The following is a 253344-nucleotide window of genomic DNA, read 5'->3' as shown; positions in this document are numbered from 1 at the left end:
CTTGCATGCTTTCTATGCACGCCGCCAACTAGATGGGGAAGACCTGCGAGATTATTCACATGCACTCTCTCAGTTGCTCAATGCTGCAATACAGCAGTCCCCTAATGTAGTACCCAACACACAGCTGGCACTTCGGGATCAATTCATTGAAGGTGTGCATGCCCCAAATCTTCGGCGTGAACTACGTAGGCTCACTAGGGACAAGCCTGAGTGTAGTCTCTTTGATGTTAGAGAGGAGGCAATCATGTGGACTATGGAAGATCGTCCACGCAGCACTAATGTGGCCAGACATAGAAATATAGTGAGTGACAGGCCAGATGAAAGATGTGAAAAGACAACCTCCACCAGTGATGTACAGACAGACTTTACCATGGCTCTGCAAGAGATGGTTAAAATAATCACACAACAGGGTAAAGCCATAGGGGAGTTAACTAATGCAGTGAGGGAGCTCACAACACAGACTGCCAGTTCTGAAGACAGTAGAGGTGTTAAAGCTAAGCCCAAGCCTAAGTACACTAGAGAGGGCCAGCCTATTTGTCTCCGATGTGAAGGGGTGGGACATATGGCCAGACACTGTAATGCACCCCAACAACCTACGAGCCAGTCTGCAACCATGTCCAGTTCCTCGCTAACGGGAAACGGGAACCCTCCATTGCTATGAGCCGGGCAATGCGAGGCAAGTCAGAAGGCTCAAAGGAAGCTCTAACCAAGGAACATTTTCTAGAACATGCTGTTGGTCAGTGCCCTGAAGTAGATATCCAGATAGGTGGTGTATCCCTTAGATGTCTGCTTGACACAGGAAGTAATGTAAGCACTTTGACAGAAAGCTTTTTCAGAAATCATCTCCAGGGAGAGGATGAAGATATGCACTGTACTGCCAAGTGGCTTAAAATCACAGCAGCCAACCAGTTGCCGCTGCCCTATTTAGGCTATGTAGAGTTAGATGTACAGGTCATGGGGCTCACTATACCTGAATGTGGTTTTCTTATAATCAAAGATGATAAAACAGAAAGAGACAATCCCAAATGGTTGGATTTGTCACCCCATGGCATTATAGGGATGAACATTGCAAAACGATGTAGACAGTTAGTACTCTCAGAGTTTGACACCACTCTAGGGGGAGAGCTGGAGTCCAGCTGGAGGAAGGCCTGCCACTGCGTACAAGCTGCTGAGCTTGTGGAAAAGGTGTCTACTGCCCGTGTTGCAAGCAAACACAAAGTGCGGGTGCCTGCCTCATCCCTGACCACTGTCTATGCAAGGGGCCATGGCAAGCAGTTTGGTAGCGCATTGGTTGAACCAGGGAATGTTCAGCTCCCAGGTGGCTTATTGGTGATCCCAACTCTAGTGTCAACTAACAGCCTGGTATTCCCAGTACAGGTGATGAACATCTCACAAGAGGATGTCTGGCTTCCACCTAAGGCTAGACTAGGCATTATTAGTCCTGGCCGCTGCATTGAGGGTGACCCATGCGAGGTGAAATTTGAGCGCATATCTGCCAACCACGAGGAGGTGACTCTTAACCAAAAGGACTGTCAGGGGGCCAACAGCTGCGTACAGGACTTATTGGGAAGATTACACATAGGTGGCACACCAGGACAACAGGCCGAGGTCAGAACTCTTTTGAAAAGGTATGCGGATGTTTTTGCACTTCATGATGAGGATTTGGGGTACACTGATCGTGTGAAGCATGAAATTCCTGTTGTAGATGAAGCCCCTGTTTCTCAGCCATACAGGCGCATTCCACCAAATCAGTACAAAGAGGTCAGGGAGCACATTTCTGAACTGTTGAGAAAGGGGGTGATTCAGGAGAGTTCGAGTTCCTATGCTTCACCAGTTGTTCTGGTACGCAAGTCAGATGGGAGTCTTAGACTGTGTGTAGACTACCGCAGACTAAACGCGAAGACCAGGCGTGATGCGTTTCCACTCCCTCGCATTGAGGAGAGCCTGGATGCCTTGAGTGGTGCAGAGTTCTTCTCAACCATAGATCTTGCCAGTGGCTACCATCAGGTAGCGGTACATGAGAAAGACAGAGACAAAACAGCCTTTACCACACCATTTGGCCTGTATGAATACTTAAGGATGCCTTTTGGGTTATGTAATGCCCCCGCGACGTTTCAACGTCTTATGCAGGCCACAATGAGTGATTTGGTCTTTCAGATTGTATTGATCTACTTGGATGATCTGCTTGTGTTTTCATCAACATTCCAGGATCACATTGTGAGACTGGAGACTGTTTTGAAAAGGCTGAGGGATACGGGGCTGAAGGTTAAGGTTGAGAAGTGCCATTTCCTCCAGCCCAAGGTCAAGTTTCTCGGTCATGAAGTGTCGGCTCAGGGAATAAACACAGATCCTGACAAGATAAGCGCTGTGGCAAAATGGCCCATCCCTAGTACTGTGAAAGAGCTAAGGTCCTTTTTAGGATTTTGCAGCTACTATAGGAGATTCATTGAGGGCTTTTCCCAAACTGCGGGGCCACTCCATGATGTGGTGAATGTCTGTGTTAAGGAGATAAGTCCTGTCAGGGCTAAACAGCTTTTTGCTTCAGCCTGGACACCGCAATGCTTACAAGCTTTTGAGTTGCTTAAGGGAAAGTTGACTAGTGCCCCTGTTCTAGGCTATGCTGACTTCAGTCTCCCTTTCACGCTGAAAACGGATGCTAGCAGTCTTGGATTAGGCGCTGTCCTGTCTCAGAAGCAGGGGGGAAGGAATAAAGTCATAGCTTATGCTAGTAGGAGGCTCAGAGGGGCTGAGAAGAATGATCAAAACTTTAGCAGCATGAAGCTCGAACTCCTAGCGTTAAAGTGGGCAGTCACCGAAAAATTTAGGAGTTATCTGCTGGGGTCCAAGTTCACAATCATAACGGATAACAATCCCTTGTGCCACCTGCCCACTGCTAATTTAGGAGCCATTCAACAGAGGTGGGTAGCTCAGCTGTCTGTGTTTGACTTCGATGTTAAGTATCGCCCTGGCCGCTGCAACACTGCCGCTGATGCCCTCTCTCGGCAACCAACAGTTGACACGGCAGAACCTGACAGTGAGGATGCAGAATATGATGGCTCTATAGCCATATGTAATGTGCTAAGGGCAGGTACAAGTCTAGGCTCAGATCTTGTCATGGCTGGAGTTGAGGCTTGTAGGATCAGACTGCTGCAGGCCTCCGAACCAGATGGGGAAGCAGTCAGTGAGGCTGTGCTGGGCAACACCCCAACGATGCCTGGTTATTCCAATGCAGAACTCTATCGCTTCCAAGTGTCAGACCCAACAATTGGTGTCTTGAGAGAGTTTTGGAGCAGACAGAAGAGACCCACCTACAGAGAGAGAGGGGGTCTGTCTAAACCGGTACGTTCTCTACTGAAGCAGTGGCCTCGGATCAGAGAAAAGGATGGACTGCTATACCATGTAATTGAAGATGCTCACCTTGGACAGTGCCATCAGCTGCTACTACCTGCCTGTCTTAAAGAAAAAGTGCTCAGGAGTGTGCATGATCACATGGGACACCAGGGAATCGAACGCACACTGGGATTGTTGAAACAAAGATGTTTCTGGGGAGGCATGTTTGAAGATGTTGAGCACTGGGTGAAGAAATGTCAGAGGTGTGTGTTAACAAAGATGCCTCAACCCAAAGTTCAGGCACCCCATGCTCCATTTTTGGCTACCCGCCCACTTGAAGTTGTTGCTGTTGATTATACCACCCTTGAGCGGGCTACAGATGGTCGTGAAAACGTTCTTGTAATGACTGACGTGTTCACCAAGTTCAGTCAGGCATTTGCCACACGAGATCAAAAAGCAGATACCACAGCTAAGGTTATCCTGAAAGAGTGGTTCCTGAAGTATGGGGTACCAGAGCGCCTGCACTCAGACCAGGGCAGGAATTTTGAAAGCGCAGTGATTGCTGAGCTATGCAAACTGTATGGAGTGAAGAAAACGCGTACAACACCCCACCACCCTCAGGGTAACCCACATTGTGAGAGGTTCAACAGGACTTTACACAACCTCTTGCGTACGCTTCCCCCTGAGAAGAAGCAGCGCTGGCCCGAGCATCTGTCAGAGCTGGTGTATGCTTACAATGTCACGCCGCACTCAACGACAGGGTATTCTCCCCATTACCTGCTGTTTGGGGTCCACCCACATCTACCCGTTGATGCATTGTTGGGCCGGGAGGAAGTGAAGGATGACAAACTGGACTGGTTAGCAGTGCACCAGGAGCGTCTCCAGGATGCACATGCCAGAGCCAGAGAATTTGCCGAACGGAAGGCTGCAGAGAGAGTGGTTCAGCAGCAAGGAAAGGTGTTCTGTCCACCTGTTGACATCGGACAGTTTGTGTATCTCCGTTACCGACCACCAGGAAGGAATAAAATTCAAGATGCCTGGGCAGCCCCTGTGTACAAAGTGGTTGATATCCAAGGGACAACATACACAGTAGTGCCACTGGAAGGAGGGCCGGTGAAAAGAGTCCACAGATCTAACTTGAGGCCATGCGTGGGGTCTATACCTGCACCCAACCCAAGGCTACGTGACCAGGAAGTCAGTTCTGCAGATGAGCACCAAGTGTCTGATACGGAGCTTGAGCATCCAGAGTTTGCCTTGATGAAGGAGGTCCAGTACCCAATGGAGCTGCCAGTGGCTCAGGGACCTGGGAACTTGGTTCCGACGGTCAACGAGCCTGGAAACCAATTGGAGAATGGAACTGAAAATATGGGTGAGGATCTGCTAGGGCAAGAGAGCAGCGACAACCCTGATGACCTCGAGGTGGAGCCAGCAGCTTACCTTCCACCTGGGCCAGGAAGCATTGGATTCTCCAGTGAAGAAACGGTGGCAAAACCTGTTCCAGCTCCTAGGAAAGGAAAGAAAGAGAAAGCGGAGGCCGGTCCACCCACACCTGCTACACGCAGGAGTAGGAGAGAAACTGCAGGGGTCCACACAAACCCATTTAATCTACCTAGGTCAGCATGCAATGCAGTATCCTTCAGTCCAGATGTACTCTCCCAGGTGTTAGCCGGTATGGTTCTCTACACCACCAAACTCAGGGGAATGGTGGATGAGCAGGGGGTCACCGAGGACATTGACTCGTAGCAGGGGAGAATGTAGCCAAGTGAACTAATACTACGCATGGAAAGGGTTTAAAAAGAGGGAATTGTGTTTTTGACTGGTTGCCTGTCTACCGGAGGTCTGTTGTAGGGTTGTCATGGTGATGACTAGACCTCGCGTTTTGGGGGTATACTGTCCCTTTAAGAGCCGCCGTAAGCCAGAGCACGCATGCACTCAAGTTTGTGTCACACTGAGCGCTGTGAGCGGGAGCACTGGAGAGTTAGAGACTGCAAAAGATTCTGTGGCTAGCTACACACGAGGTAAATGTGCTAAAAAGTGTAGCATACTGCAAAATATTGTCACCAGTGTTGTAGTAGACTGTAATTAGCTAAGTTTCTTTAGCAATGACTCCATGTTTGTGACCATTTCTGTACAGTTCTTAACGCGCGACGGGTGCATGTTTAATGGTCACGTGCTGTGAAAGGGACTGAAGAGCGGGTTGGCGTGAGTAGTTACAGTGTCCTAACAGATTTCAAAGTTGTTAAGTTTATACTTTTACTCACTTTGCATAACTCTGTATGTTTCTGTTTGATTCAGAGGGGAGATCACTTGCTGTGTGATTCCTGCGTGTGTACTTGTCCTAGCACAGTAGCTGTGTGGAGAAACCGAAGTGAGTTCATGATGTTCTCCCATAGAAATGTATGTTTAAAAGAGAGTTTACAGTGCACTTTATTGCCAGTTGACCTGCGAAGTTGTGGGATGTAAACAATGTGTTTATTTGTTTTGTTTTCTCTTTTTTTGTTGTATTTGTTTCTTGACAGGTCACTACTGTTGTCTATACTGTTTGGATTTAACATGTACATATGATAGTTACTGTTGTCTCAGACCCTGAAAGGCAGTTTAGGCTGAGCCAGTGGAATAGTTAAATTTTGCCGTTTCACTCAAAACTACAGAATTAAAACTGTGCTCCTCCGAGTACAGTCGGAGAATAAAAAAGCCCACAAAAGAGTATTTCCTGTGTCCTGTCTCATTCCCCATGACCGGGCCACATATATTTAGTGGGTGTCGGTCTGTGTTCATTGTCGGCTCGTCTGCGTTCATCTGTGTATCTCTGCGTTTTTGGTATCCTCCGTCAGTCTGCATCTCTCTGCTTTTCACCCCGTGCCCTGAGGATTTCTAGTTGCTCTTTAGTTTTCCCAGTTTAGGTTTCCGTTAGTATGTCTCATGATTCGTTGCCTGTTCCTGCCACTGTCACCTGTAAATAAACCCTCACTCATATCATCAGTCGGCTGCCTGCATTTTGGGTCCTCCTTTCATTCCACAACACGACTGCTGCCCCAGCCGTGACAGTACGAGCCGACCAAACATGGACCCAGCATTATCCGCACCTTCCCAGGAGTTTCGGGAGGAAGTGATTGACTCTGTTTCGAGGTTGGTTAACCTGTGGCTTGAACGTGAGGGAGAGGAATTTCACCGCGCTGTAGAAGCCAGGCTACAGCAGCTAATTTCTGCTCACCCCTGGCTACTGGACTCTCTTCACCCGCTTGCACAGGACTTCCTTCTGAAAGAACTGCACCTTCGACCTCCAGCCGCTACTGCTTCCCGACCCAGCCCGGTGGTGAATGTTTTGCACTGCCCGCCGGGCAATCTGCGGCCCGGCCCGCCGGATGTGGAATTACCCGGCCGGTCGGAGCTATCCCCGAGAAGGAAGCGACGTTCACGCCGCCGACGCCCATCGCCACAGCCGGGTCCCGAGACTTCTGAGTTGCTGTGGTGAGTGGAAAAGACACTCTGTCTGTTTCGCCAGACCTTGTGACTGTTTATACCGGGGCTGTGTTTTTTGAGTCAGCTGCCCAGCCGTCACCTCCATCGCATTCAGCCTCACAATCCATAGCCCAGTCAATAGCTCAGTTGGTAGACGACTCATCAGCCTTATCATCAGCTCAGCCACCTATTCAGCCATCATCTTCACCAACTCCTCCGGTACAGCAAGCAATGACAGTTCAGCCCATAAAGGACAGGTCAACAACTTCCTATTCTATTTTATTTTTCTATATATTACTTTGGTTGTAACTATCTTTCTCTATAAAATTTAATTGACTTCTACGGTGGCCTGCTTTTGTTAATAGTAACATGAGTAACGTCCAACATTTTCTCCCCTTTAGCATTTGGCATCTTCCCAACTATATAATTGTTAGGGGTTCTGAAAGAGACTCAGGCGCAGGCCAGGGTTTTCCTTTAAGCGAAGGACAGTGCGTTTATTTACAGTGAACACATACACCAAGTGGCTATATACAACGTGCAGGGGAAACGGGTCCGGGTCGCCAGGGTCCGTGGGAAACAGGGTTGGGAGAAGGGTGTTCCACACTTTCTGTACAAAAAGTTCCCCCTTCAATCACTCCTCTCCGCATCGGGTTCCAAAAACGATCTACACAAAAAACGTCGGGTTAGCAGGATAATAATAAGAAATTCTCAAGGTGAAGGTTAGCCGAAACACAAGTCTAACTGACACTGATAGCTCAACGATCCAGCGAAGACTAGTGCAGACTCGCCATCTAAGTAGTGCAGTAATCAGCTGGGATCAGCGGCCGGTGTGGTGATGAGCAGGTGTGTGGGCCAGCAGCGGGAGCCCGCAGTGAGCATCGCCGTGGCGAGAGAGAGAGAGAGAGTGAGAGAGAGAGGGCGAGAGAGCAAACAAACCACAAACATATTGCCCAATAGAGGATTGACCAGCGGGGCACAGGGACCATGACAGTACCCCCCCCTCAACGGGAGCCCCCCGGCGACCCACCAGGCTTACCAGGATGAGACAGATGGAAGGCCCGCAGCATACGCTTGTCCAGGACAGCGGCCCGCGGAACCCAGGACCGCTCCTCAACGCCATAGCCCTCCCAGTCCACAAGGTACTGGAAGCCACGCCCGCGGCGGCGAGAGTCCATATTCCGCGTGATGGAATAGGCGGGCAAGCCGTCCACAAGCCGGGCGGGCGGAGGGGGCCCGGAAGGAGGGCACAGAGGGCTATTCCGGACAGGTTTGATTTGGGAGACGTGGAACACATTGTGAATCCTCATGTTGCGCGGCAGCCGGAGTTTCACAGAGACGGGGTTGATCAGCGCCGAAACCTCAAAAGGACCAATGAAGTTTGGGTTGAGCTTCTTGGACTCAGTCCTGAGAGGAACAAAGCGCGTGGACAGCCATACCTTTTGTCCCACGCTGTATGCTGGAGCTGGTGTGCGGCGGCGATCTGCGGTCTGTTTGGTTCGGTCCTTTGTGCGCAGCAACGCCGTCCGTGCGGCCCGCCAAGCTCGTCGGCACCTACGTAGATGGGCCTGGACAGATGGTACAGAATACTCACCCTCGACAGAGGGGAAGAGAGGTGGCTGGAAACCCAGTGAGACCTCGAAGGGAGACAGACCAGTGGCGGAGGAAGTCAGACTGTTATGGGCGTACTCAATCCAGGGTAGTTCATCACTCCAGATGGACTGGTTGGAGGACGCTGTGCACCGCAACATTGCCTCGAGCTCTTGGTTAGCTCGCTCACACTGACCGTTGCTTTGGGGATGGTAACCGGAGGTCAGACTGACCTTTGCTCCTAATGAGGAGCAGAATTCCTTCCAGACGCCAGACGTGAACTGGGGGCCTCTGTCAGACACAATGTCTTCCGGGATCCCATGCAAACGAAACACATGACGGGTAAGCAGTCGTGCGGTCTCCATGGCCGTGGGAAGCTTGGGTAGAGCTATGAAGTGGGCAGCTTTAGAAAAACGGTCTACGATGGTAAGTATGACAGTGTTGCCTGCTGATTGCGGCAGTCCGGTTACAAAGTCCAAAGCTATATGGGAACACGGCCTGGACGGAGTCGGCAGGGGATTGAGCTGTCCAGCGGGCGGCTGATGAGATGGTTTATTCCGGGCACAGGTCTTGCAGGCGGAGACGTACTCCCGAGCGTCTTTAGTCAGAGAGGGCCACCAGAAGTAGCGCTGGAGGAAGTTGATAGTGCGGTGGACCCCTGGGTGGCACGTAAAGCGGGCAGTGTGGGCCCATTGAAGTACTTGAGAACGTACTGATTGAGGGACGTAGAGCCGTTGGGCTGGCCCACCTCCCGGATCCGGTTCCGACACCTGAGCCTCCCGAATGGCTGCTTCGATCCCCCAGGAGATGGCGCCCACGACACAGGTGGCGGGGAGAATGGGAGCGGGCTCAGTGGTGTCCTCCGAGACTGAGAACTGACGGGACAGGGCATCGGGTTTGACATTCCGGGAACCGGGTCTGTAAGAGATGGAGAAGTGGAAACGGGTGAAAAACAGGGCCCACCTGGCCTGTCGAGCGTTGAGCCTCTTAGCTGATTGTAGGTATGCCAGGTTCTTGTGGTCTGTCCAGACGAGGAAAGGCTGAGCCGTGCCCTCCAACCAGTGCCACCACTCCTCCAGGGCTAGTTTTATCGCCAGCAGTTCCCGATCCCCGACATCATAGTTTCTCTCTGCAGGGGACAGACGGTGGGAGAAGAAGGCACAAGGGTGGAGCTTACCGTCCTTCCATTGCGACAGAACCGCTCCAACCCCTGAGTCGGACGCGTCGACCTCGACCACAAATGGCTGCGTGAGGTCGGGTTGGATCAGGATGGGGGCTGAGGCGAATCGTTTCTTCAGTTCTTGGAAAGCTGCCTGAGCTTCTTTGTTCAACTGAAAAGGAAGCTTGGGAGAGGTTAGCTGGGTCAGCGGCAAGGCAACTCGGCTGAAGTCCCGAATGAACCGCCGGTAAAAGTTGGCAAACCCAAGGAAACGTTGCAGTTGGTGCCTATTAGGAGGTTCCGGCCACTCAACAACGGCTTTTACCTTCACAGGGTCCGGGCGGAGGTTTCCTTGGTCGATTATGTACCCCAGGAATGCAACGGTGGAGACGTGGAACTCACACTTTTCTCCTTTGACGAACAATCGGTTTTCGAGGAGTCGTTGCAGGACCTGTCTGACATGGGTCTCGTGCTCGGATTGGTTTCTGGAAAAGATCAGGATGTCATCTAGATAGACAAAAACAAAACGGTTAATGAAGTCTCTGAGCACGTCTTTCACCAGGGCTTGGAACACCGCAGGGGCGTTAGTGAGACCAAAGGGCATGACAAGGTACTCGAAGTGGCCGAGGTGGGTGTTGAAGGCGGTCTTCCACTCATCGCCCTCACGGATGCGAACCAGATGGTATGCGTTTCGCAAATCCAGTTTGGTGAAAACAGTAGCCCCCTGGAGGAGCTCGAAGGCCGAACTGAGGAGCGGCAGAGGGTATTTATTTTTTACTGTGATGTTGTTTAATCCGCGATAGTCAATGCATGGCCGGAGGGTTTTATCCTTCTTTTCGACAAAGAAGAAGCCTGCCGCGACTGGAGAGGTGGAGGACCGAATGAGGCCGGCAGCCAGGGATTCCGTGATGTACTTGTCCATAGCGTCTCGTTCTGGAAGTGAGATGCTATATAGCCGACTGGTGGGTAAAGGAGCTCCCGGGAGCAGTTCGATAGCACAGTCATAGGGTCTATGCGGAGGAAGTGACTGGGCGCGGGCCTTTTGAAACACCTCAGCTAGGTCGTGATAAACAGAGGGCACATTAGTTAAATCAGCTGATTTCAATACCCCAGGAGAGGGCGTTTCAGTGCTTGGAGGCGAGGCTGCTTTAAGGCAGGTCATGTGGCAGTCCTCCCCCCACCCAGTGACACGCCCCTTTAGCCAATCTATGTGAGGGTTGTGCTGTTGTAGCCAAGGATGGCCGAGAACTAGTGGAGTGCGAGTTGCTTTAAACACCAAAAAACAGATTTCTTCAGAATGATTGCCAGAGAGGGTGAGCTCGACAGGCTCCGTCACCAGAGTGATGTCTGGAAGGCGTTGACCTGACAATGCCGTAACACGTAATGCATGAGGCAGGGGCTCCAATAGTAACCCAAGTTGCCGGGCTAACTGACAGTCAATAAAGTTTTGTTCCGCCCCAGAGTCGATTAACACCGATAGGGAGCGGCTCTTAGAGTGAATGGAAAGCGTGGCCGGTAGTGTTAAACGGGGAGGAGCTTCTTCCTGGCTCAGCTCGCCCACCAGTACTCCTACCTTGTTTGAAGTTGAGGAGATGGAGAGCAGCGGCCTCTGCCCCGGTGCCTGGGTTAAACACATTCTTAAATTTGGAGAGAAAGTCAGCGTAGGTGATGACAGGATCAGAGTTTAACACAACCTGGGCCCACTTTAGTGCACGGCCCCTCAGAAGTTGAACTAAATAAGTGATCTTCGCCCCATCGTTGCTATGAAAACGCTGCAGCTCGCGAAACGTCAGAGACACCTGAGCCAAAAATCCGGCACATTTGTCAGACTCACCCGAGAATGGTTCCGGTGTGGGTAAAGGTCCGTCAGACGGCGTACCGACCCGCGGTGAGCTACCTGACGCTACAGCGGGCGGTGCCGCCTGGGGAGCCGGGCTGGGCGGCTGGGGATTCCCTGGTTGCGCATTTCCCTCCAGCGGTATTAACTGCGCCACCGCCAGGGTCAATGCGGCGACATCCTGCCGTAGCTGCCCGAGCATTTGTTCATGGCGGGCCAGCGCGGCTTCCTGGGCGGCCAGAGCCCGGCCCACGGGGTCCTGTCCTGCTGAGTCCATAATGGCTGGATCGTTCTGCAGACTCGCCATCTAAGTAGTGCAGTAATCAGCTGGGATCAGCGGCCGGTGTGGTGATGAGCAGGTGTGTGGGCCAGCAGCGGGAGCCCGCAGTGAGCATCGCCGTGGCGAGAGAGAGAGAGAGAGTGAGAGAGAGAGGGCGAGAGAGCAAACAAACCACAAACATATTGCCCAATAGAGGATTGACCAGCGGGGCACAGGGACCATGACAATAATGTACTACCATAATCTAAACCCAGTCAATAAAACAGAATTTTCTTAAAGCAGACATCAGCGACCCAAAAAAGTCTGCAGCTCCAAACTCTCATGTGAACCTTTCAGTCTCCCCTCCGTTCTCTCTTCTCCTCCTGCTCATGGCAAAGCAAAACAAAGCAAAGCATTCCCCCTTCGCATCCTAACCTTGGTCCCGTCTTTGTCTCAGTGTCAGGTCACATTTCAGTCACACATTCAGTCATTCACTCAAGATATTTGCTGACAGTGGAGACTAATAATCAAATTCTCCACCCTCAGCAACATGAGCTCATTCATTTGTTTTGTTTTGTTTTGTTTTTTGTTTTTGGAAAAGAGTTCTTTATTATCTTACAACCTGATCAGATCCACACAGATGGCCTTCTCCTCAGCCAGTTGTAATCTGGAAAAGGTCATCTTAAATTTGTTCTCCCAAAACTTTTACAGCGCTGTTAATTCAATCTTGCAGGCCTGCTTAGAACAAAAATGAGAAAAAGAGAGCTGATTATTAGCTCATCAAAACACAAAACATAATCACCTGCCACGATTTCCCTAAGTGCACTGTTACAATTATAAAGGCCCATTATAGACATGTCCATGTTTAATAAAACTCCCTCTATTGAAATAAGAAAACAAGCCAAACCTAACTGACAGAATCAACCCATCAATAAAACAACAACCCCAAAAATCTTAATCAGAGAAAACTTTTGCTTACTAATCTAACAATATGTTGGCCTCAGGTTCTTCAGCATCCTGACACTCTGAGGTCAACTGACATAATTTCACCTGCTAAATACACAGAAAATCTTGTTAAAAGCCACACAGTTTTGCACAACATTAACATTAATTCCCATTAAGCCCTTTCTAAAAACATTATAACAATCGATCATCACTAAATTCGAAATTTCTTTTCCAAATCTGGAATACTGCACTTAGTCACAGACCTGACCACTTTATTTAATTATCCTGTATTTTACCATTATATATTTTACCAAGCAATTCTTCTCATTCACAGACATGTTGTCAGGCTCAGGAGGGACTCGGAGGCAGACCGTCACTTAAGTTCGTGATTTATTTACACACACAGACACCAGGTGCGAATATATACGGGTGAGGGGGCACAGGAAGAGGGTCTCCGGGGAACACAGGCACGGGAAGAAGAGGGCTAGGTACAAAATCCACTGAAGCTCAGGTAGCTCGGATTCCGGCTTTAGCTCACCAACGGCGGTCCTCAGGCTGGCGAGAATTCTAGCACAGAGAGGAAAGGCAGGTAAGTAGTGGCACGACAGAAACTCGAAAAACGGCTCAGATAGGTGATGACACTGACGAGTGTTACACAATAATCCAGCGAGGAAGCACTCTCAGCAGCCGCCTTAAGAAGTGGGTGAGATGATTGCTTGCAGGTGTCCGAGCCAGGGGCTGGAGCCGTCACGACTCCGCCCCGGTAGAGCGCAGTGCGCGGGAGGGGAGAGAGAGAGATGCAGCACAACAAAAACACTTGTAGCCATACAGAGTCAGCCGAGAAGGCACAGGGTCATGACACATGTTTCTTTCACAGCCAGAAAGGAAGCTTCAGTTCTTTTTTTTTTTTGTCGCCACACATTCAGCTAATTTTCATACTCTCTCCTCTCATAAGAAGTTGCCTTGACAAGAGAAATGCATATTTAAAACATTACCACATAATTAAATTATTATTTTATTTTCTTTCTAGAGTAATAACTTGTTTTGCTCAATTGGCACAAAAGCACTTCTAATTCACTATTCTAAAACTACTTTACACTTCCAATCACTGGTTTATCCTTTTTCCTTTTCACAAAAATCCCTCTATTTTCATGGAACTCCCTGAGTTATTCCTCAACTTCAAACTTAAGTGTGTTAAATCTCCACCATTTAGCATTTATGTCATGTATTCGCATTCATGAATGTAAGCATGTCTTCATTGCGTGTATGTATTTGTATTCAGATTAATATTGAGTGTAAGCTGGTCTTCATTGCCTTGATGTGTTTTTATAATCAGGTTTAATTCATGCATCTTTGCACTGAGCTGTGGATTCAAACTGTCTCACTTCTGATTCTCTCCAAAAATAATTTCACATGTAACAATTTGTATATGTGTCTTTTCTATTCAATTGTTCAATTCAATAATTGTTAGTTTATTTATTTCTTTATCTCTCTCTCTCTTTTTTTTTTTTTTTTTTTTTTACCTCTCTGTTGTGATGTTCTGGACATTTCTAAACCTCCATGAGTTCAGTCTCAATCTTCAATCCAATTTCCCACATGCTTTCACTGCATCATGTCTCGGTTCACCTCTCACTGATCCTCGTCCCTGTTCTCACAGTTTTCTGTGTGGCCTCGCAGATCAACACAGGCCCAAATCAGCTGTTTCCTCTCTCCATTCCTTCTCTCTTGATCTTTTCAGTCTTTTCTTGGAGGATATCTCCCAGCATGGCAAATATGAAACTCAGTATCCAGTACTGTCCAGTGCTTTTGCACAGTCATCCCACTGTTCAACTTCCCAGCTTGTAATTCAGAGTGCATGTTCCATCAAGTGTTTCCTTACATGCTGCTGCTGGAGTCTTCAGTGTTATAGGTCAGTTGCACTGTCTTTTTGCCTGCTGTTAATTCTTCGAGTACACGGTGTTCTGTCTGTCTTCTGTCTTCATCAGGAGACTGACTGTCCTTTAAGCTTCTTCTCAGGATGAGGACAGAATGAGAGGTGAAGCTGTCAAATCTTTAAGCCAAAGCCTGGCCTGTTTTCGTCCCAATTCTGTTAATCTATCATTTTGTCGCTGTACTCACGTTTTCAAGTTGAGAAGAGTCCACCTGTATTGACACACTAAAACATTTATTTAATATCATTTTCATTACCATTTCTTAACACTACCTAGATTTTTAACACGTCTCTCTCTCTCTGATTGCACACTCCACATATCAGCCAGTTTCCTTTTATGGGCATGCAAGCTTGTTCACTTCCTGCCACACACACACACACACACACACACACACACACACACACACACACACACACACACACACACACACACACACTTCTCTTCAGTAAATTTTCATCTACAACCTAACCGAACTCTTATTTTATATTTACAGTCTATAGACCCTATGTAAGTCTGCTACGTGTTAATATAAAAAGAATGGACCCTCAGTACACACACACATGCACACACTTTTTTTTTTCTTTTTTTGTTTTGCCTGTCCCGTTTGGCTCTTTTGCCATCAGAATTGTTGTCTAAAGGCAAAGAAAGATGCCCAACGGATTTACTTTACCAAATTGACCATCCCAGCCTTGCCATAATGGTCCATTTGATTCACCTTTTATTGTTTATTTTATTTTCACTTACTGAACATGGGACAGACTTGACTGGGGGAAAGAAGGGGAGAAAGAAAGAGGGAAAGAGAAACAGCTGAGAAGAGGGACGGGGGAGAAGGGCAAAAACCAAAAACCAACAGAATGAGCAGAAAAAGAAAAAAAAGAAGAAAAACAGAAAAAAAATGCATATATCAATCACCTGGGTCACCTGCTGAGAAAGAAAAAAGAAAACAAGCAGAACAGAACAAGAGTAATAGAATAAACAGCATCACAATGATATATGGGAATATAACAGTAAATACTAAATATTAAACATTATTGTGCAGCACATAAGATCAACAGAACACAGTGTGCTTTGAGGTAGGAGCCAAAAAGGGTGTAGTGTGTGGGTGTGATCACCCGTGTGTACACCTGTGAGCATGGACGCGCTTGTTTTTTGTTTTTTAAAAGGTTCCTTCATGTAATGATCTGCTAGAGGGTGTGGGGGGGCCACAGCCCCGTCCTCCAGGGCATGAAGCAGGTATGGAGGAGATCAAAACTCCAGACATCCAGAGGCCCCCAGAACACAAGAGACCAAGGAAGACCAACAGAGGGGCAGCCGCGCCACTGTCCCGGAAAGAGCTGAGGAGAGTCCCAGATGAGGGCTCACTCAGCAGCCGCGGAGCAGAAGCCAGGGGGAGTTGCAGTGACGCGCCCGTGAGCTCCGCCGGCAGCCAGCCGTGCCTGAGTGACCGAGCCCCAGGCCGAGAGGGCGGGGGCACCCCACCTCCGAAGTGGCCCGAGCGAGCCCCAGGCTCCAGGCCCCGATAAGCGGCCGCCAAGGAGTGAGCCGGTGTGTACCTGGACGCCCATCCCCGGACACAAAGAACCACCAACGCACCGACGTCTGAGGGAGTCCGCCACCGGCAGGGGAAGTGGTGGTAGGGGGAGATAGGCCTCCATACCTTGGAGGGCCTAAGATGTCCCCAGAGAGGTGGCGCCTGACACCCAACCTGACATATAGACACAGAAATACAGGCACACACATATACAAACATCCATTCCCACCCTCATGCTCTCATATGCACTTACTCCACACTCAACCAACGTGGAGACAGACATAAAGAGACGCTGTACACACGATCACACTCCCCAAGCGTACTCTACAAACCGGGTCTAGGTACCCTTGCCCCTGGAGGGGGGGGGAACTGCACCCAGACCCAGGTGGTGTTACCCTTTTCCCTGCGGTGGGGAGAGGCAGACCGCCCCGACTCCGCAGCAGCAGGGAGGCCCCACACTCCAGACCGCAGTCGGACGGCCAACTCCTCCTCCTAGCCCCCCCGCTCCAGCAGGTCGCAGAGAATGGGGGTGGGAGAAGACTCCAAACCTCCCTCCACCCGCTCATTGTAGTGTTGATGCATGTGTGTTCTAAGGTGCATTTAAAACCCAGGAGGGCATGGAGCTACCTGCCAGAGAGCAGCAGGTAAGCGCATAGCCCCTCCTGCTAGCCCTCAATGTCTACGTGTATTTAACATTGAGAGGTGGGCAACGACGCCAGGGGTGGGGTGTACACCCTGATGGTACTTTGGATTCCGTGTACACATGCACACACTTAAATATACTCAGCTCTTTGCATTTGCAAGCATTCACATCAAAATCTTCAATGTGCTTATCAGAGCTCTTTTGGCACAAATCCTGAGGACAATTAACAGTTTTTCCACACATATCACCATTCTTTCAGCTCAGTTTTGTAGCATCATTCACACAATACTTTCATCAGCATTTTGCACACTTCCCTGAGCTTCCTTAAAAGATAATCGTCTCACACACACACACACACACATACCACACCCTTTTCTCTCAAAACAATGTGCACCTTTAATCATTCATCCAAATAACAATTTTACACTTCATTTATACATTCACACATTTATAAAGACACCGACTGCCAAGATAAATAATTTTCCTTTCCAAATCACAACTTCACATCATCTTCCTTTAGTACTAGTCACCACTGACAATTAACCAAGGTCCCAAGTCTTGGCAGTGTGGTCAACTGAGATACCGGAGCGAAGGGGGAGGTTCTCACCTCTGAACTTGTGTGCACTCCTGGGGGTCACACCGCCGTCCTAGATTAATTTAAATAACTTTAAAAACATTACTGGGGACTCTAACACCCAGTTTACTGATGTCCAGGCCCAGCCTTCTGACCAAAAGGGACTCCTACCCTGAAACCAATGTCCAATTACCTACTCTCTAATCTCTTTTCACTTGGCTGAAAAGATTACACTCAACACATCAACTTTAAACTTCACTTTATCATTAACAACAATAAGCTTTTATCAAATATTCCTAGACTTTACTTTACTTCACTCAAAATTACCATGGACATGTCACCCGAAATCTACTTAACAGATTTTATAATTGACTTTAATTTCGCCACTACTGAGCCAATTTGACGGTGACGATCATCAACTCGGTGAACAGATAATTTAGATTTCATCCAATATGCACAATTTTGCTTTTACTTTGAACAGGCTTGTGCCTACCTTTAAATCTTTTTAGACCGGTCTGTTGTCCGCCTCATATCAGATTGTACCTTAAGCTCCGAATTAGTCCTCTCAGCCGCAAAAGAATCCGGGTCACTGCACCAATTATTAAATTCAGTTCTTTGCATTCTTTTGGTGGCAAAGAAAAACATGGCTCAAAGTGGTCTAACTCAAAAAATGATCTTTAATTTTACATTTCCAAAAAAGGAGACTGAGCACACACAGCTCTGAAGCAGCAGCAGCCTGCCTGATGTACATATATACTTCCTCTAGACGTCACGCACACTTTAAGTTTCGATCCAACACTTAGTTTCACTTTCTTTCTGCACCTCATATGCTCTGCAAAAGCATGCAGTTTCCTGTCAGTACGTTTTGGCTCAGACTCTAGTCAGAGCTGGCCCTTTTAGACTACATTAAAAACAAGTAACAATATGCACTAAATAAGCACTAACAATATATTAATTTCGTGACAGCGTGAGGGAGGGAGAAAAAGGAAAGTGAAAAGTACAGGTGCTACCGAGCAGAAACGGGAGATGGAAGCATGTAAATATAAAAATAACCACTGCAGCCAAAAAGAGTGCCTGACGAGCCCAGTAAGCTATTAAGACTCGACTTTACACTGTGTTCGTGTTTTCCTGCGAAACAAAAAAGTTCTGCTGCAGCAGCCTTTCAAAGCCTCTTTCTGTCTCTCGCTTGCAACGTAGACAGTAAAGCTAGTTCCCGGCTACGAGCCCGACACAGAACCCAAAGTAATAGCCAGAGGTCTCCTTACCACGGTTCGGAGCCGCGGACCTGGCCGAGGTAAGAAGAGAGTGCAAACATGTTGAGGCCTGTGTTAGTTCAGTGAGAGATTTATTTGGAAAGAAAACAATTTTCACTTGCAGTCGAAAACTAATGTGTACACTTATGCCTGCATTTTTATTTTGTTAAATACAAACAAAATTGTAGCAAAAGTGCTGCCACGTGTCTGGCCAGAAAGAGCTGTTTATTTGGTAGTTCAATGAAACTACTGTACTATACTGTACTATACTGCTGAGTGACTGTCTTCTGGTCAAATACATTTCATTGCAATGTTGACCCTGCGCTAACTTGCGTATGACAAATGAAACTGAAACTGAAAGGCTTCAGATAGTTAAGAGTGAGAAAAAAATTGCATTCATGTTTGCAATTTTGTCTTGTTACACAATATTTGGAATTAAATTAAAAAACAAACAAACCCCACTACGTTTTAAGAAATATTAGTGGGTGTTTTCGTTCTTTTGTACTACTTGGACACTAAAGTGGCCCTCCAATGAGATGACGGTGCCAGAAGTGGCCCGCGGCTCATTTGAGTTTGAGACCCCTGGTATACTGTGTAGACCACTGTACTGATAGTAAAGCTCTTGAATCTTTAATCTTATAAGCATCAGGGTTTCTGGAGCTCTGGCATTAGGCTTTTCACTCTGCCTCACATTTTGACTCCAAACCAACTCTGACATCACTGACTGTGAGGTGGGGGCAATAAATCCAACTGTGGCTGTCAAGCCTATAGTGTTATTTTACCCTAAAAAGCTTTTTTTGCTATTTGACATTGTTCTCAAGCTCTCATTATGTCAAGCTTATCTGAGAAGCTTATCTAGTTTTAGCTATCGTCTTTTTATCTTGGTTCTAAAATGTAGTTTGTGGTTCTTTGTAAAGCTGTTCTGGTTTTTTATTCTTTGTATATTGTTGTTATTTTAGTTTTTATGTATTTCCCTTTCCATTTCTGCTGACAGTGTCAGCCAGATCATGACTATGAACCCTGTGTGAAGCAGTTGTTTCTCCCGCTCTATAATACACAAATGGTACATTAAGGACAATAACCACCTGGCGAAATTCTATTTTAATTAGACCCTAAATAGAACTTTTTTTTCTCATGCCAAAAGCACCGCTTGATCTCTGATATTCCAAAATAATCCCCCTGTAGTCATTTTTTACTGTTAATGCCATTGTTTTAGTTTTAGCCTTTATCTAAGCTGAAGTCTTTCAATGTCTTGAGGACCATCAAAATGTATATGAATGTGGTTGGTGTGATGGAAAATTTGTCTTTCCAGTCATCTAACCTCTGTCAATTATTGGTATGTAATTTGAACTGTCTTGTACAAAAATGTATTTGCAAAGATGGGAAAACAACTGACTCTAAGTTGTGTTGATGGCCACAGCACAGTTCATGATCAGGCTGGTGCTCACATGATGTTGAGAATTTAACTCCCAACTGCTGAACAGACAAAGATTGTATCCACACAAAGGGTATAAAGGAACTGCTATGATTGTGCTTTTTGCTGAAACCCTACTTGGTTCAAGTATGTGGATGACACCTGGGTGAAAATCAAATCTGGACATATCAAGGGATGAACCAACACATCAAGTTCACCAGAGAGGATAAGAAAAATTACAGGTTAGGCTTCTTAGACTGTGAGACTTTCATCAGTAATGGGGGACAGTTAAAAGTCAATGTGTACCCTAAACCAATACATACGGATCAGTTTTTAAGGTTTGACTCTCAGAGCAAACACCATCACCAGACATACAGTGGCCAGCAGAAGAACGTCATATCATGGGGGCCCTGAGTAAATGTGGTTATCCCAGTGAGACATTTGTCAAAGCTGGGAAGGCACCTAAAGAAAGCTCCAGGCGATCCAGGAGAGAAAGACAACTGCTGTCTAAGCGAAAACCCTTAGTGATCCTTTATGTGTCAGGATTATCGAAACAGTTGAGAAACATTATCTCTAAACACCGCGTCTCTGTGGCTTTTAAACCTCAACACAAGCTGTGCCAAAAAGTGGTGCACCCCAAGGTTCGAATCCCCTGACACGAACAGAGTAATACAGTGTACGCTGTCAAGAGCCAAGAGGATCGCCATGATTTATACATTGTGAAAACCAAACAACCGCTGCCTAAGTGGATTGTACAACAGGAGAGATAGACAGTGGACACTCTTTCAATGATGAGGATGTACACATCCTGAACAGGAAGAAAGTGAGGAGTCAAGGAGGCCATATACATGAAAAAGGAAAAGACCTTCTTTGAATTGAGGTGGACAGATCTTGTAATGCTGTGATTGCAACCATTCCCCAACTCTCTGAGAATAGTACTCATGGCCATTGTCACTGATCAGTGATGAATGATCAATATCATTGTCTTTGATCTGTGGTTGTTGGGGCGACCGTGGCTCAGGGGGTTGGGAAGCGTATCTGTAACCGGAAGGTTGCCGGTTCGATCCCTGGGCTCTCTGTCCTGGTCATTGTGTCCTTGGGCAAGACACTTCACCTACCACCTACTGGTGTTGGCCAGAGGGGCCGATGGCGCGATATGGCAGCCTCGCTTCTGTCAGTCTGCCCCAGGGCAGCTGTGGCTACAACCGTAGCTTGCCTCCACCAGTGCGTGAATGCGAGAGTGAATGAATAGTGGCATTGTAAAGCGCTTTGGGTGCCTTGAAAAGCGCTATATAAATCCAATCCATTATTATTATTATTATTATTATTAATGGTCATAACAATTACCATATTAATGATGAAGAAACTGACCTCACAGCTCGTTTTTTGCCAGTGGCGCTAGATTGAGTTATTATGCAAAATGTACTTTTTATAAGAATGGGGAAACGTGCAGTCAGCTGAGACTGAAGAAGTCATTTGGATGAGTGACGAAATGTTTCTCTCACTGAAAATACTACGTCCAGACGAACAGAATCAGCATTTTGGGATTTTCTTACCTGGATGATTGAGCATGCATTAATACATTATTACACAATGTAATAAAATTGTTGTGTAACGCTTCTCAAAGTTTTAGCCATAAAACATCTTGTTTAATTTGCATTTATTTATACCTTATTTTGCTGGAATAGGCAGCCAGTCTGTCTATGATGACATCATACACACTGTGTGAGGAGTTGTCGTTATAGGAGTATAATTATACAAATATTGGTGTCGGGACAACAAACACCTAACAAAACTATGACCACTAAGCCCTAAACAGTCTTTTCAATGGCAAAAATTTATTTTTAAAACACAGCTATTGTTGCATTTCTTACATTACATTTTATTATTGTTGTATATAGATAATTATATAAAATGAGTAATAAAAGCTTAAGCCTGCTTATACATCTGTCTTATTTTCATTACTTGTCATTTCCAGTTAATGTTAACATAATTTTGGAAAGCCTTTAAATTTGGATAGAAAGTTATTTTTATGGAATGACCTATTTCTGTAGGCCCCTTTAAAAATAAAATACATGGTAATATGGTACTTATGAAACCAGTATAACAGTGGTAAATGATAATAGCAACAGACAGACGACAATACTAAAGTTAACATTTGTCCCGATTCGTGATTGAGGTGAGAGACAAACGACCACAAGTCCAAGTGCGTCAAAACAATGATTTTATGTGGAGGAAATACACCATCACAATCCTCAGCATGAATCCCCCAAAGAAAGCTTACTCAGAATGTTTTATGTATTATTATGCCCCTTCATGCGTCAAAACAGATACATAACATGCATAAACTACAATAACCACAACCTTTGACACATTCAAAAAGAGCATTTTCTCCGTCTTGACGCCAGGTGCTTCCTGTTGATCTTCTTACTCTCGCTTATCTCTGGAACATCAGAACCACATCCTACAAAAAACTGTCACTTATGCAGGCACAAAATGCAGTTACAAGCAAAATATGAGTCTATATACTATGTGTGTGTGTGCAGGCAAACTGTGTGTGTCTCGCACTGAGGTCGAGACACCTCAGTGCACTCTGTCTCATGTCTCACCTCGCCAACTAAAGCTTATAACCTCTTACTAGACAGAAAGCCAACTCCTCTGTAACTGAAACTATATGTGTAATATATTGAATAAATGTTTTAATCAAATGCCGCTACTCAAAGCTTAATAAAAAGGATATAAACGAATAAAAAGGATATGAATGAATAAACATGATATTAAAATGATATAATCCCCACACATTCTTTAATCACACTGAGCCAAAAGCTGGATAAAGTCTATGTAAAAAGTATTAGTACCTTTAAAAAAGTACTTCATGAAATTTTACTGGCAATTTCCTTCTCGGAAGTGGCATATAATATAAATAATCAAATAAAAATAAGAAATAATAAAATACATTGCCGCAACACTATCATACTTTAATGACATTTTCTATATTTCCTCATTTGTGACAAGGTCAAAATTTTCATTTTCATTTTCAGATTTCTGAATTTATTGATTTATTGATTTCAATTGTTAGTAGAGTGGATTTCCTTATCTTTTTAAAACATGTTTGCTTCACTAGTGTCATGCTTAAAAATCTGCAGAGTGATAATAAGTTTAACAGCATTTCTAAACCAAGAGTAAAAAAGGGCATACATCAGTGGGTTTAGACACGAGTTAAAGTAAAACACAATGATCAGAAAAAATGTAGATGAGTCATTGATCACATTTACTTCAATAAGAGAGTAACAGTAAAACGGAAGGTAACATGCGAGAAACACAACTACAAGAACTCCAAGGTTCCTGGCTGCTTTCAGTTCAGATTTGTTTGCTTGATTGCTTGAACGCTGAAGTGTGACAGCTGTAACATGAGAGCGCATGGAACGAGCTTGAGACACAGCCACCACAAACACTCTCATATAAAGAACTATGATAACAGATACTGGAAAAATAAAAGATAACACAAGATCAATAAACCCTGCAATATCATTAATGACAAACACACACTCTCCATAACAGGAATTATACCTGGCCGGCTTAATTAGAACATCCTTTGTTAAAAGACTGCCGTAGAAGGTTGAACAAAACCAACACAAACAAACACAGAGTTTGACTCTTGCCACGGTAATTCTGGTGGGGTAATGAAGAGGGTGACAAATAGCTACATAGCGGTCAACTGAAATGAGAACTATGTGCCAAGTTGAAGCACAGAAAAGACCGGCTGTCAGATAAGTATAAACAGAACACATAAGATCACCAAGTACCCAGCAGGCCGTGTTTCTAATTATTTCTAGTGGCAGCATAAGGAGACCAGTGAGAAAGTCTGAGACAGCCAGAGAAAGGAGGAGGATGTTAGTGGGTGTGTGAAGCTGCCTAAGGAGAGAGAAAAAAAGAATATATTACACATTAATAATGTAAAAATGTCTTCACTAATTCCATTGGTTTTTAAGACTTAAACTACAATTTCAGCTGAGAAGTTAATTTCTGCCTGAAGTAAGAGACTGAGATGATGACGAGAAGGTTTAGAGCAGCAGTGAGCAGAGAGATGCAGCACAGCACAGTGTTCAGCAGCACAGCTTTGGACCAGTGAAATGTTGGCTTCCTGCAGGAGCTGTTGAGGAGTTGTGGAAAACAAAGCTCGGCTTCTTTCTGCATCTCCAAAATCATACAGCTGCAGCTCTCTGATCAGAGCTTCTTGTCACATAGGGGATTTATCTCGCCACACCTCCACACCCCCTTCACCTCTCCTTCTTCTCTTCCCTACCAACAGAACCTCATACACAATCAACAGATTGTGGTTCTGTTTTATTGTGTCCTCCAGCAACGTACTGATCACTTTCAGTCGTCAAGAACTGAATGACAGTGGCCTCAGCCTGAACGCACACTTTACAGCATCCCACCCGAGACTGCAAGATGATCAAGCACTCTGTGGGTTATTTTTGGGCACAGGAAGCAATGCAGATGATAAAAGAAACACTGCAAAATCTCCAGTGTTAAATTGACACTAGAAAGTGTCTATAGTTGTCCACTCTTTTGAGTGTTAAATTAACACTTTTGACAGTATTAGATTTCTAATAGTAACCTAGTCAGTATTAAAGATTAACAATGACTAACATTAGCAGTGTGTTTTTTCTAACACTGAAATGTTACCAGCATTTTTAGTTATTTTCCAGTGATAGAAAATCAGCACTACTCAGTGTTAGTCATTGTTAATCTTTAACACTGACTAGGTTACTGTTAGAAATCTAACACTGTCAAAAGCATTAATTTAACACTCAGGAGAGTGGACACATAGACACTTTCTAGTGTCAATTTAACACTGGAGATTTTGCAGTGTGGGCTGCAACCAACTCTCTCTTATCCATGTGCATATACTGACCATCAACATAAACCTGACCAGCAACGGGCTTTAAAGAAGCTTTACTGAAGCCTTTGACAAAGCAAGGGCAGCTGTCGAGCAGGACCACTATGACAGTGTGATTGAGGTTCAGGGCTTTAGCAGCAAGGACCTGTTTAGTGAGGAGTTGTAATACTGTAGTGGCAAAGATGAACAGCTGGAGGCAAGAGACGAGGCAGGATGCTATGGTGTGGAGTCCAGAGCAGTTGTTGGGGGAGGATGAAGTGTGAAATCAGGTTCATTCGCCTGGGATTCTTGAAGGCTACTGATCTAATCCACCCATTCACAGCCTCACTGTGGTCCAGATACATGTCAGTAAGAATCTCATGGAAATAAAGAATTATTTCTCAAAGAGCTTATACTCCTCTTCCAGGCTGACATCGTTATGTGGTTGTGGGGCGGTTGTCACCACCCATCTTGAGGAGTTTGCCCCCTCACATATACTAATGTGCCACAAACATGACTTTAATATCACCAATCATTCCCATTTTATTACGGTGTATCCATATAAATGGCCCACCCTGTACTATGACCACAGAATATGTAGATGAATGTGGCGGTCTGTGGCTTGGTGAGGCAGACACACCTGAGTGGCATGAGTAAACATGCCACACCTGTACTAAAAGAATGAACTAGGTCCTCACTGTTGTTGTTATTAGCGTCTGTGGCTGTGAGCTGCAAAGCTGCAACCAGTGTGTAAACAGTAACAATAAGAAATAAAGTTTGTGAAAAGCGTAAAAGTGGGTGTGATTCCTGTCACAATGAATTACTGTCTACATATTCTACAACAAATGCAGTATCTGTAAAGTGACAATTAGTTTCAAAGCTTTTATGAAAAAAAGGATAGAACAAGGCATAGATCACTGGGTTTAAACAGGAGTTTGAAAAGAACAGACTGATCACAATGAGCGCTGTGATGTTTACAGAGATTTTATTTTGAAAGGTCGAATGTTAGGCGGAAGGAGAGGATAGAAAAGAGGGACAATGAAAAACGGTAGATGAACAAGTTAGCGCTGCAGACTGTGTTGCCGCTGCAAGCCTGCGAATTAAAGAATGGAACTGAGAAATACTGAAGGTGTCATCATTAATGTTTGAGGCATGCAAACATTAACATTTTGATAACCAAGATGGCGCCGCGTATGGATGCCCTGGTGCTTCAGTGCGTTACTTTTGTCTTGTTTTTGTGCATTTCTTCTGTGTCTGGGAACTCCTCTGGATATTCTTACACCAGAGAAGAGCTCCTTAACTGCAGGACTACAACGCCTGTGGATTTATTTCCAATATTTGTCGCATCTGCGGCAGATTTACTGCTGACTCTGATCAGGAAAGTGAGACGTCGAAAGAGAGGTAAGCGAGCCGGCGTACTCGTGCGTTTGAGGAAACGCGGACTGAGAACGGCCCTTCCTGGGATCTTCCTCTCTAATGTACGCTCACTCTGGAATAAGATAGACGAACTGGCCCTGATGAGAAGCATGAACAGAGACTTTGCCTCCTCCTGTGTCTTATGTTTTACGGAGTCGTGGCTCAGTGAGGACATCCCGGACTGCGCGCTCAAGCTGGAGGGCTTTCATCTGCTGCGCGCGGACCGGCAGGCCGCTCTCTCCGGTAAAACCAAAGGTGGAGGCGTCTGCTTCTACATCAATAGTGGCTGGTGCACAGATGTAACAGTGATTGCTCAGCACTGCTCTCCCTCTCTGGAATATCTTTTCATTCACTGCAAACCGTTTTATTCTCCGCGGGAGTTTGCTTCATTCATCCTGGCCGCTGTTTACATCCCGCCAGACGCGGATGCGCGAGCAGCTCAGTGCGCACTCGCAGAGCAGATTCTCCACACGGAGCGGACATACCCGGACTCTCTCATCATTGCTCTTGGGGACTTTAACAAAGCCAATCTGAGCCATGAGCTTCCGAAATACAAACAGTATATTAAATGCCCGACCAGAGAGGAGAGGACATTGGATCACTGCTACAGCACGATCAGCGGGGCCTATCGCGCGGTGCCGCGCGCTTCACTCGGACTTTCTGATCACGTCATGATCCACCTAATCCCCGCGTACAGACAGAAGCTGAAGCTCTCCAAACCTGTCGTGAGGACCAAAAAACTGTGGAGCAACGAGGCTGTGGAGGAGCTTCGCACGTGTTTGGAGACCACAGACTGGGACACTTTGAAGGCTGCTTCTAACAGCTTGGACGAGTTTACGGACACTGTCACCTCCTATATCCACTTCTGTGAGGACAGCATTGTGCCATCACGCACCAGGGTGAGTTATAACAATGACAAACCCTGGTTTACCCCTAAACTCAAAAAGCTGTGGCTGGAAAAGAGTAAGGCGTTCAGAAGCGGAGACAGGGACTGCTACAGAGAGGCCAAGTACAAGTTCACTAAGGAAGTGGACATTGCCAAACATCAGCACTCTGAGAAGATGCAGCAGCAGATATCAGAGAATGACTCGGCCTCTGTGTGGAAAGGTTTTAGGAATATTACAAACTACAAGCCTAAAACCCCCCACTCCACTGACGACTTGCTCTTGGCCAACACCCTTAACGACTTCTACTGTCGTTTTGACGAGCCATCAGGCAGCCTTCACACCTCCAACGACCCCAACAATAGAGGCACTTTGGACACTCATTCCCCCACCTCTCCCCCCTCCATAGAGCCATCACCACCTTCAAACTGTTCACCTACAACACCCGCCCCCTCACCCCACACAAAAGAGGATTTCACACCACCTCCTCCGACCACAACTCTTCATATTCATGAAGCAGATGTGAGGAAGCAGTTTAAGAATCTGAATGCTCGGAAAGCTCCCGGCCCAGACGGTGTGTCTCCTGCCACCCTCAGACACTGTGCAAACGAGCTGGCCCCAGTGTTTTCTGGCATCTTCAACTCCTCACTGCAGGCATGTCATGTGCCTGCCTGCTTCAAGTCCTCTACCATAATCCCTGTCCCCAAGAAACCTAGGATCACTGGACTAAATGACTACAGACCCGTGGCTCTGACATCTGTGGTCATGAAGTCATTTGAGCGCCTAGTTCTCTCCCATCTCAAGACCCTCACGGCCCCCCTCCTGGACCCCCTGCAGTTTGCATATAGAGCCAACAGGTCTGTAGACGACGCCATCAACATGGCCCTACACTTCATCCTGCAGCATCTGGACTCCCCAGGAACCTACGCCAGGATCCTGTTTGTGGACTTCAGCTCTGCCTTCAACACCATCCTTCCAGACCATCTCCGAGACAAGCTTTCCCAGATGAATGTGCCTGATCCCATCTGCCGGTGGATCACTGACTTCCTGACGGACAGGAAGCAGCACGTGAGGCTGGGGAAGAATGTCTCGGACTCCCGGACCATCAGCACCGGCTCCCCTCAGGGCTGTGTTCTTTCTCCTCTGCTCTTCTCCCTGTACACCAACTGCTGCACCTCCACCCACCAGTCTGTCAAGCTAATCAAGTTTGCAGATGACACCACCGTTATTGGACTCATCTCGGACGGGGACGAGTCTGCCTACAGGAGAGAGGTTGAACGTCTGGTGTCCTGGTGCAGCCACAACAACCTGGTGCTGAATGCCCAGAAGACAGTGGAGATTATTGTGGACTTCAGGAAGCACACAGCCCCACTCCCCCCCATCATCCTGACTGACACCCCCATCACCTCTGTGGACTCATTCCGCTTCCTGGGTACCACCATCACCCAGGACCTGAAGTGGGAGCCCACCATCACCTCCGTCATCAAGAAAGCCCAGCAGAGGATGTACTTCCTGAGGCAGCTGAAGAAATTCAACCTGCCAACACGGACGATGATGCAGTTCTACACTGCAATCATCGAGTCCATCCTCACCTCCTCCATCACCGTGTGGTACGCTGGAGCCACTGTCAGGGACAAACAGAGACTGCAGCGTGTTGTGCGCTCTGCTGAGAAGGTGATTGGCTGCAGACTCCCATCTCTGCAGGACCTGTACACCTCCAGGACACTGCGGCGTGCAGCCCGGATCTCAGCTGACCCTTCCCACCCTGGACACAGTCTGTTTGACCTGCTCCCCTCAGGCAGGAGGCTCCGGTCCATTCGCACCAGAACCTCTCGCCACAAGAACAGTTTCTTCCCCTCTGCTGTTGGACACATGAACAATAACCACATGACTGTCCCCGCCACTCACACATGACCCTACGCTGTGTCACTGCATCATTTCATGTCTGGCACTGATCACCACCTGCACTCATGTATATATCCTTCTACGTAGCACTCTTAATTCTTATTCTCATGTATATATCTAATGTATATCTCATGCACATATCTTTCTTTCTACATAGCACTTTAATTCTTATTGTTTGCACTGAAGCACCGCAGCAAATTCCTAATGTTGTAAACCTCAACATCTGGCAATAAACCCATTCTGATTCTGATTCTGATTCTGATTCTGATGCAAACATTACAGGAGCTACTGAGCTAAAGTCCTCCCTTATAAGAGAGACACAGTAATATGGGCAGAAACACAGTAGAAACACAACTACAAGAACTCCAAGTGTCCTGGCTGCTTTCAACTCTGATTTGTTTGCTTGATTCAGAGAACACTGAATTGTGACAGCTGTAACCTGAGAGCGCATGGCATGAGCCTGAGACACAGCCACCACAAATACTCTCATATACAGAACTATGATGACAGTAATTGGAAATATAAAGGATAAAACAAGGTCAATAGTCCTTGCAATATCATTAATGACACACTCTCCATAACAGGAATTATACCTGCCTGGTTCAATCAGGTAGTCTTTTGCATAAAGACTAATGCTGGAAATAGCATAAAACCAACACAGACAAACACCGAGTTTAACTTTTGCCACAGTAATTCTGGTGGAGTAATGTAAAGGGTCACAAATAGCCACATAGCGACTGATATTAGAACTATGTTCCCTATTGAAGCACACGTAATGTTGCCAGTCAGATACCAATAAAGAAAACAATTAAAATCACCAAGTATCCAGCAGGTGGTGCTTTTTAAAATTCGTAACGGCATCAACAGGAGACCCACGAGAAAGTCTGAAACAGCCAGTGAGAGGAGGAGTATGTTGCTGGGTGTGCGAAGCTGCCTGCAGGGTAACAGAAAAAATAAATAATACACATTAAAAATGTTACATTGTTTTTAGTGAAAATTCCATTAGTAGAAATGATTTATTAGTAAGGCATGATTCAATTCTTGTTTAAAATACACAGAATGTGCCAAACTAACTTAACTCATCACTAAATTAAATTACAGTCTAAAGATAAACCTCACCTTTCAGCTGAGGTTTATCTATGCCCAAGGTGGGGCAGCGAAATGATAGTGATAAGATAGTTGAGATTATGTCATATGTTAATTATGTCAAAATGTATTTAGTGAAATTGTTTCCTTATTAAGACACGGTGAACCTTACACAACTTAACAGTCATGGTTGAGCCAAAGACATTTATTAGTTTCACTTAATGTATTCTTTGCTAATTCCAATGATGCAAATCTCACTTTTCATATATCTAAACCTTAATCTAAGTTAATTTAAAAGTTGGTCTCTGCCTGAAGTGGGAGACTGAGATGATGGCCAGAAGGTTTAGAGCAGCAGTGATCAGAGAGATGCATGACATCACAATATACAGCAGCATAGTTGTGGAATAGTGAAGTGTTGGCTTTCTGCAGGAATCGTTGAGGAGTTGTGGAAAACAGAGCTCTAGTCCTTCGTGTATCTCCATCATCAGGCTGCTGCATCTCATCAAAGCTTTTCCTCACAGAGCTCATTTATCTATTTTGTCCTTCACCCACCAATCCCATCCCTCCTCTTTCTAATGACACAACCTTTGGAGCTTTCTTTTTTTCAAACTCGCTCTCTCCCACAGTCAACTTATAAACCTTTATTTTTCTGGACTCAATGTTGAACATTTCTATACAAGCAGACACTTGGGTCATAATTGTTAACCATCTTCATCTTTTTTTTAACAGTACTAAAATGGGATGACTATTTTATTTTCAACTTATGTCTGCAGATGATACTACAGGCAACTTGAGCAGACAAGCCTCATCTTCCTATTGAAATCTGAACCAGGATAACCAAAGGGGATCACTCAGTATCCAGGAAATCACAGAACTGTGTTACGGAATAAATTTAATATATTCTTAGTGCTTATTTTCTGTTTATATTGTTTTATAGAGGCCAGTGTAGAAAAAAACGCCACTTTGAGTTAGAATGTGTGCTAAAGGTCACAGAGTACTGTGTAAGACAGGAAACTGCAGAAGACGCTTTGTGCAGGCCTGCAGAGTACAGGAAGTGAAACTAGAGTGCAGCGCAGCAGTTGTTTTGATCAAAACCATGTGTGACGTATGACTGATTATGTTATGCTCATTTGGCTTGTAATGCTTCAGATCTGCTCAGGATTTAGCCTGTGCACATCTACTTTTCCAGAAATGTAGACTAAAGAGGATTTTTGAGCTTTGACCACACTGAGTCGGGTTTTTTCTTGGTCAGTAAAAGAATATAAAGGAACCGGATTTGATCATTGGTGCCGTGGACCCGGATTCTTTGACGGCTGAGAGGACCAATTTGGCCATGAGGCAAACAGAGGACAGGTCCAAATTTAAAGTTAAGCACCACCTGTTAAAAAAGCAAAGTGTGCTTATTGGATGAATTCTAAATTATCTGTTCGCCGAGTTGATGATCTTCACAGTTAAATTGGCTCAGTTGTAGTAAAATTAAGCTAAATTACAAAATTTGTTCAGTGGATTTCTGGTGAAATATCCGTGGTGATTTTGGGAAATTTGTGATAATAACAGTAAAGTCTGGGGAAATATCTGATGAAAATGTATTACTGTTAATGTTGGGTTGAATTTTAATGTTCATGTGTTGTGTGTAATGTTAACTGTGTTGTGTCAGCCAAGAGAAAAGAGATTAGAGTTGGTAATTAGGCACTTGTTTAAGGGATTTGAGTTCCCATTTTGGGCAGAAGGCTGGGCCTGGACATCAGTAAACTGGTGGTTAGAGTCCCCAGTGGTGTTTGAAAATTTATTTAAATTGATTTAGGACGGGGAGGGCGATCCCTAGGAGTGCACACAAGTTCAGGGGTGAGAACCCCCTCCTTGCTTCGGACGTGTGGCAAGACCCTGCGGCGTCAGGATTATCTCAGTTGGCCACTGCCAAGACTTGGGACCTTGGTTAACGGCCAGTGGTCAGGGACCACTTTTGGTGCATTGTTTGAGTGAAGAGGCCGGGCCTCGAGCATGACCACCTCAACATAGAGTGGCTGGTAAAGTTTTAGGCGAGAGATGCTGGTAAAGTAAAGCTTCCGGTAAAGCTGCGGGTGGGGGAAACACTTTTAAATTAAAATAAGACTTAGAAATCAGGCCTCTGTCCGGGACAGAAACGGTTTAATTGATTAATTAATTTGGACCTGGGCTCATAGGCTTTTAAAGTTGTCAAAATTGTGTAGGGAAAACTGGTACCAGTACAGGATGATGTAAAGTGTGGTAAGGAAATGGAAATAATGTATCTTGGCATTTGGTGTTATTTTGTTATACGTATAAACGTGTGAATATATAGGAAAGTGTAAAATTGTTCTTTGGATGCATGATCAAAAGTGCATATTGTTTTGAAAGTGTGATAGAAAAAGGGTGTGGCTTGTGTAAGAGAAGATCTGCTAAAGGAGCTGAGTGAATTGTGCCGCAGAGCTGAGCTAAAAGAATTGTTATGTGTGTGGAAAAACTGTTAATTGTGCTGAAGATATCCGCTTGGCATCTTTCTTGGCCTTAAGACAACAATTCTGATGGCTAAAGATCCAAACGGGACACAAAAAAAGAAAAAAAAAATTGTGCTGAAGGAATTCTGATAAACACGTTGAAGACTTTGATGTGAAGGATTTCGTTTGGTTAATGCTTGCAAATGTAAAGACCTGAGTATATATTTGTGTGAAGCTGCTCAATTTGTGTGTGTGTGGCTGAGGGTGCATTCTTAAAATGAGTACATTAAAAATGAGTAGAGTTACAGAGGGTACAGTATATAGAGAGTGAACATAAAACAAGAGTTTGATTAGGTTGCAGAAATTGATGAAATGGAGTGAGGTGAGGAGTGTGTGTGAAAACCGCTGTGTGTGTGTGTCTGTGACAGGAAGTGAAATGTTTGCAGGCAGTTTGGAGGAAATTGCCTGATGTGTGTGCAACGTGAGAGAGAGAAAGATGTCTTAAAATCTAGATAGAAGAATTAGACAATGAATGTGTTGATAACTAGGAAAATTATATTAAAGAAATGTCTTAGTGTGTTGATACAGGTGCCCATGGACTTAGCTCAACCTCGTGGATGAGTACAGCGGCAAAATGATAGATTAACTTAATTGGGACGACAAACAGGCCAGGTTTTGGCTCAAAATTTCATAGGTTCACCTCTCATCCTGTCCTTATCCTGAGGAGAAGCTTAAAGGACAGTCAGTCTCTTCATGAAGACATACAGAGCAACACTGTGGACTTGAAGAATTAACAGCAGGCAAAAGCAAAAGACAGCACAACTGAGCTAAAACTCTGAAGGGTCCAGCAGCATGTACGAATACCATCATTGATGGAAACATGTGCTCTAATCACCAGCTGGGAAGTGTACCAGTGACATTATTGTGTGAAAGCACTTGATGGGACTGTCTGAGGTTTATGTTTGCCATGCTGGGAGTTAAGCGGCAAAAGAGACTGAAAAGAGGAAGAGAGAATAACAGAGAGAAAGAAACAGCTGATTTGGGCCTGTGTTTGCTGGAGATTTGGGAGGACACACAGGCAACTGTGAGAATAGGGGACGAGGACGGGTGAGAGGTGAAGGCTGGTCTTGTTAAAGTGAGAGCATATGAAAATTGATGCTGAACTTGTGGAGGTTTAGAAATGTCCAGAGCATCGCCACAGAAAGGTAAATAAATAAATTATAATTTAGTGATGTCCCATAACATATTGTTACACTAGTAAGCAAAACTTTTCTGTGATTAATCTGGCAGATTTTCGGGGTTTTGTTTTAGTAAGAGTTTTTCTATACATGGACATGTCCAGAACTGGGCCCATTATTTTTGTAACAGTGCACTTAGCGAAAACCTGTCAGGTGTCACCCTTATGGTGATGATGTTTTCTGTTTTGATGACTTAGAAAAAAAAGAGCTGATTATTATTTTTTGTTCTAAGCAGGCCTGCAAGATTGAATTAACATTTTTGTGAGAGCAAATATAAGGTGAGCTTTTCCAGATTACAATGGGCTGAGGAGACAGCTACCTATGGGGACCCGATCAGTCCAAAATCATAAACACTTGTTATTCTTTTTAAAATGATGACGTCATCTTCCTGGTGATGGACACTGGAAAAGGTTGCGCGCAGGACTCTATTATCAGTAATATCTCGTGTGAATGCGGGTGAGTGTGTGTGCATGAATGTTCGTGACTGGGCTATGATGGACTGACGATGGGGACTAAAGTGTTGACTGACTTGACACTGAGACAAAGACTGGACCAACGTTAGGATGAGTAAATGTTGACAAATATTCACAGAAAAGGGTGGATGCTGTTAGGTTTTGTATTGTTGATTGTCATTTATGCTTAGAAATATTTAACCATATATGCTTAGAGGTGTATAATCAATTGTGTAGTGATAGGATGTGTGATCTTTAGCAGGCTACAAAGGCTTGGTGTGCATTCCAGAATGCACACCTACATCCTGGGAGCATGGGAAGAGGTCATACCTTGTTTTATTGTTTTATGGTAGGATTAACGTAGTTGAGTCTAAGTGCCTTTTACATATAGATGAACTGTTGGATTTTCCAGACCAGCAGGTTAAGGGAAGTTGTTTATGGGGTCACACTCTGACCCCACACACACACACACACACACACACACACACACACACACACACACACGCACGCACGGTACTCTTTGTTGGTATGTAGACGTCGTATGTTAATGAACCTATGCATATTCATGTAACCTCAATAAAAGAGCAGTGTTACGGGGGAGCGGACGAGAGCAACTGGGGTCAAGCGAAGGAACGGACTTTTGTCCGGTTCTCTCCCGTGCACGAGAAACATGAAGAACTTTGCCTACTTCGTGTCTTGCTTGCTGTGTAATTATATTGTCTTCAACGTTCCAGCGAATAGGTTCAAGCTACAAACCTATCAGATGCTTTGCTTTGTTTTGTTTTTGCTTTTGGCAGGAGCAGGGGGATAAGAGAGAGAGGGGGAGACTGTAGATTCACATGAGAGTGTGGAACTTCAGATTAATTTTGGGGGGCTGATGTTTGCTTTAAGAAAATTTTTGATATCACTCATGTAACCATTAACCATAGCAGGCCACTGTAGAAGTCAGTTAAATGTTATAGAGGAAAATAGTCAGAACCAAAACAATATTCATGAATTACATAGGGGAAGGATAGATTTGTCACATTCAAAGTACAGTTATGGAATAACAAACACTGGTCCAAGTGACCCAGGTTTTTCCCTTTAAAATAGTAAATTATTAAAAAAGAGAGCACAACCGGTAGGGGCATGCGATCTGTCAGGGTTCCTGGGTTGTTGACCCAGTGTTTTCCGTTTTGTCATCTTCAGTTTATTTTCACATCTGTTTTCTGTGGCAGCATACCGCCTGCGTATTGTGTTCCAGTTATTCCCACGTATCATTAGTCAGATTATGTTCAGCTGTGTACTCACCGGTCTTTCATTATCATACTCACCAGTCTGTGTATTTAAGCCCTCTGTTTCTATTCGTTCACTGTCGTGTCATTGATGTTACGTTGTCCTTCCCGTGTGTTCCCTCAGTTCAGTCAGCCGTTCAGTTGTCTAGCCAGTCAGTGTCCGTTCACCCTCTGTTCACCCACTCCCTATAATAAACCTTCACCTACCTGCCAGTCCTGCGTTTGGGTTCCTTCTTCCTCGCCTCCACACAACGCCTGACACGATCGGACATGGTACAGCAGGAAAACAAGAGCAAAGTAAGAGAAAAAAAATAAAAACGGGGTTCTCAAATGTGAAGTTCATGTTAACACACAGGTTTTGTTTCTAGGTAGTTCTGTGGATGTAGGCTCTGGGTGGAGCCAGGAGTTCAAAAGATTTGACATGATAATTAAACTGATTTCATTTTTTAACACAGGTTTGCAGGCCCGGAGCAAATATACTCGAGAGGGGAATCGCTGAGGTGTTCTGAGGAATAATATGACTAACCTTTTTCTTTTAATTTCGTAGATGTGGTGAAGCCTTTTCATTCTGTGTGACACATAAAATGTGTTGGCATCTTAACCTGCTGCTCCAGCATGCAACAGCATAGAGGATGGCAATGGGGTGAACAGACTCACAGAAAATCATAAGCATTGTCCGACAAATTAAAACACCCTCTATGGGCAATTATTTGACGACAACGGGAAGGAAAAACTCCCTTAAAGTGGTATTTAAACAAAAAAGTAACAAAAGGCAAGTGAAGAAGAAACCCTCAGTGCATCATGGGAATCCTCCAGCAGCCTAGTCCTATTGCAGTGAGGGTTCAAGGTCACCTGATTCAGCCCTAAGCTTTCAGCTTTATTAAAAAGGTCGCTTTTAAATGTAATAGAGTGTGTCTGTCTCTCCTATATATTTGTTTAATATCCACATTGAAGGACATATCCTGTTTAAAAATGACTCCAAGACTCCTTACAGAATTATTGAAGGCCAAGGTAATCCCAGAGTAAGTATCTGGTTTGCCACTATTTTCCTCAGATTTTCAAGACCGAGTACAATAAGTTCAGATTTATCTGAATATAGAAACAGAAAATTAGAGGTAACCACGTCTTTATGTCTTCAAGACATTCCTGTACTTTAACCTGGTGTGCTATCTGATTCATGGCTAGATGATGCTAGGGGTCATCTACATAGAACTGAAAATGTACGCTATGACTTTCAAAGATACTGCCTAAGGCAAGCATACATAAGCAGAATGCATAAAGTAAACAGCGTTCATCCTGGCACAGGACTTTGTGGTACTCTGTAATTAATCCTACCGAGTGAAGAAGACTCCCCATTTACATGAACAAATTGGAGTCTATTTGCCGCGTTCTGATATAATTCATATCACTGAATAGCGATGACTAGAAATAGAGAATCGAGACAGAAGCACAAAATGGACCACTTTGGAGAACCTGTCAATTATGGAAAATATGACGAAGTTGCTAGAGCAGTACGGCAAGCCGGTGACAAAATCTAAGGCAATGTGAGACCAGGGCTGACTTAAAACCGTTAAGGGGCGTAAAAAATGCCAAAACATATTTGCATACATCACCTTCTAAAGAGAGTCACTAAAAGCATTTTAACAAGGAAATTGTCCTTGCGATCAAAGTGCGCTGTGTGGAGCCAGTGCAGCACATGGGAGTGTGCGGTAGGTGGAGCAAATAGCCTGTGAGGTGGGCCGCAGCTGGATCAGGCTCTTCTGGCTGTGCACAGCGCACCAATGTCTTGATTTCCCAGGTAACAGCGCCCACTACACAGGATGCAAGTAAGATATGCACTGGTTTAGATGATTCAGAGGGTTCTTCACAGTTATTTCATTCAGTCCTCCAAAATCTATACAAGGCCTGAGTTTATCATCCTTTTTGCTCAAAAGAAAGAAACTGGTGGCGAGAGGTATGGACCAAGGTAGATTTAACCTGGCTTCCAGTGACTCCTTACTGTACTTTTCCATAGCTGTTTTTTTTTTTTTGGGGGGGGGGGTCCAATGAGATTGTCGAAGTGGCTTGAAGTGGCCAGTACCAGCTGTGGCTGCCAAGCCTGTAGTGTCTTGTTGCACTAAAAAAACTTTTTTGTCATTTGACGTTGTCCTCAAGCTCTCATTATGTCAAGCTTATCTAAGAAGCTAATCTAAGTTTTAGCTAATCTAAGTCTTTTTATCTTGGTTCTAAAATGTAGATTGTGATTCTTTGTAAAGCTGTTCTGTTTTTGTTTGTATTGTTGTTATTTTATTTTCATTTATTTCCCTTTCCATTCCTGCTGGCACTGGTAGCCAGGCTCTTTGTCATAACTTTATGAACACTGTGTGAAGCAGTTCTTTGTCCACCTCTATATTATACAAATGGTAGACTAAGGACAATAGCCACCTGGCAAAATTGGGATATGCGAAAAGTTGACCCTGAATAGACCTTTTGACCTCTAAATAATCCCCCCGTAGTCCCCCTGTACCGTTAATAACATTGTTTTAGTTTTAGCCTTTATCTAGGCTGAAGTCGTTCAATGTCTTGAGGACTATGCTGCCTGTTCTCAATGGTGGCAAGTTCAGTATTCTATGTGGCAGTGCCACAGCACTCTATCACTCTCCTTCTTGGTAAAATACCCCTACGCCATACACAGCCTGGAGGTGTGTTTGAGGTCACCAAAAGATGCTGTGGTACCCACACTGGTTCAATGTGCCTTCAGTTTTGAATTAATCCCCAACAGTGTATTAGTGTATTTTAATGTTAAGACTAATATCTCATAATTAGCATCATATATTTGTGTTTTGTCTTTTACTGCACACAGTATATTGTAGAATAGTTTTGAACTCACACGGATACTAACAGAAACAACACTTCCTCACAACTTCCTCACAGGAATGTGGCCTCGATCATAAATCTGCTGTTATAGTATGCACTATAGGGCTTTGGAGTTGACGTCACGCCGCAATGCATTATGGGAGCGCAGCGCCATTTTCGGGGTCTACGAATCAACACAAACACACTGTGTTGGAACGACGACTACAAGAAAGATGCTTAAAAGCAGCTCAAAAGAGAATGAACTGTTTAGAGACCGATTGCGTCCAGAGGCGAAGCAGCGGTACTTGCAGAAAATAGCGTGCATTGGAAATGTGGACCCGTATGAAATACGGCCGTGGAGTAGAAACCCTGAAGACCAACCGCTATTGACGTAGCCTGACCTTGTCTGTGGAGTCAGCGCGTACAAGTCGTCATTCAAACAAAGGTAAGTCAGCTCGAGTACTGCGAGTGAAATGCTTTTGATTTCCCTGCAAACATTCACATTAGTGCAGCATAAATTCATTCATGAGGGGAAATTACAGTGAGAACATGTGAAGGCTGTTAGAGGGATAACATAGTGAGTTCAGTGCATTGATGAGACATTGTCCTGAAGGATTGTTGTTCTTTATGGTTAAAGAAATTGCACCAATTTATTCATATTTATTATAAATAATTCTAATTATACATCTTGCTTCCATGTTTGTATCCTGTGTCACTAAAAATACATTGTATTTTAGTTTTATACATTGATCAATGACCTGCAGAATCTCCTTATCATATTAAGTGATTCATAATTGTCACTTTATGCTTTCTCCATCTCTAAAGTGATGACATCCTTGCATTACATACTTTAGGTTCATTTTCTGCAGGCAGGTTTCTGACAGAGAACAGGCAGATTTAGAATATAACATGCAGCGTTCTATAGATGGATACATAAAAAAATGAAAAATTACATGTATGTGCTAACTTTCTAAACACTTTGTTACATTTATGATAAAGTAGATTAAAGGCATTTATGTCGGCCTTGGCTCATTAGTTCTTGTCTTTAAATGAACTTTGTCTGTGTGTGTTTCAGGTCCTGCACTCTCAAAGACTGAATGAACCAGCATTGCAGCCATGGGTCACTGTGAGCATCACAGGGAAGGTTGAAGCCGCCCACTGCACCTGTAAGGCCGGAGTCGCAGAGACCTGCACCCACGTCACTGCTCTTCTGTTTAATGTAGAAGCAACAGTGTTGATCCGTGGCACAAGGACTGTTACAGATGAACCTGCATACTGGGTTTTGCTGGGTAATATGACCAAGATACAGCCAGAGGTTGGCCATAAGATAGACTTCTCCTCTTCAGCTGCCCAAAAAAAGGCTCTCAATCAAAACATAAACAGACCATCTGTAGTGACAGGGAAAAGGAGCCGTCCTCAAAACAGAAAAATCCCACCTGCTACTGTGGAGGAGTTGTCACTGCTATTGGATACTTTGCTGGAACACAGTAAAGCTGTGGGTTGTGGGAATGACCCATAATGTTTTATCTAGGGGTCTAGATTTATGCCCGTAGTGCACTGCTGTGTAAATAATTAGCATTTACTGAATATGTACTGACTGAGTACCACTGTTCAAAAGTTGAATAAAGAAACAAACTAATTTTTGCCTCTTTTTTTTTTTTTATTAAAACCACCTTATAGAACATCACATCAGTTACAATGTAGAATCCATGTCATTTATAGTTTACAAATGACAAAATGTTTACATAAAATCATGACAGTGTTTACATGATATCACCCACTACTAACATTACTTTATTTACTGTATCTTTTGAAAAAATACAGCAATTTTAACAGCACAAGACTTAAGAATATTTAACAGGAGCAGGTTTCATTTTTCCCTGGTTTTATTATCACACTGTTCACCAAACGCAGCAAACCTTCACCATCTTATCCACCTCTTCACCCTCACATGGAAGAAGTAATCTGATTGGCATGGTGGTATGTTTGAAGCAGAAACCAGTCACGATGTTTCATCCATTTCATAGGCTGGTTTGCTGCAATAATGCCAAATAATTAGCAACTCTATAAATAGAAGGTAGTTCTGCAAAATTACTCAGTAGGATATTTGTTCTAATTTGCTATGAGCTCAGAGCGCATTGAAAATAAAACTAATAGGCTATAAAGAGTGATATGAACATATTTAGAACTTACCGGAATGAAAATGTCAGGAGCACCGACAGATATTTGGAGATGGAAGAGAACTGGATATCAGCTCGTCTCACAGCTGCTATCCAGACTAGACACCTTCGTTTGGTAACATCGATACACGAGCTGCCTCATGTTGCTTCCAGGTTGGGAAAGAATGAAAAGATAAACCATTTTCAAGCTTATTCTCTTGCCGGTCGTGTGATCGAGCATTGCAGCCGACCACACAGCAAATACGAACCATGGCTGTTGTGTGTTACTTTGCTCCCTTTTCACTTGCGCTAGACCCCCAAAATGGCGGATCGGGCCAAAATCCTTTCCACGCCCACCCCCGTGACATCACGCTCCAAAGCCCTATACCCCCCTTTTTAATTCTACAGACCTGGGGGAGGAAAGAGGTGGTTATCATGGTAATAGGAGTGTTGCCTATAGAAGGGTCATCTCCATATAAGGAGATTTCCAGAAAGTTGAAGAAGAAGAAACGTGAGCCCATATCAGACCTAAGGCTACATTGAACTGTTTCAACCAATCATGTTCACGTTCACCTTTTTTGCAATGCAAAAACACACGGAGGGTGGAAACAGGATCCCAAATGTGGACTTATCAGTCCAAAGCACAGATTTCCACTGGTCTAACATCCATTCTTTGTGGTTCATGCCCCCCCTGATGAACCCTGACAAGGCACACCTGTGAAGTGAAAACCATTTCAGGTGACTAAATCATGAAGCTCATTGAGAGAGGGCCAAGGGTTTGCAGTGTTGTCAACAAAGCAAATGGTGGCTACTTTCAGGAATCTAAAATATAACACATGTTTACAGTTATTTTTAAGCTTTTTCTTTGCGACATGATTCCATATATTGCTTCATATATTTGATGTCTTTATTATGTATCTACAATTTAGAAAGTAGTAGAAATAACGAAGAAAACATTAAATGAGAAGGAGCTTGGAAAGAAAAGCTTCTGGACTTCTTATGTTTCTTGAAGACATTTTGCCTGTCATCTGAGAGGTTCTAAGAGCAATTAGTGGAGAGTCCCAGATCATTAAATTCTATTGAGAGTGTCCTGATAAGGTCCTGAGCCTCCTATTATTCCTCTGTCTTATCACACGAGCCAAGGTGTGAAAAGTGGTATCTACAAAGTGGTAATAGCTTTGAAATTACTATATTGTTATATTATTTTTTTCTGCCTTGTTACCCTAGTATTACCCCTTTGTTACTGAACTGTATTTTTCTACACCCCCACTTATTATCCAATTATATACATTTCAGTGTATTATGACTCAACTGTAATCAATCGTGCTACCATGATTTTACCTGGATATTAAGTGGTTATTACTTTGAAAACTGAGTGGTAATAACTTAGAAATTACCACATTATTAAGGTCTTATTTTTGCCCTGTTATCCTAATGTTTCCACTTTATTACTGAGCTGTAACAGAAAGTAAGGCATTATTTGTATTATTATTATTGTTTGTAATTTAGTTTTAGTTAACAATTGTTGCACTTGCTAGAAGCATTAACATTATTATCATTACTGTGACACTTTCTGTCATCTTGCACTACTGGTCATACTCATATTTATGTTTTATACAATTCTTCTTATCTTTTTCATTAGCTGTTTAACTTTCTGTTCTTAAATTTATTCCAGCTGTTACATTTATTACTCTCTCTGATTCTGAACACAATGTTTCTTTTTGTGTATGTAAAAGGCACAATAATTTATCCCAGGATTAATAAAGTTCTTATCTAATCTTAATTTTATTGTACACTATGTTTGACAACACAGTATTTATAAAATACAAATATAACAACAGTGTATAATAACCAGAGAAAACAAGAAAACACGAACCACTGAAGTGAACATTATTGGAGCCAAAAGGTGAATACACTGAAAAAGAAATGGAGTGAGATTTACTAGGTAATAATTAACACATAAAAAACATAAGAAGAATTAAAAATACTTACATATATTTTTCTCGTAATTTTCATTTAGAATATGCACCACAGTCACAACTGTGACAGCAATAGTGATGTTTTTTCTATCACTGTTTAGAACCATAATTCAGTAAGTCAGTTTCAACCGTCCATTCTCTTCTATTTGCCCATATCATGGTCCAAGGGGGCAGACACATACTATAAACCCTGGGCAGGTGGTCAGTATGTCAAAGGTCAAAAAGTAGAGACAGACAGCCATTCACACCTAGTCAATTTAGAATCACCATGCAAGTCTTTTGATTCTGAGCAGAAGCTGTGTAACCCCACATAGACAAGGGAACATTAAAACTATGCACCAGCTGGATTCAAATCCAGGGCTTTCTTGCTGTGGTGTGTCAGTGCTAACCATTGCACAAGCAGGTTTTGTACTCTTTTTACAGTATGTTGGCACCACTTGTGTCATACTTGAAGATCTCCAACGTGATGATAAGTTTAACAGCATTTCTAAACCAGGGGTAAAACAAGGCATAGATCAAAGGGTTTAGACAAGAGTTAATGTAAAAGATAATGACCGCAAAAGATGCAGCTGGATTATTGATTGCATTTTCATCAACAAGAGAGTAGCAGTAGAGTGGAGAGAAGCATGCTAGAAACACAACTACAAGAATCCCCAGAGTCCTGGCTGCTTTCAGCTCAGATTTGTTTGTTTGATTCAGTGAACGCTGAAGTGTGACCAATGTAACATGAGAGCGCATGGCACGAGCTTGAGACACAGCCACCACAAATACTCTCATATACAAGGCTATGATAACAGTTACTGGAACAAAAAAGAATAAAATAAGGTCAGCAACAATAGCAATATTACTGCTAAAAAATACACACTCTCCAAAGCAGGAATTATACCTGCCTGGTTCAATCATGATATTCTTTGTATAAAGATTGCTGTAGAAAAAAGCATAAAACCAACAGAGACAAACACTGAGTTTGACTTTCGCCAAAGTAATTCTGCTGGGATAATGCAGAGGGTCACAAATAGCCACATAGCGGTCAACTGATATTAGAACAATGTTCCCTATTGAAGCACAGATAATGTTGCTGGTCAAATACCAATAAGCAGAACACATACGATCACCAAGTACCCAGCAGCTTGTGTTTCTAAAAATTTCCAAAGGCAACAACAGGAGACCCACAAAAAAGTCTGAGACGGCCAGAGAGAGGAGGAGGATATTACTGGGTGTGTGCAGCTGCCTGCAGGGAGACAGAAAAGAATATAATGCACATCGTTAATGTCAACATGTCTTCAGTGAAAATGCTGCACTACTAAGGCATGATTCAATTCAAGCAAATAAGACATTATGACCATGGTTAAAATTCATTCTTTAATCACTAAGTCATATAATGTAAATGGAAGCTTTCACACATCTAAAACTTAAACTGTAGTTTCAGTTGAAAAGTTAATCTCTGCCTGAAGTGGGAGACTGAGATGATGACGAGAAGGTTTAGAGCAGCAGTGAGCAGAGAGATACATGAGAGCACAATGTTCAGGAGCACAGCTTTGGACCAGTGAAGTGTCGGCTTCCTGCAGGAGCTGTTGAGGAGTTGTGGGAAACAGAGCTCGACTCCTTTCGGTATCTCCATCATCAGACACCTGCAGCTCTCTAATTAGAAATTCTTCTCATACAGCTAATTTATCTCACTCCTCCCACCAATCTCTTTCAGTCTAAAACATGACCCTCCTTTTCTCTTCCTCCTTTCCTTCACAATTTCATTTTTTAACACTGACTGTCTCATTCACGCTTGGTTAATAGATTTTCTTAGATTATGGTCAGTTTTTTGGTATTCTCTGTTTGGTTCTTAGTTTTATTTTCCATGTATTTCATGTATTTTACATTTTCAGCTTTATATATTTTCTTTCACATTTTGAACCTTAGTTATTGTCTCTGACCAGCATGGTGATGTTGTGGTTTGCACTGTTGCCTCATAGCAAAACTGTCCTGAGTATGAACCCAGCCTGGTGCTGATAATCAAATGGATTTGATTAACTGATCAGCATTAATGTGACCACATCTATAAACCCAGGAATGGCAGTTTACTGGTCAACATTCTGGTGTCTGTTAAAATATTGCCAGGCAGAAAAAACATCAGCAGTTATATTAGAGACTGAACCTTTGATGGACATCAGTCTGGGAAAGGCTGTAACAACTTTTTAAACAGTGTGACACCCATCATTTTACAAATGTTATTTACAAGTGGAAAACCTTCAAGACACCTGCCAATCCACCTAGAAGTGGACAGCTCAGCAATTTGCTCCAAGGTCAGACTATGCAACACTCAGTTAAACTGAAAAACACCAAAGACCTACATCACCAAAGACCTACTGTTTTTCTGCTTTTGTTTTCACTTTTTGTGAAAACCAGACATCTAATACCTATCCAACAGCTAAAGCTTGGCTAAAATTCAACCATGCAACAGGTTGTGCTTTAAAATATGCAATTTTCACACGCGTGAAGCAGAAATGTGGGAGGAAGTACTGCCAGACGGTATGTTTCCAAGACGGCAGGTGTCGATCTAGCGTTTGAAGAGAGAGTCTCCCTTCTCTTGGGAACGCAGGCATCTGTTTAAAGCAAATGGATTTATTTTTAACAAGTCAGGGGTGAAACTGTTCACCTCCAACTTGTTTTATTCCATACGTCATCCATCTGTGCTTGGTGCCAAGGCTGAGATAAACGAGGAGTTATCTCATAAAGAGGAACAAACAGTACTCCAAGAACAGACAAAGCCCAGCAGAAGAGGGGTCCCTATTTGCCTCCAACTCTCTCAACAACACCAACGACCAGGACCAGGACCAGGGACCACGATCTTCCCCGGTCCCCCAGGAACTGTACTAAACTGGTTCAAAACATACTTAGAAAACAGGAAATACTTTGTATCAATAGGTAACTTCACATCTGAGCAGACAAGTATCACATGTGGAGTTCCACAAGGTTCCATCTTGGGACCCCCTCTGTTTAACATTTACATGCTCCCACTGGCACAGATTATAAAGAACAACAAAATAAACTACCACAGCTATGCAGATGATACACAAATATATATCACAATGTCACCAGGAGACCAAGGCCCTGTACAGGCTCTTCGTAAATGCATTGAGGAAATTAATGACTGGTTGTGCCAAAATTTTCTCCAGCTAAACAAAAACAAAACTGAGGTAATAGTCTTTGGCGCCAAAGAAAAACGATTACAGGTCACCAGAGAATTTCAATCTATACACCTAAAAACCACAGACCAGGCGAAAAATTTGGGTGTAGTGATGGATGCAGACCTAAACTTAGAAAAACACATTAAGACAATAACAAAATCAGCTTACTATCACCTCAAAAATATTTCGAGGATAAAAGATCTGATGTCTCAACAGGACCTGGAAAAACTAGTCCACGCATTCATCTTTAGTAGGCTTGATTACTGTAACAGCATCTTTACAGGTCTACTTAAAAAATCAGTCAGACAACTACAGCTCATTCAGAACTCTGCTGCTCGAGTCCTCACTAAGACCAAAAAAGTGGACCACATCAGTCCAGCTCTGAGGTCTTTACACTGGCTGCCTGTCCGTCAGAGGATAGACTTTAAAGTTCTGATGCTGGTCTATAAAGCTCTGAATGGTTTAGGACCAAAATACATCAGTGACCTCCTGACCCAGTATGAACCTTCCAGATCCCTCAGGTCATCTGGATCCAGTCTTTTATCAGTTCCCAGAGTCAGAACCAGACACGGAGAAGCTGCATTCAGCTTTTATGCTCCTTATATCTGGAACAAACTCCCAGAAAGCCTCAGATCAGCTGAAACACTCAGTTTATTTAAATCCAGGTTGAAGACTCACCTGTTCTCAGCTGCATTTGAATAAAGCACCAAATCCACACTTTTAAGCTTAAACTTCAAAAAGTTACATTTTAACTACTGATTTTATCTATTGTTCTGATTTTATCTGTTTTGATTTTTTTTTTTTTTACATACTGTTTTGTTTGTTTGTTTGTTATTTAGTTAGTTTGTTTGTTTGCTTGTTTTAATCAATTTTAAATCATGCTTTTTATTTGTTTTTGTTTCTAATGTCTCTGTAAAGCACTTTGAACCACCTTGTTGTTGAATTGTGCTATACAAATAAACTTGCCTTGCTTTGCCTCTATTCACTGTGGAGAGCAGAGCAGCGTCGTAAAGGACGCTGTACACATTAGTCATTACAAAAATGTATTTGACATAATATTAAAATTAGGGATGGGTATCGTTTAGGTTTTATCCGATACCGGTGCCAAATCGGTACTTTTGAAACGGTGCCGGTGCTTAAACGGTGCTCGAACCGGTGCTTAAAGAATGGAGAACACAAACTTTGTCCAAAAACCTCTCATGTTCAGCTGGTTTTTTTTGTAAAAAGATAACAATGTCAGCCTTTTCTGCAGCTATGTGGCATATATGGTATCACTCTTGGCTGGAAGCAGTGCTTAAACAATGGAAAAAACATAAACTTTGTCCAAAAACCTCTCATGTTTAACTGTTTTCCACTTTTTCTTTGGTCATTTTAGCCTTTTTGGCAGGGTGAAGGGAGTATCTGTCACGGTTTGCGGGGGCAAGCCGTGTGAAATATTTAAAGGACCAAAAGGCGGCAGCTCTGGTGCAGGTGAGTGTTTATTAACAACAAAATGCAAACAACAAAGGCGCTAGGAACATGAAACTGAAACCTAAACTGGGTAAACTAACAACACAAACCAGAACCGAAGATGCAGGGAGATCCGGAGAACTATACACGGAGAGACGCAGGGAGACCGAGGGGAAACAACACAGACGAACCAGCAACTACTATGACAGAAGACACAACTTAAATACACTCAGAGAACACAGGGGGATTACATACAGGTGGGGACACAGCTGGGAGTAATTAACATGACGAGACTAGGGAGGCAAACTGAAAACACTCACATAAGACACAGACCTTCACAATTGTTGTGATATTTTGATACCATAGTAGCATTTACAGGATATTGTTTTATTGTGATATTATACAGAAAAGAGTTACTCAATAAGGCCCATCTACTAGTTGTTTTTCTCTTTCTCTGTGACCCAAGAATTAAGGTGTAAGACTCACAAGCTGGTCCCCCAAGGTCGAAAACACCACAGAGATGAGACCACTTCCTTACTCCCATCCTCCCTTTTTCTTTATCTCCTGGAAAAGGCTCGTTAAAGGCTAGGTGGTTTGTTTCAGAATTCACTAATGAAAGAACTCTGTATTTTATGTCTAGGAGTGTATTTTGCTGGGATGATCATAAATTATAGCTGAACTGATAAACTACACAAGGGATACTTTGCTCAGAAGGCAGGAAGACGTTTCCTTATTTAGTCTGTACCGGTTTGAACTGGGAAAGCTGACACACGAACCTTTTTTCCTCTATATAAACTGCTGTGTATCAAATAAACCTTTGAGTTGATTTGGGAAGGCAACCTGAAGCAGTCTGTGTTTCCTTGTTCTCCCAAGCTGCTCCCGGCGCTGTAACTAACCCAGCTGAACGGCATACCTGAGTGTTACTTTAAATAATTAGGAATCTTAGAAGGAAAGGACAGAACTCTGCTTATCGCTCACGCCACGGAGGAAACCCGGGACGGCAATTTCCTTCAACAATAAAACAGGAACTTACACATGAAGGACACAAACTAAGAAACGCGGACTAGATACAGGAACACACGGGCAGAACAGAGTAAACACTAACCAGAGGGAGAACAGAACCAAAATCGCGAAGAGAAAACCCAAAACGCTGGGTCAAAAGGACCCAGGATCATGACAGCACCCCCCCCCCTCAAAGGCTGGCTCCAGACAGCCCAACAAGAAACAAAACAGCCAGAAAAAAAAACAAAAAACAACCCGACCAGGGCGGGCGGCGGGGGCCCAGGAAGGAGGGCTCGAAGCAAAACAAAACCGGAGCACCAGAAGGCCAAAAGAAAAAAACAAAAAACGAGCCCAAAACCAAAAGAAACGAAGCACACCAAAACACAGGAAAAAACAGAGTCCAAAACAGAAGAGTTCAGGGGGCCGACAGCACAGGAGTCCAAAACAGTTCAAGGGGCCGGCCTGGGGGCCAACGGCACAGGAGTCCAAAACAGTTCGGGGGGGCCGGCCAGGGGGCCGACGGCACAGGAGTCCAAAACAGTTCGGGGGGGCCGGCCAGGGGGCCGACGGCACAGGAGTCCAAAACAGTTCGGGAGGCCGACCGTGCGGACGGCAACGGCGGCGACGTGGATACAGTTCGGGAGGCTGGCCGTGCGGACGGCAACGGCGGCCACTCAGGCGATGGCGGTCCGGGGGCCGGCCGTGCGGAAGGCAACGGCGGCCACTCAGGCGATGGCGGTCCGGGGGCCGGCCGTGCGGAAGGCAACGGCGGCCACTCAGGCGATGGCGGTCCGGGGGCCGGCCCCGACGGCGGTGACGTCCAGCAGGTGGCCCGGAAAATGGCCGGCGATATCGAGGTGCAGCACGAGGCTTGGGCGGCGGCATAACAGCCGCAGGACCAGGCGTGGCAGAAGCAGAGGCCGCAGGACCAGGCGTAGCAGAAGACTCTGATGAGGCCGGACCAGACGAGGATGAAGACTCTGATGAGGCCGGACCAGACGAGGACGAAGACTCGGAGGCCGGACCAGACGGAGCTGCAGAGGCCGGACCAGACGGAGCTGCAGAGGCTGAGGCTGGACCAGACGGAGCTGCAGAGGCTGAGGCTGGGCCAGGCGGAGCTGCAGAGGCTGAGGCTGGGCCAGGCGGAGCAGAAGCAGAAGCCAAAGCTGGACCAGAAGCAGAGGCTGAGACTGGACCAGGCGTAGCAGAAGCACAGGCAGAGGCTGGCCCAGGCGTAGCAGAAGCACAGGCAGAGGCTGGACCAGGCGATGACGAAGACTCGGATGCAGCTGGACCAGGCGACGACGAGGCGGTCGCAGATGGCGGCTGGACAGGCTCCTCGGGCCCTCCAGCTGATGCGGCGTGAGGCTGAACGGGCCCCTCGGACCCTCCAGCGGAGACAGGAGGCTGAACGGGCCCCTCGGACCCTCCAGCGGAGACAGGAGGCTGAACGGGCCCCTCGGACCCTCCAGCAGAGACAGGAGGCTGAACGGGCCCCTCGGACCCTCCAGCAGAAGCCATCACAAAGCCAGCAGGCATGGAGTCCACTGGCAGACATGAAGGAAATGGATGCTGTGCTGAGCACTGGCCCTGCTCAGACAGCACTGACACGGGGCACTTCCCAGGTGGCTGCTTAAACTCCAGGGGTCCAGAATCAGCTGAGGACTGGGACCTAGCCTCTGGGGAAGCCCTGGAGCGGCAAACAGTGCCAATGGCGGCTGAATCATGAAAAGCACCTTGAGTAGGACTTAGGCTTTCTCCCTGCACGGAGTGAACGGGTGGAACCGGTAATGCTGGAGCTACTGGGGCCTGCGCTACGGGCGGCACTGGAGCTACTGGGGCCTGCGCTACGGGCGGCACTGGAGCTACTGGGGCCTGCGCTACGGGCGGCACTGGAGCTACTGGGGCCTGCGCTACGGGCGGCACTGGAGCTACTGGGGCCTGCGCTACGGGCGGCACTGGAGACTGAGCTGAGGGTGGCACTGGAGACTGAGCTGAGGGTGGCACTGGAGACTGAGCTGAGGGGGCTGAGAGTGGCTGCGCGGGAGCTAACTGGGCTGAGAGTGGCTGCGGGGGAGGTGATATGCTGTTCACAAAGTCATCTGCTGCACAGAACACCGCCCCTGAATGAACAGTCATACAGTCCGCAAATGGGAAACAGTCCTCACTCACCACAGCCGGCGAATTAGAAGTCCGAACGTCCAGCTGTGGTGTGGCGCGCTTGCGGCGCGATTGGCGTCTCCTCCCCGCAGACGGCTCCGACGGGCCGGGCAAGATCACATCCGGCGAGTCGGGCAGCGAGGCAGGAGTGGCTGAGAGAAGGTGCGGTGTGAGCCGGAGAAAAGCCTGCATGGTCGGAGGAAGCGAGTCCAATAGCCATGGCAGGCCGGAAAAGAGCCGTTGCAGCCGGTCTTCTGCTGCGCGGCGAAGCTCTTCCGGGGGATGTTCCAGCCATAGGCTGAGAAGGATCTCCACATTGTATGTGATGTCGTCCTGGAGCTCCTCGGACGGATTTACTGCCGCTGGGTCCATGGTGGCTGGTTCGTTCTGTCACGGTTTGCGGGGGCAAGCCGTGTGAAATATTTAAAGGACCAAAAGGCGGCAGCTCTGGTGCAGGTGAGTGTTTATTAACAACAAAATGCAAACAACAAAGGCGCTAGGAACATGAAACTGAAACCTAAACTGGGTAAACTAACAACACAAACCAGAACCGAAGATGCAGGGAGATCCGGAGAACTATACACGGAGAGACGCAGGGAGACCGAGGGGAAACAACACAGACGAACCAGCAACTACTATGACAGAAGACACAACTTAAATACACTCAGAGAACACAGGGGGATTACATACAGGTGGGGACACAGCTGGGAGTAATTAACATGACGAGACTAGGGAGGCAAACTGAAAACACTCACATAAGACACAGACCTTCACAATAAAACAGGAACTTACACATGAAGGACACAAACTAAGAAACGCGGACTAGATACAGGAACACACGGGCAGAACAGAGTAAACACTAACCAGAGGGAGAACAGAACCAAAATCGCGAAGAGAAAACCCAAAACGCTGGGTCAAAAGGACCCAGGATCATGACAGTATCTGCCATCAAACAAGAAGACAGCTGCATGTAGCTATGATGATGCTTGCTAGTTCACCTTACCTGCATTAATGTAATAACGTGGTTAGCCTACTCAACGTAAATTACACACTAACAACATTAAGCTACTCACGCAGAGAAGAACGGCTGCTGCTGCATCATCATCCTCATCATTTCTGCTACACTGGCAGGGCTAGGGGCCAGGACTCTATTCTTCGGGTTTTTGGGGGATGTTGCTCCGGGTCCGATAACTGGCAATCCACCCGACGTGCACGGTGTGAGGTCTCGCAGCAAGCTATCAAATACGGCGCATTTCTCGGCTTTTAAAAAAAACCCGCTATGCGTCGCCAGCTGTTTAATCGGATTCTTGGTGTTACCTCCTTTGACAGTATCAGCTTAAAGCACTTGTTGCAGGCTGCTGAGTTTGCATATTTTGCTGTGAAGTACAGCCAGACTTTTGACCGCTTCGCCTTGGGCATTTTTAATCTGTAGCTCTGCTCTAACAGAACGTATGTACCTGGCCCCGCCTACTATCCTCGGAAACGTAAAATGATTGGCTAGAAGTGTATCACAGCTCAGGAAAAAAAAAACACCGAAATAAAGCACCGAAATGTGCGCTGCTTTTCGGTCTGGTTACTACCGTTTATGTCAGAACCGGTGCCATCATGGCACCGGACACCGGTACCCATCCCTAATTAAAATGCTCAAACAGAAAAACATTAAACATAAATATATAAAATATAACTATTTACAGAGAGACAGGAATAAAAAGGACCCAGCTTAAAGTGGAAGAGCCTCAGGGAGAAGGAGGAGAAAAATAAGAACACTGTTTCTGCCCTGGAGAGCCTGCTGACTCATCACAAAAACACTGATTGCTAGAATGAATGGCTTTGGCTGGACCTGCCCCTTTGAACTAGGTCAGAGTATCACATCACAAGGCTCCTGTTTGTTTGTTGCAGCACGACTTGACGCTGGAGTTCAGATTTTTTCAACTCGAGCGGTAGACGCGATAAGCGTGAATGCACAAAATGCACCACACAAACTGCAGCACGTATTTTACTTCGCACTTCAAACGTGTCAGTCGTGCTACTTGGTTGCGCGAATCAGGCAGAAAAGCGTTTTTGCGACGCAAATCTGCTTCTTACGGAGCCCCGCAGGGGACATGGGAGAAAAAAAAATTAAGACAGACTTTTGCAAGGTCTCGCAAAACTAACTCGGGATCTCGCAAAAGTTTTGCAAGATCTTGCAAAACAAACTCGGGATCTCGCAAAAGTTTTAGCCGCATTCTTCGGCCTTCGACCTCCCGTTAGCTCGAAGCTAACGGGAGGTCGAGACCTACTACAGCCGGGAGGAACACCGTTTTCCCGGCACATCGTGCTTCGACCTCCTGGTCGGCTTCGAGCCGGCGTCCGAAGAATGCAGCTAAAACTTTTGCGAGATCTCGCAAAAGTTTTGCGAGATCCCGAGTTTGTTTTGCGAGATCCCGAGTTAGTTTTGCGAGATCCTCCCATGTCCCCTGCGGGGCTCCGTAGCTTCTGAAATCATCCCCCACTCGCGCTTCATCGCGCTGCTCCATTGACTTTACATGTAAACCTGAAGCTCTGGTCGCGTCTATCGCGTTCGGTGTGAACGCACTGTAAGGACACACCCAGAAACATTGTTTTCTCCATCAAATGGCAATTTTATAAAAGAAGTTTTACTCATGGCAAGGTTTGATCCCATGATGCAAGAGCACATTAACCGTGTCCAGCAGCCACACCAGCTATCTTGGTCACCATGTACAAAACTCGTGAATTTGTTTAGTAGTTTTAGTTAGTAGTTTAGTATTAGCCACACTGGCCAGCTGTCAGTTGTGATTCGGATTGTGTCATTACAAGAGAAGCCCCATGTTGAGGAGTATTTTATGTTTTTGATGAAAGCTGACTGTAATGTTATGTGCACATTGAGAATTTTAGCATCTCCTAGTGGTTAGCTTGGAGACTGCGGTCAAGTGAATTTTTATGTGGTTTGGCTTGTATTCCTATTGGATGTTTAGAGTCACATGAGTGGGGTGATACAGGAAGAGTTTCCTATTGGATGTTTAGAGTCACATGAGTGGGGTAATGCAGGAAGCCATTTTAGTATTGGGATTTGCACAATGAGGCGTACCAGAAGTCTCCCTGTTTAATCCTTAAGCATCCACCTGTGTTATGCCATGGAGAAGCTTTGTTTGTAAGTTTGAATTGTGTTTCATCTTTATAAGTAGTGAGTGTTGTATATTTTATTGATTTTATGCATATTTGGAGAGATGTATATATAAATGCCTAGATCTGTTCGCCATGTGAAGCAAATACATAATTCTTTATTGAGCATATTTCTTTTTGTATTTTTTGTAGTTTCACAAGTTCTGGGAAATCACTGTAAGTTGTACGTTGATGAAGACAAACAAGTAAACAGCCCTCAACTTTACTTTCACGCCTGACTCATCATTCAACGCTTTCAGTGCTTACGGCATATGTTTAGCTATCTGTCACTTCGTGTACCAGAACCACGCACGCAGGGGACAGAATACTGACGAATCCACAGGGAAGCATCTCACATCCATGATTTTAAACAGTCTGGAAGAGCTGAAAATTCCCTTTCAGGACTGAAGAGGTCATTCATATGACAATGGGGCTAACATGAGAGGAAAAAAACAAGGGCATTCAAGCCAGGCTGCTGGAACTGAATCCTAGAGCTCTTTTGTTCCCTGTGGAGCTCATACACTGAATTTGGTTGCGGCTGATGCTTCAAAGGGATCTATTGATGCCACAAGTTAATTTGGGATTTTTCAAAAACTTTACAATTTATTTTAAGACTCCACTCAGAGATGGGCCATCCTGAAAAACATGCTAACATTAGACTAAAGATGTTGTCTGAAACAAGGTGGGAAAGTAAGATCAACAGTGTTGAGCCCCTGAGGTACCAAGCATCTGCAGTGAGAGAGGCTTTAATGGAGGTGAGAGACCACACCAAACCCTCAGTTATAAATATTGAGGCCCAGTCTTTGTCTGAGGAGGTGGGATCATACAGATTCAGCATTTGTTCAGTGGTGTGGTATGACATCCACCATGTGAGCAAGCTCATGCAGTCTCCCAACATACATGTGCATGTAGCAGTCAATCTCCTCAAAAAGACAGAAAGAGGTCTCCGCAATTACAGAGCAACAGGCTAATCAGCTGCACAAATGTCAGCCAATGATATGTGTCAGGACATGAACATAGAGGCTGTTCTGCAACAGAAAAGACTGAGATCTACAAAGCAGCACTTCTCTTACGAGTCATTTGGTGAGCCATTGAGTGATGCCCCAAAGAGCTGGAGGTGACCTTTTTTTAATGTTGTTGTTGATGCTGCAGTATCTTCCATCCAAGAGAGATTCACCACTATGGAAAACATGGGAGAGAAATTTGGAGTACAGACACATTTTTCCAGAAGAGGGAGTGTTTGCACAGGGCACCAAACAGACTAGGACCGCCCCTGCATCTTTTAAGTACATTTATAACTCTGTGTTATTGTAACTACGTTAAAACTAATCCAGTCCTTTTGGGCCACTTAAAATATGTTTGCAGAATGATTATTATATTTGTTGCAATTTCTACTGTCCTCTTGGACAGATTACTCTTTAAAAGTAATTTTAATGTCAAATGAATAAATGAGAAATAAACATCACTGCCAAAAACTGATTGCAGTTTCTACCTTGTTACAGGAATGTTGTTTGTGGCACAAGATGACTCGATGTCACCCGAGAGGGATACATTTGACATATGTTTCACATATTATAGACCAAAAAGTTGTCTATAGCAGTTTTTGACAAATACCGGAAATTAGTTTATGGAAGACATGACTTTTTGACACAACACTGGCTAACTGACAACACAGTTATAAGCTAATATTACGGTTGAGTATTATTGCACCTAACCTTAGGCTCCAGTATAATAAAATTCTCACTTCTCCTCTGATAATGTGATGTGATGTCCAAGATGGCGCCGAGTATGGCAGCCTCGTCGCGAGCTCCCCCAAGCAACAGCTTTTTTCTGTGTTTAATTTTACTTTTCCTTCATTTTTTCGCGAGTAGCACGTCTCCTTGTGTACGACCGACAAACCTTACTGGACATAAAAGACGGTCTTTCTTATAACTTTCCGGAATTCAAGTTTTGCAACACGGACGCTCCGTTTGCAGACCCCCCATTCATCTCACCTGAGACGCCTTTGTTCTCTGGCCCTGGAGGCCGCAAACGCCGACGCAGAGGGAGAAGATCTGGCGTTCTGGTTCGACTGAGACGGCGCACTAACAGACCACCGTTACCCAGTTTATTACTGGCTAATGTGCAGTCTCTGGAGAACAAGCTGTGCGAGCTTCGGGCACGGATCTCATTCCAGCGAGAGATGCGGGACTGCTGCGTGATCTGCCTCACAGAAACCTGGCTATCGGACAAGGTACCGGACTCCGCAATACAACTACCGGGGTTCTCCGTGCATCGCGCGGACAGGTCACAGGATCTTACTGGGAAAAGCAGAGGCGGTGGTGTGTGTTTCATGATCAACAACAGCTGGTGTGATTATGCGAACGTGCACCCGGTCAAATCCTTCTGCTCACCGGACCTGGAGTACCTGATGATTAAGTGCCGGCCATTCTGGCTACCGAGGGAATTTACAGCAGTGATTATTACGGCTTTTTACATTCCCCCACAAGCCGACACTGACCGAGCACTCAGGGAACTGTACAGCGCGATCAGCAGCAAGGAAACCGCACACCCAGAGGCAGCGTTTATCATGACCGGGGACTTTAATAAGGGAAACCTGAAGAAAGTCTCACCCAAACTCCACCAACGCATCCATTTTAACACTCGTGGAGACCGGCTACTCGACCACTGCTACACCTCTTTCCGGGATGCGTACAAAGCCCTCCCCCGCGCCCCATTCGGCCAATCAGATCACCGCTCCATCCTGCTCCTGCCCGCCTACACGCAGAAGCTGAAACAGGAAGCTCCAACCCGGAGGGCGGTGCACTGTTGGACGGACCAATCGGAGTCTGCGCTGCGGGACTGTTTTGATCACGCGGACTGGGAAATGTTTCACGTGGCCGCCAGAGACATTGATGAATACACAGACTCAGTCTGCGGATTTATCAGGAAATGCGTGGAAGATGTCGTCCCATCCAGAACAGTTAAATCCTTCCCAAATCAAAAACCCTGGATTAACGGAGATGTTCACGCGGCACGGAGCACCGCCTTTGCCTCCGCGAACACATCGGACTACAAACACGCACATTACCAACTCCGGAAGACGATCAAAGCAGCCAAACGTGAGTACAGGGACAGGGTGGAGCAACAGTTTGACAACCCTCGGAGTATGTGGCAGGAACTAAACACGATCACAGACTTTAGAGGGAAAACCAGCACACCGCAGACCACGGCCTCTCTGTGTGAGGATCTAAACGTATTCTACGCTAGATTCGACACAGCGAACACCATGAGACCGGACAGTGTGCGCACCGCGGATGACGTCAGTGCGCACACTGTGTCTGAGGAGGATGTGCGGAGGTGCTTCAGGAAGGTGAACGCACGCAAAGCTACTGGTCCGGACGGGATTCCCGGCCGCGTCCTCAAGTCATGCGCGGCTCAGCTGGCTGGAGTGTTCACACACATCTTCAACCTTTCCCTCTCTCTGTATGTAGTCCCAGCCTGCTTCAAAATGGCCACCATCGTCCCTGTACCCAAATCCTCCACCATCTCCTCATTGAACGACTGGCGACCTGTAGCCCTGACCCCCATCGTAAGCAAATGCTTCGAGAAGCTGGTCAGGGACTTCATCTGCTCTGCACTACCCGACTCACTGGACCCTCTACAGTTCGCATACCGCCACAACAGGTCCACTGATGATGCCATAGCCCTGACACTACATACTGCCCTGTCACACCTGGAGAAGAGAGACACGTATGTGAGAATGCTGTTTGTAGATTACAGCTCAGCATTCAATACCATCGTTCCCTCGAAGCTGGACAGGAAACTGCAGGATCTAGGACTGAGCAGCTCCCTCTGCAGCTGGATCCTTAGCTTCCTGTCTGACTGACAAGTGGTCAGACTGGGCAGCATCACCTCATCCCCCATCACACTGAACACTGGTGCTCCACAGGGGTGTGTACTGAGCCCTCTCCTGTACTCACTCTACACCTACGACTGCACAGCCACTAACAACTCCAACATCATTGTGAAGTTTGCGGACGACACTACAGTGGTGGGTCTTATCACCAATGGTGATGAGACGGCTTACAGGGAGGAGGTCAGCGCCCTGACCCACTGGTGTCAAGACAACCATCTCACACTCAACGTCGCAAAGACAAAGGTGTTGATAGTGGACTTCCGGAGGTGCAGAGAAGTACACACCCCCATCACCATCAACGGCGCTGCTGTGGAGAGAGTGAGCAGCTTCCGGTTCCTTGGTGTACATCTGGCTGAGGATCTTACGTGGTCAGTACACACAAACAAAACAGTGAAGAAGGCGCAGCAGCGCCTCTTCTTTCTCAGGAGACTGAAAAGATTCGGCATGAGCCCCCGCATCCTCAGGACCTTCTATCACTGTGCCATTGAGAGCATCCTCACTGGATGCATCACCACCTGGTATGGCAACAGCACCGCCTACAACTGCAAAGCTCTCCAGCGAGTAGTGCGGTGCTCTGAACGGATAATTGGAGGTGAGCTTCCCTCCCTCCAAGACATCTACAGGAAGCGGTGCCTGAGGAAAGCGGGGAGGATCATCAAGGACTCTAGTCACCCCAGCCATAAACTGTTCAGACTACTTCCATCAGGAAGGAGGTTCTGCAGCATCCGGTCCCGTACCAGCAGACTGAGAGACAGCTTCTTCCACCAGGCCATCAGACTGCTGAACACGTCATAGACACCTCAGCTTCACTACTGGAACTTTAACATTATGCACTCCATACTGTACAGTAATGCCACTGTTTTGCACATGTCTCAACTCTGTATATTTTTATATATTTTATTTATTGTTTACTCTATTTAATTTGTAAAATATGTGTATACACACACACACACACACACGTAGAAAAATATTTAGTATACACATCCAGAAATGCATATACTATTATATATTGTACATATATTTATTAGTTTCAGATGTAGCCATTCTTGTATTTTGCTTGTTTACATTATTGTATTTTGCACAACTCTGTTGCTTGTGAAGCTCGCACACAAGAATTTCACTCACATGTGCTGTACCAATGTGATGTGACAATAAAAGTGATTTAATTTGATTTGATTTGATAAACAATATGATTATGTAACCAATATGTCAGCTAACCAAAGAATAACTGAAACAATATCTGTAACAACAGAGGACAATTTATTCAGGGTGTGACAGCACTTTACCACCTGTGTCCAATATCTCATACAAATTTCTGGACCGGAGCACATACGTCCTTTAAGAACTCTTGGACTTCATCACAGCCTCTCTCACATCCGCATTACATGTGTAGTTTAAAGGAAACCTGTTACATCCTGTGAGGCTGTGGAAGTGTGTGGGCATGGTGTTGTCCTCTCCCTCTCCCCCCCCCCCTTCTTTCTTGCCCCTCCCCGTGTTTCTCTCTGCTGCTCATCTGCCCTCGTTTATCACCAATTACCCTCCAGAGGTGATATAAGCTGGAGGAGAGCAGTGTGGGTGTGTGAGAGGCTTAAACACAAGTGAGTCTCAATTTGATATTAAGTGAACATATTGAGTCTTGGTCCATGGGTTGTAAAACCGCAACATCCTCCATCCGTAGTAAGAGAATGAGTCTGTGGCAATAACCAAAATGTCTCCATATAACCTTTGTGAATAAGAAAATAGTTGGCCAACAAACAAAAAAACCATTGTATAGAGCTAAATATGAAGCATGTCTGTGAGTCGTCTTGATGCATCCTCAATCGTCCAGGTAAGTAAATCTCCAAAAGTTGATTCTGTTCATCTGTACGTAGTGTTTTCAGTGGGAGAAACGTTTCATCACTCATCCAAGTGACTTCTTCAGTCTCAGCTGACTGCAGGTTTCCCCAATCTTATCAACAGTACATTTGCATAATGACTGAAACAAGCCCACTGAAGGAACAATGGGCTGTGAGGTCAGTTCCTTCATCATAATTATGTAAATTCTCATGACCATTGATCAACAACCACTGATCAAAGACCACTGATCAAAGACCACTGATCAATTCCCAACAGAATTAGTTTTCCCTACGTCAGGAGCACGCACTGGGCTGCCCAAATCACGGACAAACAGTATCCCACATTCTTGATTTTTAGTTCACAAACACTTCTTACTTCTTGACTAACTTCTCCTGACACTTTGGAGATGTTGGTTCTTTATACAGTAAAGTCACAGTGGGATACTAACAATATCAGGCTGATCCTGTCACGATTTGTTCCCTCTGTCCAAATCACAGCAACAGTATCCCACAGCTGTTTGTTTTTGAACCCATTTTGCACAGAGAGGCATTTTTTGAAAAATGTATTGATAGCAATGTTGAATATTATTACACAGAAAAAAAGCAACTACACCTAAAATAATTACACCATGACGCCTCTGCCTTTCTAAATGGAGGGACAGTAACTGCATGTGTATATGTAAGCGTGTAAAACCTGCAGATAGTAAGATTAACAGTAACAGTATTGTGTCTGTATCCGCCATTGTAGAAATTCTTCTCATGTAAACAGCGTGATGTAAAAAAAAGGCACACACCTTTGACGTTGCGTGACGAACACCCAATTCCTTCTCCACACGTAAACGCAAAAACTGAGTTTTAAAAAATCTCAGTTTTTGGTGATTTGAAACGCCGTTTAGGTGTGAATGAAAGGTCCAAACGCATAGAAAAAGCTGCATTTTCAAAAATACCTGTGTAGGTGGGGACGTTATCTAAAAGAGTTATTAGTTTATTTTATTGCTCCCTGTAATTTATAGCAGTTTACTTTTATTTGTTTAATTGTTTGTTTTACTACCACTGCACTATCAAAAGATGATGATTCCTTTTTGCTGTCTTCCTGCAATGCACTGTTGGGAACAGCAAGCGATGCAGCTGATGAAGGGAAAGGAAGCAAAAGCGGGGATAAACAACAATGGGTCTTTTATTAATCAGCTTAAATTTTCTCAGAACTTCAAACCTTCTTTATATTTTATCTGAACTGAACGTATGTTACTCTCAGTTATTTTTAAACACATTTCTGCAGAACATACCAGAGGCAGCTTGAGCATATAACCCTCCTTGAAGCCTGGACCTCAACTAAAGATGATCCCCCTGTATCAATGAAACCACGGCCCTTTCAGATGCCACTGCCTGCTGATTCAATAGTTTTGCCAGGAGAGCATAGGGCAGAGCCCACGTCCTTGCTGCAGAGTCTGGTGTAGGGCTAGAATATCATCTGTGTTAACTTGATGTCACCTAATGGCCATTGGTTGTCTTTTGTCACAAGCACCTTGTGCTTTCGAGCGCTGTGCTTAGAAAAGGCTGTTTTTATTGTTTCGTGTGTATTTTCTATCAAAACTCTAGTTTTATGTGCCCTGTCAACACAATTAAACTGGCATATAGTTTGCAGTCTACACTTTTAACACAAGTTGAAATGGAGACCACAACCGGGGCTGTTGTGGACTGGCGCTTATCCTCCTCCGAGGAAACAAATCAGGCAATCTCTGGGTTTAGCCAATGTAGCAGAATGAATATTATATTTCAATACTGGCTTGTTGATCCTGCTACTAGCCAATCACATTAGATGGTGCTCCTATAAATAGTAGCTGCCATCTGAGCATCCCTGACTCGCTCACCTGCTACTGTACGCATCCAGGCCACTTGACTTCTCTAGCTGTTACAGAGATCACCTGTGGATGATTTTCAGCCTCCCATCGAATGCTGGTTGTGGCTGCAGAAGCCTCCAATGGGTCACTTTGTTTACAAATTGGGCAATGCTGTGTAATCGAAAGAGTGGGCCTCAGTGGGCGGCTGATAGCTACATTTACAGAACCGTACATGCAATACATAGGAACCTGTTAATGTGCATGCTAATGTTTTTAATTATTTAATTAGAGCAGTCATATGTATGAAAACTTAGATACAATAATGAGAAAAATACATAAACCACAGCACCACAGGGAACTGTGCTGTCCCCTCTTCTCTTCACCCTGTACACCTCTGATTTCTGCTACAACTCTGAATTATGCCATATTCAGAAGTTTGCAGATGACACGGCCATCATGGGGTGTATCTGGGATGATCAGGAAGAGGAGTACAGAGGAGTCTGGTGAGGAACTTTGTCGCATGGAGTCACACAAACCACCTGCAACTCAACACCTCAAAGACTAAGGAACTGGTTGTGGACTTCAGGAGGTCCAGAGAAGGTCCACTGCCGGTTCAGATAGAGGGGGAGGAGGTGGAGGTGGTCAACACATACAAGTACCTCGGGCTGTGGGTGGACAACAAACTGGACTGGTCATGCAACACAGAGCACCTGTATAAAAAAGGCCAAAGCCGACTGTACTTCCTCAGGAGGCTGAGGTCTTTTAACATCTGCAGGAAGTTCCTGAGGATGTTTTACCAGTCGGTGGTTGCTGGAGTACTTTTCTATGCTGTGGTGTGCTGGGGGAGCAGCACAGCAAAGAGGGACTCATCCAGACTGGAGAAACTGGTGACAGTGGCAGAGAAAAGGACACTAAAAAAACTGATGGACATTATGGACAATGCCAGGCATCCTCTGCACACGGCCATTAACAACCAGAAGAGTCTGTTCAGTGACAGGTTGCTTCTCCCCAAGACAAGAACTAACAGACTTAAAAACTCCTTTGTCCCACACGCCATCAAACTGTTTAACTCCTCTCTGGAGGGGAGAGGGAGGGGAAACAGGAGGACAAAGGAGGGGGGAACAACTAAGCTGTAGTGCCTCTTCACCTCACTGTACAATACCTTGTGCAATACTTTTTGTAAATAGTCAACAGTGCAATAGACTCAATACTTGAAATGTGCAATTCACTTGTATTTTTATTTTTATTCCTATTTATTCTATTTATCCCCTTCGTATATTTTATTTATATTTGTCTCTGTATTTATATATATGTGTGTGTGTGTGTGTGTGTGTGTGTGTGTGTGTGTGTGTGTGTATAATATTCTGTAACTCTGTAACTTCTGTCGGTGCTGTGCTTTTTGGAAATCGAATTTCCCAGAGGAACCCACCCGAGGGATTAATAAAGTTCTATCTTATCTTATCTTATCTAATCTTATCTATCTTATCTCATCTTATCTAATCTTATCTAAAGTACTGAAGCTAATTTATTCTTAAACTTAAATACAAGTAACAAATGACAGTTTTCACATAAAAATTATTTGTAATGTTTCTACCTAAATAAGAAAAAAGTAATCAAATAAATTTAATTTGCAATTTTCTATCTGTCTGTGTTTTGAATAGAACAGAAATAAATACAAATGTGCTAACACTGATTGCACTGAATTTATAGTTAATCCAGTAAATTGGATAAACATTGTAGATAAACAGGATGTTCAGATAAATTTAATTGCATGCATCATGATACAGTAGAAAGCAATTTTACATTTCTAGGGTAGATAATAGATTAATGAAGTTACAGGTTTACTATATTATGGGAGCATGATTTTGTCTAATTAGTCTTATTACAGTATGTTGGCTTCACTAGTTTCATGTTTGAAAATCTGCAGTGTGATGATCAGTTTTACAGCATTTCTAAACCAGGGGTAAAACAGGGCATAGATCAAAGGGTTTAGACAAGAATTAAAGTAAAAGACCATGATCACAAAAAATGTAGATGGATTATTGACCATGTCTTCTACACCAAAAGAAAAGCAGAAGAATGGACAGTAGCATATTAAAAACACAACTACAAGAATTCCAAGAGTCCCAGATGCTTTCAACTCAGATTTGTTTGTGTGATTCAATGAACGCTGCAGTGTGACAGCTGTAACATGAGAGCGCATGGCTCAAGCCTGAGACACAGCCACTACAAACACTCTCATATACAGAATTACGATAACTGGAACTGGAACAAAAAAAAGATAAAACTGTGTCAAAAATCCCTGCAATATCATTAATGATAAATACACACTCTCCATAGCAGGAATTATACCTGCTTTATCAGTACATCCTTCATATAGAGACTGCTGTAGAAAATGGCAAATAACCAACACAGAGAAACACTAAGTTTGACTCTTGCCACAGTAATTCTGGTGGGGTAATGCAGAGGGGGACAAAAAGCCACATAATGGTCAATTGATATTAGAACTATGTTCCCTGTTGAGGCAAAGGCAATGTTGCCAGTCAGCAGTTTTGGGAAGGTTACTTTTAAAATGTATTCCATTACAGATTATAGAATACATGCCCTAAAATGTATTCTGTAACATATTCCGTTATGTTACTCAATGAGAGTAACGTATTCTGAATACTTTGGATTACATTTTACAGCTACATTTATGTATGGAAGAAATATAGTATCATCAGAATTCAAGTATTTTTAGACATTGAATTTATGACACTGAATTTTTATCCTCCAAATTTCCCTGCAAAAATTCACCTGCAAAAAAGTATTTTTTTTAACAAGTATCCTATTTTCTAAAGCACAGCATGTAAAGGGTAGCTCGGTTAGCAGGATGCTAGCATGTAGCGCTTAGTGAGACACGCCTCAGACGAGTTGAGCAAAGACCCCGTCTGTGTACTTTATACGTGAGCAACGGATTTAAATAAAATTAACGTTTCAAAAGACAAACTTGAAGATAAAAAACAATATAATTACCGGAGAATCGCCAGGGTTCGCCACTTCCATCTTGCTGCTCCTAAATTCAAAACTGCCTCTGCAGTCAGGCAGGGGAGGCGTGGAAATTGAGTTAGTCAAACGTTTTCCTTAGTTCGAGTAGATGATAAAATAAAATAAAAATAAATGGGATTTTAAGTAGGACTAGGCGTTCTGTAATGATCTCTATTTAGGAGAAAAACTTAATCACTCACCTTTAAACAGCTCTCTTTTAGGAGACAAGCTGCTGGCTAACGGTGTCATGTGATCAAACAGAGTAATTTAATTGGCTGAGAGCCGCTGGACTCGATCTAGTGCTGATTGCTCTGGCTTGGGTCATTCAAGTTCATCACTTTTGCAGTTGAATTTTTGCAGGTGAATTTTTGCAGGTGAATTTTTTGCAGGTGAATTTTTGCAAGTGAATTTTTTGCAGGTGAATTTTTGCAGGTGAATATTTTTGCAGGGAAATTTGGAGGATAAAAATTCAGTGTCATAAATTCAATGTCTAAAAATACTTGAATTCTGATGATACTATATTTCTTCCATATTTATGTACTATTGCTGTGTGATTTATTACTGTTACTGAAGGTCCGCGGCTCCGAACCGTAGTAAAGGGACCTCTGGCTAATTCGGGTCGTGTCAGGCTTGTGGCCGAAAAATAGCTTTACTTTGTTGTCTGGGTCAACTCTGCTTGTGAGAGACAGAGAGAGGTGTTGAAAGGCTGCTCCAACGGAACTTATTGTTTCGGAGGAAAACACAAACAAAGTGTACAGTCGAGTTTTAATAGCTTACTTACAACTTGGCTCATCAGGCACTCTTCTTGGCTGCAGTGGTTATTATTATATTTACATGCTTCCAGCTCCCGTTTCTGCTCATAACAGCTCGTACTTTTCCACTCGCCTTTTTCTCCCTCCTCGCGCTCACAGACACATAACGAGTATGGCAGTCTATTCTCCCTGCAGCACGGACTACACTGCCCATGATGCTACATTCTGCCTATCCAGTTGTTCAGTGATGACGCGACGAATCCTACTTCCGGGCCTAAAGTAGTCTGCGTTTAATATGGCTTTTGTGTTGTTAACATGTTTAATGTTATGTATTTTCTTCTATTTGATCTCAAAAAGCTTCTAAAACAGTCAGTGATCACTGTTGACCTCCCTCGGCTTTTATTACCACAAATCTAAGCTCAGTTTTTAAAACCTTAGGATGTAACTACAGCCCAGCCCATGCAGCAGTATATGAATGACTAACCTCGTATTGTGGATGGATTATCTCAGTTGTTCTCCTGGCTGAAGTTTGGTCCTTTTACAGCATCCTGCCATGCCATTACATTTGTTCCTGACCACTGAGAACACTCACGTTAACTTTTATCGAGTAGGAAAAAAAGTTAGCTTGTTTATATTATGCTAACATAGCTGTGTCGCTAGCGGTCACGTAGCACATCATTATATACCAGCTAGCCAAACTTCAGTAACCCTACAAACGTCACTGCTGTTTAGTTTTCTGTCTTCATTTATGTTGGAAGTGATAGCAGAGCTGTACGTTTTAATTTGTTTCCAAAACCCCGCAGTCAGGACATGCTATATTGTATTTAGATAGAAGCTAGCGAGCTAACTCCCTGCTAACTTCTAACTCCGTTAAATGTCATAAATTCTGTTTTCATGGATGCCTGGATGTGTAAAGCGCTTTGGGATTCTTAGGGACTAGTAAAAGTGCTATACAAATACAGGCCATTTACCATTTACCATTCTAGTATCAGCTGATGTTTGTTGGAGCCACAGCTGTAAAGTTGCTGCTCATGATATCCGTTTGGATATGTGGCAAACATGAAGGTGAAACCAGGAGATGTCCTTACTGAGAGACAATTAACACCAGGATCCTTTTCTTGGTAGGTGAAAGCTGGTAACTGTGCAGGGGCGGATCTAGCAAAATTTTGCCAGGGGGCCAGGTTGGGCATTAATAAGAAAAGGAGGGCACAAAAAATACGTTTCTTTCTTATTCTCATTTAAAATGTCTAGCTTTTAACAAATAATTATCCATATCTTACAACCAAAATTTTTATCTGATGTCAAATGTATAGAAATCTATTATTGTACATAGTAATTTTTTTGGAGGATCCCAAAATAATTTCTTCAGAAGTAAGAACTGTATATGATGGCAGTGTTTTTCCACATTTTCTAGAAACTTCAATTAAGTTTTATTCTTTCTCATCTGTCTATCTCCTTTCACTTTTTAAAGGTTGCCATGTTAGAAAAAATATGTTGCCCTGCCATGCTGTTTATTGATGTGGTAAATGAATAGTTTATGAAAATATCACTAAATCTGTCATTTATTATTTTTAATATTCAGTAATGATCATGTCTCACCTCTAGTCTTCTCTGGCTTAATTTTAGGTTTCCACCATGTGTAGTTCAGGAGGTTAACTCGACCAACTCTTTGGGTTTCGGCTACTGTTTAGAATACCAGAATAGGGAGGATGGTGTAGGTTTAAGTTTATTAGATTGATACATATGTACCAACAAGACAGTGCACATCACTGTCACAACGACATTTGTTTTTATTCAAAGGCTTTATGGTTTTTGCTGGTGGGCCGGTCTCTAGTCAAAATGCCCGGGCTGATTTTTTGTCCCAGTCCAGCCCTGCCTGCCACAATATGAAACAGGAAAGTACCGCCGTATAATCCATTTATTTCAACAAAGTAACTGTATTCTAAATACCACCTTTTTAAACGGTACCTCTAACGGAATACAGTTACTCATATTTTGTATTTTAAATACGTAATGGCGGTACATGTATTCCGTTACTCCCCAACACTGCCAGTCAGATACCAATAAACAGAACACATAGGATCACCAAGTACCCAGCAGGCCATGTTCCTAAAGATTTCAAATGGCATCAGCAAGAGACCCACAAGAAAGTCTGAGACAGCCAGAGAGAGGAGGAGGATGTTGGTAGGTGTGTGAAGCTTCCTGCAGAGAGACAAAAATATATATATTCAACAATAATCATTTCAATATATCCTTACTGATATCATTTTAAAGGAGGTCTTTTACATTAGTAAAAGACCTCCTTTAATGATTCTTTCTAGCCACATGAAACATTACAGTCATTGCTAAAGTACATCAAGTATGTGCCACATTCATTACACTTATCAATCAATCACTGTGTTTCTAAACTTTAAAATCCATTTCATTTAAAATATTAACTTTGTGCCTGAAGTGAGAGACTGAGATGATGACCAGAAGGTTTAGAGCAGCAGTGATCAGAGAGACACATGACAGCACAATGTTCAGGAGCACAGCTTTGGACCAGTGAGGTGCCGGCTTCCTGCAGGAAGTGTTGAGGAGTTTTGGAAAACAGAGCTCGACTCCTTTCTGTATCTCCATCATAAGACAACTGTAACTGCTGCAGCTCTCTGATCAAAGCTTTCCCTTATAGAGCTCTCCTTATCTCTACCACCAACCCCACCTCTACCTCCACCTCCCCATCCTTCCATTTCTGCTCTTTTTCTCTACACAAACTGCTGAGGTTTCACTTTTTTAAACTCCCCATCTCACATGCAATTTACAGTGCTATCTTTTAAACCCATCTATCCATCCATCCATAAGAAGCCCAGACCTCCCTCTCCCCAGCCACCTCCTCCAGCTTGTCCAGGGGAACACCAAGGTGTTCCCAGGCCAGCCAAGAGATATAATCTCTCCAGCGTGTCCTGAGTCTGCCCCGGGGTCTCCTCCCTTGTGGGACATGCCCGGAACACCTCACTCAGGAGGCGCACAGGAGGCATCCTTGTCAGATGCTTGAACCACCTCAACTGGCCCTTTCGATGTGGAGGAGCAGCGGCTCTACTCTGAGCCCCTCCCAGATGGCAAGCCGTCCTATCCCATCTCTAAGGGAGAGTCCAGCTACCCATGGTGCTGATCCTTGTTCCCGCTGCTTCACACTCTGCTGCGAACCGTTCCAGTGCAAGCTCAAGGCCACCACCTGATGAGGCAAACAGAACCACATTGTTAGGTTAATTTTTATAATAGTTGTCATTGTTGTATTTAAATTCAACTGGTGGGGGAGGCTGTTACGTCTTGCAGGAGCTCCAGGAACTCACTCTGCAGTTTTTAGATCTTGCCACAGATTCTCGATTGGATTTGGATCTGGACTTTGACTGGGCCATTCTAACACATGGATGTGTTTTGTTTTAAACCATTCCATTGTTGCCCTGGCTTTATGTTTAGGGTCATTGTCCTGCTGGAAGGTGAACCTCCGCCCCAGTCTCAAGTCTTTTGCAGACTCCAAGAGGTTTTCTTCCAAGATTGCCCTGTATTTGGCTCCATCCATCTTCCCTTTTTTTTTCTTCTTCTTCTTTTTTTTCCCGTTCTCTTTGGATGTTTCTCATGATGAGCGGAATGAGGTGCCCTTTGCACTGAGAAAATATAGCATTTCATGATTGTCTTCCTGCTGAACACTCATGCAGATTCTTTTCACTGGATATTTTGCATTACTGAAGAGATATGGTGGACAATTTGAAAATGTACAAAAAGTTTGCATTTATTTAAAGGAAAATGAAGACAGTTAAAATGTTGTGAAAAGCATGTAATGTCAATAAGATTTATTTTTTCTGGTTCAGAGGTCTGTTGCAATTCCAACAAAAAAGAATTTTATGTACATAAAAGCTCAAAGAAGATGCACCTAAAGATTTCCTCATTTTATTTAGCGTCTCTTAAACATTGTAAATGCTCCAACCTTATATTCCTGAACTTCAGTCATGTTCAGTCAAGTCAAGTGAAGAGGTCAAGTGGTTTCCACACTCTTCACAAAAAATGTTTGTTTTTTTTAATCAGGGAATAATAATAATAATAATAATAATAACAATATTAAGATAGATAATAAATTAATAATAATTCCACTATAATCATTCTTCCTCTAATATGATATAAGAGAACCTGTATCTCATTTAGATGATGATTGTATAACATAATATTAGATCCAGACTTGATGGCATTTCAATGTTTTGCTATATGAAAATGCAACTGAGAAGGATATTAAAATTCACATTTGTCCTTCCTGACACAGTGGCAAATGTGTTTTTCACAGTCTCTGTTTAGATTGCAGTGTATCAACCAACAGTTGCTATTTAACATTAGTTGCTAAATGTTTGTGAAAATGGCAGATACATCGTTTATCCATATTTCTGTATATTTGTTTCAACTGCAGGTGGTAGTGGAAGGCTAGAGTTCTTTTATTTGTTGTAACACTAAAATGTTCCATTAATACAAACTTCAATTTCAGTGCCAAATGCATGCTGTTTCCAGAATTTAAAAAGAACTCTATGAATAATACCACACACTACATAGCAGTTTGTAAATGATGGGCCTGAATGACCCAATCACCGATCAGAGCCTTAATGTGGGCTGGGTTCACTCATAACCAGCTCAGAACTGCAGCCAAGGAAAAACAATTAGAGAAAAGCCTCTCTTCCCCTGTGGGTATATTGCTAGCGGAGAGAGATAGGTTTTGTAATAGATTTTTGTCCGTGTAAAATGAGATGCTGACCTCTAGGTCCAAGACATTCAAAGACATCCCAACAGTGGTACAGCACACTCCCACTGGGGCTAAAGGATATTCATGCAGGACATCATTCTCGCACTTGATGTGAGTCATACCTCCATCCATCTTCCCATCAACTCTGACCAGCTTCCCTGTCCCTGCTGAAGAGAAGCACCCCCAGAGGATGATGCTGCCACCACCATATTTGACAGTGGGGATGGTGTTTTCAGAGTGATGTGCAGTGTTAGTTTTCCACTACACATGCTTGAACAGTGCTCCGTGGGATGTTCAAGGCTTGGGAAAACTTTTTGTAGCCTAAGCCTGCTTTAAATATCTCAATAACTTTATCCCTGACCTGTCTGGTGTGTTCTTTGGACTTCATGTTGTTGTTGCACCCAATATTCTCTTTGACAACCTCTGAGGCCGTCACAGAGCAGCTGTATTTGTACTGAAATTAGATTACACACAGGTGCACTCTATTTAGTCATTAGCACTCATCAGGCAAGGTTTATGAGCAACTGACTGCACTCCGACCAAAGGGGGCTGAATAATTACGCACACCCCACTTTGCAGTTATTTATTTGTAAAAAAAAATGTTTGGAATCATGTATGATTTCGTTCCACTTCTCACGTGTACACCACTTTGTGTTGGTCTTTCATGTGGAATTCCAATAAAATTGATTCATGTTTGTGGCTGTAATGTGACAAAATGTGGGAAAGTTCAAGGGGGCCGAACACTTTTGCAAGCCACTGTAAATATATATATATATATATATATATATATATATATATATATATATATATATATATATACACTGTATAACACCCAGCACGCCCCTGCGGGCGGTTTATCCTTCAAGCTCGGGTCCTCTACCAGAGGCCTGGGAGCTTGAGGGTCCTGCGCAGTATTTTAGCTGTTCCCAGGACTGCGCTCTTCTGGACAGAGATCTCCGATGTTATTCCCGGGATCTGCTGGAGCCACTCGCCTAGCTTGGGAGTCACCGCACCTAGTGCTCCGATTACCACGGGGACCACCGTTACCTTCACCCTCCACATCCTCTCGAGCTCTTCTCTGAGCCCTTGGTATTTCTCCAGCTTCTCGTGTTCCTTCTTCCTGATATTGCTGTCATTCGGAACCGCTACATCGATCACTACGGCCATCTTCTTCTGTTTGTCTACCACCACTATGTCCGGTTGGTTAGCCACCACCATTTTGTCCGTCTGTATCTGGAAGTCCCACAGGATCTTAGCTCGGTCATTCTCCACCACCCTTGGGGGCATCTCCCATTTTGACCTCGGGACTTCCAGGTTATACTCGGCACAGATGTTCCTGTACACTATGCCGGCCACTTGGTTATGGCGTTCCATGTATGCCTTGCCTGCTAGCATCTTGCACCCTGCTGTTATGTGCTGGATTGTCTCTGGGGCATCTTTACACAGCCTGCACCTGGGGTCTTGCCTGGTGTGATAGACCCCAGCCTCTATGGATCTTGTGCTCAGAGCTTGTTCTTGTGCTGCCATGATTAGTGCCTCTGTGCTGTCTTTCAGTCCAGCTTTGTCCAGCCACTGGTAGGATTTCTGGATATCACCCACCTCCTCTATCTGCCGGTGGTACATACCGTGCAGGGGCCTGTCCTTCCATGATGGTTCTTCGTCTCCCTCCTCTTTCTTGGGTTTCTGCTGCCTGAGGTATTCACTGAGCACTCGGTCAGTTGGGGCCATCTTCCCAATGTATTCTTGGATGTTCGTTGTCTCATCCTGGACTGTGGTGCTGACACTCACCAGTCCCTGGCCCCCTTCCTTCCGCTTAGCGTACAGCCTCAGGGTGCTGGACTTGGGGTGAAACCCTCCATGCATGGTAAGGAGCTTTCTTGTCTTTATGTCAGTGGCTTCTATCTCCTCCTTTGGCCAGCCTATTACCCCAGCAGGGTACCTGATCACGGGCAGGGCGTACGTGTTGATGGCCCGGATCTTGTTCTTACCATTCAGCTGACTCCTCAGGACTTGCCTGACCCTCTGCAGGTACTTGGTGGTTGCAGCTTTTCTAGCGGCCTCTTCATGGTTCCCATTCGCCTGTGGGATCCCCAGGTACTTGTAACTGTCCTCTATGTCTGCAATGTTGCCTTCTGGTAGTTCAATCCCCTCAGTTCTGACTACCTTCCCTCTCTTTGTTCCCTCTCCTCTCTCACTGAGGGGGTTCAGACCTATGCAGAACAGCAGTGGGGACAGAGCATCTCCTTGGTAGATCCCGCACTTGATGGTGACTTGTGCTATGGGCTTGGAGTTGGCCTCTAGTGTTGTACGCCACATCCCCATTGAGTTCCTTATGAAGGCTCTTAGGGTCCCATTGATCTTATACAATTCTAGGCATTCCAGTATCCAGCTGTGGGGCATTGAGTCATAGGCCTTCTTGTAATCAATCCAGGCAGTGCACAGGTTGGTCAGTCTGGTCTTGCAGTCTCGGCTGATTGTTCTGTCTACCAGTAGCTGGTGTTTTGCGCCTCTGGTATTCTTGCCAATTCCTTTCTGTGTCCCGCTCATGTATTTACCCATGTGCCTGTTCATCTTAGCCGATATGATGCCTGACAGGAGCTTCCATGTAGTACTGAGGCAGGTTATTGGTCGGTAGTTGGAGGGGACCGGTCCCTTCTGGGGGTCCTTGAGGATCAGGACTGTCCGGCCTTCGGTTAGCCATGCTGGGTGTCTCTTGTCAACTAGCAGCTGGTTCATTTGTGCTGGCAGGCGCTCGTGGAGTTCAGTCACCTTCTTCAGCCAGTAGGAGTGAACCATGTCGGCACCTGGTGCTGTCCAACTCTTCATATTGGAGACCCTTTGTTGATGTCTGCCACTGTGATGGTTACTGGATCCATATGGTCTTCCAGTATTGTTCCGTCTCCAGCCTTGGTGGTGCTGTTCTCATATTGTTCCCCTGCCACTGAGAGTACACTTTGGCTGGTTCTGTGGAGAACAGCTGGTTTATTCTCCTGCCTTCGATCTCTCTGGTATACCTCTTCAAGCGGCTGGCCTTGTGTAGTGCACTTTTTATACTGTACTCTCGGTACAGTTTTTATTTTTCCTGCTTTTGTCTTGCACTGTCCACAATGACAACGCAGATTTTCCACTTCTGGGACTAATAAAGACAGATTTGCTGCGTGTGTGTGTGTGTGTGTGTGTGTGTGTGTGTGTGTGTGTGTGTGTGTGTGTGTGTGTGTGTGTGTGTGTGTCTGCAACATTTGCATTTGCATTTGTCCATTGTGACATTTCTCCCATCATCCAAAAATGGCTCCATCAGTTTCATGACCACATTCTCTGCCAACCTCTCTCCCTTCTGACTACTGGAGTCCTTTCCCAAGTAAGGAGATGCATTGGAGACATATTTGGTCTCCAAATCCATGGCCATCCAGAACTTGATCCCAAATTTGTCTGGCTTGGTTGCGATATACTGTATGAATGGACAATGAACCTTGGTAGGAAACAGCTGTTCATCTATGGTCATGTGTTCTCCTGGAGTGAAACTGTTAACACAGTTGAAGCGTGTCCAGATGTCAGAGATCGCCGCAAATTTGTCTGTTTTCACCCGTTCTGCCCACGTGTCCTTGTCATCAAATCAAAGGTGTTGCGTAATAGAAATTAATGTATCTCGAGGCATTGTCTCTTTGATTACTGGCACCAGAAATCTCAATGCCACTCATGTCATTGTATTAGCAACTTTTCATTCTGTTTTCACACAATTTTTTATAAATAAAACAGACTTGTGTTTCCATATATTTTGAATGTGTGTCTTTCATATTTGCCGGTCAGTCAATGTGTGGGATACTTTGTATAGATACGGCAGGCATTTCTGAAGGTTGTAAGGTTTGGCCTGCCTTGGATCTAAAATAAAAAAGACAGTAATTCTAGTGTTGAAGCATGTGAGGACCACAGACTTAGGCTACATCCACACTAATGTGTTTTCATTTGAAAACGTATCGTTTTCTATCCGTTTTGGCCTCCCAGCCACACTGAGACGGCGTTTTCCCCAAGGAAAAACACAGCGTTTTGAAAACACTCTCGAAAACGCATACATTTCAAAACAGAGCTGTCCTGTCTCAGTGAGACACTCGAAAACGATGACACATGTTGGTCATATGATGCAGTCATGTGGCCACTTAAATCAAGATGGTGGACGGTATCGGACAGCAGTTTTAGAACTGCAACATCATCGTTTTCGGCCATTTTAGTGTTGACGTCCAACTCTTGAAAACAACTGAAAACACTAGTGAGGATGCGGAGCGTTTTCAGACTATCCGGGCTAGTGTGGACGTAGCCTTAGCCAGGGATTTGTTGAAAATCGAAGTGAACACACCTTCGGTGATTCCGTCTGCTCCTGCCGCTTTCCTTGCCCTCACTCTCCTCTGCGCCGCTCTGACGTCGTGCTCTGCGATGATGATTGTTGGTCCCTCTCTGATGAAGTCACCGTCCTCAGTTGTCAGGCAGTAGTTAGCATTAGCCACCTGGCTAACCTCGAAATGGGCGTAGAACTGGTTCAGCTCGTTGGTGAATGCAGAGACAGCGCTGGTCGGCAAAGTATCCCTGGCTTTGTAATCTGTGATTGTGCGTAGTCCGTGCCACATGCTTCGTGTGTCACCCTGGCTGAAGCGAGACTCCACACACTCCTCATACCGCCGTTTGGCATCCCTCACTGCACACTACAGTTCGTATGAGGACGCTTTGTAGGCGCTCATATCGCCAGTGGCGACACCTGCTTTGTAGGTGGCGGTCCTGGCATTCACTGCAGCACGGATCGATCTGTCCACCCAGGGTTTCTGGTATGGGAATGTCACGACTCTCGCAGTGGGGATGATCTCCTCTGCTAGCATGTTTACGAAGCTTACTGCTACATCCGTAAACTCATTGATGTCGACTGCGCATGCTCTGAACATGTCCCAGTCTACATCGTTATGCGTGTCCTGTAGTGTCACTCTGATTGCGCAGTTTCACCTCCCTCGTGGTTACTTCATCCCTCCGTATGTGTTGTTTTTACTTCGGGTTGAGGAAAATGGCGTTGTGGTCAGACTTCCCAAAAGCCGGGTGTGAAACAGTCTTGTAGCCCTGCTTGTATGGCGTGTAGCAATGGTCCAATATCCTGTCTCCCCTCGTCGGACACGTGACACGTTGGTGAAAGTTCGGCATGACTTGTCTGAGGTTTGCTTTATTAGTGTTGTTTTGAAATGCACTCAGCACATCATGTAGTTCAGACAGAGCCATATCTGCCTGCTGCCTCAGTCTGTTCTGAACGACAGCGCGTTTAGCCCGGCACTTCTTTGTTGTATGCCTCGGGTGAGCGTCCTGTCCATTGTTGATGGCGTAGTATTTCAATCGGCCAGGATGGGTTGGGTTTAAAAGTGTCCAAGATTACACGTGCAAACCTGTTACCGATGTTATGAAGTGATCTGCTTTCATAAACTATAGAACTAGAAGATTACTGCTTTAAACTGGTAATAGTCCCTATGAAATTAAATTATTTGTTCTTATTATTTCAGGTTTCATATGGGCAATTGAAATCCTTGAAAATGCCTGGATTTTAATATTGTCTCTTTTTAAGGTTTGAAAAGTGCTTGAATTTCAGATGTGGTGCTTAAAACAGCTTGAAACTATATTGCATTCACCATTTATCTTTTTTTCTTATCAGATAGAGAAATAAAATTAGTTACAAAGTCTACGAAGTTGTCAATAAGTAAATATCATACTGTTTATATTATATCTGTGTATTAGGAATAAACTTTAAAAATACAAACAAACATCTGTCTCCTATTTTTGTGTGTCAAGAAGCATTAATTGAGACTTATTAATTTGCCCTTAATGTAAATTATTGTATGGTGTTTGGTGCAGTTTTCTTGTTTTGTGGGGTTGGGGTTTTTTTCAACAGGAGATGAATATCTCTAACAAGTTGATTTGTTCACATTTGCACATCTTAATTTTTAAGTGAGATGTGCATTTTGAGTTTATACACAATATGCATACAAGGCAACCTTTTCCTTTTCCTTCACATCGTCTTCCAGAGGTTATACTACGAAAACATACATTCTTTTGGGAGGGATATTGTGCTGGAAAAGTTTGAAAATGGCCCTTGAAAGTGCTTTAAAAGTTTTTGAATTTGAAAGCAGGCAGATGAGTGATTACAGATCTTCCTTACTGTACTTACACATAACCTTCATTTAAAGTGACATGAGGCTTTCAGATTGACGAGAACATGTTGGCATTAATTAGTTGATTAATTTTAATATGACTTTGTTACGTTACAGTAGCATTATAGTAACAAGTTAAAATATTCCTGAAAAAGTATCATTTTCTTTTGTCATATGATCAAAAAAAAACCTTGATATTTATTACTGAATATTTACGTAAATTTAATAAACAATGACATGAACTAATATGTACTAAAAAAATACAATACTATTCCCTCAAAAGTAAATGTTTGGCTGAAATCTCAGCACAAATCTCACCATAGTCATGATGATGATGATGCACAAGGTTCACAAACAGGATAAAAATAAAATTGTCTCTACTCAGTTTCAGTGTGCAAGCATTAATGGTGTGACACATGACTAGAGTGTACAACGTAAAGGCCCTGAACTCAACTTATTCTTAACCAGTGTGACAAAATATCAAAATGTCGTAATATCTAATAAGTCTATTGTCCAGCATAGACCGGGAAATTGTAAACTTTCAAATTCAATGTAGACTGTTACCATAGACAGAGCTCTCAGTCAATCACAAGCATGTTTCTGTAGATTGTCTGTCATAGGTAACAGAGATTACTGACTGGTATCCATTTCATCCAGTTTATTACATCATATCAGCAAGTGCTATATATATACAAAACAGTTGCTGTGTATGTTGGAACTATTTCTATTGGCCTAAAACATCTCTTTTATTTTCATGTGATGAAGGCCTGGAAAAATATGTATGATAACATAGTGCTTATGACATATGAAATTTAAAAAGGTATATGGCAAACACACAAAATGAGCCACTGAGGTTAAACATTTTAGCTTAAATTATTTTCAGCCAAAAGTACTAAAAAAGTAGAAGTGATAATTGAGACCTAATGATTTCCACATGGCAATTCCTTGTGAAAATCCTTTCCTTTTTGACTTTGAACTCACGCATGATCACATTAATTTTATTTTCATAATTTAAACAAAGCTTAAGAATTATGAATTTCCTTATCAATTTGTTTTTGATGCATTTCCAGACTGAACTGTATCAATTTACTGGTTTAAAATCTTAGTGGAGCAGCTTTCATTGTATTTCTATATTATGTTGACCTCACTGCTGTCATGTTTAAATATCAGCAGAGTGATAACACATCTAATAGCTTTTCTAAACCAGGGGTAAAACAGAGCATAGATCAGTGGGTTTAAACAAGAGTTAAAATAAAAGACAAGAACCACAAAAGATGCAGATGAATCATTGACCACATTTTTATCAACCAGAGCGTAGCAGTAAAATGGACAGTAGCATGCCAAAAATACAACTACAAGAACCCCCAGAGTCCTGGCTGCTTTCAGCTCAGATTTGTTTGCTTGATTCAGTGAACACTGAAGTGTGACAGATGTAACATGAGAGCGCATGGCACGAGCCTGAGACACAGCCACCACAAATACTCTCATATACAAGGCTATGATAACAGTTACTGGAACAAAAAAGAATAAAATAAGGTCAGCAACAATAGCAATATTGCTGCTAAAAAATACACACTCTCCAAAGCAAGAATTATACCTGCCTGGTTCAATCATGATATTCTTTGTATAAAGATTGCTGTAGAAAAAAGCATAAAACCAACAGAGACAAACACTGAGTTTGACTTTCGCCAAAGTAATTCTGCTGGGATAATGCAGAGGGTCACAAATAGCCACATAGCGGTCAACTGATATTAGAACAATGTTCCCTATTGAAGCACAGATAATGTTGATGGTCAAATACCAATAAGCAGAACACATACGATCACCAAGTACCCAGCAAGCTGTGTTTCTAAAGATCTCTAATGGCATCAGCAGAAGACCCACAAGAAAGTCTGAGACGGCCAGAGAGAGGAGCAGGATGTTACTGGGTGTATGAAGCTTCCTGCAGGGAAACAGAAAAGAATATAATGGACATTAATATTTTTTTAAATGGCTTAAATTAGATTTTCATTAGTTAAAGTATGTAGTAAGATTCAGTCTAGGTATATAAAACTTAATAGCTGGTTAAAATACACCACTTCAATCATCTCAATCTTAATCATAAAATCAAATGCCATAAATCATAATTTTCTGAAATTTAAGTTTCTAAATTTTAAAGTATAGTTTCAGCAGAGAAATGTATCTCTGCCTGAAGTGGGAGACTGAGATGATGACCAGGAGGTTTAGAGCAGCAGTGATCAGAGAGATGCAGGACAGCACAATGTTCAGGAGCACAGCTTTGGACCAATGAAGTGTCGGCTTCCTGCAGGAACTGTTGAGGAGTTGTGGAAAACAAAGCTCAGCTGCTTTCTGAATCTCCATCATCAGACAGCTGCAGCTCACTGATCAGAATGTTTTCTCACAGACCTGATTTATTACACCACCACCCAGAGACATACACACACGACACACACAAAAATGTCCCTCCTCTTTCTCACTAAACCACAGGTATCAAACTCCAGGGCCGGTGTCCTGCAGGTTTTAGATGTGTCCTTGATCCATCACAGCTGATTTAAATGGCTAAATTACCTCCTCAACATGTCTTGAAGTTCTCCAGAAGCCTGGTAATGAACTAATCATTTGATATTGGTGTGTTGAAACAGAGTGATATCTAAAACCTGCAGGACACTGGCCCTTGAGGCCTGGAGTTCGACACCCCTGCGTAACACCATACTTTCACTGTTCACTCGATTAATAATCACTAATTTTACATTGATCTGAAATTCATGATATTGGTTATTATTATATTATGTATTGCAACATGTGCCTGCTGTGAGATTATTATATCATCTTATGCCACGTTATACCCCTAATCAAAGATTGTGAAATTATTATGTAGTTTTAGTTTGCATTATTCTCCTGACTTGGAAGAAGGTGACAACTATTACATTTATTGGACTGCTGATTTATTACATTAGACTGCTGATTTATTGTGAATGAATGAGATTGTTTTATGATGCATGATACTGCTGCATTAGTCAAAGTCAAAGTCAACTTTATTTGTCGATTCTGCCACATGTACAGGACATACAGAGAATAGAAATTGCGTTACTCTCAATCCCTAGATAAATTATAAGAGATACAGTTTTCAGAGAATCAAGGCCTTATTTGTCTGGTTAGAAAAGAACAGAACATACTGCACAGGAAGCGAAGGTCATAACTTAGGCTCACTGAGAGAGAGAAGGAATATGGATGTTTAGGTTTTATGACTAGGTGGGGGCCTCCTGAAGCTATAAGAATGTGAGAAATGGTCAGACACGTTGAGATCTGCTGTTACCCTCTTCAGCACATCTCCCATCTGGATGTATTGCGCAAGAGTGTTGTATGGAATAATGACAATGGTATGGAATAAAATGATTGTTGACTGAGCATTTATACACCGAGTGTTGTCCTTCATTCAGCCCAAAGATTAAAGAATTGAGAGGATTTAACACTGCTTAAAATGTCATGGTCCAGGCAGGACTGGACTTTTTTCTCTTTTAACTCAAGTTCTGTCATTCTTACCAGGGTGACAGCTGAACTTGACAGTATGGGCCCAATGTCTGAGAACAAACACTGGAGGAACAAAAACACAGTCAAGTCTTTTTCCTGGGTCAGACTCATCCTGCTAAGCATTATGGACAAGTGTCTCAATCTCCCATATTAGTGAGCTGATGATGGGTGATGGACCAGAAGGATTGGGGCACTGATGATGGGACAGAACATCTTCTTTTACATTGCAGGTCTGTAGGCAAAAGCAAGGTTAAATCTAGTAAAGAACAGGGTATACTGGGCTTGATGAGCATTTAGTTGCTTAGCAAAGGCACTCAAGGATTTTAATTATCCATCCAAATGACAAAAGCTTTCTCAGCTCCTTCCAGCCAATCCCTCTATTTTTCCAGGGCATTATAATTTAGTTCTGTGGGACAGAGACAACGGGAGAAAATGGCACAAGGGAACGTTTTACCTTCTCTTTGCTGAGGAGACAGAAGTTAGCAAACCCAAGAAAGCACTGGCAATGCTTCTGAGTACCGGTAAGGGCCAGTACCTGCCTACACCTTAGCTGGGTCTGCCTTGATCTGCTCTTTCTCTATGATGAAACCAAGAAAAGAGACTGAGTCGCAATTCTCACCTTTGATGTAGATTTTATTTTCTAGGAAGTGCTGCAGCACCTGGTAAACAAGGACTTAGTGTTTCAAGAGAGTCCTTGAGAAAATGAGGTTATCGAGATATAGAAAGACAAAATAGTTTAGGTAATCATGGAGAACATTGTTAACAATAGCCTGAAAAACACCAGGGTGATTGGTTAAGACAAAAGGGCAGTGTTGGGGAGTAACGGAATACATGTACCGCCGTTATGCAATTAAAATACAAAACATGAGTAACTGTATTCCGTTACAGTCACCGTTTAAAAAGGTGGTATTTAGAATACAGTTACTTTGTTGAAATAAATGGATTACACGGCGGTACTTTCCTGTTTCATATTGTCGCGGGTCAGGACTGTTTGGGTTTTGTTTGACAGCTACGTTCTGTTGTTCCAGGCGGCAGCGTTGCGGTTGCCATGGTTACGGGGTGACGCTCTCGCTCTGCGTGTTTCCTGGGTGAGAGAGCACCTTTTTCTTGTTGTTGTTGTGCTAAGCTAATAGGCAGAATGCTACATCTCTGAAGAATGTAGCCTCATGGGCAGTGTAGTCCGTGCTGCAGGGAGAACGGACTGCCATACCCGTTATGTGTCTGTGAGCGCGAGGAGGGAGAAAAAGGGGAGTCGAAAAGTACGAGCTGTCATCGAGCAAAAACGGGAGCTGGAAGCATGTAAATATAATAATAACCACTGCAGCCAAGAAGAGTGCCTGACGAGCCCAGTTGTAAGTAAGCTATTAAGACTCAACTGTACGCTGTGTTCGTGTTTTCCTCCGAAACAATAAGTTCCATTGGAGCAGCCTTTCAACGCCTCTCTCTGTCTCTCGCTAGCAAAGTTGACCCAGACAACAAAGTAAAGCTAGTTTTCGGCTATGAGCACAACACGGAACCGTATTAGTCAGAGGTCCCTTTACTACGGTTCGGAGCCGCGGACCTTCAGTAACAGTAATAAATCACAGCAATAGTACATTCATGTAGTTGTAAAATGCATGATAATATGTTAAGTAATCCAAAGTATTCAGAATACGTTACTCTCATTGAGTAACGTAACGGAATACGTTACAGAATACATTTTAGGGCATGTATTCTGTAATCTGTAATGGAATATGTGAGAGATACACATATCGACGGGGCCGGGTTATGTTAAAAAGTATAAATGGTTATACTTTGTTCATTGGTTCAAAGGTACCCCACACTTCTTTTTTGGTTGCTTGTTTGTTCTGGTATATTTTTCATTTGAACTGTTATTCTGCCAGAGTACTCATATTAACCAGATGGCATTGAACGCCCCATTGGTGTGTTAGGAAAACTCTTTTGTACATATGTTCCTTGAAGGGGTTTTGGAGTGGTTCTTTTTTCCACCGCAGCAAAGGGCTAGGAGTCGGAGAGGAGCTGCTGTATGTTTTTGTTATGATCGGATTGTGAAATAAAACATATACAGTGAGAAAGCAACTCCAGGAGTCATCCCTGCCTTAAAGCTGCAACATATCATGGCGAGCCAGCCAGGAGGAAGGTTTGAAGAACTTCCCGCACGAGAGTGAAGCAGAAGCCTGGTTAGCACCATTAGCGGCTAACGTTAGCGCTACCGCACGGCTGAAGAAAAACCTTTCTCCAAGCACCGGACCTGAAATCTGACGGACTAAAGACAAGCTTGTGAGTACCCACAATGGAGATAGAAGCCCGACGAGATAAGATCACCGCCACACTCTGCCAGCTAAGTCGTGATCAGCTCATAGAAGTGGGTTATAAGGTGAAAGGCTTTGCTACACCGCTAAATGAGCCTACAAAAGACACTTCCAGACGCCAACTGATGAAAGTTATAGAACATAAACTGGACGAGGTGGAAAACAGTTATACACCAGACGATGCTGTACAGTTTGTGAAAGAACTTTTATCGTTTTTGGGCGAATATAAAGCTAAAGACAATACTGCCGAGAGTGATTTTTCCCGCCCTTCAGACGCAAGAGACAAGTATGACGAGCTGCAGGAAGAAATTAGAGCGATAGGGCAGAAACTCAAGATGGCGGACGCTGCCCCGAACCTGCTGTCTTCTAAAGTACCAGAGGTGACAATTCGCAGGGAGTTTCGCATCTGTGGCCAAATAGGTGAGGGAGGGCAGCGCGATCGGCTGTCCTATACCAACCTGCTGCATCAGATGGAAAATGGACTCCGCAAAGGCCACAGTGAGTCAGAAGTTATTGAAGCAGTGATAAGAGCCATCAATCCAGGTCTCAAACTGCGTGATATGCTTGAAATAAAGACTGATTTGACACTCACACAGTTAAAGACAATATTAAAAGGACATTACCGAGAAGATGACACATCTGATTTGTACCAAAAACTGATAAATATTTCCCAAGATCCAAAAGAGTCAGCTCAAGGCTTTTTATTCAGAGCCATTGAGCTTAAAGATCGCCTCCTGTACGCATCCAAGGACAAAGAAGCAGAACACTACAGTCGGGACCTGGTAAAAAGGAAGTTTTTGAGATCAGTGGGTACTGGGCTGCAAAATGACAACATAAAGTTCCAGATTAAAGCCCTTCTTGACAACCCAGATGTGACTGATGAAATGCTGATTGAGAAACTAAATGAAGCTGCCAATCTCGAGACAGAAAGACTGAACAAGTTAAAGAGGAACAATACAAAACCACCAAGAATCAATGAGCTACATACTAGGGATGAACCACGCAGCAGCTCACAGATCCCCGCCACCAAGGAAGACAAGAAAAATCATCCTCCACCCGAAATGCACGACCTGGTGAAAGAGCTGAGGAACGAGGTTGCAGAGGTGAGGCAGATGGTTCTTGCTTCCCTGAACGCTGGCAAGTCGCAGACTACAAAGAGGACATCAGATGCTGCCGCGGGTACCTGGAGGAAGAAAGGCTGCAGGACCTGCCAGAGCAACGGAGAGGGAGACAACTGCACCCACTGCTTTAAGTGTGGCCAGCCTGGCCACATCTCCAGAGGATGCCGAGCTCCACTTCAGCTGCAGGGAAACGCCAGAGGGCCACTGCCACGGGACCAGCAGTGACCCCACCGCCACATCAGGAGTCCCGCCGCTGTGGTTGCTGCCACCAGAGAGAGTCGGTCAGCACCCCACTCCAGAGGTGTGCAGGCTGCTCATCTGTCAGTTACTGTTCTAAAGCCTGTCAGGGACAACACTGGCACCATCACAAACATGTATGTAAAGCGGTGAGGCTAGTTGAACAACATTTGAGGGAAAGAGAGAAAAAGGGGTGGTTGTCATACATGGGATATTCTGACCTTCTATCAGATAAGCAAGGACAAAAATTAGTGAAGCTGATTGGTAGACGAAAAATGGTGAGATGCACCTTTGACAATGTACCAGTCACCGCATTGTGGGACACGGGTGCACAGGCTACCGTAATAAATGAGAACTGGAGAGTCGAGCACTTACCTCACACCACTATCAGGGGGATAGATGAACTCTTAGGTTCAGAACCATTAAATGGGCTCGCAGCTAATCAGACAGAGATACCATTTATGGGGTGGGTCCCTGTAGAGTTTAGACTGACGGGGGTGGAGACGACCAGCTCGAGTCTCCTAGTGCCCGTATTGGTCTCTAGTGACCCAAATGTAGCTCAGGATCCCATTATTGGATACAATGTTATAGAAGAAATCATCAACGAGCAACTTAAACAACAGGGTGTTAAAAACAGTGACTGTGCTGCAAATATTGTGAGTAGTGCTTTTGGTATTGACGTCGGATCTGCTAAGACTTTTATCCAGTTGATAGAGACACATCGAACAGCTGCGGAAGAGATCCAAGTCAAGACAGGGCGGAGTAAAGTTGTTTTAGGCCCTAGTGAAGCTACTACCATTCGCTGTCGCACACGCATACAGGCTGACGAGGACACTGTAATGTTATTTTGTCCTGTTCTGAACCCCAGCCTGCCTGAGGGGCTTCATTTGCAGGAAGTATTGTTTAAAGTAAAAAGGGGCAACTCAGCCATGGTCCCAGTATCTGTCACAAATACCACATGCCATAATATTACTGTAGATCCGCGTGTGGTCCTGGGGCACATTGAGGGCGTAAAAGCAATATACCCAGCTGCCCTAAAACCTGTAGAAACTCCAACAACTAAAACAGCAGACGATGCAGGTGTCGAAGTCCCATTAGCCCCCACAGGTGAGACAAGTGGTGTTTGGGATCCCCCTGTAGTTCTAGACCATCTAACGAGTGGCCAACAGTCGGCGGTGAGGATGATGCTTAGGGAGGAATGCAAAGCTTTTGCAAAAGACGAAAATGATGTAGGCTGCATTCCTAGCCTTCGGATGCACATCACCCTCAACGACCAAACACCAGTTCAAAAGACTTACAATAGTGTGCCTAAACCTCTGCATCAGGAAGTAAAAGCTTACCTGCAAGACTTGATCAATAGGGGGTGGGTTACAAAATCCAAGTCGCCTTATTCGTCACCGATAGTCTGTGTTAGGAAAAAGTCCGGTGACCTCAGACTTTGTGTGGATTATCGAGAACTTAATCGCAAATCGGTGCCTGACAGACATCCTATTCCCAGGATACAGGACATGTTGGACAGCCTTACTGGTAGCTCCTGGTTTACAGTACTAGACCAGGGAAAGGCTTATCATCAAGGATTCCTAGACGAAGACAGTCAGCCACTCACTGCATTCATCACCCCCTGGGGTTTATACCAGTGGGTTAGAATCCCATTTGGACTCAGCTCCGCCCCAGCAGAGTTCCAGAGGAGCATGGAGGAGTGTCTTTGGGGTCTGCGTGATGATATCTGTCTACCGTACCTTGATGACAATTTGGTCCACAGTAAATCTTTTGAGGACCATGTTGAGCATGTAAGAGCCGTGCTACAAAGGTATCAGAGACATGGGGTCAAACTTACTGCTAAGAAATGTGAACTGTTCAAGCCTAAGGTCAGGTTTTTGGGTAGAGTGGTGTCAAAAGATGGCCATAGTATGGATCCAGCAGAAGTCGCCTCCGTGATGTCGCTTAAAGAGAAACACCCTAGTACAGTGGGGGAAGTGAGACAGATTTTGGGCTTCCTATCTTATTATAGAGCCTATATACAGGACTTTTCACGTATCGCCAAACCTTTGTATGAACTGCTAGCAGCCCAAACAAATGCTAAAAGTAGCCCACAGGACTTAAAAACACAGAACAAGAGAAGGAAGGAGAAAAACAAACAGGCTAAAGGACAGTTGCCTTCATCAGCCCCTGTGAAATGGACAGAGTCACACCATCAGGTTTTGTCTTACTTAGTCAATAAACTGGCCAGTCCTCCGATCCTAGGCTACCCTGATCTAGACCAACCATTTGTGCTTCATACTGATGCTTCTCAAGCAGGGTTAGGAGCAGTGCTCTACCAGCGCAGTAATGGCAAGTTAAGAGTCATAGCTTATGGATCTAGAACGTTAACGCCGCCAGAAAAAAATTACCATATGCATGCTGGCAAACTGGAGTTTTTAGCTCTCAAATGGGCTGTCTGTGAGCGCTTCAGAGATTATTTGCTGCATGCGCCATCGTTTGTGGTTTATACAGATAATAATCCACTCACCTATGTGTTAACGACAGCAAAGTTGAATGCATCAGGTCAGCGTTGGGTGGCTGAGCTCGCAGATTTCAACTTTACGATAAAATACAGGCCAGGAAAAACAAATGCAGATGCAGATTTTTTATCCAGGATGCCCCTCGATTTTGAGGACTATATGAACTGCTGTACACAGACGGTTAGCCAGGACGTGGTTGTAGCCTCACAGCAGGGCATATTAGTGCAGCAAACAGAAGCTCTAATGTTTAACGCTGTCTCCTTCCACACCCTTCAGCATCAAACACAAGCAGAGGAACTGCTGGACATGATTCAGCCAATACCGAGAGAGGAAATCTGTGCAGCACAGCGGCAAGACTCCGTGATAGGTAAAATGTACGAGTCTGTAGTGCAAAACAAAAGGCCCACCACACAGGAAATTAAGACTGAGAGCACTGAGTTTAAAGCATTGGCTAGAGAGTGGAGCAAACTGAAAATCAGAGAGGATGGAACTATGTTCAGAGAGACTCGACACAAAAAACAACTAGTTCTCCCCTCAGTTTACCACCCACTAGTGCTCAAAGAACTACACCAACAGATGGGCCACTTGGGATCAGAAAGGACCCTAAATTTAATTAGGGATCGTTTCTTCTGGCCTAAGATGCAAAGAGACATTGAACACTTTGTCAGTAATGTTTGTGAGTGTCTCAAACAGAGGAAGCCAAACAGACAGGCACGGGCACCTATGTTGAGCATAGAGACCACTCATCCATTTCAGTTGGTTTCAGTTGACTTTTTGCACCTGGAGCAATGCAAGGGGGGGTGTGAATACATACTTGTAGTTATGGACCACTACACCCGCTTCGCTCAGGCCTACGCAACTACAAATAAGACAGCTAAGACTGTAGCAGAAAAACTATTCAATGATTATTGTCTCAGGTTTGGTTTTCCAGAAAAACTACACCACGATTTGGGGCGAGAGTTTGAGAATAGACTATTGCACCATTTAAAAGAACTGGCTGGTGTTAAAGGGTCACACACTACTCCTTATCACCCACAAGGAAATGGGCAGACCGAAAGATTCAACAGGACCTTGCTCTCGATGTTAAGAACACTAACAGAGGAACAGAAAAGAGACTGGAAAAGCCACCTCCATAAAGTTGTACATGCCTACAATTGTACTGTTAATGAGGCCACTGGCTACCCTCCTTTTCTCCTAATGTTTGGTAGGTCACCACGGTTACCAGTTGACCTTCTCTTTGGCATTGAGCAGGAGGACAGTTCAGGCTCCTACCAGGACTATGTGGACAGATGGAGAAGGAGAATGGCTGAAGCTTACACTGTCGCCTCCAAAAATGCAGCTAAGTCAGCTGACCGAGGTAAAAGGCAGTACAACAAAAGTGTGCATGGTCCACCACTTCAAATAGGGAGTCGTGTCCTTGTTAGAAATGTTGTGGAGAGGGGTGGGCCAGGTAAAATCCGCTCCTATTGGGAAGACAACATCTACATCATTAAAAGACAAAAGGGAGAGGACAGTCCTGTGTTTGAGTTAGAGCCAGAGAATGGTAAAGGCAGGACAAGGATTTTGCACAGGAATATGTTGTTGCCTTGCGATTTTCTTCCGCTCCCAGCAGATAAGGAGGCAACTGTAACTAGTACTAAAACAAGGAAAAGACATTATAACAAACGGAAACAAACATGCATGACTCCGACACAAGTGGGGAGTGAGGAGGAGGAGGACACAGATGAGTTTTCTGATGCGGTTTTCACCTGGCCTTATCCTGAGCCTCAGTGTTCACCTACATTGGACCCCACAGCGGCAGAGTTTATGCCACTAAGGGACGGGGGTGAGCCAGATGAGCTTCCTCACATGTCAGGAGATGACCAGGGGGACCCCAGCCAAGCTGATGAGGAGAAAATGGACAATAGGGAACCAGAGGATGTGGCTATTGTGGGGGCAGGGGAGGTGGACAGCAGCTCTGATGTCGAAGAGGCTTTGGAAACAGACCAGCCAAGTCCATACCCAAAGAGAGAAAGGAGGAGACCACAGACTTTGACCTATAGTAAACTTGGACAACCAAGTCTTGAAGAAAGAATAGTGGCCACCAAATGTGTGAATATTCAAGGTTACTGGCGACCTTGGTAAAAGGGGAAGATATAATGTTTACACTTGGTACCCCTATTTCAGATTGTAACAAATGTACCTATGTTGATTGAAATATTGTGACACATGGATTGCAGGCCGAACATGTGTATGAGTAAAGGGAAGATGCTTAGTGTTCAGATGAGATGTGGACAAAGTTAATGCCTTTACAGGAGAGTACAAATAGCATGGTAATTTGATAGATTGAATTGTGGACAAAAAAAAAAAAAAAGCTGAACTGATTATATCAGGAGTATACACAACTACAGTGCACGGTAGTTTGGGTAACTTAAAAAAAAAAAAAAGGGTGTAATGTAACCTGGTACATAGTCCATGCCATTCTATTGTTCTCTATGGATTGTCGATTATAAGGTACATTTATGTCGGGACGACATTTCTCGAGTGGGGGAGAGTGTGAGAGATACACATATCGACGGGGCCGGGTTATGTTAAAAAGTATAAATGGTTATACTTTGTTCATTGGTTCAAAGGTACCCCACACTTCTTTTTTGGTTGCTTGTTTGTTCTGGTATATTTTTCATTTGAACTGTTATTCTGCCAGAGTACTCATATTAACCAGATGGCATTGAACGCCCCATTGGTGTGTTAGGAAAACTCTTTTGTACATATGTTCCTTGAAGGGGTTTTGGAGTGGTTCTTTTTTCCACCGCAGCAAAGGGCTAGGAGTCGGAGAGGAGCTGCTGTATGTTTTTGTTATGATCGGATTGTGAAATAAAACATATACAGTGAGAAAGCAACTCCAGGAGTCATCCCTGCCTTAAAGCTGCAACAAATACATTTTAAAAGTAACCTTCCCAACACTGCTAAAGGGCACGACAAGATGCTCGAAGAGAGAGATGAGTGGAAAACTGCTTTTAACACCCACCTCAACCACTTTGATTAAGACCAGATGATAAGCTTTTTGTAGATTGAGCTTTAAAAAAAATGTGGCTCCTTGCAGCATTTCCAAAGAGGATGAGAAAAGCTCCTGCAGTTGTTGCATGATTAAATCTCCTGTAGCAATGGGCCAGACACCCTATACTTCCGAAGCACTTCCCATAGAATACCCCGAGGGACCGGGGTGTTCCTTCTTCAAGTCCACAAAATACATGTAGAATGGTTGGGCAAACTCCCATGCACCCTTAAGTATCATGGAGAGGGTAAATAGCTGGTGCACTGTTCCACAGCCTGCAGAAAACGGCATTGTTCCTTCTGAATCCAAGGTTTGACTAACGTACGGGCTCTCCTTTCCAGCACCCTGACATAGATTTTCCTGGGGAGGCTGTGATACACTACAGCAGGCGCATACCTTCTGGTCCCTCTTAAAGATAGATACCACCCCGGTATGTCAGTTCAGAGGTACTGTCTCTGATCTCCACACAGCATTGTAAAGGCATGTCAACCAAGACAGCCCCACAACATCCAGAGCCTTCAGGAACTCAGACACAAAAACATCATCCACCCTGGGGCCTTGCCTCCAAGGAGTTGTTTAACTGCCTCAGTGACTTCACCCACGGTGATTGATGAGTCGTCCCGTTCATCCCCAGACTCTGGTTCCTCTACAGTAGACATGCCAGTGGGATTAACGAGGTCCTTGAAGTGTGTGTGAGTGTATACATACACACACACACACACACACACACACACACACACACACACACACACACACACACACACACACACACACGTAGATATACATATTTAGTATACACATTCAGTAATGTGCATACACTCTTATATTGTACATATATTTATTCATATCAGATATAGCCATTCTTATATTTTGTTTGTTCTTATGGTATTGTATTTTCGCACACCTCTGTTGCTTGTGAAGCTCGCACACAAGAATTTCACTCGCATGTACTGTACCAGTGTACCTGCACATGTGATGTGACAATAAAAGTGATTTGATTTGATGTGTACATGTATATATTGGTTTGTTGTATATGTCTGAAATAAAGATATAATAATAATAATAATTAATAACAATAACTAACTTTTTTTCTAACTTTAGAGATGTTGCGCAAATGGAAGAAAGCAGTCTTACATATTTGTTTAATATGTGCATTGAAGGACATGTCCTGGTCAAAAATGACTCCAAGGTTCCTCACGGTGTTACTGGAGGCCAAGGTAATGCCATCCAGAGTAAGAATCTCGTTAGATACCATATTTCTAAGATTTTCAGGGCCGAGTACAATAACCTCAGTTTGATCTGAATTAAGAAGCAGAAAGTTAGCGGCCATCCAGGTCTTTATGTCTTTAAGACATTCCTGCAGTTTAACTAATTGGTGTGTGTTATCTGGCTTCATGGACAGATAGAGCTGGGTGTCATCTGCATAGCAGTGAAATGTATACTATGTCTTCTAATGATGCTGCCTAAGGGAAGCATGTATAATGTAAAAAGAATTGGTCCTAGCACTGAACCCTGTGGAACTCCATAATTGAGACTCCATCACTATTTTCTCCTCCACACACCTTTTCTGCTTTTACCTCATTTTGTTTTCATCGTTTTTCCTATTTTCTTACTTTTTTTTTTTTTTTGCTTGAATTACTTACACTCTTAGTGTTTCCTAATATGCTGCTCAAATGTGAGACTAATTATTACCACATAATTTGATAAATATCAAAGGCAGATTTTAGATCACCGTGTAGCACTCCTTTTTGGTAAGCTGAGTTCAATTCACTGGCCAGGCCCAGGCCTGATTAATGCCAGAATGGCTGAATCAAGAAATCACCTAAATAGAAACTGCCTGACAAAGTGAACGGCATCTATGGGAGAGTTCCAAAGTGAAAACCACCCTCGCTGATCAAAAAGAACACAAAGTCTTAGCTGGCATTTACAAAAAAACACAAGACTATTGGGAAAATATTCTTTGAACTGATGAGGAAATTTTTTTTTTGGAAAGTTTGAATCCCATTACACGTGATGTAAAATTAACACAGGCATTTTATAAAAAAACAAAAACAACAACTTCCTATTAGTAGTTAAACATGGTGGTGGTAGTGTAGTGCTTTGCTGCTTTGCTGCCTTAGGACCTAGACAACTTATCTGAATTGATGGAACCATGAATTCTGCTACCAGACAATCATGAATGAGAATATCCAGCCATGAGTTTGTGCCCTGATGTTCAAACACACTTGGGTTAACAAGCGGGATAATAATTCAAAACAGACAAGCAAGCCCACCTCTGAGTGGCAAAAAAAAGGAAAAAAGTTTTGGGCTGGTTTCAATCCCAATTCCAGATTAAAACATATTAAACATATTAAAATAAAAGAATGGCTAATTGAGGGAGAATTAACATGGACACCCAATCTAGGGCCTCCCTCCTTCTCCTTCCAGGACGGCCGCACAGATATCGCCGAGATGTGTGGCCTTGGGTCCTCAGTACTATTGTGGGCTGCGGATGGACCAGTTTTCCTAGACTTACACTTTACACTCTCTCTATTTCTCTCTCTGACACTCACACAAACACCCACACACACACACACACACACACACACACACACACACACACACACACACACACACACAGCAAAAACGTTCTTCACTATCTATCTATCTATCTATCTATCTATCTATCTATCTATCTATCTATCTATCTGTCTGTCTGTCTGTCTGTCTGTCTGTCTGTCTGTGTGGTCTCTGGACTCTTGATGAATATGGGCCTAATTTCTGTTTTCGCTGTAATTCTGTGTTTGTGTCCCAGGAACATCCTCTCTACGTACACCTAAACCTTTGGGTGTTCATAGCTCTTCAGCAGTTGGCCTCTGTGCATGACTGATGTCTCAGTGCAATTTTTACTCTTTTTCATTAAAATAGATTTAAGTTTTTATTTGTTAATCCAAATAATCCATAATAAAGTTGAAGTTGTGGGCTTTATAAATCAAAACAATGACTTAAAGAACACAAGTGCATTGCACAGAGCCTAAGGGAACTGCAGAGCAACATTATAACTCTCTGAGGAGCTGTGCTGTGACAATCTGATCCTTCTCTATTATAAAAATATTACAGAAATATCTAATGACTGGAAGTGATGACAGAAAACTTTCCCAGCTAAGAAACTTCTCAACTGAGATTGCATCACATGTTGATTTGTGAGACTGCATCATGTGTTTATCCTGAAGCTTGTTTTTTTCACACCTCTGATTGCAGCGACACCTCAGAGGCGAGATAGCATTATCTGATACTCACCCATGCGGGTGTGAAGCATGTCTTGAGGGTTTCATTGCACGGCCATTAGGAGCAGCTAATGGGCTATGAAACATTCTTCATGGAGCCACAGGTTAAGTCTTATGGGAACTTGTGAGTGTTTGTGTTTCAGGTCTGCTAATGGCCATAGAACACAGGCAAGTGTCACAGGTACTGAAGTAAAAGTTAACACTCATCTATTAGTTTTTATTTAGCTGGGCTCATTAAGACTGCACAAACAAGTCCACACAGAATTCACTTTAACTCCTCTTTTGTCTCAAGTTTTTTGTTTTTCTTCTAAAAGTTTGTACCAAAGACCCAACACAGTCAGTGTGTCTTAGACTAGAGTTTCCCCCATATGTGACCTGTTATTACTCTTTATTCAGCAACTGCTTGTATTTTTCATGCATTCTTGTGACTTCATAAATATTTTTCTGTGGCCCTGCAAAGAAACTGAATAACAGACTCCAGTGTCAATCTGTCGAGGCAAGCAGCACTTGTCTAGTGAAGTCTAAAAATAGACATCAATTAAAAAGTAACAAAGGGCAACCAATCTCTGTCCTTTCATCACAAACAGTGTTCATATCAGACCATATGGCCTGTTTGAGTCCACCCTTTAAAATACTGCCATCTTGTGTCTGGAAGCGGGGTTAAGTCTGCTTTACTAATATTCTATCAGAATCTCCGTGAGGCCTGTGCTTTCAGGGTATGTCTGTGTCCCATTAGCCAAGATTTGAGCTAGTCAAGCCAGGCTGTTTCTGGTTGTTTGTGCATGTACAATATGAATAAACCTCCGGTCTTGCACAGGAAACTGACAAGCTGCTACTGGCTGATAGCAAGTAAACAAGCTTCTGTGATTCATTGTGGTAATAGATCAGTTTCCTCTTACTGACCAACATGTGTGATATTAAGTGAGGCTGTTAGAGTATAGTGTGAACACATTTTTATATGAACTTCTTTGCAATGTTAGCAAGGACACAGTTGATGATGAAGAGATGTTCCATGTCCAGTTTGATACAACAGACAAGTTTAATTAAAGCTAAACAGGTGTCAGGGTTTCTGGGTCGTTGACCCAGTATTTTCAGTTCACATTCACTGTTTATCTACTGCCTGTTCCACTTCCTGTTTTATTGTGTTAGCCTTGGTCTGTGTGCATTATGTTCAGTCCTCTTCCCATTTATCATTAGTTCATTATGTTCAGCTGTTCACTCACCTGTCTCCAATCGTTGTCATTGTTAGTCATGTATATAAGCCCTCTCTTCCCTTCAGCCCTTGTCGTGTCATGGATGTTGTTCCTGTCGCGTGTTAAGTTCAGTCAGCCAGTTAGTCTACCAGTCCATTAAGTTCAGCCAGCCATCCTGTCATCTTTTGTCTCCGTTTCCAATAAACCTCATTCTGCACCAAGAGTCCTGCGTGTGGGTCAGCTGATCCTCGCCTCTGCACACGACCCCTGACAACAGGTTCAGACTCCACCAGCACTTTAATTTCTCTGAGAGATTTGTTGGTTCACCAAATGTACGGATTAACCACCTTTAAAATTTTAGTCCTCCTGTATTCGCAATTAACCATGTCAAACAATGTTCAAGCCTTTTAGTCATATATTTTGATTTTTTTTTTTCTTACAATCAACATTTAGGCCTGTGTTTCTGAGCTTGAAGGATATTATTTAGAGTTATGTGTTCTTGAGCCACTTAACACTGATGGCAAACATTTTTTTTTTTTGCATAAAAGCAGCTTTTTATTCATTGAAGTGCAATTTGCCAATAATACACATGCAGTGAGGTTTGTGCATACTGTTTTATTGTTTCATTTTTCTTTACCATGTCTCTGCTTGCCTTTCTGTAAACGACCACACACCACTGGCAGAATACTAGCCAAAATAAAATCATAATTATAGGGGAGGGTATAAGAAAAGCCAAGGCACTGAAGTGAAAGAGAAACACGATGCAATAAAAACTGGTGGAAATGATTCATAACATTTTTAATACCAAATGCTTACACCGTATTCTTTTTGCAAATATTGCCATGTAAAAAACTAAATTCAATCTCACTGTATACAGGAAGTACATGTTAATACACATTGACTTACATTATATTACCCCCAAGATTCATTGCTGCACCATAAACCTGCCATTTTATTCAAAACTCCAGGATCAATCTGTTATTTTACACAATAGTGGAGAAACTAGGTTTGGCCCTTAAAATGTGACGCCCTACTATTCTGACCAACACGGATTTCAACACAGTTTAACAAAGAAAATATAGATGTTGACAACTATTAAAAACTGGGGGGAAGCACTAGAATGGCTTCTGCATAATTCAAGTTTTCAGTTAACCATATCTGGTGATATGTCTTAATAGTAGGTGCATGCAAAGTGCTAATTCGGCAGAATAATTAGTATCATATCTGACCGTGATTTCTCATGGTCAGAAATGACAGACAGAATTCTTGGGAACAGATCTCTGGAAGTAAAGGAAGTGTACTACTTGCAAAGGGATAAATAATAATTGCAAGCACACTTTGCAGGCCAGAGTTCCAAGATTTAGCAAACAGGATGGGTACAAAAGTATTAGGAGGATGTATTAGGATGATACAAAAGCAGTCTAAATCTGGGCCACCTGGTCCAAGAGGTGGTGATAGTTGACAGTGCAATTACTCCACTAAATTATAATTTCCTGTTCTGACACATCATATTTGGGCTCCACGGCTTTTCAAATGAAAACATTTTGCTCTACTACAAATTTCTGACGGCTAGCGGTACTAGCTATGTTTCATTTTATATGATAAGCCTATAATATATAGCCACTGTTGGGTTGAACAAGGAAATGGCAAAGTTCTCAATAACTTTTCACAAGTAGAGTTGTGGAAATTATTTTTATTTTCATTATATGAAAGGACAGTATCACAATTGTAATGTGCACACTGCATCCTGGACAGAAACAGTTGCATTTGAAACATCTGCTGCTGCTAAAAGGACATTGACTTTCTGCAGGCATGCTGTAGACTTTGTGTTCATATATAAATTATGAAAGAAAATTAATGTGCCCTCTTTGGGGATTCGTGTCAGTGTTTGTGGGACTGTAGCTTCAGGTTTGTATTGTTGACTGGAATCTACATGAAAAAATGCATCTCAGGCCATGTTATGGAATAACGCAAAAGAGGTTAAATAGTTAGTGTACCTAGTGGCTTTCTTCAGCAAGAGATTAAGTAAGTAATGTGTAATATATTATTTCTGTTGAGCAACAATCCTGACATGAAATATCGCACATGGAAACATCGCAAGCAGCTATTGAATGGATATGCTGTCCATCAGCATTACACTGAAAAGTACATATAACCTGCCAAAAATGGGAAAAACAGTTTTGCATAATTTAAGTGCTTTATCTTGTTTTTTGAGGTACAATCACTCTCGTGCCGATCAAATTTCCATAGGAAATATTAAGTCATGTAAAGGAATATGCATGTTTAACAGTGTGGTTTAAGTAGTAAGAGATAAGCAGGATGAGAGAGCAGAAACTTACTGACATATTAAAAGTGTTTTTATGTGAAGTTACAGAAAAGAAAATGCAGCTAAAAAGTGTTAAATGAACCACTGCAACACAGAACTGCTGCAGCTTCAGGTGTCACTCTTCATGGATTCATTCCGACGGTCTTTCCGAGACTGGATCCGTGCACATTTTGGACACTTTTTCACCACAAAACACTTTTTGTGAAAGCAGGCTTTGCACTCTGTGAAAGACAGAAGATATTCATAGGTTTTATGTATCCTGCATATAAACCCAGTGGCAGCATATTACTTGTTATATTTGTGGGGGGGTTGTCAGAAGAATATTATGAAGTTGTACTAAGTCAATCCTGGTTTTAGTCTATAGAGGAACACAGACTGCATCTCGCTTTGTCTATGCTCACCTGGACAGCGTTTACATATGTCTGTCTGAAAAGGAAAGATGATGTCTTTCTCTCTGCAAAACTCACAGATAAAACCTCGGGCAAGACACAGCTGTGTGAAAGAAGTGAGAGAAGAAAGTCAAAATGATTTAATTTCATACAAACATTCACACGTTTTCCTCCTCTAAACATGTGTTGTATTCCTGGCTGTATTTAACTTAAATATTGTCTGAAATGTTGCGTACTTGTTTAAACGGGCACAAGGATAGGAGTCGTGAAAAGCTATTTCTTTAAGTCATCATTTACATATTAAGTCAGGTGAATGGGCCTGAGATCTACAATCCCTAACTTTAAAATACATTTAAAATTAGAAATGCTTTTAATTTAGGTAAGCGGCAATAATATTTAATTACCAAATGCATATCATCAGCACTGGAAAATAATAACACTGTCCTTAGGTAGAAATGTACTGTCTGTACTTTCTAGCTAATAAATAACATTAAAGAGGCCAGGAGCCATCTGGTTCAGAATGACTGACCTCACAGTTTTCCACATGAGTAATGGCAGACTGCAGCACTGCTTTGGCCTGTGGAACCAGCTGACCCTTCTTCACCTTCTGTAGGTCATCCATGGAGAAGAGGTTTGACTGCTCCCTCAGATGAGCAGGGAGATGCTCCAGCTCAGCCAGCACACTAGGACACAAACACAGGGCAGATTAAGTTACTAAGTAGTTACTAGACCGTGTGTGAACTAGTAAATCTTATACCTAGCATACAGTCACGGCCAAACTCTTTATTTATTTACCATTAAAAGGTTTTTGAAACTTAATAAATCCTTGTAATAGTTCTTTAATATGTGATAGAAACATAAAAAAATACTCAGCAAATTTAATGAAAAACACATTTTGATCCACTGCCAAACCTGTAAATGAAGTAATGTCTTTATTTTATAAAACAAGGACATGAGCTGTTTATACATACATACAATATATATCAACTTTGTATTATCTCCAAATGTTACCTTTGTGATAATCTGCAGGCTTTTAGCAGCTTCTTGATTCCCAGCAGCTGATCCTGCACCTCCTGATGGGAGGATAGAGGGACATGTTAAAAAGGAATACAAAACTAAATGAAAACAACCTAATAGTTTGTCATTGAATTTCAGTATCGGCTTTGAAATCTAATTCCACAGACTACTTACTAAATACAGTAAAAGAATAAATAAAATGCCAGGATTCTTCCGATGGCTATCGATATGTTTTTAAATGTGAATGATTGCTTTCGGGCATCTATGATCACGGTAAGCACAACAGTAATAATTTAGTCATTAACTCACCCTAAACCTGTCCAGTTCTTTCACTTTACTGTACAGATTTTTACCAACACAGGTCAGGTCAAACAGAGGCTGCTGCCACACTGAATCCAGCAGCTGTTTGGAGAAATCACTCACAGGGTACCTGAAATATCAGGATTATTGTGAGTTATGATGATGTTACAGGGTTTAGAAGTGCACTGCAAGTTATTTAGAAGTAATTTACATTTACAAGACATTTAATCATTTCAGTTTTCTATATGAATTAACTATACATTTAACATATGTTAACAGTTACTATAATATGTTGTCTGATTTGATCACCTGCCAAAATCCCAGCAGGACAGTACTCGACCCGGAATCACAGCCTCTGAGCCGCTGTGACAGCAGTCACAGAAATATCTGCAAAAATGAATAACAACAGATCAATGATTCATTTGTAATAACTTCATTATTTAAATATAGATGGTTTAATATCTGATTGCAGGAAAACTTAGCTCATATTTGGGTAATAACATGTTATTTTCCATACCTGCCGAGGTATTCACAGTACCGCAGTTTCTTGATGTACCCTGGTGGGAGACAGAGAGTCTTATATTTGGTTTTGCTGCTTGTTACATTGTGAAGACATGGCTGAGGCCTGTGTTTGGTATTTACTGGTACTCAACCTTGATTACTATAGACAACAATGATTTCAGTGAGGAACAGTTTTTTACATTTATTTATTCCTTTTTAAGAAATGACAAAGTTACATTTCACAGAATGACTTTGAGTTTTAGACAAAAATGCTGAATACAGTTGTATTAGTGAAGTGCATGACTTATAAATCTCTCTGCTTTTTCGGTAATGGAAGCATTTTCTGACTATAGTTTATTCTCCTGTGGAGGGATTAAAAATGGTTTTATGAATGCGAATGTAATGTTCAGATAAAAACTAAAACAAAAATCCTCTGCAATTCATATTATGTAATGCAGTACTCACTGGGCTCCACCTCGGTCCCACAACCTGCACACAGGAAGTGTTGCGAAGCCACTACCTCGCTTCGTCTGAACAAAGAAAAGAAACCCACACACATTCAGCTCTAAATACACAATCATTTATAGCATCAGAAATAAACCATTTTTCCGCTGCGCTGTTGTGTCATCACATATAAATGAGACCTGTGCGTTGGCTGGACCGTGAAGATGATCTGGAAACGTGGTGGTGCCCAGCTCAGGGATCCTCTCATCCTGGTACGCTGTCGGATCTCTTCTGTCAGGCTATCGCTGCTCACCGCCACATTTTCTGTACCCGGCAGCTGGTATGAACAGGAAGAACAGAGGATACTTGTGGTCATTTCTGGAGTCCAGTCCCAGCAACGTGTAATAAATATGCGGGAAAGTTTTCTTTGTCATCAGCCACCAATATCTTATTATATATTTATCTTGCATTAAAATACCAAGTTGAGAAAGTGTTATAGTCATAGTTGATTTGTGATGCTGTTCTCACCTCCTGAAGCGAGCTGCGAAGGCTTTGCCGGCCACGCTGAAGCTCAGTAGAAGGGAGCCAACTTTTTTTGAAATCCAACACCAGCTGCTGGGCTAGCTGCTCAGCACTGCACCATGGACATCATAGATTTAGTCAGATTTAAAAGAACAAGCGCTTACATTATTAAAATGCACGTTTACTGAAAGGAATAGGTTTTCTTACTTTTTTAGAGACTCTCTCTGAGTTAGTGTATGATCAACTCCACAGTCTGAAACAGAAACACATAATATGATGATTATGTTTATTCTCGTTTAATCCAATATTAAGAAAATAATTTCTATATTTAGTTGCTATAATAATGTATATGTGTTGATAAATGTCATAGAAAAAAACAACGTTTAAAACAATCAGTTCCTGATATAAAGTCAGTGAACACTAGGGGGGAAACAAATACTGTAGGCTTCAAATTTCCAAGCGCAGATAAAATCTAGATACGTTCACAGTAAGAAAGCACTTTCTGCTGATCAAAGCATGTTTATATGAGTTCTTTGTTGCTTTTGACTCAGATGGAAGATTGGTGGAAAGGAACAATCAACCTGTTGATACCATCTTCACAGCATTTAGGCTGTAAGAAATTAGTCATCCTGTAGCTTTTTAGTCTGGCTTTTTGTCTAAAAACATTATCCGGACAAAGTTGGGACAAAGGAAGATGTAGGACGACCCATTCCTGGTCAAAACAATATGTTTGATGAGGAACTATTTAAGGAATGTGTGTTTCATTAAAAATAGAATTTCTTACCTTCGAATCCGCTGTCAGTGGAGAGCACAGACAGAGTTTTCATTTGATGTTTAGGCTCATCCTTCCCTGCTTCCTCCTCCGCTTTGTCCTGTGTTTGCTGCTCTACACATGGGTGTGTTTCTCTGTGTGACATCTTCATGTCTTCATCAAGATGTCTTCGCTTGTATCTCTCTCGTCTAGGATCAACTCTGCTGTACTTTACTTTATGCCTGTGTAATCTAAATGTCTGCTTCTGTGGCGAACTCTCCTGTGCAGAGCTTTTATGTCTTTCCTTGCACATCAGGCAGTTTGTGTCCATCGTGGAACGCCACTGATCTAAGCTAAGAGTCCATTTTGCATTTTCGAGCATCTCCAGCACCATGTCCACCACAATAAAATGAGCGTTTTCCTGCACACAGACAGACACTGGTGAGACGCTGCTGAGAGCATTTGGCACCTGTCTGCTGGCACAAATCTGGCTGTGATTTCACATTTCTATATTTAATGCCAAACACTATAGTAACCCGATTAAAGGCATAAAATGAAGTAATTCATAAGTAATTCAATAAGGTAAAAAAAAAAAAAAAGTTCAGTGTCTTAGATTTACATTTACATGGTCTAATAGTAACAGATGGATAAAGATATGTGTTTATTAATGGCATGCTAAGGAGGATTGTTGATATATAAATGATAAGTTAAGCACTTGCTAATACCTTACTGATGTTTAATAGTGGGACATTATTCTACCACCTTTAATTTCATATATCTGTAGCTTATAATTTGCAGTTGTATGACTCAGCCAATAATTTTTAAAATAAGCAGCTTGTTTTACAATAGAAAAATAAAGGGGTGTGTCATTAGCGTTTTTATATTTACTTTTATTAATTTCATTCCAAAATAAATAAAACTGTGAATGACTGTTGGGGGGAAAATGTAATGTACCTTTTCCAGTTCACAACTGGTCTTGTAGATCTCTGCAGGGGATGCTGGGATATCACTGCTGCTTCTTTCTTTGCTTTGTTGTGTTGAGGTAGCGCATCCTGATGAAACACACACACACACATAAATAAACTGACTGGGTTTCTAGCCTTTTTAACATTTATATGTTTTCAGTGTTGCTAACGTCAGGTTCATATTTGCATTCAGTGCACTCAGTGTATCACTGTTACTGTCTGCTCAGTTCTATATTTTTATTCTTGGGCTTTATTGAGAGTATAAACGTGGGTATTCATAAAACACTAAAAAGTTTTCTCAAGATTATGCCAAAGGAAAAGGTGGCAATATAAATGTGTACAAAGGCCTACAGTCAAAGCCTGGAGTAGCTTTACATGTTTCACAGTTCAAAATAATCCCTATTTATCGTATACGTTTTCCCTGAATCCCTGAGTTTACACTCATGCCTTGAATCCAGCTTCTTTCTGATGTCCTTCTCCTCACAGAACTTTCTCTTATTCTTTTTTTTTACTTTTACACCTTACAAGTACAGTGTGACGTCTGGGTTTTTATGAGTTGTTGCCGTCAACTTTTATGTCTCTTAACTTCATCACGCTGAGATTCAGAAGTGTTTGTGGTACATTTGAAAGACGCCATCCTAAATAATCTTTTCCCTTATTAAAGAAAATCTGCAGCTCAAAACCGGGAATGAAATCATAGAGTTAGTGTGTTTTTGGACATGGTTAGTCTCCTTATAGGCACAATAAAACTGCCAGCCACCCTTTACTACTTGACACAGCTGAAAAATACAAAACAAAAATCAGTAAACCCCAGTAATGCTATTTTACCTGGTGTGTTGTTGGGAATGCAACTACTCTGGGTCCGCCTTTTATGCTCCTCAGCTAATCCCTGCTGACCACTGTAGGGAAGGTGGAGGCTGGGAGTCAGAAGCCGTTTCAGATTTGATGAGATAGAGGTAGAGCTTTGCTTTTTAGCCATCTCCACTGCGAATGACAACTGATAGGAGCTCGGTTTGGATTCCAGATCCTCCCCACTGCTGGATGTCGACCACTCCTGGGGACCCAGAGACGGTGAACCAAAGACAGGAGATGGTGGGTCCGAGCTAAAAGCAGAAACATTTCACTTTAGATGGAGAGGTTTCAAAACAATGCAAGTGAAGATCATCCAAGAAATAAACACCAAATTAAATGTTAACCATTAAAAAGCACATATTGTGCATCACCTGACAAGCAGCTGAGTGGCATCAAATGTTTACTCATCACTTTAACAAGTAATTAGTTGTTAGTAGTTAGTGTGAGCAGTGAAAATAGTATGTTCACTGTATTTTCAACAGAAACATGAGGAATATCCTGTTTCTTCTTTTTACTTTGAGGCATAAAACCATAGCTGCAGAAATAAAATAAAGGTCTCTTTATTTACTCATTTCAGTTCCTGTTTGCTCATAGGCTCTTGGCAACCACACAACTTTCATGACATTTACCATAAAGTATCTCAAATGTCAAACACTGTGAGTCCTAAGCAGTAAACACTGGCTCCTGCTGCAATTATTCACAAGAAGTAAAGCTTGTTGTTTACATATACAGCATACTGTGTAGTGTTAACATGAGCTTATTAGTTTTATTGTGTTACTTTACCTCCAGCAGCCAGTTATCCCACAGTAACTGAAGTCTCTAAAGCCTTAGCGCCATCAAGTGGTGCTAGATTAACACTGTGGTAAGCAGACTGTGCTATATTCCTATTCACTATTAGGTATGAGGTGACCACAAAGCAACAACCTAAATGTGGGGCAAAGAGTGTGTGTCTGTGAGACAATGTGGGACAGCTGGTGAAATGCTAAGAGAGGGCCTGCACTTTTCATGTGTGTAATTTAAAAAAATAAACACACAAACTAAAGGACAAAAATACTCATTCATATGAAGGAAATTTTCCCAGCCTGCTCACTGAGGAATGCAAGGTTGTGTTTTTCATGAGGCTTCTTTCGCTTGTCTGTTCCCTTTTTCTATCCCGATAACTAGGAACTGTTGTGCGTACTGAGCAGTCTGGTGACTTTTGGTTTCAGCAGGACGGCATTCACACAGCACCGTGTCTTATTTAGAGCAATACATATTTTGTAAAATTGGCGTGTGCTGTGTTTAGTTCGCGTTACAGCTGGAACTCAGTGAAGCTGCATTTCCTTTTCTCTGAGTTCGACTCCACTAAAAAAGGCAAAGTTGTGACTTTAAGGTTATTTGTTTCTTTTCCCCATTTATTAGCTTAGTGTAGACAGTAAGTGAATCTGCATATTACCTAGATACATATACGGTGAATAATGTCTCCATAGGTCAAAAAACACTTTTTCTTTTACAAAAATGTACTTTTGGTGTAGTTATTAACAGATTCACCTGACATGGAAAAGCTTTGAGACCAGGAGGAAGCAAAAACAAAGATTCAAGGGAGCCCAACTTTGTGTCTTCCTACTGCTTATCACAAATCAAAGGATTACATCAGGAAGGGCCAAATCAAACATGCAGATCCATCCACTGTGGACACCCTGTGGGAAATAAGGGTGCAGCCATATAAACTGAAAACTTAACTCTAACTCTCCTTTAATTAATTTTATAGTTATCAGATCTATACATGACTAATGATACCTTTTTGTGAAGCATCTTGCAAAACTAACTGAAGTGTCCTAATTTTTTGCTAAAGGATGCATAAAAGTATGCAATATAGACAGTTTAGTGAAGTGTAGAAGAGGCAGAACAGGTTAGTTAGCTGTACCGCTGTGGAGGTTCCAGTGATGCACTATGTTGGACTGGTGCAGGACAGGCTGTGGTGCACATGTTAGGTATTATTTTAATAATTTCTACCTTTGCTACTAGCTTCATATTGTGTAGGACTGGGATGGACCATTAAATTTCCCAAGGGTGGGACTGTTGTGTTGAACTGCATCAAAAAGCTGAACTCAGTTCGGCTCAATATTAATATTATCTCTATAAATGGCCACTGTCTGTTAAGAGTAGATGTTACAATTTGTCAATGCAAATGTGAAATAAGCACATGCCAACATTGTATCACTATAATCAACATTCCCACAAACAATTGTGGACAAAGTGTGTTTTGTAAAATTTCCAGATTTTCTGTTTATAGTTTAATTACATCATTTGCAGTTTTGAAAATGCAAAGGAAAGTCACATCAACAGCAAATGCAAGATTTGCTTTCCATTGTGCATATGAGAGCTCTGGAATGTCCTTGTCACAAAATTTCTGCTCTGTTTTTAGCACTTTGCCTACGCTGAGCCACCTCCCCCATGTGTGGGAACCTATGTCACCATGTTCAGTCTGATGTGCCTACAAAAGTGCAACAAACTGTCGGTGATTCAATGCTCCTGCCCTGATGAAATTGACTATTTTAGTTACAGCATCAGAAACCTGATTCATTTTTAGCACTGACTTACACTGCACGTCCTGCTGTATGATACAGTTCAAAAATACCAGTTCCTGTTTTTGGTTAATTTCATTTTGCATCTGCTTCAAAAGCAGATTTGAACAGCCATAGTTTGTAACATCAGCCTGTTTGTCCCATTGCAGAGCTTGCCTCTCCAATCATGCCTTTCACTCAACACATTCCTGATAGCTCCGCTGTCCACTTTTCAACTGAAAATCCAGATTTCCTGCAAAGGTGTTGAAAGACTCTTGATCTTGCTTGGAGAGTGGCATATTCTTAATTGCTCCTTTCCTCTCAGGTGCAAAAGAATTCACCAAACATTCACTGATAAACTCCCCATCAGAGTATGAATTACAGTTTTAGCGATTTTGTTGGAAGTAAAAATAAAAAACTGGATGATTAAAGATTGTTAAAGAAAAAAAGAGAAGGGCTTGTTGCTTGTGTAGCTTTGCTAGCAAAGGTTCAGATGTCGAGTTCTTGTATTTCTCAATCCTTAAACATAGTAATCTGCTCCAAAAACCACACACATGGCTTTACCTGTGACTACAGTAAATAAATACTTAGAAGACTGTGTGTTAAAAACTCTGCATCAGGGGGTCTCAAACTTAAATGAGCTGTAGGCCACTGCTGCTACTGTCATTTCATGTGAGGGCCACTGTAGTGTTCAAAAAACAAACAAATAAGAAAACACCCACAAATATTTCTGAAAATCTAGTGTTTTGTTCGTTTTTTTAATAATTTCAAATATTGTATCACAAGACAAAACTACAAACAGGAAGACTTTTTTTGTGACTCTTAAATAACTGAAGCCTTTTATTGAACTACCAAAGAAACAAATCGGTAAACTGTTTCTGACCAGACACGTGGCAGCACTTCAGCTATGATAAGAATGCAGACATAAGTGTACACATGAGTTTTTGACTGCTAGTGAAAACTGTCTTCTTCACAAATAACTCTCACTAAACTCAATCCCTCAACATGTTTTTACTCTCTGTTCATATTGCCTTCATATTAAATAGCTTTTTGCTTTTTAAAGGACTTATTTTAACATTGCAGTCAACAACAAACTAATCTTCCCTAAAAAAAAAGGTAACTTCAAGAGCCAAATTGTATTATATTTCTTCACGTCAATATACAGGCCTCAAGTAGGTGTGACGTGGGCCACAAGTGGCCTCTAGGCCGCAAGTTTCAGACCCCTGCTCTATATTCTGCATCAGTCTTTCTGACATATTTCAGGGCCAGCAAACTCGAAGTGGCATTTACTTGCAGACATAAATGCATGTTTTGTTTTGTTTTGTTTTTTCATATCATCTTCACAGCAAAAGAAACTAAGTTCTATTGTGATTTCCCACAAAATGTAAGGACTGTTTGCTGGCTGAAATGGGACAAACTGGGTGTATATCTATCTATATTATGCTTAAATCCCAATTTCCAATTGGCCTCACACTGGCAGGGGCAACCAAATGGGCCAGGTGGAGCCCGGGGCCATACCATACTCTGGGCTGATCTAGAGGTCTGGAAATCAGCCTTTTAGCTCTCTGCTTATGTCTTATTTAAACTGAGTTAGCCCAAAGAACAGAAAATATCAGAATAACAGCACAGCACCACTACACCCAATTATAGGGTTCCCCCACCAGCCGAATCCCATTTTAACTCCTGGTCCTAAGTATCTGAATAATACAAGTGTTAACATGTTTTATGCCACCTACAGTTTACCTGTGCGTACTGAACTGTCGCAGTAAAATCATGTAGCATGCAGCTTTGTTCAAGTGGACAAAGTTGTTGCTTTGTGTGGATTCCAAACAGCTAATGATAAAAGTCATTCATGAACTGTAGCACTCAAGAGAAAAGACTGAATGACTCATGCACAACTCTTACTTCAAGTTTGATACGATAGTTACTGGTTTGCCCATCATCACAGCTTACAGCTTATTTTAGAAAAGCATCACCTAAAAAAGCACCTTTAGAAACGTAATATAATCGTTTAGGCTTTGTCTTTTTTTACCCATGAAACCCTTCCCTGGTTTCTTCACCCCCAATGAATAACAACAAGACTTTAGAAAAGTATCTATCTTGCAGTGTTGCCCTTTAAAAGTTAGAGTCACTCAGAATGTGGGAGACAGTTTCAATATGTTTGAGGAGGCATTGTTTTTTTAAAAGCACACTGCACTCTGATCGCTCTACACACTGCTCAGCCACAACAGATGCTTTAGCTGATAGGTGTATCTCACCGCACTTTGTTATTATTTCTTATATAATTAGTCGTATATTCCATCTATGACACATGTAGATCTGTGTTTCTTGGTCATTTTTTATTTGTTATGCAATCATTTGTAATAATGATATTGCTGAAATGTTTTGTAATGCTTTGAACATATATAGTGGTTACCTGGGACTAGATGTATCATTTACTCCTCCGTGCCAGGAGATGGGCCTGCTGCGTCTGGAAATGACCGGACTGCTCCGGGGAAGGTGGAATTTTTTATCCTCTGGATCCAAAAGAGAAAGTTCCTCTTTGCTCTGGATGTCAGTATCTGTCAATACTATGTTGCCTTTCTTACACTCATCACTCAAACCCTCACTGCTGTGGCTGAGTCTGTCTGACTTGGAGTCAAGGAAAGATTTAAAATTGAGGCAATTGACTTTTGTCTGCTGGTGGTGATGGGAAGATGATGAATTTGCTTCTGCTCTGTCAGTTTCTGGTGGTGACAGAAGGAGAAGTGGGTTAGAATCCATAGCAGCTGACTGTTGTGTTTGGTAGCAAAGCAAAACAAGGGAGACAGCAAAGAAAAAGTTAGGCCTGATCAATATGTATTCCAAAGGCATTCTTCGTTTTAATTGCACGTAGATTTTTGGAGCTGGAACCAGAAACAGAGACTGTTCTGGAAAAGATATGTCCAGATAATTTCAAGCTAAAAGCCTAGAAGTTTTAAACTAAAGCTTTGCGATAAATGTTTCAGTAACTCTCTGGTGTTTCCTGTGTGGTGGCGGTCATACGTCTTTCAAGATGCCTAGAACAGAAGGTTTACAAATATGTGCTGGATCTTACCTGTAGATGCCATTGCAGGGCTTTTTGACTCCACTATGTCCACATACCAGCTGACATACTTGGAACTATACAGAGAGGAGGACATGGTGCTGTGGCTTCCCATCTGTGCAGAAAAAGAGAGGCATTGTTTCTCAATTACTTTGAAGCAAACTTCCTGCTGCTTTCAGAGCAGAGGCAACACAAGTACCAGTTGTGTTATTGACTAATGGTTGTACAAGATCAGAAAGTATTAAATGTTCTGTAATATTGTGTAAGTTATTAAGCTGCTGAAAATGTTGGGAAGGTTTATTAGTTCTGCCACAATTTGGAACTGATGAGAATAAAAATAAGTAAATAAATATACATATTCATTAGGCAAGGATATGCAAGATTGTAACCTAAATCTTTATCATAATGCAAATTTTAAAGTGTGAAGGTATCTCAGGGGAGAGTTAAAGATTTTTCAAATTTAAAACAATTACAAATACACTGTCATCCGAACTCCCAGTGTGGAGCAATGCATGCATTTCCCAGGAAATGTGGCATCATAGACTTTTTACTTGTGCAAGTCACAACTGCACAGAGTGTGTAGCTGAATTATTTCATTAGCTCAAAGTAGAGCAACTGTTTGTCTGTGCCATCAACTTCTCTGGATGTTCTCAATTCTTTCAACTGGCAAGTTATAAATATTACTACATCCACAGATGCTGATAACTGTTTGCAAAGGGGAGGTTGGCAAGATGGCGTCGTAGCGCGAACACCCGTCTCACTGTGCTCCGGTGAGGTCCCCCGATTATCCGTCTAAAATACGTGTTCACCTGGTGAAACGTTACAAATGTGCGTGGGAGTAACTCTATAATGAGTCTGGACGACTATTTTTCTAAAATGCCTAACGTCAGGTCTAAGAAAAAGACAGCTCCGGTTGTGCAAGCTAGCGACATTGTGGGTCCTATGGCGGCTGAGCCTGAAGAAGCTAACGCCAGCGACACAGAAATCTCCGCTGACGCTGAGGAAACTGGGAGTGATATCGACCCGAATATCCTTGCGGCTCTGAGTAAGATAACTGACAGCATTACAACTTTATTGGATGTTAAAGTTGATACTGTGCTGGCCGCAATCCGTGAACAGACGTCTCGGATCCAGGCTCTGGCGACACGGGTGGGAGACGCCGAGATACGGATTTCAGGCGTGGAAGACACGGCAGGTGTATTGCAGGCGAAAGTGGCTCGACTCGAAAAACAAGTAACTGACATGGCAGACCACATGGACGATTTAGAGAACCGCAGCCGCAGATGTAACCTTCGCCTGGTCGGGCTTCCCGAGGGCACGGAGGGAAATGATGTTGTCGCCTTCATGGAGTCATGGCTCCCCTCCTATCTCGAGCTCACAACTAAAAATGGGAAGATCAAACTAGACCGCGCTCACCGCTCTCTAGCACCGAGGCCGGGCCCCAGCCAGCGCGCCAGACCCATCATTATGAAGCTTCACAACTTTGCTGATAAACAACGTGTGATGGCCGCAGCTCGGCGCCTGGCTACGCAGCCGAACCAACCAACAAGTCGGATCAAAGTCTCCTTCTTTAATGATTATTCAGCGGCGGTAGCCAAGAAACGCAAGGCTTTCGACGAGGTGAAAAGCTGCCTGAGGAAGAAGAATGTGGATTATGCGCTTCTCTACCCCGCCACACTGAGGCTGTTTGCCAACGGCAAGGAGAAGAGATTTAACACACCGGAGGCAGCTGCGTCCTACGCGGACTTGCTGCCCTGAATCCCCGTAACCACCGGAGTACTCCTTTTCTTCACACTATGCCTTAATTAACCGGTGTGAGTACTTGCCGAATCTAGGTGTATATGACTCTTTTTTTTCGTCCTCGCTGCTTATAAGCGACCAGGTGAAATCTTCCACCCCATCGGGCACCGGACGGACTGTGTTTTCGTCTATGGGTAGGCGTGAGTTACGCGCGTGCAATGCCCTTCGGCTTTCCCGACGGGCAGGAGGAGATTGGTTTTTCCCTACATGTTTAGTAGGGCTGTTGCCAAATCACTGTTCTTTGAATGTTCCGTCACACAGCTCTTTCATGCCTTTTTTATTTTTATTTTATTTATTTATTTTTTCAACCAGGGTGTGGTGAACCCTTTGGCTCAATATGCTTTGTGTGATACATGAATAAGTCTAATAATGAGTAGGCTGCGAATATGCACCTGGAATGTACGAGGGGTTCACAGCCCTATTAAGAGGAGGAAGATATTTACTTGTCTAAGAAAGGACGGTGTAGATGTTGCTATGTTACAAGAGACACATCTTGATAATAATGAACACTTGAAGTTGCAACAAGGATTATATGGACAAGTGTTTTTTTCATCCTTCACTACAAGAAGTAGAGGAGTGGCAGTGTTGATTAGGAAAAATGTACCTTTTGTAGTAACTGATTGCGTTAAGGATCTGAAGGGCCGCTACGTGATAGTCAAAGGGATTTTGCAAGGCCAAAATATCTTATTACTGAATGTTTATTTTCCACCTGCCCACCCAACTACCTTTCTTACCAAAATGTTTCTGGAATTAGCCCCATTTCTTCCTAACTCTACCGTTATTATTGGTGGTGATTTCAACTTAATGTTAAATCCGCTTATGGACAGATTTCCACACAGCATTGCAACTCCTTCTCCTCAGGCCAAAGCGCTTCATGCTCTATGCGACGAGTTTGGACTTGTGGATGCTTGGAGATATACTCACCCCTCCGATAAGCAATACACATTTTTTTCGGCTCCGCATAGGTCCCAAACTAGAATTGATTACTTTTTTCTCCCGAAAACTGACTTAGGTTCAGTAGTATCGTGCGACATAACAAGTATAATCATCTCAGATCACGCTAGGGTAATCATGGATCTCGATCTTAAAGCTGCGCTTCATAGGTCCCGCCACTGGAGGCTTAATACCATTATTCTTAAGGATGAGGAATTTACCTCTCACTTCTCTGCAGAATTTAAAGCGTTTTTGGATATCAACACCCCCTCAGCTACTACTGCCTCTGTTTTGTGGGAAACATGCAAAGCTTATGCGAGGGGCCTAATTATTTCGTATTCTGCGACAAAGAAGCGACAACGGATGGAGGAACAAAAATCTTTAGAGAGCGAATTGATGGATAAGGAGAAAACATATATTGCCTCCCCATCACCACCATTATGGCAAGAAATAACCGCACTCAGGTCAGCGCTGAATTGCCTTCTTACCAGAGATGCAGAGAAGAAACTTAAATACACCAGACAGAGGTTCTACGAGCATGGAGATAAGGCCGGTAAATGTCTGGCGTACTATGTTAAGAAGCGCGCAGAATCGAATACCATTGCAGCGATATCTGATGAAGGTGGCCACAAGATATATGAAAACAAACTGATAAATGACTGTGTTAAGAAGTTCTACGAAGCCTTGTACTCTTCTCAACAAGTCCCGGAGGGGGTGCAGCTGATGCATAATTTCTTCACCCAATTCGACTTACCAAATTTGTCAGAGGAACAGAAGACTGCCCTTAACAGCCCTATAACTAAGACCGAAGTGTTTAAGGCTATTAAATCACTGCGAAGTGGAAAGTCACCAGGGCCTGATGGCTTCTGTTGTGAATTTTATAAACAGTTTCGGGATATTATTGTGGAACCGCTTCTTGATATGTTCAACCACTCCTTCATTACGGGTGAATTCCCGCAGACACTGAAGGAAGCCAACATTTCCCTAATTCTAAAGAAAGGGAAGTGTCCTGATTTGTGCGGATCCTATAGACCTATAGCCCTCTTGAATGTAGATAGGAAACTGCTTTCTAAAATTCTGGCCACCCGCTTAGAAAATTTTTTACCTGTGCTGATAAGGGAGGACCAGACAGGCTTTATAAAGGGTCGAAACTCAGCCACCAATGTTAGACGCTTACTGAACGCTATTGTAGCTTTCAAGCAAAAATCTATTGACGGCCTGGTGCTTTCTCTCGATGCGGAGAAAGCATTTGACAGAATTGAGTGGTCTTATTTGTTGTATACTCTGGGCAAATTCGGCTTAGGGGAGAATTTTATAAAATGGGTCAAAGTTATCTACAATAATCCACAGGCAGCAGTCCTGACTAATGGACTTAGGTCTGATTACTTCAACACTCATAGGGGAGTTATGCAGGGCTGCCCCTTATCGCCCCTTCTATTCGCTCTGGCCATAGAGCCTCTTGCTGAGGCCATAAGGGCGACGCCCACAATACGTAGTTTAGAGATTGGACAGCTGTGTCATAAAATAACCTTATACGCGGACGACATCTTGATTCTTTTGACTAACCCTGTAACATCCGTACCCAGTCTCATTGAGGTGATTGACAGGTTTAGCCATTTCTCTGGCTATAGAATCAATTTGGCTAAGTCAGAGGCCATGCCTCTCGGTACTCTTTTCACAATGCCGGCTACTGTTCCTTCCTTTCCTTTTAAATGGTCTCCTAATGGATTTGTGTATTTGGGGATCTTTATTACCCCGTCTCTCGACCAATTGTACAAAGCCAACTTCACACCCTTATTTGGCAAACTCAAACAGGACCTAGAGCGGTGGGCGTCACTTCCTGTCTCCTGGCTAGGACGCATTGCCCTGATCAAAATGAATGTGCTGCCCAGGCTATTGTATCCTATCCAAATGATCCCCGTCTTGTTCTCTAAGAGAGTACTGAAGGACATAAATGGTTGGCTCACCTCTTTCATCTGGAACAAGCGCAGACCCAGACTCAAGATGGCAGTGTTGCATCTGCCAAGCTCCAGGGGCGGCTTGGATCTACCTAATATTAGATTGTATCAGCTTTCTGCCCATTTAAGATTTGTGAGCGACTGGGTTAGGGGTAAAACCTCAATCTGGTCGGATATTGAGACAGCTCTGTCACAATGCAAACTGAGCGATCTATTATTTTGTAATGATTTTAACGGAATTAAGGCCCTTTGTACAAATCCTGTAACAATCAACACCCTAAAAGCGTGGCGAATTGTCCGCCGTCTTGAGGGAAGATCGAGAATAACATCAACCTTTACCCCTATAATGAATAACCCTGCTTTCCCTCCGGGTTCTTTGGACCCCGGCTTTCAACGATGGTCTGATAAGAATATTAAGTCTCTTGGTGACCTTTTCTCGGGTGGTGAACTCATGTCGTTTGAACAGCTTACCAACAGTTACGGCTTGCCTAGACAGGATTTCTTTCGTTTTTTGCAAATACGACACTATATCACTCACAATACAACCCTTGCTGAGCACCCTGAAGTATCTGATGTTGAGAGGGTTTTGTTTGGGCAACAGCTGACGGTGTCTCTGAGTTCATTTTACCATGTGCTTAATGCTTTGACTACCACTGATGCGCAGGGGATTAGAGGTGTGTGGGAGAGGGAACTGTCGGTAACCATAGATGAAGATAAGTGGGATACCGTTTGGTCTCTCGCAAAAAGGATTTCAATTTGTACTCGGACAAGAGCAATCCAATTTAAGATTTTACACAGATTACACGTATCCCCTCACCGCAGACACCTCTTCAGCCGCTCTCTTTCCCCTGTGTGTCTTAAGTGCAAAACTGATGTAGGGACTTTAACTCACTGTTTTTGGTCCTGTTATAAGCTTCAAGAATACTGGGCTGACATTACAGGTGAACTGGGGAAAATCTTCCACGTTGATATAGAGATGGACCCTTTGTCCCTGATTCTAGGTCTTCCAAGTGACCGCCTAAAAGCGGCGGCCAACAAAAGATTGTATAACACTCTAACATTTGCAGCCAGGAAAAATATCCTCTTACAATGGATCAACGATAGGACTCCCACTGTCTGTGGCTGGCGCAAAATAGTTTTTGAACTGATTCCTCTGGAATACCTCACACACGTTATACACCACAGTGTGGGTCAGTTCTATGGGATGTGGCACCCCTTTTTGGACTATATTGGACCGGACCTTTCCGCTATCTTATTCAAAGGACTACTACACACGTGATCACCACCCGGGCGCTGTAAGACTGACTCACCACCTCTTGTATGTTATATTTTGTATTTTGTATCTTGTATTATGCCTTATTTAAGAGCTGTTGTGTACGTTTTGTGTTTGTACTGTTTTGTTGTTCTGTGTCTACTGTCGAGACACTGTCGTGTTAAAGGAAAATCTGCAATAAAAACAATGATGAAAAAAAAAAACTGTTTGCAAAGGGGATTTAAGCATTTATGTAAAGAGTTAACAGAGTTAAGTGATGCATGTGTTTATATACACTATTCTTAATGACTTGTTTTGCTGCACAACTACTATAATGAAGAAGATCCTTGTAAAAAATAATATGTTTTTAAAAGTTCATACCAGCCTTATGAATTCAAATGGAGGAATTCAGTGTATTAAAAACATAAAACATCATACTAAAATAATGAGAATAGCAGAGTATTTATGTATAACCATCGTTCAGAGGTATTTGGGTGTTTTTATAATGATAGTTTCTAAAACTGAACCAGAACATGGGTGTCTTTTAGGTTACAGCAGATGGGGCTGAACATCAATCGTTCATTTCAGTTGCTTTCAAAGACCTCACAAACTCTCCTGGAAAACAGCTACTGTGGCCAATACTTCATAAAAGCTAATACATGCTAGCAAAGTCTTTAGTTCATCTAGAATTAGAACAGTCTCAGCCGAGAAACTCCAACAACCATGTGCAGAAAGATCTAAGATCTAAGCTTTCATGCTTTGTAAAATAACCCAGCCTGTGCAGTGTGGGTGTGACTCTGATAAAAAAATGGGTGTTGGAGACATCACTCTGTGAGAATTAGCACTATCCTGTACGCAAGACAAACCATTAGAACTACGAAGCATATCAGTCTACATAAAGGTTATTGTAAAGACCTGACAGTGAAAGGTAACACTGAGAAACTTGTTAAATTAATGACATTTAAAAAATTATTTTATTGTTTGAACTCAAATTTTTAAAAAAAACTCGAACGCTTATAAAGCCAACTAAAACAAAATAAAAATACCCAGGACATGTCTTTAGTTTCAGCTGCTGTCAATACAACCAGATAACTACAACTTACAACTTAACTTTTTTTTTTACATGACTTACACGTAGTCAGTTCTGCCTAACATAATGCAGAGGTTAGTTGGTGATTTAAAAAGATAAGAACTTTCCTGACATCACTGTAGCTTATTGGTCCTGAGTTTAGGGCACCCTGATGGCCAACTTCTGCTTTTTTACTTTTTTTTTTACTTCTACCTGGGAATAAATGACAAGGCCTGCTAGAGGGGGATTTTAGGCTAAAACATGATCCATGACGATCAAATTGAGGTGTCACAAGTGGTTACTGGTTACATTGGTACTGAAGTGTTGTGAACCGAATGTCACCGTCTTTGAATCTGAATAAAGCTGGAATGTTTAATCAAAGATGAGAAATCAGCGTAAAACACAAAAGAACTAAATTAAATGAGAAAATGTAGCACTGAACAGCCTTCAACGTCATTAACAGACCTCACATCCAACTAAAACTACAGTTATTTTATAGTCCACCCTCTGTATCCTCATAACACACATATACAACAAAATGTATCCCCAAACAAATCTAAGAAGTGGATTTCAAAGATTTGAGATTTTAAAAAAAAGGAAGAAAACAGCCAAAGATATTTCAGTGCAAATACAAATGTATTACTCTCAAAGCGACACAGAAAGCAGTTTCTACATGAGCCCTGCTGATTAATCTCTCTTATATATCGCTCATATATCTTCAAGGAGCTGCTTCGCTTTAATCAGCAAACAGAGCTTCCTGTATGAATGCAGAAGTAGATTCTAATTGTAAGTGATAATGTCTAAAATATTTCCCTTTTTTGTTTCAGTCAAAGTAAAAAGCAACACGTTGGAAGCAGAGAGAGGGGGGAAGGCAGACAGCAGAAGCAGCACTGACCAGAACACAAAGCTCAGGCTACTCACCAGTTAGTGACTCGAAGAGGAAACCTGTCAGTCTGGTGAAGGGAAGACTAATGCGAGTCTTCAAAAAGCTGCGGCAGCTGGAGAGAAAGGAAGAGGGCTGGTTGGTTTTCAGCACTTCCTGTATTTAAATCAGGTTTGTATTTTCTGTGTCTCAGCAGTCAGTGCTGGGCTTTTTTTCCACTAAGAACAGAGACACCAAGAAGCTCTCAGTACACCGCACAGCACCTTACCACAAAATTACCCTAAATATGTAATCTGCCACTTAAAAAAACACAGGCTTCTGACTTTTTCTCAACTATTTAATAACAGGGAGTTGATTCAGTATGTATTAAGTCATGCTTTTATTTTAGGAGCGTTCATAATACATAACACATAACATATAATTAAAATATTTCTTGTTTCTTTCATTCTAAAGAATGAAGGAACATTTAATGAAATAGAATCAGATCGATTATAGGAGCAAAAGTGTTTCCTTAAACCCATTGCAGGTCTTAAATGTTGTGTTCAAAGGTTCCTCAATTTAAACACCGTCACAGACGCGAGTGCAAAGGTTTCGTTCAGCAGCATATCTTACGTGACATTTCTCAGTGCTCAGCAAAGGCTGGCATGTTAGCTGGCAGTTGGCAGAGGTGAAAGAGGAAGTTCTAGTACAGAGACAAGTATCAATGGCCGAGGGTGTTGTTGAGACGTGATCAGATTGAGACACTTACCTCCAGTCTTTACCTCCAGGTGGCAGCATTTCAGAGCCCAGACATAGCTCAACGTCAGTTGACATTCGGTTGATATTTCAGAACAATTGGTATTTCAGATATAAAGGATGCAACCAGGAATTGTCTGTCTGTCTGTGACAGACAAGCGAACCTGTCTGTGTTCACTTCATATACTGCATTTCCATGGAGGTTTGCATGTTTCAGTAAACTGCTGCAACATTTCCTATTTTCCAAGCAACATGAGAGATAGCATAGAACTTTTGCACAGTACTTTAGACACGGTCAAGTCGACTGGTGAAATTCAAACCAGGTTCTGAAGGGGGGAAGTGATTTAAATGTTTTCGTGATGCTCAGGACTTTTTCAGTTAATTTTTAACTGCTGTAACAAAGAGACCTTACAACTCTGGGATGAATAAAATATATTTCAACTTTGCCATGTCTTCTCTTTAAGGGGTAACTTGATCCAGTAGACAAAGCAAGACGAGTCATCTGAGAAAACTCTTATAAGTCTGATTTTAAACTACAAGTCTAAATGTAATGATTCAGTAAATGTTGTAAGTAAATATGGCTGTTTTTATTAGTGATTATGAAATAAACATTACAACTCATTTGTTTGCTTTAATAAAAGATAAAGATAGATGACTGAGTCTTTTTGGGAAAGAAACACCGAAATCTTAAACCGCAGCACTTCATTCTTTCAAGCATGAACATCCAGAGATGATTTGAATTTCACTTTAAGTGTATACTATTGCATATTTGGTGTACTTCCTCATTTTTTAGCTGGTGAACATGAATACCAGACTTTGTAGTCAACAACAACAACAACAACATATGTTTTGATAATGCCATTCAAAATGCCATAGAAAGTAGGGACTTGGTCTGGAGTCAGTGTCATCTATTCCTCTGTTATTTCGTGGCTTAATCAGATCTCTTTCATTGTTATGAAGACCACATAATTGACTTACAGTGAGCTCAACTTTTTTGTAACATAGTCACTATTTTGGGGATAAAAAAAAAAGTGCTTAAAAAGGAAACACGAGCTACACATTTCCTGAAACACACATTTTTACATCCTGGTACCTCATTGACATGACATCACTTTATGTCAGAAAATTGTGATATCAGAAAGAAAAGAAAGCTCTAACTGGTAAAAACGTTTTTTGTGAGAAATATTTGAGTCGCTTCTTAAACTTCTTCCTTCCACTGCCTCGTGTTACTCCCCTCTTCTCTGCTTTGACTTTTATGAAGATAAAAAAGGACATATGTAATTATACCCATGTGGAAAATAAATAGTAAAAACTTATAAAAGACTTGCATAAGATGTGGCCTACTTCATACAGTGAATCATAGAAGGCTTATATGATTTACTCATGAAAGTGGCCACTTTCTCATTACTTTCATATATTGTTTTAGTAAGTATCCAAAACATCCAAGTTTCATTTATATAATTTTTCAAGGGCTCTTATATCTGTTTTCAGTCCTGTATGCTTTTCACACAAGTTTCACACAAGACAGATACAAACTTTATAAGATTTATATATATCTTTTCCATATGGTTAAACTGTGCATGCAAAAAGCAAACTGGCTAAAAATTTGCAATAATTATTGAGTTTGAGTTAATCTGTAAGATGTGTTGTGTGTTAGGTTAGCAAAGGTCCTCACAAGTATGTAAGTATGAACAAGTGATGGTGCTCAGTGTAATCAGGGGTCAGCACTGTGCATCATCTGCTGATGCAAGCTCGTTATGTAATGAGCTGACTCAGCACTTCCTTCTGATTCCCGGTGGGACTCTCTCATTATCACTCATGCACACACACACACACACACACACACACACACACACACACACACACACACACACACACACACACACACACACACACACACACACACACACAAGCTTCATGTACACAGGATGGTTGTAAATAAGGGTTTTTGGCCTGCAGCACGAATCAGTTTCCTCTCATAGAGCTGCTTTCCGGTGCTTTAATCTCAAACAATAAAATTTGATCAAATGTATATTTATGGTTCATTTATTGTTCATTTGGAACTGGTGACATTACTGCTCATAAACTGCAGCAGTGGTGTTGCAGATAGTGTAAATATGACATTAAAAATGAAGAAAAAATTGTGAAGGTTTGTACCAATTGTTAAATCTAAAACTTACACAGAGAGAACTTACATTACAAGAGAACTGTAGTTACAATCTTCTATACACTTTTCACTGCATTGTTAGTAGTTACTTATTCTTATATCCTTGCTAAAGGTAACTGGTGTGACCTGGATATCTTGGTCTCAGCAGCCACTTTAGTCAAAAGGAAACCACCATAACTTAAGCACAGGCCTAACTGCAAAATAGGACACCCAGCCCTTTAGTCTTTAAACCTTGTGTTTTAAAGCAAAATGAAAATTTCTGAGATAACTAACTATAACAGATATAACAGAGATTAAACTCTATGAGAAAGCTTCAGTGCGCGAAATGTGTTGTTTGTCGCTTTTGTCCAGCAGAGGTCACTGTTCATTAAATTTCAGCCCCACTTTCATTTTCACTGCCTTTCACGGGCCGCAAAAGGCTAGTGCGCAGCCGCACTGAGTGAAAAAAAAGAAAGAAGAAATGCGGCGTGAGACCGGAAACACTGTTTTCAAAATAAAAATCGTAGCGCAGTAGAATATCGTCAGTCATCTTTATATAATAGATTATAAGAACAGAGTTGAGGCCACATAACCACTTACACAATTGCATTAACAGTGCTTTACTTATACATTTGCAATCATGGTATATTAATTCCCCCTCGTATCTGGATTTATAACCACATTTCAATGGTAAGACCTTTACATTTGTGTCTGAAATATTTAATTTGAAATTTAAAAAATGAATATCCAAATTATACCCGAAACGGCTTCGTATTTATTATTTCATTCCACCGTAACATTGGCCTGGTCGGTGTACAATTTTGAAATTTGTTCCCCGGATGTCGCACCGTCCAACTGAGACGCTTGACGACACGCGCAGACCTCCAAGCAGACGCGGCGGCGACAATCACGAACTCAGAACGCGCGGCACGGCCACGGACGTCTGTGAAGTCAGTGTCCCGCTGTTTACCTGAACGTAGCCAACCCCGCGCGCTCTCTCGGACATAACCGATACACGGACACGCGCAGCGGAGAGGCGGAAAATTATGGCGACGTTGGGACCGGAGTCGGCTCGCCCCCCTCTGGGTTCTTCTCCGTTAGTCCAGGCTCACATCGGCAGCGCCAACCTGCCTCCCAACCGGGGCTTGGAGCGGGCGCTGGAGGAGGCGGCGGCCAGCGGCGTCCTCAACCTCAGCTGCCGAAAACTGAAGGAGTTTCCCCGGACAGCAGCCAACCACGACCTGTCGGACACGGTGGAAGCAGGTAGGTTGTTCTTTGGTGTATTGCACTCCCCCAACAGCCCATCCCGGTTAGCTTTTAAGAAGGGGGGGCACACCGGTGCTGGGCGGTAACTGCTCCCCGCTATAAACGCGTCACGGCGGCGTGGAGACTCCTTTAAGTAACCGCTGGACGTTATTTACAACATTGGCATTTCCGTTATCCACGAGGACTAACTGAGCGTTTGCTCACGAAGCTGCACGGGTGGTGTGCCGAGCCCTCAGCCCTGATGGTGTTTGCAAGTTGGAACTTTGGCTTCACCTGAACCGGATGCACAGTTGACTTTAACCCCTCCACTGAGTTGTGTTTAGCCTCCTGACTGGCCTCATTGTGACCTGAGATTTGTTCATTATTGAGAGAACAGTCATAGGAAAAGTTTCAAGTTTCCAAATGACTGAAGCCCTGTGTTTATGGAGGGCTATAGTGAAAGTGGGCACTGGAGCATTTATCACTGATCCGACTGTTCAGTGGAAATCCCCACTACTTCCTTTTAATCCATTACAAGATGTAAACAGGCATGGAGAGTTGGCTGAACCCCGACACACTCAGTCTGTGCTGTTTTAGGCACAACATAGCTATTTTCTTTCCAACCCAATCCCCTATCACGTTAATTACCAGAACACAAAAGGTTATGTGTGTGAAGTTTTCTAACATAAAGGTAAACAATAAAAAAAAGATGTATTTTTGCGCTGTAAAAGCTGAAGGAAAGGGTCTTTAAGAAAAGCAGATGTTGTTTTATATGAGGGTTCTTTGTTACAAAGAAGGCTTGATATAGGAGTCATGAGTTTAAATGTGTTTGCGCTCTAACAGACCAGTTACCTATCCATGTCATAGACTGTAGGTAAAAGATGGATGTAGCCACCATGCAACCCTCAGTTGCTTACTGAAGACTGATTATGAAGTCCTGAGCTGAGTTTTTTGTTATTGTTGTCATGTTTTGATACTAGACAAGGACAAAGGGGTGGAGCTGACTGTGAAAGAACTATGCATACACCTAGGGTGATGTCTTGTGATTCATAAATAACTAGCTAATTAGCATACCCTAAATCAGGGGTGTCAAACTCAAATACACAGTGGGCCAAAATTCAAAACTGGAACAATGTTGCGGGCTAACATTAATATTTATTGAAAAAAAAAAAAATTTATTGAAAAAAAAATCTTCCTCCAGATATAAGAATGAATCTTTTCTTATGGACTCAAACAAGTTTTGCTGAAAAACTGAATATGGAACAAGCAAGGCTTAATACTAAACGATATATATATTAGCTGTGTAATATCAGTAGGCCAGCTCTAATAATAATTTGGTATGGCTTCGCGGGCCAAATGTAATTACACTGCAGGCCAAATGTGGCCCACGGGCCAGAGTTTGACACCTATGCCCTAAATAATCCTGATTTATGACTCTAAAAATGATAATAATTTGGATTTAAACTTGAACTTTATTCAGTATGATCCAAAATCAACAACCAAGCCCATAAACTCATCAGGAAAGTGTTTACTCTGGTCAGAGAATAAAGGAGTCGAGGGCAATTTTAATGAACTTCTGTACAACATATGTACATATATGTAATAGCTTCCTGTCTGTGTGCTGGTAAGGCTTAAATTTGGCTCTGTGGCTGCATTAAAGGACAATAATATGACTTGCTAAGTGAAACAGGCTTTTCAGAAGTTTGTGCCTCAGTCTTTGTGAATAAAATTATAGTGTGGGTTTAATATGTTATGTAGAACTAACTAGCAGTGTTCTGTATCTTTGCAATATATGTGTACAGGCTATAGAAGCAGTTAGCTTATGAAGTAGCGCTCCACTCTCTTTTTCATATGTGATCACTTAGGACTTAAAAATAAATAAATAACATGGTAGCAGCCAAAATGCTAACATTGAGCTTTCAGTGTAAGGTCCTAAACCAATGGCTGATGGCTGCTGGTGGCTGCATCCGTCTTCTAAATACAGTCTATGATCTTGGTGTATAGGGCTTTGGAGTTGACGTCACGCCGCAGTGCATTGTGGGATTGCGGCGCCATGTCAGAAGGCCACAAATCAAAACAAACACACTGTGTTGGAAGCGGGACTGCCAGAACCTTGCTTAAAATCAACGCAAAAGACAAAGGGCTGTATCGTGACCGTTGCGCCCAGACGCCAAGAGATGGTACTTGGAAAAAATAGCGTGTGGACCCGTATGAAATAAGGCAGTGGAGTGGAAACCCAGACAGCCTACCGCCGTTGTCCTATCCCGATATCTTCGCTTACCCTGTCTGTGGAGTCAGCGCATACACGGCCAATCTTTTTTGGAATTATAAATTCCTGGAGACACACATCTAGTTCTAGTTGGGTACAAGATTTGGCCGTTTTTAAGCCTCCACATTGTGAGTACGTTGACCATATGACCAAGATACAGCCAGCTTGCCAGCTGTGCGTTGCCATGTAAATACATGTGTATGTACTTGCTAATTACAGGTGAACAGATCTTGAATAAAAAAAATAAACATACTTTTCTTTTCTGTTTCATATTTCATATGCCTGCAATAATGCCAAATAACTCCGTCAACATGACGTGATTCTATAGCATCACACATTACGATGTTTTATCTAATTATCTATGACCTCAGCGCATTCGAAATACACTAAAAGCCTATTAAGAGAGATATGAATTTATTTAGGACTCACCGGAAAGAAAATGCTGCGAGCAAACCAACAAAAAATTGGGGATGGCAGAGAACTCGATATCCGCTCATCTGACCGCTGCAATCCAAGCCTGACATCTTCGTTTAGTAATATCGGATACATGAAATCCCTCCCCTTGCCTCCAGGAGGGGAAACGATTAAAAGTGAGCCCGTTTTCCAGCTTCTTGCCTTCCCTATCGTGTGATCTAACGTTGCAACCGACAACGCAGCACGTACGAACCATAGCTGACGCTTCCGTGTACTTTCTTTGGCCTACTGTCATGGTGGGAGGGGGCGTGGCCCAGCTCCCGTGACATCACGCTCCAAAGCCCTATATTGTGAGTCTTGATAAGTATGGCCAGAAGCAGGACTACCTTTATCCATACTGGGGTTCATGATTGGCATTTTCTTATTGATACATACCAGGTCAAACGGAGTATAGGATATAAGGTGCAGGTCTCTGTGGTTATCAAACAGTCAAGTTTTCATCACTGACCTACTGCCCTGATCCACATAAGTTTTCAGTGTTCGCTCTGACATCATGTGGATTCATAAGGTTAGATTTGGGGGCATGCTGGTTAAGCTGATTTGCTGTACTGTGCAGGCATTTTATCTTTCAGCTTTTAAAAGTAGTAGAAACACTGGGTTAGACACGTGCTCTAAATGTTGCCTGCTAATGCCGTTGGCAACAAAAACTAAGTTGTGGCTGTCTTTGCTCTTCAGAGTAAGTGAATAAATGGGTTGGCTGTGCTGCAGTGAAGACAAGTGACGTTACTTTGCTGCACTTCGGTCTCTAACTTTGTTTATGTACACTAAAAAAGAAATGTGGATTACGTAACTGCTGCGGAGCTCACGTTTACAGAACCATACACCCACCCACCCACGCATGCATGCACACACACGCACACCGCAGCAGCAGTATGAAGTCAAGCGATAGAAGTGATGGCAGTAAAATGAGAGTGTGAAGATTGTGTGCTACAGTTTAACAGCGTTCCTGCAGTATATATTAGGGATTCCTGGTCATGGACAAGACTTTGTGATCTGGGATGTTTTGTGTCACTTACATACCAAATGACCTTTAGAGAATCCTTCTTATAAATCTAAGAGGGTGCTTGTCCTGCCTCTTATCCCTAAGAGTCAGTCAAGAGAAAAAAAGAAAGCAGGTAAAACTGGGCCCTAACAGTTTGCAAGCTGTAGATGTTTGTGTAATATGTGTCAGGACGCTGAAGGCATTTTCCTTTAAAGTGACAAGATGTTGTTGTACAAAAATGTTGTTCCAGAGATTTATAGAATTGCTGTCAAGGGCCATTGAATCTGTTCTGGCAGCACGTGGTAGCAAAACTTCTTACTCCTAACACTCCTAACACTCTGTTTATTTTTTCTCTTTAATTTGATGCCAGTTTATTTAATGCTTTCTTACCATGACGGTCTCAAGGTGCATCATCCTGATGTAGTGGCTTACAGATCCATCCTGGAGGAGACAGAAATCCCATTGGGGTTGTGTCAGGAAGGGCATCTGGTGTGAAAGTCTGCCAAAACAAACATTCAGCGTTACCTGCTGCGATGGCTCTATGAATGAGGGATTAGCCGAAAATAGCTTTTAAGGTGCATTATCTTAACCACTTCAGGAAACAGAAGGAGGTGTCAGATTAATGAGATTAATGATTTCATGTACATAGTTAGGTCATAAGTGTTTATTTAATAGTTTGTTGAGTTGTCACAGCAAATATTTGGCAAATAGGCCAAATGAGAAACAGTCTTTCTTTCCGTGTAAAAAAGTTGAACTACATATTTAATCCTTGAGTTATCTTTATATGAGGAAAAAGAAGGCCAGTCTCATCAGGACATATCAGTTTTTTTCTGCACAATAAGGAAATGCTGCTGCAGGAAATGAAAGAACTGTCACAACTCTCTGGCTTTAAATTGTAAGAAACAAAACATGTAAAATAAGAGAAAAGGTCCTGATGCTCATTATACAATAGATAAAAGCTGTAAAACTTAGTCCAAACATATGCCTTTCATCACATTTCATCACATTTTCCAGAGCTGTCCACTGGGGCCGGATTGGAGCATTTGGCAGGCTGATTCTGACCCCCCCCCCCCCCCCCCCCCAGGCCATATGTATGACACCCCTGTTTTAGGATAAAGGAAGGGTTCAAAAAAGCCAGAGAAAACAGTGCAGCCATGAGGATTATCAGCCTTACGGGCTTCATGCATTAAGATACGTGGGTTCAAAATATCTGTATCAGCCAATATTGGCCTTACTGACTGGTACCTCCTGCAAATTCTGGCTCAATACTCGAAGATCATGGGATAAAGGGATAAAAAATGATAAACATTTGGTTGCATGTCAGCGTATTGGTGTATCAAAGTTAGAGCAGGGCGATATGGCCAAAAATATTTATCACGATATATATTTGAAAATTTGCGATAACGATATAACTGACGATATAATTGATGCGAGACAAAATACAACTCCACAACATTACTAGCGCAAAAAGACAACCTTCCATTTATTTTCACTTAAACAAGAAGCTGGTTTTTATGTACATTAAAGCTTTATAAAAATTTAACAGTGCAAATGCAAATTCCTTGCTGAAAGTTTAACCAAAAGGCATTTCCAGTAGAAATGGGCTGACATATCCTGAGCATAACCATGTATAATATCCACTGAAGTTAAAAAGAGGTGCTTTGCAACATTAAACTGCAGTGTGCAGTACGTATTTTTCGGACCATAAGGTGCACGGGATTATAAGGCACATTAAGCGAAACAAAGCAGTCAGATAAATCAAACTTTATTAAACTCATTCTTCTTGCTTCCTCCACTTCTGTACCATTGATTCATTAATGTTGAATTCTCTGGCAGCTGCTCTATTCCCATGTTGTTGCAGTATATTAATGACTAACCTCGTATTGTGGATGGATTATCTCAGTTGTTCTCCTGACTGAAGTTTGGTCCGTTTACAGCATCCTGCCATGCGATTGCATTTGTCTCTAACCATGAAGAACCTTCACGTTAACTTTTATAAGTGGAAAAGTGTTAGTGTTCGTCCTCCAGCTTCACTGTTTATGTTATGCTAACATAGCTGTGTCGCTAGCGATCACGTAGCACATCATTATATACCAGCTAGCCCAACTTCAGTAACCCTACAAACGTCACTGCTGTTTAGTTTCCTGTCTTCATTTATGTTGGAAGTGATAGCAGAGCTGTACGTTTGATTTTTTTTCAGAAATCTCTCAGTCAGAACATGCAATATCATGCTTAGGTAACTAGTGAAACTAGCGAGCTAACTTCCGCTAGCTTCCTGCTAACTTCTAACTCCGTTAAATGTAATAACTTTTGTTTTCATGGATGCCTGGAAGTTAAACTTTATAGTTACACCTGGTAAAGCAGCAATGCTGATCGTTTTATTAAAGATGAAAGAATTTAGACAGTTTTTAACGCTCAGTGATGCTGCAGTGTTCGTTTGACCTGAAGAATACGGAGTTTAGGACCCAGATTACTCCCAGATTTAAGAGCATCTTAGTCCGACAAATATGACAATAACAACGGCCGCTTGCATGTTCTGCAAAAAAATGTGCTTTGTTGTGTATCTGACGGACAAACACCAAACCAGTTCCACATCACGGAAGTTGCACCATTTTTACAAACCAATTCTGGTTCATCTGTTTCACTCAACAATCGGCCATGTGCGTATGAAAACAAAGGCACTGCGCATGCGCGCTTTACTCCCATTCTATCGCGATATTTCATTTTCCTATCGTTGCCTAACATTATACCGGTATTACCGTGAACGGTATAATATGGCCCAGCCCTAATCAAAGTATCTCTGGCGCTGGGAAAAAGAACCGAAGAAGCTTGAAAATCCTGCTGTAGACATTTTGGAGTGGATATGACCGACATGCTGGTGTGACAGTAGTAAACAGTGGCCTGTTGAGTTTTCTGTAGTGAAGATGGAGGCGTCTCTGATCACACAGCAACTGTGATCAGTTCCCATGAAAAGAAATGAGATGAGACAGAACAAAGTGAGTCACTGTGACAGACGAGCGTGCTGTGGAAGCACTCGTCTTTAAATGCACAAATGCACACGCGTATTTATATAAATCAGCTAAAGTGCACACAGAAGCAGTGTGTCAGAGTCGACAGAAGTGCAAGGACTCACACTGTGCTTCCTCCTAGTTTCATATCAGCAGCCGCGCAAGTCTCGGCTTGTAGTGAAACACAAGCTGGAGCTGCTTTCCTTACAGCCTCCTCCCACTAATGGCTTCTCTCAAACTAAGAGGTGGCTTTTTGTTGGAAAAGAGCTACTTTTAGAGTGTTTACAGTCACTCGGGTGAACCACGCTGAAAGGCGGGCTGAAGAAACACAGAAAGATGGCGGGTTTAACTCCTTTCTGCAGTTGCTGTTTTGGGCCTGCTTCTGCCTGTTCTCAAACCTCTATTTAATACTTAATCACACCTGATTCATACAACACACAGATGAAGAAGAGATTTGAAACATCACATCATAAAGCATCATTATAATTTTGTATGGTGCTGAAAAAGTATAAGGCACATTTTCAAAAGCTTCCTCGTGGAAGATGTTGCACATGGTTGTGATCAAGGAAGAGGGACTGAAACAGTTATAAAGGATAAAGAAAAAGAAAATGTGGTATATCTAATTGAACGTGAGATAAGATTTATTAATATGACACGCTCAGGGAGGGGCTGCATATGTATGGTTGCAGGTATTTGTTTTAGGGTAGATTATATCACTTGTGTCCAGGAACTGAAAGGTGAAGGAAGGTGATTTTCAAACCAAACCAACCAGTCAGTCTGCTTTCAAATGTGGTGGGATCAACAGCAACTACCAAACCGTGTGTGTTTGTGTCTGTTTGTGTGTTTGGGGTGTTAAACATCCCTTAACTGCCAGACAGTTAAAAGATAAACAGAATGACATAATGTTTAGTTCTGAGGAATGACAAAATTTTAACCGCAGATTTTATTTATTTATTTTTTAAATCGCAATCATCCACAGCAATAACACGTAACTGATTTTGCTTTCATTTTATGCGCTTACAAATCCTCTTTTGTACCGTTCCTGATATAATTGCTATATATAAAAGTTCTAGCACTCAGGGTGAAAGTGTTTGGGAAAAATCTGAGAACTTGAAGGGGATTTCTGTTTAAAGATGATTCCAGGAAAGAGGAAGAGAGTAGGGAGATGATTTTTTTCAGTAATAAAACTGATTCTTTCTGGTCACCACTGTACAGTTGTGAGAATGGCATGAATATTAGTTTTCACAAAGTCTGTTTATGTGAAGAGTCAATATTTGCAGTGTTGGCCCTTCTTTTTCAAGAACAGTTGGCCCTGAGATGCTGTCAATCAACTTCTGGGCCAAATCTTGGCTGATGGCAACCCATTCTTCCATAATCAAAGTTTGGAGTTTGTCAGAATTAGTGGGTTGTTGTTTGTCCATCTGCCTCTTGAGGATTGGCCACAAGTTCTCAATTGGCTTAAGGTCTGGGGAGTTTCCTGGCTATGGACCCAAAATTTCAATGTTTTTTTTCCTAAGCTACTTAGTTATCACTTTGGCATTATGGCACGGTGCTCCATCGTGCTGAACCATTGTTCCTTACCAAACTGTTCTTGGATGGTTGGAAGAAGTTGCTGTCGGAGGATGTTTTGGTACCATTCTTTATTCATAGCTGTGTTCTTTGGCAAAATTGTGGGAAAGCGGCCCCACACATGAATAGTCCCAGGATGCTTTACTGTTGGCATGAGACAGGGCTGATGGTAGCGCTCACCTTTTTTTCCCCAGACATCCTTTTTTCCAGATGCTCCAAACTTCTTTATCAGAAAAAACGACTTTACGCCTGTCCTCAGCAGTCCACTCGCTGTACTTTTTTTACAGAATATCAGTCTGTCCCTGATGTTTTTCTTTTTGTTTGTTTGTTGAAGAGAAGTGGCTTCTTTGCTGCTCTTCTTGACACCAGGCCATCTTCCAGAAGTCTCGGCCTCACTGTGCATGCAGATGCACTCACACCTGCCTGCTGCCAGTCCTGAGCAAGCTCTGCACTGGTGGCACTCAGATCCCGCAGCTGAATCATCTTTAGGAGCCAGTCCTGGTGCTTCTTGACTTTCTTGGGCACCCTGAAGCCTTCTTCACAACAACTGAATCTTTACCCCTGAAGTTCTTGATGATCCGATAATGGTAGATTTACGTGCAATCTTAGTAGCAACAACATCCTTGCCTGTGAAGCCCTATTTATGCACCGCGATGATAGCTGCATGTGTTTACTTGCAGATAACCATGGTTAACAGGAAGAACAATGATTTCAAACATCACCCTCCTTTTTAACACATCCACTCTGCTATTCTAACTCAGTTAGCATGACATAATCTCCAGCATGCATTCCCACAAAAGATCCACGATCTAATTATTTTGCCTTCTCAATAACTAATAATAATAGGCTTAAAGTTATGACTGTTTTCTACAACAGTATCAGAGCTGCAGCATCATCTGGTGGCAGATGGCCACGGCCACATAACATGTGACAATTTAATGACCTTGGCAATCAATTAAAATATTAACACTTAGATTCACCGAGTTGTACGTCCTGTACCTTCTAGTGACAATAACGATAATTAGTCCTCTAGTGATGGGCTAATGTATAAGGTGATCAGTTCAATTCAGTTTCATGTTCTTTGTTGGCTGCTCTACTTGTCAGCAGCCGTGCACTGATATCTAGCCCGAGAGCTAACATGGCATGGAGGAAACAATCAGCAGAGGGTCATCAGGATCCAGCTCCACGGTTAAGTGTAAAAAATGTTGACTTACTCATAAGCCCTGTACCTCACTGAAAAAGGGACCTGGAGGTATTCCTTCAACACCGGTGTCTAAATGGTCCTCGGCTATGGAGCGCTCGTTTTGTAATAAATGTATCACTAATATACAAACATGTTTATATCTGGAAGGCTTGAATCAGAGGTGTACAATGTATGATGGGGCTATGAATTATTCAGTTAATTTCTTCATCAATTAATCATCTTCTCCTCATATTACTACATAGATGCAGAAAAACACTGTAGCTGTCTCTGTGCTGCTGTGTGGTTGTGTTACTGTCCTACAGTGGACACACTGATGAGCTTTTTGGTATTAATGCTCTGCCTGTCTGCTGTGGGTTTTATGTGTGTGAGCATGTGCTTCCCACCACATACCCAGCTCTAGACAATACACATTTCTGCAGTGTTTGGCAGTTTTTTTTAGTGGACAGACACGAACACACAGGCACGCACACAAAGAGCTTTACAATATGTGTGTAAACTGACAGCAACAACCTCCCTGCGTTTGTCAGGTGTACTGTGCAAATTTTTATATGGAGTTAAAAAGTTCAAATTGTTCTCCACTTGTACTTAAATGCATTTGCACATAGAAGCATGTTCATCAGTATATCTGCGATTTATTCTGTTAATAGGCAGTTTTTTTTGTTGACCATCAACCCTAACGGAGTGAGACATTCTCTGACCATCAGCAGGTTGGATTGCCATATCTCAGCATTTTTTATTGCACTGTGGTTACTTTCCAAGTGTGTACATGAAAGGTGGAGGAAGTCCCAGAGCACAGACCAAGTTACCAATCAAAAGTGACTACAATAATAATAATAATGATAATAGTTTTTTTTTTTCATTTTTTGTTTAATAGCCAACCCAACTGAAATCATGCCTTTAAATTATGTAGATCAAATTTTAGTTGGGACATTCACTATTTGCAGCAAGATGCTTTTGGAAAATTAGCTGCACAATACACAGTTAATAAATGCTTGTTTTCTGTTGCTATATGAATGCAGTTTATTTATTTCTACTAATATTTCTTTACTTTAGACTTTTCTTTGAGGAGGAATTTGAGAAGTTTGTAGTGGTGCAACTGCCCAAACTTTAAGCCACGATTGTATTTTTTATCCTAAAACTGCTGCATGAGAAGCGCTGTCACTGAACTGGTGACGTTCAGGGTGTACCCGCCTATCGCTATAATGTCAGCTGGAATAGGAGCAGATGCAGAGTGACTGGGGGAAAAGAAAATGAATACAGTAAAACAGCAGTCCGGGGTTTGCAGAGGTCTTAGATGCTGAAATTATTTACAGGGAATTTTTTTTTCTTTCCAATTTAAGTATGTTTTCCATATTTGTTGAAGAAATCTGTCAACACGACGTGTACTTATAGTCAGGTCTATTTATTTCACCAGATACCAGATGTAACGCAGAACGGGTCCTGACCCCGGGTCTGTAAGCAAAACTCTAAAGGGCCCTCCGACCTGACCAAAGAGCCATTTGCCATTGTCGCAGGGAGGACAGGTTTACTCGATCGCTCTTCCCGCAGTTTACTCTCATGGTGATTTTTCTTTTTTTCTGAAGAAAACAATATTTTTTTTCTTTTTCTCATAGAAACTGTAAACAATGATGTGGGGTCCTTGTATAATTTGTGGGCAACTTGCTTATTGATCTGACTATGCAATATTTTACCAGTCAATAGACCAACAAGCTGCCATGTTGGCCCGATAGTGGTTTACAATATTATAGAAGTCATTAATGATACAGAAAGAGTGCAATAAAGGTTTGAAGGATGCAGCTGTGTGTGTGTCTGTGTGTGTTTAATGTGTGTAGATGGATGCATAATGTGTGCCTGAGGCATGATTTATCCCCCATGACATTACCACCCTCACTTCCTATACCTCAGTGCTGTTCCTTCCCTTTCAGGAAGCGTTGGATTTCCAGGAATGTGTTGGGATGTGGGGTTAGAGGAGGCACTGTCTGCTCAGTGTTCGCGCCACACCTGAACGTAGTGACAGCTGTGACGGAAACACACACCCTCAGATCCTCAAACACTTTTATATTTGGAGGACAGAGTAACCACAGCAGAGTGGTCTTTTGAAAGTGTCAAAAAGCACAATTTTAATTAACACATTTTAACAATTTAGGGAACCAAAAGACAGAAGTGCATGCTTTCCTTCCTTGTGATTAGATGCCTTAACATTACCCCTCACTGTGAGTTTCACCTTCAGCCGCCTCCTATTGATTTGTTCTCAGAGGACTCTGAGAGGGAGGACCAGCGGCTCATGCATATAGAATGAGGCAGTTAAAGAAGCACTTAATGGAGCATTTAATGGTTTTCTCTCTGAGAAATGAAGAGCTACAGAGACGCCAGTCGGAGAGAGTGAGGAGCTCAGGGACATCAGAAAAGAGCTCAGTGGACTGAGATGGAAAGTGCAATCTAACAGGACCGAGTCCAGGTTCTGTCAGCTTGGATCAGCGCATGGATGGGCAAGATTTTTGGAAACTGGTTTCACCTGATATATTGACAGCTCCTCAGAATATTTATCAAGTTTTTTTTAAATCATCCATCCAAAATGGTGATGTGATCCATCAGCTACTGCAACCTTCCCTTCTCTTACTCTGAAAGTTCAGCTGCTGCCAGTCTTCAGTGTCATTCAGCTGTGTTGAGTCTCTTGTCTTGTGGTCATTGTTCTCATCTGGAGAACCACTGCATGAAAGTTTAACATCCGTCTAACATCAGCCAGCAGCAAGTGCTGAGCCTTTTCTCATGCTGCTACGCTGTGTTCACAGAGTCTGCTTACATATCTTAGCATGCCTCCATACTACCACCACGAATGTAGGTTAATTCTGAGGGGAAGGATGATCTGATATCGTCGTGTTGTTCCCAGGTCATCATGAAAATCTTGTTCCAGGTTCAACATTGCAAGTGACCAATCACATTGTTGTGAAGTTATTCTTTTGCGCGCCAAGCCATTCGTGCATTTATGAAATTCCAGTGTTGCAAGGACTATATCAGTTCTGCTTACCGTTTATTAAAGGGTTAGGGTCAGGGTCCGTTGATCGGCGGACAGAGGCGGTTTCTCGCAGCTTAAGTACAGTTTTTTTTTACGGCGGTTTTTCCCGAAGTCGCAAAAGTCTGACATCACAACATTCTGATTGGTCACTTGCAACTGGAACAACATTTAGTATGATGATCTGGGAACAACACCAACACGACGATATCAGATCGTGCCTGAGGGGAAACACTGTCGTGTTTACTAAGTTAAAGGAAAGACAGTGGCTTGATGCCTTGCCTGAATACGTGTGTGTGTGTTTGTGAGAGAATATTGGGCAAAAACACTGAGACATAGAAAAAAGCACTTCTATGAAAAAACAACAACTTCATTAATGGTGGAAAAAAGATTCCTGATGAAGTAATAACGTCTTAGTTACAACTAACAGCGGTTTAGGAAGGATCTCATCAGAGGAGGCCATGACATATGGAACACTTGATCCCTGAGCACACCTGACACCTACCTATGAGTAAGGATATAACTTCAGGCTGTGACATCTTTTTACACATTGAAACTGTCACACTGATGTCACATATTACATCATCTCTGAGAAATTCTGTGTAATTGTACAAAAGACAGCAAACTCAGACAAAGTTCTAAAATGAGGTCAAGCTAACATTGAAGTTAGATCTGCCCAAACTAGGGATGTTCCTGGTGACTAATTTCTTACTCCATTATGAACATTATATGTTATACTCCAGACAAATGTAGAAGTGGATAGGAAAATTGATAGATCACTTCTGGATACATCAGCTTTTTTAATATAAGATAAAGAATAGAATAAACATAATGTCTTATTATCTCTCAGGTTTGCCACCAAGGACCTACTGTTCTAGGTTACTCAATTTTACAATCTCTTTTTTCCCACCTATTTTACAAAGTTGTTTGTCTACTGTGGTAGCCGTGGCAATGTCACTATTATCAATTAATTACTCATTAATAGTGATGATAATGGTGAACTGTATGGCTGTGTTTTATTTTATTATTGTAAGTGTAGTTAATGACAAAGATGTCCAGAGGCTTGCAGACCTTGCAGAGCTGTAAGTGTCTTTGCACTAGCTTTGCTCTTAGTCAGTGGAGCAAAAGCTAACCTGAAGATGGGTGGAGTTGTGATAATGATACTGTAAGGCGGGGAAATGAGGGTGGAGATGCTGGTTTTCTCACCAGCACAGAGGAGGGAAGTAACTGCTCCCCACTACATTGTGTTCAGGAGGCAGTGCCTTGGAGCTTTTCCTGTTAAGGAAGCCCAGTATCTCCCCACCCCCTCACCACAACTGTAAAGCGTAGCCGCAGCTACAGCTGGACTTATATAATTATTACTTTATGGCTGCCTAATGCAATGCTGATTTTTTTTTTTTTGTTCTCCTAGTGAAGTAAAACACAGCAAACATAAATTTAACAATAACACTGGAGGGTCACATACTTGCTGGCAGCTCTGAGAGGCTATCATTGGAGCTAAATGCTAACTTCTGTAAACTAACACAGTCCTTTTGTGGCCCACATGTGCTGCGCTTCCTGTGAGCAGCCTTTTGGACATTTACTGATAACGAAATTGAAATATACTTTTTCCACTTTGTGTATGATACCTCGGCTTTGGGTGTCCACTAATATCATCGCTCTGAGCAAGAGACTAGCAATGCTTTGCTCTTTAATTTAGCATTGATTGGTTATTAAAAGGCCCTGCGACAGACTGGTTATCTGGATGATATGAGGAAAGCCTTCGATGTGCAGTTGCATTATTCAGAACACCAGTGACAGTGACTTACAATGTTGCTTAAGCAAAAGTCATTGAACTCGGTTTAGTTGAAATCATGCGATACACTGTAGCCCCTCTGTTTTAAGGTGGTCTTTGGTATCAAGGCCCTCTTGTGTTATAACATTAAGGTCAGAACTTCCCAGTCAAAGACTCTGGGAGTCTGTGACAGGTTAATATTTCACAGATCAAACAATTATTTCATTAATGGTGGGAAAATATTTTAAGTAACCATTAGTTACGGCTCTAACAGAAAGGATTAGGAAGGGTCAGGAGGGCATGACTTGTGGGACACTCGATCACTGAGCATATAAGGAAAAGGTTTTTGCTTTTGATACCTGACACTTACCCGTAAGCCAGGATTTGACTTGAGGCTGTATCATCGCTTTACACATTGCTTGACACTGATGTCATACATTACATCATGTTTTAAGCATTTTTCCCCTCTTCTTCTTTCATGTTCACGTTTTGTCCTGTAGTCTACTATGTGCTTGCGATTACGGCAGTGCAGCATGTGTGTGGTCACATCTTGTGCGCCTGTGACTGAATTAGATCTTTTGAGGCTTTCTTCTATCAGTGTTTGTCATCTGCTGCTGCGCGCTGCACAGATCAGACGTGTCTCTGAAGCTGCTCTGTGGAGCTGAAAATACAAACACACTGACAGACCAAAGACCAGCCTCAGTCAGCTCATGTAAACCTGCTTCTCCTCCTTCAGCACATGGATTTATTACCTCAGGTTTGGCAGGGTTAGCTACCACCCTTCACTGATTCATGAATGGCGGTTGCAGATGTTAATGTTAACATTTAGACATGTACAGCAAAACAGAATGATTTTTTTTTTAAAGCTTTTGCTGCTCATTTAAAATCTTCCGCTAAAGAAATTCCAGAGAAGTGCAATGTACTAATGGTCCACATTTGCTGCAGGTGAAACACTGTCTTGCTGTGTGGTGTCCTGGAGTAACACTTACACCCCCACCCCAGCAGTCATGACATGGGAAGGTCCAAGGAAAATACCTAATTATTTGAACCACTCGTCTGCATCAGGACGTCCCCACCTGCATTCTTGTTGGATAGTGTGCCCCTCTGAGCGGTCTCACTAGATAACCTTGGAAGGGAACAAATTTCCTTCCTCAGGCCTTTTGCAATCTGAAGGTCACTTCCTTCTGTTCTCTGCTGCACAGTGCACCGTGTGATTACACGTATAAACTGTGTCTGTCTGTGTGTTAATTATTGTGAGCTCACTAAATCATCACTCTGCTATAGTGTCATTGTTATGCTTAGGGATACGCTCAGTTCTGGTTTTATACCAGTGGTCAGCTGAGAGAAACTGCTTCTTTTGTATTTAGTTTGTTTAGCTTCACATTGACTAATCACACCTCATCCAGCTCACTTACAGCAAGCTTTTTGTATTGAAGAGCAATAACATAACCTGACAGTTACAGATGAGCCTGGTGCCCCTATTCTTAATGGTCTCCTCTGGACCAGTTAAAGGGGGTGTCTTATATATTTTTTTGTCTTTTTTTATGTTTTCTGCTCTCACTGAGTCTGACCTTTTGGCTTACAGGATCTACTTGTACATACTCTAATCTTATTATTAGAAATGCTGACTATGTTTAATAGGACCTACAACCCTGGGGCAGCACACACATGAAGAATCAGTCAAGCGATGGTGGCATTCGTCTTCCTCCGATGGTGCCTCTGGAAGTAGACAGACGTAACCTTCATCACCAAATCCGCTGGTGCCGCACACTGGTATTGCCCATTCTTCTCTATGGATCCGAGATCTGGGTCATCCTCTACCACGACCTCAACAAGCTCGAGGTCTTCCAAATGCGTGTTTGCGTTAGATTCTCCAAGTGTCCCTCCGCGATCGTCTCAGCAACAGTGCAACACGTAGTCAATGTCACCAGGAGCCCTCAATAGAAGAGGTGATGGAAAAGCAATGATTGCAATGGTTTGACCACGTCTGCCGCATGAGCAGCCGTCGCTTGCTATATCGCCCTACTCTGCAGCAGCACCTCGCCCACTGGAGAATCAAGCATGGCATGCCCAAGAAGAGTTGGATCAAGCAAATTGAAAACAATCTTAAACAACGACGTCTAACCCTCAAGCAAGCAAAGGTCAAGTCCAGAGATTGCAAGGCCTGGAAGTGCATAGTTGACTGGGATGGAAACCGTACGGCACCCCCTGCCAACCGTCAACCAGGGACAAAAGAAGAAGAAAGATACACGCATGAACTACTTTGTTAGGTACACCTGTTCAATTCAGTGTTAATGCAAATACCTAATAAGCCAATCAGATGGTAACGTAGTTCATTTTGACATGCAGACATGGTCAAGATGACCTGCTGAAGTTCAAACAGAACAGCAGAAAGGGAGAAAAAGGTGAATTAAGTGATTTTTGAATGTGTTATGATTGGTGCAGCTGCTGGGATTTACACTAGTAAACCTTTACAGAGAAAAAAGAAGCGAAATATCCAGTGAGCAGCAGTTCTCTGAGCAAAAAATGCTTTTAGAAATGTTAAATATTGTTCTGTTAATTGTCCCTGAGGTTAAAGAGGAATGGAAAGACTGGTTCAAGCTGATAGGAAAACAACAATAAGTCAAATGACCACTCGTTACACCCAAAGTATGCAGAAGATCATCTCTGAAAACGCTCTACGCTGAAGCAGATGAGAGATTCACATCATTAATGTTCACAGTGTGTGAATGTGTATGTGAATGGGTGGATGACTGGATATGTAAAGCGCTTTGGGGTCCTTAGGGACTAGTAAAGCGCTATATAAATACAGGCCATTTACAGGCCATTTACATCATTAATGTGCGGTTCACAAATCTGCTGAAACGGTGATACTGTCATGTCAATATGGAACAGAATGTGGGAGGACTAATGTCTCTAGCACCTTGTTGAATCCATGGCACAAAGAATTAAGACAGTTATGAAGGTGCAACCTGGTATGAAGCGTCCAGAGAGTGTATACGAGAGAAAACGAGGTGAAGCATGCGTGGTCCCCTTTCAGACGATTATTTGGACACCAGTGCAGTTCTGCTTTTTGTTCATGTAGATCTGACACCTTCTGCAGTTTGTAGTCTGTTATATGGTGCCACAGTCCATATAGCACTCTAGTTTATAAAAAGAAAATTAACATATTCAGTGGAGTGGTGGCACAATGGATTGCACTGTTGCCTCACAGCAAGAAGATCCTTAGTTCAATTCCACCATCAGTCTTTCTGTTTGGAGTTTGCATGTTCTCGGGTACTCCGGCTTCTTCTCACAGTCAAAAGACGTGCAGTTAGTGGGGATAGGGTTAATATAGGTGTGAATGTGAGTGCAAATGGTTGTCTCTATGTGTTAGCCCTGCGACATACTGGCAACCTGTCCAGGGTGTACCCTGCCTCTCGCCCCAAGACAGTTGGGATAGGGACCCTGAAAAAGTCATTCAGTGAAGTGTGACCTATTGTGATCCAATTAAATTTTCGTGAAATTTTAAAAATGTGTACTGTAGGGCTGCCACGATTTGTCGACTAGTCACGATTACGTCGACTATCAAAATCGTCGACGACTGATTTAATAGTCGACGCGTCGTTTGAAACTTTGTACGATCACAAAAGAGGCAGGAATAAGTGGCAGGATTTAAGAGTGTAATAACGGACTGAAACAGAAGATGGCAGCATTGCATGTACAAGGATGTCAGCTACCGTTAAACCCCGAAGAAGAAGAAGAAGAAGCAGCTGTGTCCCAGAATTCATAGCGCGGCCCAGCGCAGTTTCCAACAATGGCGGCAGCTAGTTAGTTTTAATATTACTCTTATTATTCTTTCTGGGTCACAAAATAAACGTTTAACATATTTTCAGGCGAGAATGTAGCTGTGTAAACTTCAAATATCTGCTCAGTTTATCAGGACACCACATATTTTAAAAAGCGCTCCGACGTTTTCGGAGACGTCTGTTACCCGCTAGCTCGTTAGCGAGCCGGAGGCTAGGCTCACTAGCGCTGTGAGAACACCGGACTCCCCGCAAATCGTTTTCAAACCCACCGCTGTCTTTCGCTACTCAGGTTAAATATATATGAGTCACTTAGATAACTTAAAATGTTATTGTTTGGCTTTTTTTTTTAGTATTTTATTTGTTCCTGAGTAAATCGGTTTGTCTGAGATTAAAGTTATAGTTTTTACACAGCTGAATAAACGTCAAGCAGACAGCTGATTATCAGAAGTGTGAGATGCTCCAGAATATACTCCAGTGTCCTGTTATATTTTAGATAGCAAGGAGTTTATTAAACTTCACCGAAACAATCTGCAAATTTCATTAAAATTTAATAAACTATCATCTTGTCTTTATTTTTAGTTAGCACAGACCTTAAACACTTAAAGCTGTAAGCTAATGATAGTTATATAAGAGCAGATGCTGCTGGTGCAATAAGCTGTAGTTTTACGTCTAATGGATGATGATCTGATTAGTCGACTAATCGCAAAAATAATCGGTGACTAGTCGACTATCAAAATAATCGTTTGTGGCAGCCCTAGTGTACTGCATAATAAAAAAATGAAATTGCATCCCAGCTTTAAAACAAAATGAGACCACCTTGTGTCTTTCTAAATCAGAGATGTACAGTTTTGGTCTGTCCTGACAGACGCTTTGAATAAATAAAGAGGAACTCTCTCATCCCTCCAAATGTAGGCCAGATTCACCCCCAAAACCAACACACACACACCTCTCTCTATCTCCCACTTAAATCCTCTTGGCATCATACTGTCATCCAGACACATACACACACATCCATATCAATAACCAGTTCACTGTGATGAGCGCACACACTTTCCATACCCCTCTGCTTCAGGCTTATCCTAATTCACCATGAAGCACATCCCAGCATACATAAATAAGCGTTCACATATGCTCAAACACATACGCACACACATGCATGAAATAAAATAAATCCACATCCCGTCTGATAAAGAGCTTGTAGCATTAAGTCACATAACGTAAAGTCTGCTTGGATATAAACTTGACTGTTTGGCTCTCTCACCTGTCCAAGTGTTACAGTAGGTGAGGCGTTTGTGATGTTTGTGGATGCTAGAGTTATATTAATGATTCTTTATTTCTGACTAGTGTTGTTGTTGTAATGTCTGTGGGCTTCATCTTTTCCTCGTTTGAGGTTGATGCTAAGAGAGTGTTTCATTTTTTCGCCTCTGTGCAGACTTTGACAGACAGGATTGTCGAGTTGGTGGGTTTTTTGTGGCGTGCCAGCCAATCAGTGTCTGGGCAATTAAATTATTTAGGAAAGCTTTGAATGTCTGAAGGAGGAGTTATGAAGGGTACCCCGGAGAATTAACATGCTGTACCAACTAAAAGCAGCACCTTTTCCAAGCTGAAAACGGCATCATTAAGCTAATGATGCTAACTAAGGAAATCAGTTTTCTGTGAGGGACAGAGCCCCTCCCTGGACGCTCCCTGCAGTTGTAGTATTTTGAATTTGAAGGCTTCATAACCTAACATTTCTACAATGCCAGGAATCATGTCTGTGTGTCAGTGTGCCAGGGTTTTGGTGGGAGTGGGTGCTGTTTTGTAAGCATGCCATCCCCTGCAGCCCTGCCAGTGGCCACACACACACACACACACACACACACACACACACACACACACTTGGCCTCACAGTTTAGTGATATGCCGACAGCAGAGAAAGATGTGGGTCAGTAGTGGGGGGTTTGTTGTTGCATTTGATGATGATGATGAGTGTGAGTGTGCGTGTGTATGTATATGTGTTGACAGTGTGCCTGGTGGGTTGCCAGTTTGAGGAAACTCCCCCTCACTAATCCTGTTAATGTCCCTGCCTGCCAGCTCTCTTCCCCTTCTTCCTCCATGTTCCTTTTTTCTCGCTATTTTTAAAGGTAACATTTTTTCCCCTCGCCATCTCTCACACTGTCTGAGTTCATCTTTACTGTAAAATCTCCGCTTCTATCTCTCTCCTCCCTTTTTTGTAAAACAAGTAAAACCTCTCTTTTTTTGATTGTTCGAGACTTTCAGTGTTTATCTGGGTTTTTTTTATTCTGTTCTATGTATTTTTTTTTAAGTGTAGGGTCTGTTTTTGACTTATTGAAACAAATTTGAGTGGGTTTTTGTGTCTGAAGCTTCTCCATGAAAATAATTTGCACATCTTGGCTTTCAAATGAGAAACTTTGGTAGGAAAAAATAATAATACACAATGAATGACAACTGTTGGACAGTTTGTTTCTTGAAATCAGTGAAATTTCAGCATTGGTTTGGATTTAAAAAAAAGAGTCACATACAGTGTATTTGTAATCATCACTGACTGTCACTTTTACTCCCCTGTCTGCCCTGACAATAATCACACCAACTCCCTAAATCTAAATACTAATCTGTGATTGTCAGCTGGTCACTGGGTCAGACAGACAGATCCCCCAGCTTCTCTCACACACACACACACACACACACACACACACAAAAGCTCAGAGGCGGTACATTTTCCTACTGGTCTGTGCAAAAGAGGTGTTGTACTTAGTCCAAACTATACTGATTAAAACAGGCTAGCGTCTTGGAGTGTATATATTGCCTCGGCTTTGTGTTAACATGTGAACTTACATAGATATGACTGAATGTGAGCATAGTAACTAGGGCTGCCACGATTAGTCGACTAGTCACGACTACGTCGACTATCAAAATCGCCGACGACTGATTTAATAGTCGACGCGTCGTTTGAAGATTTGTAAGATCACAAAAGAGGCAGGAATAAGTAGTGGGACTTAAGAGTGTAATAACGGACTGAAACAGAAGATGGCAGCACTGCATGTACAAGGATGCCAGCTGCCGTTAAACCCCGAAGAAGAAGAAGCTGTGTCCCAGAATTCATAGCGCAGCCCAGCTCAGTTTCCAACAATGGCGGCAGCTAGTTAGTTTTAATATTACTCTTATTATTCTTTCTGGGTCACAAAATAAACGTTTAACATATTTTCAGGCTAGAATGTAGCTGTGTAAACTTCAAATATCTGCTCAGTTTATCAAGACACCACATATTTTCAAAAGTGCTCCGACGTTTTCGGAGACGTCTGTTACCCACCAGCTCGATAGTTAGCCGGGATTCAAGGCTCACTAGAGCCCATGAGAACACCGGACTCCCGGCAAATCGTTTTCAAACCCACCGCTGTCTTTCGCTACTCCGGTTAAATATATATAAGTCACTTAGATAACTTAAAAATGTTATTGTTTGGCTTTTTTTTGTATTTTATTTGTTCCTGAGTAAATCGGTTTGGCTGAGATTAAAGTTATAGTTTTTACACAGCTGAATAAACGTCAAGCAGACAACTGATCATCAGAAGTGTGAGATGCTCAAGAATATACTGCGGTGTCCTGTTATATTTTAGATAGCAAGGAGTTTATTAAACTTCACCGAAACAATCTGCAAATTTCATTAAAATTTAATAAACTATCATCTTGTCTTTATTTTTAGTTAGCACATACCTTAACCACTTAAAGCTGTAAGCTAATGATAGTTATATAAGAGCAGATGCATGCTGGTGCAATAAGCTGTAGGTTTTACGTCCAATGGATGCACGATCTGATTAGTCGACTAATCGCAAAAATAATCGGTGACTAGTCGACTATCAAAATAATCGTTTGTGGCAGCCCTAATAGTAACATAAAACTTTCCTTCTCTTTGTTGCTAAGCTGCAGTTGGGACAAACTTGCAATGTCCCTCCCTCGGTCAAAACACGGCAGGAGTTTATTAGGAATGCACCAATAGTGAGATTATAGGCCAGTAGCGATCTAAACAATAATTTGATCAATAGGGGAGGTGTCATGTTTCAGTTGTTTTATTTGGTTTTCGTTGCTTTTACACCCCCCTTTGATTTGACTATATTTAGTGTGCCAGTATCAATAGAGGGCATATGAATAGGTGCATTCATAGGATTTGGCCTCTATTTACACTAATGTGACACTGATGATATCAGACAAACAGTATCGTATATTCTGAACTCAGGATAACCGACTATGCCAAAGGTAGTACTTTGGTCTCAACAGTTAAACAGGAAGTGTCATCACCCAGTAAGTAGGGCACAGTGGTTAAAAAGACTTACTTTAAATGACTCCATTTGGTGCGCTAGAGAATCTGTAATATTACAGAACTGACAGTGGACACAGAAGGTCAAACTTGCATGTAAATGTTGCTAATTCACAAATCATTTCACTTCACTGCTCGACTATTAACATTACAACATGGACTGTGTCATATTATTTTTCTAAGGACTTAATTATGTAATACTGTGGACCCAAGTTAGGTCAGTGTGTGTGTGTGTGTGTGTGTGTGTGTGTGTGTGTGTGTGTGTGCTTGTTCGTACATGATAAAGCAGCAGACTTTGGGTGTTTTCCCCTGGTCCTACTTTTCCTTCCAGATAGGCATAGAAGCGAGACGGCAAGCGCCGAAGCAGCAGGACGATGAAACATTGTCCCCCACTGTCGCATGAGTGAATTATGGCACAAAAAAATAAAACACACAGATTGTTGTTTTTAGGTCTGCTTTGTCCTTAAAAGGAATTAAGCCCTTGCCTGTGTGTATGTGCTGGTAAGCCCTTTTGCACGCTGAACATGACTGTTCTCAGAGTTGATGTGGGTAGATGTTCATTTGGACTGCTTGGGCTCTGTTATGTAACAGTCGTTTCAGTTGTTCTGGAGAACAAAACATAGAGATTCAGAGACAAATGGAGCAAGGGGAACGGGTGACCAGGCAGGAGGGGGAGTGGCATGGACCCTCAAACAAAGTCTCATTTCCTTTTTCTTTTTAATGCGTGAACACATTCTCTCAGTCACCAAATCCCTTAAGGAGGATCCAGCTGAAAAGCCAAAATTACTCTTCAGGAGATTTGTTTTCACTGTAACCTTAAGGGGACTTCTCAGTTAATTTTTAAAATGGTGGGAAGTGACAGCAGGGAACAATGATTTTATATGTGAATCTTCCATTGATTTGGTGCTGCATGTTTGTGTCCTGGGCATCATAATAGGAAATATTTATGGACTTTGGCACCACCATTGCTGTTATTTCCTTGATTTCTATTTACATAGATGAATGCAGCTTCCATAATATGTTGAAGGATGCAAACAGGAAGTTTACATCCTGTTGTTTCAGTAGGTACTGCTCGGTCTTTCCTTTTTCAGTGTTTTTGCATGCATATCATTTTAGCAGCGAGAACGTGATTTGTGTTGCAGGGTGTAAAAGTACAAGTGCAAATTCTGAGCGCACTATTAAAGAAGTGAAAAACAAAAGAAAAATGACAAAAAAGAAACTCTGTGAACCAATAAGGTTAGTCCATTTATCTAGATGAGCAGCAGTGGAAAGTCGCAGTTCTATGCAGAGACGGCACACAGATTTGCAGACTGTTGTCTACATACTTTAGCTCAGTGAAGCTCTCTTAGGACAAGCAAGGCAAGCAGGGCTTGCATCAACTCTGCTTGCCTTTCTGTAAAGTCACAGCACACGACTGCTTTAGGTGTTTACCGTCACCAGCGGGCACTGTCAGAAATATGTGGGACAGCCACGGTTTAAAGTCGGCAGGAACAAACAGTGGTCTGGAGTCTTCAGTTCACAGGTACAAAAATCTGATATTAGATCAAACAAGCTGATTTTTTGTGTGCTGCAGCACATGAAGTGGGGCCATCATGAGCCATAGGCTTACTATCCTATCCTCATCCATACAACTGTCAGTGAAGTTGTGGTTGTGGAACTTATGCATAAACATATCCAGCCGTCATCTTGTTTGGACTTTATGCCATAGGTAAGTCACTTGAAAATGACCTTTCTGAATAGGGCTGAACGATATATCGCATTTGCGATAATATCGCGACATGATCAAGTGCAATTTTCTAACCGCAAAGGCTGCGATTATACTCTGGACATGTCCAAATTCATGGGCTGCATCCTCCTGAGGCCGCATTTGTAGACCGATTACGTCACAGCGACGCGCCGAAGGCTGTCCAAATTACTACCATATCCCAGAATTCATAGCGCGGCCCAGCCAAACTCCAGTTTCCAGCAATGGCGGCCGCTACTGAGTTTTAAAATTACTCATACTAATCTTTCAGGGTCACAAAATAAACTTTTAACATATTTTCAGGCGAGAAAGTAGTTGTGTAAACATCAAATATCTGCTCGGTTTATCAAGATATCCCATATTTGCAAAAGTGCTTCGACGTTTTCAGAGGCGTCTGCTACCCACCAGCTCGACAGCTAGCCGGGAGCTCGAGGGTTACTGATGCGGCCGAGAACGGCACAACTCCCGGCACATCATTTTCAGATCACCGCGGAGTTTCGCTGCTCGGGTTAAACGTAATATATAATTCACTTAGACAACCTAAAAATGTTATTGTTGGGCTTTTTTCAGTGTTTTGTTTGTTCGTGAGTAAATCGGTTTGGCTGAGATTAAAGTTATTAGATTAGATAAAATAAAACTTTATTAATCCCCCGGGTGGGTTCCTCCTTGGTTTTCACACAGCTGACTAAACGTCAAACAGAAAACTTATTAAACAGAAGTATGAGACAGTCGAGAATTTACGCCAGTGTCTGGTTATATTTTAGATAGCAAGAAGCAGACGGCCGAGTTTATTAAACTCCACCGAGACAGCGGTGACGCTAATCAGAACTAGCGTCACCGGACATTAAAGAAACTGATGGACATTATGGACAATGCCAGACATCCTCTGCACACGGCCATTAACAACCAGAAGAGTCTGTTCAGTGACAGGTTGCTTCTCCCAAAGACAAGAACTAACAGACTTAAAAACTCCTTTGTCCCACACGCCATCAGACTGTTTAACTCCTCTCTGGAGGGGAGAGGGAGGGGAAACAGGAGGAAAAAGGAGGGGGGAACAACTAAGCTGTAGTGCCTCTTCACCTCACTGTGCAATACCTTTTGTGCAATACTTTTGTAAATAGTCAACGGTGCAATAGACTCAATACTTGAAATGTGCAATTCACTTGTATTTTTATTTTTATTCCTATTTATTCTATTTATCCCCTTCGTATATTTTATTTATATTGTCTCTGTATTTATATATATATGTGTGTGTGTGTGTGTGTGTGTGTGTGTGTGTGTGTGTGTGTGTGTGTGTGTGTGTGTATTATATATATATATATATATAATATTCTGTAACTCTGTAACTTCTGTCGGTGCTGTGCTTTTTTGGAAATCGAATTTCCCAGAGGAACCCACCCGAGGGATTAATAAAGTTCTATCTAATCTAATCTAATCTAGCCTTCTGATTAGCTAATCAGAAGGCTAGACCGTCCAATTTCACGCCTTTAAATTTTAAAGGCGTGTTTGTGTGTGTGTTTATACAATTGCTATTATGTTTGCACTTTATGTGTAATGTTACTGACTGCAGAGATCAGTAAGATGTGTGTATTTTTTATTTATTAGTTTTATTTATTTAATATTATTTTTTAATTTAATGACTGTCTAGTAGTTCACAGATGTCGAAAAACTGAGTGTGGTAAAGCCACTGATTTTTTTTATGTATATTTCTGCAATCTGCACATTGTACTGACTTTCATTTTAATGTTTACACCAGGGTTCCTTGTCAGCACTTTATGCTCAGATGTTTGTAAGCTAAAAATAAACTATTGTGTATGTTCAAATATACTGTTGTGATTGAAGAAGTTAAATAAAAATGTCAGTCATCAATTCATGCATCACCTCATGTCATCATAACAGAGGTCTGTCTTCCAGGAAAGAACAGTTTAAAATTAATGTAATATAGTATTGGCCATACTATATGATGTATTGCTTGTCTTTGTTTAATAATACAGAAGACAAAGACCTTAAAAAATAATTGAATATCGCATCGCAATCGCAATATTGGGGCAAAAAATCGCAATTAGATTATTTTCCATAATCGTTCAGCCCTATTTCTGAACAGGAGATCAGGAGAAGTTTGGAAATGGATTGGATTGGTTGGAATTCAGAACAGGGGACTGATAGTGAAATGGTCAATCTCAGAAATCTATTCCCTTCTACTGATCCAGTCTAACAATCTGTACAGCACATCAATGTAAATTTAACCGAGACGTATGCTTGCACATATGGGTGCCAAGCATTGTCTGTCTGTGCTTGAAGGCTTTAAAGATGGAAACAACTATCACAAATCATGTTGGAAAGTCTGTTATTATCTACAGCTTTAATTAATTCTCAGCAGTGCATTCACAACTCGGCGGCTCAGGTCTGAAGAAGTCAGTTTTGAAGTGGTCAAGCAGTCAAAACAAGTTTCAAGTTGGAATAACCTGAAAACTTTCACTGATTTGACTAAATTTTTGAATTTTTGAATGCATCACCATCTCTTTGTCTTTAGAGTAACTTAAGCCCCATCTTGCCACCTCAGGTTTCCTGCAGCACCAAACTCCAACCGCATTGTGGCCTGTGGTCATTCTACTTCTGTGAAATCATTGACCAACAGTTATGTATTCATTTACAGTTAGATTTATACTGTTTCAAATTATAGCTGTCAAGGTCACAGACTCTGAAGCAGTGTACACCAGTGTTATCCTTTTTTTAAATATATTTTATATATTTTGATGCATCCTACATTTAAAATTAAGTTTAAAACAAGGCATTACAGTAAAATACTCAAACATTTTATTTTATATTAAAGAGAAAATCGTTGTGTGATTACAAACTCGGTGAGCCACATGCCAGTATATTAGATTTTTAGTCACTCACCACTGTTTACTGCCAAGTTACTGTAGATCATTTTTAAATAAATTTAAAGAGAGAGGAATGTTCTGGTGTGTGTGTGTGTGTGTGTGTGTGTGTGTGTGTGTGTGTGTGTGTGTGTGTGTGTGTGTGTGTGTGTGTGTGTTTCTGCCATAAATAGACATTTTTAAAACCAATGTGATGTTTACTGCTGGCTGTTTTTGTGAATGTGTGTGAGCGAGGTTGCGGCAGATGGACATGGGTTGAGAAATAGGTCATGCAGAATTCCTGTGGGAGGACACACACATACACACTGCATCTATGTTTAGAACTGGAAATGCTTAGACAAAAGCATGTTTTGGCCACAAGATGCACATTAACCACACACACTCAAGCACACACGCTTACAGCAGCTGCTGATGTGTACGGGATCACACACATGTATGTTTGCACAGATATGACTCTGCATTCATGCAGAAAGTTGTTGTCATGGCAACCACGGCTCCTGTCATTCCACTTCCTTCACTTTTTATTTTGTCTTTTCCTCCCACTTTACTATTTCCTGTGTTTCATTCTTGTCTTTCTTTATTTGTTTCTTCATTTCTTCTTTTCTGCTTCCTGTACCGCATTCTTAGTATGTGGTTTCGTTTTTTTTTTTCTGTTTTCCCAAGGGACTCCTGAATATATATTTTTTTTAACTTCAAAGTTTTGTTAGGAATCATCATCAGATATTTCAAGAGTCAAGCAAAGGCAGGGGAGGGATTGTCAGCAGCAGTAACTCTATTAGCTTCAGGGTTGCAGATGAAGAATTGCTAAGATTGCTTCCTTAAGGGCCATCAACACAGGAAGAAACTTGCTCTTTGCGTGCGTGTGGCTTTGTCATGGATGGGTGGTTGCTTGTTCACATTCTAGGTTCTGCTTGCTTAGATAACCCTCTGATGTATTTGCTATGTCTCATGTCAATCAGCAGCATTCTGAACTCTCAACTTTGATTCGGTTGCTTTGAAGCTGAAAAAAGGTTAACTTCTCAGTGGCTAGTTTTTGTCGCTAATATGTCAGGGAAGTTGCTGCACTATCTAGTCACTGACTATCTGTGGTCTCTGGTCACCACATTGCTGCTAGCTATAACTTAGTGTTTTCATATCTATAGTTCGTTTACTTTGGTCCAATTCAGTTGATGAATTTGTAAACTTGTAGCTTTTTCCCGTGGTTTGGTTTCTTTTGAGACAGAAAAATCCAAGCGATATCTAAGTGAACCAAAATGCATCACTACAAACCAAGTAAGAATGGTTTTGCAGTCACACATTTCAGTTTAAAGTATCTGGGGTGGAGCAACAAAGGTGCTGTGTTCTGGACCACTGGAGAATATTACGTTCATTTCACAGTGACTTGCTAACTTGTACTGTGCTGTTGCATCCAAGAATGCAAAGGATTCCTGGCTACCAGAAGGAGTTTTGCTTAAACTTGCAATATACACCTGGTAGTTGGGGTCTGATTGTATTCGGATCACCTTCAAACCATAATTGAACCACTCTGGAATTTGTTACGACCTGAACAGACACCACCACAGACACTGCATTAGCCTTATTAGCCTAAATGAACGGAACTGTTGGTATCCACCAGGACACAGGCTGGTTAGAGGTTCACATTTTTAGTCATACTGAATTTATAATTTCCACTTTATTCTAAAAGGTGGCTAAAGCTATAGTTTAGGATGAGCCTCTCTGTGATCGACAAATAACTAAGGCGTGGGAATGTGTTACATCCAGTTTCAACACAACAAGATGGTGACAACTGAAGTGATGTCATAGTTCTTACATCTATACACGGTATATGGATGTAGCAACTTCCAACATTGACCACATATCTAAAATGGTGAAATCTGTTGCTGGTGAAAGAAGACATTTTTCACATGATTTGCTTCCTATAGGGAAGGGCAGTCTTCCTCACGAACTGTCCAATAGTCAGTGGGAACAAAAATCAAAAGGGTGGTTTGCGGTTATCAAATATCAGTGTATTCGTTTCTTGGTGTTTTGGTTGGTGTCTGAGTATCTTTTCAGGGCTGCAGCAGTTGGCAGCAGCAGTTACTATAACAAAGCTGGTTTTCATCATTGTCCTCATCAGCAGTAACTCAGTCTGAGGCAGCAAGTTTTTCGCCCAGTGGCACCTTCAGCATCCTGGAGCTACTCCACCCGTCTGAGAGCCGGCTGTTTCCTTTGTAGGCAGCAAGTGATGAGAAAACCGCCAAGAAAAACCCCTTCCCCTTCCTTCCCTACAAACCAAGTGCTTCCCTTTTTGAGGACCCTCATTCACATCATGCATCAGCTGCGTACTGTACCCTCATCCATCATAGCTACCTTCTTATTAACGTAAAGCTGATTCTAACCTGAACCTTCAAACCCAGTCTTACACATCAGAGTCCTTTCATGGTCTAGTCCACTGGTGTCTGCTCTCTGAAGTTTGTGTACTTTTTTTTTTTTTTTTGCTGTTATGTGTCCGTGGAAAATTCATGGGCCCATTATTACTTTACGATAACAAACACGGCATTATTATTGTTCTAACTGAATGCTTACAGCTGCTGTCCATTCCAGCTGTTACACTTGTGTTAAACATAACTCCACAGAACTTTACAAGCTCTGTTCAGCTCCAGTATACTGCTAATTGACAAAAATAGAAAGTGGGATGGAACTACTGGATAAAATCATCAAGTAAGTTTGGAATAACAACCACTCATTCAGAGTTCAGTGCAAAATATTTTCTACCTCTAGCCACAACAACCCTCCAAGTGCAGCTTTAATTGAACGTTATTTAAACACAACATCAAAATGTGAAATATTGTATTTTGTTATGTATATTCAAATTTAAGAGGTATGTGACAGTAACAAAACACTTGACAACTGAAGTGACCTTATTACTGATAGTTGACTGGGAATTGAAATGTCATTTCTGTCTGAAGATTCAACTTCCTCAAATGTTTCAATCTACATATCACCACAAATTGTTAGAAACTGTGTGAAAATGTCTTGTGTGTGTAAAAGTTTACACGAGTGAACAGTTATAGCAGTAACCACAGAGTTATTTCAGTGTTCACTCTAGCTTTTGCTCAGCTGTATAATCCCTGACTCATCTCCCCTCGTTATTATTCTGTTTTTTCTCATGACATTTTCTGTCCTCTCTCTCGCTCTCTCTCTCGCTCTCTCTCTCTCTCTCGCTCTCCTTTTCTGTGTTGTTTTCGGCAAATGTGTTGGTTCTAGTTTTGAACTCTACACCTTTTGTTCTAACGCCGCACTAAGTATCTGGTTTAAAAGTGTTGCTCTATACTAGTCTGTTGCGTTTGTGTGTGCCTGCCTGCACATTTGTGTGTGTGGTGTAAAGCCTGTCATTACTGTACTACAGGGAGGAGTTCCTGTCCAACCAAAGGATGCAGCTGCATCACATGCTCAGAGAACATTTTTACATTCGAGGTCTTCAGACAGGCGCAGCCTGACTCTGCAGAATTCAGAGTTAAACCGTCAGGAGCCAGCAGTCTTTGGTAATATGAGAAACATATTCATGCACTCTCAGCCAATACAAATGCAGCAAATCTCTGACAAGAATGGTAGCTCACAGGCAAAACATCTTTCTTATCTGCACTGGCCAGAAAAATAGTGACAGTTAAGAAAATTACGATGATGTTCATCACCTTATTTCCTGAAAATTCAGTCTCTTAAGATACAATGCATACTCATGTAAATAGCTATAAGTCTTCAACCAAAATTTTAAAAAACTGGACTCATGCAGGAGGTAGACAACAGCAAACTACGTCCACTACTTTAACACTAGAACTGTGATCTTTTTGTGTTCAAAACCTAATTTTAAAACTATAAAGCAATTGTTTTTAATGATAGCCTTAACTTGCATGCAAGTTAGACATGCAATTCACAAGCAAGAAATAGCTATCCCTCAGTCCTCCTGGATTCAAAAGGATAGTTAAAAATAAAAGAAAAATACAGTATGGCAAATGTAATGCCTTGCAGAATACTGCTTGTAGAATGATAGTCTTGTGTTTGTGATCTGTCTTGTCGGTTTCGTGCTGCTGAAGTGAATATTTATTTTAGTGTCACTGCAGGAAATTGTTTAGCTAAAGTGGTTAGCCGCGGATAGTCTGTAAACTCCGGTGACCAGTTTGGTTCATGAATGACAGGCAAAACAATAACCAGATACGTGACTACTTACTTTTGGTATATGCATTTTAAAAAGCAGAAGCATTAATCAAGAACAAAGCATAGTGACAGCATAACATTACATGGCGTGGTTGAAAGTAGGGGCACAATACTGATTTATACAGAGTATGTATTACGCTACAATAGAGCTGGGCGATATGAGATTTTTTCATATCACGATATGTTTTTTTCATTTCAGGCGATAACGATATATATCACGATATAAGCCAAATAACTATATTTGTAAGATTTAAATGTGCCGTTGCTCACAAGTAAAATGTGAAATAATCAGCAGCTTGTTTTTAAATATTTATTTCCCATAATAAGTTCAACAGGGTAGATGTACTTAAGGAACATGAGACTTTTTCAGATAAATAAAGGCAAATATTGCAAACTACACAAAAGGCAGCCGCTAAAGCGTTTAAGTTTCAAAATAGAACAAACGAATCAGACTAAATTGTCAATTCCACTTAGAAACAAAATATTAATTCTAAAAATAAATCTTAGTTTGTTTTACAGAAGAACAGACAAAACTGACTAACTTTTGTCAATATCAAATAAACTGAGAACTAAAAGGAAATTCTCAATCTCTCCTTGTTGTATAGCTGAGCTTTTCAAACAGTTTTAACAGTTACTTTAGTCTGACAAAAGCCGAATGACGAATTAGCGCTTCCAGTCAGAGACTGAGGCTACGTACACACGTACACGGGTATTTTTGAAAACGGAGATTTTCCCTTTTCGTTTTAAAAAATAATCCCGTTCACACGTAAAGGCAGAAATGAAGGAAAACGCTGCTATGAACATGCCAAAGCAGCAGGTGGCGCTAGATTCCTAACCGTGCAGAAATGTTGGCCAATCAGAAGTCTAGAAGCCTCGGTGGGAAAAAGTAAACAAAGCTGGGGCATAGAAGCAGAACCGAGTCGTATGTGTGGAGGGACAGTAACTGTGTGTATATGTAAGCATTTAAACACTGCAGAGAGTAGAATTAACAGTAACAGTATTGTAGAAATTCATTTCACCGAAACAATAACGTGGCGCACAGTGTGACGCATGCACCAGTTTATTGGATTTCCAGACTTGCTTTCGGCACAATTTACAGTGCACGCTACTCTGTTTTTTGTCAGACTTGAAATAGCCGAAATACCTTCACACTACGGAACTTCTATGGCTCTTCCGTTCAACAATCTCTCTGGCATTGGAACCATCATCGGTTTTCTCTTCGGTCACGCTCGGTTGATTTTTCTAGTCGGCACACTCATTTCCTCCATTATGCGCTGGCTGCTTCCCAAACAAACACACGTGCGGCTTGGCACTTGTGCTGTACGTAGCAAGTCACGCGACGTGACGCTGCGGCTGTGATTGGTTCAGCTCTGCGCTACTGAATTTGGATCGGCTGACCTTTTTTTTTTTTTTTTTTTTAAGAGGACAAGAGCGGCGAGGTCTATCGCGATAGCTTAATTTCTCTATCGAGTAAAAGTTATATCGCGATACATATCGTTATCGTTCTATCGCCCAGCTCTACGCTACAACAAGTTGGGGTTATGGGGATGTCTACGGAACCGGCGTATAATGATGGCTAAACTGAAACACTTTACAGTGGATAATAACTCCAGAGTAGCTTATGTTGCAACCAGGCAGTAATAATGGTATTATTGTAGCTATGCTTACGGTTGGATGCATGCTTCGGCAGATAACATGCTCTGTTTTTGTTTTTGGATGATTTCAGTCAGATTTTTTGCAAACTTAGTAGTCTGCTTCCTTGAGAATTTAAGTAAATATACTACATGTAATTGCTGAGTAGCACAACTATTTGGTGTCCCTTTGGTCACATTAGTTAATGCTCTGCTCTATGTGGTGGGTAAATAAGCAGGCTAATGAATTTAAAAGTAGCTAAACTTAAACAGATGTGAACATGGTCATTCTTTAGATCTTCTTTTATTTCCTCAGTCTCCCTTCCTTCCTTCCTTCGTCCTTTCTTCCTCACCCCCGCCACTTCTCCCTCCCTCTTTGTTGTCGCACTGTATTATTGTTAGATGACAGAGCTCTGTGTTAATCAGTGGGCAAGAAAACATTCTCGTGTCTCAGCTGCTCAGCCTCCACATTCTTGCAGTGGCTGCAGTGTCTGTATAGTACAAGTCTTTGTATGACAAGCCGGGCTCTCACAGTTCACGTCACTAACACACTTACTGCTCTTTATCTCTAATGTCTTTCAAATAGTTTAGCTAGCTTTATATATTTCTCACAGATTGTGTCAGCCTGTCTTTTTAATAGTTGTTGTTGTTGTTGTTTGTATTTTATGTTGTTTGATTTAGTTTCTCAGACGTAATGGAAGGAAAATCGTGTCTCAGCTTTGTCAAAAAATAGACAAAAAAAGGGTTCAGTTTTCTGTTAGCCTGCAGGCTGCCTCATGACCCTCATATTAACTCAAACAGTTTATGTAATTGGGGAAATTGGATTACTCTGAGCAGAGCACAAAGTATCAGTGCATGCTTGGTAAGAACTAAAAATGCCCTTACACTTGTTCTGTCTTAAAATGCAGTGTGAAGCTGAAACACTACGTGAGTGCACACGTGTTCCTAATGAAGAACATGGAAAGAGCTTAAAACATATTAAACTGTAGAAGCTGTCATCAAATTTTGGGGTTATACTTGTTGACTTCTGACATTGGTTTGCCAGGTGGAGATGTCTGACAAATTAAGAGCTCTAGCTCGATTTGTATCTCAGCTCATGTGGAGGTTTTGAAGTGGTGTGTTAGACTGTCATCCAAGTTGGTATTGAGAGATCTAGAGAAACAACAGCGAGATGCATTAAAACTGTTCTGATGTTACATATGCCTTACAACAGATACTGTGATATCACAAGTGCTGCAGACTGCCTTATTGTGAAAGACACGATGGCAGAAAGCAAAGTCGAAAATGTTGGATTTAAGCAGCCGAGGAAAGTTACTGAATGTCGTTACCTGCTCCCTGCACATATGCTTCTTTTAGAGAGACACCAGACAGAGTGTAGAGCCATTTCACTACCACCTCAGATTGGTGGTCAAATCGCACATCTGATCCATGTGCAAGCCTCACTGCCCACTTCACTGACACAGTAAAGCACTGTGCCTTATTCATTCATGTACTTATTGCCTTGGAGCGTAACCAGACCACATTTCTTGAATTTGTACTGAGGATATATGCAGAATGTTTTGTTTTTTATTTCTTTTTATATTTGTAGGATTGTGTCCTCAAAACTTTAGTTTTTGTATTTTGTTACATATATTTATGTTATTTGATTAAAGCACAGCTGTGTAATGGTCTATGGTACAGTTATTATGTTCAACTTCAGACAGAACATAAATATTTAAATTACAAATTACCCAGATATCTTAAATGAAGAGTAAAAAGGAACTGTTAAGCCTAACAGATATAGTGATTTATATGGTCATACATATTGATATTACTGATACAAAACAAGTTATCATGGTAAGGTGGGTGTTTTTTTTCCATATTGCCCAGGCATAGTCACATGGTGTCCTTAACATCTTATTAGAACCCTTTTTTTTCATGTTTTCATTTAATTTTTCACGTCTTTTATGCCAAAATCAAAATCCCCAGCAAGCATATGTAATGTCTTCACAGTATTGTGTTGACCGTACTAAATCACTGTCACTGCTCTGATGTGTCTTGACTCAGTAAAACTGAATTACATGAAATTGTATCCTCAAAGACTGCACATTAATGTAACACTCACAACGCTGCTGCAGTTATGTCCAGTCTACTGTGCTGACGCAAGTCAATAAAACTTCCTTCAGATGGATTAAAAGGCTTTTAATAGGAAACATCTGCACAGGAAACATTTTGTTAAAAAAAAAAAAACGAAACCCGCCTTCTTTATTATCTCTGTGCTGTCTTTATCCCACAGTTGTTGTTGAATTATTTTTTTATTGTGAAGGATCAGTTTTGTATTTCAAAGTTTTTTTTTCTTTTTATTTCCTCAGTCTCCCTTCCTTCCTTCCTTCCTCTAGTCCACGTTAACTTTAGTGGACTAGAGTTCATTAGGTACACCTGGTTTACTGTTCGTTAACGCAGATGCCAAATCAGCCAATCACCAATTTCAGTCAATGGCAGCAACTCAATGTATTTAGGCTTGTAGACTCGAGCAAAGACAAGACGACTTGCTGAATGTCAAACTAAGTGGAGAAGACGGGCTAAGTGACTTTTAATCTGGCATCTTTGCTGGTGTCAGAGTATTTCAGAAACTAACTGTGATTTTCCTGCACAGCCATCTCTAGGGTTTACAGAGACTCCAGCGGGGATAACACAGCATGCCACAAGGCTCAAATCACCTCAAACTGGTTTCTTGAACCTGACAATAAGTTCACTGTGTGTAAATCGCCTCCACAGTCACCAGATCTCAGTCCAGTAGAGCATGGTGCATTGTGGATGTGCAGCCAACGGGATCTACAGTAACTATGTGAAATCTCTGAAGATTTTTCCAGCACCTTGTTGAACCTGATCTTGAATCTGTTGCAAACAGTTGCCCAGTAAATGATTAGTCTCCTGGTATCGCTGACTGGTTTATACACATTCATTCATTAATCAGTGGTTTCCCTCCTCACACCAGCAGCAGTGTAGGTGAAGTCTGGCTCTAACAAATTGTGGGGTATAAACAAGGAAGCTCAAGAGATAAAGTATCAGTTTTCACAGTTGAATTTCATCTAATTGCAATGTTCATAATCCCGCACGTTGTCCTAGATGTCTGAGTTGGATTGACAGTGAATGGGAGAAAAATACACATGTGTTGTTTCACATCTTAAAAAGATGCTGAATCAAGTTTAGGCGAAGTAAAGTCATTGTGTTCCTGCAGCAGGCTTCTTCTCTTTCTTCTTCTTAAGTCAGAGGTCACACAGTGGCAGCAATAGGTCATTTCCTTTTTCATATGAGAGGGAGAGTGTTGTTATTAACACAGGAAGCCCCACGCCTGCTTTTCAGGGTGTGGCGTGTGTGCGTGTGTGTGTGCGTTTTGTATTTACAGCATGAAGACTTGTAGCTTTTAGGAATACCCCCATAAACAGGATTAACTATCTAATGGCTCTGTAATGGGTTCTTGTGAAACTAATCCAGAGCTTAAATTTGCAGTTGACTGGGAGTACCTTGTTATTGTTTAGCAGCATCAGGGCCTCGGGATGGAGATTGTTTAAAATGGTTCATTAGGCATTAAACCTTGAATAAAATGCAACATACAAAAGTGTGGGAAAATTGATGTCAGAGGGCTTAAAAAAAGATGTATGGCTGAAAAGGACTACATTTAAACAGCAGGTTTCGCCTTTACGCCCTTACTGGTTTAGTTGTAGCCTCAAGCTACGTTCACATCATACCTGAGTTACCATGTTTAACATTTTCTTTCTTCTTACATCAAAACGCAAGTAATAACTGCAGCTGAAGTTTGAAACTTATTTGCTTTCTTTTCTTTTCTTAAAAAGGGTATCTACAGTAGAAAAACTCTCATCACCCTCAGTCACACAGTGGCTCCTTAAATATCAGTCATGAACTTTGTAAAGTCAATTGAATGAACTGGATGGATCATCCCCAGAAATAAGCCCATTGTCAGTGATACTGGATCCTGCCTTTTCACTCAATATTGCACAGATGTCCAATCCAAACAACAATTCGCTGCATCCCTAAAATATGTTGTTGCCATAGTGCCACGTCCATCCATCCAAGTGTAGGATTTTAACAGGTGCCATCAACAAAACACGAAACTTCAGAAACGGTCACAGGTGCGTCTGTGTAAAAACTCAGTCAGGCCTGAGCGCTGGTATTGCTGATATGAGTGAAAAGAAGATCTATGTATGTCATGGACTAAATGTCCTGAGGCCTGCATCATCACTTGTGTCACCTTACATGGCCTCACATATAGATACAGGCCAATGTATCTTGACAGATGTGTGTCTGTAGGATCGACATGTCCTTAATCTGTCCCTGTGTGTCTCGTGGTTTATAGTAGGTCACTGCTGCTTTGAACGCATTACAGTTTCCACAGTGTTGTTTTGGAGATTAATAAGAGCATTAACGGTGTTGAACGCACCTTACGCTCACACTCACACATACGCCCTGCCAGTAATAGCTTTGTGTTGTTGTGAGTTGAGTCAGCTTGCTGCCGTTTGCTCGCCGGATGAAAGCAGGACCGGCGGGCTCTTTGTTTCTCGTTCAGTGTTTTAAATAGCACTTCCTGTTAATGTGTGATCCATGATGCAATGCGTTCTACGTGTGGCTGATGCCCAGATGCAGATGTGATTTTCTTTTTTTCTCTTTGTTTTTTAAATTGATGAAAGCCTGCTGCACTTGTGCCTCAGAGGAGCTGTTTGTACAGTTTGGTGTTTGTACTATTCACCAGCTTACAAAGCACATTCAGTAAAAGTGCCCTATTTTCATTGTCATTTATTTTTGTAGACATTTTTATGATGGAAAAATATATATATCTGTTCCTGTGTGTCATCATAGTTAAGTCAAGGGACAGAATTTGTGTGAAGGTCATGGTTTTGTTACTGCATTTTTCTGCATATTTCTTACCTGGTCTTCCAGCTTAGGCTTGGAGGAGGTGGAGCCTATCCCAGCTGTCACTGGTTGAAAAATGGCCCACACCATCTTAGCAACATTAGCATGGCATTGGCAGAAGCTAATTGCTATATTAGCTATATTATATGTAATGTGACACTTTCTGCAACCAGTTCAGCTCCCTCTACAAATAAAAAACACAACTGCTGTGAGATGATTTGTTGCTTTGGCCTGTTTAATATCAAATAAAAGAATTCCGGATTACTCCTGGTTGTTAGGCAGTACCTCTCTTGTTCCATAACTCTGGAACATTAGTATAACAAAAAAAATAGCAACGAGGTCTCTGCTCATAGTCTTGCTGGATATTAATTGAAAACCGTGACTATAAATACTGAATACAAAAGTACAACATGACTTTTCCCCAATTGTTTCCACCAGAGGAAATGAACTCTTGTGCTGTTCTTGCACCATTAACAAAACAAAATGTGTTTTTCAAGAGGCTCAGAGTTCAGCCTTGGCAGAACAATGTGGAATAATTGCACTGACATTTCTTGGCCTTACTGGGTTGCTGATAACTGAAGTTGATATTATTGTTGCTGAGTTACGGCAGGAAGTGATGTCAACAGTCCTGGCTTGAGCAGCTGACCTGAGTCCTCATGTCAAATGCTGAGTTCCTTGAGTCTGACGTCAGTCGTACCTCAGATTCACGGTCCTCTGCTGGCGTGTCTGTGGTGCTCCATGTTACAAGGAAAGAGAGAATTTAGTCCAAAATCTGCATGTTGTACAATAAACGGAGCGAGAAATCTTAATGCATGTGTTATTGTTGGGTGTGCAAATAGGTGTATAGTGCATTACAGCAAATTGTTGTAGGTCCAGCTCCGACGAGAGTGATTACAAAGTTTTATATCGTACTGAAATATATTTAATTACCTTATGAGCAATGTTTTACCTAGACTTTAACACCAACAGAAAATAAAACACAGCCCGGGTTATCCTTCTGTCATCAAATAAGTCACTGTATTTAATCAAAATTGAGGACTGTATGAGTTATGTATATGTTAAATCAGGTTACCATATTTTTAATGAAAACTACAGTGTATAAAAAAAATTGATGGAGGCATTATGAGGTCACCCATTGATTTGTGGACTGTTTGGGCTGTCGCAGTCTTGGCCCTTTGAAACTACACAACAAATTTAGGGAGGAACTGACTAAGAACCTCAAGTCACTACTGTATGCATGCCATGTCTTAAAACATGGCATCACCATCTATTGTACTCAGGGCCGAACTGAAAACCAATTCAAACTAGCAACTTGGGCTATGCCTACTAAGTTTATGGAGGAGGTAAACTGTTTTCTCAGACTTCCATCCAGTCAGACCGTTTAAAGAGCCACTCCTCTGATTTTTACATAAGAAAAAGGACACATTGGATTCATTTTCAGACCTTTATATGAGTCTGTGGTGCTACCTGTCTTTCAACTTATTTTTGATTTTTATTACAATTAACACACCAGATGTCAAAGTTTGTTTTTGTTTTTTAAAATGTTTAATATTTCATTCAACTACTACTCAAATTGCTACCTTTGCATCTTTTATTATTACAATGTGCCCTTTAATTGTTCTAAACGTTGTTTTTCTTGGTTTCCATTGCAGACCTGTCAAAAAACCGACTAACCGACGTCCCCTCAGAGGTATGCCATCTGGTTGCCTTGGAAACACTAAACTTGTACCACAACTGCATCAGGTCCATCCCAGACAGCATCATCAGCCTGCAGTCGCTCACCTCCTTAAACCTCAGGTACACACATCGACACACTTGGTGTCACTGCTGTTTTACGATATGGGAACATTTTCTGCAGCAGGGACTGAGGGAGTGAAACCTCTGTTTTATGAACATCAAACCCATTAACTAGGTATTAAACAACACTCTGTGTTTTTGCATAAATGCAGTAGAATAATGTGATGCTGCATAATTTTAGCATATTTTAAATACTTTCTTCAGACAGATGGAGTTTTACACTCACTGATGCTGCATCACAACTGTTGAGCTGCATGCTTTGATTTCTAAAAGGTTCCTGATACAGTGGTTCCTTTTCTCTCATATGCTAAAATACAATAAATATACAGTGTATAGTGTTTTAAGTTATGTAAAAATTACATCCAGAATTCTTTATATTGGCAAAGAGGGCGCCACAGCAGGAGCGTGCTGTTTATACTCAGTAGTGCCTCTGCTGGTCAGAGCAACATCGTTATATGATATTCAGATGCACTTAATGCTGTGGGAAGGTAAGGAGTAAGACATTGTGCATTTCTTTCTTACTGTTTGTCATTGTGGGTGAAGCCATTTGACAGATGTACATGGTTTGAGATCAGTTTGATTTTGTCTTTTTATTCTGCTTCTTCTACCCTCATGAGAATTTGACAAAAAAAGTGAAAAAACGAATGCACAGTTGTACAGTTCTGTGCGTCTTGCACAATACGTGGGAAAACTAGTTCTGAGAGACCATAACCTTGTCCTTATGGGTTAGGGTGTTGTAATTAGTTGTGACAACTAAAGAGAAGCCGTAGGTAACGCATTATATCAGTGTCCTCACAAAGACAGAAGGACCTGTGAGTGCGTGTGGCTCCTGTCAGATTTGAGGCTCCGCACTCTGAACACAGCATCAGACTGAATGAGAGTGACAGAGCATAAATAAAGCAGTGTTATTGTCCTTTAATGTGGGCAGACTCTGCTATTGTGTGTCAGCTTTGGGTGGTAGCGCTTTCAGTGTTCGGCCCATCTGAGCTGTTGTACTGCTGCCTGGGGTCAATGCAGGTGTGTGTCCGTGTTTGTGTGATGTGCCAACAATGCTGCAGGGTGATCATTTTGCCAAGTGTCTCACACAGCTGATGTTCAGTGAACTGTTAGTTAACTGTAAACCTTTGATACACTCGGCTTATGTTGATCTTCACAAACTGTGCTGTTCTCTGCCTTTAAAGGTCAAGGTTTCGCCACTCTCTTCATTGTATCATATCTGTCACACTCTGCAAGTGAAGGCGGCCTGAAATGTTTTGTGACTCTACATCTCAAAGGTTAAGTGTTTGTTGTATTTTTTTGAAGACACTCTAGTTCCCACCTCTCCCCTGGTTTGGTTTGTGCAGGGTAGGAGAAGAGGTGTCAGTCAAATAAACTAGCAGGTTCTCAGGCTTCTAGGTCATGGTAGCCTTGAAAGCTTGAACACAAGGAGGTGACTGGACATCTTTAGGTTTGTAAAGAAGTTTCCCCTGTCATCCAAGAGGCTTCTTCAGCTACAAAAACAAATTGGTGTCCCAGGTATTTCAATACTAATGGTTGATTGTCCCCTTTGGATATGTTCCTGCGGGCCATTGACTCATATGACCGCTGTTGGGGCGGTTTGATATGACGATATATATTGGATGACGATATAAAAACGTCTATCATTTCCTGTTACGCTATCGTTTGTTTTGTGGTGTCGTAAAATAAACTGTTTACAGCAATATTTTTTCATCGTTTTGATGGTCACTGTAGTGGCTATATTAATCTCTTAAACTTCTCTCTTTCTCTTATATTTAATATAACCACACTACGGACGGACAAGCGACTGTTTTTACGTCCGCTTGTTTGTTTAAGCTTAAGATCCTGTTGAGACTTTTCAAAAAAAACTGAATCACGTTAAAGAGTATGCAAGAGTTTACAAATGAGAAGGAAAAAAAGAGCCGTCAGGTGCTAAAAAATAAACCTTAGACTCAAATGGTGGCCGTTACAACGTATGTCTAAAAACTAGGGGTGCAACGATACTCGTATCGATATTGAACCGTTTGATACAGTGCTTTCGGTTCGGTACGCATATGTATCGAACAATACAAAATTTTTAATTTATTTTATCAACTTTTCTTCTGACGATGCTGTCTGTGTTGAGCGCTCAGTGGATCTGCGTTCGACTACTCCGCCTAGGCTGCACTGTCGAGCGCAGATCTACTGAGCGCAGCGCAAGCTAGCAAGACAGAAGCTAAGCTCGTTGCAACATGGCAACTGCCTCAACGCTACCTGAAATTGAACCTCCCCCACCCTCATTCAGATCTGGCGTTTGGAACTATTTTGGTTTTCATGTGAAGTATGACCCTGATGGACAAAAGTAAACCAGTATGTCGGATGTGCCACGCAATGCTCAATTACATTGGTGGGAACTAGTGCGTTAGCCCAGTTAGCTCGTTAACGTGTTGACGCCGTCCAGCCCCACGCACGGCGCGAGCCACGGTAACTCACTAATGGAGATTTGCCACGTTATGGCGTTAACGTCATTTTAACGAGATTAACGCTGACAGCACTAGTGGGAACACAACGACTGCACATTTACGCCGACATCATCCTAGTGCAAAGACAAGTGGAAGCAGACAAAAACAACAAGCACGCATGCTACAAACTTTACCCGAGTCATTTAGACAGCCGTTAGCACATGATTCTCCTTATGGGTACCTGATATGTTTAATATTCTGCTGAGAATATAACCCAGAAGAAGCGGATAGTATAGCTTTTATTTTGGAAAGAGACATTTCTCTGTAATAAACTCTCTTTTCCAACGATGAGTGATTCCTCGATCTATCTGATCGAGAAATCACTTTTTGTTGTTGTTGTTGTTTCAGCAACATTAAATTTAAAAACTGTACTTTTGAGTTCAAATATATATTTATAATTTTAATACATGACAAATTAAAAAGGCATGAACATTTTTTTGTATCGAAAAAATATCGAACCGTGACACCAAAGTATCGAACCGAACCGTGAATTTTGTGTATCGTTGCACCCCTACTAAAAACGTATAGTGTCATGCATCGGTTAAAACACTCGAATGCAGGTAAAGGACGCCCAGCTGTAAAAACTTCACGCAAGTTGAGTTGCCTGAGATTAACAGAATTTACAGAAAATATTACATTTTTGTGATTTATATCGTTGTCAGGACGATAAATGTTTTATATCGGGAGATGAGATTTTCGTCATATGGCACAACCCTACCCTCTGTCATATGAGTCGTCACATGGACGAAGGTGCTGTCAGTCGTTGTTTTTCTTTTGTTTGTTTTTTTAAAATGACCTCTAACAAGAAAGCCTCATTTCTGCTGTTCAATACCGAAGAAATATAAACTTTTTAAAATTATTCAAAACACTTAGCTGTGTCTCTAATTAAACCTCTGTAACTTTGCTCTGCTTCACGTCAGCAGCATCAGGTAATGTTCATATGTTGAGTCATGGTTTTCTTCAGTTTTTGATCTACTGCAAAATATTTTCAGGTTATCTGCTATAAAAAGCCAGGGAAGAAAAATTTCCTTCATGTTTTTCTGTGTTTTATCCTCAGTTATTTTAACACAAAGGCATCTGCTGTGATGCTTGCACCTCTGATGAAGTCTCACAAGTGTCATCTTTGTTGTTATACACAGACATAAAAATATGGATATGTACTCATAAATGATCAGAATTATAATATTTCTGACTGTCTGAGTCAAAATCGAATAAAACCTTGTGGATCGGAATCGAATCGAGTATAGAAATCGAAATCGATACCCAGCCTTAATGACACTCCCAAGTTCCGAGGTATCTGGAGCATGGCATGAGGTTGAAACGGCTGTGAGACCTTTTTTTTCTCCTTTCTTTTTTTTTTTTTAATGCCTTTTATTTCATTCATTTCATTTCATTTATTTGTTCATTTTCAGGCACAACAAATACCTATATTGAACATAAAATGCACAAAACAAAAAACAAAACTTGCCTGAAAAAGGAGTGGGACGAAGAAAACTTATTAAATCCCACCCCTATACTCACTCATCAACAAAAAAAACAAACTTCCCGCAGCTACGCCCATCATTGCATACAGACCCATCAACAGCCCCGGGCAGAAACAAGCATCTAAACTGCAGCTCGCAAACAACAATTAGAGCCTTCATAACTGAATACAGAATATATAAATTATAAATTGCATTACCACAGGTAACAGGCAGTAATAACTACAAGTAACGAACACACACATACACACATACATATACATACATATATATCTACACACACATGTACATATATGTACATACATACGCACACTCTTTTTTTTTTTTTTTGAATCCATACCAGCAATGGTAAGAGGACAGACATTACAGAGCACACTAAAAGCATCATTGAGTATACTGTGACCAGACCAACTGTTTGTAGAGGAATTTAAATCTATGAATATTTTTGCATTGTTTCAATTGTAAACTCAGACTGTTCCAGATTTTCACACCACATACAGACACACAAAAACCTTTACGGGTTGTTCGAGTTCTGGGTAATTTGAATTCTCCAAAGCCTCTCACATTATAAACCTTTTCTCGAATTTCAAATCTAGTTTGTAAATTTGCCGGTAAAAGTTTAGTAAAAGCTTTATACAAAATTATGGATGTATTGTAATTAACCAGATCCTGGAATTTAAGTAACTTTGCCTGAAGAAAGAGTTTGTGAGTATGATCTAGATAACCAGCCTTGTGAATAATACGCAGTGCTCGTTTCTGTACTGTGACTAATGGATTAGTTGTATTTTTATATGTGTTTCCCCACACTTCCACACAATATGTAAGATATGGAAGAACCAGAGTACAGTACAGAGTACGAAGTGCATCTTTATCAAGGAATTGCTTCACTTTGTTCAAAACTGCGAGGCTTCTGGAAATTTTGGTTTTTATGTGTCTGACGTGGGGTTTCCATGAAATTTTATTATCAATTACGACTCCCAAAAATTTGTTTTCACTCACGTTATCAATTGGTACACCTTCAATGATAATTGGTAATTCTATATTATATTTTAAATTACCAAAAAACATTGCTTTAGTTTTATTTATATTTAATGATAATTTATTTATGTCCATCCATTTTTTTATTAATTTTAGCTCCCTGTTTACGGTCATTACAAGATCAGTATAATCATCGCTACTGAAAAATATGTTGGTGTCATCTGCGAACAGTATGAGTTTAAGTACTTGAGAAACATCAAAAATATCATTTATGTATACATTGAAAAGTTTTGGTCCCAACACTGACCCTTGGGGAACACCACATGTAATACCAAGTTTCTCTGAATGGTAATGCCCTATGCTAACATATTGTTCCCGACCTGTTAGGTAACTTTTTAACCAGTTACCAGCTTTCCCTCGAATACCATATCTTTCCAATTTATCCAGTAAAATTGAGTGATTGATTGTGTCGAAGGCCTTTTTGAGGTCAACAAAAATACCAACTGCATATTTATTTTTATCCAGTGTATCAGTAATTTCTTCTACTGCCTCAATTATCGCCATTGAAGTGGTTCTTTGCGTTCTGAAACCATACTGACCAACATTTATTATTTGATGTTTTTCAAGGAATTTTTCTAATCTTGAATTAAAAAGTTTTTCTAGAATTTTTGAGAATTGAGGCAGTAGAGAAATAGGCCTATAATTGGTAAAACTATGTTTGTCATTACTTTTGTATAGTGGTATTACTTTCGCAATTTTCATTTTTTTTGGAAAACAACCGGACTGAAATGATAAATTACAGATATATGTTAAGGGACTAGCAATATTCAGAATAACCTGTTTAACTACAGACATATTTATGTCATGATAATCCATTGAAGACTTACTTTTACATTTTAATGTGATATTTATTACTTCTTGCTCATTTGTAGCTGAGAGGAACAGTGAAAAGGGATTTGATTTTATATTACTGATATTTTCATTTTTATGACACGGGATGTCCGCTGCTAGTTCAGGACCAACATTTATGAAGAATTTATTGAACCCATCGACAATATTACTCATGTTGTGATTTTCACCATTTGCATCAGTAAAATATTCAGGATATGATGTTCCAGAAGATCCTTGTTTAATTAAGTTGTTTAACACATCCCAAGTTCCTTTTATATTGTTTTTATTTTCATATAATCTTCTTCTATAATAAAGTTGTTTGCTCGTTCTTATAATATCAGTCAATTTATTTCTATATGCTTTATATCTTTGTTCCACTTCTTTTGTTTTTACTTTGATAAACTGTTTATACAGATTGTTTTTCTTTTTGCAAGCATTAATAATTCCTTTTGTGAGCCAAGGACTTTTTATCTTTTTTTTCTTTGTCATGTGTTCGTTTACAGGACAATGTTTATTGTACCACATAGTAAAAATATCTAGGAAATTATCATAAGCCTTGTCCACATCTGACTCTTCATACACCGAACTCCAATCTTGTTGTGCTAAATCGAAATTGAAGGCATGAATTGCTTCTTCATTTATTGTTCGCTTTGCTATCATGATCTTGGTATCTATTTTTTTTAAATCACAGTCACACAAAGTAAAAACTGGTAAGTGGTCAGTTATATATTATTGACAAAATACATGGGAGTTTACATCAAAACACATACAAAACATCCCTCAAAGTTCATTCACAATCATATACAGGGCCCGCAAAATTTCAAAATTCCTGGTAGCCCTTTGGGCAGGCATTCTTCAGATTTTGGTAGCCCAAAATAAATTTTAGTAGCCCAAATAAAAAATAAGATAATTTTTAAATAAATGAAACAAAACATCAATCAAAAAAAAATTTGTTAATACACAAATTACAACAACTGTATAAAAATTAGAATCATCAACTCAAATATTTGGTTCTAATTGAACAGAAGTTTCTGTGAACTTGTAAGAACTTTGTAGAACATGAATCAGTCTGTGTCAGATCCTCAATCTGAAATTTCCACTGAAGTCACAGATGAGAAAATGACACTCGACGTTGAGGGCATAGCATCTCCTTCATCAGCTTTCTCTTCCTGTGCATTGCCCTCCATTTCACCTCCATTAATCGTCACTCACCAATCAGTACTGCCGCTCTTTATACACAGTTTGTGCTATTGTAAAATGAAAGTGAAAGCAAAAAACAAGCACAAATTCAAACGCGATTTCAATACGTGACATATTGAAAGAGGCTCATCGATGCCAATGCCATAATTGCCCAGCTACGTTTGCGAAAGAATGCAAAAGCACTGACATATTTTTCCTTCCTATGATAGCCCGACCGGCAGGGCTGAGATGGATTTTAGTAGCCTGACTGGAAAAATCGCTAGCGATTTTGACATTTTACCTTTCCCCAGCCTATCATGTGACCTACTGAGGTCACCCGAGGCAAGAAGTGAGTTCATCATGGAACAGAGGTGGTGGCTTACAACACCAGCTCTCTGCCTCCTGCAATGCAGTCTTAACATTTCAACCACTTCAACCCCGACTCACACCTTACCTCAGGTGCAGAAAACAAGCTGTTTGCAGGTGTGGTGTGTAACTTTGAAAGCTTTGTGCTTTGTTTTGAAGTTCCTGCAACTTGACATCATCCTGAAAGAATTGGAAGAAAGCAGTTTTCTTAAACCACACTTTTCCCATGCTGTCACACTCCCCCACCCTCTCCCATCATCATCTTGTTATTTTTTGGGGTGTATGTCTCCCAGTACAATGCACAACATTACAAAGAGACTGTGAATACAGTTAGATTTTTTAAAAGTAACTTTTATTCTTACTTTCTTTTCTTTTCTTTCTTTTTTTTTTGCCGTTGCTCCAGTGCAGCCTTTGTAAAGCTACGACTTTAAAGTAAAAATTCTTGGAAAAGCCCATTAGTAGCAGTGTGGAACATTGTGCTGCTTTGCCAGTCATTGTGCTGTCACTGACTACATTAGTAACTTAAGTTAAGTTAACTTAACGTAATAAAAAATGAACTGATGATATGATTTGAATGTTGATCTGCTCAGTAAACAACCAGACTGCATGAGCCCATGCTTGCAAAGACTGAAGTACCAGAAGTATGTCTGTGTTGAATATTTTTAAACACTGCAGCAAGTCTTGGTTGCAGAAAGGAAGTGTAATATCACATTTAGGCTTTAATACACACACAGACGAATAGGATGGACACTCTGCTTCCTCTCCAGGATATTTTTAGTCTTTAAAGTCCAGCAGCTCGCTGGCACATCTGAAACGCAGACCTCTGTGAGTGTTAACTTTTGTTTACTCATAAGTGCTTTTATTTTTTACAACACAAGGAGATTGTTAGTATATTTCAAAAAGTAAGACTTGTTGTGATTATGTATATTTTCCTCCCTAAAATTTGAAAATGTCAGTTTTTGTAAAACATAACATTATACTACATTGTGATTATTTTGAGTGCCGTTAGTCCAGACCACAAATATGCATTCAAAAAGATTGACTTTGCTAGGGTGTTGAAAACAAAGCACAAATATGGACCACACAGCTGCAAATATTTTGTGTGCCCTCTTTCCTCACAGTGTTTACAACATGTAAAAGGAGAACAGTCCTGCTAGTGGTGCTTTTCTTCTGTTGTCCTAGTTACGGGGAAAAATATCTGGTTTTATCCGGTCCTGAGTTTATATGAAATTAAAGGGAAAATATAGCTGATGATGTGTATCTGCCACATTGCATGTAATTCGTCATTTAATTAATTTAAACACTCTAAACAATATAATATAGCTTTGTTCATTGTGTTACACATTTACATGTGAAACACAAATTTCACTAGATATTTTACAATCCTATAAAAAGCTAGGTACACCATATTATTCAGGACCCATAGAAGCTCCATTAGAAGGAGGAACTGAAGAAGCTTCTTGGATGAAAGGTGAAACGTTGTCAAGAAACTTCAAGAAGTTAAGTCTCTTTTCTTTCCAAGGTCCTTAGATAACTTAAAGTAATCATTTTTTGTCTCTCACATAGTTGCCCACTATTACTTTACATTTAGGTTGCAAACAGCTCCTTTAAGATTCTGCCAAACTTTTTTCCTTTGAAGGCCATGGCAACAGTTCTTTCCTTTTTCAAACATTCCTTTGTAGGTTTGATGATCTGGTGTTTTGAGATCATTATCCTTTTGCACAACCCATTTTTGCTGTCAGACAGATAGCCTCACATTTGACTGCATAATAATTTAGTATAAAGATGAGTTTATGATCAGTGCAATAACTGTGAGGTGTCCAGATCCTGTGGATGCAAAACAAGCCCAAATCATCATGCCACCACCACCGTGCTAGACAGCTGGCATAAGGTATTTATGCCACTATGCTGTGTTTCATTTTCAGCAAAAGTGACACTGTGCATTCTGGCTAAACATCTCATTTCACTTTTGTCCTGTCTGTCCAAAGGACATTGTTACAGAGGTTTTGTGGTTTGTTCTAATGCAACTTTGTGAAGCTAGCTGTGCTGCCATGTTTTTCTTTTTGTTTGTTTGTTTTATTTAGAGGGAGAGGGGAGGGGCTTTGTCTAAGTATGCTGTCTTGAACTTTAACATTTAACATGCTAACTGAGGCCAGTAAAGTCTTAGATGTAGCTTTTAGGGTTTTGTTTCTCTGAAAATTGCATTGTCTGACCTTGGGGTGAATTTGCTGGGACATCCACTCATGGGACGATTGGGACATGTTGTTAATGCACACATGAAGGCTCCAGACCAGCAAACTGCTAGCATTTCTGCTTTTATAGAGGTCCTGAAAGGTGCTGATGAGTCAAGTCTATTTGATCATCAGCACCTGGCTGCTGCTTAACCTCTTATTCCCTATAGAAGTAGTAAGGGTGGACCTAGGGGTGGACAGTAAGGGTAGCTCAGAGCACTACTGTGCCAACATGTAGCTACACAGAGCGACTCTAGATATTTAAGAGTATCTTCAAAGGGTGTGGATCTTATTTCTGGGTGGGTTGAATTAGTGTGTTTGGATTATTATTTGGAATCTGTTTCATTACTGAGATGTGCTCTGTTATACTATTATATACGATGCATATTTGAATTAATAGTTATTTGTGTAATTAACCTGTTCCATTAAAATATACTGTAGCTACTTGTACCACACCCAGTCTGCAGAGAGGATGTCAGGCTGTTCCACCTCTGGAGCTTTTGCAACATCATAGTATTAAAGTGTAACATTCTTTTTCTTCAGTGTCGGAGTATGTGTGGGAACAGCTGCATAAACTCATTTATACTGTATGTTTCCTGATTGCTATTTTCAGAACCCCAAGTCAGACGGGGTTTTGCAGTCTTGTGGTGAAAATGCGTGCGTGTGTGTGTGTGACTAATGAAGGACGGCTTCAAAAGGAGGAGCGACACCTGTTGTATTTTTTGGGATTTCCTGGAAATTTCATATATTGAATTGCCTTCCCTGTAGCTGGCCTTCCAGCTTGGACACTACAGATTTTATTAGACACGTGTAATCTGTTATTTGCACTAGATGTGACAACTCTCCACTTCTTCCTTCAAACTGTACAGGTCAGTCAGGCACCCACAGTGTAGAGCATGAGTACAATACCCCTGCTAGCTTTGGTCTGGTAAAAGTTGAGTAAAGTTAATTCAAAAGTGGTCGTGTCCTGTTTAGAAAAGAGAGATGAAGGTAAAAAAAAAAAAAAGACCCTAAGACAATAGACTGTTGCCCATCCATAGCATAACTTCCTCTGTACAGCGTTTCCTGCAGTGTGTCTCCTCTTGTAAAAATAGTAAAAAGACATCTTTGTTTTCATATTTGTGTGTGTGTGTGTGTGTAGTAAAAAGGAAACATTGCTGTGACATGTTTATTTCTTCCTGAGGGTTGCTGTAAGGTGCAAACGGCAACATAAACAGACTCGGGAGTAGGAATGGGTATCGTTTAGGTTTTATCCGATACCGGTGCCAAACCGGTACTTTTGAAACAGTGCCGGTGCTTAAACGGTGCTCAAACCGGTGCTTAAAGAATCGAGAACACCAACTTTGTCCAAAAACCTCTCATGTTCAGCTGTTTTTTTTTTGTAAAAAGATAACAATGTCAGCCTTTTCTGCAGCTATGGGGCATATATGGTATCACTCTTGGCTGGAAGCAGTGCTTAAACAATGGAATAAACACAAAACACCTCTCATGTTTAACTATTTTCCACTTTTTCTTTGGTCATTTTAGCCTTTTTGGCCAGGGTGAAGGGAGTATCTGCCATCAAACAAGAAGACAGCCGCATGTAGCTATGATGATGTTTGCTACTTCACCTTACATGCATTAATGTAATAACGTGGTTAGCCTACTCAATGTAAATTACACACGAACAACATTAAGCTACTCACGCAGAGAAGAACGGCTGCTGCTGCATCATCATCCTCATCATTTCTGCTACACTGGCAGGGCTAGGGGCCAGGACTCTCCTCTTCAGGTTCTTGGGGGATGTTGCTCCGGGTCCGATAACAGGCAACCCACCCGCAGTAGATGTGCACGGAGTGAGGTCTCGCAGCAAGCTATCAAATACGGCACATTTCTCGGCTTTTAAAAAAAACGCTATGCATTGCCAGGTGTTTTATCAGATTCGAGGTGTTACCTCCTTTGCACAGTATCAGCTTAAAGCACTTGTTGCAGGCTGCTGAGTTTGCATATTTTGCTGTGAAGTACAGCCAGACTTTTGACCGCTTCGCCTTGGGCATTTTTAATCTATAGCTCTGCTCTAAAAGAACGTACGTACCCGGACCCGCCTACTATCCTCGGAAACGTAAAATGATTGGTTAGAATCCAAAGTGTGTCACAGCTCAGGGAAAAAAAGCACCGAAATAAAGCACCGAAATGTGCACTGCTTTTCAGTCTGGTTACTACCGTTTATGTCAGAACCGGTACCCATCCCTACTCGGGAGTGAGGAATTCTTCCCTGCATTCATCGTTAACTCTCCAACTGTAATCTTAATAACGCATTGAATGATTTGGTGGTAAAATATTCATGTAGCTCTTCTCCCTTTCAGTCACATCCCACTGGGCCGTGTGGAACATAAATGTTTAGAAACAAAGTTATAATTGCGTCATGATCAGCTTATCAGCTTATAGTTCACCTGTAGTCCAATGTAAAAGGAATGGCTTTTACCGTTTTAATCTTTTTTTATTTTAAAGCTCTTTAAAGATACTAAGTGGTGTAAGAAAAAAACCACATGAGCACAAGTGATCCCCTCGACTGAATGATATTTGTGTTTGCAGTCGTAACCAGCTGGGCTCCCTGCCGGCCTGCCTGTGTGGTTTACCTCTGAGAGTCCTCAACGCCAGCAACAACAAGCTGGTCAGCCTGCCCGAGACCATTGGACAACTGCAGAGGCTCATGGAGCTGGTAAGGCTGTTTTACCACTTGTGTCACTGTGTTGGTTTATTCCTGTGGCACTCAGGAGTGAGTAATAATATTTCTATTTTTGTGTTTCTTTGTCTGTATGTGAATATCTTATGCTCCAGTTGTGCTGCTCACTGCTTTTATCCCAGTCTGGAGAGGATTTATGGCTTATGTTTTTTAGCCCTTCTTCAGTAAGCTTTATGTGTCACATGAAATTTAGGGACATACGTCGTCACTCTCTTTTTATATTTCCTTGGCTCATTCTGATGTTACATTTGTGTCTTTTTTTCTGAAAAAAGATACAAATCAGATCAGATCGTCGATTCTGTGACCCTGAGTAGTGCCCACTCAGGGTCAGAGAGGAGTTTAAGTATCTCGGGGTCTTGTTCACGACTGAGGGGAGAGCAGAGCAGGAGATCGGCAGATGGATTGGGACATTGGCTGCAGATGCTGTACTGTTCTGTTGTGGTGAGGAGAACTGAAGCTGTTGATTTACCAGTTGATCTACGTCCCTACCCTCACCTACAGTCACAAGCTCGGAGTAGTGAATGAAAGAACGAGATCACGGATACAGGCAGCAAAATCTGAAGGGTTGCTGGGCTGTCTGTTAGAGAAAGGCTGAGGAGTTCATTTAATCGGGAGGGGCTCAGAGTAGAGTCGCTACTCCACACATCAAAACAAGCCAGCTGACGTGGTTCATGGATCTGACTAGGATGCCTCCTAGGTTGAGGCCCTGGGGTAGAACCAGGACATGATGGAGAGATTATATCTCTCTGTTGTTCTCCCTGAGGAGCTGGAGAGAGGGAGGTTTGGGCTTCTCTGCTTAGAGTGCTGCTCCCAGGACCCTGCCTTGGATAAGCAGAAGAAATGAAATGGTATTTTCTTCTTAAACTCATAATAAGACATTTATTTTTTACTTTTTCCTCCACAACAGCATCTCTTATTCTAAATCAAACAAGTCTCACAATAAAGTGCTGCATAATATATACAACTGATAGTGATTCAATTCAATTCAATTTTATTTATATAGCGCCAAATCACAACATAAGTCGCCTCAAGGCGCTTCATAGATACAGAGAAAAACCCAACAATCATATGACCCCCTATGAGCAAGCACTTTGGCAACAGTGGGAAGGAAAAACTCCCTTTTAACAGGAAGAAACCTCCGGCAGAACCAGGCTCAGGGAGGGGCGGCCATCTGCTGCGACCGGTTGGGGTGAGAGAAGGAAGACAGGATAAAAGACATGCTGTGGAAGAGAGACAGAGGTTAATAACAGATATGATTCAATGCAGAGAGGTCTGTTAATACATAGTGAGTGAGAAAGGTGACTGGAAAGGAAAAACTCAATGCATCATGGGAATCCCCCAGCAGCCTTTGTCTACTGCAGCATAACTAAGGGAGGATTCAGGGTCACCTGGTCCAGCCCTAACTATATGCTTTAGCAAAAAGGAAAGTTTTAAGCCTAATCTTGAAAGTAGAGATAGTGTCTGTCTCCTGAATCCAAACTGGAAGCTGGATTTTGACAGAAAAATTGACAGAAGCCCATCTGCGGGATATTTCACTTTATCCAGTGGTGGTGGTGGTGTGCTGTGATTAGCTCATTCACAATGTGCGTGATGCTGACCGACCTGATCTGATTGGGTCAAACTTGTGAACAGAGTGAATTTTTACAAGGACTGACAGAGCTGTGCAAACAAGGAATCAGCAGATGGCAGCACTGGCAGATTGGTTGATGAGGAAGATATTTTCATGACCCATTACACTGTCCGTTTTGTTTCAGAGGAGAGTCAGTATGCCACAATGATGCTGGTTTAGCTCTTTACATGGAATATTGCTGGCAGGCAAAACAATCACATTGCTTGTTAGCACTCCTGTGCAGGGAGCAGAGGCTAATGAGAATGACAGTCCTCATCCTGGCCTGTTAGCTGAAAACGGTCTAGTTCTGGTCAGCAGCAGGACAATCGGGGCACATCATCACTTTAAGTCTTTTTAGGGTGAAAATGAAATAAGCTGAAGTGTCGTGAGCCAAGCCTGACTCTAAACTAAAGCCCCGCCCACATATAAAGTGATTAGCTCATCGCACATTGTCTCTTCTAATTGATTCCCACTCCTTCATATGTCAGTCAGAAGTGTCCTTCACTTCAGCTAAAAGCAGCTACTGTCTGCTCAAACAAATCTGAGATAACTCAGAACCTGGAAGCTTCCCATTGCTTACTGTTATTTCACTTCTTGTCAGTATGAGTTTAATTCTTTGTGCTCAGGCAACTGCATCACTGCTCTCACCTCTTCTTTATACCTGGACTCTGTATATGTGTGTGATATGGTATTAAAGTCTTATTGCTTATTAACTTTCCAGCAGCGTCCTCTCAGCATGAAAACCCAGCTCGACTTTGCACCATCTGCTCAGCTGTGACGTTTGCTCCCGTGCTGCCGAGAGCATTTCAAACAATTACTAATCATAAATATTAACCGCTCACTCCCCTCGTTTATTTTTGTCCTCTGCAGGACATCAGCTGCAACGAGATCACAGCTCTTCCTCGTCACATCGGCAGACTCAAAGCTCTGCGCGAGCTAAACGTGCGCCGAAACCTTCTCTGTGTCCTGCCAGAAGGTGAGTGCCTTTTTTCCCCCCCAGTATAAGGCAAATTGCAGTGTCCTGTCTTTCTTGATGACTTTCAGAAAGTGAAGGCTTTCAGCTCTCTGTGTCCTAAAGACTGGTGAATTTTGGTTGGAAATCTTTGTTTTGACTTTAGGTGTGTAATTAAGGTGATTTATGTTCCCTTTAGGCAGCGTTTAAGCCTTTTAATTTCACGTTTCTTTTGATCCCACCTTACCTCTGCACCTTACAGAAGCCTATTGTGCACTCCGTGCTGTGACTCGAGGATCGGAAAGTCAAGTCTCATTTAGAGTGAAATTCAGAAATGGAATAATCTCTTCCATATGCAAGACTGGGAGGTGCATCTGAGACCACAGAGTCCTCTGCGTGCACTGCCACACCCATCCTTGGGCCTAAAAATATACTTAACCCTCAGTGTGACCGAGGAGCGACCTCCAGCCCAAAAGGTCTGAAATAAGTCAGTGACACAGAGATGAGCAACAGCCACAAAGGTCTGGTGCTCATCTAGTGAGACAACGCCCAGTCTGACTAACTGATAGGCTGGAGAGAGACTGGCTTTTACATGGCGGGCAGCCATTTATAAACACCAGAACAACTCTGCATGTAAGGCCAGTATCAGTACCCAAATACAATCTGACTACAGTATTTTTTTTTAAGTTAGGGCCTGAGCTTATAGCTGTTTTAGTTATTAATGGGTCTGTTGATCTTTTTTTTCCTGTTTTGTAGTCAATATAGTCAAGATATAAAAAAAAAAAAATCAATTTCTGTCTTCATTGTCAGTTGTCCAGCATGTGGATAGTCTGATAAACAGAGTCGAGACATGGAGTCAGGCCAGCAGATAGTTGATCAGAATGATAAACAACAGCAACTCCAATCGCTTTATTCAGCCGGTTTGGATTTGTTGCTCCAGTTTCCTGAATTGTTACATATCCCCATCCCCTCACCTTTATGACCATCTCCTGGATTGATTGATGAGCTTTGAACTGGTTCAGAAGCTTAGTACCACGGTGCTGGGGGGAGGGGGGCTTCAACCAGGCAGACTGGACGGCAGCCCCGACAAAGGGAGGGATGTTGTTTTTGATTTAATATCTGTTGAACTTGTGCAGCTCTGAAGAGTCCCTGAGATAAGACCACCATGACTGCTGAGGGCTTTTTAACGGTCGGCCAAGCTCAGGGTGGCAATAGCATAAAGTCAGAGAGTCAGACTCTAACTAGAAGATCAGAGCTGGTAGGAAAATGATCTTTAAAGCCAGAATTATCATGGCAGCAGCAGCAGCTTTGGTTAGCAGCATAATGCATCAAGGCTGCAATGGAGCAGACTGGTGTCGTCAATCCTTTATACATTTCATATTCCTTCCAGTGACATCAGAGGAGGCTTCTGCAAGTTTGTACCTCAATAAGTAATAAGTCATCTAATAATGCTATTAGCAGCTATTTATCAACCCAGAAAGAAGAAAACATGGATGGTCTTGTAAAAATTTAGTAATTTAGTTATAACAAAAATCTGCATTGTGAAAAGAACTACGAGCCATGTCTGAAATCTTCATCTAGTCTCTAGCCTGAGTGACTCAGGCCCAAAGTGTAACATCTAAAGTAAATCAGCAGTTATTGTGTTTTATTTCAGGCACAGCTACTTTGCAGATTTCTCATCAGACAGCCACAGTTCACTAAGACCAGGAAAATGGTTCATATCAGCCCAGCTCTCAGATCTCCAGACCTGTGAGGTGGTGTGCAGCAGTCAGATTCGATGCTGTGCATATCTGAACATATGTAAACAGACTGCTAGATAACTTGAGGCCTCAGTTCTTTTAAAGTTTTCTGTTTATTGTTCTTTTAAAAAAGATTTAGGAGTAATTTGCAAGTTTTTTCCCGTTTTTGTATACCGTTGCAGGTTAAAAACTTTGTGAACCCTAGTATATTTTGTTTGTGTTTCAGCACAAGATCTAGAACCTCAGATTTTGAGTCCAGTCCTACGAGTAGATGAAGGGAACGGAGTGAAAAGAGAATTTGTAGTTTGTACCTTTTATAGGAATTGTCTCCCCTGCTGTCATGATTGGCCTGCTGCTGTTGTTTTTTTGGTTTTAAAGTCAGATGGTTTTATAATAAAATTGTTAGAGCACTATAGATGAAATTTACACATTTGTCCTGAGTGATCTCAAGGCATAAGGGAACATATGTTTATGCATAATTTAATCGAGTACTGTATAGAGAATATTTTTATCCAGTAACCAGAGGAATGCTTTCTGGTGTCACCACTCACACCATCACATGTGCTTAGCTGACATTATTACCGCCTACACGTGGTTTTAATTATGAGAAACTGTCTAAACACTCTGTAATGATCATGCTGTCAAAATTGATGGGTTCCTGAGCTGCGCATCATTAGCAGTCTGCAGGATATGGTTCCCCCATTGGTTTCTGCCCACAAACCCAAACATCCGTCTGAGGATCTGTAAACACACACATACACTCACATAGAGAATTTCTTTTGGACATCTTACACTGGGAAAGAAGACAAATAAGGACAATGCGTTTGGTGGACCAGGAGTCCGGAAAGTTTATACATTTCTTGTATATGACTGTTTGCCAGTCTAGGTAAAGGCACCATTAAAAACCTTCACAGTTTATCCTCAGCTAAAAGAAGAAAGAAAGAAAGTGTGTACATTATTGTACTTTATTGAGCCCCGTGGGGAAATTGCTCTCTGCATTTAACCCATTCACTCAGTGAAGCAGTGGGCAGCCATTGGGCGCCCGGGGAGCAGTGTGTAGGGACGGTACCTTGCTCAGGGGTACCTCAGGGTAGCTGTTAAGGGGAATCGAACCCCCGACCTTCCGATCATGGGGCAACCACTCTACCTACTGAGCTATCCCTGCCCTAGGTTTCAAAGAAAGGTTAATTATATAACTGCAAAGACTTAGAAAAGATAGAGAGATAAATTGCTTCACAGTGAGAAATATAATGCCTTTTTAACATTTAGATGAGCTTACAGTGACTCTGGTAATAAATTCCAAATCATGTAATATCAGGGAGAGCCAAGCAGCTGGGGTAAACAGGCATTGGATAACATTAGCAAGCTAGTAGTCTGAGTGCAGTTCAGGGTAAGTTTTAGATCTGTGTTAACCTTTTGAAAAAATGATTCTGTGTTTCTGTTTCCCATATTTATGATATGCTCAAAGAAACAGTTTGATATTTTGAAAAATGCATTTGTTCCCTTTCATTCATTGCAATTCTCGCTTTCTAAAAAATTACATTCTAAATCGACTAATTGTAGATTTAGGCGCAAAGAGACCTCATTAACTGAGCTAAATATCATTAGCTCAGTTAATGTCAACTGCACTCAGTGAGTGCAGTTGAAGTGAGCTTCAAGGTCTCTAGGTTCCTGTTGTTATAATAAGGTTGGGTACTTGGAAGCTAGCTTCAAGGTTGAGTTTATGGGCATAAATGACCATGCCCATAAACTGAACAGTAGAGTGCTTACAGCAGTCAAAAATGAAATCCCATACCTGTACACTTCTTTAGGACTGGAAGTGTTTTTGCAACCACAGCTATTGCAATCGAATGCCATACAAATAAGGCATGCAAGTTTAAGGCACCTCAGCATTGGCTTCATTTATCTGCCCACGGAAGCTACATTCATCTCTTATACTGTCTATGGTACCACCATAAGGGGGGTGGTGTTATGTCCAGTTGGATCTCATGGTAGCAGTGTTGTATCACTGTTCCAGTGTAAAACCCAATACCGTGGGAAAAAATACAGAAATACATAGAGAAATGTACCGTGTTTAGTTTAAAAGCTGGTTCCAAAGCTTGCTGCAACCTGGAATCTGTAATCAAGTGTGTGGTCAACCTCTTCATCTAACTTGTTAACATATTGGGTACTCTGTGAAGGTGTGCACGCTTGTATATTGACTCTACATAACTCTTTAAACATAAAACAGGCACTTTTGTTAAATTACAGCTTAGTCACTCCAGTAAAACGCTGTGTAAGAGAGGTGTTCCAGGTTTTCCAGGTTATTTTGGATTTAATGAGGAATAAAGTTCACATGAAGAGAAACAGTTTGACTCTGGGCTGCTAACAATTACAAACCTAGTCTGAAAATAACAACAAGAGCTGCATTGTGTTATCTGGTGGGAAACATGTTGGTGGTTTTACCCATGTGAAAGTGTAAGTGTGTGTAGTCTACTTGAGATCAACTAAATCAGCAGCAGGGGGGGTTTCCACTGTCACTAAACAAACTGCTGGTATCGGTCTATTTTAAAATCAGGTTGTGTGTGTGCTGAAGCCTCTTAGTGTAGTATTATGGAAAACACCTGAATATCTGTAATTCTATGCAAATCACTGAAGCGTGTGCATGTCAGCAGAAACTAGATAATGCATGTTTTTCCATGTCCCACACCTGACTGGGCAGGTGGTATGGTCTATGCAGCTGATGCAGGAGAGCGGGCATCTTGCTCTGACCATTTCATATTAAATAAATGCCACTTTTTCAATATTCCTGCCCAAATATGTTGTTCTTTAGCATCTATTTTAAGAATTCCTGGTTCAAAATAACAAGAATTCACTCATTTCAGCCTGGTTAAGGTTGCAGGTTGATGCAATCTTTCTCATCGGTGCCATCAGAGAGAGGTCTAAGCCGTCTAAAAATAATTCTGCAGCAAGAAAATTCACAAAGAGCTATCTTCAGACGCAAGAACAGAACAAAGTGTTCTGGCAGAGATCATCCGACCTCCACAGATCTCACCACCATGGAGTCAGTCTGGATTACATGAAAACAGAAGACACTGAGACACGCCTAAGTTCTCCAAAAGTGATTTTCCACTCGCTGTTCCAGGAACATTAATTTCCCCCCCGAAAAAACTAATGTTCTGGAACTTTCCGGGGAGTGAAAGTTCATCCAGCACATTGTGATTAGCATTTTCACAGCAGGGGTAAAGTCCCGGGAAGATTAAATCCATTAGTTTGCTGGCATTTCAAAGGTGCAGTTTGTCTCAAATTTTGAGTGTTGTCTTCTGCAAAAATCAACCAAAAGGGTCAGACTTTAAACCTCCTGGGCGTCTCCATTCGAGTTATTGTTGGGCAGAAAGTAAAAGAAAAACAAACATGGTTTGGGTAAAAAAAAAAGATAACCCTGACGTTTTCTGATGAGATATAATCCCCTTATGTGCTGCATTGTATATCACATAAGCCAAATCTAAACAAATCTGCTCGCTCTGAAGGAGCAGATGACCAGAGCTGTTTGCCTGATGTTTGTGCGTTTGTGTCTTCCTACAGACTTGGCTGATCTTCCTCTGGTGAAGTTCGATTTCTCCTGTAACAAAGTGTCCACCATCCCAGTGTGTTACAGGAAGATGAAACAGCTCCAGACTCTCCAGTTAGAAAACAATCCACTGCAGAGTCCACCCGCACAGGTACATAAACAAACACACACACACTTTTGTCTTAATGTACTTTATATCTTCCACTATTCTTTGTGTCTGAGTCATGATTCGACATAAATTCTTGGTGCACATCTCTGAAAATTAAACCTACTTTATTTTTTTAGATACCATCCTAATATAAGAAACAGACATTCATAATAAATTTATATTTTTAAATGTATCATTTCAGCTTAATGTTCCTGCACAGGGCTATTATCTGGCCATTACAGCAATCATCATGATCATAGCAGCATAGCAGCAGTATTGCAATAGGTAGTATAAAGCTATGTACCTGCTTTTGGAAATGTTAAGCACGAGCAGCTGCAAGAGCTAAAAAGAGACACAAGTGACTCAGCAGTCTTTGTGAATAAAGGCTGAAATGATGTAGAAAACAAAGCAAAGCTGGACTTTTACTTGATGCTGATTTGAGTCCCTTTTCCTCCCATTATTCAGATCTGTATAAAGGGCAAAGTTCACATATTCAAGTATCTGAGCATTGAGGCGTGTCGCAGCGAGAAGATGCCTGACTCTCTCTACCTGCCTGTCATGGGGCGAATCAACTTATCAAGGCCCACCACTGGCAGGTCAGTTACCGTGGTATCACACAGCTGGGGGGGATTATCTTCTCTTCATTATCAGCGTCTGCTCTTGTAGTGCAGTTAGACTGTACGTCTTTGACAACGTTCTGGTGTCGAAATGTCAATTCTTTATCATTAAAGTGAATAGGATTGCTAGCGGTTATGTAGCAATGCAATTTTTGTTGTTTTTTCATTAATGGTATTCTGGGTGAAAATAACAGAGCAAGATGTTGAGTCTATGTTGACTTGTGATGGCAGTGTTGCCTCATGGTTCCAGTACCTAAAACCAGACACAGTGATAGAACTGTTTCTGTTTGGCTTCTTGTCTGAGTAGCATGATGATACTGCAGCTAGTGATGGTTTTAGTTTTAAAGCTAAATGATGGGTTTCAAAATTAGCATGGGATGTAACCTGCAAGAATTCAGCGACTTAATTGTTTTCTTCCCCCTCCCAAAGTGTATAATCCGAGCTACAGTGGCTGCTGCAGGACAAACGTGCTTTAGTCAGCAAAAGAGCCATAGTGGCCACGGCTGGCCACCATGTGTCTGCTACCAATTGTGTAAAAAAGACATTTTTATATTTTCTAATATTTGAATAATAGCAACATGTAACAATAAATCAAAAAAAAGAAATACTTTTAAAAATAAATAAAAAGTGATATGTGTCCACTAAATATTTGCAGGGTTTAGCTTTTTTTTTTTTCCTTGAGTCACCTCAAAAAAAAATCTGGTTAGGCTCAGTCTGCAGTTTACCTCAGCTGTCAATGCTGCGTGAGAAGTATCCGCTTCTATTTACTATGCAGGAGACTGTAAAACTTTGTGAAAGGGGTCTGATGAGTCAGTAAAGCTCACTTCTCTGTGATCACAGTGATATTGGTGTGAGTTTTTGAGGATATCCTGAACTTTTCTGTCAGTATGCGTTGCATGGTGTTGGTGAAAATTTCATTGAAGTGAGGCTAACATTGTTGGACTCCGAGGCTTAGCGAATAAACTCTTGTTACGATGTGAGAATATAAAAACTGTTTATCAGAGGGAAAGTGTTATTTCTAGGACACTTGACTCTGGCATTAGTAGGTGTGATGTTAGCTTAAAGCGATTGTTATGTAGCCAGCTTGTTCTTAGCTTTAAGGTTAGGAAGGAGAGGATGGACTTTGATCTGGATCTATGTCTCTTTCCTTCGTGGTTTTGCTCCGTTGGTAAAACACAGGTATGATCTTTTATATCTTGAGTCTGAAGGTGCTGACGCAAAATAAAATTTGTCTACGAGTTCTGTTCTCCTTTGATGTACTAAGTTTATGAGAATGCATCATTTTGTCCTAAGAAATAATTACACACTTATTAATTTATATTTATGATTACAACATTTGTTTTATTAAGTGGCCTCAAAGAAATGACTGACTGTACCTTTAACCTGAACAAAGGTTTCTTTCAGTTTTGTTAACCTGACAAAGAGAAAGTATACTATATATAACTACTGACATGGCATAATGGAATAGAATAATCTTTTAATTGTCCCTCAGGGGAAATTTGGGTGTAACAGCAGCAAGAAAAAGCTATAATTTGACTCAAGTCGTAAAATCATGAACTTTTGAAGCTTTTTCTGTTTTTTGGTTCACATCTGAACTGTATTCCCAGTCCTGGAAATACTCAGTTTTATTGAGTATTAGTGTACAGGATACATCCACATCCCACTCCATCATTTGTTTCTAGAAAAGTTTAGGACATATGAGAAAACTAGCAAACAGAGAAAACATTTGAGACATTTGTTTCAAATTTTTGTGACTTTTAGGTTATTTATGAATGCTGTAAGTTGTTTTAAGCTTTGGACTGCCAAGATAGTTGCCAGAAGCACATTACATCACCCCAGGGCCATTATTTCGTATGGTTTTAACAACATTACACGTAGACAGAAACTGTCTGTGATCTGAGCTTGCTCAGTTTCTCAGCCTGTAGCCAAATCCTCCATTAGTCAGCTGAAACTGATCCTTTCTCCGGCTCCCAGCTGGGTAGCAGTGACAGACTGCCATCATACTGAAAGGTTTGTCCAAAATCTCATCACCGGTGTGTGAGATGTTCTCTGTGACTGATGAATAAAGGAATCGGGAGTGAATACAGGAAGAAAACATTTAAGTAGACAAAGGAATGAAAGACTACAATCCTTGAATGATGACACCTAGTAAGGACATACAAAAAAAAGACTGCACATATCTCAGGGACAAAAGAAAGACTTGTTGAAGCAGTCAGAGAAATGGGTTGATGGACTGCACACAGTGATACAAAGAAAAGAAAAAGAAGTGAGCTAAACAGAGTGAATAACAATACAAACAGGAAGCAATGTAAAAAGAAAGAAATTGACAGATGAAACAATGGTAGGAATACAAACTAACAAACAAACAACCCCTGCAGTGCTGGCCACCTATAAACTAATACTCATGGCAGCACAGGAACAAGCTCTGAGCACAAGATCCATATTACACCAGGTAAGACCCCAGGTGCAGGCTGTGTAAAGATGCCCCTGAGACAATCCAGCACATAACAGCAGGTTGCAAGATGCTATCAGGCAGAACATACATAGAACGCCATAACCAAGTGGCCAGCATAGTATACAGAAACATCTGTGCCAAGTATGGCCTGGAGATCTCGAGGTCAAAATGGGAGACGCTCCCTAGGGTGGTCGAAAAATGACCAAGCTAAGATCCTGTGGGACTTGCAGATACAGAAGGGCAAAATGGTGAAGGCTAACAAGCAGAGGAAGACAGCTGTAGTGATAGCTGTAGAAGATGTGGAGGATGAAGGTAACGGTGGTCCCAGTGGTAATCATAGCACTAGGTGCGGTGACTCCCAAGCTAGGCGAGTGGCTCCAGCAGGTCCCGGGAACAACATCTGAGATCTCTGTCCAGAAGTGCGCAGTCCTAGGAACACCAAAGATACTGGACTCTCAAGCTCCCAGGTCTCTGGCAGAGGACAGTTTTGCCTGGTTACGCAAATTAGCATTAAGGCCTTTACACACAGTTTCAAACTTATACACAGGGTGGGCCATTTATATGGATACACCGTAATAACATGGGAATTGTTGGTGATATTAAAGTCCTGTTTGTGGCACATTAGTATATGTGAGGGGGCAAACTCCTCAAGATGGGTAGTGACCATGGTGGCCATTTAGAAGTCGGCCATCTTGGATACAACTTTTGTTTTTTCAATAGGAAGAGGGCCATGTGACACATCAAACTTACTGGTAATGTCACAAGAAAAACAATGGTGTGCTTGATTTCAACGTAACTTTATTCTTTCATGAGTTATTTACAAGTTTCTGACCACTTAGAAAATGTGTTTAATGCCCATTGGGTTGGATTGTCAATGCAACCCTCTTCTCCCACTCTTCACACACTGATAGCAACACCGCAGTAGAAATGCCAGCACAGGAATCCAGTATCCGTAGTTTCAGGTGCTGCACATCTCGTATCTTCACACCATAGACAATTGCCTTCAGATGACCCCAAAGATAAAAGTCTAAGGGGGTCAGATCGGGAGACCTTGGGGGCCATTCAACTGGCCCACGACGACCAATCCACTTTCTAGGAAACTGTTCATCTAGGAATGCTCGGACCTGGCACCCATAATGTGGTGGTGCTCCATCTTGCTGGAAAAACTCAGGGAACGTGCCAGCTTCAGTGCATAAAGAGGGAAACACATCATCATGTAGCAATTTCAAATATCCAGTGGCCTTGAGGTTTCCATTGATGAAGAATGGACCCACTATCGTTGTACCCCATATACCACACCAAACCATCACTTTTGTTGTTCCAACAGTCTTGGAGGGATCCATCCAATGTGGGATAGTGTCAGACCAATAGCGGTAGTTTTGTTTGTTAACTTCACCATTCACATAAAAGTTTGCCTCATCACTGAACAAAATCTTCTGCATGAAGTGAGGGTCATCCACGTTGAGATGCTGCAGTAGCTGGAGTTTGTAAGGGTGCCATTTGTGAGTAGCTAATATCCGCCGAAGGGATGTTCGACTAATGCCTCTCTCCAGTGACATGCAGCGAGTGCTACGCTTCGGGCTCTTGCTGAATGAAGCTAGGACAGCCACTGATGTTTCTTCATTAGTGACAGTTTTCTTGCGTCCACATTTTGGCAAATCCAACACTGAACCAGTTTCACGAAACTTAGCAAGCAGTTTGCTGACTGTAGCATGGGAGATGGGTGGTCTCGTAGGGTGTCTTGCATTGAAATCTGCTGCAATGACCCGGTTACTGCGTTCACCAGATATCAACACAATTTCGATCTGCTCCTCACGTGTTAACCTCTTCGACATGTCAATGGCTGTGAACAAAGAGAAACTTGTAAATAACTCATGAAAGAATAAAGTTACATTGAAACCAAGCACACCATTGTTTTTCTTGTGACATTACCAGTAAGTTTGATGTGTCACATGGCCCTCTTCCTATTGAAAAAACAAAAGTTGTATCCAAGATGGCCGACTTCTAAATGGCCACCATGGTCACCACCCATCTTGAGGAGTTTGCCCCCTCACATATACTAATGTGCCACAAACAGGACTTTAATATCACCAACCATTCCCATTTTATCACGGTGTTATTACGGTGTATCCATATAAATGGCCCACCCTGTACACAGTTAAAGCGTTGTTTCTTTGTGAGAAAATTCATCTTTTGAAAAAATGCAATGTGGAAAAAATGAAGTTGACATCAAGCGATGATGAGCTGGTCCTGATGTTTCTAAACAAGAAAAGGAAGAAACAGAGATTCTGGGTTCATCCGGTTCTCATGGGGCAGCAGCAGCAAGGAGAATTTCATGGTTTGATCCAGCACTTGAAGTTTTGTCATGACCGCTTTCATACATATTTTAGGATGTTGGTGGCACAGTTTGAACTCTTGTTGGCAGAGTAGGGAACAACATCTGAGGAGGCAGAGAAATCATGTCAGACAGTCGATTGACCCGGAATCTAGCTGTGTGTCTGAGGTAAAACTGTATTATGAAACTGGAACAGTACTCACATCTACAGAGTACAGTATAGAATGAATTTATGTCATTTCATCCATCCTCCAATCCAAAGTCGGGGGATTACCAAAGGCTTTAGGATTAAGGACTTCTAGTTTGTCTAACCCAAGCGATGTAATGTCAAAAAGCAAAGGAATAAAGAATAAAATATTTAAAAAGCTGGTGGGCAACTGGTGAGGGTTGGAGGGAAGTACGGTAAAAACAGAAATACATAGGAAATAAAAATTCTGCCTCTTCAGGTCCTTCAACACTCAGCTTCAGCTGAGTTGTTTTTCCTGCCCACATGAAACTCTCCCAGGATGTGGGCAGGAAAAACAGTTTCTGTTCTCCTGTAGTTCACACAGACTCTACACTTACATGTAAATCAGGTTTTCCTTTAGCTTTCATTCTTGTTCATGCTTTTGTCACTTGTCTTCTTGATTTCTTTGATTAAATAAACTCCACATGACACACAAGATAAAAGCATCAGCAACATCCAAGGTATGAAGGGGTGACCTAGAGGGAGCGCTGATATTGTGTGGATATAGAGTCCATACATATAAAACGCCAGAACAGAAACCAGACTGACAAACTACAGCACTGCAACAGGTCTGCTTTCTCTTTCTCTGACGGTTAGTAATTTTCAGATTGGTTTTAAGCTCATCATTTGTTGCAGCTGTCATGCTTTGCTGTTTGGCAGATTTCCCCCCCCATTTTATTTCTGCTGTAAAGACGTTGGGAAAAGCTGTAAACTCTTTAATGCCATCAAGTTGAGGATTCTGACTTGTCTGTCTATGGGAATTAATTTGGTTTTGGAACCACCTAAAGTGGCCACTCCAGAAATAACTACCGTATATTTCGGACCGTATATAAGGCGCACCAGATTATAAGCAAAACAAAACAGTCAGATAAGTCGAACTTTACTCCACTCATTCTTCTTGCATTGATTCATTAATGTTGAATTCTCTCTGCTGCTCTTTTCCGATGATGTTGCAGTGTATTAATGACTAATCTGGTATTGTGGATGGATTTTCTCAGTTGTTCTCCTGACTGAAGTTTGGTCCGTTTGTATCATCCTGCCATGTGATTGCTTTTGTCCCTAACCATCAGGAACCCTCACGTTAACTTTTATCGAGTGGAAAAATGTTAGTGTTCATCCTCCAGCTTCACTGTGTTTATGTTATACTAACATAGCTGTGTCACTAGCGATCACGTAGCAAATCATTATATACCAGCTAGCCAAATTTCAATAACCCTACAAACGTCACTGCTGTTTAGTTTTCTGTCTTCATTCATGTTGGAAGTGATAGCAGAGCTGTACGTTTTAATTTTTTCAGAAATCTCTCAGTCAGAACATGCAATATCATGTTTAGGTGGAAACTAGCGAGCTAACTTCCTGCTAACTTTTAACTCCGTTAAATTTAATAACTTCTATTTTCATGGATGCCTGGATGTTTTAACTTAATTGTTACACCTGGTAAAATAATGCTCCGACAATTCATCAAGCGGTGCGCCTTCATAGCTTACCAAAGTAATACTAAAACATTTTTTGGCAGATCTTTGAGTGCTGTGTACCACATAAAAGCAGTTCGAGGTCAGTAAGCACAACCACTGTCGAGTAAGCACTGTTGCTTATTGGTTTATACGTTAATATGTCAGTTTTTTGGCTCCATATATTTTCAATTAATACCAGAAAACAGCACCGCCTGCTGATTGGCATTCCATCGATAATCGATTGCATTTAGATTCAATACACAGTTGGTGACGTCACTGATTTTATGGGAAATGAACTGGTACTTATAGTGGTTTCCATTCTAACTGAGCACTCAAAAGTGCTTTATGCTACAGCCTCACCCATTCGCACACACACTTTTATCTCACACTGATAGATGCATCAGGGGCAACTCAGGGTTCAGTATCCTGCTCGAGGATACTTTGGCATGCAGACTGGAGAAGTGCAGAGCGGAACCACCAATCTTTGAATTGGTAGACGAGCCGTTTTTGATTGGCTGTGTTTTCCATGCAGGGTTACTGAAATTAGACCAATCCCTGACTTTGACAAGCTATGATTCTGAAAGACAGATATGCTAAAGTTCAACTTCATATTTATTTTAACAGAAGTCTTCTATTCCTGCTCTATGATTTCTTCTTAGTCGTCTTCTGTGATCCTCAAATGCTTCCGATTCTTTTTTTCGTCTTTCACTGAAACATTATTACAAGCCATCACTCTGAATTTGTTGTTTCTCAGCTTTGTTTTTCATAAACATGCAATGCCACTTTCACTCAAAAAAAGGCTGTGGATAATAAATTAGTACGCTTCTGTGAGGTGCAGTCGTTTGCCGTCTCACTCCAGAGGAAGCTGAGAACAGAGTGATGCTATTTTTAAAACCCCATTAATACGATGACCTTAAACAGAGCTAGATAAAAATGAAACCCAGCATGGCTCCGTTTATGGTTTACCAAATGAAGAAAGAGTGCCCCGCCAAAGTAAAACAACACAGTCCAAGTTCCAGATCTGCTCATAGCATTTGCTTATGATGGCATATTTTTTTGGCTATTACACGAGTTTTAGTCTTTTAGTGACATGATGAGGATGTCAGGGGGTCAGAGGTCACAGAGAGATGGATGAACCCTAATTTGTCTCAGACTTAAAGTGACCTGTGTGGGCTATTATGAAGCAACTGCACTTGTAGAATCATGATCAAGGAGATGAGAGGAGAGGAGCGACACTGTTGCTCACAGAAGGGTTATTAGAAAATGCTGTGTGTGCGCGTGTGTGTGTGTGTGTGTGTGTGTGTGTGTGTGTGTGAGCAATTCCAGTGCCTCATTATTGTTCAGTTGCTTGGAGACTGCCACAGGCCAGTGTTCACACGGCCAATTAAAGTTCCCCAGATGCCCTTGTATTTGACTCCTGTGTGTTTTCTAAAACACTGATTTTTAAAACCTTTTTTCAGATCTTCCCTTGATCAAATAGGGATGTTTTATCACAATAGAACAAATATATTCTATTTGTTCTATTATGAATAAATAATAAACATAATAGAATTTGTTTAATAATGCTTTAGATTTCAATATTATACAGAGTATGACAGGTCAGTTTGTTTAAGAAAAGTCTTACAGAAAAAGTTGATTTAAACTCTATTTGAAGGCTTACACCTTATTATTATTATTATTATTATTATTATTATTATTATTATTATTTTAACTATCATATTAACCACTCAATGAGCTTCTTTATTGTTTAATATTATTTTAGGCTTCCTCTGTCTGATCGCATCAAGTCGTTCTATTCATAGGCCAGAAAAAAAGCACTTAACTGTCTAAGTAATATAAAACATTAAGGAAGCTATGACTTTAAATCAATGAAGGATTAAGTATAGGAACTTCATGCCATCCATGGGGCTTAATAGAAAGCTTGGCAGTGAAAAACATGTGACATTGGATTGTTTAAGGTCCTAAATTAAATTTTGCGTCCTAAGGTTCAGAAACTTTGCTTAGGCTGCTGCCCCCGCGACCCGGCCCCGGACAAAGCGGATGAAAATGGATGGATGGATGGATGGTTCAGAAACTTTGTACATAAGTTTTTACCCCTCAGCTGTAAAAGGCTGATGGAGTATTCTTGTCACTCCACCGGGCAGGCTGGGCGGGCAGAGTGAAAACCTAACCTAAATTTGTGAATGAGATAACTTGAGAATGAGGCAGTGTAGGAGCTTCAGATTGATACCATAGGTGTGTCTACAAAATAAATCTTGAACACGTTTGAATTGCAAAGTTCAAGTTTCATTGAAATCTTGTGAACCCAATAACTCCAGAATGAGCTTGAAATCAATAACACAGGCACGTTTACAAATCATCTCAGACTACTCTGAATCTCTGTGACATGAACCTAAAGTGAAAGGTCAAAGTTCAAGTTTTCTGAAAATCTTGTGAATGCGATAACTCGAGAAGAAGGTAATGTAGGATTTTCAAACTGATGCCATAGGGGTGTCTACATAGCAGGCTGAGCTGTACTACTGGTGGTTCAGATGGGTCTCTCTTTAGTCCTGTCACCTCAAGAATTTCTCCTCATTACACATTCGGCTGTCTTTACATGTGTAAAGTTAAAGAATGCCGAGAAGATGCATAAAAATACTAAATAAATTCCTGAAGAATACTTCAGGCCTGGGAGAGGGTACATGCAGACATGCAGTACAGTGATGGAAGTGAGGATGATGAAGGCTTTACTTTGTTTGCTGTGGTCTGTGTATTTCGGTTGTAGGTTTCATTTTTAAATGTTGATTGCAGTGACGTCAAAAAAAGTTTTTGTTTAACCGGCTTACACCTGTAGATGCCCTGAAACTTTCATGACAGCAGTTAAAGGTTAAATCCAAACAGCCAATCAGAATTTACACAGCAGTGTGAACGCAGCATGAGAAGCAGAGAGGGGAGGGGGAGCATTCTCTCTCTGTCTCCCTCTCTGTCATTGTGGCTCCCTTGCTCTTTGTCTCGCCTGTGCATACACACACACACACGCCTGCCTCCTGTGTGTGTGTCAGGTGTGTGACCTGTGTCTTGTGTCTGCAGTGTGGAAGACATGGAGCAGCAGAAGAAGCAGGACAGTGACTCAGGAGTCGGCAGCGACAACGGAGACAAGAGACTGTCTGCTACTGAGGTGTGTGTGTGTGTCTCTGCATCTGTGTGTCTCTGCATCTGTGTGTCTGTGTGTGGGGGGGGATTTTGTACATTTGTACCAATATGACTGTAACATGTTCAAATATAGGTGTATAGTTATGTGTGTGTATGTATCCATGCACAAATATGCGTTAGACATGTACTTAATACACTCATCTTTACTCCTTTAATCCTCATTTTCTAATCACACCAGCTCATCGTTTTTTTCCTCTGTAAGTCGGTGTATCTGAGTGAGTGCGGTGACATTAAAAGACGGACCCGTTTAGACGTCACTCACTTTTTCTGCAAATTGTTATTTCTTTTGTGGACTTGTGAGTAAATGATTGTGAAAAATGGCAAAAAATGAATTGTTACATTTAACAGTAAATTGTTAAAGAGCATTATTTAAGATGAATTAATACAAAGTTGAAATAAATGACAAATAACTGAAAATTTTAATATTTGACTTTGAATTTGAGATTCTTCTGGATTTGGTCTTGAAATGAAATACTGTTAGAGCGGAGGCACTTTGGCCTCATCTTGTAATTAGGGGCAACTTAACGTTTAGTTGAAGTTATTTTCTTCATTTGAACTGATAAGCTAAAAGTTTTTCTGTCTTTCGTAGTCTTTATCCGTGCAGTGCAGAGGAATTTTGTAGGATTCTGTAAACTGACGTCACGTCGCATCAGTGGGAGTCAGAGATCTCCTTTTCATTTTAGAATGAACACATTTTTTCTTTGTTACTAATTCACACTTTTGGTCATTGTTGAGATAGAAAGCTATTCAAGGCAGCAGCCAGCTCCAGGTCTGCGAAACTGAAATTATAAACTCTAATTTGCAACTGATATGCTTTTCCTGACCCAAAACTACGAGAAAAGTAATAAACTACAACTGAGAACGTTTACACTTTTAACACTCATCAGTTGTTGTGTTCTTGTGTTGAGGTTCTCACAGTTTTGTTTCAGCTCTGAAGCCGTTTCATTGCTTGTTTCAGCCGTCAGATGAAGACAGTCTGAGCCTTAATGTGCCAATGAGTCACATCACAGAGGAGGGAATCGGCAAAGACGACTCGAGTGAACACATCAGCTCTCTGACAGGTACACACACACACACACACACACAGAGTGGCCAGCATGTGGCGATGGTAGACAAACTGTATTATGCTATCTATTGTCACCTGGTTAAACTCTCTGGACAGCCCGGATCCATGTGAATGAATAGTGTGTGCACGTGCGCTCTTATTACTCATGCTTTGGGAGCATAAACATCATCTGGACTTGACTCCGTTGAGAAAAAAGCATAACCAATTTGAGAATGCACATTGAGTGATTCAGTCAATGATTATGGAAAAGAGGAAAGAGTGAAGTAATCAACAGACTTGCACAATTATTTATCTGCTGCTGGATTTGTTCATGCAGCATGAAGCAGTGCTCAGCACCATCTACAAGTCAGGAGATCCCGTACGAGCCCTGCCATGCGATGTGGTTCAGCAGTGTACAAACTGAGGGTTTAGTAGTTTTGCTTTTCTAACCTGTCAGCTGTGTGTGTAAAAGTATCTGGGCTGTTGAACTCTATTAAAGAACAGCAGCAGCTCCCCAGACACAGTTTAAATAGACTTCAATCAGCCTTAATTAGGTTAGAGCTGATGGAGGGTCACATTTACTGAACTGAGATGAGTGAAAAGAGGTTATTTATATTTCTAAACAAATCCTTAATCCTGGCGTCACAAAGATGTTTTACATATTATATATTTGACAAATGTGTTGTTTTTAAAATAGCAGCAAGCTCCTGCTGTGGTTTTTATTATTTATCGCCAATTTTCTTGTGAAAAGTTTAGAAAATGAATGAAATTTAAACAAACACAAAAAATTAGGGAAAGAATTCTCAAAGGTTTTAAGAGCTGACTTAAGGGCTAACTCACGCACCTGACCTGCTTTCCTCCAATCGCTTCTCCTGCACATTCTGCCACTCGACATCTGTCTTGGCAACGGCTCCGGGCAGATATTTGGACAGTTCTTTTGAAATCCTTGTCTAAGTGCAAGGAGAGACAGCCATAACTTGAAGTAGTGGTTCAAAGGTTTGGCGGCTTTGTCCCCAAACAAGATTAAAGTAGCTTTCTTTTTCCTCAATTTATACTTCTGTAGTGCATGCACAGTTTCACTGCATCTCAATCCAATCATCTGCTCATCCCACCATAGGACTGAACACGTTCTGTGCCAGTTTATGTGACGGAGGTGTGCCTGCTGACACTCATAAATATGTTTCAGCTGTTGATTGGCTGTTTGAGGCTTGGTGCCAAATTTTTGTCATAATTTTTTTCAGGATTCTTCAGTTCTGCTTATTTCCTCCATTTAGTGTCTAGTTAGTTGTGACTGGTGAGCTGTGATCAGACTGTATTTGTATCTGTGTTTTATTTCTTGCACATTGATAATAACTTTGATATTTTTAAAAAGTGAATCTGTTTGAATGAGTGTAAACACATAGACAAAAACTGTGCTGCGTTACGCATGACTGACTAAAATTGATGGAGCTGTGACGTTTACAAGTCCCTTTATAACTTTGGTTATGCAGGTAATTATAATCCTTCGTGGGTTCACTTTCATGGGAGTTGTGCTTTTGTGCCCATATTTTTCATATTCTATCAAACCTGTGGTGCAGAATTCTACAGCCTACACTTCAGCTTAAAACTGAGAGTTCATGTTTCCTTCATTTCAGCAGACCCAAACTCTGACTCGGTGCAGCTGATTGAGGAGAGCCCTACGGAAGCCCTGAGAGACCAGAACAGAGACTCTTCTCTCAGCACTCGCTTCATCAACTACATCAAGGCAAGAGCTCGTGTTGTGTTGCGTCTGCACACCTCTGAGTGCTTCAGTTAAAAATTGATGCAGTAAATGGTTCACTTCATGCATAATGCCTCCCTCTGATTGAGGTTATGTAAAACTATTATGTTCACTGGGTTACTTTATTCCAGCATTAGTTACGCTGCCTGTCGTTTTAGGCTCATGCGGTTTGTTTAAATGGAGCCTGCAGCATAAACTGTCACTTTATGTTAATCTCAATTAAAATTCCTTTTAGACTTAAAAGTTTTGCTTGAATTGTCATGAAGAGAGCCAGCTCTACTTAGTATTGGAGTTCATCCACCTTTTTTAGCTTATTCCAAGTTAAAAGTACAAACGGGTTTCACATCATCAAAACTCAGTTTTTACCTCTGCCGATGTTATTCTCCAGTTGCACATTGCTTCTAGTCATTGAATTGGCCGTGAACTCCTCTGTATACCAAAGTACTCTACAGTCAAATTGCAGAATAAAGACTTGCTGTTAGAAAAGAGTAAGAAACAAGAAAAGCATAAAGAATGGAAGGAATGGATGAAGAAAAAGGACTCTGTTTTCTAATTGTACGGAGGAGAAAGTGGTAACGTCTCTGAGCCGGACTGTGGATCATGTGATTTCTGCAGCTGTTGCTGATTTGCGTACGCTTGTCTTTGCAGGGTAGGACGGCAGCAGACTTCGACGAGCCCCTCAGGATAGAAGAAGACTCTCACTGGTCAACACAACAAACGTAAGTTCGTGAGCATAGTGTCGTTTCGATTTCCACTTTATGACTCACGTTTAGTTTCTCCTCATTTATTGGTAGATTATTGTATTGTATGTCATAATTAGATATTTTTCTTCTACTTTTATTAGCACAGGTTATTCAGTATCTTTTTGCAGCATCATTCAAAATCAGTAGTGATTTTTTTGTGTTTCTTTCTGTTGATTGATGACAATTTAGAATCTACAAGTATCCTCTGAGGGATTTTACCAGCTGTGATTTTATGATATGGCACCATCATCACCCGTGTAAATACACTGTACATATACATGACTCTCATTTCTATCTTTGTGGCTGCAGGTCAAAAGTCACAGGGGGCACAGAGCTCCACATCGACATGATCAACCAGCTAAAAGAGGCTGTGGAACTGCTGCAGGACCCCAGCAGGTGAAAAACACCAACAGCTGAGTGTTAGTTAGAGCTAAGTGACACCACAGTGAGTCTATAAGAGTATCCATAGTCTGTTTCCCTTTGCTGAGTAATAATTCATATCTGCAGCACTATGTTACCACTGCTGAACTTACTTAAACTATGAGAGAATTAAACTTGACTGAAGTCATGTTTTTGTTTTTAGTTTGTTTTTCTCATTTGCAAGCCAGCACTCTGTGGCATTACTATTGTGTTTTGTGCATCAGGGTGAACACAGAGGAAGATTTGTCTGGAGTCCAGCTCTATCCAGTGGAGATGGTCACAGTGGACGAGTCACTCAAGTAAGATTCCATGAATCTGCATTTAAGACTACTTGTATTATGACTGTGGAAAAGGTTTTGGCCTGATGGACTGAGGGGAGAAATGTTTTTGTGTTAAAAATCTCTTCTTTTTTTTTTAGCTCCGAAAGCATTCTACCTCTATTTAATTCAGTTCGGTTTTATTTATATAGCAGCAAATCACAACAACAGCTGCCTCTAGGTGCTTTATTTTATAAGGTGGAAATCCTACGACAATACAGAGAAAACGCCAAACAACAGATGACCCCCTATGAGAAAGGGCTTTGATATAAACAGGAAGCAAACCTCCGGCAGAACCAGGCTCAGGGAGGGGAGCCATTGGGTGAGGGGAGGGAGATGGGACCAAGACACACTGTGGAGGAGAGCAACACATTAATGATGAGTAATGATTGAGTGAAGAGTGGTGTATGAACACAACAAAAAATCCATCAGTGTGTCTTGTATGTCAGACTTGATTACTCTGTATCATCTTCTCTGTCAGCCCACAGTCAGTGACAGCTATCATTTTATTAACGTTCAATCGATAGCCTCAATTTGTGTAAGTAAATATTCTAGGCATGATCAGAAAGTCCTGGAAGTTGAACTGGGCTAATTAAACAGGACTATGGGCAGAAATCTGTGCCATCAGAAACTGAATTTGAATAAGTTACATTTGAATTTGAATTGCTCAGATTGAATCTGAATTGTAACTTGAATAAATGCTTTTGAAAACTGAATTTGAATTAGTCTAATTTGAAATTGAATTTATGGTTTGAAAATGATCATCACTAAATTGAAATTGAATTTATATTTTGAAAATGAATTGATTTGCTTTGAAACTGCATTTTATCCTTTAAAAATTCAGCTCTCGAATAATTTCAGTTTCACTTCTCACCATTCAGTTTCAGTTCTACAATTCAATTTCAGTTCCAAAATTCAGTTTTTTGGAACTTACATCCGGTTCCGGTTCAAGCGCAGATTAATAGAACTACGTTTTACTAGCGGACCGAAAGTGTTACTGACGGGAATCTACAGCGTCTTTAGCTGAATTAAGACTTCAGAAGTCATTCGTCATGTCGAATGACCAGCGGATAAACTCTCAGGTTGGTAATAAATGTATTACATGTATAAGAACAAGCGTCATGTTAACAAAAGATAGCCGTAAGGTAACTGTTATGCTTATTGTAGCTGTTAGCTAAAAACGCTAATTTAGCGTAGTTTGCCCTGAATTCAGCTTTGACAAACAAATATGATCGACTGTTTCTAGTAGAATTCCAAAGTTGTCATCTTGGACCCTCTCAGAGTGCCCCTCTGTATGCTTGCAGAGACCCCTACAGTAGGGAAACATGCAAAACGGTGTCCAAACCTTTGTGTTTTAGCTTTATTTATGTCTTACACAGCATCCCAACTCTTTAGCTAACTTAATAACTTTAGCTAAAGTGAATAGTTAGTCTAATTCATTAGTGCAGCATTACTGGATCACCTCTGTTTGAAGTGATATAATATGATGTACAACTATCACTGTGTTTAACTACCATAATAATTCTTAGGGTACTGAGTGCATGCTTAATTAGATATATTTTTTAAACATACTGCTCCATTACTATGTTTGACAGGCTGAAGTTGTCGGGTCACCTCCTAAATCGACCATCTTTTACAGGTGTTTTGTGCCAGAAATGGAGTGTCCACTGAAGACTGAAGATACTGAATCTCTACGCCTTGCCATTGATCCCTATTGTGCCTTCATCTAGACAAGAGACATTAACTTAACCACTCTCATATGCTCTGTACCTACACCACATTCCCTGACAGTCGTAGCTTGGCTCATCTGAGGGTGAAATTATAAGAATGTGTTATTTTGCAAAGTGCTCTCTAGTATTCCTAAATAAAATATGGCATTGATGTCATTTCTTTTGAATTAATCCCTTCTTCTGAAATATAAGAACCTCTTCTGGTTTTAATGGCACTTTGGATTTCCTGACTTTCTGTTCCACTTCCAAACCCAAATAGATGCTCACAAGCTGACACAGTAACATGGAAGAGGGAAAGACGTTGGAAAGGACTACTACAAATAAACCTAATGCCTAACCATGAAAAGTGTAAAATAAGAACAACAATAATAATAATAATAAAGATAAAAGATGAAGTAACAAGTTTTTAGTTTATTCCAAATGATCATCCAGATGTCTGTGACATGTGATGACAAACACCATAATGGAAGGCCTTAGTCATCACATGCTTAAACTCATATATTTTTGCATATGCTGAACAGGCAGTCAGACATGCTGTAACTGTGGGGTAGAAAACAGCATGAACACCATACGGCAGGGGTCTCAAACTCCAGTCCTCGAGGGCATGGAAAAGTTGCATGACTCCAGTCCACCCTTGAGGACTGGAGTTTGAGACCCCTGTCATATGGAATATGACAGGTGTGGTTGAACTGCATGAAGACTCTGACGTTTGTCTTCTCTTCTGGCAGGACAGGAATGTGGCCTTGTCCTGTGAGCCACAGTAAGGATGTACTTAGAGTAGAACTGGACTGTCACCGGCCTCAGGCTCTTCACCCTTTTCAAAGACAAAGCAGTCATTTAGATAAAATATTAGATATTGTTTACCTGTAAATGCACAAAGAGAATTTAGAAATGTAATTATTGTCAAGAGTGAACAAGCACTGATAGTGTAATCTACAGCTGTGGCCAAACGTTTAGAGAATGAGAAGTGTTGTTTGCTTATTTACAAAGTTTGCTGTTTCAGTGATAGTTGTATATCATATTATATCACTTCAAACAGAGGTGATCCAGTAATGCTGCACTAATGAATTAGACTAACTATTCACTTTAGCTAAAGTTATTAAGTCAGCTAAAGAGTTGGGATGCTGTGTAAGACATAAATAAAGCTAAAACACAAAGGTTTGGACACCGTTTTGCATGTTTCCCTACTGTAGGGGTCTCTGCAAGCATACAGAGGGGGTACTCTGAGAGGGTCCAAGATGACAACTTTGGAATTCTACTAGAAACAGTCGATCATATTTGTTTGTCAAAGCTGAATTCAGGGCAAACTACGCTAAATTAGCGTTTTTAGCTAACAGCTACAATAAGCATAACAGTTACCGTACGGCTATCTTTTGTTAACATGACGCTTGTTCTTATACATGTAATACATTTATTACCAACCTGAGAGTTTATCCGCTGGTCATTCGACATGACGAATGACTTCTGAAGTCTTAATTCAGCTAAAGACGCTGTAGATTCCCGTCAGTAACACTTTCGGTCCGCTAGTAAAACGTAGTTCTATTAATCTGCGCTTGAACCGGAACCGGATGTAAGTTCCAAAAAACTGAATTTTGGAACTGAAATTGAATTGTAGAACTGAAACTGAATGGTGAGAAGTGAAACTGAAATTATTCGAGAGCTGAATTTTTAAAGGATAAAATGCAGTTTCAAAGCAAATCAATTCATTTTCAAAATATAAATTCAATTTCAATTTAGTGATGATCATTTTCAAACCATAAATTCAATTTCAAATTAGACTAATTCAAATTCAGTTTTCAAAAGCATTTATTCAAGTTACAATTCAGATTCAATCGGAGCAATTCAAATTCAAATTTAACTTATTCAAATTCAGTTTCTGATGGCACAGATTTCTGCCCATACAGGACCAACTGTCTCACAATTTTGAGTTTGAATTGAATTCATTCATTTAAAAGGAACAGTGTATATTAGTGAACATATTAATCTTAAAATGGCAGAATTAGCAAAAAAGGCTACTTTTCATCTGTAGTCCTTTGCTGTAAATGGGCTGAAAAAATGGCTATTACAAAGAATTCATCATGCATCTTTGTAGAAGACAGTTCAATGCCATCTTGTTCCTAAGATGCTTCTAAACCTAAATTCTGAAAAACATAAAATAAATGTCTTTTCTTGTATTTGGGCCAATATGGTCGTTCCTGAAGATAAATGTAGTTCTGATTCTGTACACTGTTTTATGTAGGGTCATGGTAAAGTAGATCACTTGCCCTTATTTTCCTTTTTTTTTCTCCTTAGCGGGCAGGACAGTGATGACGGCGCCACATCACCAAAGGTACAGTATGAGCTCGTTAGAGCTCTTTAGCTCTAACACACATACATGGCATACATGTTTCTTAGTTTCTGGAAGGACTTCCAGGTTGGTTCAAACTCCAGTTTGTTGGCCAGTAATTTATAATAAAATAGCAACATTCACTGTGTCTGAAGAGTTCTGCTAAAACTTGGATTTTGAGCTTTTTGTTGGATTTCTGGGTCAGCAGGTGGCAGTGATTTTTATTAATGAGAACTTTCAGGAAATGCCTGGTGGCTCTTCTCTTTGACAAAAGCACCAGAGGAAGTTTCAACAGATGAAAATGTTATTTTGGTATAAACATTTTAGAGGAAAGAATTGGTACTTGCAGCCAAATAACGTTCAAACTCTCCTTCATTTTTCCTTCATGATCCCTGAGCCATCCAAGCAGAACATGTAGGGTCATTTAGAGGGCTAAAGACCCCCTAATATACTGAAGGCATAATTATAGTATAATATGTGATATATATAGAGAGAGACTAGAAATGAAGAAACCTTTTTCTGGCCTTTTCTTATAGTATTTCAAGTCCTATCCACTACCACTAGGTGGTCCAGTTTGCAAAGACACCTCTCTTATCTAAAAAATGTATTAATGACTATCCTCAACTGGTGGAGCTCAGCAGGTGGAAAAGTGTTGTGCGTTCCTAGATAAGTAAAACCTGTAGGTATGCTAGTAACAGAAAATACTTACAGCTGAAACCTTTGATGCGTCCTGTAGCAGCACATGGATGAAGGTGGCTGTGAGTTCCAGAAGAAGAGACAGATGATTCTAGAAAAGGCCAGGTTTGAAGCCCAGCTTGCGTGCCGGGAGTATGAGTGGCATATGTCGATCAAGGTAAACGTAGCGCCAGACCTCTGGATGTAGTCTCTGTCCTCCGAGTGAGCTGTCTACGGTCGTGCTTCGCAGTGATCCAACGGTCGTGTGTCTGTTTGCTGTGTTAGCTGCCGATCACACCTCTCTGAGCTTTTCACGTGTCGCATTTCATCCAGCAGCCTGATCCACATGTGCACAGAGAGGGAATGTGTTTCTCTGTTGCTACATGCGAGTCTCAATCTTTCACCAGTTACTCGCAGGCTTTCTTGGGAAATTACTAACTGGCTAAACTGAAGGTGGGTTTACTGAAAGCCTTTGTAGTGGACAGTAGAAAAACAAGTGGCTGGTGTTTTCTCTCTCCCATGTTAGTGTGCAACATTCATCTGCTGAAGTGGCTGTGTGACTTTGTTTTATAATTAACACTGTTTCAGGGTTATTTTTGTAATTTCATGAACTATATATTATGATGTTTACTATTTATTGGATTAACACCAAAACTTTGTTTTTTTATATTTCTGTACTACCTCTATTTATTTCTGGGTTAAAGCATCGGTTAAAACATCCAATGCTTAAAACAGTAATACCAGAATTTGTCTTTCTATTGTTTTTTTCCTTTTTCTTTCTATTATTGTAGGGTCTTTACCATAAAGTGCCTTGAGGCAGCCGTTGTTGTAATTTGACAATGGTTACAAATAAAAAATAAAATTGAATTCAATTGAAAAATTGAATTCTGTTGTAAAACATTCCCTATTTCCTCAAATTAGATTAGGAATGATAGGTTTCTGTATGGAAGACACTGAATTGAATGTACCATTAAGTTTATGTTACATGGGGTGTTTTGGGCAAGGTCTGTTTAGACATGGATGTTGTCTAAAATGTTATCCTGTTTTGTCACAATTAATTGTTCTTTGTTTTCTCCATTATGTTAACATTTTTTCTTGTGTTTAGCTAGCTAACTTAATGTGTACAATAGCAAACCTGTGACACTATGAGTGCAGTGGGTTTCTGCTTTGATGGTCATCACTCTTTGTACAGGCCTGTAAGCAGCACTGTATTTAGAACAAATGGAAATCAAAGAAGATATATATTGCAGTGTGTTCTGCATATATTTTAAACTGCTGTTGTTCACATAAGAAATGCAAATTCAGATCAGATGTTATTACCAGGTGAAAATATGGAAGACCGTAGGATTTTTTTTTTTTTAAATAAAAATAAAACAGTCTTTGGAAAAGAATATGTACCTCTTCAATTTTGTTGAATTACACACCTCTGGAGCGTTGGTGCTGACACTAAGCTAGTCTGCTGTATCTGTGTTTCTGCTCACCATATGAGTTGAGTGATGGTTGAAGGTAGAGGAGGCAGGAACTGAGTGGAGTGTTGTTCTGAGTTCAATTTTAGGCCACTGAGCTCCTGTTAGTCTGCACAGGTTCATCACAGGAGTGAATGTGTTTCTGTGTACTTTATCTCTCTCTGTGGAGTCATTCATAAGTCTGTGTCATTGAAAACTGCACATGAAGCACAGGATCAAGAGTGTCCAGCATTTTTTCATTAAATTGACTAAAATAGGACTGACTTTAATTTTTGTTTCCATTTCTGTTGTTGTAGCGAAATGACAGATCTCCAGTGAGCGGACCTCCATCCTTCTCCAGCCCACCCTTTGGACTGAAACCTCGTTCGGGTGAGTCAGCTGAGATAGTGGACCAGGTTAACTGGAGTACCAGATGTACAGGTTAACAAATTGGGGTTTTTTTCTGGACAGAGTATACTTTCAGTTACCACACTGTGATAATTTAATGGCATTTACTATGCTGGTCGCTGAAAAAAAATGCACAGTCTGAGTGTAGGATGAACACCTGATTTTGACATGAGCTCTGTTGCTCTAGTCATACAGTTTGTAGCTTATGTAGTTTTAATTTAAGCTTAGCCTAGAGCTCAACATTCTAATTGATATAATCCATATTGGTTAAACAAGAGTGTAGGAAATTGTCTTTCTTTTACGTGGCTTTATATGGCTTTAAAAACCCTAAAAGCAAAACTTTCTACAGGTGGGTGAAAAAGCAAACGCACTTAATTATTTTTCTTCTAAGGCCCTAAAAGGGTGTCAGCTTTAATACACTGCTGGAAACGTCATCATAATAATGTTGGTCCAGGATAAACATTAAAACTGACATTGTTTGAGCGTTCAGCTAATGCTTTGAAAAACTCTTGCTCACAAACCAACATGTATACCTAAATTTGACTAACAGCAAACCTAATTTTGTAATATATTTATTATTTTGTAAAAATTAACAACTTGAAATGCTTACCATTTGTTCCAGAATCTTATACAGAGTTTTATACAAACTAAGGCATTTTTTCCCGAACATTGCAATGCTATGACATCATAACAGTGTGACTGGTCAGTTGATCCTGGACAAACAGTATTGAACAACACCAACACGGGCATATCAGATACACCGCTGGAAACCCTGAACTTAGTCATTAGCTTAAAGCGAAGCAGCAGCAGTCATGTTGTGGCAGCTTGTGGCCCCTGCTCATCAGCTTTATTTGCAGAATGATAGAAAGCTTCTGCCCATGCTTTATTATAGTTGGCAACCATCCAGCTTTTGTTTGCTGTTACCAGTGTGAAATGATGCTAACCGCTAATGAAGCTAACATGATGCTAACAGCATGTGAGAGTGATTTGTAATGTGAAATGCCACTAATCTTTATTTTGTTTTGTGCTGTTTTGTTTTGTGTCTTGTCATCTCATTCTGTTTCTTTGCTTCACCTTTTTTACCTTTTCTGATTTACTTGTTTGTTTGCTTTTTGCCTTTTTTTGTGGCACTTTCATTTCTCCTGCATGACCTTTGATGTTTAAAATCACATAAACACTCATTTAATCTGACCTGCCTGCATTTTTGAATCAATACCTGCTTCATTGATTCCTGAAAACTAATTCACACTTTCTCCTGGTGATTTTTGCTGTTTTTCGGGGTGTGTTTTTCGTGGAATGAACTTTGCCTTGCTGTACTTGGTTCACCTTGATGCTCACCCTACCACCACCACCTCCTCCAACTACCTTCCTTGCACTACACACACCCCCCACCTCCTGCGTCTCTGAACACTTCCCACTTCCCACCCGCCTGGTTGTAGCTCCACCCTCGCTGCCCTGCTCGCCCCCGCCTTCCTCTCTCGACCCCTCCCTCCTCCCACAGGCCTCGCCCCTCCATAGAGATACACCTCGTAGCCATGACGACGGAGGCAATCACAACCGGGGTAGGTCCCGCTTTATCTGCTAATTGGCCAGATGACACACATCTGGGCTGAGCTGTCTGCTGACAAACCCTGGGTAGGGACCGTTTTCTCTTCAAAGCCAGAAAAGCCTGTCATTACTGGTCTTTAACTTTAAAGGTGGTCTTTAAATGTGTTTTAAAAAACAAAAAACATTTTGAATTTAGTCTTTTGTCTGTTGTTTTTCTGTTCATTAGTCCACAACTTGTTTACCATCCTATGTCATATCATATCATTTTATTTAACACCAGCAGCACTCACAAAAAGTGAGCGTATCAGAATTGGTTTTCAGAGTCATTGCAAAGACAGCTGTCATCGCCCCCCCGTCCTGAAAAGGATAAGCAAAGAGGATTGCTAATTAATTAATTAACTAATTAATTAAGGTTATATCATTGGGAATTACTGATCTATACCAGGTTTAATTTCAGAGTTCCAGGAACAGAGCCATTATAAATGAAAAACCAACCTGATTTGAATTTGGGCGATCTCCTCTTGCAGTCACCTCCAGTCCACGTAAAGGAACCATTTCCAGCACAGTTGCTCTTGTTCTGTCTCTCCATGGAAACCCCATTATGACTATATAACTGTCAACTCTGACTTCACCACAGCCTTCAAACTTTCACAGCCATGAGTGCACACATCAGCTTCTCTCCATCTGAACAGTTTAGTTTTGTTAGGTTCAGTTTTAGTTGTAACAAGGCTTTATATCTGTCAGAATAAGCATTATTGATACACATGTGAAGGTCCTTTAGTCCCAGTCATGACATGCTAACCATTCACAGCCTGGTTGTGCTGACAAAAAAGACTAAAACTAAAGGGAATTCCAGGATATTTTTGTATTTTTCTGTACTGTTTTTCTTTTCCAAGCTCTGTTTTTTACATTTTTATTTTTATTTCAAACCAAAATGTTTTCCCCACTGAGCTTTTAGTGCAATAATATAAGGGTGACCGTTTTAGCACACTGGAGGCTATTGAGGAGGCGCATCGCAGGTTGCAGAGAGATATTGAAAAACAGCGGCTGTGCTGTGGAAGCCATCCAGGCATGAAGACAATGGTGTTGAATGAGAGATCGGGTATGGTTTTTTATTTTTGATGAAGGAAATCTCGGAACAGATTGTTCTCAATCTAGCTGTGATCCTCGATAATGCTCTGAGTCTTACGTTGTCCTTAGTGGCAGGGAGGCGCTTGCCAGTGACGTTCTCTGCTGCCTCCACCACTCTCTGTAGCTGTTGGCATAGCAACTCTCACTGTGGAACTGTGTACCCCCCTTAATGTTGCTTCCTGTAGTTCTCACTTCTCAGTCCAGTGTACCAGCTCAAATTTTGGGGAAAAAAGTCTCAGCTATTTGGCAACTAACTGACAATATATTTATTCGTTTTAAACAAGTTTTTGATTTGTTCTTTCTCAAATATTTGTGTGGTCTGATAAATTTGTTGAGCACAGTACCTCAAAAAAAGAATTTGCCTGTTGTACCTGCAGAAATATGTCACAAATAATTTTTATAATCTTTTAGAGTTAGCCTGAGTGGCGATTGTGAAAGAAAAAAGGAGTAAAGGAGCTGTGGCTTCCTTCAGTTTTCCTCCTCAGTTAAAGAAAAAGCAGTAATGTCTGATGATGTGGTGTTGGGCTGTCAGCAGGCATCTGAACATGCAGACATTTAAACTGCAAACACTGAGATTTAAGGTGAAGCTGAGTTTTTTATAAATTTCATTTATTTTTTAATCTTGACGACAGCATTTTGGACAACCTTTTGACACAGAGGGTCTGAGTTTGTGTTCACCTGTGGTTTTAAGAAACTTTATTGTCATCTCATCAAGCTGCGACTCACTGGCTCCTCTCGTTGGTGCGAATGGGGACAGCAGCTTCCTTTCCTTTGAAATTCTGTCACAGCTTTCTCTTAATTTCTCTCGTCCACTGCCACTGTGTGTTTCTTTGCCTCAGACCACATGTTAGGGTGTTTCAGATTAGATGCTCTGCATGCACGCGCGCGTGCATACGTTTGTGTGTCGAAACAGCAGACTGTGATCAAAGACGAGCTTCACCGCACTCTGCTTTCATCTCAAGCTGTTCCCGTGTGTGTGTGGTGGCTGTGGACCAGCAGGCGCACGTGGTAGAAGTTAGAGCTGATGCCATGATTTGTGCGTGCGACTGCAGCTGGCTTGTGTAGAAGATCTAGAAGGTCTGAAATTTACATTTCTAAGAAAATAGCTATTGTAACAAACCAAGTGTTTTGTTGCTTCTATATAAGTGAGTGTGTTCTAATGACTGAGAATCATCAAATGCAGCTTGCTGATTCAAAGGAAAACCCCAGTGCCTTACAAACTGGGGTCTAGTAGTCTGACACCTTTGCCCCACAGTGCAGGAACCACATGTGATCCACAGGTGGCTAACCTGGGGGGAAATTTGCCCACATGGGAGAAATGTGAGATTACGCAATGTGCACAACCACGCAGTTCACTCACAGGTACCCACTGTTTGCCTGAACATGCGTGTTTGCTGGACTGAGTTTGATCTGGCAGTGTTCTAAAGAGCTTCTTGTCAGTCATACATAGCTTCCCCAGTCCTCAAGTGCTTTCATAAATGCTGAATGAGGTTGATTTTTGTGGAGGAAAGTCCATGATGGTCAGGGCAGACTTTTTGGCCATGGAAGTGATTGGAACGCCTAAATTCAGTGGTTTGAATGGGTGAGTGTAAGTTCTTGCACTGTAGTGTATAATATAGTGTATGTTGGCAAAGCTGTCTGCTCTGCTGCATATGCACTGAGCTGGGCACACTGAGTAAACCTGTTACTGGTGGACCTTACATCTTACTGAAGTTGTCCTTCTTGCACTTGAGCAAAATGAAAAAAATGTTATTATTAGGGTTTTTTTTTAATGCGTTAATACAAAGAATCCCAGCATTTGTTTTCACTTCTGTTCTCATACTTCACTCCAGAAGGAACAGTTCTGTTTTGTGTCGGCTTTGTCGTGACACTGCCTGCATGTGTTGTGAGTTGAAATGTCTTAAGTCTAACCATCACATGGCTTGCAGCATCAGAGACCGTATTAGGAAAGTCTGATACACACACACATACAATTGGAGATGTATGCGTCTGTGCATGTATGAAGTATCAATGAGTCTGGGTTTCGTGTGCGTCTATTTTCGGTTCCTATATTTTAAGCGTCAGATAATGGTCCCTAAAGGGGTATCCTACTTCCACTGGAATAGAGTCCAAGATAGTAGATGGATCACAGCCGTGTCATATTTTATTTATCTTCATCAGCACCAGTTTCAACTGTAGACCACAAAGTGTGGACATGTTTTGCCTGGTTGTGACTTTAGGACAGGGTTCACACTTGGATTAACAGTCAAGTTTGGCTGGGTCATTTAGCTGTAATGTTTAAGGTTGGGTTAAAGGGGATGTGAAAATGCAGTGTGTCGAGGAAGGTGCTCACAGAGCTAGAAGTTATTTTTGTGCGGCCCAGAAGAGAGCTGCAATTTAGTCGTTTGGTCCATAAAAGGCTTTGATATATCGCGGCGACTCTTAGCTGTGAGCTGTTCACACACTCGCTGTAATAACTCTTGAATGTTCACAAATCTGTTACTAACCCTCAGAGACTCTTTAAACTTCACTTTCTCACCACTTTCAGTTTTTAAGTCTGACTCATTTTCATTTCACTCTTGTAACATTTTACATGTGTTTCCCTTTTGTGCCCTCGCTATATAAAAAACTTTTCAAGTGTACTGATGCTGAACTTAAAAGTACAGTGATTCGGTCTGTTGATGCTAACTTTCACACTGTAAGCTATCTGACTCGCGTCTTTGAGCTGCTGCGCTCTCAGTGTTTGCTGTTGTAAGGAGAGCATCATTAGTTATCTATCAGTGGCTTCCTGAAACTCTTTTTGAAGCACAACATTTCTACACGAGCCCCTTATGTGTAAGCGTGATAAGATGGTGACTAATGGTCCGTAATGGGTTCAGGCCTCAGGGAGAATGACATCATGCTCCCATCGTCAGTGCGCCTGACCTCATTAGTGACCAATCATCACCTTGTGTGAGTGACTTCAAGTGCAGATGCATGCACAGACTGCGTGTGATCAGTCTTTGAATACTTGTCTTTTTAAACATGTAACTACCATCATTTTTAAAAACTATGTGCCGGTTTTAAAAATGGTTATGTAAACCATCAGAATCCATAAAAAATAATCAAAGGACATTTGGATTACTTGATGGAATTTACTGCAGGTTACACTAAAACATGTTTTGTTGCAAATGTTTATTTTTTCTTCCTCTTTATACATATGAAAATGACTTCTGATCTCATTTACACTGACTGAGGCAAAATGGAAAAGTGTTGTATGGTCAGACAAATCAAAAGTGGAACTAAAGAGGAGAGGAACCATCCAACTTGTTATCAGCAGTCAGTTCACAGGTGTGCATCTCTGATGGTACGATAGCAGCAGAAATGTATATACAGGTTTTAGAGCAAAGTCCTTCATATTTCAGCAAGACAATGCTAAACTGCAAGTATTACAGCAGCGTGGCTTCATAGTGGAGAATCTTTCACCAGTTACAATCTTTCCACACATTTTGAAACGTAAAATACAACAAAGAAGCTGTTTAGCAGCTACAATCCTGTATCAGTCAGTCCAGCAGCTGCTCTCCTCAGTTCCCCAAATTTTATGGACTGTTGCTAAAATCCGATGTTACTACATATATGATGTGAATTGAGATGCTGCAGTGCGGTAAACCCAACTTTTTTGAGACCTGTTGCTGCCATCATATTCAAATTGAGCTAATATATTTTTTCTGTGTTATGCTATAAATAAAAGGATTTATGAGATTTGCATGTATTTGCATTGTTTTAATTTACATTTTGTACAGCGTCCCATCTTCTTTGGAATCGGGTTTATGTAATCAAAGGCCAGGAGCGTTTAATCAATTGTAATCAAAAAGGCAATCAGCCAGTCTTTGATAGTATACTAACCTGATTGGATACCCTTCAGATGTGAGCAGTTACTGTGTAACAGCCTGTTATATCAGCTCCTGCTGTTTTTTTAACGATTCAATCATCCAAAGTCAATATTCATTGCTTTTTGTGTTTATCCTTGGAAAATGTGGTTACCTTTGCTTTTCAAGTCTTGTCTTGTCAAGCCTGCGTGTGTCTTTTTCATCTCATTTCACTCTCATTATTGGCGAATTGGCCTCAGTTCTACTGCCCAAGCCGAGGCCTGTAGTCCTGGAGGAGACGGCAGGGTTAAAAGATGGCGCTAAAGTGAGAGCTAAGAGGAGGAAATATAAACTCTGTTCCGCCACAGTCATGGAGAATTTGGGGTCCTTGGGCAATAACATGGGCGTGCTTTGGTGAGCTGACGTTTCCACTGTACACTTTCACACTAGCTTCAGCCTGAACCAACACACTGTTTGGATCCCTCTGTCAGCTGATTCAGAGAGCATCCAGATGACTTAAGGTGAATGATTATGGATAATAAATGGATCTCGACCACCTGTGTACCACTTAATGACAAGCAGCGGAGCCGTGGACATTATGAAAGATGGCTGCAGCCACCATGATGAAAGATGTTCCACACTTATTCTTCTTTGATTAATATTATTTATTTATTGCTTTTATTGTAAACACAGCCTGGGATGCTCTGTCAGTATTGCTGCAGTTTGTAGTCCAAATTCTGCTTAGATTGTGATAGTGTTTAATTTTTTATGTTACCAGTTACAAATCAGGAGGGTATTTGGAGGAAAACGCCAACAAGCAGGACTTTGAAAGCCCCCCCATGAAAAAAAAACCTTCAGAGAAGAGGCACAGAAACAAGATGCTACAGGCTCAGAATGTCCAGATGGCAGAGAGACAGAGAGATATTTAGAGAGAAGAGGAGGAAGATGATGAAGAGGAGGGAGTGTTGAGCAGCTTGTAGCATGACGTGACCCAGAATATAAACCGAGTGAGAGAAAACCGTTTGCCCTTCACCATATTCCCCTTCCTCTTCGTCTCAAACGGAGAGCTCAGGCCAACCAAATGATTTTTCACACTAAGACGGTATTCCATTATCCTTTAGTGGACCCCAGCTCCTCCACCTGCTGTTTCCCCAGAGGAACTAGGCTCCAAGGTCCAAGTAGATTATTTTACCAACTCAAAAAAAACGTCAACTTGATCAGTGGGTTTAGTCAAAGAGCTTCATTCAGTTCCAGAGGAATGTCAGTGTTGACAGTGCAGAGTTGAAATGTGGGTAAAACTGTTGAAAACATTCACACCCTGAAGCCCTCTCATCTTCTCCTCCTCAAAACATGAGATGACTCCCACTGAAAAGCCTGGAGCTCCCTTCTGTGGTCGCTCAGTGGAACTGCACATTCACAGGCAGTGTTCAGCTTCATTCAGCTGTAAGAGGCTGATGTATGCGTGTGGAAAATAGGACAGTGAAGAGGTGAATGATTCAGAGTTTAGCGGTGTGCCTTTCATGTGTGTGGGTGTGTAGGAAGAGACCAAGTGTGTTTCACACTCTGTCCTCCTACACACGCTAAATAAAAGTGCATCTCGTCATCTGCATTTCTAATCCGAGCTTCTCTTCACTTTCTGCTCCAATTGTTGATATTATTTAAATTGAAGCTGGAACAGTCCAATCCCAGCAGCTGTTTTGATCTTTAATTTATGCTTTTAGTTGTTTTTTTTTCAGGCAAAAGTAAAGCGACTCTGCAAATATTTACATATTTATTTTAATCTCCTCAAAAGAACGAAAGAGCCGCCATCTGTCTGCTATTTTTGAGGGTAAACTAAAGATCTGGTATGTGGGAATACATATATATGTATGTGTGTGTGTGTGTGTGTGTGTGTGTGTGTGTGTGTGTGTGTGTATGTGTGTGTATATACATACATACATATACATATACATATGTGTATATTGTTACATTTACTCTCCAGCAGAGAAGCTGGAGAGTAAATGTAACAAGGGTGGGGTGTTGATGGTGATTTGCTTTTTTGCTGAGAGGCAGCAGGACAGTAAGCAGACAAGAAACTTTAGAAGGACTGGTATCTGGGGCAGCAGCTGGCTGAGTCTGACTGAAGGGAACACATCCACCTGCCAGGCCCCCGAACACTCACTAATTAACACGTCTCTCATCTGTTTCATGTGTTTTTTGAGACACAAGAAGACAGTCGACTGTCTCCCTGCTTGAGCCTCAGCTCAGTAGGCCTGGTAACTATTGTCTGATTAATAGATCAGCACATTAAAAATCTGAGTGCCTGGAAGGTTTTTGACTCTTTTCCAGGCCTTGAAAGACCACAGCACATGAGAGACACAGAGGACTTAACGTTTAATAATCCATCTGTCTGGGCTTTTTTTCTATCTACAAGCTGTTTATTGGAGCCCTAATTCCTCCTCACATGACGGCTCCTGTGACAGAGCGGCAGCGAGCAGCATGCTGAGCTCTGACTGCACGAGTGCATGTGAATGCTGTGCTTGTGTAAACTTTCCACAGAACAGTTTTTTTTTCCTCTCACGTCAGTTTGTGTCACACACTCATTCTGGGATGTTTGTCTGCATCAGGCTGCACAGTGGATGAACTGAAGTGCAGCACCACGGCCCAGTATTTAAAAAATGAACATTACTTTTAACTTTGACTCATGCAAAGCTACTGTAGTAGTCCTAGGATACAAATATGGAGGTTTTTTCTGTCCCCTTTCCCAGGTTTTGACAGACGTTCTTTTCTCCGTCGGTGCTCCAAAGTCTTTGTGGATTTTGATCCTGCTGTGTGATTTAGTTAAAAGGAGTCTAAATTTGTGTTTTAAAGACCTGCTACTGCATTTTTAGTTTCAGTAGAATATTTAATATCTTGCAGTCTATCAGCTGCTTGAGAAGGTCTTTGCTCATTGTTTAAATGCACTGCTGGTATTTATTGTGGCATATGATTATTAGATTTCCCGCCTCCAGTGGCAGCTTTTCAGTCTCTGCTCATCACGGCAAATCTCTCCTTCCTCAGACGTCTGCTGTCCTTGTTTTATCTCTAACTGGTACTAACTGTGTACTCCTGCAGATGCTTAATGTGTTATGTTCCATTTTCTTTTGTTGTTGCTGCAGTGTTCCTGCGGAGCCACAAGAGCCTGGAGTCTGTGGATCCTCAGTTCACCATGAGAAGAAAGATGGAGCAGCTGCGGGAGGAACTGGAGCTCATGGAGCAGCTGAGAGATGTGAGACAAGCTAATGTTCTTTTATTTTTTTATATTATTTGAGTGGGGGGTGGGGTGTTATAGATCTGATATGAGCTTATGTCAAACGTATCCAGCCTGCATGACTGAGGTTAAGCAGGTTTTCACCCTGGCCAGACTAAATATCTGTCTCCATAAAAGCCTTCATTGTATCTTAACTGCAGATTTGGATCATAAACCCAGAGCTCCTCTTCTGATTTAAAATAAGTCTGACGCTCTGCATGGAACCACAGGGTTTTGTTTGTTGTTTTGTTTTCTTAGCTCAGCATTTTATCAGCTCAGTGAAATCTCACTGAATGAAAATTGCAAAGATGTAAGAATATATGTTATATAATAATAATAATGATGATGGTAATAATATACAATTATATCTTTATATTTATGACAAGTGCATCAAATGACCTGGACGTTTTCTTTAGACATATATTTGTTTCTGTAAGCCACAGGTCTCAAACATAAAATCAGACCGGAAAACACACTGAATAAATGCATTGAATGGCTTTGGAAAATTATGAAGAAGGGCATGAACTTTGGACTTTTAACTGTATCTTTAGTTTTACAACTTTTGCTACTGGTAAAGACCTCCCACATAGCCATTTATACTACACCAAAAGTAATAAAATGATAGATAAGTAATTAAATAACACAAAAGTTCCTGTTTTCTTACTACCCACTGTAGGTACGTGACAGATGGACAGTGTGCTACCAGAACTTTCTCTGTAAAAGAGTCGTGCTTACAGGTTTCTTTCATGCACTGCAGCAGTATGTCTTTGTGTAGAAAAACTGAAACATGCTACTGAAATTGGGCTTGTTTTTGGCACTTTTAGTTTGGCCTCTTGGGATCAGAAAGGGCTGTATGTGGCCTGCATGTAAGTCAAATGTATGTTGGAATGTGATGTAACCAACAGACTTAAGGATGGTTGTAACTAGTTAACCTTTAAACTAAAGAAAACTTTAAAGCCTGCCAGCTGTCAGGGAAGTCCTGTTCTGTTTCTTTATGGTTCGTTTTTTTTTTTTTCATGTGAAGGAACCCAGAGCTAAACTAATCTCCCACTTTGCTTTGTGTTTTGCCACACTGAATGTGATGCGTTCAGGTTTACTGTGACTCAGAGTTGTGCTATTTGGAGCGCAAAAGAAAACACTCAAACATTCAGTAACTGCATCTTTGAGCTTGACCCCATCAAAGCTACGGTTTTCGGGCAAATTCAGATTTTCAGTCATCTAAGTGAGTTTATGGAGGTTTGTTTTGGACGATATCATCAGGATGTCTGATTCTGTTTTCTCTCACTGTATGATACTGCGATCCAGTCCTTTTTACTCACACAAAGCTGCTTGCATTGTTTGCTCAGAGCATCGAGAGCAGACTGAAGGTCGTCCTTCCTGAAGACCTTGGTTCGTCTCTGATGGACGGCGTCGTGCTCTGCCATCTGGCCAATCACATTCGCCCACGCTCTGTCGCCAGCATCCACGTCCCCTCACCTGCAGTGGTACGTCTCACTGACAGTTGCAACCTTTGACCCTTCGCATAATCACTGGATGAGCGTTCAGTTTCCCAATATCCCCTTTAAAGTGTAAAAAATACAAAGTTGTGTTTCTAAGTGTAGCTCAGTAAGTTGTTATATTTGTCTTCCAGCCCAAACTCAGCATGGCCAAGTGTCGGAGGAATGTGGAGAACTTTCTGGATGCCTGTAGAAAAATAGGCGTACCAGAGGTAAGAAGTGCATCTTTGTACATTAATAACACCTTTACTAGAAGCCATGGCCTGTCTGAACTGGGGGCGGATTTCAAGTTGAATGACTTCCAAAACCTACTTAAAGTCTAATCAGTTATTACACACCCAGAGTCTGAGTCTGTCTGACGCTGCAGTTATCAGGTAATACCATGATGGCTACTGTGCAGCCCCACTGCTGCTGAAGGACATTTTCTAAGCCTGTGCTGGGATTTAAACCAGCAACCTCCAACCTGAAAACGCCCCCAGTTCTTCAGAGAAACTCCCAACTGAGTCCATTTCAGCCTGATTCAATGGGTTGTTGGCTTGTTGTTGACACAATAAGTCAAAAGAAGTGTCCTGCAAAAATCAGATCTCTTCAGCATTAGGGCTATGATTTTACTTTAATGACACTGTAGCATTGGCACCTTCCATTTCCTTGTAATTTATATCAGAAAGTGAGGTGAAAACTACAATTAAAGATTTTTGCCAGACACTAAATTATAAACCAGACATGGAAGGAAAGCTGATGGTTCTGTGTGTCTAAAAGCAACTTTTTGCAATGTCATCCTTGAGCAGTTAGAACTGATAACACAATTGCATTATTTTTTTACCTTTATGCCACTGAACAATAAGTAGAGCAGTCTGACACAGGTTGAACCCAAATCTTACAAAAACTTGAAAACCACTCAGCTTTTTCCCACGGCTGGTTAAATATCCTTTCTGCCTCCTTTTTGTTCTTTTTGTCTTTTTTGGCTGTCTAATGGGGTCGTTTAACTTCAACAATGCTGACTCATCACCGCTGTCATCGCTGCCTGCAGCTTACAGCTTCCTCCATCATGACAGAAGTCAAAGTGGCAGCTCCAGTCTGGTGCAGAGCATGCTGGGCTGATTGTGTTTACTCCTTGTGCGTGAACACACTTGTAGAAGTTCAGATTTGACTTTCCACCTCTGCACTGATTTAAGGAGTGTTGTCCAGACTGAGAACATATGATGTTTCATGCAGGTTTTTGTTCATAGACCCTGTGTGGTGGATTCTGAAAATAAAAAATAATAATAACACAGATTTAAAGTGAAAGTTCAGCAGTGTGCACAGTGATGAGCTAGATGTTAAATGCACACTTGATGGTACTTTTTATAAAAAATAAAATCGCTTGAAACGCCTTAAAAGGAATTGAAGCCCTTTTCAAAATAAACTTAAACTATAGTGAGAATGTGAAGAGACAAACACTATGAAGTGTGTCTGTGTGTCGTGTTACAGAGATGTCTGCCGAGTCCATATCAGCCTGGAGTAGGTTCCAGATACACTCTTGTGTAATATCTCTTTGAAACACAAGATGGTGCTCAGACCCTTTAGTGCAGGGGTGGGCAACTCCAGGCCTCGAGGGCAGGTTTTAGATTTCACCCTGGGTCAACACACCTCGATTAAATGATTAGTTCATTACTAGGCCTCTGGAGAACTACAAGACATGTTGAGGAGGTAATTTAGCCATTTGAATCAGCTGTGTTGGATCAAGGACACATCTAAAAGCTGCAGGACACTGGCCCTCGAAGCCTGGAGTTGCCCACCCCTGCTTTAGTGGTATTGGCTCAATACCCCCTTGAGACATTCCAACATTTTTCAGGTTAGCCTTCAGCCTCGGGCAACAGTTTTTTTTCTAGTGACCAGATCGAAACTAGGTCACTAGAGAGAACTGTGTATTCCCTGACTGGTTTAGAAGTGGCTGCAGGCTGACATCAACTGCAAACAGGGTGCTCTGAAACCCTTGTGATTGCTTTGTTTGCTGGTGGATGGCTGCAGTTGCCTTTAGATTGATGGAAGACACCAACCTGTCTGCCTTTTAGTCTTCAAATTCGAACCCAAAAACAGTTGCCTTCAAAGTAAGAGTTGTGCCTTACCTCTGCAGCAGATGCATTTCAAAAGGAGCAGCTTTTATGTTACACTCTAGCAACCACTTGCCAACTTGTTGAAGAATACACATTCTTGTCTAGCAACCAGTGGATACCAGGGGGAATCACTAACTGGCCTTTTAGAATGAGGACTTAGGAACTGATTTCATGGCAACTGCCAGCAAACACATTTTTCCCTAGCAACTGAAAGCTGGGCAGATGGTCACTGACTGCTCTCTAGGTCTGTGACTGAGGTCTTAGTAACACGAAGTTACTAAGGTCAAATACCAAGATGGCATAAAAGTCAACTTTCAAGACTGCAACCTGTGGATAGCTACCCCAAAACCTTTTGTTAAAGTGCTGCCACCTTATGGTGAATGACTAACTTAAAGCCAGTAGCTGGTTAGCTTATGATAGCATAAAGACTGTACACAGATGACCTTTTTTTTTCTGAGGAAAAACATCAGTTTGTCATTTTGGCAGCTGTTTCGTATGCATTTTGGGTCTCCATAGGAAACATATTTTTGTGCTTTCATTTTTTATTCAAATTATGTGAAGTTGAGTTTTGACACTCACGGTCTTCCTTATTATTAAGGCCGATTATACCTTATTAGGTTGAAAATAGCTCAGCATTTGAAATGCCGCTGTCTCTCCATTGTCCTTTGTCACTCATCAACCAATCAAAATTAGGAGAGGGCAACATTTACAACATCTCAACTGCAAATAATTGTAGAAGAGAAAACTTAGGCTCGCTTTTGCTAGATTCCTATAATTTTATATAACAATAAATGTTTGAAATGTGTGCTGTGGAAATGAGATCATGGACAACTATAATGCAGCATTAGTCCAAAGACCTGGGTCATTACCAAGGTACTTATGTTTCCCAGCAGGCTGTGCAGAATTAAAGTCTACAGTCAGGAAAGAAAAGTAAACACAGAGGGGTACACCTGCTGTTACATCCCAGCACACCTATAGTTCAAGGCTACCTGGCAGGCGGACCTTGTTACCACTATACTCATCCAGGCTGGCTGTTTCTGCTTGTTTCCAGTTTTTATCTGTAGCTTCATACTGCAAAGCAAGATCAGTCTCAAGGAAAGCAAGAAAAACTACTCATTCTGCTTTTCTGCAGCTGTAGAAACAGAAAAAGACTGGCTTTAGAGGTAGAACTGCTACAGATCTAGAGTTGAGGTCACATTCACAGGCTCCATTTGCCAGTTTAAGAGAAACAGGAGTACGGATTTTTAACACGGTGCTGCTCAAGGGTGCAGGTTATTAGGGGAAATGCAAACATTAGATTGTTTTTTCTGCAATCTAGCATTAATGCAAAAAAGTAAACAGCAGCATGTGTGAGACGTGTCAGGGTTAATTGGTTATTTTATTACACTTTATGATTGGTAGTTTGATTTTTTTTATTTGATGTTATGTTGATATCTGTGTGTTTGTTTTAGGTTTGTTTTTTTGCTCTCTTATCTGTTAGAAAATTAAAGTTCAAAGGTTTAACCTGCCTTGACCTTTTGACCTCCATCTCTGCTTGCTGGCTGTTTTCTGGCCTCTGTGTTCGCTAGCCGCCATTTAAGCTGCAGCCTGACTGCTTTACTAGTAACGCTTCTGCAAAGCTTCCCTGCGCTTACGTGCTAACAGCTTCTATGCTAATGCGCTGGCCTGCTGCACTGGCTCTCCCATTAGCCACCTCACCTCTTCATCACTGGACTGCTTACTGGGAGGACAAAGGGTTCTGCAGAGGTTCTGAGCCATCCTCTCAGTAAGCATCCCTCCTTCCCCTGCTTGCCTCACCACCAGCTCCTTCACTCTGTGACCTTTGACCTCTGTATCCATTGGTTAACCTTCTGCCTTTTCTCTTTTTTACTTTCCGGCTGGATCGCACCACGTATCCCTCCTCCTTTCCCTTGTCTTCTTCTTCTCATCAACCTTCTTGCTTTTTGTGGAGAATATTTAACCTTTTTCTCATTTCTCAAACTTCAATCCATTTTTTTTATCTACACACTTATGTTTTCCTTCACTTGTTGCCTTTTTTCCTCCTCGTGTCTTTTACCTTTCCATCATATTCTCTCATTTGTTTCATCACACATTCCATTTTATTGCCCTATATTTCTCTTTCTTCTCTGTCCTACTTCATCTTTCCCATCTTTGCTCCCTTCATTCCTTCTCTTCCAACTTCTCCCACTATTTTTCCTCCTTCCTCATTCACTTCCTCATTTCTTCCCTCCTTTCTTCCTAATGGGGGCAACAGTCGTCCCTCTGCTCACCTTATGACATCATCCAGTGCCGCCTGCAGCCGGTTCGCACCACGGTTCGGGCGCTGGTTGCCTTGGATCCAGACAGGAAACGGGAGGAGGCAATCTCAGCTGCAAACCCCACTTCCCCTGGGGCATCAGAGACTCCCTTATTAGTTTCTGTAACCACTCAAACTCCGCCTCCTGCCTGGCAGATCTGGGACCTTATTGGTTCGAGCTTAGTTCACATCCTCTGCCTTGTTCTGCTCTTCGTGGCCTATAGTTGGACCGAGCTGACGTAACCGTGACACCTGCAAGCTCTGCCTTCTTTCTGCCCAGGCTCCTCCTCCTTATTTCTGCTGAATTTGTGTCACACGGGTGGGAAAAATTTCATTTAGTGGCTCTAATCACTCATCTGTTATTATTCGGTCAGTGTTGCAGTAATTAAGTGTTAAATTGCATTCTGTGTGGTGCTAAAATAAGAAAGAGGAATACTTCCCATAAACATAGTGGTCGATGCAATGAGTCTGTTTTTGGAGTCACTGATGGTCAGCCAGTCACCAAATGTAACCATGGCGATCTGTCAAACAACAAGCTCAAATAAACACATGACAATCTAATTTCCTCACATAGAATCTATAATATTTCTATTATTTTTAATGAGCACCATCCCATGTGACACAAATGCAGCATCAGCATGAGTGGATGCCTCTTCTTTTATCCTCCTTTTATCCTTCTATGACGTCTTTGCAATAAACTGACACATAACAAAAGCAGGGCATGCAGAGTAATAGGTTATCTGAAGTCAATGATGTCTTATCAACATGTTGGCCAGCAGAGATAATCACATCTGTGCAGGACCGAGGGCTTATTGCTTTTCTCTGGGTCACGTCAGTCTGGGGCTCTGAAACGGTTGAATTTCACTGAAATTTCTTGCAGAGGGAGTGAATATGCCAGTATTTGTACCACTTCCATAGCAGTGATCAGATTTTAATTTTGGATTAGTGGGCAGTATTTTGCAGCCTTTTGGAGGTCTAGTGGTGAACTGACTGAAAAAGAAGCTCTGAAATATTGTCTGAAAAGGTGTGATCAAAGAGTTCTGGAAAGATCACTATAAAAATCCTAAACCATGCTGCATTTAAATTTGGCCCCCTCTTCACTTTCAACCTTATCGTCTATTCTTAGACAATTGCTATTTATAGGTTTCTCCCTGAAAGTCCTCTTAGGACCATTTGCTCTGTAAATACATTCACCACAGTTTTCAGACCAGTGAGAGCCCACATTACAATCTGTTTCAAACTTTCAAACCTTATTGTTGGTGATGACATTTAATGCTCTGACTAGAACTGAGCACTTCAGTTTAAGTCCACAGTTCCAAGGTCCAGAGGAGGCACTTCAGGTTTGAAGAATGACGAGAAACATGCTGCATTTTTTTCTGAATTGTTCACATTGTTGAGCTTCATGGATTCATACCCCAGAATCAAATACTGAAACTTTCTGGGGCATTGAAGGGAGACTATATGGTGGAACCAGCCTTATTTTGTAGTGTGTACTAGCTAAATGCAGGAGTTCTTTGTCCACAGAAAGACTACCTTCACTTTGGTTTTCCTTAATGCAGCTTGTCCACTTGTCTTAAAAAAAAAAGAGAGAGACTAAATATATCAGTGGATGATCAGTCTTTGAACGCACTGGAGGAGATCCAGCACCCATTAGTGCAAGTGCACAGGGACAGAACAGGACTTTAGGGAAGGAGTCTAAAAATAGTCTGTACTGTGAAAGCGGTCCAGAGGTGCACAAGAAGATGAACTTGAAGTGGGGCCAAACTTAAAATGGGAGTGCTTTTTCTTTTTACATCTTTTACATCACGGGCGATCGTGGCTCAAGAGTTGGGAGTTTGCCTTGTAATTGGAAGGTTGCTGGTTCGAGCCCCGGCTTGGACAGTCTTGCTCGTTGTGTCCTTGGGCAAGACACTTCACCTGTTGCCTACTGGTGGTGATCAGAGGGCCCGGTGGCGCCAGTGTCCGGCAGCCTTGCCTCTGTCAGGGTGGCTGTGGCTACAATGTAGCTTGCCATCACCAGTGTGTGACTGTGTGTGTAAAGCGCTTTGGGGTCCTTAAGGACTAGTAAAGCGCTATACAAATACAGGCCATTCACCATCTTTAAAAGCCTTTACCAGGTTTTTAACCTGCACTGGTGTGGTGGTTTACATACCCTCAGTCAAATTACTTCTTGGTCTGTTAATAAAATGTCCCTGTGCTAACAATAGCTGATGATGCTTCTTGTGTGTATGATTTACTTTAAGTTAATGTGGGAATTGATACCCCAAAGAACTTTCCCCGTCTTGTAAGCTTCCAAACACCACCTACTCCACTACAGTAGCAGAACAGAACACATTCACATTATGATGGTAGTCTGTAAATATGGAAGACACAGTCAGGTTTTGAGGTCAGACAATTAAGATGTGATTAAAGTGGAGACTTTCAGCTGCAATTCAAAGAATTTAATGAAATTATTATATTAATTGTTTAGAAATTATATTTTATACACAAATCCCCTTTCTCAGAGGCTTAATATGTGGTGATTGCATAGTAAAACTAAAAAACTGTTCACAGCCAGGTAAGGTTTACTCCTTCAGTATTCCATGACAGATTAGGCAGATTATAGACCTGTTTTACCTAAGACACGAAAATATAACGGCTGTAATCATTCAGTTGTATTTTATTGAAAGTGAAAATGGCAAGAACTTCTAGGAACTGGGATTTATTATAAAACGATATCTTTTAAAAAATTCTCATAACTATAAATACAAAACATTTAAAGTAAAACTAGTGCGTGCATTCAGAGCAGTGATAGGAAACCTTGTGTGTGTGGGACTTCACGTCTTTCCCACACTCAGGGACACTTTGGGTGCCCTTTTGATCTTAACATCCACCAGCCCCTCTTTATATTCTCTCAGTTAGATCTTTTATTTCAGTTAAATAATAAATAGATTATAATTTGTTTGTAGATTATTGTTACACTGCAGGTGCAAATGTAATGTACTTGGTTTCATGTAGCACTTTTCTAATCACTAAGCACTTCATTACCTTCGCTTCCATGGCAAATTCACCAGTCACCATGATACCTGTGATAGTTCCCCCATGAACTCTGTCTCCAGTTTACATTAAAAATACTCACAGACATGGCATATTCCATATTTGTCCCACACTGGGGACTCAGTCTCAGTACGCCTGAATGTGCAAACATTTGTAGCATCTTTACAATATAAAATTTTAAAATCTTCTAATTTCACTGTGTTCTGGGTTACTTTAGGTGAAGTCGATCAGTTTTTAATGCTGTGCAATGTCAAAACAGCTCAAAATTCACCTTAACAGTATAAAGGTTAAGGAGGTGGGAGTATCAGGTGTACAATCAATGAACATCTCCATGAATGGAAATACAGAAGGCTAACAAGAAGGAGCAAATCACTGGTTACACTTAGAAACCGTTAGCCCATGGTAGAGTTTGTCAGAAACATGTAAAAGAGCCTGCACAGTTATGACAAATAGTCCTTTAGACAAATGAAACAAAGTTCAACAGTATCAGAATGATGGGGAAAAAAGAGCAATGGCTCATGATCCAAAGAAAACCACCTGTCAAACAGCACAGAGGGAGTGTTATGGTACCGACCTTTAAGATCACCATGACTGATGGTTGATGATTTGATTGCTGATAAAAGTAGGATGAATCGTGAAGTGTACAGGGCTGTACTCTGGTCAGATTCAGCCAAATGCAGCAAAACTGATCAGACAGCGTAACACAGTAGAAATTGACAATGATACAAAGCATAGCGTTTTCTCAAGGCAAAGAAGTTCGATATTCTTCAACTCAGTCATCTTAACCGAGAAGAGCAGCTTTTCAGTTACTGAAGATGAAACTGAAGACACAAAGACCCAAATGAAGGTGGCCACAGTAAAGACCGAGCAAGCAAATGCTGTGAATCCAGGGCTGGAGCATAACGGTATTTGTTTATATCCATAAATGACTTTGTCATTGACAGCAAAGTATTTTCATCAATTTGTTGAAAACAATCTTTATATTTCAAATCGTGTAAGTTTGTCCACTTACTTTTGAGCCTCTGAAAGTGGTTGACTGTAAAAATGCAATACTTTTGTTAAACACCTTGAATTAAAGCCGGAAGTCTGCACTTCAGATACACAATTTTGCCTCTGTGCACCACTGTGGTGTACAAAGAAAATGCCACTGTATTAAGACAGGCTGAACTTGGTTCTGACTGGCTCTGGGAAAACCGACCCAGTCAACGAGCTCATTTGTATTTTATAGTGTTGTATAAAAATCAGGCAAAATCTCAGTTAAATTAATCTTCATGTTTTCTTAAATGGCATCTAATTTCACGCTGCTGTATTTTTACTGCATGTCACACTACAATGAGTGTTACAGTTAATGATAATAATGATGCCATGATGATTTGTCAAGTGTTAACTTGGATGTAAAAACTGCAGACCTCCAAACTGGCTGCTACAGTACTGCTGAGGTCCTGTTTTATCATATGTGAACTTTTATCCGACTGCCCCCTGCTCTTTTGGAGTTTTCTTTTTTAGACTGTCTGAAGTTACAGACTTGAATATGATTGATCCCGAGTATCAGAATGGGTGAACTACAGAAGCACAGGTTTCCTGTACGGAGACGCTCACCATTACAGAGCCACACAAACAGTATTTGCTCTTTTCCTGACGTCTAAAGTCTTGAAGCAAACGGAAGCCATATTTCACTTGTTGATTATTCAAAACCAGTTGGATGTATTTTCATGTCTTTGTTTGCCTAAAGGATTATTTAAAAGCTCTATTTATGAGATGTGTGATGTTTTGAAACTTGAGGAAAATGTGAATTTTATTTATTTTTACGTTTGTCCGGCACCTGCAGAGAGAACATTTTAAGTTACATCACTGAGCTCTGCTGCACCCTGATATGCAATGTGACTGTTTTTGGAGAATATTTGAAGGGCTAAAGTAACCCGATGAGTTTATAAGTTATATATTAGTCTTCTGTATATGGAGCAGTTGCAGACTGTTCTGTTTGAATTGAAAACTAAAGGAATGTGGACATGTGCCCACTGAATCTTTAAAGACACAACTATGCCTGACAGCTCACTGGGTGAATGAGAACAGAGGTCTTCTCCAGTATTTATAGTTTATAGTTGTGATGGTATGAAAATGGTAAATATCTTTATGTATGAATGATCGCCATGAAGCTGGACAACAGATAAGCTTTTGAACAATGTGATTATTTGAAGTAGTTTACTGCTTGTTCAAATTCCATGAAATGATTTGAAGAGTAAATGTGATTTGCTGTCGATGCCACATTCTCTGCACAGATTTCATGTAAGAACGATTATTTTTATGACCTGTGTATGATATTAGAACTTGTTAAAGATCAGTAATAAATACAGTTTAGGGATTTTTTTTGCTCTTCGGTGTCATTGTTTAGGCAGCCATAGGTCCATCCATGTGAAATAAGAAATGGTCAGAGTACAACTAGGATTTGATATTGAAACCTTTTCAGGTCTAACATGTGGAGGTTTCATGTGCTCATTTCATTCCCAACCATATTCAGATCTACACAGATTCAATAAAATCACAAAAAATAGAAAGTGGACCAACGTCAGCTGTCATCTCCATGTTCATTTTTTTTTCATGACCTACATCCGGTTTAGCCATATGCAGACTGATGCACTGCTTTTATGTCTGAATAAAGCCACTTTTCTACAAGAGTTCTTTTTTCTCACACATAGTGTGTCAACCAATCAGATTGGACGAAGAGGTGACATTTAAAAAAACTGGCCTTATTTTGGACATTATATTGCAAACAGGGACGTTTGACTTGCAGATGTATCAAAGGCAGACACATTGTGCTCATTTACAATAACAATTACAATACTTTTAGTTTGATGCTAGTTAGTTAGGGTAGCTTTGCATAATTTATAATTCAAAACAATCCTTAATTATACCACAGTGGCTTTGGTGCAGCTCCTGAGTTCATACCACTCCCTTTAAACCAACATTCTTCTTACTGGCTGCCACTAGCACACAGTAGCTCTGAACAAGGCTGTGCGCCTGTGTCATCACAGGTGGGCAGTAAAAAAAAAAAAAGAAAGAGACATAGCTTCATGGTTGGAAAATAAAGCTAATGGTGAAGTGCATTACAACTGCATTCTATCAGAAGGCCACCGGATGGTGATAGCTGTTGTTGCAAAAAGACTTCTGGCCTTTAGAAGATTTCAGGAATACACCTTCCTCTCTTGTGTTTTTTTATTATGACTCATATTGGGTAAAATACTAAAGTTTATTTAGTAAATCTCAGTCTTGGAGGATATATCTGTGGTATGAAAACATGCGCTCTTTGATTAACATCTTGTCAAAGTTATTAGCTAATGACTTAGGATTGACTAATGATGTCAGAAACTGAGTCCACGCTTCAGACTGCTCCAACTGAACTGTCTGAGTGTAATGGACGGTTAACTTAACATCACGTGTTGCATCGTTATAAACTCTAAACTAACTCTCAACAGAAAAGCAGCACTAAGCTAAGACGAAGCTAGAGTTGCACGTATTGAATGTGCAGACATACGTGCAATAACAGACGTTAGATTTAAGTGTTGACTAAACCCAGTGCCGCCTTTGTCTCTTTCCTGTCTCTACTTCTGCTCCCACATTTCTTCCTTCCCTCTCTCTCTTGCTCTCTTTCTTCTCTCCTGCTGTTTTTTTCTCTCCCTGCTTTTGCTCTTGCAGGACAAACTGTGTCTTCCTCACCACATCCTGGAGGAGAAAGGCCTGGTCAAAGTGTCCATCACGGTGCAGGCTCTGGTGGATGAAGCCTCCCCCAGACACTCTGCCCTGACGTGAGCAGTAAAGATGGGCGGAGCTTCAACCGACTGACACGTACCACAGACACTCACCCAGATGAAATCGCTCATGTGATTTCACACAACGCTAAAAAAAAGCCTCCGATCCTTCATGAGCTTAAGTAACAGAGTGGTTTTTTGTTTGTTTGTTTTTTAAAATAGTATTCAAGGATAAAAAATGGTGTTAAGGGAACTAAACCCATCAGAAGTGTATTATCTACTAATTCATAAGAGGACAGTTTTTTTGGACAATTAAGATTTTACCATCGTGCCAAGCCAAGGGTGTGCTAGGAAACTCAAATTATCTTTTTTGTTTGTTTGTTTGTTTGATGTCATCTTCTTACACTGGTTGGTACCAAACTTTTGAACCATGAAGACCAATGTGACAGAAAGTGAGATTGGATTTTGAGAGTAGAACCAGAAAAGTTTGGGGAAAATATCACAAATAACGTGAGAGAAAAGGCTCAAAGTTTAGAAAGTGTCATAATATATTATAAAAAAAATATAGATTTATTCTTTTGAAATAATAATTTTAATCTTAAATCTGCAATTTGGGGAGGAGGGGGTTTTATAATTCTTCCATTCAATTATTTACCTCAATTTTCTTTCTTTTTTATACAACTTAATTGGTATATTCTTTAAAAAAAATGCATCTGTGTTCTCAAAATCAATGTTTTCGTTCTCTGACTGTGGCTCTGGTAATGTGTTGTTTTAAATCCACGATTGAACTCTAAATTGCGAGTGGATTGGCTGGAGCCAAAGCCTTTGTGGCGTACTGCAGTTGCACCAACTTCACCAGGTTATATCATGGTGTCTATGCACATGTTAACAAATGATTTTTATTAAATTATCAGTTATGTTTCTACAGATTTTTTTTTTTTCCTACTGAGGTTTCTGGTGAAGTGTTTTTGGACTGTGTGAGTAATTAGTGTGTTGCTCTCACTACCCTGAAAAGAATAAAACCAAAATACTTTAGTCTTAATGTAGAGGGAGTCGGCTTTTACCTGCAGTTTGTATTTAAACACGAAACTATTTATAATATAAAGAGATGCAGAGAAAATCCGCTTGAGTTGTTATATACAGTCAAAAAGAAAGAAGGCCAAAATATTTTTCTCTAATATATTTTAGGTATAACTTTATGTGTTTTATACATTTTTAGTAGTATGACTTTGTGTGGAGCTGTCTGCTCGTCCATGAGGCAGGTCTGAGTGTGCGTTAGTCTGGGGACACTAATCTGTGTTTCTCAAGCTTCTGATGGATTCCAGGTGATTATTTTCTTACCCTCTATCCTTTTACGCGTGTTGGTAGTCAGTGCTCACATAAGGAACCTGGAAACGTTTTCAGACTTGGTCCGTGAAGCTCCTATTGTGGTATTTGTCATGAGATGCAGTTTGCTAATGTGCCAAAACATGTGGTGGTAGTGGAACAAATGAACAAACAAAAGCAAAAACCAGTCAGTGTTTCAAGGGAACATTATGCATCACTGTGGTCATGGATGGATTACTGAACAGGCCTACAGTTACAGGGACCCACGGTCAGGGTGGCCCAGCTCAGAGCCCCAATTTGAAGGGATCAGCTAATTTCATCTGGAACATTAAAAAGAAAAAGAAAACACAGACCCAGGGTGACTACAAAGAGATAAAAATCAGTGACAAAAGGTCACAAAACAACCCACCAAAAAATGGTAATAACAGTGACTCACCATAACTACAAAGAGACAAAAAATGAATGCAAAGAAACAAAACCAAAAGTACCCACAAAAAGATAAAAAAACTGACTCCTCATAACTACAGAGAGACATGACTACAGCCAGACAAAACAAAAACTACCCGCAAAGAGACACAACACACTCAACATGACTACAAAGAGACACACAATAACTAAGAATCTGCATCTGTAGAGACAGATAATAAAAAACAACAGATGGTCACACCACAACAACAAAGAGACAGAAACTAACCACAAACAAACAAACAAGCTTTATTTGTTACATACACAATCATACAGAGTACGACATGCAGTGAAATGTTTTGTGTCCGAGCTGCGAACAGGCTGCAGACGTAGCCACGCCATTCCAGGGCTTTGTTTTTTAGCATGGGCGGTCTAGCCAGGACCCTTACTGTATACACAACAAGTGACTACAAAGAAACTGCAAAAAACACCACAGAGAAACATTGCACTAATACACACAAAACGACTTCAAGAGACGACAAATAGACAACATCCATGAGGACAAACAGACTGACCAAAAAAACAAACCCATTATACTGTAATAGACTAGAGGCTCTGGATGATGTCATTCTCCACTGTAGAAAGGGTCTGCGCCCGGGGGCCTGTTGTTGAGTAATATGTCTATGTCTGAGCTTCAGGCCTCGTAGACCACCTGAAACTGTATGTGACTTTTATATTTCAGGTGTGTGTGAAGACGAGATTTTCATGTAGCCATCGCCCTAGCTCAGACAGTCTCAGCTAGTTAAGACTCTACCATTTTTTTAAACTCTTAAAACACTATGTTAAAAAAAACATCCCTAGGTTTAAAAACTTGAGTCTAATGAGGTTTTTGCTGCTTAGCAGTCAATATGAAGATGTTAAAATGAAACGCTCCTCTGCTGAACAGTTGAGCACATGAGGGGCTCGTGAGTGAACTGGTTCTACCCTCTGAGGTTTAGGCCAGAGCTGTTGGTGTGTGAGATCAGAGACTGTGTGACTCAGGGTAGGTTTGGGTTTACTACACTGTTGGCCCTTCATTCCACAGCCTGCTACGTCAACAGTATCAGTGTGTGTGTGTGTGTGTGTGTGTGTGTGTGTGTGTGTGTGTGTGTGTGTGTGTGGTCATGGGTGTGTGTGAAATCAAGGCAGTTGCTGGTTGGTCTTTTGAAACATGTGGTTGTGCAGACCTGGCTCAGACTGAGATTTTAAAGGGGTAGTAGGAAGTATTATTTTGAATAACATTATTATGGACTTTGATCAGCCTCTGCTGTGTGATTGCATTGATACACAACAGTTATGTTGTACTGTTTGGCAGATTTACTTGTCAGACAAGTGCTGGACTTGTTTCTGAAACTAAGGTTTATGCTATACAGCAAGTTTAACAAAGCTACTTTTTCTTTGCATTAGCTGGCTCGGCAAAACCTGAAACCACAGTCATCACATATCACAACACTGTTATCAGCGTCCTGGGTTAACACAGGCGTTCTGCTTCAGGCTCCGGGTGTGCTAGCATAAAAGTGACTGTGGGACGCCTGATTTGACTGTTTTTATTCACAAAATAAACCAACCATGTACTGCCTACTGCAGTCTTATCCAGGAATGTACAGGATATAAAATAAATGACCAGTTAGTTATATGTTTAGCATAAGTTACCATGGTCATTAGACCAGATTTTTAAAAAGGGCTGCACTTGAGACATTCGCTAACCCAAATCTTCTTACTGCCCCTTTAAAACAAGCATTACATTATGTTTTCCTCCTAAATGCCAGAATGTCACCACATGAAACAGCAACATTCAACAACATTGTATGAATGGGGGATTACATTTTTGGGTTTGTTTTTTTTTTTTTTTAATTGTTTGTTGTTGTTTTTTCCTGTGCAGCTTGGAATCCAAAGCTTGAGCTACTTAAATATTCAGCAGTAATTAGAAAGAACTCCATAATAAATAGATAAATGCTTCCACTGGATAGATTTGACAGTTGCCAAAACAAACCTTTTTCTCTCCTGTGATAAAACATAAAGGATTTAATGTAAATGTGCTGTATGCCTGTGTACATATTATTTATCACAAGGATTTTTTGTATTGTTGAATTTGTTTGTTCATGTACTGTATATTTCACCATGAAACACTCACATTAGCAAATAAAAAGCTCAATGTTTTTTTTTAACCTAGAGATTAAGTTTGTTTAAACAAAAACAGACCATAATTCTTCCATCAATAAATCCATTTTTCTGCCACTTATCTGTGCCACAGGGGCAGCGGTCTAAGAGGACCGATCCTATCTTCTCTGCTACCAGCTGCTATCTTATCCAGAGGGAGACCGAGGGGTTCCCAGGCCAGTCAAAAGACACGATCTCTTATTTTAGTCCGATGTCCTAATCATCTCAGCTGGTTTACATAGACTGCGGGGGAAAATTACTCAGATTGACGATTTCTGATTGACGGAGTTATGTGTTTAAGGGAGAGCTCAGACATCCATCAGAGGAACCTCATTTCTGCTGCTTGTATCAATGATGTTGTTCCTTCAGTTGCTGCCCTGAGTTCGTGAACAGGGTAAGAATGTACTCATTCATCCCTACAATGAGCTTTAGCAACTGTGGATCAGGATGCCAGTTCCCCTACTGCTCACTTTCAACCAGCCCACAAAGTACTGAATGGGGTGCCACCCCCTACTGGGAGTGCCATCACTACTGGGGCCCCTACTGCGGCTACTGCCCCTGAACCCCTCTCTCAGGTGAGTTAACTGGTCTGATGGCTTCTTCTACGTAGGGGTGTTTTAAATCATTCTTAGCCTGTCCCCCTCACCCTACCATTGCTCCTGGGATCATGCAGGCATGCATACCCCTCCACTCCATAATAAGTTGTTGATTCATGCAGGGAAACATACTTATTACATTCTTAATAACAATGTAATAAATATTAAATATAACAGTACAGTGAGAAAACTACCACTATGAGGATTAGCATGTCGGCTTTAGCTGTGACATAAGTAACAGAGCCGGATGATTCCAGCGTGCTTATTTTGAATCTCTATCTGCATTTCTTCACATAATCATGCCATTTTCCACAGATCTGTGCACATCATGTCACAGCGTTTTGGGAAAAAGCAATAAAACCAAACTGGCTGCTTCCCCAACAGAATCTGCACTTTAAACTTGTATTTATATCTTTGTTTTGGCAACTGAGCAAATCTGAAGTCACCTTTGAAAATGAGATGGAGAGTTAAAGGGCCAGTGTGGGGGGTTTACTGGGAGCTATAAGTAGAAATGTAATATTTACTTGTGTTATTATAGGTCACCATCAAGTGTGAGATCAGAAGGAACAAACCAAACACTGTCTCTTAAGAGGGCTAAAGAGTGGCGATGCCACTAAATCCTACACACTGATCCTTTAAGGTTCCAAACGTGACGCTGTTGTAAAATATGTAAATGTGTGCCTGCTGAACCTAAAGCAGTGTGTGTTTTTGTTTTAAGGTTTCATCTTTTGTACAAATCTATTGTCCAGAAACAGCCTGTACTCACATTTTTGTACTTTGACTGGGAGCACATTTATTTTTTATGTGACTTATTTTCAGGTTTGTTGAAATTTGGATGTAACATACCCTTTTGTAACGCTTTGTGAACCTTTGTGTAAGTTTTTGTTGTACAGCAACTCAAATCTACATGCATGAATAGTCCCTGTAACGTCGCCTTAACTGCTGTGAATACTGTATATACTGTACTGTATTTCACTTTATCAGTAAAGACCTCACCTGAAACAAAAGTCTGTTGTTGGCTCATTTGTATAAGTTTTTTTTCTCCTCCCTTGAATTTCTCTAAAATTTGACTCTATTGATGCATCATTTCTGATATTGAACGAGTCTCCTCGGTCAAACTGGACAGCATTAATATAGCGTGGTTCTTGGTGGCAGGAGAAACTAGAGTACTAGAGAACGTGCACATCTTACTTAAAGACCAAGTCTGGGTTTGTACCAGGCAACAGTGCTAACCACTAAGTTGCACTTGGCAACGGTAGGGAGGAAGATTTTACTTTTAACAGGTAGAGACTTGCAGCAGAACCAGGCTGACAGATGAGCAGCCATTTGATGAATTGAGGATAAAGGAGGACATAATCAACCCAAAAGGCTTGAAACAGTGAAATATCCCCAATAAAATCTCTAAATGGTAAAACATGAACTCAATATTTATTTAATTAAAAGGAAAAATGTCAAAGTAAGTCCTTACATGAAGTTTGGAAAACTTCATATACTGTATTTTTGAGCTTTTTTTTTTATGTATATTAGCCATTCTGAAGTTTAAAAAAAACAGCATGCATCACTACAAACGGATGTTTCTGTTACTGTTTTTATGACCAAAGGATGCAAGAAAGAAATGTTAACCCCTTAAAGCTGGAATTGACTTTGAAGCTCATTTTAAGCTTTAAAATTGTCTTAAGGGCCGATTATATAACTGCAGTCACAAAGATGAAATAATCAGTGCCATCTAATCTTAAAGACCTCATAGTACCATATTACCCCAATAGAGCGCTACACTCTCAGACTGCTGACTTGCAGGCACCCACTTAAGATTAGCCTTAAAACGTTCCCGGTTGGTATTGCTGATGGATCAGGTGAACCTTCATTACACTGCTTGACCCAGGCTGCTGCTTCTTCACTCACCTTATTTTAATCTGTGCTTATACACCACTTTGCATTTAATCACTAATAATTACTAAAACTGCCTCTCTTCCACAGAGTGTCTTTTATTCTCTCCCCCAATCAAATGCAGCAGATGGCGGCCCCTCCCTGAGCCTGGTTCTGGAGTTTTTCTTTCCCACTGTCACCAAGTGCTGGTTCATCTGGTGGTTGGGGTTCCTTCTGTATTACTGTCTTTACCTTCCAATATAAAGCTTCTTGAGTCGACTGTTCAAAGTTGGTGCTTTAGAAATCAAATTTAAATAAAAAACACTCAACAGCAATGCAATGAAGACAAAACACCAAAATTTATCAGCAAGATTTATTTTTTTATTTTATTCTTATGAAAGACTGACCAGTCTCCGCTCTGAGTCCAGAAGAAAATCCACATGCTGGCAGTCGGGTCACAAGAATACTTCCTGATATTAGAAACGTGGCTGTAACCACACCTCCCCAAAAAAATACTAAACACAGAAGTTTCTCTTCTTTTCACAGTGAAGGCACAAAGGCTTCTAAGTGGGACGAATTGTCAGTGAGCTGACATGCTTTGTTTAGTTCCCAGAAACGGGTGAACTCAGTGCTAAAGGAAGTCGGAGGAGAAATGAAACAGAAAAGGTGAATGATGGCAGCAGGGTCAGAGTGATCTGGCTGGGGTCAAACTGCGTTGGCTGTTCAGGCATTCAGGTACTTGGCGTGGTGTTTGATGTGGTCGTTCATGAAGGAGTAGATGAAGAAGTAGCTGTGGTCATAGCCCTGCAGAAGGAAACAGCATACAGTGACACAGATCAGGTGTTGCATAAATATGAAGATCAAAAATAAATAAACTTCATTTTCTCAGCTGCTCTACGACTTATTTGAAGACATTTCTGATTTCTCTGACAAGAATCAGAGCTTTTACTTTGTAGAGACTACAGGAACTGACCGGCTGCAGCCTGAAGACGACAGGGATTTTCTTCTCGGAGCAGACAGCGATCAGGTTGTCGGGCAGAAGCTGGCTAGCTGACAGGAACTGGTCGTCTCTGCCTTGATCAATGAGGATGTCGAGCTGAGGACCGGAATACGAAGCTGCCAACACGGTAGCGTCGTACGCCTGAAAGAAATAATGACGAGTTGCATAAGTCACATGATCATGCTCCATTATCACCCGTTTCTTCTGCTCTGGTGGCCAAACTCTCCTCGTTGAAACTCTCATTGACTCTTCATCCAGCAGCTTAGGGGTCATGTTTTAGTAGGTTCTTTGGCCACTAACTTCAGTGCTCTTACCTCCCATGTTGACCTATCAGGGCCCAGGTATCCTGAGAAAGCTTTCTGTCCCCAGGGACACTGCATCGGGTTACAGATGGGAGCGAATGCAGACACAGCCTGCAGGAGACACATCAGGATCTATCAGCATCTTTCAGTTATTCAGAATGTGTTTCTACTGATGGAAAGTGAAGAGAGAGGACAGCCGAGGCTGACAGGATGCAAGAGTTCTGGTGATGTGATATTTTGTGACAAAATGTTTCCACAGAGATTCCTGAAGTTTTAATGAAACAAATCTGATAAAGAAAAATGATTTACTAGTTTCACTGGTGTTGGCTTTTTAAAAGAGTACTTGGGCAAACTACATAACTGAGCAATTGAGACATGAAAACCAAATCTCATACAACCAAAGAATCCACCACACCTTACGTCTCTTTGATTCTCGGCTCTTTACCTCACAGTATAAAGTGCCTTGATGGCAACAAATGTTGTGATTTGGCACTTTATAAAATTGAAAATTTAATAAATGCAATCGCCTGTATAATCCCGTCTATCTGAGCCTATCTACACATCTTCATTAGCTCTGATTTTCATCACAGTTTTTGTCCTTATGCGTTCGTTTTTTGCACCATTTTTATCAAGGAAAAAAAAAAAGAAATGGTCGTTAACGAGCAGATTGCTTCCAGCGTTTACGCAGCTTTACTTCAATTAGACTGAAGTCAGAGTCGTTAGCAAACATGTTGTGTGTAGATGTGGAATATTTCAATTAGTGTGTCCAGATACACTTAAAACGTTTAATTTAATCTGTCTGATAATTGGAACAGTCAAAATGACATACACAGTTCACAACTTTTCATTATCCCTGGCACATAACAAAAATTATTAAAAGGCATAGCAGAAGCAGACTGACAAATTAATGACAGGAAATGTTATTTATGATTAAAAAACAAAATAAAAATGAAAGCTAATTTAAATCTATTAGAGATTATAGAGATGAACCAATTGCCCTCATTAATGAAGCCTTTTCTCTTGTACAAGTGAATAGTACAGTACCTTGTATTTCCCCGGGTTCTTCAGGGCACAGATGAGCGCCCCGTGGCCGCCCATTGAGTGGCCAGAGATGGACATCTTCTCTGGGTCGGTGGGGAAGTTAGCGTTGATCAGTTTAGGGAGCTGACAGAGACGAGGCAGACTATTTAAATCACAGGAGCTTTAGGAAAAACAGGTGTTGCTGGACGTGGAAGACTTAAATCCGTCATACCTCCTCGGTGACGTAGGCATACATGCGGTAGTTGGTCTTCCATGGGTCCTGGGTGGCGTTGACGTAGAAACCAGCACCAGTGCCAAAATCCCAGCTCTCATCTTCGCCTTCGATGTTGCAGCCACCTTAGGAGGGATGACACATGGTTGGTCAGTCACAAAAGCTCTAAAGATGCTGAAGCCCCACCATAACCTTCATAGAGATTTCACTGAGCAGAATCAAGACTTCAAAACAAACCGTGGGAATCAGCACAAAGACGTAAGCGCACTCGTGCTGAGGTGCTTACTATCAGATGGTGAACTTACGGGGGCTGGTGTCTGGAGCTACGATGATGATGCCGTGCTCCGCAGCACCGAGCTGACTGCCGGCTTTGGTGATGAAGTTCTGCTCCGTACACGTCAGGCCTGCAGAGAGACAGTGAAAACTGATGAGCCGCAGTCACCGCTGCTCTGAACAGGCATGATAGCTTATGATCAAATCATCTTCTGAAGGCTGTCCAAATACGTTCATTTGATTTCATGCTTCACGAAAAAGTTTTTAATCAATATCAGTCAATATTTTAACATTTTTCACAAAATTCAACAGTTAGGCTGTGTTTAAGTTATCGTTCATACTACAGTCATTTAGAAGGAGAACCTGAGTGATTGAGCCACGTAAGGATAACAGTGGTCGAACACCACAGAGTGAACAAAATTACTGCAACAATTAGTGCGACTTGAGATCTTGTTGCCTATTGATTGGGAGACCAATCTGTCAACAACTGTAAAAAAAATAAATAAATCCAATGCAGTTACCTGGAAATCACTGATTCTTCCTCGTCACAATCTAATGTGACTGAGGCTTTACTGTTACAGTCACAGTGAACTTTTATTTTCTTTATAGATTTTCACAGTTTGCATAGGTATTTCTACATCCCTAAAAACATAATATAGCCATGCATTTATTACCAGATTTGCTATTATGCCACCACCGTTTCACCCTAACATTTTAAACATATCTCCATTACTTTTAGCAAACAACTTTAAGCATTTACAGTTAACCCTTCGTCTATTATTTCTTTTTAACCATTATGTTGAAGCTACTTTTAAATATCTTTGCCACTACTTATAGATGACTTTACGCTGTTAGCTACTTTTGGATATTGATAAATATCTTTTTTTAAATTTTTAGCAATTAAAAATATTGAACAATCTATTAACTGCTCTCAGCTATTTGTTTCTTTCAGCAAACAATTTATCCATTTAATTTTAGCTAATTCTACAGTCCATAACTATACACCTATCGCTTTCAGCCAATCATTTAGCATGGTTAGCGAACTTAAAAATCTTAAGCTAACAGGTATAAATTTGAGGGTTTTTTTACTAATTTGATTTAACAATTCTTTACAGTGAGAAAATGTTAAATTCTGACTTAAAAAATTGAAATCATCATCATTTTCTTTTTCTCTTTTTTAACCAAACTGAGACTAATTCCAGCTTTTTGCCCTCTCAGGTCTATTTTCTCTTCTTCAGTTAAACAAACAATGCATTGTTTAGCACCTGTCATACATTATACCGAGTCAGGATCTTCCTGTTGACTTATTTACTAATCTTTTAAACAGGAGAAAAACTCCTCAACTGATCTAAGAAAACGTTTAACATTTACACACCTTAATCTAATGGATCAAGGTAAACAATGACTCAAAAACTCACCAGAGAGCCAGTACATGACGGCACACTTGTCGGTCTCAGCCTTTGGAGGCAGATAGACTGCAAACTTCATCTTACACTTCAGCTCAGTGCTGCACAGAGTAAATACAAACACGTTAGTGCAGTCTTCTTACACATTTATACACTTTTACACACATGAGAAAGTCACTGAAGGTGAGGCCAAAGGAGTGTCTGAAGATGTGTCGCACCTTTCATGTTCAAAAACCTTCTGGAATCCGCCAGCGCACTTGTTGGAGGACACTAGTGTGAGGGCCATCTTTGATCTGAGGACATACAGCAGCAGAGTAAACGCAAACACAGTGTACTCCTGCTTAAAGTCACTCAGACTACATCCAGCCCACATTACTCAACCTCCCCACTGGGTGAGATGGTTTTGTTTCACAGTAATGTACACATCTCTTATATCGGGTGCAAATGTGAAGCACTGCATTATGGAAGTTTAATAATGCACACGAGGATGTTTCTTGTACTAAGCACGCTTTTAAAGAGCAACAAATGACACTGTTTTTTAATAATATAAATACAATGAGTGCAAACTGAATTAATATAGGATATAATATCTCTATAAAAGGTGATTACAAAGCTAAAATACAAACTGAACTTCCTGAACACACTCTTTATGACGTCTGTGACAAACTCCAGCCTCCTGCGACCCTGAATTGGATAAACGGATGGATGGAGGCCATATTATGCATTTCCTTATTTTCTATCATGTAAATACTTGTACAATGAAAGCTCAAAGTAAACATGATAGAGTTTGAAATAATGCGTTCAGTGTCTGTACAAGCTCAGCTGTCACGCAGCTTTTCCTACTCTTAGCTCTTTATCACATCAAAGACAGCAGGTGTCGCTAATATGGTCATCTAGGCACTGAAGCTACCTTCTGTTTGCAGAAGGCAGCCAATTAGAGGAAAGCAGGGTTAAAGGGGGTTGTTTCAGTCAAAGGATGAGCTGAGGAGCTAAGCTGAAGCCACATTTGAAGTAAATAAGAGGTATTTTGATCATGAATGAGCGGAGTCTAGGAAGATCGAGGGGGAATATAGAGCTAGAAATGAGCAAGTCTTCGAAATATGGACTGCCTGGCTTTCATATCCTACTACACCCTAATCTTTATGTGTAATAAGGTATTGTGATGTAACTGTTAGTTACTGTCCACTTGGATTGGACTTGGCTTAGTTATTAAAACTATTTATTGGCAGCAGCACTGATAATAAGTCAGGTTAAGAAGCATTCCCATTTAAAAGAACTTAAACACTCCATACATGGCTCCATGAACAAACAGGTGAATGCTCAGCACCAATCTGAGAACCTTTCGATAAATGAGGCCCCGGATTTGATAAGCACAAACGCAGGTAGTCCAAACACTAAGCAGATGCAACTGATGTCGCGGTGGTTGCGATTAACGTTCAGGCTTTAACTAGGACGGCTAAGAAGCGTCCGTTACCTGTCCACTGTGCTCACGAGGCGACGTCGCTGCAAGTACAGTCGGCGAACTCTGAGAAACAACGGTAAGTCTCAAAGTCTAAGGCAGCTGAGCAGCAGCTTACAGAAAATGTCAAATCTGACCACAACAGCAACGAATACAACCACAGGTCAGTGTATGGGCTGCTGTCACCCTCCAGCCTTGGCTTAAAATAAAGTCAACCCCTGGTACTAACGACAGTGACCAAGGCAAAGCACCTACAGTACAACATTCAATCCAAATTACGTCCTGCATGACGCCGAATTAAACATAATCGCTTTCTATACATGCAACATGTCTTTTAAGCCATTCACACTAAGCTTTTGTTAAGATTTTACACAGACGGAGTTAAATTGGTCAGCAATAGAATAAGAGTTGGGCGTGCAAGGATTAGCAAGTAAAGTTAGCCCATGTAGATATCTTTGAGTGGCATTTTTAATTTCTGTCTAAAGTTACATAAGTGAAAACACGGGGACGCAGCAAAGCAGCAGCAGAACACATGACTAACACATACCTTATTAAATCAATCAATTTATCAGTGTAACTGGATAAATTGCTAAAGTCCCCGCCGATGTCGTGCAAAGCACAGAGTCCACAGTACGACAACGTCAAGGTTGACGTGATGACGCCACCCCCTAGAATATTGCAGGACTTGATGTAACCCTAGATAGACGCTAGATGGCGCCGGTGTTTATCAGGAAGAATGCTGCATTGCTAGTCACAGAGCAATAACCAGTAATACTTAACAATATTGTTTGTATTGTTCATTATAATATCTTTATTTTACTTGTTTATCGGAATAAATTCTTAATATATTAAGAATTAAATCATATACCTAAATCATGTATCATATTTTAGGAATAAAGCTGTAACATTATAAAACACAATTAAATGGCAAAGGCCTTAAAAGTCGTTTTTTTCACTGTTAGACCAGAAGATAGAGGCTTTTCATAGTGTCATGTTGTAACATTTATATTGTAATAGTGTACTCCACAAATTATAATTCATTCCAATTAGTCTGGATTTGTAGGTCTGCATAATTTGTAGTAAACCCGAGTGTTTTAGGGGGCACCTGCATTGCCCATGAATGGATAAATTTCTCTATTACATGTAAGAACTGGTAACCTCTCTTTTCCACTTTTCAAAAGCAGAAGAAATCTCACTCTTTGATCCAAGATAGACAGAAAATTGCATTTTTCTTCCTGTTATTTGTTTAAATTGTGTATGAAGTCTCATTTCACTCCAATAAAGTCTGTCTATGTTTATCTGATTGTCTCTGTATGTGTGTAATTCTGTTTCTCTGCAACTCTCTCAGTCTGTTTTACACCACCTCCCTAACTTCCTGCAGGTTTGCATCTCCTTTACTTTTCTGTCCATATCATCAGTTTTTTCCTGTAATCTTCACTCTCTTTTACCGTAAAGCACAACTTAGATTGTGAATAATTTATTAAATACAAACAGAGTACACTAATACTTGTGCCCCGTCTGTCTCTGCAGCTGCTTCCTAAATTAGACCATTTCAAATCATCCACCACCCCCTCATCTACCCACCCCCCAACTGAAAAAAACCCACCACAGATTAAATTCACTCAGCAGCCTCAAATACACTCCCAACATGATTATGGTTACGCCTGCAGCCATGTGCTCTTGAGGACTCCATTGAAAACCGAATTTGTCACACACAAACAGTTTTCCTGCTCATAATTCCATCGTTCACACAGTCGGCTAGGTGGAAGGGGAAAAAAAGTAACGTTTCTATAAAAGAGATAATATTTTCAAAAGTAATGTCATATTTTAATAATTATTCCACATTTTTATTTTGAGAATAAAGCTACAATTTAGCATTCCAGATTTACAAAATTACTGGGAATCTATTCTTAATATATTAAATATTCACAGATACCTAGTTCAACTCTAAAGGCTAAAAGAAAAAAAATTCTCTTCAGTTTTCATATTATTATTTGCTCGTGTATGAGATCAGCCGATTCCTGTGTCATCCCAGTAAGGCTAACATTTTGCAGTCGAATCCATTGCTATAAAAGCATCATCAGGTGATGAGAGCTGATTTGGCTTCTCTGAGATGCAGAAGGCAGAGCTTTTGTCCCTGCATACGAAGTGGGGCTTTCATCAGTAATCAGCACCGTGACTTGCTGTGGAAGTGCAGGTTAACTACTATTCTTTTGCAAGGAAGAATCTGACAATCTTCATAGAAGACCTTACTTTATTTCACATCATTTTTCCTTTATTTAACCAGGTAAGATATCACTGAGAGTGATATCGCAGAGCGAGACAGAGGGAACCAAGCATCTAATGTTAAATATACATATCATACAGACAACACAGTCTATGATTAAAGCTAATGTCAAACTGAAATTTGATGATAGTGTACAAATAAGTGGTCAAAATGAAGTACACAAATGAGATTCAAGATCCTTTCCTTACTGGCATTCACCACCATTTGCAGATTTTATATCATGTATGATGAGTTTATAGTGGAGGAACCAAGTGAAGGACACGAAGGAAGGCGAAATGAAACACAAGCAAAACAGTTTTTTGGCTGTTTATCAGTTCCAGTTCTTCAGGAATTGTTGTCCAGACTTCTTGAAGGACATTCAAAGCTCTTCTTTGGATGTTGGCTGCCTTTTGTTCTGTTCTCTGTCAAGATGATCCCACTCTGCTTCAATAACGTTGATGTCTGGGCTCTGAGGAGGCCGATCCATGACTGAGTGTGTCTAGTCTGTAAAAGTATGTTTTTACTGCACTGGCAGTGTGTTTGGGATCAGTTGTTACCAATCAGATGCTTTCCAGATAGTAATGCATGGTGGATCAAGATCTTACATGCTTTTCTGTGTTTGTAATTCAATCAGTTTTGACAAAATCCACAGCGCCCTGAACTATGACAGAGTCTCCAATGAGTTTTACAGACGGCTGTAGACATTCACTGATATATTTCTCCTCTGACCTCTATAGAAGTGAACTAGAATTTTCAAATTTGAGTTCATCACTTCATTAAACCTGCTGTCAGTGATTCTTAGTCCTGCTCTCATTTCCTTCCTTCTTGACAGCAACCGTTCCAGAGACCGTTTCTGATGTGGCTTCAGGGATCAGTAGTCACGTGCTATACATGGTAGGTTGGAAATGATTGGGCTAAAACTGCATAGCTAAATGTATATAAAAGCATCCACAGTCAATTTAGAATCACCAGTCAACCTAAAGTGTCACAGGCTGGGTCTCTGACCCAGCGCTCTGAGTTCATGTTTGTATTTGTCTCATTTTGTTATGTGATTTAGTTTGTGTTATTTCCTATCTGCCTTTAGTTTAGGCAGTTATTGTTCCTGGGTTTTCTATGTTTTGGGGTTTTGTATTTATTCATCACATATTAGGTCTGTTAAGTTGTGTTGTCATGTTTTAGTATTTCCTGTTTTATTCTGACAATGTCATGTGTTCTTTGTTTATTGTATTTAGCTTTCCTCTCCTGGTCCTGTCATTAGGTTTATGTCTGTCAGCTGTTTCCCCCCATGTGTCGCCACTTCCCCTGATCACCTCATGTCTGTATTTAAGCCTTTTGTTTTCTTCATGCCATTGTCAGGTCGTCTGCTCATCCATGTCAGTTCACTATGGTTAAGCTTTTTCATGTTTTGTTATTAGTTCACCCAGTTTAGGTTATTGTTTAGTTTTCACCGATGCCCGATTATTTTTACCCTCATTGCTAGCCTCAATAAACGGCTTGTTTTGTTTATCCACACTACGTTTTGGTCTGCGTTTGAGTCCTCCTCTGCAACACATACGGTCTGCCCCAGCCAGACCGTGACAGTAAGAGTATGGAGCCTGGACTATGGGAGGAAGTTCAAGCACTCAAAGAAAACCCCCCCTTGCAAACCCAGCTGACCAAGTGGCTTTGCATTAAATAAGATATATGAAGTTTAGTAACTTTAATATGCAATCTGAAAATGTTACTGGAGTAAAATGAGAAATCTTTAAATCACATCTTTAAGTCACACTACCCAACTTTCTTTCGCAGAAGCTCAGTTTGACTGGGCTGTGTTCACCTGAATGTCTAATGCAAAGTGAGAAGGCAGAAAATCTGCTTCTCTTCTTCAGGATAAAATTTTTTATTTTTACAAGGGTTTTACCAGCTTGCTATGCACACACACAAACATTCACACGTACACACGTGCATATGTTCTGCTGAGAAACCTTTGATCATGGTATTCATGTGCATGGTTAATTACCGCTATCCCCACCCAACAATCAGTGCTGCAGATTGTTGGCTCAGTCCAGCAGGAAAATACACGCAGCGCACCACAAAAACTGCTTAGGAATGGCTCATTGAACACAACATACTGCCCGAGGTGTTGACCCAGCCTGCAAACGCTCCACATTCCAATTTGACTGAGCATCACGATCCACAAGCAAACAAGCTGCACCCACTGGGCATGTGCCAGACGCCATAGTACACCCCAAGAGGTCCCCAGCAGGTCAGCTGTTTGTGACAGCATAAAAGAGGCCCACACAATATTACACAGGTAGCTTACTGTTGTACCACATGTGCCCGAGAGAAAACAACAGAACAATAACGCAAAGAGGCCAAAAAGGCACACACACACTCACACATGCAGTTGTCATGAATCCCACTCAAGCAAGTTATTGGATTCTGTTTCAGTCTGATTAAAATCACAACATCCTGACACGTGCCGATAGACTAACGATTGGCTTCTTCTCTATATTGTGAGTTTGTGTGTTTTGTGTGCTGGCGTCACTTGTGCTATGGGTGTCTGTTTACAGTCAGGTTGGCATGTTATGGGGACTCGTTTGGGAAAAGTGTCAGGGCTCCAGTTTTCACAGTACAAAAAGACCAAAGACTTCCACGGGGAAACACAAAAGACCACAAAAGAAACTCAAAATGACAACAAAGGGACCCAGAAATGATTACACAGCGACAAGAAATTACCACAAAAAGACGGGAAAAGCACAAAGGAATACAAACTAGGAAATAAGACACAAAAGGCAACAAAGAACTGATCTACTGCTCAGAATAATGGGGCACACAAAAATAACACTCACATGTTGATGTTTAGCAGGTGAATGCTTAGCATGTTCACTCGTTTCCTAAAGAACACCAGCTTTGGTGCTTAAGTAGCTCATCCCATTTGAGTTTAGCCAATAGGATGGCCATCAGCTGATATCGGGTAGCACGGAGATCAGCTGATACTGAGATGTTTCTCGGGCTGCCAGAACCAAAGCTCTGCTTGATTAAAGCTCCAAGGGGTGTGAAATATGCCAATAGAGTAACTGTCGACCGTTTCAGTGTTTGCATATAAATGATGAATTAAAAACCCGTAAGAAATGAAAACATAATTCAGTTTCCATTTCCTAATTCTGTCTATTAATAAGGAGCTAATAACTGGATTGGACATGTGATCTTTTAATTACTTCATTTAAATGCAAATTTAATTAATCAATTCATTGTTTTAATTGGCTTTTAAAAATGGTAATTTCATTTGACTGATAGTAAATGAACACTGGAAAACTTTTTAGTATTCCATTGCTTCACTCTCGACTCAGGCAACCACACAAAGACACAAAAGCCAGACCAGAGAGAAACTGCTAAATGAGAAACACAAAGAAATGCAAAACATCTACAAAAAAGCACAGAAAGAAATGAGGCAGAAAACAACTACAGAGATACATAAAGTGGCACCCAAGAGAGAAAACAAGTCTACAAAGGTGTCTTGTTGCATGCTCAATCATCCAGGTAAGAAAATCCCAAAACGTTGATTCTGTTCAGCCGCTCACTGTGGGCTAGTTTCATTCATTGTGCAAAGGTACTGTTTATACAGTTGGGGGAAACCTGCAGTCAGCTGAGACTGAAGAAGTCACTTGGATGAGTGACGAAATGTGTCTCCTACTGAAAACACCAGATGAACAGAATCAACCTTTTGGGGTTTACAAAGGTGCACAAAACAATCCTGCAGAGACACACAATGATTACTTTTGGAGGGGAAGTGACAAAAAATAAATAAATCCACAGAATGAGAACAAAGAGAATTATCAGGCTAAAAATCTAGATCTGACTAAGGACGTAGCTTAAGGGTTTACACCTACATCTCCTAAGATATCCGTTTGCTACTTTCACCATTACTGCATAAATCCAGGATGATTTATTTGGGAGAGGATTACATAAACCACTTAAACAGGATGAACCTGTAATTAGACCGAGTGACTGGTTTGATGGGACTGGTGTGACTGGTGACATGAGCAACTCTACTGGAACAGGATGGGTTGGTATTATCATCATATTATCAAAGTCATGAAGCCTTTGATGCAGAGCTAATCACATTGGATCGAATGGTTAATGGATTGAGGCTCCTGTCTGAGTGCTCAGCTTGGCTTACTAATTACATGTTCCACCACGTTAATCGAATAACACGCTATCACTTTACCAGGAGCCACAGGCGGACGTGGGACTCAGGATTTTACATTCATAGGGTAATTTGCCCTTGTACCTGGCTTCAGGACTATTAAAGGGATAACAGATGTTCACCTGTCTCATCTATTAAAAATCTTGAGGGTTGAAACATGGTCTTATCAGACAGTTCAGGGCTTTTATTCCCCTTAGGGCTTCCACTTTTTCTGAACTCTGCATTTGTCTCAATAAAAGGAGCTACAGAGGATTCTCTGTCAAAGTGGTAATTGAATAAGCTACCAAGGTTGAGGCATAATAGCTAAAATGTAATTAGGTGTGAAAAAGCTAAATAGGTTTATTTGCTGTTTGGTTTTGTGCATTGCAATAGTTACAGACTAAAGTTGATGTTGAATTCCTTGTATTATAGCATAATTTAGCCTTCATCATAATAAAAACTTTGGCTTTTGTTATCCTGATTCCTGACACCACATGTTCTCTCATTCCACAAGATGAGTTCATGATGTCGCACTGTAAGTGGGAGTGCTTTAATACTCTATCACAGACTGCTGTGTGACGAGACACAGGAAAGCCTGAATGTCACTCATCTTTCTCCAAAAGCATTTCTTGAATGTCCTTCAGAGTAGCATCATTTAGGACCTGAAGGCAGAGAGGACGGTTGAGACATACAGTGGGGCAAAAAAGTATTTAGTCAGCCACCAATTGTGCAAGTTCCCCCACCTAAAATGATGACAGAGGTCAGTAATTTGCACCAGAGGTACACTTCAACTGTGAGAGACAGAATGTGAAAAAAAAATCCATGAATCCACATGGTAGGATTTGTAAAGAATTTATTCGTAAATCAGGGTGGAAAATAAGTATTTGGTCAATAACAAAAATACAACTCAATACTTTGTAACATAACCTTTGTTGGTGTAGTGACTGGGTGCTTCACATGTTCTGGCATCCCAGCAGCTGCGAGGCGACCACCAACTCTCAAAACTCCGTCCTGCATCACGGGATCAAGTTTCCTCAAGTGACTAGTCTTTGTCACACACTTGCCTTTCTTTAACATGGTGATCTCTTCTTGGAATTGTTGACTTTGACAGAACTTGATGATCTCTGTCTCAGCTTGCACCAGATCTTTCAGGGTAAGTGTTGTCTGCATTGATTCATTGTCTTGTTCTTTCTGTTTAACGTACGTCTCTTTCCTTTTTTCACATCATCGTAGCAGTAAGTCTTTGAGTTTGATCATCCATGCCACAGCTCTCCTCACTCGATGCCAGCTGAAGTAGTGATTGATCAGCTTGTTCAACGTGTGAACATTCTCAGCTGCATTTGTGAGATGTACCATGGTTGCATGCCTCACTTCGCTGTCATCTTTATCAATCCTTTCCTTGCCAGGTCTTTCTGGCCACTGTCTTTCTGGGGTTTTCAGGAAAGCTGGGCCGTGGAACCAGCTTAGATTCTTCATGAGCTTAGATGGTGCAAGCCCTCTGGATGCACAATCAGCTGGATTGATTGCTGTACCAATGTACCTCCACTGCTGGGGATTTGTTAGCTCTCTAATGACCGCAATGCGATTGGCCACGAATGTCTTGAAGCGAAGATTTTCATTTTCAATATACTTCAACACAGTTGTGCTGTCAGTCCAGAATGTAGATTCAAGAAGATTCATCTGAAGCTCCTTTCTTAACATTTTGTCTGTCTTTGCAGCAACCATAGCTGCAGTCAATTCTATTTGTGGAATAGTGGTTTGCTTCATGGGCGCCACACGGGATTTTCCCATCATTAACGTACAGTGAACCCGTCCGTCATTGCTAATCATCCTCAAGTATGATGCTGTTCCATATCCACTTTCGCTCCCATCAGAAAAATGGTGGAGCTGTGCTGTTGCGACAGGACCGAAGTCCAATGGTCTCACACACCTGGGTACGGTTACCTCTGACAGCTGGCACAGCTCTTGTAACCACTTGTTCGACTTATGACTGAGCTGTTCTGGAATCTCATCATCCCAAGCAAGACCCTCCCTGCATAACTGCTGCAAGATCATTTTTGCAGGGAGAGTTCCTGGGGAAAGGAATCCCAGTGGGTCGTAGATGGAGCTGGTGACGGAAAGTTTTCCACGTCTCGTCACAGGTCTTTCTTTGATGTTAATCCTGAACTTGAATGCGTCAGACTCAGGGCACCATAGAACTCCTAAAGCACGTTCCATAGGCAGCAGGTCATGGTTCAAGTTCAGGTCTCTGACATCTTTGGCTCTCTCATGCTCAGGGATGAATGAGAGCAAGGCACGACTGTTGCTTGTCCATTTCGTTAGGTGAAATCCTCCACCAGAACACAATTCAGTGAGGTCTGTGTATAACTCCATACCTTGAGTTTCCGTGGCAACAGACTTCAAGCAGTCGTCAACATAAAAATTTTCCAGAACTGTGCTTACAGCTTCAGGTGATGATTTGCTGCGGTTCTCCTCTGCTGTTCTTCGCAGTGCATAGTTGGCACAACTGGGAGAAGAAGTCGCACCGAAGATATGCACCATCATCCTGTACTCAGTGTATTCTTCATGGAGTGCAGGATTCCTTTTCAGCTTGCGCTGAAGGCTCAGTGCACGCTGTAACACTGCACTTCGATTGTTCGGCATCTGAACGCACGACTTCTTCGTAGGAAGACTTTTATGGAATAGTGTCCATCAGTGAGACAAGTAGAGCTTGACACAGACTCCATGAAGTGGTGGACTTCTTGAGACATTCCTGCTTTATCATCACAGTGACGCTCTGGAAAGTCGTGGTTATACTGTCGTACAAGCAGTTGTTCCACGTTGTCGATGGCTATTCTGTTCACAATAGCACATGGTTGTACATCATTGGCTGCAGTATCTGTTTCTCTGAGTGGTCCATTCAGAATCCATCCAAGTGCTGTCTTTACGGCATATGGACCATTGTCCTCACTTGGGATCACCTTCCATGGCTCCAATATGGTGTATTCTTTAGTTCCAATGAGAAGCTCCACTTCAGCCTCAATATGAGGCAACCGCACCTCGCGTAGGTACGGCCACTTGTCAACCTCTTTCTGGAGTGGGATGTTCTCTCTGGAAACAGGAATACTTTTCTGTGTGAAGACCTTTGACAGTGGGATAAAGTTGTTGTCTGCCAGACTGCTGACTTCCAATTCTGTGAGCACATAACTCTCCTCTCGACTTTTGGAATTAATGGTCCTCAACGTTAGCTCGGTTCGTCTGCCTTGCACCTTCAACTGCCTTGCCAAGGCTTCGGTGCAGAACGATGCAGAGCTACCTGGGTCAATGAAAGCGTAAACCTCCACAGCCTCGTCACTCTTGCAGGACTTCACCCTTACAGGTACAATGGCAAGCACGCAGCTGCCTCCAGCCCCAGTACAGGCACTTGTCTCCTTTTCTTCAGACAACCCTGCTGGGCCTTTAGCAGTGCTACCCATATTGACCTCATCGGGAGGCTTCTCTTCCTCATAACTTGAGAAGTGCAACAAACTTGGATGCTTGAGTGAACAAACCTCGCACACCATCTTCTTTTTGCAATCTCTGCTCATGTGACCCTTTAGCAGGCATCCAAAGCAAAGTCCGTTTTTCTTCAAGTAGTCCACTCTATCCTTATGAGTCTCCTCTCTAATCTTGTAACACTCTTGCAGTGTATGAAGTTTCCCACAGAACATGCAAGGTCTTGTGAAGGCGCAGTTGAGTGACAGGTCACTCTGGTTCTTACTCACTCTGCTTCTTTTGTCCATTTCTGAACCTTGGTTAACCTTGATAGCAAAGCTGCTCCCATGTCTAATGTCTTTCTTCAACTTATTTCCTTGCTGTGGCTTTTTCATAACCTTGTCTGACACTGCTGTTTCAAGATCGCCAAAGAGTGAGTCGGACATGATCTTTGCTTGGCGTTCAACGAAGGCCACCAGCTCTGTGAATCTTGCTCTGTTGCAGCGCCGCTCCTGGATATCATATGCATGGATTCTCCAGCGCTCTCTTATTTTAAATGGCAACTTGGAAATGATGACCCTCATAGTTGCAGGGTTGTCCATCTCTTCCATATAGTCCACATCCTCCATGGCATTACGACAGCTCACCAGGAATACAGAGAATGCGCTCAACGCCTTTCCATCTTCAGCCTTAATTTGTGGCCACTTCGATGTCTTCTCAATTAGCGTGCTAGCAATCTGTAACTCATTTCCATATTTATCTTGAAGCAGCTGCAGAGCCCTTTCATACCCCCGATGTTCAGGCATATGCTGACAACTCCTCACAAGATCACGAGGCTCGCCTCGAGTATACTGCTCCAGAAAATATAGCTTGTCTGAATTGCTATCAGCTCTGGTGTCAATAGCGTGCATGAATGCCCTCATAAACGACCTGTACTCCAAAGGATCTCCGTGGAACACTGGCACATCCCTTTGTGGTAACCGAGCCAGCTGTTGGTTCTTTACAAGCATCTCTGTGATATCTGCCTGTTTCTGCATAACTTGATAAAGCTCACTTGGTCTGGTCTCCTGAAGTGAGACACCATCTTGGCGTTGGCTCGGCCCCTGCAGTGGAGTTCTATGTGTCTTAGGTATGGCCCCTGCTGCAGTACCTGGATCACCAGGATTCCTTCAAGAGGCAGACCTCTCTATCCTCTGTTGGCTTCCCTGGTGTGTGTTTTACGTTGCCATGACCATTTTCGTTATTCATCTTCAGGAGGTCACGACGTGGCATTACCGTAAGTCTGGTTTCACTCACTTGAGACTTAACCCCTTCACATTCCACATACACTTTCACTTTGGCAGTAGACACAGCAATGGCTGTTTCAATTTCCAGTCTTTCCTTTACAGCTTTAATTTCTGCTTCTTGTAACTCTAGAGCCTGTTTTTCTTTCAGAGACGCTGCTCGTGCCATCAGAGCTGCTCTGTTAGCTTCTTCCTTGACACGCTCTGACGATGCTGTCGACACCCTTGACGTGTTGGATACTTTAGACTTGTTTGACACTCTAGATGTTTTTGACACTCTGGATGCACTGTCCATGGGAGTTATCTCTTGATCACATGTTTGTATTTCAATCCATGTATTAACTCTATTAATGAACTGCAAACATCGTTCTGACATTGGCTGAAACCAAAGTTGTTGGTCAGCCTCCTTTTCCTCCTCATCTTTAATACACAGCAACACTGCATAATTGCATTCTTGAAACTCTTCATACAACTTCTTGTAAACTTTCAGTGCCTCTCTCACATCATTTACAGCCGGCAGAATTTCATGGCTCAAAAGTTGCTCAGTTTCATCTTCTTGTGCTGTCACTTGTCCTAATTTGCCTCTTCTCACCTTTGTGAGCTGATGCAGTTTGAACTCCAGACCTTTGTCTGTCATCGCCCTCTGGCTGTCATCACGCGTAACTACACCCACACTGTCATTAATGTCGTCCGCCAATGTAATTATATAACACCGGTAAGCCGTAATGATTTTCTTCGGCACAGCTGTCGGGTGGTGTACTGCACAAACTCCTTTATGCTACTTCCACAGGTAAGATGCATCTGACAAAACACTTTTTACTTAGCTGTTCGCCGTGTTGTTGTGTGTAGGCATCCTTATGCCGACGATCCGGTAACTTTTCTATGTCTCAGTTGGTGGCTCCACCGCAGAAAACATTCCTCCATTACTCGCTAGTTTTTTGACTTTTATGTAGTGGCGAATTTCTGTCCCAAGCTTCGAAAAAATAATTCTTCCACTTCTTAATGTGAGCTGTTCAGATTTATTTCTGACTCGTACATACAAACAAAAGATGTCACGGTCAAAAAACTATTTGCTGCTACAGCGCACATTTCCATTGCCGTCCTGGCTCACTCTAACCTGCTACCACACATGCGCTGTAATGTTTTCTTACCCGATACAAATTAAACGCGCAGCATTTATTCTCTAACAACATATCATACAAAATTAAACATGTAACATAATAACTGAAACAGTATCAAAAATATTTCTCTATAGATTGTTATTGCCAACTGTTAGAGCCAGAGGTCAAACATTTACTATAGGTCTTTACCAGGTTTGCACACACAGTAGCTGGTATTTTGGCCCATTCCTCCATGCAGATCTTCTCGAGAGCAGTGATGTTTTGGGGCTGTCGCCGAGCAACACGGACTTTCAACTCCCGCCACAGATTTTCTATGGGGTTGAGGTCTGGAGACTGGCTAGGCCACTCCAGGACTTTCAAATGCTTCTTACGGAGCCACTCCTTTGTTGCCCGGGCGGTGTGTTTTGGATCATTGTCATGTTGGAAGACCCAGCCTCGTTTCATCTTCAAAGTTCTCACTGATGGAAGGAGGTTTTGGCTCAAAATCTCACGATACATGGCCCCATTCATTCTGTCCTTAACACGGATCAGTCGTCCTGTCCCCTTGGCAGAAAAACAGCCCCATAGCATGATGTTTCCACCCCCATGCTTCACAGTAGGTATGGTGTTCTTGGGATGCAACTCAGTATTCTTCTTCCTCCAAACACGACGAGTTGAGTTTATACCAAAAAGTTCTACTTTGGTTTCATCTGACCACATGACATTCTCCCAATCCTCTGCTGTATCATCCATGTGCTCTCTGGCAAACTTCAGACAGGCCGGGACATGCACTGGCTTCAGCAGCGGAACACGTCTGGCACTGCGGGATTTGATTCCCTGCCGTTGTAGTGTGTTACTGATAAGATAAGATAAGAGATAAGATAGAACTTTATTAATCCCTCGGGTGGGTTCCTCTGGGAAATTCGACTTCCAAAAAAAGCACAGCAACGACCGAAGTTACAGTTACAGAATTGTTTATTTATATAATATATATATATATATATATATATATATATATATATATATATATATATATATATATATATACATACATACACACACACACACACACACACACACACACACACACACACACACACACACACACACACACACACACACATATATAAATACAGAGACAAATATAAATAAAATATACAAAGGGGATAAATAGAATAAATAGGAATAATAAATAAAAATACAAGTGAATTGCACATTTCAAGTATTGAGTCTATTGCACTGTTGACTATTTACAAAAAGTATTGCACAAGGTATTGTACAGTGAGGTGCAGAGGCACTACAGCTTAGTTGTTCCCCCCTCCTTTGTCCTCCTGTTTCCCCTCCCTCTCCCCTCCAGAGAGGAGTTAAACAGTTTGATGGCGTGTGGAACAAAGGAGTTTTTAAGTCTGTTAGTTCTTGTCTTGGGGAGAAGCAACCTGTCACTGAACAGACTCTTCTGATTGTTTATGGCCGTGTGCAGAGGATGCCCAGCATTGTTCATAATGTCCATCAGTTTCTTTAGTGTCCTTTTCTCTGCCACTGTCACCAGAGTGTCCAGCTTCATGCCGACCACAGAGCTAGCCTTCCTGATCAGTTTCTCCAGCCTGGATGAGTCCCTCTTTGCTGTGCTGCTCCCCCAGCACACCACAGCATAGAAAAGTACTCCAGCAACCACCGACTGGTAAAACATCCTCAGGAGCTTCCTGCAGATGTTAAAAGACCTCAGCCTCCTGAGGAAGTACAGTCGGCTTTGGCCTTTTTTATACAGGTGCTCTGTGTTGCATGACCAGTCCAGTTTATTGTCCACCCACAGCCCGAGGTACTTGTACTTGTTGACCAGCTCCACCTCCTCCCCCTCTATCTGAACCGGCAGTGGACCTTCTCTGGACCTCCCGAAGTCCACAACCAGTTCCTTAGTCTTTGAGGTGTTGAGTTGCAGGTGGTTTGTGTGACTCCATGCGACAAAGTTCCTCACCAGACTTCTGTACTCCTCTTCCTGATCATCCCAGATACACCCCATGATGGCCGTGTCATCTGCAAACTTCTGAATATGGCATAATTCAGAGTTGTAGCAGAAGTCAGAGGTGTACAGGGTGAAGAGAAGAGGGGACAGCACAGTTCCCTGTGGTGCTCCTGTGCTGCTGACCACAGTGTCAGACGTGATGTCCTTCAGCCTGATGTACTGTGGTCTGTCGGTGAGGTAGTCGGAGATCCAAGCCACCAGGCAGGGGTCCACCTCCATCCTGTTCAGTTTTTCCTGAAGCATACAGGGCCGGATGGTATTAAAGGCACTGGAAAAGTCAAGAAACAGTATCCTGACCGTGCCTTTTCCCCCATCCAGGTGTGAGTGGGCTCTGTGTAGGAGGTACAGGATGGCATCCTCCACTCCGACACCCGCCTTGTATGCAAACTGTAGTGGGTCCTGGGCATGTTGTACCTGTGGTCGGAGGAAGTTGAGGAAGAGCCGCTCTAGAGTCTTCATAAGATGTGACGTCAGTGCCACCGGTCGGAAGTCATTCAGCTCATTGGGCCGGTTCTTTTTGGGGACCGGGACGATGCAGGATGTCTTCCATAGGGCGGGCACTCTCCCCAGTCGCAGACTGAGGTTGAAGACTCGTTGTAGCGGCTCCCCAAGTTCAGCAGCACACGCCTTAAGCATCCTAGGACACACCTTGTCTGGGCCTGCTGCCTTTCTGGGGCGAAGCTTCCTCAGTTGCCTCCTGACCTGATCCACTGTGACACTGGGAGATGTTTGGGAGGAGGGGAGGGGGGGAGATGTCTTGCTGCTGAGAGAGGGATTGGAGGAGGGGGGTGTCATGGTGTCAGGAAGGGGGGGAAGCGAGGGAGGTAGGAGAGTGGGGAGAGGACTCTGTAGTGAAGGTGAGGGTGAGGGTGGGGGGGTTGTGGGCTGGTCAAACCTGTTGAAGAAGTTGTTGAGTTTGTTTGCCTTCTCCACAGTCCCCCCCCACTGTGCTTTTCTTGGTGTTGTGGCCTGTGATGGTTTTCACACCATTCCAGACCTCCCTCATATTGTTCCTCTCCAACTTCTGCTCCACCTTCCTCCTGTAGGTGTCCTTTGCTTCCCTCAGGCAGCGTTTCACCTCCCGCTGTGCTGCTTTCATCTCCTCCTTCACTTTTCTCCTGAAAGCCTTCTTCTTCATGTTGAGGACAGCTTTGACTTCCTGTGTTACCCACGGTTTGTTATTAGGATAACACCGTACCGTCTTAGCAGGGGCGACTGTGTCCACACAAAAGTTGAGGTAGTCTGTAAGACAGTGTGTCGCCCCCTCTATGTCCTCACCATGTGGGCTCAGGAGCACATCCCAGTCTGTGGTGTCATAACAGTCCCTCAGAGCATCCTCCTTTTCTGGGGTCCATCTCCGGATGGAGCGCGTTGTGACAGGCTGCCTTTGGACGAGGGGTGTGTATTGTGGCTGTAGGTAAACCAGGTTGTGGTCTGACTTCCCTAGTGGGGGGTGGCTCTGTATGCATCTCTCACATTAACATACAGTAGGTCAATTGTCCTGTTGCTCCTTGTGGGACAATTCACAAACTGGTGAAAAGCAGCCAGAGTAGAATCCAGTGTGGCATGGTTAAAGTCTCCAGATATAATAATGAAAGCCTCGGGGTTTTGTGTCTGAAGTCTTGCTGTGACTGTGTGTATTTTCTCACAGGCAGCTGTTGCGTCGGCCCTCGGAGGGATGTAAACACACACACAGATCACATGACTGAACTCCCGAGGTAGATAATATGGCCGCAAGCTAACAGCTAGCAGCTCCAGGTCCGGACGGCATACCGAAACTTTAACGGAGACGTGTCCAGGGTTACAGTATCTGTTGTTAACGTAGACAATGAGTCCCCCACCTCTGCTTTTTCCGCTGGCCTGCGTGTCCTTATCGGCTCTCACGGATGTGAAACCGCATAGGTCTACGTTAGCCTGCGGCGTTAGCTTGGTTAGCCACGTCTCCGTGAAGATAAACAAGCTGCACTCACGGTATAGTCTGTGGTTGTTCAGAGCGCACAGTTCGTCAATCTTATTCTGTAACGAGTTCACGTTGCCCATGATCACTGTCGGGATTGATGGTTTGAATCGCCTCCGGTGATCCGCTCTCCTCGCTCCAGCTTTGCAGCCTCTGTAGCTCCTCTTTAGCTCGGCCGGGATGTTGTGTCGCATGCCGGTCTGTCCCTTTGTTCTTAGTGCCAGCAGCTCCGCTCTCGAATAGATGAAGGAGCTGGTTCCAGAAGTTTTGAAAAGTGCATTATCCATCTTGTATCGCTATATCTAAGAGGTATAAGTAGAGGAAGGTGAAAAAAACTTTGAAAAGCCTAGTCTAAAAAAGTTAAGTTAAGAAAAAGTTAAGAAAAAAGGTGCGGTGTTGCAGAGCTACTTGGAAAGGCTGCCGTCACTCCAGCGCCATCTTGGCTTTGATGGTGACCTTTGTTACTTTGGTCCCAGCTCTCTGCAGGTCATTCACCAGGTCCCCCCGTGTGGTTCTGGGATCTTTGCTCACCGTTCTCATGATCATTTTGACCCCACGGGATGAGATCTTGCGTGGAGCACCAGATCGTGGGAGATTATCAGTGGTCTTGTATGTCTTCCATTTTCTGATGATTGCTCCCACAGTTGATTTTTTCACACCAAGCTGCTTGCCTATTGTAGATTCACTCTTCCCAGTCTGGTGCAGGTCTACAATACTTTTCCTGGTGTCCTTCGAAAGCTCTTTGGTCTTGGCCATGGCGGAGTTTGGAGTCTGACTGTTTGAGGCTGTGGACAGGTGTCTTTTATACAGATGATGAGTTCAAACAGGTGCCATTCATACAGGTAACGAGTGGGGGACAGAAAAGCTTCTTACAGAAGACGTTACAGGTCTGTGAGAGCCAGAGATTTTCCTTGTTTGAGGTGACCAAATACTTATTTTCCACCCTAATTTACGAATAAATTCTTTACAAATCCTACCATGTGGATTCATGGATATTTTTTTTCCACATTCTGACTCTCACAGTTGAAGTGTACCTCTGGTGCAAATTACTGACCTCTGTCATCATTTTAAGTGGGGGAACTTGCACAATCGGTGGCTGACTAAATACTTTTTTGCCCCACTGTAGATCTGCACACTAAAACTGTCTATCCTGATGTGTATAATGAACAGCTCCATTCTTGTGCAAACACGTATTGATACCTCAAGCATCCGCGTGAGATAGTGTCTGCTGTTTCAATAAAAAGACAACATACAAATACATCTGTGTCAAAGTGGCAGTGCCCTCTATTGTCTGTAGTAATTATGACAGGAAAGTCAGGTTACACTGTACTCCCACAGTGACTGTACCACAACCAGTGTTGGTTGTTACCTGAAAAACGTAATTAGTTACTAATTACTTCTCCCAAAAAGTAATCTCGGTACTTTACTGATTACTTATCAGCGGGGGGATCCAAGGGTTTCTCTGTGAATTTCACATTCCCGTGCTCAGCAATTAAGGTTTAATTTTTCACTGTAGAAAGAAGTTTTCTTCGCACGTAGAGTGTACAGCGGATGCTAATGTTTTTGTCACTTTTCATGGGAATAAAAAAGTATTGTAAGTACATCCATGCTTTAAATGCTGCATGGTCGTACTCTCTCCCGCACTCCATATTATCCACTATTGATCTGCACACGTCTGTTGCTGCCACGGACGTCGCACACTCGTAAGTCATTGTCATGAGACACTCTCACAAACAAAATCACAACAGTTTAGTAACACAGTAACGCAGCATAGTTATGGGAAAGTAACAGTAATGTAAGAGATTACTATTGCAAAAAAGTTATTTTGCAATAGTAATCTCTTACGCTACTTGATACTTGAAAAAAGTAATCAGATTACCGTAACACGTTACAAGTAATGCTTTACTGCCAATCTCTGACCGCAGCAATAATTGCAGCGATTTTAACATCATACAAGAAAATTAGTAACTAGTGGGCAATAAAATGTGTTTGTGAAATTCATCAAATAAAAAGTAAAATGATCACATTTAACTGGGGCCGCTTATTATACAAGTGTACGAAGGAAAGAACCAAGGTTCAAGGTTCTTTATTTGTCACATGCATAGTTATACAAGTATAACACACAGTGAAATGTAGAAAATGGGGGGGGGGGGGGGGGGGGTGTAGAGGAAGAACATATATATATATATATACACACACACACACAGACATATAGTATATACACTGGGTGAATGTGCAGTAGTAGCAGCAAGCAGGTGAATTCTGTACATTAATATGAATAGACATCTGACTATTTTACAGGATAGACAATATAAACATATTTAAAATTAAAGGGATTGAAATGTACATTGTGCCTTGGTTTAGTGTCTGGAAGAGTCCTGTCTCAGTCAATTATAGATGATGTGAGAGGGCGGGTGTGTGTGTTTAGGGCACGGATGGCTTGGGGATAGAAGCTCCTCTTGAGTCTCTCTGTCCTTGCCCGGAAGATGCGGAACCTTCTACCAGATTGCAGAAGTTGGAATAGTTTGTTGCCAGGATGGGACGGGTCCTTCAGTATCTGCGCTGCTCTAGTCCGGCATCTCCTGGTGTAGGTGTCCTGAAGCGGGGGGAGAGCAATCCTGCAGCAGCGTTCTGCTGTACGGATCACTCTCTGGAGAGCTTTTTGGTCCTTCACACAGCTGTTCCCAAACCACGATGTCATGTTCTGTGTGAGGATGCTCTCCACAGCGCCTGTATAGAAAATCCTGAGGATCCTTGGAGAGACCCTGAACTTCCTCAGTTGTCGTAGGTGATACAGGCGCTGCCTAGCCTTTTTGGTCTGGACCTGAATGTGGGCAGCCCATGTCAGGTCTGAGGAGATGTGGACATCAAGATACTTGAAGGACTG

General features: G+C 41.8%; 5 protein-coding genes across 12 annotated transcripts; 1 reads left to right on the top strand and 4 right to left on the bottom strand.

Moving 5' to 3' along the window:
* Nucleotides 1–42766: 42766 nt before the first annotated feature.
* On the bottom strand, nucleotides 42767–50659 carry LOC111500887 (trace amine-associated receptor 13c-like). The gene is made up of 4 exons (XM_076874651.1): nucleotides 50269–50659; nucleotides 49632–49845; nucleotides 43943–44065; nucleotides 42767–43725 (listed from the first exon to the last, which is right to left on the bottom strand). The coding sequence occupies exons 1-4, from the start codon at nucleotides 50657–50659 to the stop codon at nucleotides 42912–42914; spliced, it is 1542 nt and encodes a 513-aa protein (XP_076730766.1). The 3' UTR covers nucleotides 42767–42911.
* Nucleotides 50660–73850: 23191 nt separating this feature from the next.
* LOC143412879 (trace amine-associated receptor 13c-like) lies at nucleotides 73851–78101 on the bottom strand. The gene is made up of 3 exons (XM_076874650.1): nucleotides 77929–78101; nucleotides 77097–77682; nucleotides 73851–74261 (listed from the first exon to the last, which is right to left on the bottom strand). Exons 1-3 carry the CDS (start codon nucleotides 78099–78101, stop codon nucleotides 73851–73853), a joined length of 1170 nt encoding a protein of 389 aa, XP_076730765.1.
* A 17012-nt stretch (nucleotides 78102–95113) lies between these two features.
* On the bottom strand, nucleotides 95114–114677 carry rubcnl (rubicon like autophagy enhancer). Its single transcript, XM_004566289.5, has 17 exons — nucleotides 114546–114677; nucleotides 106625–106727; nucleotides 105965–106274; nucleotides 100979–101253; nucleotides 100140–100237; nucleotides 99219–99606; nucleotides 98642–98687; nucleotides 98441–98546; nucleotides 98113–98249; nucleotides 97934–97998; nucleotides 97485–97524; nucleotides 97277–97354; nucleotides 96977–97097; nucleotides 96662–96723; nucleotides 96180–96333; nucleotides 95663–95753; nucleotides 95114–95482 (listed from the first exon to the last, which is right to left on the bottom strand). Exons 2-17 carry the CDS (start codon nucleotides 106725–106727, stop codon nucleotides 95370–95372), a joined length of 2187 nt encoding a protein of 728 aa, XP_004566346.1. The 5' UTR covers nucleotides 114546–114677; the 3' UTR covers nucleotides 95114–95369.
* A 3561-nt stretch (nucleotides 114678–118238) lies between these two features.
* On the top strand, nucleotides 118239–227656 carry lrch1 (leucine-rich repeats and calponin homology (CH) domain containing 1). 7 transcript variants are annotated; one of them, XM_004566291.6, is made up of 20 exons: nucleotides 118239–118651; nucleotides 158041–158185; nucleotides 170384–170510; nucleotides 173014–173119; nucleotides 178399–178535; nucleotides 178998–179128; nucleotides 188689–188776; nucleotides 189770–189872; nucleotides 191494–191600; nucleotides 192264–192334; nucleotides 192668–192754; nucleotides 193003–193077; nucleotides 197118–197154; nucleotides 197888–198004; nucleotides 199589–199661; nucleotides 201119–201241; nucleotides 209323–209432; nucleotides 210800–210937; nucleotides 211084–211161; nucleotides 215300–222064. In XM_004566291.6, the coding sequence occupies exons 1-20, from the start codon at nucleotides 118435–118437 to the stop codon at nucleotides 215582–215584; spliced, it is 2355 nt and encodes a 784-aa protein (XP_004566348.1). In that variant the 5' UTR covers nucleotides 118239–118434; the 3' UTR covers nucleotides 215585–222064. The 7 variants fall into 7 exon arrangements, with proteins under 7 accessions (XP_004566348.1, XP_004566347.1, XP_004566350.1 ...); XM_004566290.6 differs by having other exon boundaries at nucleotides 118240–118651; nucleotides 191491–191600; XM_004566295.6 differs by lacking the exon at nucleotides 215300–222064 and adding an exon at nucleotides 222071–227656 and having other exon boundaries at nucleotides 118241–118651; nucleotides 191491–191600.
* Nucleotides 227657–228874: 1218 nt separating this feature from the next.
* esd (esterase D/formylglutathione hydrolase) lies at nucleotides 228875–234886 on the bottom strand. Of its 2 annotated transcripts, none has more exons than XM_004566297.3 (9): nucleotides 234755–234886; nucleotides 232967–233041; nucleotides 232761–232849; nucleotides 231375–231473; nucleotides 231070–231194; nucleotides 230862–230981; nucleotides 229830–229928; nucleotides 229489–229656; nucleotides 228875–229319 (listed from the first exon to the last, which is right to left on the bottom strand). In XM_004566297.3, exons 2-9 carry the CDS (start codon nucleotides 233032–233034, stop codon nucleotides 229239–229241), a joined length of 849 nt encoding a protein of 282 aa, XP_004566354.1. In that variant the 5' UTR covers nucleotides 233035–233041; nucleotides 234755–234886; the 3' UTR covers nucleotides 228875–229238. The 2 variants fall into 2 exon arrangements, with proteins under 2 accessions (XP_004566354.1, XP_076730980.1); XM_076874865.1 differs by lacking the exon at nucleotides 234755–234886 and adding an exon at nucleotides 234223–234358.
* Nucleotides 234887–253344: the final 18458 nt, after the last annotated feature.

The sequence above is a fragment of the Maylandia zebra genome, linkage group LG16 (genome assembly GCF_041146795.1).
Source record: "Maylandia zebra isolate NMK-2024a linkage group LG16, Mzebra_GT3a, whole genome shotgun sequence".
In the NCBI taxonomy this organism is placed as follows: Eukaryota; Metazoa; Chordata; class Actinopteri; order Cichliformes; family Cichlidae; genus Maylandia; species Maylandia zebra.
Note: the sequence above shows the minus strand (reverse complement) of the source record. Positions and strands in the feature narration are given on the sequence as shown.

Excerpts from the sequence above, each read along its gene's own strand:
- LOC111500887 (XM_076874651.1), bottom strand. The coding sequence starts at position 50,659 with ATGGACCCAGCGGCAGTAAATCCGTCCGAGGAGCTCCAGGACGACATC. Across the intron at positions 44,066-49,631 it reads GTGATGGCTTCTGCTGGAGG|CTCCTGCAGGAAGCCGACAC; the intron begins GTCCGAGGGGCC and ends ACTCCTCAACAG. Across the intron at positions 43,726-43,942 it reads ATCTCAGTCTCCCACTTCAG|GCAGCTGCACACACCCAGTA; the intron begins GCAGAGATTAAC and ends GTCTCCCTGCAG.
- LOC143412879 (XM_076874650.1), bottom strand. The coding sequence starts at position 78,101 with ATGGAGATTCAGAAAGCAGCTGAGCTTTGTTTTCCACAACTCCTCAAC. Across the intron at positions 77,683-77,928 it reads ATCTCAGTCTCCCACTTCAG|GAAGCTTCATACACCCAGTA; the intron begins GCAGAGATACAT and ends GTTTCCCTGCAG. Across the intron at positions 74,262-77,096 it reads CCAGGACTCTGGGGGTTCTT|TGTGCAGTGAGGGATGCCAA; the intron begins GTAGTTGTATTT and ends TACGAACTGTAG.
- rubcnl (XM_004566289.5), bottom strand. The coding sequence starts at position 106,727 with ATGGGAAGCCACAGCACCATGTCCTCCTCTCTGTATAGTTCCAAGTAT. Across the intron at positions 98,250-98,440 it reads TTCGCAGCTCGCTTCAGGAG|CTGCCGGGTACAGAAAATGT; the intron begins GTGAGAACAGCA and ends TGTTCATACCAG. Across the intron at positions 96,334-96,661 it reads GCCTGCAGATTATCACAAAG|TGTGCTGGCTGAGCTGGAGC; the intron begins GTAACATTTGGA and ends TTTGTGTCCTAG.
- lrch1 (XM_004566290.6), top strand. The coding sequence starts at position 118,435 with ATGGCGACGTTGGGACCGGAGTCGGCTCGCCCCCCTCTGGGTTCTTCT. Across the intron at positions 192,755-193,002 it reads CTGCTGCAGGACCCCAGCAG|GGTGAACACAGAGGAAGATT; the intron begins GTGAAAAACACC and ends TTTGTGCATCAG. Across the intron at positions 193,078-197,117 it reads ACAGTGGACGAGTCACTCAA|CGGGCAGGACAGTGATGACG; the intron begins GTAAGATTCCAT and ends TTTTCTCCTTAG.
- esd (XM_004566297.3), bottom strand. The coding sequence starts at position 233,034 with ATGGCCCTCACACTAGTGTCCTCCAACAAGTGCGCTGGCGGATTCCAG. Across the intron at positions 229,929-230,861 it reads AGAACCCGGGGAAATACAAG|GCTGTGTCTGCATTCGCTCC; the intron begins GTACTGTACTAT and ends TGTCTCCTGCAG. Across the intron at positions 229,657-229,829 it reads CTGATAGGTCAACATGGGAG|GCGTACGACGCTACCGTGTT; the intron begins GTAAGAGCACTG and ends TATTTCTTTCAG.